The sequence below is a fragment of the Castanea sativa genome, chromosome 8, assembly GCF_040712315.1.
Source record: "Castanea sativa cultivar Marrone di Chiusa Pesio chromosome 8, ASM4071231v1".
NCBI classification, from domain to species: domain Eukaryota; kingdom Viridiplantae; phylum Streptophyta; class Magnoliopsida; order Fagales; family Fagaceae; genus Castanea; species Castanea sativa.
This window is the reverse complement of record NC_134020.1, coordinates 40,515,759-40,790,188: the sequence shown is the minus strand read 5'-3', so window position 1 is coordinate 40,790,188 and position 274,430 is coordinate 40,515,759. Positions and strand designations below refer to the sequence as shown.

The 274,430-nt window shown below is 35.0% G+C and overlaps 11 protein-coding genes across 17 annotated transcripts; 3 read left to right on the top strand and 8 right to left on the bottom strand.

Annotated features, from left to right (window-relative positions):
* Window positions 1-56,849: 56,849 nt before the first annotated feature.
* LOC142606330 (uncharacterized) lies at window positions 56,850-58,242 on the top strand. Its single transcript, XM_075777697.1, has 3 exons — window positions 56,850-57,517; window positions 57,673-57,954; window positions 58,056-58,242. The coding sequence occupies exons 1-3, from the start codon at window positions 56,850-56,852 to the stop codon at window positions 58,240-58,242; spliced, it is 1,137 nt and encodes a 378-aa protein (XP_075633812.1).
* A 43,223-nt stretch (window positions 58,243-101,465) lies between these two features.
* On the bottom strand, window positions 101,466-112,377 carry LOC142608055 (hydroxyproline O-arabinosyltransferase NOD3-like). 7 transcript variants are annotated; one of them, XR_012839419.1, is made up of 9 exons: window positions 111,146-111,979; window positions 110,038-110,105; window positions 109,746-109,947; window positions 109,325-109,422; window positions 109,140-109,209; window positions 108,980-109,051; window positions 108,664-108,777; window positions 105,324-105,477; window positions 101,466-101,758 (listed from the first exon to the last, which is right to left on the bottom strand). XR_012839419.1 is itself a non-coding variant. In XM_075779761.1 (9 exons), exons 2-9 carry the CDS (start codon window positions 111,521-111,523, stop codon window positions 105,394-105,396), a joined length of 1,086 nt encoding a protein of 361 aa, XP_075635876.1. In that variant the 5' UTR covers window positions 111,524-111,752; window positions 112,158-112,377; the 3' UTR covers window positions 104,930-105,393. The 7 variants fall into 7 exon arrangements, 5 of the variants coding, with proteins under 5 accessions (XP_075635876.1, XP_075635878.1, XP_075635879.1 ...); XR_012839418.1 differs by lacking the exon at window positions 101,466-101,758 and adding an exon at window positions 103,532-103,724; XM_075779761.1 differs by lacking the exon at window positions 101,466-101,758 and adding an exon at window positions 112,158-112,377 and having other exon boundaries at window positions 104,930-105,477; window positions 111,146-111,752.
* Window positions 112,378-118,180: 5,803 nt separating this feature from the next.
* Window positions 118,181-120,429, bottom strand: LOC142608170 (ABC transporter G family member 23). Its single transcript, XM_075779884.1, has one exon. The coding sequence runs from the start codon at window positions 120,374-120,376 to the stop codon at window positions 118,421-118,423; it is 1,956 nt and encodes a 651-aa protein (XP_075635999.1). The 5' UTR covers window positions 120,377-120,429; the 3' UTR covers window positions 118,181-118,420.
* A 17,110-nt stretch (window positions 120,430-137,539) lies between these two features.
* LOC142606329 (uncharacterized) lies at window positions 137,540-138,633 on the bottom strand. Its single transcript, XM_075777696.1, has 2 exons — window positions 138,199-138,633; window positions 137,540-137,857 (listed from the first exon to the last, which is right to left on the bottom strand). Exons 1-2 carry the CDS (start codon window positions 138,631-138,633, stop codon window positions 137,540-137,542), a joined length of 753 nt encoding a protein of 250 aa, XP_075633811.1.
* An 8,223-nt stretch (window positions 138,634-146,856) lies between these two features.
* Window positions 146,857-147,985, bottom strand: LOC142608149 (AT-hook motif nuclear-localized protein 28-like). Its single transcript, XM_075779860.1, has one exon. The coding sequence runs from the start codon at window positions 147,920-147,922 to the stop codon at window positions 146,981-146,983; it is 942 nt and encodes a 313-aa protein (XP_075635975.1). The 5' UTR covers window positions 147,923-147,985; the 3' UTR covers window positions 146,857-146,980.
* A 5,046-nt stretch (window positions 147,986-153,031) lies between these two features.
* Window positions 153,032-155,291, bottom strand: LOC142605596 (uncharacterized). The gene has a single exon (XM_075777012.1). It carries the CDS (start codon window positions 154,653-154,655, stop codon window positions 153,297-153,299), a length of 1,359 nt encoding a protein of 452 aa, XP_075633127.1. The 5' UTR covers window positions 154,656-155,291; the 3' UTR covers window positions 153,032-153,296.
* An 8,429-nt stretch (window positions 155,292-163,720) lies between these two features.
* On the bottom strand, window positions 163,721-168,055 carry LOC142607870 (uncharacterized). Its single transcript, XM_075779520.1, has 4 exons — window positions 167,703-168,055; window positions 167,172-167,302; window positions 164,915-165,019; window positions 163,721-164,476 (listed from the first exon to the last, which is right to left on the bottom strand). Exons 1-4 carry the CDS (start codon window positions 167,787-167,789, stop codon window positions 164,053-164,055), a joined length of 747 nt encoding a protein of 248 aa, XP_075635635.1. The 5' UTR covers window positions 167,790-168,055; the 3' UTR covers window positions 163,721-164,052.
* Window positions 168,056-187,492: 19,437 nt separating this feature from the next.
* Window positions 187,493-194,534, top strand: LOC142607712 (uncharacterized). The gene is made up of 6 exons (XM_075779307.1): window positions 187,493-187,791; window positions 187,889-187,976; window positions 191,770-191,834; window positions 193,928-193,996; window positions 194,071-194,120; window positions 194,219-194,534. The coding sequence occupies exons 1-6, from the start codon at window positions 187,606-187,608 to the stop codon at window positions 194,328-194,330; spliced, it is 570 nt and encodes a 189-aa protein (XP_075635422.1). The 5' UTR covers window positions 187,493-187,605; the 3' UTR covers window positions 194,331-194,534.
* A 19,542-nt stretch (window positions 194,535-214,076) lies between these two features.
* LOC142607704 (uncharacterized) lies at window positions 214,077-216,720 on the bottom strand. The gene is made up of 2 exons (XM_075779295.1): window positions 214,893-216,720; window positions 214,077-214,761 (listed from the first exon to the last, which is right to left on the bottom strand). Exons 1-2 carry the CDS (start codon window positions 215,716-215,718, stop codon window positions 214,397-214,399), a joined length of 1,191 nt encoding a protein of 396 aa, XP_075635410.1. The 5' UTR covers window positions 215,719-216,720; the 3' UTR covers window positions 214,077-214,396.
* A 39,749-nt stretch (window positions 216,721-256,469) lies between these two features.
* On the top strand, window positions 256,470-257,407 carry LOC142608104 (uncharacterized). The gene has a single exon (XM_075779808.1). It carries the CDS (start codon window positions 256,555-256,557, stop codon window positions 257,179-257,181), a length of 627 nt encoding a protein of 208 aa, XP_075635923.1. The 5' UTR covers window positions 256,470-256,554; the 3' UTR covers window positions 257,182-257,407.
* Window positions 257,408-269,978: 12,571 nt separating this feature from the next.
* Window positions 269,979-272,697, bottom strand: LOC142606328 (uncharacterized). The gene is made up of 4 exons (XM_075777695.1): window positions 272,409-272,697; window positions 272,171-272,330; window positions 271,498-271,885; window positions 269,979-270,509 (listed from the first exon to the last, which is right to left on the bottom strand). The coding sequence occupies exons 1-4, from the start codon at window positions 272,695-272,697 to the stop codon at window positions 269,979-269,981; spliced, it is 1,368 nt and encodes a 455-aa protein (XP_075633810.1).
* Between the last annotated feature and the right edge of the window lie 1,733 nt (window positions 272,698-274,430).

The window sequence follows — 274,430 nt, the reverse complement described above, 5'->3', positions numbered from 1 at the left end:
GTTGGTTTCGCAATAATGTTAAATAATCAATTTTGTGCTTAATTGAATTTTAATGCGTGATTTTTTTTTTTTTGTAGGATGATGAAATTAAATAAGTGGATTTGTGCAAAGAAGAAAGCTAATGGACTTTACTTTTACAAGGGCCATGATGAAGTCAAAGAAGGCCAACCCAATTAAATTCAAGTCTAATTGGAGTAAGGAATCAAATGAAATTTGCTTCAAATCGAAGTCCAATCTGGATTAGGATTCCAGCTTGCATACTAGTTAGTATTTGGAGAATATCTTTTGGCTTAGATGTCCTAACAAGATGATTCAAGTTGGGATGGAAAGCTAACTTAAAGGGATACAACTTTGTAGTTTACCAAAAGTCTGAATTTTGAAGTTAAATGGGCCAAAAACATCGGTTACATGAAGCCTAAAAACTTGGGATTTTCTCCAAATGAGAATTGAACTTGTAATAGGATTCCTTGACCTATTTAAAGGCTCTTTGGGGCAAAATTTTGGGGAGAGCTGCTGTAGAACATAATTTAGGTTTCCTTAAAGTTTATTTATAGTTTTTAGAGTTTTATTTGTGTTATGGCTTGCTAGAAGCCTTGCTAAGGTAAGGGGTGAAATCCAACTGTTTATTGGTATGTTCTTAACAATTTTTTATTGGTTTTAATGCTAATGTTTTTATGTTTTTGATTGTTTTACTCATCTATAAAAGTGTTTAGTTCTGTATAATCCTTTGATTTATCGTAGACTCCGGGCATGTTAAATGCTTAGTATTCCTTGCGAACTAATTCACTAGTTTTGTTTTGTGCCTAAAATCAATTAATTTCATAAAACTACCTTAGACAATTAATTCTTGAGTTTTTATTGTTAAATCATCTGACTAAGATCATCCTTCATATGAATTTTAGTTGAGTTATAAAATAAATATTGTTAAGACTACCAATAGTTGTGTTGTGTGTGGATCCCTAAACCTTAGCGCCTTAATATATTGTTATTTTCTATCAATTTAAATTACCTTTACTAAACCATCAAAAATCTCTTCAATTAAACTTTATTATTTTAGTTTTATTCTCTTGTGGTTTGCTAATCAATCCCCTTTTTCCTGTGGATTCGACCTCGGACTTACTGAGTTATTATTTCGTGACAATCCTACACTTGAGAGCATTATTTAAGTTGCAGCAAATAGTCTACTAAGGAATGGACTTGACCCTTCAGCAGATTCAAGTCTAAAAGGGAACCAATCTCCAATGTGGGTAACCTTAAAAGGGGATCTTACTGTTGAAGTTAGTCACTCTAGAAAACGGACCCAAATGACTTAACCTTAGATTCTTAACTTGTTAGAGAGTGGGCTATTGAGAGGGAGAGAAGTGGGTAACTTATTGATGCATGCTTTTACTCCTATCACTCGTGTTTTTCTTTATTACTCTTAGTTTTTTGTTTTTCTCTTTTTTTCCTTCTCTTCTCTTGTTGCCCCGCTTTGTTTTATTGTGCATGTCTATGGCCCTTTTTATACTGCCTGCTGTGACATAATTTATTATTTTACCCCTTAACTGTTTTTGGCCCACTGTGAGTGTCCTTCTAGGACTTCCCACTTCCTTGCCAGTTGTCCAGCTACCACTACTATACTATGTTGGCCGTGCCACACCCCATTCCTAGAAAAAGTGGCTTTCTTTTGTTTGTTTTTTTTTTTTTTTGTTTTTACTTTCCTTTGGCCTTCCCATCCGGATAAGGATTGATCCTCTCCCTTACCAACCTCTATAACATGCATCTAGTGGCCCTAGCTCATGTTTACCTCTTTTGGGTGAGATGTCATCCTAGTAAGACATTTCCCTCAAAAGACCTTGAGTGGGAACCTTAGAATAGGCTCCCCATTCTCCCCACTGCTAGACCACATCCTCTCTTATCTTTGACCCATGGCCCACCTCCCTTGTATTGGTTGGGTACAGGTAGGTGGTGCCTAGGCCTTGTGCGTGCTCCATTTTCATATGTGTCCATCTCTTTTCTGGCTCTCACGCGTTTGCCATTGCCTCTAGGTTTGTCTGATTCCACTGCACGCTCTGGTGTTTGTTTAAATCTTGCGGCGTGAATGAGTTTTTGGGTCTTCATTCTCTACATCTTATTTCTTCTTTGGGCTGAGTACTGCTTGGGTGTGTGCTTTTACTTTAGTTCAGCCCATGTCCCCTTTTTTATCCTTTGTTCGTGGGCTGGCTGGTGCTCCTACCACACCATTGCATTGTCCCTACTGTGATATCATTCATCCCTTTTTGCCTTGTTTTTACTTTTGGGCTTGCAGACTGTAGTGTCTGCCATACCAATTTCTCATATTATTCATTCTTTTATTATTTACTGCCCAATATTCTTGCTGGGCTAGTCCATTCAACACCTTAGGCTTCCTCGGCCCATTTCATTCTTTGGGCATCCTTGGCGTATTTCATTCCTTGGGCATCCTTGGCGCATTTCATTACTTGGGCATCCTTGGCCCATTTTGATCTTTCCTATCTCTTTTACTCCCATGGGCTTTTGTTAAATCCTTTGGGCTTCCCTGGCCTAGTTACCACATTCTTTGCCTTTGGGTTTATTGGCCTTTGGACCAATCCCATTTACTACTTCCTTACTTTGGGCTCCTCCGACCCGTTTTGCTTTCTTTCTATTTCTTATAATTTCCATGGGCTTATTATTTCATCTTTTGGGGCTTCCTCGGCCCGTTTTGCTTTCTTTGAGGCCACTTATTATCCCGTGGGCTTATGGACCATTATTCCTGCCATCTTGACCCAATGGTCTCTATTTTACTATCTTCTTTCTCCACCTTTTCCATTTTGTTGGACTTTTTTTGCCATTGGGCCCTTTTGTCAAAAATGGGCATCAACAATTCTCAAGCACCCAACAAATTAAAATATCAACCTAAAATAGTGACAACATTGGCTAACAAAGCTGATTTGTTTTAAAATTGTTTCCTGATCACCAAGGGCGCACAAAATTCTGAATGATGAAAACTTTCAATGTAGAGGCTCGAAATTAAAACTCATCTAGTAATCTAACATATATGAATACAAAAGAATAATGCCCTTCATGTTTATACTTCATTGCTAAAGAAAGATCTGTATTTGATTCATCTGGACATTCCTTTTCTTTACCTATACTGTTTGTTTTGTAAAGTATAATTTGTATTGATGGTTTTCTCCAGGTGGCCATAGGCTTATTGCGTTATTCTTGGTCTGAGCCACTTGTTAACGTGTCCCATCCGGGAATATTTGCTGAAGCCTCATTCACCACCTTCACAAGTCTAACCTGCAAAAAGAATAGTGAAGGATCCATGAGAGAGAGAGAGAGAGAGAGATTACACGTTGCATTTAAATCGATAATGTGCAAATGGAAATGGTAGAAAGGCTATGTAGCATGCTAATATTAGTCATCAAACACATATGTATGAGTAAATTCATAAATCATATATATTATTAACAATGTGTCATAGTCAAACCACTGGCTAGGCAAAACACATTGACGATCAGGCTTAGAAAAGAAATTCTCTGAAGATACAAGGCAATGAAGTCCCAAGAATAGACAATGAGAAATGTGGATCCCGAAAGATCTGTGTATAGTAATGCACCACATATATGAGTGCAAAGTAATACTTGGCTTGGGTCTCACAGAATTCTATATATGTATGTAGAAATTTGTCTGTAGAAGTTTGAATATATTAAAAAGAAAAAAGTGGTTCAACTGAAAGGAAAGAAAAGAAATCAGACAAATACAAGGGCTACCTCCTAAAATTTAAAATACTCAAGATAAAATGATGAGAAAGAAAAGCTAGCTGATTTAGCTATCAAATCCAAGATCAACAACATGAGCTTATATATAGGAAGCTCAACAGTGACTCCTATTTTTCCTCTTATTTATTTATAAGTAAATAAGTAATAAATCTTATTAGAAAAGTTCAACAAGTACTTAGGGAGTATACTTGCTGAGAGTTGAATGAAAGTACCAAAATTAAAATGATCAATAAGCTCAAACAGGTTTGAAAGAAAAACTTCCCTGAAGCTCTTACCCATCCTAGGAAAGTCTTCAAAAAAAAAAAAAAAAAAACTCTTTTAATTCTAATAATGCTCGTTCAGAGCCTTCAAAACTCCTAGCATTTCTTTCCTGGTAACTCCTATTGTTCCTCTCCCACCATGGACATTGTGATAAGTAAAAGCACAAGACACAAGCCTCTCAGACTCTTCCAAACCTTCCTTTGTTACCAACACCCTCTTTTGTAGACACCTTGGTAAGTAACTCTCACTTTTCAGTGGAGTATTGAAAGATCAAGGCCACGTTTGCTTGAGTAGAATACCATTCCTAATATGTAGAAACATACACATCTTGTTTAGCCCCTTAAACTTGAATGAAATCCATCTTTCATTACAGAGTTTGATATCATCTTTTTAATTTATGACAATCAATATAAGCTTTGTCTTTCTTACATTTTATTTTTTGGTTGCAGAATGTGTTAGATGATGAAAATCATGCATTAATTCAGGAACTCTAGAATTTTCACCTTGTGCTACTAATCGTAGTTACATATAACGTGTTCCTGCCTTGCAAGACATGAGAGAACTTGTGATTCTTAAAAAAAAACCACTCAAACTCAATAACGGTTTTGACAGCCATAATATGAGTTTATATATATATATATATATATATATATATATATATATATATATATATATATATATATATATAAAAGCAGAGATCTCACATGGAAAAGCATGAGGTTCAGCCAAGTGGTGCATTTTATGCAAAATAAATTGAAATATTATTAATTGTCACATCAAAGATAAGAACAAAGTAAATAATTACTTTTTGTTTCATTTGGTTCAATGTTTTAAGACTTTTCTAATTAAAAAATAAATATTCTTTCATTTGGTTTAACGTTTTAAGACTTTTTATCCCTCATACATACACACAAAACTCTTTACATTTTAATTCATCATTTTCACCTCTTGCACTTCTGCCCTTTTTCATGTACCCACTCATAGCTCTTCATGCCATCTCATGTCAAATACACACAAATCAAGAACGATATCATTTAGCTTCAATCTTCCGACGACACCTACCTAGCTCTAACATTATTGTTTCATCTAATCCTAACCTGTATGAGTTGGCTGCAATCAAGGAATGTGGATTTGTATTTTATATTGAGTGACAACGGCCATTACGATTTTAATATTAAAGTCGGAAGTTGTAGATTTGTAGGTTTTGTAAAAGATGTGATTGACTGTGGATGTTTGAGATGTGTATTTTGTTTTAGAATTAAGGAGAAAGAGAAAGACACATTCCATATCAACTTTTATTCTATAATAATCCCCCAAAGTTTTTTATTTTATTTTTAATTTCACATTACTTCAATTGAATAATTATAATGGATATGTGTGTTTAATTTATAATCACTACAACAAAATGTATTTTTAGCGACTAAAATTTTTGTCACTAAATGTCCTATTTTTCGTCACTAAATGTACTTTTACCGACAAAATTTGTTTCATCGCTAATATCCCGTCGCTAAAGGTATTGGCGATTAAAAATTTTATTGCCAAAGGTCTGATTAGTTAACAAAGAAAAACTTTTGGCGACGAAAATATTTCGTTGCTAAATGTTTTCCTCGCTAAAAACACTGTTCAACAACGAAAAAATTTCGTTGCCAAAAACACTTTATTTTATTAAATCATTTTTAGTAACGAAAGGTTTTGTCACTAAAACTATTTTTTAAGAAAATTCAGGTACATATAGCGACGACAAATTTCGTCGCTAAAACTATTTTTTAAGAAAATTCGGGTATATATAGCAACAAAAATTTTTGTTGCTAAAACTATTTAGCGATGGAATATTTCGTTGCTAATTTTTTTTTTTTTTTTGCTATATTTGGTGATGGAAAAATTGGTTGCCAAAACTAATTTTTTGTTTTCATTTTTCCTATCTTTGATATTAACTTGTAATCTGTCATTATATTATTAAAACCTCACATTTGAATAACACATTTGTGGGGTGCAAGAACTGCAGTAAGGTAATTGCGCCACGTGTCATGCCCATGGCCGAGAAGGATTATCATCCTACTGAGGAGGCCATACCCTCGAATTGTAGGATCACGTTAGCAGCACATCACTAAAGGAGGTCGTATCGTACAAAAACAGCTTTGGGGAGAGGGCTAACACTGACACGATTGAAAAGTTGGTGGCTACCATCACATTTAATGCATCCCACTAAACCTCCTGGCTGCATTTATGTGGAGAAGACCCTTGAACAGTGCTACCTTGGCTGCCGCAACTCACAAGGGGGTTGGGAAGGTGTCTAATGAGACAGACACTTAAGTAGTGGCTTGGATGGTCAACAAATGGAGGACCAAGATCATCTAAGGGGATTATATAATGTAAGGAACCCTCCGAAGAGTGGGGGATCAATAGGGGAGAGAAAAATATTGTAGCATCAGGAGCAAGACTTGTAACAAAAAATCAAAAGAAGCATATATATAAAATTTAGTCTCCTCGGATTGTACCGAGAATGATTTATTTCATGCAAAACAACTTTATTCTTGTTTTTCTTTTCATTTGGGCTCACTATAATCATTATTTGATTCATTGGAGCCTAGTTTTTCAGCCCACTCTCTATAAATTCATTGTATTAGACTGTTTGGGCCAAGATCCAATTTTCCTTTAGGCTTAGGGACCAAATCCAGTCCTTACAATTGGCGGCATCTTTAGGGAATTACTTGAGCTTTAGTGAGAACGACATAGAATTATGGTAGGCTCAGGGCCAAACCGAGAGGAATCTATGGGGTCCCAACGTCAAGGTGAGCAGGGAAGGGACCCGGAGGTTAGTGTGCATAATGCACATACCAGTAGGAGCAAGTCCAAGGGTGGGAGCCATGTATCTCATGAGGCAACTACCAGAAGCATGCAATTAGAAATTGGTCGCTTGAAAAGAAAGTTGCGTCGAGAACGACGTAGAGGAACTCCTTCGAGTTCTGACAATTCTTCTGATGGTAAAGGACTCCTCCTAGTGAGTCTTTTTCATACGACGAGGAGCATCGTGGCAAGCGGGGGAGGAGAAGCCCGTCATGTGAAGGCTCGGGCAACATTGCCATGAGTAGGGCTCTAAATTAGATCTCCAAGTCACCTTTTACCTGAAGAATCGAGGAAGGAAAGCTCCCCCGACGGTTTACTCAGCCAGCATTTACCATTTACAATGGTAGGACGGACCGCGTGGAATACATGAGCCATTTCAACTAGAGAATGGCTGTGCATTCCAAAAATGAAACTTTGATGTGCAAAGTGTTTCCATCCAGCTTAGGGCCTGTGGTGATGAGGTGGTTTAATGGCCTAAAGAAGGGTTCTATTGGCTCTTTTAAGGAGCTTACGAGGGCCTTTGCTCTCGATTTGTAACTTGTAGTAGTGTTCCTCGGCCTTTGGATTCCTTGTTGTCCATGGCCATGTGAGAAGGGGAAACTTTAAAGACGTACTTTGACCGATACTAGGAAATGTTTAATAAGATTGATGGGGATTTTGATGACGTAGTTGTAAGGACGTTTAAAGTCGGCCTGCCTACCGAGCATGATTTAAGGAAATCATTGACGAGGAAGCTAGTAAGTAATGTGTATCAACTCATGGATCTCATTGATAAGTATAAGTGGGTCGAAAAGGACCAACAACTGGGCAAAGGCAAGGCTATGGTGGTCCTTCAGGATAGGAGGGACTTCAGGTCGAACAAGTACAACAATAATCGTCCTTGGAGAGTTTATTTTATTTTATTTTTATTTTTATTTTTATTTTTATTTTTTTGGGCAATCTGGGGTTGTTGTCGCTTAAATGGTTAACACGGTGTTCTGAGAACCAGTGCATCAAATCTTGAAGAAAATGAAGAACGAACCATATTTTCAATGGTCAAACAAGATGGGAGGAGATCCCGTGAGGTGCAACCAAAGCCTTCATTTTTAGTACTACCAGGAGCGAGGGCATACTATGGAGGACTGTAGAACCTTGTGGAATCACTTGGAGCAGTTGGTCTGAGGTGGTAAGTTAAAGCAGTTTTATATTACCCTAACGCATAGGGAGGTCAGGCAGGGACCAAATCATAGAGAGATGCTTCTTCAAAGCCACCTCTGGGTACAATCAACGTTATTCTTGCCGCCTTGGGAAGGACTGGTTCTCACCCCTTTAGGGTGTTATCTATGGCATAGTCACGCCCAAAAGACTCCTCTCTTGAGCCAAAGAGTAGTAGGATGGGAGTCCGGCTGGCACTGAGTTTCTTTGACGAGGACAAGGTTGGCACCTTGCAACCACGATGCATTGGTGGTTACCCTCAGGATAAGGGGGTATGATGTGAAGCGAGTATTGGTTGACCAGGGTAGTGGGGCTGAGATTATGTACCCTGATTTGTATGAGGGGCTAAAGCTGAAACCAGAAGATTTGATCGGTTATGATTCACCATTGGTGGGTTTTGATGGGAAGGTAGTTATACCGAAGGGCCAAATTAGACTACTAGTACAGACAGGGTTAGAGGTAGTAGAAGTGAACTTCATTATAGTGGATGCTTACTCCCCCTACATTACCATCGTGGCAAGGCCTTGGCTGCATGCCATGGGGGTAGTCTCTTCCACCTTACACTTGAAGGTGAAATATCTATCTGGCGACCAGGTTGAGGAATTGGTTGGGAGCCAGTTTATGGCTAGGCAATGTTTGGTTTATGCTATCAAGCACCAGGCTGAGGAGGAGCCCTTCGCCTCTGCTGAGCGAGGCTTATACTAATTAAAGGAACCAAATTTATTTACGTATATGGTAGAAGGGGCAAGGTATGAGGAATTGGAAATGATTATTATAAGTAATGATGGGGAGAAGTTCTTCCAGGTTGGGGCTCAGCTGCTTCCTCGGGAGAAGGAAGAACTGGTAGTATTTCTTAGAGATAATGCTAATGTGTTTGTGTGAAGTGCTTACGAGGCTCTTGGGGTGGATTTGAACTTCATTTGCCACCATTTGAATGTCAACCCGGCTGTCATACCTAGAAAGCAACCACCTCGGCGCTTGACTAAGGAGCATTTCGATGCTGTCAAGGACAAGGTGATCAAGCTTAAATATGCTGGGGCTATTAAAAAGGTTTTTTTTTTTACCCTGATTAGCTAGCTAACATGGTGGTAGTGAAGAAGAAGAGTGGAAAATGGCGGGTATTTGTAGATTTTACGGATTTGAACAAGGCATGCCCCAATGACCCTTTTCCTATGCCTCGAATAGATCAATTGGTGGATGCCATGATAGGACATCCTCAGATGAGCTTTTTAGACACTTTCCAAGGATATCATCAAATATCCTTAGCTTTGGATGATCAAGAGAAGACAACTTTTGTTACTCCTACTAGAAACTACCATTACAAGATGATGCCTTTTGGTTTGAAGAATGTAGGATCCACCTATTAGAGGATGATGACCAGGATGTTTGAGTCACAACTAGGGAAAAACATTGAGATCTACATAGATGATATGGTGGTCAAGAGCAAATTGGAATCCGAGCATGTTAGTGACCTCGGGAACATCTTTGGAATAGTGAGGAAACACAAGCTGTGCCTTAATGCTTCAAAGTGCTCTTTCGGTGTTGGTTTAGGAAAGTTCTTGGGCTACATGGTCACTCATTGCGGAATTGAGGTCAGTCCTAATCAGATTAGAGCAATTAATGGCTTACAGCCTCCTTGGAAACCTAAGGAATTCTAGAGATTAACGGGGATGACTGCTGTCTTGAACCGATTTATCTCTCGGTCGGTAGATTGGTGCAGACCTTTTTTTCCAATTGTTGAATAAGTGGAAAGGTTTGAGTGGACTGAGGAGTGCACCCAAGCCTTTCAGTAGTTGAAGGAATACCTTTCTCGGCCACCCATCATTTCCAAGCCTGAGAAAGATGAAGTCCTATTTGCTTACATTGACGTAGCTTCCCATGCTGTTAGCTTAGTACTGATACGGGTTGATGATGGGATCCAAAGGCCAGTCTATTATGTGAAAAAATCCTTACATGAAGCAGAACTCTGGTACCTACCACTTGAAAAGGCCATATTAGCAGTAGTGCATGCAACACGTAAACTCCTCCATTATTTCCAATCTCACAAGGTGGTGGTGTTGACTCAACTTCCTTTTAAGTCACTACTTCGGAGAGCTGACTACACGGGGAGGATTGCCAAATGGGGTATGATTCTAGGGGCCTTTGATATCAAGTATATGCCCCGCACCTCTGTTAAGGGCCAAGTTCTTGCCAACTTAGTGGCCGAGTTTGTTGAACCTTCTATAGAAGAAGAAGAAGAGAAGCAGAACATGGATGGAAAATCAGTTGGAGTGGTCCCTTTGCAAGAACCTCTATCCTGGAGGGTATATGTTGATGGCGTTGCTATTAAAGAGGATCCGGAGTAGGGCTGGTTATGGCATCTCCCAAAGGTATCATCATTGAGAAATCCTTAAGGTTAGGTTTCTCAGCCTTGAATAATGAGGTTGAGGATGAGGCCATGTTGGTGGGAATGACCATGGTTCAGAAGATGGGAGGTAAGGCGCTAGAAATGTTTTCAGATTCTAGGCTAGTCATTGGGCACGTAGAGGGTGAATTAGAAGCTAGGGATCCAAGTACTTGAGTTAGGTCAGAAATTTATGATTAGGATTCAAGTCCTTCGTCTTGCAGCAAATCTCTAGAAGCAAAAATACTCATGCAGACTCCCTTGCCATGTTTGCAACCTCTTCAGCTTAAAGGTTGTCTTGGGTCATCCTGGTTGAAGATTTGTGTAAACCTACAGAGGTAAAGAAGGACGCGGTTCAGGTTCATCAGATTAGGATGGGACCTAGTTGGATGGATCTTATTTTTATATTCCTTAAAGATGACATCTTGCCCGGAGAGAAAGGAGAGGCTGATAAGGTGCGAAGAAAAGCTCCTTGTTTTTGGTTATCCAAGGACCAAAAATTATATAAACGCTCTTTCTTTGGGCCTTACTTGCTATGTATACATTTTTGCATTTTTCTTTTATTTTTCTCCTTCTTTCTGCTGGGTTTTCTTGGTTTTCTGGTGGGTTTCTCCTTCTTGGCTTACTCAGATTTGCATTTCATGTTTCAGCCCGGTATCTATTTATCGGCCGAAACAACCAAATTTCGCCAATTCAGCCGGTATGCGGCTGGTATTTTTTTCAGTATGAAACAGAAGGTGTACCTATACCGGTGCACTGGCCGGTACGGTATATACCTACATTGGTACGGTACGGTATCACCTACACTGCCTTGGTAATATCCCAGTAGAGTGACCCCAGCGGTAGAGAGGCAGTTTGCCATAATAACTTCAAGATCGAAGGGGAAAAATAGGTGCAATTGGAGGGAGAGAGAGTATGCCTAGCTGTGTGTAGGGGCTGGTTAAGCTTGCCTCACTTATCATGCACTTAAATGAGTTTTTCCCTTGACAATGCTCTTTTAGTTGTTGTGAAGTTATGAATAGTGTTACCTTCCATGAGAAGGGCTTTTGTATGGTGTACTTGTGCCTTCTAAGAGAAGGGCTTTATGTAAGATGGATTTGTGCCTTTCATGAAAAGGGCTTTGATATGAGATCTTGGTGCCTTCTAGGAGAAGGGTTTTAGCGTTAAAAGTTTATGTCTTCCATGAGAAGGGCTTTTAGAAGAGAGATAGAGAAGAGTATTGATATGTGTTTATGAGTAGCAAAACAGTAAAAATTCAGAGTGAAAGAGTATGAGAGTGGAGTTTAGAAAAGTGTAGTGTGTTATATGTAATGGTGTAGTAAATATGTATGAGATTGTGTAAGAGAAGTGAAGAAATAGATGTTTTGTGGGATGTAGCATTTGTAATATGTATGGTATGGAAGTATGAAAGATATGGTAGTTAAAGATAGTAAAAATATGAGATTACAACCGTTGGAGGAGTTGTAGAGATTGCTTTCCAAGAGGAAAGATTTTGTAAGAGAAGAGTATGGAGATGTGTTTAAGTATTTGGAGATGGGAGCAGTAAGATAGGTCTATTTTCTGAGTATGAAGAGTGAGAGAATGAGTGTAAGAGTGGTAATAGGGCTGTAGTGTGTTTAGCAATGTTGCTGAAATTTATTGCTGGGCTTTTCTGCTGGTATGTATTGCTAGGATTTTCTGCTGGAGGATGGATGAGAGCTTATGAAGGCATTTATGAGCTAAGGGCTAAAGATTTTAGTTCTTGATTTTGAAAATAAAAACTCAGAACTTCATTTAGAGCTTAGGGAGAGAGAATAGAGTGGTTTGTGAAAGAGTTCATATCCCTTTTTTGTCGTCCCCCTTGAGGTGTTGATGGAGGGTCCTATTTAGCTGAGTTTAAGGGGGTATTTTAGCAAAGAATCTCAGCCAAAATCTGTCCCAAATAGCAATGAATCTTCAGAAAATCCATCTTAAGATTTGGGTAAAAATGGTATGTTTAGGTTCAAGGTGTTCTTGCTATTTTGGGTATGAGCTGCTGGGGGAAAGAGAAGCAGAAAATGAAGGTATTTTGGCAAGAAAAAGATAGTTACATTAGTTGGTTTTGGTTTTAGCCAAATGAGGAAAAATCAATAATGCCCAGGCTGCTGGGTTAGTTGTTACATCTGCTTTGAAAAAGCTGTCACAGCTTTCAGGAAAAGCTGTGACAACCATCATGAGATAGCGGTCACAGCTATCATGAGACAGCTATTGCTTTGGGCAGAAACAAATGAGGTCAGCTGAAGTGATATCAGACTGTTGGAGAGGGTATTCAAAATTTACTTTATAGATTTAGTTGAAAATGGTAAGATCTCTTTTAAGGGAATCTTGCTATTTTGGGAATAGCAGCTGGCAGTTGGGATTTCAGCATTAAATGGCTGATGATATCACTCCTAACTAGGTGTCAAGTGCTGAATACACTGTTGGGGTTCTGCTGGAAATGTTTCCTTTTTTGGGTGTTTGTATTTTTGGTGCAAGGTTCTATTACAACACATTTCTAGTATGTAATAGAAGGATTGGTTGAAAGTTAATGAAGCTTTAGAGATTTAGTCAAGGTCTTATTGTGTTGTGACATAATCTTGGTGAGCAAGAAGAGTATTTAATGCTCTGCTCTGGCAGTTGGTAGAGGGATATATGGTTTGATTGTGGCAAACATCAGTTTGGTATGAGAGATATAATGAGTATTTTGCATATAGATGGAGATAAAAGATAGCCAATCAGATTAGGCCATGTGTTTGAGTTGGATTTTTGCTAAAAGTAGTAATGAGATTTATGTAGAACAATATAATGAAGTTTTTAAGTTTGTATAGCAACAGCTGGGGATTGAATGAACAGTTATTTTCCCAGCAATTAGATGGCTGGGGATATTGAGTATGTGTCATATGATGAATATTAAGATTTAGGAAAAGAGTAATAAGGAATTTTATCATTTTAAGTGTTATGTGATAAGAGATGCTTACCATATGTTACCCGCTACATACGGACTCATAAGAGTTTAGGGAGTTGGAAAAGGCACGCCAAGCAACATGCTTCTTTTATCAACTTTATACTGCTGGAGCTTTACTGAACATACCTCTTGGCCCTCCAAATGATGACTCCCAAAGTTTCCCCAAAGTGACTTATGAGCTTGGATCATTAGCCAAAGATGAGATGACGTATCTCGGGTTTTTTTTGTGTGATTTTGTGTAAATATGGGCTCTTGTTGAAGAAGCCGCGTGCCATGAGTGTAAGAGAGGTGATATGGGCCGTGAGCTTTGATTCATTGTGTGAGCCCAATCCATATGTTGATGTGGGATGGGTTGCCAATGAAGTAGTGCCACATGGGGTAAAAAGAGTCCTCAACACATCTTTCTTACCTACTCTTTTAGCTTTCTTTTTACTGCTGTGTTTTTATGAATATGGCTTAGAGTAGTTGTTTTGTTTGTTCACTCACATTTACTCTATTCCACACTTAGTTTAAGTTAGAGTAAAATCAATCGAGCCACAATCTTTTAATTTGGGGTCTAAATAGCTCTTGTGTTTTTAACACAAGTTTGAGCTTTCAGTTTCTTAGGCTAAATTGGCCGAATGCTTGGAAAGGGATGGTTTTAAGTCTGTCATTGAATCAGTTGGCGTAGATTGCAGATAACTGTACTAGTCTCAAGGACCACAATTATGAACATATCTTGGAGCATTTTTCTCACATGAAAGGGTTGGTTGTCCTTTTTTTTTCCCTCCTTTAAGTGGGGGTGGAGTTTCTGACTTGTTTGATGTGAGAAGTTTTGAAGTGACTTGGCAAACATTTTTTCTAAGTTATCTCTTTAGTCAGTAATTTCTTTATTCCCCAAGTTGCAGCCATGAAAATCAAGTGAAATATTACAGACTTGTCATGCAAGTTTACGTGACATTGTTTTGGCATTAGTTTTCAGAGGACTATATGTAACGTGGCTCCAAAATTGTCATTGTATAAAAGTGGCCATGACTTATAAGTACCCAATTCCTCAAATTGTGTTCTGTAAACTCAAATATAATGGCTTGAATGTTTGTGATAGAAATTTTAAATGAAAGCGGATACTTTTGTTTATTCATTTTCCTTCTTTTAAATTTGTGGCACTGTGTCTAATCGACAATTAACCATCTACTTGATTAGAACACAATCGACAATATACCCTACTAAAGTCCTTAGAATGATTCCTCTCACCCCAAAAATTTACCCACTATAATATCATATCCAAAATTTTCTAAGAACTAGCTAGACTCATCCATATCAGTATAGATTTGGAAATGACTACAATAAAGCTGCAACTACAAAGCACCATCATTATCACAAAAGGGTCCGTGGGGGCTGCCAAAGCACAATATCACAGAAATTGGTATTATAGTGTTCATGCTTTTGACCTTGAAAAATATGAATTATATTCATAATTCATAAGTCGAGACAGAGAAAGAGAAAGAATAGAAACAAAACAACTATTCTGATATAGTAGTAGGGACTAAAGCAATATTTTACTAATGTATTTATTTATTTACTTATTTAAGGCTACATATCATCTGATGGCATCTAAAATATATATATATATATATATATATATATATATATATATATATATATATATATATTTATAATACTGTTAACTGCATTAGCTTTTTTTGTTCACTATAATGGTAAGAACTATTTTGATACAATATTCAAAAAGTTATGAGCTAAATTAACACTTTTGAAATGTTATAGGTCTTTTGACAAATAGAGCAAACGTTAACAATCAACTATTTGTTAGGTGTCGGCAAACCGTGAAGTTTCTTAAGTTACAAGGTGTATTTTTTCAATTCTAAGACGAAGACCTAAGAGATAAGAGCATCCATATTGGTGGAGCCATAAATTTATCAATATAGCTCCACAAAAACTACTTTATCATAAATTAATATATGAAAGTGGACATAAAAACAAATGCTTCTTTTATTTTAACAGCAGACCTACACACTGAATAGGATAAATGGCTCAATTTTTGCATTTTTTAGTTGTACTATTACATAGCAATTGGAATAACAATATTCAAATGTCACCACATGCTCTTCACATGATAATTAGTTTTCATGATCTTACAAATTGGGATCTAGTGGTATAGAGAATGGCTCATTGGTCCAAGTATGACAATTTTTTATAGTTGCTCCTACAAAATAATCAGACCCATTTAGATTATTTATGCAAATTTTGAATACCCATTTCACTATTTGGAAATTTATGGGGTTTTAATGCTCTTTTTTGTCAACTTTGAGAATTAACTTAGGTTTATATATATATATATATATATATTTTTGTTGGCAGATTTTAAAAAGAAGGGGCACTATAAGTTCGTGTGATCAAAGCAAGTGAAGTTGGTGAAAGACTTAAGGTACTCTGTGTGTGTGTGTGTGTGTGTGTGTGTTTGTGGTGGGTTGTTGAATTGGGGCAAGCAGGTGGCTTGCAAGGAGTAATAAGGTGGTTTTAGCTGATATTAGGAGTGCTGACTATTTTGTGTAATATTGGATGATTGTTGTTAAGTTGTTTTTATTTGATGGATTCATTTTAAGGGCTTCTTTCTATCTTTTTCGTACATGTGGAATGCTGTTCGGGGGCCTTTTTTGGTTGCTCGGCCACGTGTTATCCACTAAATTAGTGACCTTGCTAGGCTCGGGTTCTTTTTGGGGAGTTGCGTCCCGGAACTCAACATTGAGCCACGTGGTCCAATGGCTACCGATGTACCTTTTAAGCCTACCAAACCATTAAAGCCAAAATTTAAGAATCACGATAATGGTTGAATAAATATGTAATATGCATTTGATATGATAGCTTTGATTAGTAGTTGAAATAAAGTAGTATTTATTTAGAAGTAAAGTAATCATGTACTCAATGATGTAAATTTAAAGACAAGTAAGCAAAGTCACTTATCTTCATATGGTTTGTAGCCCAGCTGTGTAGCATCAGTGAGCTGATAAGATTCTAGCAGAATGCCAGTAGTAGAGGCTAGTTAAGCTTGCCCTTCTTATCATGCATTTAAATGAGTTTAAGCCTTGGTTAATAATTGTCATAGTAGTTAGAATAAATTAATATGTATTTAAATGTGAAGTAATCATATACTAAATGATGTACATTTAAAGATATGGAAGCAAAATCACTTATCTTTGTATGGTTTGTAGCCCAGCTGTGTAGCGCCAGTGAGCTGATAATATCCTAGCAGAGTGATCCCAGCGGTAGAGAGGCAGTTTGCCATGATAACTTCAAGATTGAAGGGGAAAAATGGGTGCAACTGGAGGGAAAGAGAGTGTGCCCAGCTGTGTGTAGGGGCTGGTTAAGCTTGCCCCTCTTATCATGCACTTAAATGAGTTTTCCCTTTGACAATGCTCTTTTAGTTGTTGTAAAGTTATGAATAGTATTGCCTTCCATGAGAAGGGCTTTTGCATGGAGTATTTGTGCCTTCTAAGAGAAGGGCTTTATGTAAGATGAATTTGTACCTTCCATGAGAAGCATTTTGGTATGAGATCTTGATGCCTTCTAGGAGAAGGGCTTTAGTAATAGAAGTTCATGCCTTTCATGAGAAGGAATTTTATAAGAGAGATAGAGAAGAGTATTGATATGTGTTTATGAGCAGCAAAACAATAGAATTTCAGAGTGAGAAAGTATGAGAGTGGAGTTTAGATGAGTGTAGTGAGTCATATGTAATGGTATAGTAAATGTGTATAAGATTGTGTAAGAGAAATGGAGAAATAGATGTTTTGTGGGATGTAGTATTTGCAATATGTATGATATATGGAAGTATGAGAGATATGGTGGTTAAAGATAGTAAAAATATGAGATTATAACCGTTGGAGAAGTTGTAGAGATTACTTTTCAAGAGAAAAAATTTTGTAAGAGAAGAGCGTGGAGGTGTGTTCAGGCATTTGGAGATGGGAGCAGTAAGATAGGTGTATTTTTTGAATATAAAGAGTGAGAGAATGAGTATATGAGAGGTAATAGTGCTGCAGTGTGTTTAGCAAGGTTACTGGAATTTACTGCTGGGCTTTTCTGCTGGTATGTACTGCTGGAGGATGGATGAGGGCTTATGAAGGCATTTATGAGCTAAGGGCTGAAGAGTTTAGTTCTTGATTTTGAAACTAAAAACTCAGAACTTCATTCAGAGCTTAGGGAGAGAGAATAGAGAGGTTTGTGAAATAGTTCTTCTCCCTTGGTGTCCTCTTTTGAGGTGTTGATGAGGGATCCTATTTAGCTGAGTTTAAAGGGGTATTTAGCAAATAATCTCAGCCAAAATCTGTCCCAAATAAAAATGAATCTTCAGAAAATCCATCTTAAGATTTGGGCAAAAATGGTAAGTTTAGGTTCAAGATGTTCTTGCTATTTCGGGTAAGAGCTGCTGGGGAAAAAGCAAAGAAAAGGAATGTATTTCAGCTAGTGAAAAGATAGTTACTTAGTTAGTTTTGGTTTTAGCCAAATGTGGAAAAAATAGTAATGCTTAGGCTGCTGGGTCAGCTGTTACATCTGTCCTGAAAAAGCTATCCCAGCTGTCAGAAAAAGCTGTCCCAGCTGTCAGAAAAAGCTGTCCCAGCTGTCAGGAATAGCTATCACTTTGGGCAGAAGCAAAAGAGGTCAGCACGGTGATTTCAGAGTGTTGGAGAGGTCACTTAGCATTTACTTTATGGTTTTGGCTGAAAATGGTAAGATCTCTTTCAAGGGTATCTTGCTATCTTGGGTATAGTAGCTGGCAGTTGGGATTTCAGCATTAGATGGCTGCTAATATCACTCCCAGCCAGGTGTCAAGTGCTGAATACATTGCTGGGGTTCAGTTGGAAATGTTACCCCTTTTGGGTGTTTGTGTTTTTGGTGCAAGGTTCCATTACAACACATTTCTAGCAAGTAATAGAAGGATTGGTTGAAAGGTAATGAAGGTTTAGAGATGTAGTCAAGGTCTCATTATGATGTGACATAATCTTGGTGAGCAAAAAGAGTATTAAATGTTCTGCTCTAGCAACTGGCAGAGAAATATATGGTCTGATTATGGTAGACAGCAGCTGAGTATGAGAGATATAATGAAAGTAATAAGTCTAAAGGTCAACAAAGTACTAATGCTTCCTCCAAGAGAAGAAAAAAGAAAGCTGTAACGATCCTACGGTGGTTCCCCTTAATGCCAAGATTGAAGGTTATGTCTCCTGAAACTGCCAATCATATGACATGGCATGCGATTGGTTGTATGAATGACGAGTTAATGAGGCATCCTGTTGATTCTGAAGCTCGAAAATCATTTGACTCTAAGTACATAGAGTTCTCATCCGAGTCTCGTAATGAAAGGCTTGGATTAGCAGCCGCTAGACTCAACCCGTATGGAAATATGAGTACTACTCATAGTACATGGCCTGTCATTTTGATCCCATAAAATCTCCCTCCATGGATGTGCATGAAAAGGTCTTATTTCATGCTATCCTTATTGATTCACGGTCTAACCTCGCCCGAGAACAATATAGATGTGTACTTACAACCCCTAGTAAAAGAATTGAAGGAGTTATGGGATGTTGGAGTAGAAACATTTGATGTGCCCCAAAAAATCATTCCAAATGCATGCTGCATTATTGTGGACCATAAATGATTTTCCTGCAGATGGTGATATCTCGGGTTGGAGTACCAAAGGTTCTCTTGCATGTCACTCTTGTAACTACGATAGTCACTCTCGTTGGTTAAGATATGGAAAGAAATTTAGTTACATTGGACATAGGCGATTCTTGGATAGTGATCATAAATTCTGTAAGCAAAAATAATCATTTGATGGGCATGTTGATATGAGATCAGCTCCTATTACGGTATCCGGAGGGGAAATCATGTTACAAACGGATGCTATAGTTGATCATGTGTTTGGGAAGAAAAAAGTTAATTTGACCAATAAAAGTAATAGAGGGTTGGAAGCCTTAACTGTGTGGAAGAAGAGAACTATATTTTTCACCTTGCCTTATTGGGAGGACCATGTGTTGCATCATAATCTTGACGTGATGCACATTGAAAAGAATGTAGTCGATAATATAATTGGCACATTGTTGAACTTGGATGGCAAGACTAAGGATAACTTGAAGGCATGCCAAGACTTAAAGGATATGGGTATAAGAAGTGGACTTCACTTGGAAAATGTTGGGAATGATTAGACACGTATGCCACATGCTTGCTACCATATGAATGCTAGTGAAAAGGATGGTTTTCAGCAAGATTTAAAAGATGTAAGAGTGCTAGATGGATATTCTTCAAACATCTCACGTTGCGTCAAACTCAAAGAACGCAAGATTAGTGGGATGAAGAGCCATGATAATCACATTTTAATGTATCAATTTTTTCCAATAGCAATACGTGGATCTTTGCCCCCTGAAGTGAGTAGGAATTTAATTGACTTATCTTGTTTCTTTAGGGAGATATGTTCCAAAGTACTAAATGTGGAGGAACTTGGGGCTCTTGAGAAGAGAATTGCAGTGACATTGTGTGAGTTGGAAATGATATTCCCTCCCTTTTTCTGTACAATGATGGTACATCTAGTCATGCATTTGGCTAGCGAAGCCAAAGTTGCTGGCTCAGTTCATTGTCGTTGGATGTATCCCATAGAGATGTAACATATATGTTAACTTGGTCTATTTGGTTCTGTTTAACTTACCAATTTTCCATTGTTGATCTTGGGTTTTCCAATAGGTACTTGTCAAGACTTAAGTCTTATGTGCATAATAAAACTTATCTAGAAGGCTCCATTGCAGAAGGGTCCATTGCAGAAGGGTATATAGCAGAGGAATGCTTAACATTCTGCTCACACTATTTTAAATCTGTTGAAACTGCATTCAATCGGCCTGTAAGGAATGTTGAGGAATCCGTGGGTGTGGTGGTAAGCATTACACTAGATTCAAATTCATGGATCCAAGCACATCGTTATGTGTTATTCAATTGTGAAGAAATCACCCCATTTTGCGAGTAAGTGATATGTCTTTGCGTATCCTTTAACGGCATTCCAATACAATACTCTAGATTAACACTAATATGTTTGTCTACACAGTGTACACATTTTTGAGATCAAGGCTGGTTTCCCTTTTCATGTGACTGATGATGTTATTCAAAAGTAACACATAGAGGAATTCTATAGTTGGTATAGGGAATATGTAAGTAAAGGATATATATGTATATATAGAACTATTTTCGGTTGTAACACTTTAGATAGCATACTTTTAATAAAAGTCTTTCTCTATAATTGGTGATGTCAATGGATGCCTCTAAGAGAAAGGAACTCTCTGATAAAGTTAGAGGGTTTGCTCGATATCTAGATAATCAAGCAAAACGGTTCAAGCGTTATGTCATAAATGGTTTGAAGTTTCGCACCAAAGATTTTGAGACAACTAGGAAAACTCAAAATAGTGGAGTTTGTGTTGTTACAGAAGGTGGTGCTGCTTATTATGGTGTACTAATTTATATTATTGAGTTGAACTACTCTGATAAGTATCGATATGTATTATTCAAATGTCAATGGGTTGACATTATTAGTGGGAGAGGATGCAAAAAAGATGAGTTTGGCTTTTCCCTTGTCAATTTTTCAAGATTGATACACATAGGTGATTGATTGATTGACGAACCTTATGTATTAGCATCTCAAGCTTCGCAAGTGTTTAAGGTGGAGGATGTGAGAGATAAAGATTGGGTGGTGGTGGTCAAAACAAAACCTACGGAGGTGTTTGATGTTGGTATTGAAGTTGTAGATGATGATGAAGAAGTGGATACATATATGGAGAATGTCCCTTATAATGTAACTACTGATGATGCATGTGATGATGCAAATGACAACCATTTATGATACATCGTTGATGAAGAAGGAACCATTTATGATACATCGTTGATTAGTGAGGATGAATTGCTTGAACAAGACTTTATCGATGACGAAGAGCTTAGTGATGATGTTTATGAGTCTAATGGTGATGAGTCCAATGATGATGGGTCCAATGATGATGAGTCTAGTGATGATGAGTCTAGTTAATACTTTTGTATCACTCATTATATTTTCTGCCTTGGTTTCCACGCTTGTAAAATTGCATAAAAATTTATCTATGAAAACTTATCTTATTTTGGGTATTTTGATGGTGTAATTGTTTTCTTTAGTTTTCCTTCTATGTCCTCTAATCTGATTGTAAGAAGTTAAAATTTGTGGTCTTGTGTTAGGAATTTGAAAGGTTGAAGATATTATGGTCAATTGGATGCCTATTAATGTCTTCTAACATGTATACTATAGGTATAAAAACATCCACACGAAATGAAGGCCAATAGCAATGTCTTCTAACATGTCTTCTAACACTATATGCTGCTGAAATAAGAGAGATATTGGGGGCTCTCATTGAAAATATTGTATTTGTGTTGTTTAAGGGTAGTCTTATATAGATTTTCTCTATGAGAAGTTTTAGTGTTGAAAGTAGTTGGAGCTGTTATATTTGCAATTACTTGTACCATTACTTGTCATTGTGCTTATATCCTTGTTTATTTTAGACTTTGACACTTGAAATGGGAAGGCGAAAGGCAAATTTGCACACACATTCCAAAAGTGTAACATTGGAAAGAGCTTCTTCACAAGATGTGGATGAAGTAGGGGACCAAGAAACGCACGAAGCTTCTACAGAAGGTATGAGCTTTTTATTCAATAGTTTACCATTCATACACAAGGTATGGGCATGTAAGTTGTGAACCCTTACATGAAATTTTATGAAACAAATGGGTATGTAAGTTGGTTTCCTCTCAATTTTTTAATTGAACCAAAGTTTTGAATTATTCTTAAAACCATGCAGGCTTCAAAGTTTTGAATGCCTCCTCACCTCTTGATTGGAAACATGTACCATTAAGAGTTGTAACTTTGGTCATAAGCAAAGTAATGGCCTTGGAGAAAGTCCCTATGGCTTGACTTTAAATATGTCTCCTAAAATTTTTCAATATTTCCATTTAACATCTCTCCAATAAATAACTATTCCATAATATATGCTAATATTTTCAGACAAATCAAATTGCTATTGAGCTTCAATGTACTAAACCTAAAGCAAGTATTGCCTTAGCTTGGTCAAAAATATTTTTAGATATAAAAAAGATTGAGTATGTGTAATATTACTTGTACTAAAGTTTTGTCAGGTTTTAGGTTTGATCCACCAAAGTTTTGTATGCATTGGTACAAGTTGCACCCATAGCACATCTTATAAGGCATTTAACAATAATATTACTTGCATTATCAGCTTCATCATGTGCATAATATAGTTTATTTAAAAATAGATTTTACATTGAAGTTTGCATGCATAATGAGCAAATTGCTTTGAAGTGGCATTGGGAGCAAATTGCTATAAATTGCATGCAAATTTATTTGTTTGTTTCTTGAAATATATTAGTTTTTCAGCATATTTCTAATATTTTATTTTCTTTAGCATATAATGACCACTTGTTTAATAGAATATTTAGACTCATCCTTAGCTTTGCATGCTTTATTGTTTGACATTGGTTGATATTGTCTCCTTCAAAATTCAGATATGCAGCCTGCTGTATGTGTTACTCGCGGGCCAAGCAAGTACTTGGATATTTGGGATCTTCCTGATGATGAAGAAATTGAGTTGTCACTAAATAGTATGCATCAGTCGTTTGATGATGGGGCGAGGACTTTCACTGGTTCATTGGGTACGATTGTGCGGAAACCCCACATGTGCCTAATTAAAAATCATAATTGGAAGGACATGCCAGAAGAATTTAAAGAATAGTGTTGGCGTGTTGTAGAGGTATTAAAGAAGTTATAACACTTGTAATTATGACATTTTGTACTAGGTTTTACATAAGTATTTTACCATGAAAACATTTGTAATTTGATAACTCAACTATTTGATTGTAGCGAAATTACCGTGTCCCTGTTAATCCTATTGCATATGCGGCTCTGAAGACATTTACCTTACAAAAAATTTGAAAGGCTTGGAGGGATCATAAGTCTAGGATGAAGAAAGAGCGTTATATACCTCATTTAAGAAACAAAGCACGGGTAAAGAGCAACCGGCCCAAGGGATGCATACTAGAAGATTGGGATATACTTGTTGATCATTGGTACACTGATGATGCAGTGGTATGTTTGTTTTCTCTCTCTTTTCCATCATGGATCATACCAAAAGGAGAATGATTATTGAGAAATTGAGAGCATACATATTAGATTGCTTTCAGATAGAATTTGTTAGTTTTATGTGGGTTTTTTGTGAAACTAGTATATATGAGAAGTTGTGTTTCATATGTCATATTTGTTAAATTTAGTAGAAGTCCTGGAGTTGTGTTTCATATTTCATAATTTGGTGAGAATTATGAATCTCCATTTCTTTATGTCCTTTTTGGTTTCTAGATTGACATAAAATGTATCTGCTTTGGGGAAGCTATAATGGGAAGCTCATTTAGTAATATTTTGCTGTCCAGTATATTGCTTCAAGTGAAGCTTCAATTATCAAATTGTTACTATTGTTACTCTTTATCATCATGCAGTTCCTCTTATTCTTTTACTTTGGTTTCCAATAGATACCAAATGATATTTTAGAGCATTTTGGCTTTAGCTAAAAGTGGCTTTAGATACTTAAAGCATACTGTATATAAACATATAATTTTGTTGAATGTAGATAGAGTCAGAGAAGAATAAGGACCGTCATTCTAAACAGGATGACTTACATATTGCTGGTCCTTGTAGCTATCTTGTGCATGCTGCAAAAAAGGTAATAAGTATTATGCCTATTTTTTAAATGATTTTGACTTCTCCTAAAGTTTACGTGGAACCAATATTCATCACTACATAAATATGTTGTTCATAATGTATGGACAACCTGTAGAGCATTCAATATTATATCAAATACTACATACTCGTAAAGATGGATCTGCAATTAATCCTGTAGTGAAAGCAAAAATGGTGAGTAATTTCTCCATTGTAGTTGGGGGTTAACAAAATAGGAATTCAAGAAACAATATTATAGTTTTTCCCTACAAATTTGTCTCAAAGATGAACTTTGTTCAAATAATTCAAGTCTTAGAAATCTTGCAAAATATTGTATATAACTTTTAAACCAGCATGTCTTTTTTGACAAAAACCAAGCATAAGATGAAATCCCATTTGGTTGTTTGAATACTTGTGTAACTATTTTGAATCAATGATAATTGTTATTAATGATTCTTTTAATTTTTAAATTGATATATTTTAGTTTGATGTTAGCCAATACGCATTCCTTTTATTGTGGGGTCATTTGATTGTTGGATTACATAGCAAACTCCATTTCATTGTGGAAATGTTATTCTTATTGAGTTGAGGCCTCTATGTTTAGTTCCTTTGTTATATTACAACATACCCAGTGGATGTATATGACTTCCTTGTTTTTTTTGAGAGGTTCATGTGGTGAGTTTCCTGTAGAGTGTCAATTTTCTCTTGAGGGTTACTAGTACATATTAGTGCTTGCTTGTCCCATCCTATATATATGTATATATATGTTGTGGGGTCATTTTAACTATATGATTTCTAACTTTTGTTGGTTTGTTCAAACCCAAATATCAGGACAAAATGAAGGAATTGTTGGTTGAGCCTTCGAATCAATTGCAGTCATCTGACACAAGTGGTAGTATTGCATGGTCAACAGATGATGTATTTGCCAAAGTGATGGGTAAGGAACGCAAAGGTCATATTCGTGGGGTAGGATTTGGTCCAAGCCCAAGTGGTCGAAGTAGCAAGAGTGCTCTCACGGACGTTGAAATACACTCAAGTCAAGCAAGGGACAACGAAATTGCACAACTAAAGGCTTCCATGGCTACTATGAAGGAGAAACTAGCAAGTTTTGACGAAATGAAGGAAAAACTTAGTCAATTCGAAGAAATGGAGCAAAGAATGGCTTGCATGCTTCAACAAATACAACAAATTTCTCCCTAATGCAATCAGGTATATTAACAAAGACTTAGTCAATGTTTTTCTCTTTGTAAGCACTTCGTTGTTGTTGTGAGTGCTTAATTTCTTTTGTGATTGGGATTGCTATTGTGTTTATCTATTTTTACTTATGTAAATTATTGGTCAAGTATATTAACTGTTGGGCTTATAGCTTAAAATTGAATAAGCCATAAAATTTGGGGTTTAAAGTAAATAATCAAAGTAATAGTTTTGTGTAGTGACTCTTTTTCTTAACTTGGGCCCTACTCTATGAATTAATATAAATTCAACCCAATTATCATTAAGTGAATTAGTTATATTAGTCAAAAAAGAGTAAGTCATATTAAAAAGAGACATGTCAATTTTAAAATGACTTTTAGAGGTTTAAAACATAAGAGACATGTCTTCATTTAACTTGTTCCCATTTTTTGACTTGGTAATATTTTCTTGTCATTCTATTCCATTTATACGCACTTATTGAGTAATCATACTTTGTATGTAGGATGTTCCTTTGGTCCAACATTCTCCAGCTCTCCAAAGATCGTCAGTCGCATCCTATCAACCAAGTAGCTTATAAGTTTTATCTTGATGTTTGAGGACTTTTTTGTGTACAAAGAACTATGGAAGAACAACCGCATTTTTTGCAAGTGTTGAAGGATATTTTTAAATACTTTGGAACTTTGATTATAGTATTAGCTTAATTTGAGTGGTTGTTTTATTCGAAGGACCACATCTTTTTTTGTTAATCTTATGATGGTGGTTATAGACAACATTATGTATTTGATAATATACTTCTATGTTAATATTACGTTAGTTTGGAGACATTTGTGGTGTTGTTAATTAATTACATTTTTGGTAATGTATTAGTAGCACTAAAACTATTACAAGTGGTTTGTTGGTTTGAACAATATATTTGATGCAAACAGTGGTTTTAAAGCCCACTGGAAAAAAAAACCTATAGCGGCGGTTAAAAAGCGCTGCAATAAGTGCACATTTTATGTATTAAATGAAACCCTATAGCAACGCTTATCGCCTGTTGCTAAAGGTACGCACATATAGTGGCATTTCCACTCGCCGCTAAAGGTATGAACATATAGCGGCATTTCCACCCACCGCTAAAAGTGCAATTAGTCTGTTTTAATTGATTGCCTTTAGCGGCGCTGTGTGCCCGTTGCTAAAGGTGGACAGTAATAGCGGCATACATAACCCACCGCTATAAGTCAATTGACATGAATTCGAACGTGTTATGGCGGTGGTTTTATGCCCGCTGCAATAAACCAAAATTGCCGCTAAAAGGTGTATCTACACCGACGCTTTTTGTTACCACCGCAATAGATCTATAGCGGCACTGCAAGGATGGCAGGATGAACCACCGCAATAGCACCCATTGCTAAAGGTCAAATGTACCTTTAGTGGCAGTTTTGGCCCGCCGCAATAGGTCTTTTTTTTTTTTTTTTGTACTGTAAGGAAAAAAAATAAAATGTGAGGAATGAGGTTTGACGGAGTGACATACGAGTGAGTGAGTGTGGACACTAGGGATCTTTGGAGTCGCCACCTAGTTTTTGCAATGGTCTAAGAACCATACATATAGCGTCCTTTTCGAGGAAGGACCTTTGATCTTACTATCAGAGTATGAGTTTGGAGTTTAGGTATGCTTTTGGGAAGGTGTTAGGCTCCTAAGATCGCCCAACCCTAAGGTTGACCTCCCATCTTTGTGTCTTATGTCTTAACCCTATTAAAAACTAATTCAACATTTGCATTCTGAGCTCACACACACACTAACATGCATCTAACATACAATCATGACATCTTTATCCCAAAACGACGCTTATCTAACTTAAAGCAAAAGAGAGCCAAACCCAAACACATCTAAAAAACCCTAACATGTAAAACCCTATCATATATCAAACAATGTAGCCACCTAGGCATGACAACGAGCATATCATCATGAAATCATGGAAACCTTTAGGTTTAACACCACACAAACATGTTCATCACAAAAGATGCATGTTCATGTCAAAAAATGACCTATGGCATCATGAATGGGCATGTGAATGCATGTTCATGTCATCAAAGCAAGAAACAAACATAAAACCCTAATCTAAGCATGTTGAAGACAAAAAAGCATATAAGACAAAGACTCAGATACGTATGAACATAATCAAATGATTTAAAAAGAGACAAAACATGTGAAACAAACAAACTAAACAACATAAGAAATTTGAATTAGGGTTTTTGGGCAAGCACCTACGTAACCAGCCAAAGGCTTGCATACGCAGGGTTTAACTAGTGTATGCATGCTCATGGCATGCGTGCGTGGCCTTGTTCAACAACCCTAACCTAGAAACCTAAAAAAAAAAAATAGAGCACAAACAAAAACCCTAATGCGAGCAACCAAGCATGTTCAAAACATAAAAGAACTATAAAAATAACCAAAGAAAACATGCATAAACCTAAACTAAGCCAAGAAACAGGATTAAAACAGAAAGAAAAACAGAAAAATAAAAGAAAATGGTTAAAGATTGATACCTTAAAAGGAGTTCCCAAGCTTTGATTTTGACTGTTCTCCTCAGTCAAATCTATCACAGTCAATAAACACGTCATTAGTAATCTTAAACTCAAAGAATTGGGGCTAGAAAAGGTTCCAATCAAATAAAATTGACTTGAGGGTGTTTTGTGCAAAACTCCCTTTTGATTTATAATTTTGTGGTGAATCTTAGGTTTTTCTTGTGGGATTTCTATGCGTTTTGAAAATATACCATGTAAGGCTTTATATAGTGGAAAAAATGAGGTTTGGAACGGTTCCTAGATGATGTGAGATTCATTTAAACCTTAGCCATTATTGTAGACAACTTGTCTTTTCCATACTTCTGAAACCCTAGCTGCGTACGTAGGAATGTGCCTGCGTATGCATGCTTTGGCCCACGAACGTAGGTTGCTGCCCATGTACATGGGCCAAGGGCCACTTTGGTCTTTTATTTCCAAAAATAGGTTTTTCCTCATTGAAAGGGTTCTATTTTCTATTTTAATACTCCTGAAGTCAATTTGATATCTAATTAGGCTCTAAACGGGCCTTGGGCCTTAGAGTTTGAGCCTCATTAGGGAATAGGGGCCCGAGTCGTAAGGGGTACAAAATGTGGTGTCTATAGTGAGGTGAGGGTGATGATTGGTGCCAGCGAACGAAAGGGAGATCCAAGGTGAAGGAGAGAGTGGCTCAATGGCGATGATGAGACAGAGAGCTGTAGCTTGGTGGCGGCATAGATTAGAGAGAGGTAGTGATAAGATGGAGAGGTCTAGCTTGGCGACGATGTGGATCGGCAGACATGCAAGGGAATGGTGGAGAGGTGTGGCTCGACGGAGGTCAAGATCAGCGGAGGTGTGGAACGAAGGAGTGAGGTTCAATGGAGGTGAGGATCAGTGGAGTGAAGCTCGGCGGCTTGAAGCTTGACAGAGGTGAGGCTCAATAGCTTGGGTGAACGGTGAGATTAAACAGAGAGAGAGAGAGAGAGAGAGAGAGAGAGAGAGAGAGAGAGAGAGAGAGAGAGAAAGAGAAAAGTGAGGCTATGGTTTTGAAAAAAATGAGGAAATGAAGCTTTTATTATACTTTTTTTTTTATTAATACCTTTAGCAACGAAATTATTTTTGTCACTATAGACCACATTCAGCGACAAATTAGAGTTCCGTTGGAAAAATGTCTTAAGGATATTTTATGTACATTTTTAGACCCCTTAAAACACAAGTTGTTTAACCTAGTTATTTAGCCAAGTGATTAATTTAGGTAAATTATTCAGATCTAGGTTAACACAAGTAAATCATATCATTGAAATGGTGCAAAAAATAAAGAACACAATGATATGATAACATAGTAAACCCAAACTGGTAAAAAACATTGGGAGGATTTAACCTAGCTATCCTCAAGGTAAAAAAGATCCACTATGAAAGAATTGAAGTTTTACAATAGTGACTTACACCACTAACATCCTATTGCTACCTCGAGTAGAAAAGTTACTACCACGATCATGTAATAGCTCCGAGTCCACGGACTACTTCTTTGTCAGATCCACAGCATCCATAAGTATACCACTTGTATTTCTTTAAGCTCTTTATGCAGCAATTGAAACGATCACCAAGCTCTCGACATCAATCTCGATCTTGATAACTCTAAGTGTGTATGAAGGCAAACACCTCTAAATCTCACAAGAGATTCACACACACAATATAAACAACCACTTCAAAACGTGGCTAGGGTTTTTCCTTTTATACTTAAGGCAAAACATAAAAACCTACACGTCATATGAGCTTAGGCTAAGTTGGAAATTCTGGAGAAAAAACAATCTGCACGAGCTTCGATCAATTGAGTCTAATTTTTGATCGATCGAGCCTTGCGGAAATTGAACAATAATTTTCTGCAATTACTCGATTTCAACTTTACTCAATATCATTCACATTAGTACATATTTTGAAAATCTAACCGTTGAATTGCATGTTCTTTATGTTCTTAATACACATATCAAATTTTTTGTCAATTGGATATTATTTACTCTATGATCTATAAGCTTACATTTTATGTATAGTTTTAAACTACAAAACTTGCAATTTAAACAATTTATTGATGACATAGTTATTGATCTTTATAGAAATTTTGCAAGTATGGAGGATATAAGAAGAAAATGTAATCCAATGGTGGATTTTTACAAAATTTTCCTCCAATAAAAAGATATTAAGTAAGGTTGTAGCTAAATTTTGTCCATTTTATTTTAAGCCAATTTTTTAGCGGTGACTGTGTTTTGTTGTTGTTGGGGACTTTTTGTGACAATTTTTTTGTTGCTGATAATCTCCCAGCAAAACGTACAACGATGAAATTATTTCCTTGCCAAAAATTGAAAGTTTCAGCGATGAAATATTTCATCACTGTAGACTAATTAAATTTGTGCCCAACTTTTTCCTTTTGGCGCCTTGTTTTAGATCAACAAATAGCAATGAAATTCCAATTTCATTGCTAAAGATTTTTTTTTTGTCACCAAAAATGGAAAAAAAAATCTTTAGCAATGAAATTGGAATTAAATTACGAATTTTGTCACTAAATGTAAGTTTTCAGCAATGAATAATGTTTCTTCACTAAAATTCGTAACTAAAAATACATTTTGTTGTAGTGAATTATTGTTTCTTTGATGAACTCATTGCTAATAAAGTTCTATAACAGTTATGCTATAGTACAGAGGCAACATTCTCCAAAATCATTTTACATAAAACATTACAACATTATTCATGCATCGCACGAGTAACTTACTATAGTTATATTCAAGAGATGTGTTCAAGTTATATTTGGTGTAACTTAACGAGAGTTACACTATCTCTTTATTTATTATTCAAAACCTTTTTTTAGAGAATAGTTATTTAAAACCTCATTAAATAGCACACGACCATTTTTTTTTTTTTAAATTATAAGAAGGCAAAGCAAATATTCAAAATTAGTAGAGCATATTACCAGTTTAAAGAAGAAAAGAAAATGATAAGAGTATTACAGACTAGGCCAAGAAAAGAAAAAAAGAAAAAGAAAAAGAAAAAGAAAAAGAAAAGAGAATCGCAAATATATTTATAAAGTCATTCAACAAAGAAAAAGTATCTGTGTTATTTATTTTTTGAGAAACTTATTGATGATGCGAAGAAAATTAGTAGGCTGGATACTTCGGACTTTAAAGGACTACTGGCTGTCTTGATGGCCTGAAAAAGGAAGAAAAGCAATCAAAGGTGATTGGGGTCGCTGGCCAAGAACCCTCTAATGGCAAAGTTATTTTTTCTCTCTCAAATTTTGGAGTTCCAACTTTTTTGGACGTGTAAAAAAGTACATTTGTTTTGTCTGAATAAGTGTTTATATAGTGTCCTAAGAACAGTTATTAGACTTGTAACCTCCCCTAGATTTGAGGAGGTGTGAGGGTTCAGGGATAAATTCCTCAACTGTTTAGTAGTTACATTTTTCTCACACAACGGTCACTGGAGGTTATGCGTGTGATACGGAGTTGTTGTACATACTCAGAAATTTTTCCAAGTGTCAAGGGCTCGTCCAGAGATTCTCATCCGGAGGTCCTCTGGATGAGCATATCTCGCTTCTAAGGGAGGTCGTTCCCTTATGGACGACCTTCTCATGGACGTGGTTAATGGTTCCCTTGGACGGCACGGTGTGGTTTTGTAAAACTTGACCACGCAAAGCTTCATCCAAGCACCTTCCTGCATGGACGAGCTTTTTATGGACGAGGTTCTTACAACCTTTGCTTTCTTGGTCTTGCCCTGGACAACCTCCATGGATGATATTGGAGTCTACCCCATCACTTATTATTTAAAACCTCCTTAAACAACACTCAGCCATTTATTTATATATTAGGCTACTAGCAACCTAGTCCTGGTGGAAGCCATGTAACTCAATATGGGATGAAATTTTAGTTTGTCCAAGAAATTCATGCATCTAGAATTTAAAATCTAAAATTTAATTGACATCAGTAGAACCAAGTACTAGGGCCTTGCAAGTAAAATTTGAGGTATTCCTTATTAAAATAAAACTAGGTCAAGCAATTAAAATGAAACTAGCCTCATCACACACGCTTTGCATGTGCAATAAGGCTCTTTTTTATTTTGAATTTAATGTAATTTTTCAATTTGAATTTATCTATTGTTAGATAGGTTATACATGAAGGAATTTTTAAGAAACTAAAATTTAAGATTTGAAATGAAGTAAACTACTAGGTTTAGTGTGTGCTAGTTTTTAGGAAAAAATATGTCAAACGTGCATATATTTAAATAGAGAGTGTACTAATTTTTAGGAAAAATGTTTCTCTAATAGTTTTTTTTTTTGAATTACAATTTTAACCCCATTTTCTATTTTTACAGAATAAGGATTATCTAATTAGATTATGGGTATTTGAGACATTTTTTGAGGCCATAACTAACTTTCTGAATCATCTTAATATATAGAGATAAAATTGTTTAAATGGAAAAACATTAATAGATTTAAGGGTATAAGATATGTGTTTCAACATATAAAGCATTGTAATTAGTCAAAGAATAGTAAAAATGGGGGAAATTATACTTTACTACCCTAAACTATACCTCATATTACATTTTGCACCCTAAATTTTTTGAATGCATGTTTTGCACCCTAAACTATTACCCCTTGTTACACTTTGCATTCCGAGGTTAAGTTTGCTATCAACTTTGGTGGAAATTCAAAGTTTATGGTATAAAGTGTAATAAAGAGTATAGTTTATGGTGGTAAAGTGTAATTTATATTTTGTTTTTAAAAGATTGAGAATAGGGGCAATCATGTCTTTTCAAGTGGTGCTATATTTTTTCATCCAAGTTAATCGTAAACTTGATGTCGAGATGCAAAGTGTAACAATGTCATAGTTTAGGGTACAAAATGTGCATTCGAAAAGTTTAGGGTGCAAGTGTAATCAGGAGTATAATTTAGGGTGGTAAAGTGTAATTTTCCCTAAAATGGTAGTAGATTGTAATTGGAAATTAATTTCCTACATTCATGGGATATGTTGTCATTCGTTTCCTACTTTCCTTATCTCTTTCCCCATTTTTAATGCAATTTCCAAGTCTTGAGCTCCAAGATTAAATTTTAAATGCTGATAATAGGATTTAATTTTTTTTTCCTTATTAATGTCAATCAATAAATTAGTAAAATAGCAACAAAAGAAAAAATTTACCTAATTCATAGACAGGCATTAACTTTTTTTGTTTTGAGAAAGAAAAGTTTGAACTTTATTAACGTAAGCCTTGTAAATCTACTTGAAATACAGCTTGAAACTATGATAGAACATCCTCTATCCACACCAAAAAATTTGGGATGTCAATGGTGTTGGAAAATACATGGAAAATACTTGTTTGTATCTCATACAAAACATATGCAGCGGAAAAATTAATGGATTTACTTCACTCGCAATTGATAACATGCACTACGTAAGTTTCAAAATTAGAGAACAAGAAAGCGTACCTTGGTGCAGTGAAATTCAAAACCGAAGATAAGAAGTACTTGGGAATACTTTTAATCTTCACTACAATTCCACTTAATGCCCAAGATGTGTGGTCTCTCAATCAGTTTCCAAGGAGAGAATAGAATAGTGTCAAACACTCATATACAAACCACTTCATTTCATGTATGATCTTAATGAAAGACCCTTATGAATAGTCTTATGAAATTTTGTATATTTTCTTTCCTTATATATAATTGATTATCCAATTGGGCTAGCCTTTTGGGTCATGCCAATTGGGCTCTAGTATGTGGCTTGGAGTGAGACCAAAATGGACCAATAAGACACTAGCTCCAATGGGCCTTGGGCTTTTCTATCAACTCTTGACAAGTCCAAAGTTACCATGAACTATATTTAATACCACTATATAAATATAGTTGCACTCTAGGCCTTATCTATAAATTATATCCCAAGACTTTATTATGCATACAACAGATTCATTAAAATATTCGTAGTAATACAAAGTCATGAATGTAGACTGCCACTTTGAAGATTACTACATTTTAATCCTTGAGTACTCAGTTTAATCATTTATGTTATTCATCATATATTTATGAAATCCAATTCCATAAATATATACTTTAGTAACTCCTTACTAAAGTGGTTGGGCCCAACTCTCTGAATAACTAAACCCATTAAGCTTATCTCAAGGGAATATTTTGTATCTCCGTTAAGAGATTATGAATTCCATCTTGAAAATATATGTTCCATCAACACTAAATGTGACTGCCCAACATATTGAGGTTTTGACCGTGACTTATAGATCTCACTCTTGATATATTAAAGCAACCTACATCTCATGCTCAGGTCTATTATTCAATCAGGATTTAGAGTTGATGTAAATAGAAGTCGTGAGATTTATTATTCATTTGACAGCCGTTAGGAGAATAATAAATCTCACAGTGGTCCAGTTTAATATGTCTTAACTCTTAAACATATCAACATATCAACTAGAAGTCTCCACTTTCATGGTCAAGACAAATCATCTTAGTTGATCTGTTATAGTCTTCGTAGATGAAACGCCCAATCTCATCACCGACTACGAACTACATTTTGAGTTTACAAGGAATTTGTGCTTTACATCTTCTGTGACTAAATCACATACAATGCATCTCATGGACTAAGATAATGTCCCATTAGTTCATTTATAAATAGTCTCATATAATTAAACAATTGAATTATTTATGATATGCCAATAAATTGGATTTTAGGGTATAAACCCCCAACAAATGGCATATCTAGCCAGACTGTTATTTGATAAAACCATACATTCATAATACCCCAAATATTATTTTTTTTTCTTCTAAAACCCAGAATGAGAACACTATTGTACGTGACTCTTCTTTATTACAACATACCATGGATAAACATACATTCAACGGTTGTATTTATAACACGATTCTTTACCATCAGTTGTTTGATAACATGCACCATAAGGTTTAAGAATCCAAACACAAACACGGCATGGGTAAACTCCTCCAGGAGTCCAAATCCGTAGGTAGCTCATGAATCCCCCGTCCCATTTGAATCTGCAGACGACGGCTAGAGTATCAGAAATGATGGTGTGTTTGCCACCATAGGGAATTCCATAGGGAGGATTCTCACCCACTACGGTTAGACAAGTGGCTGTAACATTTGAGTTCGGACGAGTCACTTGATTATAGATTTCAATCGTTGCAGCTTCTGCATTCATGGAGAAAGTAGTAACAATTATAAACAGTGCAAGGAACAACAATGGTGATACATTTTTATTGAAATGACTCATTTTGTTTGTCTGTAAATGTATGACTGATGGTGGGTGCAAAACAAAGTTGTTATCATGCTCTTTGTTTATAATGTGGTTGTAGATTTGTAGTTCTATAAAATGCAGTTGACACCCAAAGTTTGGTTGGCATTAGACCAGACTTCGGGGTTGGTTGGTGTTAGCCCAAATTAAGAAAACATGACAATGATTTTAATGTTAAGTAAAAAAAGTATAATATTTGTCTAAAAGTTAGGTAATGCTATATTTAGAAACTATTTTACAACATTTTTACAAGCTGTTGATGTGACCAATTCTTACTGATTCTCAATTCTGTTCACCACTAATATCACATTTTCACTTAGTGATAACCACTCAACACAGCAGCAATTTGAAAAAAAAATTTTATAAAGTAGTTTATAGTTCTGGCATTTTTCATGAATTGAAGCGTGTGAGTGCAACATGTATTCGTGTTTGTTAGGAAGAAGTCAAGGAATCTTTGCATGTAATTGATATGTGGAGAAAATGGGCTTTTGCCTTTTTTTTAAAAAAAAAATCCACATTTTGCGCTCTTTCCCAAACTAATTAGGGAAATGCCCCTGTTTTGAAACTTGATTTGTAGAAAATCGAGTATGGGGCGATAAAAAAAAAAAACTTGCATGGAACTCGAGTTCATGGATTAATGGATAGGCCTAATCAGAGTGTGCCTACTTTGATACCACTTGATAGGCTAAAAACGTATTGACTCCTTGTGATAAATCAATTGATTAATTAGCCAAGTTTATTAATTAATCAAATTAACATGCAAATGCGTGGTAGCATAAACAAATCACCAATAAACTAAAGAGTGGAAAATAAATTTGACACGGCGATTTGTTTACGAATGAGGAAAACCAACATGGCAAAAACCCCACCGGGTGATTTTAAGATTACCATTCCTGAGAATCCACTATTATCAAAATAAGCGGTTACAAGTAAAAGAATCTCAGTATCTTATACCAACCTATAGTTGAACTCTTACCCTAATACCCAATTGGACTTTTTCTGTAGTGACAATCTCTCCTTGTATTGCACTGCTCCTAGTACGTGACTAACTAATTGCGCAGATCCTAGTACGCGACTTCAATCACCAACTAGAGAAGGATTGTTGGCTGCAAAATTCTTCAGTTCATCACACGATGAAGATCGAGAAGCTCCTTGGTTACAAAACCCTACGGTGCACAAACACAGCAACTTCTTCACAAGAAAGATGAACTAGGGCAAACTAGGTCTCCGGTTACAATTTTCTCTTATGCAATTGTGCTCTTGGCAGTGTGTAACCTCATATGGCCTTTAAAATAATTCTTATATATGTTTAGGGCTGTGAGAAAAGAAAACCCAAACATACAATCATGGATTGGATGTAAAATAGATTCAAAAATTAGAGTTTCATAAATCTCGACAAATACCCTATTTGTCAAGCCACGGGCTAGAACAGCTCTTCAAGGCTCGATAGATGCTAGCTGTCGAGCTTTAATGAACAACACTCTTCACATTTGAATCTTAGACAGACTTGCATGGCTTCTATACTTGGACTTGAAACAAAGTTCCTTGAAGTATTAAACACATCCTAGATCTACCCAAATACAAGTAAAGTGTATTTTGTCAAAGGATTAGCCAATTATACAAAATATTGACCTATGTTCCTAACATCAAATCACATATGTCCTAACACGTATTACCGGCTTAAAGAAAAAAAGAAAATGATAAAAGTAGGGTAAATTACAAAATTGGTCCCTATCCTTTACATCATATTTCAATTTGATCTCTAATTTTTCAATTGTGTCAATTTAGTTCCTAATTTTTTTAGTGTTGTGTCAATTTAGTTCCTGCCGTTTTTATCCTTCGATGGAAAAAGCTGATGTGCCAAATGATAATATTTAAATATTAATATTAATTTATGACTATGAGATGTCACATATACTGCCACTTTAGATTATTTAAAAAAAAAGAAAAAAGAAAAAGAAAAACTCAAAATATTAAGAAATTTAAGGTGTTTTAATGGCAAAGACAAGAATAATGGCATTGCGTAGTTCAAACGGCAAAATAACAAACACATCCTCTTCACGACGAATTGTTGTCCAAATTCTCAAAATTGTTGGCAAATGGGTCGCATATCTGATTTTGTTGGTGGAAGATTGGAAGACTTTCCTTTCTCTCTCTTCTTCGGTTGTTGTCATTTCATTTGTTACATTGAAAATTTAGATTTATATTTTCAGTGGCTATCTATAAAAAAAAATTTAGTGGTTGAGTTTATGGGTCTGAAACCCAAATTAAAATTTTTTACTTTTTACTTTTTAGTTGATATTTTAGTTGTAAAAAAATCTTGGAATTAGTCATGGAAAACCCCTATGATATCGTCTATGTAGATGTAGTACACCATGCTAACCATCTACGTTTCCTTAAAATAGGATAATGGATTTATTTTACCCAACCAAACAGCATAATTTGTGGAATTGAGGAGCAAACAAGATCAAGTTTCCGGTCGCAATGTAGGTTTCTTTGACTTTGAACAAATAAGAAAAGTAACTATCCTGTCTGCAAATTCAGGGATTTTAGAGATGGAGATAAGGAAAAGGAGGTGGAATATTGACTAACGAGGGAGTAGAGATGGAGTACTTAGGGTGTTTTTTTTTTTTTTGATAACATTCTTAGGGATTTTAGAACCTATTAGTTTCCCCAAACGTATCTCACATGTACATATTTTAATATTTTTTTTCTTGAATTGATGTGGCGTTATAGTTGGCAAATGATGTGGTATTAAAAATAAATTTATATTGTTCTGTTTAATACATCAACTTTTTCCATCTAAGAGATAACAAAAGGTACTAAATTGACACAACAGTGGAAAGGTTAGAGATCAAATTTACACAATTGAAAAGTTAGGGATCAATTTGAAATATGATGTAAAGGATAGGGACCAACTTTGTAATTTATCCAAAAAATTATCTGTGTTATTTATTTTTTGAGAAATTTATTATTTAAAACCTTATTAAACAACACTCAGCCATTTATTTATTTTTAAGGAGATAGGATATTCACAATTGATAAGACTATAAGAGTATTACTGGCTTCAAAGAAGAAGAAAAAAAAGAGTATCATGGATTCAACAAAAAAAAAATATTGCAAATATATTTGTAAAGTCATTTGGCCAAAAAAAGAAATGTATGTAAAAAATTTTAAATAATAAATAAGAAGAGAGAAACAAAACTACTATTAATTAAGTACTTAATTAATAGCAGTTTTGTTTCTTTCTTCTTATTCAATATTTAAATTTTTTTACATACAATTAGCATTTAATGCTATTTTTTTTAACCTTTAGATCAATTAGAAATCGACGGTTTAAAAATGATGTAATTTTTTGTTAAATTACACCAGGTGCAACTTGAACTAGGGACGGACTCAAGATTTTAAGCTAGCAGGGGCTAGAGTATAAAGAAAAAAAAATCCAAATAGGCAACTGTATAGTATTAAAAAATTATAAATACTCAAAATCTTTGTTTCTAAATACGTTAAGATGGAATCATTTACCAACAAAGACAAAAAAAAAAAAAAAAATAATACTAAGCTGGTTAGGATTTTTTTTTTTGAAGTTAGAGTATTCACATTGGAGGTGCTAAATTTCTTGACTTTTAGCATATCAAAAAGTTATTTTATCTATTTTACCACTCCACTTTACAATTCACCCAATATCAAATGTTCTAATTTTTTTTTTATAGCTTCATTTAAAATAATATAAACAATTCACTAAAATAATAAAGGAAGCGAGAGAATTTGAGTTTTTTAATTGAAAGAAGAGATATAATATTAATAAAATATTGTATTTTATTTTTAACAACTTACTACAGTCAAGTGTCAACTGGTATTTATACCAGTTTACTGTAATTGCAAAAAATTTAAAAATTTAGCTTTAGCTTCTTTAATAACATATGATTTTCTGGTTCTTTGGTGGTAAGATAGATTTTTTTTTTTTTTGGCTAAAATACAATCACCATCGTGAATATTTTTATTGTTTTTGTTAAGTTTTTTGGTTAGATAGTTGTCATTTGGGTGAAGCTAGTTAGGCTTATTCTGATGAAAGGGGGCCTAGGGTTTTGGGAGGGGACCTAACTACAAATAGTTTCATCGACCATTATTAAATTATTAATTGAATTAGCTTGTAACCACATGCATATGCATGGATATACTTAAAAGATATACATTAAGATGTATAGTATAATAATCTTACATATATAATTTAAATATTATTGATAGTCATTCTTATATATATATATATATATATATATATATATATATATATATATATATATATATATATATATATATATATATATATATATATATATATATACTCTTTAAAAAGTGTTGTAAATGTTATTAGGTAGAAAATATAAATTGTTCATTTTAAAAATAATTTCATGTTCATTAATTCTAGACTTTTTGGTTTTTGTACACAATAACTCACTTAAATAGATATTTATTACATGGCCCCACATTTGATTCCAAATTTAAGAAATTGAACTCTCTCTAAAAATAAATAATTTAGGACACATGGCGCAAAATTGGACTTCAATTTTAAAATCTAATTAAATTTTCTCTAAACTTTACCTATTAATATATATATATATATATATATATATATATATAATTTTTGTGCCAAATGAATTGTTTTTAGTTATACGAAAGGCTCATAAATATAAGATAAAATTTTGCCGTTAGTCCTTAAAGTTTACCATGTGAGCGCAATTGGTCCCTTAAGTTTCAAATAAGCGTCATTGGTCCTTTGAGTTTTTTAAAATGAGCTGTATTAGTCCTTCTATTAATTATGGTTAGTAGTATTGCTTACGTAACTAACAGAATAATGATTTGGCAAATTATTAAATGTTGTGGCGTATTTTAATGAAAAATTTCAAAAAATATTTTACAGGTCAAAACCCTTAATCCCAAAATACGCATCGGAGTTGGAGGATGTGTGTGTTTTTTTGGATCTAAAACAAAACTAGTATTAAGCATAGAAATCGTTGATCCTTATGTATTGCAGTGTTTTAATGATTGAGTATATCTCATTTGTGAACCTTTGCATTAGTATTTGTCAACTGTTTGAGTTCAAAACAATGATTGAATAAATTATGGTTCATTAGCAAAGGCGGTCTTGCACAGTTTCGAATAAAGAAGGTTATGGTGGGAATACAATTCTGGATCCATGGATTGATTGCAATTTCATTGCAGATGGTGCCATTCCGGTGGATCAGTGCGACTCGTGAGACAACCATGGAAACCAACAATAGTCTCGTAGGCAACTTTTCTTTCTTGTGCATTTCAGAAACTGACAGGGAAAGTTCAGATGACATAGATTAAGTATTTTGATATTGGTTTTTGAAATTTATTCATTCAAAAATTCCACGTCATTAAACAAAATATGACAAATCATTATTCCGTTAGTCATATAAGTAATAACACTAACTTCTATTAATAAAGGACTAATACTACTCATTTTTAAAACTTAAGGTTATGTTTGGTAATAGTTTTTGTTTTCTATTTTCAAAAACTTGTTTTTGGAAATATAAAAAAAAAATTCTTGTATTTTTTAAATCAAAAACATGTTTGGTTAGTTGAAGTTAAAAAAATAGTTTTTTTAAAGAAAAAAATAGAAAATACTAAAATATGTTATTAGGATTTGCACTCTTATACTAACTCATTAAATGAGACTGATTCATTAAATTAAATCCGTGTTTTCATTGACTTTTGAATATTAGAAACTAAAAACAACATTTTGCATGTTTTCAGTTTCCTTCACAAATTGAGTTTTGAAAACAGTTTTTGTTTTTTGTCCATTTTGAGTTGCCAAACAAGTTTTTTACTCTCAAAAATATAAATTGTTTTTGAAAACAGAAAATAAGGAGAAAAAGCAGTTACCAAACATACCATAAGGGACTAATAGCGCTCACTTGTAACTTGAGGGACTAATAGCGCTTACAGGGTAAACTTCAAGGTATGTAGTTTCGCCTAAATATAAAATCATTCAAACTCTCTTCCTCTAATTTTATATATAGTGTTAGATATATGATTATGTTTTCTATGATTTTTATATTGGACTCGTCGTTTTCTACTCTAAATTAACTCATTTGGCACAAAAATTAAAAAATTTTGATTAGATAGAACACGTGCCGTAAAATTAAACTCTAATTGAAATCTAGTTTTTACACTGAAATTACTAACTTGGTTCAAAATTTTAAATTTTTTGATTAGATGGACACATGACGCAAAATTAAACTATAATTGAATTCCAATTTAAAATCTATTAATATTTTCTCTTAGCTTTACTTATTAATATACATACATATATCTACAAAAAAAAAAAAAAAGACTCATAAATATAAAATCATTCAAAAATTACGTTTTTATGGTTTACTTATATTGGACTCCTTGTTTTTTTACACTAAATTAACTCATTTGGTACAAAAATTAAAAAAACTTAGATTAGATGAAACACAGGTCACAAAATTAAACTCTAATTAAAATTCAATTTTTACATTAAATTAACTCACTTTGCACAAAAATTTAAAAACTTAGATTAGATGAGACACGTGATACAAAATTAGATTCTAATTGAATTCCAATTTGAAATCCAATTGGATTTTCTCTCAGCTTTATATATATATATATATAGATTGCCAACTAAAGCCTCTTAATATTTCCAACCAAAATTTACAATTGTTCTAATCAAATATTTCATCTACACCAACAAGGAAGAAGAGTTTTTGATTATTTTTTAATCATAATAATTACACCAAGTGGGGGAAGGGGTATTCAAACCTGTTATTGAATAAGGGAAATGAGACTCCTGACAATAGATAAGATGAGTTAAATACATGACTAGAGTCTAAAGTCGACATTTTTTATATTTGGGAGGGAGAAGGAGAGATTCAATTAGTAATGACTATTTCACGAGGCATGATTAAGGATTAAAAGTTTTTGTTAGCTCTTAAGAGTTAAAAGTTTCATGATTTATATGATTCGTGCAAACTCACACATATTTATAAAGATCTGGTTGACATTGTTGTTTGACAAGTGCATACATTCATAATATCCCAAATATACATTTATTTCTTAAAAATCAAGAACACTATTATGAGTGTTCTTTATTACTCACCATACGGAAAATCATAAGTTTCAATTCTTCCCCAGGATAACAATACTGTTCATTATGTATATCTTGCAAACATGGACCACCAGGTCTAACCAACCAAACACAATCCCTGCATTTGATTCTGTTTCTCTAATTATTGTAGATATCGAAAGAGTGGGATGCCCCTACCCATTGAAAAGTGAAGGAGACAAAGTTCTCATAAATGATCTCATTTGCGCCTACTCTATAAGCAATTTCATGGGCACCAAGACTACCTACAACAGGCTGTAATAGTCAAGGCCTTACCCACCTCATTATAGATATCAATTTTTGCAGCTTCTGCAGCATTCATGGAGTAAGTAGTAGTCAGAATAAACAGTGCAAGCAACAACAATGGTGATACGTCCTTATTGAAAGGAGTCATGTTGTTTGTCTGTAAAGTGTCGGATTATTTTGATAGAAATATCAAAATTTATTTTCTGAATGCTTATTTAAGTGAATTGATGAAATATGCATTTTATCTTTGATGGAAAAAATCGGTTTCTTTGCTAAAATTGGAATTCAAATACAAAATCATAATATCTATTTGCAGCCTTGTTTTTAATAAGTGAGTTAATGGTTTTTAGTTAATGGCCTTTTGTCTTTCTTTTTTTGTTGGCAAGTTTTTTTTTTTTTTTTTTTTTTTGATACAATGTAAAATTTTTATTTTAGTATAATCTAAGTGTATATATGTGTGAAGCTCCCTCCTGAAAACTTAAATCTCGGCCTTTGCCACCTACACCTTGCAAACATTTGTATCTGTTGGCAAGTTTTGAACATTGGTAGCTAATGATATATTAAACCAATCGTTGATTGCCAAACTTTGATTAGAATTCAATTTTGACCACAATGACTCTGATGAACTTTCCCACTTCAAATATATATGTGTGGTACCACCGCGCACCCTTGGTGCGGTGGTCACTCCACAAGTATAAATGCTTGTGGGGTGTGGGGACAAGGGCCAAGGTTCAAGTTTCTAAGAGAGAGTTTTACACACATATATACTTAGATTAGGCTAGGGTAGAAATTTTGTCTTGTATAGAAAAAAATATGTATGTGTGGTAAAAGGAATGGTCATAAAAAAGAAATATATATTTCTTTTGTTATATCCGGCTTTTTTAGCTTCCTTACTTTGTTATTCAACTTTATATGAGACCTTGCCAAATATATATTACATATATGTAATGATCTAAATTGTTATATGAGTCCAGATTTGGAAAGGATGGGTTGTAAATCCTATGGTTTACACCCTCGAATACCACCATGCCACGTTAGATTTTCATAAAATTTTACAAACTAATGAATAGAGTTTTTTTTTTCTTTGAGAAATAATTACAACATATTGTTAACCCTGCAGCTCGAATTCTTTCCCCCCTAAACCCCCAAGCACTTTATGCATGGGGAGGTGTCAATTCAGCTACAAGGCCTTTGGCAACTAATGAATAGAGTTTAGCACACAAAACTCTTTCTCTATATTTTTTATTTTTAGAAAATCAACTCCTATAAAATTAAAACATGCCTGCAAATACCACCGCCTCCAATTATGCAAAGATGCTGGTGGAGATGATTCTGGAGCCATCTTCATGTGGTAGTCGCGAGCATCAAACCCAAACCCAAACCCATCCCTTCTGTTAATACTTAATACAAACATCAAAACCCCTTTTTTTAAACAAACCAAATCTCAACATTTGGTTTCATCCAAGGAGGTAGTGAGCAATTTCAAGAGAAGACTTGATTCTTTGTCTTCTTTGGAAGTCTTTCTTTCCATCAATGCCTTCTCAAAGTGATTCTAATGAAAAAGTTACGATTTTTGAAAAAAGTTGCCAATTGGGTTTTGTATTTGGTGTATAGGGGATGTCAAACCAGTTTATAGTAAAACCAAGTTCAATTGCTAATTTATGATAAATGGGCACACCATGAAGGTCCTGAAGGGTTAAGAAAAGCAAGAGAACCCATTTATCAAGAGGAAAGTTTTGATGGCGTCCAAGTGGTCCTCAAGCAGTCCATTGCTCCGCTGCTTTTGCTGCAAGAAGTCCAACCAGTGCCCATGAATGTTGCCAATCGTTGGGTGGGTCCCTTCACCAAACTTTGAAGTAACAACCACCACGCAAAGGAGGTCCGGTGAAGTTTGTGGCAGGAGACGAAGGAGCTGAGGAGGGAGATGAGATTTTATTTTAGGGACTCTTTTTCACATCTAGAATGTGTTTGGATTCAAGGCTGCGTTTTGCGTTTTGCGTTTCAAGCTTTTTTTTTTTTTTTTCAAGCCGCAGATGTTGACCAGTCTTCCGTGAACAGTGCATCCGTGCACTGTTCACGGACCCACAAATTTCACTTTTCAGCCACTTTTTCATTAAAAATGGGTCCCGCGGTACTATTCACACATTTTAAAATTATTTTGCTACAGTGTTTTCAGTTTTCAGTTTTCAGTTTTCAGCAATAAGTTCTATCCAAACGGACCCCTAGTCTAAAAATGTGAAATAGATTTTTTTAAGATATTATTAGATGTATTATGATGTATTGATTTTACAATGAGTCTTAAGTAAAAGGCTGATATGGCATGTCCTTATTGGCTGGTATAAACCAAAGGGTTTACACCTCGTCCTTATTGAATTTATTCTCTTTTTATATATATCCCTAAGACTATTTTTCTGGGTAAAAAAGTACAATATTGAGAGCTTTAGATTAGTCTACTACATCGGAAATCCTAAAGATGGCATGTAATATCTCAAGACAGTGACATGGTCCACACTTCAACTCCGCCATCTAAAGATTTATGAATTGACGGTAAATTGTTTCTCATGTTATGAGCACATGCTTCTTATTTTTCTTTTGGGCTAATTGCAATTTACCCACATGTGGTTTGGCCGAAATTTAGGTTGCCTACCTATGTTTTGAAATTTGACACTTTATCCACTTGAGGTTAGCTCAGTTACTCACTTGAAATTAGCTAAGTTGTTAACCCTTGGTTTGAAATTTGGCACTTTATCCACTTGTGATTAGCTCAGTTTGGACTCTATAACCCACTTCTATTAAAAATTGGGCTAAATATATAATTTTGCTCCCATTTTACGTCTCTCTCCTTCCAAAACATAAAAGAACATGAGAAAACAAGACCAAAAAGTGAGGGTTTTGTAAAAATTAATAGCAAACATTAGTTCCATTTTTAATATTTTCCTAACCCATTCTTTCTTATTTGTAGAAACGGACAAGAAGGGCATGATTAATCATTACAACCTCAACCAGGAGGATTTCTTGATCAATCCCATATGTTACTGAACAATGGAAGTATACTTCTTCTTCTTCTTCTTCTTCTTTTTTGGTTTTAAAAAATAAAATAAAATTTGTGGCTACCCACTTCCGCTACTTTTACTTATGCCATTGAAATGGGTTAACTTTAAATTTTGGAATTTGACAAATGATAGTGGGTACTAATTGCAATAATCCAAGGAAGAGAGAAAGAGAAGTTGTGGCAACTATTGGGGTATCATCATCAGCTCCAATCAATCCAACATTCTTTTTTGCAACCTCAACCTCCACAGCTTATAGACTTTCTCAGCAACACAACAATACCCATCACCCCAATGTTATCTACACAAGCCTCCGCTTATCCTTTGGAGACCAGCAACACAATTACAGCAACAACAACAACAACAACAGCAACAACATCAACATGCTTGCCACTCATCAACACAACTTTGTATCTGTAATAACATATGACTATGCAACCCAAATCAAATAACAACATGACGAACTCGAGCAATTCCTTCAAGCCTATGTATTCATTTTATCCTTTGCTCAAATGGGGCTAATGTTTGTTTTTTAATTTTTATAAAAGTCTCAATTTTTTATTTTGTTTTCCCTTGTTTTTTTTTTAGAAATATTATGTCCACAACAATTTCACAACAAATTCAAAATGGTAAGTTGTTACTGGTTGTTATTGTTAGGGCAAAAAAGTAATCTCAGTGGTAGGTTCAAATTTGAACCAGTAACAATTAACTACCTATGATTTATTGTAAAAATATTGCAAAAATATTGTGGACGTAGTAATTTTTTTTATATAAATATTTTTTATGTTTTGGGAGAAGAAAGGTATAAAATGGGAGCAAAATTACATATTTAACCTCATTTTTAACAGAAGTGGGTTATAGAGCCCAAACTGTGCTAACCATAAGTGGGTAAAGTGCTAAATTTCAAATCAAGGGTTAGCAACTTAAATTTTGACTAAGTTGCAGTTAACCCTTTCATTTTTAAATCTAAAAGTCAAAAAGTGGTTTCCCACTTGCAAGTTGTGTGGCTACTATTTTTTTTTACAAACTAATAGTGATTTGCTATTGTTTATTAATTTCTTTGGTACCATTAAATTAAACTATTTTATATTCTTTTTGATTATGTGATTCTTTTTAAGTTTTTGTTAAATGGTTATATTTTATAATAGTAGAATGTGTAGTTTAATTTATTCTTTTATACTTGATTGTTATGTAGTACATTTGATAATATTACTAGGTGTAATATTATATCAAGTCAAGGTATTATAATAAAGACAAATATACTTCAATTGATTGATTTTGTTTGACCGTATATACTTATTAAGAAAAAAATTGTATTGACTTAGTGTCTGTTTGGCATGATTAATTTTGCCAACTTATTTTATTATTCAGCTTATTTTTACTACTATTCATGGTCTTATTGCACTTTTTAGTACTATTCATGGGTTCCACTATACTATTTCAACTAACTTTTACATTTATCTACAGTACTTTCAGCAAAAAGTTTTCAATTTCAGCAAAATAAGCTAATCCCAAACAGACCCTTACTATGAAAAATTACTTAAGTGTTTGTTGTATATTAAATAAAGATATTGCAAAAAAATAAATTAGTTTAGAATTAATTATAAATGATTTTAATACTAAGAAAGAACTGTACAATTTTGTTCAATTAAAGTTAATTTAAAAAAAAAATCAATTCATTAACATTTTTTAATTAAGAAACTTATTATATTTAGCTTGACCTCCTAAAAAAAATTCCTAACTTCGCCACTAGTATTATAATTGGTTGGTGCAAAGTAGTGGTTAACGTGGCCTTTACTTATAGTATGTCTGTGAAATGTGGTGAGCTATTTAAAAACAAAAAACAAAATTAATTCAATCAATTAAAAATTTTATAATTTTTAGGGTCCTGGGCCTGAGGTGAGGCAATCGATTGCACTATTTCTGGTAGGTTATTTGCAAATGAGAGACAAAAAGCTAAACGTTAATTTATTTTCAAAAGGTTGAAATTTAAATTATTTGAAATTAAGTTGAGAAAAAGGTATTATGAGATCTGCAAAGTACAAATAGTAAATCAAATAAACGAAAAGTTAGCTTATAATCAAATGCGAAACAAGCACATAGTTTCTCACAATTTTGGACACAAATGTTCAACTAAAATTAGCTGTATTAGGAGGAAATCCTACTCTATTCAAACATAAATGCTATTTTTACATTTGGTCGATCTTATGATATATTGCCACATAAACTTTTGAGGTCCTGAAATATTACACATCAATATTCTAATATTTTTTAATTTAACTTATATTCTATTTATAAACCCTCAATTAAAATCTAGACAGATCGTATTTTCTTTAAATAATACTCGTTTGGTCCCAAATTTTTAAGACTTTTATTACATTTTAAGGTGTCCCAAAATGAATTCTGTGGGGGAGATAGGTCCAAGAATACATATTTATGTACATACTAGGTTGGAGGCCCAATTCGAGGACATTAAGTAGTCCGAGGATAGTAAATATCTTACTAAGAGTCTGTGTTGGTATATAAAGAAGCAAAGCCTGATCATGATCATTCGAGAAGGTGGTTCGAGGAGGAATACCTCCTCAGCTTAGCTACGTAGAGGTCAGAATGTGTTGTCTGCCACCCAGAAGCAACGTCTCATGAGGCTCTGTTGATAAAGATATGCACCACAAGAACATAGAACAAAAGAAAACCATGAAATATCTAAAGGGAAAGCTGCTACCACCGCATTGAATGCTCTGCAGCTAACTTTCTGGCCGCATTAACGAGGAAGTGATACCTGAGTAGCAGTGTCCAACCTTACAGCTACTTCCAAAAGCTTCAAGAAGGAGCTGATGTGATAAGTATCTAGACCAACAACATGATCCATACGTGGAAGGCAGATAGAGGAGGAAGGATAGGATAAAAGGGAGAGGAGACCCTCAGGATAAGGGATCAGAGAGAAAAGGAAAGAAAACATTGTCGACACAAGAACAATATCTGTAATCTGTCCTTAAGAGAAAGAAATATAAGAATCAACCTCCTCGGCTTGAGTCAGAGGACAATTTTCACTATACAAATTATTCCATCTTCATCCTATGTGATCTTAACCCACTGTTATTGTTAACTAAACTCATTAGAACCTAGATTTCTAGTTCACTCTCTATAAATTTATTGTATTAGGCTCTTTTGGCCTATTCCCTTCCTTCTGTTGGGCCTAAGTACCAAATTGTGACTTTACAATTGGCGCCGTCTATAGAAAGGCCTTGTGTTGTAGTGAGTTTAACGTTATGGTAGAATGAGGTCCATACCAAGCGGAATCTATGGGGTCCCAACGTCAAGATCATTCCCTTAATCTTGAGCGAAGTAGGGACTGGGAAGGGAGTGTGCATACGGCCCATACTAGTAGGAGTCAGTCATGAGGTGGGAGCAGTGTCTCTCATGAAGAAAATACTAGAGCCATGTAGTTGGAAATTGATTGTTTGAAGAGGAAGTTACGTCACGAACGACAGAAGTGAACTCCTTCCACTTTTGACCCTTCTTCTGAAGATGGTGGGGATAGCAGTTACAAGCCCAGGTCAAGGACTCCCCCTAGTGAGTCTTTTTTCATATGAAGAAAGCAGTCCTCATGTCTCTCATGAAGAACATACTAGAGCCATGTAGTTGGAAATTGATTGTTTGAAGAGGAAGTTACGTCACGAACGACAGAAGTGAACTCCTTCCACTTTTGACCCTTCTTCTGAAGATGGTGGGGATAGCAGTTACAAGCCCAGGTCAAGGACTCCCCCTAGTGAGTCTTTTTTCATATGAAGAAAGCAGTCCTCATGGCCGCAGAAACAAGAGTTTGTCTTACAAGGGCCTTGGAAATGATGCTATGAACAGAGCGTTAAACCAAATTTCTAAGTCACCTTTCACACGTACAATTGAAGGGGGAAAGCTTCCTTGGTGTTTCACTTAGCCAACATTCACCATTTATAATGGTTAAACAGACCCTGTAGAACATGTGAGCCACTTCAACTAGAGGATGGTTGTGCACTCTAAGGATGAGGCTTTGATGTGCAAGGTATTCCCATCTAGTTTGGAGCCTGTGGCAATGAGGTGGTTTAATGGCCTAGGGGCAAGCTCTATTGATTCCTTTAAGGAACTCATCCGGGCGTTTAGATCTCACTTTATTACATGCAGTAAGCACGGTCTGAGGAAATCGTTAATAGGGAAACCAGTTAGTAATGTACGCCAGCTCATGGACCGTATTGATAAGTATAAGCGGGTCGAGGAGGACCAACAATTAGGTAAAGGCAAGGCAAAAGCGATCTCTCAGGATAAGAGGGACTTCAGGTCGGATAAGTACAACAATAATCGTCCTCGGCGGGATTTTTTTGGGAAAACTGGGGTTGTAACTACACCACAAGCGGTCAATGTGTTGTTTTGAGAACCGATACATCAAATCTTAGAAAAAATTAAGAATGAACCCTTTTTTCAATGGCCAAATAAAATGGGAGGTGTTAGAAATACTGAATTGAATAGTATTGTATTTCTCACGGAAAGAATATACATGAGTGCCTTTATATAGGAGCCATATGAGTGCAGTACAAGTAAATATGAGTGTAGTACAAGTAAGAGTGCTATACAAGTAAGAGTGCTAAACAAGTAAACTAGTTGGGCCTAAAGCCCACAATACTATATATGTTAACAGCCCCCCTCAAACTCAAGGTGGATGTGAGACCAACTTGAGGTTGTCAACCAAAGTACGAAGGCGTCCCTTAGGATGTGACTTGGTGAAGATATCTGCAAGTTGATCTGTAGAGGAGACTGAGATTAGCTTGAGAGCACCATGGACAAGATGATAACGAATAAAATGACAATCGATCTCGATGTGTTTAGTCCGTTCATGGAAGACATCATTGTGAGCAATATGAATGGCACTCTTGTTGTCACAATAAAGAGGAGTAGTAGAGGATGTCAACACACCTAAGTCTTTGAGAAGCCATCGTAGTCAAAGAAGCTCAGATGTGGTATCAACAAGGGCACGATATTCTGCTTCAGTACTAGAACGGGCCACATGAGTTTGTTTCTTACTTCGCCAAGAAATCAGAGAAGAACCAAGAAGAAAGCAATAACCAGTGGTGGACCTGCGATCAGTGGGATCTCCTGCCCAATCAGCATCAGAAAATGCACGGAGAACAAGAGGAGACCGAGCAGAGTAGAAAAGACCATGGAAGAGAATGCCCTTTAGGTACCGAAGAATGCGCAGAACATCAGCGATCGTGGAGCAGACAGATATTGGCTCACCTGGTGAACAACATAGGAAATGTCTAGACGAGTAACAGTGAGATAAACTAGGCTGCCAACTAAGCGTCTGTAAAGAGAGGGATTAGACAATGGTTTCCCCCCTGAGGGAGTCAGATGCGCATTAAGCTTGACCGAGTGTCAACAGCCTTGCTATCGCCGAGTCCACTTCTGACAAGAGTTCGCAGGCATACTTGGCTTCGAGTAATGTAAAGTCCATCTCGTAGAATGTGTGATTTCAAGACCCAAGAAGTAGATGAGATGTCCAAGATCTGTCATCTCAAATTGTCGATCGAGAAAATCCTTGAGTTCTTGAATGCCACCGAGGTCATCACCGCTATGATCATATCATCCACATACAAAAGAGAAGTAAAATAGTGCCTTTGTCGCTGTGACGAAGAAAGAAGTCAGAATCATAGGAATGGTAGTCTAAACCAGGCGAAAGATGGCGGATCCGAACTTGGCAAACCAAGCCCATGGAGCTTATTTAAGGTTATAAAGTGCACGTCAAAGGTGACAAACCTTGTTCGATTCAATAGAGAGACCATGCGGAGGTTGCATATAAACTTCTTCGCTTAAATTCCTATTAAGGAATGCATTTTTGACATCCATCTGGAAAAGATCCCAAGTATGGTTTTTAGATCCACTTACAACCAACCACAGATTTCCACTTACAACCAACCACAGATTTCCCAGGGGGGAGAGTGACCAAGTCCCAAGTATGGTTTTTAGATAATGCATCAAGTTCCCCTTTCATTGCAATCTGCCATAAAGGGTCAGTGGAAGCCTTACGATAGGTGTGAGGCTCGTGCAATGTAGCAAGGGTAGTGTAACAATGATAGTTAAGTAAATGTGCAGGAATGGACCTTACTCGAGTTGAGTGACGAGGTGGAATATCTTGTACATGATCTTCAGGCGGAGCAGGAGCAGGGGAACCAAGATCAAGGTTGGGTAGCTCATCTTCGACCTGTTCATCTTCCACCTGTTCATTAAAAGGGGAACTAGGAAAGGGATCAAGGATTTCTGGTGGTTGGACAGAGAAGTTAATAGGAGAATCAGGAGCAGCTACAGAAGGAATTTGCGTCTCATCTGGAAATAGATCTAAGACAGAAGAGGAAGATAAAGAAGTACGGAAGTGAGAGAGCTCAACAAAGAGGCGATGTTCCTAAAAGACAACATTGCGGGAGACACGAAGACGATGAGAAATAGGATCATAACACCGATACCCCTTTTGAGTTTCATCATAACCAAGAAAACAACAAAGTCTTGACCTAGGCTCAAGTTTGTTATGCTCATGTGGCTGAAGAAGAACGAAACAAGCAGAGCCGAATGAACGTAGGTGGTGATAGTCTGGAGGTGACCTAAAAAGGCGCTCATATGGAGTTTGATTTTGGATGACAGGACTGGAAATGCGATTAATAGTATGAACAGCATGAAGAGCAGCTTCGCCCCAAAAAGGAGCAGGAACTTTGGCAGAGAGAAGAAGAGCACGAACAGTGTCAAGAATATGACGAAGTTTTCGTTCGGCTCTACCATTTTGCTGAGAGGTACCTAGACAAGTTAGTTGATGAACAGTGTCATAGGAATGCAAAACAGCTTGGAAAGCATATTGAGTGTACTCAAGAGCATTATCAGATCGAAAAATTTTGATACGTTTAGAAAATTGAGTTTCAACCATTTTTGCAAAATTAGAATACACTTGCAATAATTCAGAACGATGTTTCATATTAAAGATCCAGCTATAGCGAGAGTAATCATCAACAAAGACAACAAAATATCGAGATCCACCAATACTAGAGACAGAGGAAGGTCCCTAAACATCAGAATGAATAAGGTCAAAGATATCAGTGGATATAGATTCACTAGAATTGAAAGGCAAAGCTAGTTGTTTTCTTAATTGACATGAAACACAATCAAAATTTTCTGTAGACACTGAACCTAGCAAACCTCTAGAAGCCAATTGTTGTACACAGGAAGAAGATGTGTGACCAAGTCGAGCATGCCAAAGAGCAAGAGAAACAATAGAAGAAACTGCAGCAGCTGCGACAATAGAAACAGGAGCAACAAGTGGAAGACGAAGGTTGTCCACGAGAAACATACGCCCAACTCTGGGACCGGTCCCTAGCTCCTGTCCCGTCCTTGGATCCTGCACAATACACCCAGAATAATCAAATATGATTCGATAACCTAACTCAGCTAATTGTCCCACAGAAAACAAATTGTAAGAAAGGTCAGGAACATTAAAGACCCTTAAAACTGAGAGGTTGGAGGTTGAAACGGAACCTATATTATGACCGTAAATTGTGGAACCATTTACCGTGCGAATAGTAAAGAGGGTGTGGTGCAGTGTTTAAGTTCGTAAAAATAAGGACGAGTGAGGTGTCATGTGATTGCAACAAGCAGAATCCATAAGCCAAGAGGAAGGAGACATACCGGACAAAGTCAGAGAGAGAAGAGGAATAAGATGCATTACCAACCATACAAATGACATCGGCGATGATGTTTTTAAGGTCATTTCCGTGGTCACTTCGTGAAAGTACGACCGAAGACTTAGATCGTGCAAAGACGGAGTCATTGGTTGGACACTCTTAATGTTAGCAATAGTGTAGAAGAACTCCGAACTACCTGATTTATTGCGCTAAAAGCAAGTCTCAATATTATGGCCAAAACGTTTGCAAAAATTGCAAAAGCGTTTGCTAGATTGTCTACGACGATTGTTGCAAGGTAAGGAAGAAGACCTATCCTTATTCTTCATTTAGAAGCAAAATATGCAAAAATAGATTGCAAAATGAAATCTACGCGAAAACCGGGTAAGGAGCACTTGACCGCAAAAAGTCAACTCGCGAAAAAGTCAACAATCCAATGTCAACGGTCAACAGAAGTCAACGGTCAGCGGTCAACGGTCAGTCAACGATGACGTGGCAGGTGACGTCAGCAGCGCGCTGGAAGGTGACGTCAGTGATAACGTGGCAGGCTGACGTGGGAAGCTGACGTGGCAGGATGACGTGGCAGTATCGACGCCTCTGGCAGGAGAAAGGGTCTTTGTAATGTTCGAACTCCCCAACTAAGAATGCATTAGTCCGAACCTGAGGACGATGTCTGGAAGACTCGAAGGTTCAACGGCGAAAGGCTGTGGTAGTTGTTGTGACAGCGGAAGCAATATTGAGAATGGAGTTACACCAGTTACACCAATAAAGACAAGATCGTTTAAGAAAAGGTCGAGCAAAGGGTTTCGATACCATGTTAGAAATACTGAATTGAATAGTATTGTATTTCTCACCGAAAGAATATACATGAGTGCCTTTATATAGGAGGCATATGAGTGCAGTACAAGTAAATATGAGTGTAGTACAAATAAGAGTGCTAAACAAGTAAACTAGTTGGGCCTAAAGCCCACAATACTATATATGTTAACAGGAGGAAACCCCACAAGACGCAACCAAAGCCTTCATTGTCAGTACCACCAAGAGCGAGGACATACTACCGAGAATTGTCGAACTCTATGGGGCCACCTGGAGTAGCTGGTTCGAAGTGGCAAATTAAAACAATTCCTTTATCACCCCAACAGGCAGTGACGATCAGGGTCTCAGAGGGATGTTTCCTCAAAACCACCTTTGGATACAATCAATGTTATTCTTACTGCCCTGGGGAGAGTTGGTCTCACCACTCTAGGGTACTGTCCGTAGTCCAGCCACCTGTGGAGGCATCCTACCCTGAGCCCAAAAGGAGTAGGATGGAGGTTCAACCAGTGTTGAGTTTCTCTGATGAGGATAAGGCTGGTACCTTACAACCACATGATGATGCATTGGTGGTTACCCTCAGGATAGGGGGATATGATGTGAGGTGTGTATTGGTTGATCAAGGTAGTGTGGGCGAAGATTATGTACCCTAACTTGTACAAGGGGTTGGGGTTGAAACCAGGGGATTTGACCAAGTATGATTCGCCCTTGGTAGGTTTTTATGGAAAAGTAGTTATACCATTGGGATAGATTAAACTACCAGTGCAAACTAGGGCGGGGGTAGTAGAAGTCAATTTTCATAGTAGTGGATGTATATTTTCCCTACACAGCCATAGTGGCAAGACCTTAGCTTCATGCCGTGGGGACTATTTCCTTCACCTTGCACTTGAAGGTGAAATATCCATCTAGTGACCAAGGTAAAGAGCTGATAGGGAGCCAGTCTATGGCTAGACCGTGTTTGGTGGCCGCAATTAGGCATCAAGCTGAAGGAGAGTCCTCGACATCAAATGAGCAGAGTTTGTAGCAACCAAAGGAGCCAGTGTTATCTGAAGGTTCAATGGAAGTAGTAGAGTGTGAAGGGTTAGAAAAGGTTATTATAGGTAGTGATAAGGAGAAGTACTTTCAGGTTGGAGCTCAGCTGCCTCTTTAGGAGAAAGACAAGTTGATGATGTTTCTTAGGGAAAACATTGATGTGTTTCCTTGGAATGCTTACGAGGCCCCAGGGGTGGATCCCAGCTTCATTTGTTATCATTTGAATGTCAACCCAATTGTCATACCAAGGAAGCAACTACCTCGGCAATCATCTAAGGAGCATTCCGAGGCTGTATAGAAGGAAGTGATCAAACTCAAGCAAGCTAGCGCTATCAAGGAAGTATTTTATCCTGAATGGTTGGCTAATACAGTGGTAGTGAAAAAGAAGAATGGGAAATGGCGAGTATGTGTAGACTTTACAGATTTGAACAAAGCTTGCTCTAAAGACTCCTTTCCAATGCCTCGTATAGATCAATTGGTGGATGCCATTGTGGGGCATCCTCGGATAAGTTTTCTAGATGCCTTCCAAGGATATCATCAAATACCCTTGGCCTTGGATGATCAGGAAAAAAGAGTCTTTGTCACTCCTACAGAAAATTATCGCTACAAAGTGATCCATTTTGATTTAAAGAATGCAGGGGCTACCTATCAAAGGATGATGACCACGATGTTGACCAGGATATTTGAGCCACAACTAGGTAAAAGTATTAAGGTTTATGTAGATGATATGGTAGTGAAGAGTAAGACGGTGTTTGAACATGTGGGAGACTTGGGGAATATCTTTAAGATACTAAGGAAACAAAAATTGAGTTTCAATGCTTCCAAATGTTCCTTTGGTGTGGGATCAGGTAAATTTCTAGGTTATATGGTCACTTATTATGGAATTGAGGTCAATCTTGATCAGGTTAAGGCAATTAACAGTTTACAGCCACCTATGAATCCTAAAGAAGTTCAAAAATTAATGGGAATGACTGCTGCCTTGAACCGATTCATCTCTCGGTCTGCGAACAGGTGCAGGCCTTTCTTCCAGTTTTTGAACAAGTGGAAGGGATTTGAATGGACTAAGGAACGTGCTTTGGCCTTTCAGCAGCTTAATGAATATCTTTCTCAACCACCTGTTATGTCCAGGCCTGAGGAGAATGAGGTTTTGTTTACTTATATTGCAGTGGCTTCTCATGTTGTTAGTTTGGTACTGGTACGGGTTGAAAATGGTGTGCAGAGGCCAATTTAATATGTGAGCAAGTCGTTACATGAGGCAGAGATCTGTTACCTACACTTGGAAAAGGTGATTTTAATAGTGGTGCATACTACACGTAAACCCCCCCACTACTTCCAATCTCATACAGTTATTGTCTTAACCTAACTTCCACTCATATCATTACTTAAGAGTGCTGATTACACTGGAAGGATTACCAAATGGGGTACAATCTTAGGGGCCTTCAACATTAAGTACATGTGTCGTACCCATGTTACGAGTCAAGTTCTTGCAGACATGGTGGCCGAATTTGTTGAGCCTTCTGTAGAAGAAAAAGAAGACAAGTAGAACATAGATGGAAAATCAGTTGGCATGGTCTCCCTCCAAGAGTGTATGTCCTGGAAGGTGTGTATTAATGGTGCGGCAAATCAAAGAGGATCAAGAGTGACGTTAGTTATAGTTTCTCCCGAAATGATCATTATTGAAAAATCCTTAAGATTAAATTTCTCGGCCACAAATAATGAAGCTGAGTATGAGGCCCTATTGGCTGGGATGGCTATGGTCCAAAAAGTAGAAGGAAAAACTGTACAGAGGTTCTCAGACTCAAGATTGATTGTTGGCCAGGTGGAAGGAGAATTGGAGGCCAGGGATCCGAGAATGCAAAAATACTTGAATCAGGTGAGACATTTACAATCAAAGTTTGAGTTTTTCACCTTAGTGCAAGTCCCCAAAAGTAGAAATACTCATGCTGATTCCTTGGCTACCCTAGCAACATCCTCGGCGCAGAGTTTACCTCGGGTTATCCTTCTTGAAGACTTGCATAAGCCTACCGAGATGAAAGATGACATAGTCCGAGTCCATCAGATTAGGGCGAGATCTAGTTGGATTGACTCTGTAGTGCTATTCCTTATGGAAGATATCTTGCCCGAGGAGAAGTTTAAAGTAGACAAGACACGTAGAAAGGCTCCTCGATTTTGGCTATCCAAGGACCAAAAACTAAACAAACGCTCTTTTTCTGGACCATACCTGCTATGTATACACCCTGAAGTTACAAAGCTACTACTAGAAGAATTACATGAAGGGATTTGTGGGCGCCACACAGGAGGTAGATCTTTATCTCATAGGGCACTCACCCAAGGGTATTAGTGGCCAAATATGCAAAGGGAAGCATAAGATTATGTGAAGAAGTGCAACCAGTTTCAGAGGTTTGCTCCAAACATTCATCAACTAGGGGGCATCCGCAATCATTTATCCAGTGCTTGGTCTTTTACTTAATGGGGCTTGGATATTGTAGGACCCTTCCTAAGGCAGCAGGGAATAGGAGTTGGTTGTTAGTTGGTATAGATTATTTCACCAAGTGGGTTGACTATCAAGCATCAGGAACTTGGATGCAAAAAGGTTTGTTTGGAAGAACATTGTCACTAGTTTTGGAATTTCCCCTACCCTCATCTCAGACATTGGTTTTCAATTTGATAGTAAGGTTTTTAGAAGATATTGCTGTGATCTATGCATTACAAATAGATATTCCACTCTGGCTTATCCACAGAGGAATGGATAGGTCGAAGCTGTCAATAATGTAACAGTGAATGGGCTCAAGAAGAGGTTGGATGATGCAAAGGAAAAATGGGTGTAAGAATTGCCACATGTCCTTTGGACATATCAGACTACCCCTTGCAGGTCCACAGGAGAAACACCCTTTTCAATGACTTATGGGGCTGAGGCTGTGATTCCTCTTGAAATCAGTTTCCCAACACTAAGGAAAAGCTCTTTCACTCTGAGCAACAATAATGAGCTGTTGGAGAGGGGCTTGGATTTGGTTGAAGAGCAGAGGGAAAATGACATGGTTCAATTAGCATATTATTAACACATGCTCAAACAGGGTTATGACTCAAATGTGAAGTTAAGGTCACTGGCGCTAGGGGATTTGGTATTGAGGAAGATTTTGCGTACTGCAAAAGAACCCAACATAGGAAAAATTAGGGCCCAACTGGGAAGGGTCATATCGTGTTACCTCGGTGGCTGGGATAAGGGCATATTATCTTGAAAATCTAGATGAAAATGTTGTACCGCGCCCCTGGAATGTAAATAATTTATGAATGTATTATTATTAATGAAGGTCTTTTTTGTCATATATCGTTTATTATACTGTGCATTACATTTCATATTTTTCTAAGTGTTAAACAAAACCTTAGTTATGTCTGGTTCCTTGGACCATCTACTTTGAGTAAATTAACACTTCAAGTTATTTTTCTAAGTACCAAACAGAACCTTGGCTATGTTTAGCTTCTTGGACTATATACCTTGGGTAAATTGATATTTTTTAACATTTTTCTAAGTGTTAAATAGAACCTTAGTTATGTTTGGTTCCTTGGACCATCTACTTTGGGTAAATTAACACTTCAAGTTATTTTCCTAAGTATCAAACAGAAAGTTAGCTATGTCTGGCTACTCGAACCACATACCTTGGGTAAATTGATATTTTTCAACATTTTTATAAGTGTTAAACAGAACCTTAGTTATGTCTGGTTCCTCAGATCATCTACTTTGGGTAAATTAACACTTCAAGTTATTTTACTAAGTGTCAAACAAAATCTTGGTTATGTTTGGCTCCTCGGATCACATACCTTAGAGATTCCCACAACAATGATCTAAACAAATGGAAGTTCATAAGCATTACTTGAAGCATTTGTGAGTATGTCAAACATATCTGTTATCTGGTTAATATCTGATTACTTCCTCAAATTCATTAGGTTTATGGGGAATGATGTGGATGACTATTCTGTTGTGATGTATGGATTTTGAAGTTAAAAGTGTGTTTTACTAATGCTGTTGAATTAGTAATTTTTGATTCTGTTGATTAATTGGGAAGGTATTACCACTTATGCAGATAGCAAAGTGGGGCATATCTCATTGTCCTGCTAATTAAGTACCAAGTAAAACAGAAACTATACAAGGAAAAGATACGAACATCATAAACATGAAAGAAAGACTTGTCATTTTCATTAATCTAAGCCTTAGAAAAAGGCAATTTACTTACAGGAGATTAAATTACATTTTAAAAAAAAAAACTACTAAGTCTAAAAGAAGGAATAGACAAGGACAAATCAAGGCTTCATCTTTTTCACAAGCTTGTCCTTGGAAGTCTTTGGAGGCTGGTTAGGAGCTGTGTTGGAAGAAGTAGGCCCTTTACCCTTTAAGTCCTCATTGGTGGTGACAGGAAGGGTCGCCAGGACAATCTCCATGGGCTGGGTAAAGTCCTTCTCCTTAGCAGGCTCCTTAGGGGCAATTGGAGGCTAGGCAACATCATGGGCCACCTCCTTAGTTGTTTTAATTGGTTTCTCGGTAGCCTCAAACTGTTTAGCTTCCTTAAACGGATGGCCAAAAGAAGGGCTTTGACTAGGCTGTCCTTTCCAGCACTTGTTCCCTAGGAGGCAGCATCAACCTTGGGGACAATGAGATAAAAGCTCGAATGGCTAGAGGAAAGTAAACACTTTCTGCCCTCTAGAGGGCAAAAGAGGCATCAACCTCAACTGAGTTGAGTGCCTCATTCCACACCTGGAGGTAGTAGTGTCTACATACCTCCGAGACCTCCAACCTAAGGGTTTCCTCAATCTCAACCACCCTAGCTTTATACCCATCCTGCTCGCCCTGATCCCTGGCCTTCTTAGCTTCCTTCTTAGCCTTTTTTGCTTCTTCTCTGGCTTTATTGGCTCTTTCGCCACCGTGTAATCACTCTCGGTTTGGCAGAGCTGCTAGCGTTGGGTCTCCGCCTACCTCTCAGCCACCGCTAGAGCGGCCTCAACGCTCTTTTTTTCACTTTCCACCAAGTTAAGCTCGACGATGGCCTCATGCAGCTTTTACTCTGCCACCTCAAAAGTCTTCAAGGCAGTAACACGCCTGGCCTCCTCGTCCTTCATCGTTTAGTGCATGCTGATGATTATTTCCTTAGCCCTATGAGCAGCTTGGAGAGCCTTTTCCCAGAAATAAAAAGGAACGGTGAAAAAATCTCAGGTTAGAAAAATTAAGTGTGAAAAAAATAAAAAACAAAAACAAACAGACAGTACCAAAAAAAAAATGAACGAATGAAAATTGAAGAAAAGTTAGATGGTAATCTTACCAGAGCGAGTTCCTTCTTCAATGTAAGGAAGACCTCATGCTTCCTCATCTGCCTTAGTTCGTTCATGTCCTCGGGTAGTAGAAGAGCTTGCTCTAACACGTCAGTCACACAAGCAGCAATTCCCAGATCAAAACTTTTGATGGAGGCGTTGGCAGTTACAGCAACTCCATCTAGGATCATGGCCGGGGCCTAGGCCGGAGCAGATGCTAGGGCCTGAACCTTAGCCCTCCTCTCCAAGGTCGTCTGGAATGTCCGAGCCTGCTTGGCTCCCTTTTAGGGTTCGACTTCCTTGGGGGGATGGCTCTTTCTCCCCTCCACCACCTTCTTGCCCTTAGGCTGATCCCTTTTTCTTTTGTGATCAGCTTGGTCAGCACTTTAGGGTTAGGTGGGTGGAAGGGAGGGAATTTTGGGCTAGGTGGCCTTCCCTAGCTCCTGACCCCCTACTTGGGACTCCATCAGGTCTCGGAGGCTCTGTCTGGTTTTGCGTTGGATCGGCATTGTGTTCGAGATGGTGGGTTCTTCTTGCGGGTGGCTTGTTTGTTCTGGGATGTGAGGCCAAGGTCACTGGCTGGACTTCTCAAGGAAGAGGGTAAGTTGAAGACGTCAAATTCATCCTTGGAGTTTGAGACGTTTACTATTTCCTCCTCTTCCTTGATGATGGGGTGGGAGGATGTAACTTTACCAGTCGTGTGTTGAAGTGGAAAGGCTACTGTAGGAATGCCTTCTGGGACAGGTTGGGTGGTGAGAGTGCATTCTGGGATAGAAGTGCCCTCGGGAAGGAGAAAACCTGGAACGGCAACGCTTATCGAGTGCAGGAGGGGATCGCTAGCCTTTATGAACATTTCAGTGCTTGGAAGCTTTTGGATATGGGAGTATATTTGAGAATTAAGTACACTGCTCTGAGCTGACCATCGTTATGGACGAACACCTCGGCTTTCTGTATCTTGTCCAAACTCGGCTGGTTGACAAGACCGAACTTTGGAATAGCAGCGCATTTGTCTACAAAATCATCAACAAGAATCAGTGTGAATCAAAGGAACATTTATATACAAACACAAATAAAAGAAAGAGAAAAGGGGTGATTATGAAATAATTGACCTAAACCTAGAGCCCCACCTGGTTTGCCCTCTCTCGTCGGGTAGGGAAGGCCATCGTGCCACTCCCTAGATACAATCAAGAAGTCCTTGTTTAGGCCTTTGTTGGAATTGAGGAGGCATTGGATAAGCCTAACCTCAGGAAACCTAGACTTTAGGTAGTACCCCTGCCCTTTTAGGTGATGGAGGTTGTAGATCCAATTGACATCATGGTGGTTAAGTCGCAAACCCATTCTCTCATTAAGTACATCTATGCAACCTAAGATTCTAAACATATTTGGGGCACACTGGGTGGGAGATAATTTGTGGGCCCTAGGTAATCCCTAGTGACCGTGTCCATGGGGATCATCCCTCCCTCTACAACGGCGATCATCGGGATTGCTACTTCTCCCTCCAGCCTTTTCTCATGCCATTCCCCTTCCTTACAATATCTAATGAGCACTCCAAGCGGAATCCTATACCGAGTTTCAAAATCCTCTATTTTCTCCTCGAAGTCTACCAAAGAGGCAAATCAACCCATTTTTAAGGGAGGTTTGAACGTATTAAAAAGATAAAGAGAGGGAAGAAGAGCCAAGGAGAAAAAGACGCAGAAGAGAGAGAAGTAGATGAAAAGAAAATAAGCAAAGAGATTTATGAAGACTTACATGAGAAAGAAAACTCTCCTCGGACTAGCTCTTGGTAATCGTGAGGGCACGAGTGGATTAGGTAAGTTTGCAGGTTCAATGTATGAGTGCAAAAGTGAGCTAAGGGATTAATTTGGATAGTATTTATATCAAAGAAGAGTTACAAGCGGGAAAATTCCCGCCCCGGTTCCAGCAAAATCCACAGCTGTTGGATTCGCATCACGCCGTAGAACGTGGGGGATATAAAGCCATAAAAATTTAATGGAGGCGTGTCTCGTGAGTTGAAGCTTCAGGAGCATACCTTGGGTAGTTAAAAAGGCACCTGCGCAGTCAGAGATGATGTATGATAAGCACAGAGTGATTATAGTGACATCAAAATCCTCCTTTCTCACCAAGAAGCTAGAAAGAAGAATCTCGAGAGGCTATTGTAGGGGAGATAGGTCCAGGAGTACATATTTATATACTAAGAGTCCGTGTTGGTATATAAAGAAGTAAAGTCTAATCATGATCATCCGAGAAGGTGGTCCAAAGAGGAATACCTCCCCGGCTTAGCTACGCAGAGGTTAGAATGTGTTGTCTGCCACCCAGAAGCAATGTCTCATGAGGCTCTATTGATAAAGAGATGCACCACGAGAACATAGAACAAAATAAAACCATGAAATATCTAAAGGGAAAGCTGCTACCATTGCATTGAATGCTCTACAGCTAAGTCTCTAGCCACATTAATGAGGAAGTGATACCTAAGCAGCAGTATCTAACCTTACAGCTACTTCCAAAAGCTTCAAGGAGATGATGGGACAAGTATCTAGACCAGCAACATGATCCATACGTGGAAGGCAGATAGAGGAGGAAGGATAGGATAAAAGGGAGAGGAGACCCTTATGATAAGGGATCAGAGAGAAAAGGAAAGAAAACACTATAGCCATAAGAACAATATCTGTAATCTGTCCTTAAGAGAAAGAAATATAAGAATCGACCTCCTCGGCTTGAGTTCGAGGACAATTTTCACTATAAAAATAATTCCATCTTCATCCTACTGTGATCTTAGCCCACTGTCATTGTTAATTAAACTCATTAGAACCTAAATTTCTAACTCACTCTCTATAAATTTATTGTATTAGGCTCTTTGGGCCTATTCGCTTCCTTCTGTTAGGCCTAGGTACCAAATTGTGACCCCTACAAAGTCAACTTTGAAAAGTCAATAAATAAATTTCCAAATATACTCTTCACTTTATTTAAAAAATCAATACCCATTTTTCACTAAAATTAAAATTAAGGATGGTAGTTTTAGAATCACATACTTTCCTATGCAAAAGACAATATATTAATGACATCCTATTAAAATTTAGATTTTCTAAAATAGCCTAACAAATTGGGACAAATAGAGTAGAATAGGTATAATAAATAACTATAAATGATCACCATAATTATATCTATAATAGTTCAATATAAAAGCACAACCATAATAAAAAATTTAATACCACCGCGCACTCTTTGTGCGGTAGTCACTCTACAAGTATAAATGCTTGTGAGGTGTTGGAGGTAAGGGTTGAGGTTCAAGTCTCTAGGGGTCATACAAATATATACTTAGATTAGGCTAGAGTAGAAATTCTATCTTGTATCAAAAAATAATAAAATTTTTAATATTGATATGGTTTTTACCATGAAAATTTTTACTAACTTCAAATATACTACATATGGTAATCTTTAGATTCTTTACAACATAAAGCAGTAAACCCCAAACCAAAATCCATTTGCTCATAACAATTGTTATTACAAATGTCTTGCAATTTTACTTTTTGATTGCTTGACTCTATTTATTTCATTGAAGGAAGCTGGTATATCTTGGAGTCTTTATATCATATCATTGCTTTTTATCTACTCAAGATCTCTTTGCTATAGTCCTTTGCCTTGCTTCCACATTTTCAGGTATGTCATTTTTTGTTAATGCAAGTCTTGTACAAGGTTAGTAAGCCCGACAGTAATTGCTCTATACGGTGCATTATCTGAGATCACTAATATTGTAGCATGGCAATAATGAGAATTAGACACAAATTGTTAGGACATATGTGATTCAATGTTAGGAATATATATGTCACTATTTTATGTAATTGACTAATTCTTTGACAAAATGCACTTTACTTGTAATTGGGTAGATCTAGGATGTGTTTACTACTTTAAGAAACTTTGTTTCAAGTCCAAGTATTGAAACCATGCAAGTCTGTCCAAGATTCAAGTGTGAAAAGTGTTGTTCCTTAAAACTCGACAGCTAGTATCTATCAAGGATTAAAAGAGTTGTTTCAGCCTGTGGCTCAACAGCTAGGGTATCTGTCTAGGTTTATAAAACTTAGAATTTCTGGTCTGTTTTTCATCCAATTTGTGATTGTATGTTTGAGTTTTCTTTTCTCACAACCCTAGAAATATAAAAGGATTATTTTAAGGGTCGTTAAAGGTTGCACAGCTAGAACACAAGTTGCACAAGTGTTGAGCAAAGTTTGTTCATTCAAATTGTGATCAGAGACAGAATTTGCCCTAGTTCATCTTTCTTGTGAATAAGCTACTGTGTTTGTACACCGTAGGATTTTGTGACCAATGAGCTTCTCGATCTTCATCATGTGATGAACTGAAGAACTTTGCAACCAACAATCTTCTCTAGTTGGTGATTAAAGTCGCGTATTGGGATCCACGCAATTGGTTAGTCACGTACTGGGAGCTGTGCATTAAAAGGAGAGATTGTCACTACAGAACAAGTCCAATTGCGTATTGGGGTAAGAATTCAACTGTAGGTTGGTATAAAGTAGTAGGACTCCTTTACTTGTAACTGCTTGTTGTGATAATAGTAAAATCTCGGGAGTGGTGACCTTAAAATTACCCGATAGGGTTTTTGCCTTGGAGGTTTTCCCCATTCGTAAACAAATCATTGTGTCAATTTATTTTTCACTGCATACTTTAGTTAATTGGTGATTTGTTTATGCTACCACACATTTACATTTTAATTTGATTAATTAATAAACTTGGCTAATTAATCAATTAATTCATCACAAGGGGTCAATACATTCTTGGCCTATCAAGTGGTATCAGAGCAGGCACACTCTGATTAGGGTTAATCTTTGTGTGTGATCCATTGACCCCTGTTTGTCATGGATAGAGGACAATCTCTTATTATACCTCCATTGTTTGATGGTACTAACTATGCATACTGGAAAGTACGCATGAGAGCTTTCTTGCAGCCTCTAGATGAGAACGTGTGGCAAGCTGTAGAGATTGGCTGGACCAAGCCAAAGGAAGCACCGGCTGATTGGGATGATGCTAAGATTAAGGCGGCAAACTTCAACAGCAGGGCATTGAATGCTTTATTTAGTGCAGTCACTAATGAGGAGTTCAAGAAAATATCCTCCACTGAAATGTTAAGGACGCATGGACCATTCTCCAGACAACGTATGAGGGAACCAAGGCTGTCAAGAATTTGAAGCTTTAGAGGCTCACTATAAGCTTCAAAGATATTAAGATGGAGGAGGATGAGTCGTTCGATGAGTTCTATGCCAAGCTTAAGGACATAGTGAACTCAACTTTTAATCTTGGAGAAACCATTCCTAAACCCAAGATTGTGAGAAAGGTGCTCAGATCTCTACCCAAGAGATTCCATGCCAAGATCACTGCCATTAAGGAATCAAAGGACATTGACAAAATTCCTTTGATAAAGTTGGTTGGGAATCTGCAGACCTATGAGTTGGATTTGACAAGGATCAGGAAATCTAGCAAGAGCAAGAGCATGGCACTGAAGGCCAAGAGTAGTGACACTAATGAGTCTTCCAATGATGAATATTCTAAAATGAAGTCCTACATCACCCGGTAATTCAAGAAGTTCATGAAGAATGCCAATGCAAAGGGCTTTGACAAGGACCGTAGGCAATCTAGTTCTTCTCAGGTTAAGAGCTAAGACAAAGGGAAGAAGGATGCAAGGGATGGCGGTCAGTACACTGTTCCTTCAGGACCCAAGTGCTTTGGATGTCAAGGCTTCAAACACATGAAACAGGAGTGCCCCACATATCTCAAGACCATTGGGAAGAGCAAGGTGCTTATTGCTACATTAAGTAACACCGAACCTGAGGATGATTCCGAAAATAAGAATGACGGAATCCTAAATGCCTTCACCACCACTATCAATCTTATTGAAGGGATTATGGAAGATGTGGAAGAAGAATAAAACTTGGTGGAGTCAAAATTTAAGAAAATGGATGAGCAAGATGACATCCACATTGCCTATGCAAAGTTATATAAGGTCTCGGAGAAACATGAGAAGTTGTATAGTTTGGCCACCAAGAAACTCAGTGATGTGGAGCTTGAACATGAAGAACTGTCCACAAAATTTGATGAACAACTTCCTAGCTAAGAAGACCAAGAAGTTTGAGGCAGAACTGTTCCAAGTCAGAGCTCAGCTGGAAGGGACTTTAAGCACTAAGCTCGATGAGATGCTCAGTCTTCAGAAATCTGCTTCCGATGGAACCGGTTTAAGGTATGATTTCTCTTCTTCTAATATTGCTTCTACTAGTACTATTGTTTTTTTCCTCCTAGTAATAATATGGAAATTGAGAACACTAATGTCAAAACCGATTTAGCTAGTGAGAACATAGATAAGGATAAATCTATCTTAGGAGCACCCCTTAAGCCAGATAAGAAAAAAGCTAAAAATCCTAGGGCTAAGAAGGCTAATTCTCAAAAGCCTAAACAAAAGAAGCAGTATCTCTGTCATCACTGTGGAGCAACCGGTCATACTCGACCTAATTGCTATAAGTGGTTAGCCACTCAACAAAGCAACAACATGATTTGCACCTCTTGGAGATCTTCTTAAAGCCCTCATGTTCCTTTCGAACTTGAACGGTTTTAATTCATTCCCCTCACCGCCAGTTCAAGGCTTTGCTAAACGGAAAGGTTCTTCCAAGGTGTGGAAGGAAAATGGCTCCAAGTGATTCTGTCACTTTTTCTCTCTCTCCCCTTCTCGTTTTTGGTTAAGCATTACTTGTGTGTTTTTCTTTACTATTTTGAGTTAGTCTAGTTTTATGCATTGCTTCTTCTTTTTTTAACATGTTTTTGTTTTGCTTATTTTCAATTTTGCTTTATTTTGTTTTCATAAAATAAAAAAAAATTGAAAAATATAAAAACAGTGAGTGTTTGTGTACATTGGTACTTGTGTACATTAGATAGCCATTGAAATAAAGTTTTCTAAACTTTGTATCTCTTGTAGCTTAGATGAGCATCTCTATGCACAACTAAACAAGTGAGCTTTGTGGCTCGTGTTTGTGATGAGAAAGGTTAAGTAATCTCTTATACTTAACACTCGTATCACTTTTTTCGACGGAAGGACTAGAAAATCCTAAGAGAAAGGCATAAATAATTATCTTACCATTGTTGCCTGCCAATCAAAAAATGGCATTTGTATGCTTCGGCATAGCAAAAGTGCAATGTCAAATGCTTAACATAATTGGGTATTTCTTTTCTATCTCTTATATGCTCATGCGTGGTTTGCTTAAAAGAAAAATATGCAAAGAAAAATAAAAGCAAAAAGATCAAATACTTTATATATGATTGCAAGCGTGTATTCTAGGAGATGTGGGAATTATAGGATGTACCTCGAAAGTGATAGCCCCCATCAAACAGTTATGATCATGTGTGAGTTAAATTGATTTACTCATATCTCAAATCGTCATAACATAGATACACTTATACAATCTTGCAATGTTTCTCACACACAACATGCAATATTCTTTGCTACTTTTGATACATGTGCAGGTATAATGTGATTTGGCCATCACAAGGTTTACATGTGTTAATATGTGCTCACTAAACTGTCTTGATTTGTTTTTGAAATATAAAAGTGGTTAGACTTTTTTAGTGTGTATGTGTGTGTGTTTTGGGATCTATGTGCTTAACAATTTTTGTTGAGAGATCAAAATGTTGTTTGGATCCTTGGTAGAGTTGCATGTTTAATTGCATTCGTATATGTGTTTTTCTCCTCTTTGAAAAATTGTTTTTAAGCAATCTCGATAGCTCCTCGATACCTCTCAACACCTGGCTTATCTACCGAGCTCCTCAGCTTTTTCTTATCGCAATCTCGACAGCTTCTCGATCCATCAAGTTTGTTTTGCTATGGACACCTCTGGACACCTGCTCGATAGCTGCATATGTCAACCCTTTTAAACCTTGACACTTCTCGATCTATCAAGAATTACTAAGCTTCTATATATAGGGTCAGCGCGATTTAGGTTTCACTTCTCTCGATCTCTCTTGATTCCTTTCGCCTCTTCACCTCCCAAAACCTCTCTTTCTCACCCCAAACCTCTTCCTCAAGGATTCTTCAACCTTAATCAAGTTTTCTTCACTTGGTAAGTGTCTAAATCCCTCATATTCATGCATCTCATGATTGTTTAACTTAAGTTTTTGGGATTATCAAAAATTTTGGGGTTTTTCAAAATCAAAGAGGTTTTTGCAAAATTTTTGGGATGGGTTTTGAAGATTTGATCTTAAAAACTTCATGCATTGCATCTCATGTGCATTATAACTATATTTCATGCATTTAGATGTGTGTTATATGTGTTACCTGATTGAGTACTGGTATGATTGAATTACGCTGAGCCCATGATGCTTTCTTTATTGCATGTCACATGTTCAGGCATTCCCATGCATATGCTCTTTCTTTTCAATATATTTGGATATATTTGAACTGCTTGGGACTTTTCTGATTGTCTATGTCTCCCTCTCTCTCTCTTCTATTTGCGTTAGTCTGCTTCTATGGCACCTAAACCTAAATCTATTCCGTCCCAAAACCCTTTATATTCCGAGGCATCCACTTCTTCTGACCCTACCCCTTCTCATATTCGATTCCATGATGATAAAGCCTGCAAGGACTTTTCAGAGAACTTTTCTAGATGAGGCATTCATTCAAAACGCCAAGTCATTCTATCAGACTTCTCCGACACTGACCTACCATTCACAATAGTTGTTAGGAGTCACTGTGTGACATCCTAGTCACATGTACATCTGTGCTGATCCAAGAGGTCTACTTCAACATGCATGGAATCGATTATTCAGTACCTCAGTTTTCCACTTGCTTTAGGTACGCACATCATGGTCACTCCTAATATTGTAACCAACGTGCTCCATGTACCTAGGGTAGCGCATCCTGACTACCCTGGTTGTGAGCGTTTTAAGATTGTGTCTAAAGATGAGCTTATATCAGCTTTTTGTGAGCGCCCTTCTGACTGGGGAAAGCATCAGTTCACTTACTATTTAGGCTTTGCTAAAAGCCCTCGGTATTTGAACATGGTTATGACTTTATTCTTCATCCCTTATCTCACTATAACTCTATCACAAAGCCCCATGCTCAGTTTTTGCTTTCCCTTCTTGAGAATCTTAGTATAGATTTTCCTTCTCACTTCATTCTCTCTATGATAGATGTATATAGGGATACGACAACCCGTGATAAGCTCAACTTCCCTTCTGCTATCACGAGGATTTTACGCTATTTCTCTGTTCCCTTTCCCATGTCCGACCACTTCCATATTATATGTGCCATAGACGCCGCTACCATTTAACAGAGCGAGGCACATCTATGTTCGAGGAAGTTTGGATCGACGGTTCCTCTAACTCCTTCAACTCCATCCACATCTGCTCCCTCTTCTTCTATGAGCGGTGTGCCTTTCGAGGACATCATGGCTCAGCTTCAGCGCATGGATGCTCGCCTCGACACTCTCAGTGATGAGTTGTGTCAGGTGAACACCAGTGTTGGTCATAGTGCACGACAGCAGGCAGTCATGGGTGGCTTCATTGCATCTCCTCCACCTACTCCAGAGGCTTCTGAGGATAAGGATGATGTTGATGATGCTACTTCTTCCGATGATGAGGATGATGGCGATGCTAGCTCTTCCAGTGCTAACGAGATATCTACTTGATACTTTTACCCTTTGTCACTCATGACAAAAAAAAGGGAGTAGTTTTGGATGGATATGAGAGTAGTCATTTTTTGGCTTTTAGGGAGAGGGTTAGTAAATGAGATTTTTGTTAGGGGGAGTGTTGATTTTGAGGGATGTAGTGAGGATTTCATGTATCTTTTTCTTTCTCTCTATTTTTAGATACATTGTTCATGTACCCTGGATCTTGTGATCATAGTGAGATAGCAAATCTTGTACTTGTTGATATATACACATTGTGAGGTTTTTATTACAATTCTTTCACCTATCTCTCCATGTATTGTTTCTTTTCTTTCTTTATGCATATGCTTCTTATATATTGTATGCAATCATTTATTTCTATTTCATACAATGATGCCTTGATGAGTTTTGTTTCAAAAATACAGGTTGTCAAAGTCCTGTTGCCATAAACGCTTTTCTTGCAAAGTTTTTCTAGAGTTTTTGTTAGGATAGATTTTATTGTACTTAACAAGTGAGTATAAGTTAAGTGATTTATGACTTCTCTCATATGTTTATTTGTTTGTTATGGTTTTGTCACAGATTGCCAAAGGGAGAGATTGTTAGGACATATGTGATTCAATGTTACGAACATATGTCACTATTTTATGTAATCGACTAATCCTTTGACAAAACGTATTTTACTTGTAAATGGATAAATCTAGGATGTGTTTACTACTTCAAGAAACCTTGTTTCAAGTCCAAGTATTAAAGTCATGCAAGTCTGTCTAAGATTCAAGTGTGAAAAGTGTTGTTCATTAAAACTCGATAGCTAGTATCTATCGAGGATTAAAAGAGATGTTTCAGCCCGTGGCTCGATAGCTGCTCGATAGCTAGGGTATCTGTCGAGGTTTATGAAACTCAGAATTTCTGGTCTATTTTTCATCCAATCCGTGATTGTATGTTTGAGCTTTCTTTTCTCACAATTCTAGACATATAAAAGGATTATTTTAAGGGCCGTCAAAGGTTGCACAGCTAGAACACAAGTTGCACAAGTGTTAAGCAAAGTTTGTTCATGCAAATTGTGATCGGAGATAGAATTTGCCCTAATTCATCTTTCTTGTGAAGAAGTTGCTGTGTTTGTACACCGTAGAGTTTTGTGACCAAGGAGCTTCTCGATCTTCATTGTGTGATGAACTGAAGAACTTTGCAGCCAACAATCTTCTTTAGTAGTGATTGAAGTTGCGTACTGAGATCCGCACAATTGGTTAGTCACGTACTGGAGCCGTGCATTAAAAAGAGAGATTGTCACTACAGAACAAGTCCAATTGGGTATTGGGGTAAGGGTTCAACTATAGGTTGGTATAAGGTATTGGGATTCCTTTACTTATAACCGCTTGTTGTGATAATAATGAATTCTCGGGAGTGGTGACCTTATAATCACCCGGTGGGGTTTTTGCCTCGAAAGTTTTCCCCATTCGTAAACAAATCACCGTGTCAATTTATTTTCCGCTGCGTACTTTAGTTAATTGATGATTTGTTTGTGCTACCACGCGTTTGCATGTTAATTTGATTAGTTAATAAACTTGGCTAATTAATCAATTAATTCATCACAAGAGGTCAATACATTTTTTGCCTATCACAAATCTATATGCAACTTTCTAACCACGTATCGCCATTTACTTACAACCCTTTTAACTACGCATCTCCAAGTTAGGGTGGAGCTATGTATATATAATTATCTTCAAATTTCAAATTTTAGCCTACAAAAATAAGAGTTACCTCTTCCTTAAATATTTGAATCAATCCAATGATGCTCTTAAAAAAAATAATTGGTCTAATATTTATAGAGACATAACTTTATTTTTCGCAATTTTATATTTTATTGTAAAATATGCTCTTATATCAATCAAATATATATATATATATCTAAAAACAGAAGCGTAATGTTTAATACTGCTGTGCTCCTATTGAGCCATATCAGCGCCACATCATCAATCTATTTTCAATATTTTCTCTCACCTTTTTAATAATTTTTCTCCTTATTAATTTCCTATTTTACAATTACACCTTCTCCAACATTTACTTACTTTTACCTTTTTATCTCACAACTACTCTATACCTTAACCTTAAAATTTCTCCACCCCTTCATCTTCCTTTTATTTTGACTCTTCTTCTCCCCCTTTTTTTTACTATAAAAGTTTGTTATTTTCTCTTCCATTCAATTCATATTTTTCTCACACAAAAAGGTGAATACTCTCTCTCTCTCTCTCTCTCTCTCTCTCTCTCTCTCTCTCTCTCTCTCTATAAATATATATATATATTCTTTCTTTTGGTGGATTTTTAATTTAGATTGATGAATTTTTATGTTTAACTCTACTTTAGGTTGATATGATTTGGTTATATTATAATTTTTTATTTTCTTTGTTTGTTATATGTTATCTTATGAAATTATTAAATCATTTAATGTCATTCTATTACATAACATGACTTAGATAATTTGATGTATACAACTAAACACTTTCATTTGAATGTTCTTCTACTCATTTTCTTTTATATAATTTTGTTATTTGTCTCACATTATCTTCCAAAAAATAGGTGATTATTCTCTCTCTCTCTCCCTCCCTCTCTCAAATTATTTCTTGCAACTCTACTTTAGATTGATGGAATTTTTTTTTTGTCCCTACTTTTGGATGATACACTTTGGTGGTGTGTTTTGAGTTATTTATCACATGCACTCTCTATCCCTCTTATAGTTTTGATTTGAGTTAATTTTTAGATTTTTTAGAAGTGAAAATTTGAGTTTATCTCAAAATACAATCTACATGATTATGTATATGAATGTGTCTATAAATTATTTGAGTAATATCAATCATAAGTTTGTGATGAAGTTTAGTTATCATGATAATTTTCTTAAGAGAATGAGAAATTCAAATAATTAATTTTGGAACTTCAAAATTTTAGTTGTAGAAAAAATTAACCATAACACACTATACAAAAATTTGAATAATATAGATTACTTGAAAAAAAAATAGTATTTCCATTTTTTATCACAAAAAAAAATGTCAATCACATGCACCTATATTTTTCAACAAAAAAAAAACACTCAAAATAATAAAATGATATATTGGCAGAGATGGAGAGATAAAAAAATAATTTTAGAAATAATATCTTCAGTACATTTTGGAGAATAAATCATACATTATATCACGTTACAAAATAGTTTTATATTCCCACGCATTGTGTGGGTCTACGACTAGTATTTGATAAAGCTTGGCACTAAATATGTTTGAATCTATCTTTTTCAACCTGTTATGTAGCAATTAACAAGTTATTGACTCACTAAAAAAAATCTTGTCACTAAAACTACACATGAAATGTCTTTTTAGTTGTCACATAACTGGTTGGAGTTAGATAACTACATATATGTTTGGAACCTAACTTATTTCTCTAAGTTTTGGATCATTTATGTTTTTAAAAATTTCATTAGTTCAATTGAAAGATTTTTTACTTACTTTAGTATGAAATTTGTATTGAAAATGAAACTTTTTAAGGTTTTCACTATGAAGATGGTAAAAATGAATTTATTTTATGAAAAATTGCCATCAAACATAATTTTGATTGAAAATAATAAGCTCTTTTTTATTTTGTTGGGTATGTGTATATAAAAAAACTTATGAAATAAAAAAGTGTGTATAATAAATAAAAAATGTTTGTGTGTATATATAGATATACGTGAGGGATGGTTTTGATAAATATATTAGTGCCGCAACTTTTCCCCAACCAAAAATTCATGACACTCCTATCCAAGTAATAATGGCTGATTGCAATAGGTTTTAAGAATCACTTTTGGGGTTTTAATCTGAATATTTTGGGTGTAATTGTTGTTGGGTTAAAATGAATTGACTCCTTACAAATTAATTAATTATCCAAGCTAATTAATTAGGTTCCATTACATGCAATAGCGTGGTAGCATAAACAAATCACCAATTATACTAAACGCAGTGAAAAATAAATTTGACACGGGTGATTTATTTACGAATGGGAAAAACCACCGAGGCAAATCCCCATCGGGTGATTTTAAGGTCACCACTCCCAAGAATCCACTATTATCAATCACAAGCAGTTACAAGTATAAGGAATCTTACCAAACCCTTTGACCTATCCCGAAATACTAACATACAATTGAACCTTTATCCCAATACCCAATTGGACTTGTATTGTAGCAGCAATCTTTCCGTTCAATGCACAAATCTCAGTTTGTGACTAACCAATGATGCACGGATCCCAGTATGTGACTAACTCCTTTGCACGAATCCTAGTGTGTGACTAACTCCACAGCAACCTTTTGATTGATGTAGTTGATTTGCAACAACTTCAGATAAAAACACCAATAAGATCTTCAATGATGGCGTGAGAGACTTTGCTTGGTTATAGAACCCAAAGGCGTACAAGAAACGTAGCAAGAACTCTTTCTTCCGTAGGAAGAGGCTAGGGTTTCAAAAAGAAAATCTTATGAAGCTCTCTAGGGTTAAGTTTTTTTTTCCACCTCCTTGTTTGAATAGGAGCTCAATGGACTCTCCTATTCCAAATAGGTATACACAAACCTTGGGCTTTCCTAGTTCAATAAGGATTATACAAACTCATAAACAAATAGCCTTTTAGAATAAAAACGTTGCTGGCCATATCCTGAATCTTGTAAGCTCGATAGATCGAGACATGTGTCGTGCTTTAATGAATCTCGACAGATCAAGCTTCTATCGAGGAGGTATCGAGACTTGCAGATTGCACTTTTCTTGAGTAGTTCTTGAGTAATCTTCATGTTTTCAATGTAACCACTTGTAATGATCATCTTAAACCTACTTAGATTTACCCAAATACAAGTAAAGTGTGTTTTGTTAAAGGATATGTCAATTACATAAAAATGTCCCTTACAATCTCCCCCTTCAAAAGTACATTGAATGTCCTAGAATACATTCTACTCAAGATTATAGAATATCTAAGCCTAGTCTAAAAGGTCTAAACCTTGGAAGTTGCTGCAAGAAGAAGGTTTAGAATCTTGACTTGGCTTTAACTTGTCTTTCCTGAAAGGCGCTAAAAAAAACACATCAAGGTACCATGTGGAAAATAATGACAAGTTAAATAAACAAGAAACATATGTATAAAGAGAGAAAAGAAACAACACATGCGAGATAAAGAATGAAACACATACATCGTCATCAAATATATAAACAACACATGATGTATGTAAATGGTTACAAAACCAAAAATGCACAACACAAAATATATATATATCAATATCAAAGTGTATCATACTAACTCTCCCCCTAAGTTAGTTACGTCAAAAACTTTCTTCCTTTTAACATGAAGTTTTCCCCCTTAGTCTATTACTCCCCCTGAGGAATGACATTCAATACTCAAAATTCTCCCATTTTTTGACACGATTGTCAAATGGCATAAAAGGCCAAAAAACATGACCAGAGACAGACATAAAACTGATGTAAAGGGAACGAAGAGAACAAGGAACCATAGACCTACAAGAAAAAGAAAAAAATAAGATGCTATGGACACAAAGGAAAAAATGCAAAACAAAGAAAAATGAAATACATGCAACGGTATCTCGATCGGTCAAGGAGGTGTTGAGAATCTATCGAGAAGAAGCCAACCTCGATGGATCGAGAATCTGTCAAGGATGTGTTGAGCAGATAGAGAACAAAAGATTTTGGCTCGATGGATTAACCTATCTATCAAGAAGCTATTGAGGTCAAACCCAGAATTCTCAATAGAAAAGGTATCTATCGAGAAGCTATCGAGGATGCAAAAAAAGAGGTTTTTCAAGGGGGAAAAACACATAAGATGAGAAAGCAACAAGATGGCTACTCAAACAAGCATCCAAGCAACATGTTAAGCACTCAAACCACATCTCAACTCTAAATGCAAAGCATTCTTAGATCCACAAACACACTAAACAAGTCTAACCAATTTTATATTTCAAAAATAAGTTAAGACAGTTTAGCAAGTATATATTAACACATGTATCCCTTGTGATGGCCAAAACACATTGTACATGCACATGTATCAAGAGTAGCAAAGAGTATGCGTGTTGTGTGTGAAAACATAACAAGTGTGCACAAGTTTCTCATATTATGAAAATTTGAGATATGAGAACATCTAATACACTCACACACAATCATAAATGTTTGATGGGGATTATCACCTTCGAGATACATCGTATAACATTCACATCTCTTAGAAACAGGCTTAAAATCATTTTAAAAGCATTTTGATTCTTTTTGCTTTTATATTCTTTGCATATTTTCTTTTTGAACATATCATGCATGGGCATATAAGAGAGAAAAGAAATACCCAATTATGTAAGCCAAAATATCACAATTTTGCTATGCCGAAGCACACAGATGTTATACATGATTGGCGGGCTTTAGTGGTGACATGGTTATTTATGTCTTTTCTCTTAGGATTTTCTAGTCCTTCCCATCAAAAAAAGTGATATGAGTATTAAGTATAACAGATTACTTAATCGTACTCATCACCAACATGAGCCACAAAGCTCACTTGCTTAGTTGTGCATTAAAATGCTCATCTAAGCTACAAGAGACAAAAAGTTTAGAAACTTTGTTTCAATGGCCATCCAAGGTACACAAGTACCAATATACACAAACACTTTGTTTTTTTTTTTTGTATATTTCTCATTTTTCAAAAAAAAAATTGAAAAACAAAAAAATGAAAAAAATAAATAAAAGCAAGAAAACAACTATAAAGCATAAAAACTAGATGCAAATACACGAAAGCATGATTCCAAAAAAAAAAAGAAATCAAGCAAGAAAGTCCAATTTTAGATAGAAAGAATCAAAGCAGAGGACAAAAAATTAAGTCTTAGGATCCTTCGTCACCCACACAATATGAGTTTTTGGCCGTGAAGATGAAAAGGCATGTGTCATAGTATGACTACTAAAGAACATAGAGGAATTAGAATTCTCCTAAAATTGAGTTAAAAAACTTAAAACTTTTAATAACTCACCGAGAATAGGTATAGAGCCTCTAGACGAAGGATAAGACCTATTGGACACTTGCTTATGTGGAAAGAACTTGAAACAACTAGGACGAGTCTGACCAAAACCACCATAATGGTGACAAACATAAGTAGTTTTAGAGCTACTCGGCTTCCTAGAAAGAGGTCTAACCTTAGAGGTTGACAACTTGGAACAATTTGGCCTAATATGACCAACAATATGACAATGATGACAAGTGGGGACAAATTTAGAATTTTTATTCAATCGAGGAGGAGTTTTAGACATATGTTTAGAAATTTCAGCATTAATATCAGATTATTTACCTTTGTCTATCCTAGCAATATTAGCATTTAACTCTTCACTATTCCTTTTAAATGGAGGAATATAAAAATCTTTTTCTTTTGAGTTAGGCTCGACAAGAAGTTTGGCACTAGTTAATTTTTCAATTTTGGTTTTAGATTCAACTAGTTGCTCTTCCAAACTCTTAATTTTGTCCACCTGAGATGAAATTTGATTTTTGAATTTCTCATTCAAATTATTAACTTCATCCAATTTTGCAATCAATTCATCTCTTTCAAGTTTGACATTTTTAAAATTAGCTTTTAATTTTGTAGAACATCCAAGAGATTTCATACAAAAATTATAAAACTTGCAATAAGCATCTTGAATATCATCATCATCATTCAACACAGATCATGCAAATCAAAAAAATCAAGAGTTTCCATGACAACAAGGGTTAGTGGATCACACAAAAAAGACTAAAACATAATCTGAGTGTGCTTGCTCTGATACCATTTGTTGGGTTAAAATGAATTGACTCCTTGCAATTATCCAAGTTAATTAATTAGGTTCAATTACATACAATAGCGTGTTAGCACAATCACCAATTATACTAAATGCAGTGAAAAATAAATTTCACATGGGTGATTTGTTTACGAATGGGGAAAACCACCGAGGCAAAACCCCACCAGGTGATTTTAAGGTCACCTCTCCTAAGAATCCACTATTATCAATCACAAGCAGTTACAATTATAAGGAATCTTACCAAACCCTTTGGCCTATCCCAAAATACTAACCTACAGTTGAACCCTTACCCCAATACCCAATTGGACTTGTATTATAGCGGCAATCTTTCCGTTCAATGCACGAATCCTAGTAAGTAACTAACTCCACAGCAACCTTTTGATTGATGTAGTTGATTTGCAACAACTTCACATAGAAACACCAATAAGATCTTCAACGATGGTGTGAGAGACTTTACTTGGTTACAGAACCTAAAGGCGTACAAGAAATGCAGCAAGAACTCTTTCTTTTGTAGGAGGAGACTAGGGTTTCAAAAAGAAAACTGTGGGGCCAGAAGGGTCAGAATGTGGGCCTTGGGCTTGGTCCGGGGATATTAACTCGTCCGAGGAGATCTTAGTGGTAATCACTATACTGAATATAAAAGCCCGTAAGCAAATTGTTAACGAAAGAAGTTGGTTGAAATGGTCCGAGAAAAGAGATCTCCTCGGCTATATGAAGTAAAGGTTATGCCACACACCCTGATGTATATAAGGGAATTCTAGAAGGTCTGGTAAGGGAGGATGTATTCCGCATGAGCATCGAGGAAAGGTGTGAATAAAAATATCTTAGAAAAAGCTACTACCCCCGCATTAAAGACTCTGCACCTACCTCTCTGGCCGCATTAATGGTGAAATTACATCTGAACAGTAGTGATCAGTATTACAGCTATTGTTTGAGCATTTCAAAAAGGCAGTGGATGGGACAAGTATCTAGATGGGTGATCTGGTCCATATGTGGAAGATTGTAGGAAGAAGGAATATGATATAAAGGGAAAAGAAAGGCATTCAAAGAAAGGGATCAGAGAAAGAAAGAGAAAACACTGTACACACCACCTTCAACTGTAATCTATTGTTAAAAAAGAAAAGGCAATACAAGCTATCCTCGGCTTACGTCCGAAGAGAGTTTCTGTCATATAATCACTTCATTGCACATGTATTAGTGATCTAGCCCATCATACTTGTTATCCAATATCCATAGAACCTAGCTTTTAAGCTCATGCTCTACAAATTTCATTGTATAAAGCTTTTTGGGCCTATACCCTTCACACGGTTGGGTCTGGGTGCAAATTGTGTCCTTACAATTGACACCGTCTGTGGAAAATCTTGTGTTGAGGGACGGATAGCGTGATGGTAGGCTCAGGTCCACACCACTCAAAGTCTTTGAGGTCCCAACATGAAGACCACTTTCAACATCTTGAGCGGGAAAGAGATCGGAAGGGCAGTGTGCACATAGGGCATACCGCTAGGAGTCATTCAAGGGGAGGAATCAGAGTCCTTCATGAGGACGATGCTAAGGCCATGCAGAAAGAGATCGACCATCTGAAGAGGAAGCTGCACTGTGCAAGATGACGGTGAACACCCTCTTTTTCTGATCCTTCCTCTAAAGACTCCCAAGGTAGTTATAGGCCTAGGTCAAGAACTCCTCCTAGTGAGACTTTCTCCTATGAGGAGGATGATCTTCATGGTCATAAGGGCAAGAAGTATTCTTCTAGGGGCTTAGAAAATTATGCTATGAGTAGGGCGTTGCACCAAATTTCCAAGTCACCCTTCATGTGTAGGGTGGAGAAAGGAAAGCTTCCTCGGCGCTTCACCCAACCAAATTTCACTATCTATAATGGTTGAACAAACTCTGTAGAGCATGTGAGTCATTATAATCAGAGAATGGCAGTGCATTCTAAAAACGAAACTTTAATGTGCAAAGTCTTCCCTTCTAGCTTGGGACCTGTTGCGATGAGATGGTTTAATGAACTGAGGGCAGGTTCAATTGATTCTTTTATGGAACTCACTATGGCATTTGGGTCTCATTTCATTACCTGCAGTAGAGTTCCTCGGCCTCCAGATTCATTATTCTCCATGGCCATGAGGGAAGGGGAGACCTGAAAAACATATTCTGATAGATATTGAAAGATGTTTAATGAGATCGATGGTGATTTTGACGAGGTGGCGATCAACACTTTCAAGGTTGGCCTTCCAACTGATCACGATTTAAGGAAATCTTTGACCAAGAAGCCTGTAAGGAGTGTACGACGACTCATGGATCGTATTAATGAATACAAATGGGTTGAGGAATATCAGCAGCAGGGTAAAGGGAAGATGAAGGTTATCCCTTAGGAGAGGAGGGATTTCAGGTCGGATAGATACAATAACAAAAGGCCGAGAAGAGATTTTGTTGGGCAATCTAGTTCAGCCCCTCCTCAGGCAGTGAATACTGTGTTTTGTGAACCTGTGTAGAAGGTATTAGAGAAGATCCATCATGAACCATACTTTAAGTGGCCCAAAAAAATGGTTGGGGACCCCATGAAGCGTAATCAGAACCTTTATTGTCATTATCATCAAGAGAGAGGTCATACCACTAAGAATTGTAAGACCTTGTGGAATCATTTGGAACAATTGGTTAAGGAAGGAAGGTTGAAGCAATTTTTATATCGGCCCAATGGACAAGGAGATCATTCAGGCTCGGTAAATCAAGGTAATAATGCTTCAAGGCCTCCTTTGGGCACAATCAACGTTATTTTTGCTGCTCCAGGAAGGACTGGTTCTCGCCCTACTAAAGTGATGTTTGTGTCACGAACTCTTGCCGAGGAGTCTCACTCTAAGCCGAAAAGAATTAAGGGGAATACTCCACCTATCTTAGGTTTCTCGGAAGAAGACAAGATTGGGACCATCCAACCACATGATGATGCTTTAGTAGTTACGCTTAGAATAGGGGGCTATGACGTGAGAAGGGTAATGGTTGACCAGGGCAGTGGGGCTGACATTATGTACCTTGACTTGTTTAAGGGGCTCAATCTAAAGCTCGAGCATCTTACAGCTAATGATTCGCCGCTCATAAGTTTTGAGGGGAAAGCTGTCATTCCAAAAGGGCAAATTCGGTTACCTATGCAATCAGGTACTGAGGTTGTAGATGTAGATTTCATTGTGGTAGACGCTTATTCTCCCTACACGGCCATTGTGGCAAGGCCTTGGCTGCATGCTCTAGATGTCGTTTCCTCAACTCTCCATGTCAAGGTGAAGTTCCCATCTAGGGGACTAATCGAGGAAATCATTGGGAGTCAATTTGTGGCTAGACAATGTATAACAGCTACAATTCTGCATCAGACTGGGCAGGAGTCATCGGCCTTGGTTGAAGGGGGTTCATAGCTAGGGTTGTCCACAGGTCGGTCTGGGTCGGGTTTGTGCCCAATCCGAAACAGACCCAACGGAATCAGGTCTGGAAAAATCTCACCCATCGCCGACCGTTGGAGTAAACGGATCAGTCTGGGTCGGACTTCAACGGGTAGCGGACGAATCGGTCGGCGTCTTAGCTCTGAGAAAAAGGCGAGAAAATGGTGAGGAAACTACAAGCAAAACCCAATTCCGACGGAAATCTCATCAAAATCTATGAGATTTCGCTAGATCCAGCAGTAATCTCACCAGATTCGATGAGATTTTGCTAGATCCGGTCAAAATTTCGTCAAATCTACATGAAATATTGCCTGAATCTGGATTTTTTCGCCGAAATCTAGAAATTTATCGTCGAAATCTGGGGTTTTCTCGCCGGAATCTGGGTTTTGCTTGCCGGTATCTGGAATTTGTCGCTAGCTTATGGGTTTTCGCCGATCGGTTCGGGTTTTTCAAATTTTGGGGGAGAAAACCCGCCAACCGACCCGCCGTCTATGGTTTCTGGAGTTGGAGACCCGCCGCAGACCGCCATCAACGTCGGGTTGGCCGATTCTCGGGCCGGATCAATGGTTTCTTCGGGTGGGTCGGGTACCGGTTTGCTGTGGACAGGCCTATTCATAGCAATCAATTTCCTCAGCCACACCTAGGATTGCCGAGGTAGAAGAGCACGCGTGTGAAGAGTTGGAGAAGATTCTTATCGACGATGATCCTGAAAAATTCTTTCAGTTGGGAATTCAGCTGCCACCTTTAGAGAAGGAGGAGCTGGTCATGTTTTTGAAAAGGAATATGGATGTATTTGCGTGGAATGCTTATGAGGCCCCAGGGGTTGATCCAAGTTTCATTTTTCATCATTTGAATGTCAATCCGTCCGTGGTACTGAGGAAACAACCACCTCAGTGCTCATCTAAGGAGCATGCTGAGGCTGTCAAGGAAGAGGTACTTAAGCTCAAAGAGGCTGGTGCTATTAAAGAGGTATTTTACCTAGAATGGTTGGCTCACACTGTGGTAGTAAAGAAGAAGAAGAATGGGAAGTGGAGAGTTTGTGTAGACTTCATAGATTTGAACAAGGCTTGTCCTAAAGATTCATTCCCAATGCCTCGCATAGATCAGTTAGTGGATTCCACTGTTGGCCATCCTCGAATGAGTTTTCTGGATGCTTTTCAAGGTTACCACCAGATACCCTTGGCTTTGGAGGATCAGGAGAAAACTGCATTTGTCACTCCTACAAGTAATTATCATTATAAGGTAATGTTGTTCGGTTTGAAGAATACAGGGGCTACCTATCAAAGGATGATGGCCAGGATGTTTGAGCCTCAGTTGGGAAAAACAATTGAAGTGTATGTGGATGACATGGTGGTGAAGAGTAAAGTGGTTTCTATGTATATATCAGACTTGAGTGATACTTTTCAAACGCTAAGGAGGTACAAGTTACGCCTTAATGCTTCTAAGTGCTCCTTTGGGGTGGGATCTAGTAAATTCCTGGGTTATATGGTAACACACAGAGGAATTGAAGACAACCCTGCTCAGGTCAAGGCAATTAATAGCTTACAACCGCCTCGGAATCCGAAGGAAGTTCAAAGGTTGATAGGGATGACTGCTACCCTCAACCGATTTATTTCACGGTCCATAGACAGGTGTAGGCCTTTCTTCTAGCTGCTGAATAAGTGGAAAGGATTTGAATGGATGGAGGAATGTGCTACAGCTTTTCAACAGCTTAAGGAATATCTTCCATGTCCGTCCATTATGTCTCGACTAGAAATTGATGAAATTTTGTTCGTGTATATTTTTGTGGCTGATTACTGTTAGTTTGGTTCTAATACAGGTTGATAACAATATACAGAAGCCAGTTTATTATGTGAGCAAATCCTTACATGAGGCTGAGGTACATTATTCGTCGTTGGAAAAGGCAATCCTCACAGTGGTGTATGGTATGCGTAAGCTTCCCTACTATTTTCAATCTCATACAGTTGTGGTTCTAACTCAACTTCCTCTTAAATTGTACTTTGAAGTGCTGATTACATGAGTAGGGTTGCTAAGTGGGGCACCATCTTAGGGGATTTTGACATCAAGTATATGCCTCGAACCTCCATGAAGGGTCAAGTGCTTGCTGATTTGGTCATGAAGTTTGTTGAGCCGTCATTAGAAGATAATGCTAAGGGGTTGGACATGGATGAAAAGTCAGTTGACATGATCTTGTGCAAGGAGCCTGTGACATGGAAAGTATATGTGGATAAAGCAACGAATCAGAGAGGATCTGGTGTGGGACTAGTTCTAGTGTCCCCTAAGGGGCTTACTTTTGAGAAGTCCTTAAGGTTGGGATTCTCGGCCACCAACAATGAGGCGAAATGTGAAGCTTTATTGGTTGGAATGGATATGGTTCAGAAAATGGGGGGGAAATCAGTGCAAATGTTCTCAGATTCGCAATTAGTCGTGAGCCAAGTAGAAGGGACATTGGAGGCTAGAGATCCAAGAATGCAAGAATATCTAACCCGGGCCAGGTATTTACAATCAAGGTTTGAATCTTTTATCTTGTTGCATGTCTTAAGGAGTATGAATACCCATGTCGATTCTCTGGCTACCCTTGCAACACCCTCGGCACAAATTCCACCTCGGGTTATCCTTGTTGAAGATTTGTTCAAGCCCTTTGGAATGAGTGTTGACACTATTCGGGTTCATCAAATAAGGGTAGGACCTAGTTGGATGGACCCTATAGTGTCCTTCCTTAGGGGTGATGTCTTGCCCGAGGAGAAATCTGAAGCGAACAAAATACATAGGAAGGCACCTCGATTTTGGTTATCCGATGATCAAAAGTTATACAAATGCTCCTTTTTAGGACCATATTTGTTGTGTGTGCATCTTGAAACAACAAAGTTACTTTTGGAAGAGTTGCATGAAGGGATTTATGGAAGTCACATGGGAGGAAGGTCTTTGGCATATAGAGCTCTTACCTAGGGACATTGGTGGCCCAATATACAGAGAGAAGCACAGGATTATGCAAGAAAGTGCGACCAGTGTCATAGGTATGCTCCCAACATTCATCAACCAGGGGGTGTCCTTAATCCTCTGTCTAGTCCTTGGCCTTTTGCTCAATGGGGCTTGGACATTGTAGGACCTTTCCCAAAGGCAGCAGGGAACAGAAGATGGTTGCTTGTCGGAACAGATTACTTCACTAAGTGAGTTGAAGCTGAACCATTGTCAAACATCAGGGATGTGGATGCAAAGAAGTTTGTCTAAAAAAATATTGTCACTAGTTTGGAATCCCTTATACTCTTATTTCAGATAATGGCCTACAGTTTGATAGTAAAGCCTTCAAAAAGTATTGTGGTGATTTGGGCATTATGAATAAATATTCCATTCTAACTTATCCGCAAGAGAATAGGCAAGTCGAGGCCGTAAACAAAGTTATAGTCAATGGACTCAAGAAAAGGCTTGATGATTCTAAAGGGAGGTGGGTAGAAGAATTGCCGCACGTTTTGTGGACGTATCGAACTACGCCTCGAAGATCCACTAGAGAGACACCCTTTTCTATGACTTATGAAGCTGAGGTTGTGATCCCTCTGGAGATTGGGTTTCCTACACTGAGGACAAGCTCGTTCATCCCAGGTAATAACGACAATTTGCTGGAGAAAGGCCTAGTCCTAGTTGAGGAACGACGAGAGAATGTCATGGTTCAGTTAGCGTATTATCAGCATAAACTCAAGCAAGGATATGATTCCCATATGAAGTTAAGGCCATTAGCCCCTGGTGATTTGGTATTAAGAAAAGTCATGGGTACAGCCAAGAACCCAGCATGGGGAAAATTAGAACCTAACTGGGAAGGACATTATCGTATCACGTCAGTAGCTGGCATAGGGGCATACTATCTTGCAGATTTAGATGAAAGGGTTTTACAATGTCCTTGGAATGTAAATAACCTACGAATGTACTATTATTAATAAAAGAGACTTTTGCCATCTCATTTTTGTTATCATTGTGTTAAGTTGATTATTAGTTTTTTTAAGTATCAAACAGAAACTTGGTCATGCATGACTCGTCGAACCACATTTCTTGTAGAAATTGATATTCTTTTTAAGTGTTAAACAAAACCTTAGTTACGTTTGGTCCTCGGATCATCTACTTTGAGAAAATTAACATTTTAGTTCATTTTCCTAAGTATCAAACAGAAACTTGGTCATGCATGGGTCCTCGGATCACATACCTCGTAGAAATTGATATTTTTTTTAAGTGTTAAACAGAACTTTAGTTACATCTGGTCCTTGAATCATCTACTTTGGGAAAATTAACATTTTAGTTCATTTTTCTAAATATCAAACAAAAACTTGGTCATGCATGGCTCCTCGGACCATATACCTTGTAGAAATTGATATTCTTTTTAAGTGTTAAACATAACCTTAGTTATGTCTGGTCCTCGGATCATCTAAAATGTTAGATAGAACCTAAATTGTGTATGGTTCTCAGATTATTTGCTTTGGGAAAAGCTAACGTTTCTGCCCAACTTTCTAAGGATCAAGCAGAATTTTGGCTATATTTAGCTCTCGGACCATATACTTTGGCAAGGTTTGTGAGTTATTCTATGCCTAAGTTTCATATTAAGTCTAGCTTTAGACCATGTTCCTATTGTTTTGAATTTATGAATGCTTTACGTACTTAACTATGTGCTGCTGCATGACCTAGTTCCACCATACAAATTATTTATTGAAGGCGTAAGTCCAAAAAATGAAATTATCTCTAGAACAAACTGTTGTTATTATTTAATGCATTCTTAAGACCTATCTTGTTCCTTTGCGCACTAAGCCATTCATATTGTGTACATTAATTGTAATAAGAGTAAGAATTAAATATTTCCAATGAGTGAAATTTGTAAAGAAGTAAAGGTTAAAATCTTGAATTTATCATTATGAATGTATCTAATTACATTGAAAATAACAAAAAAAAAAAAAAAAAGGAACAGAAATAAAGAAGTGCTATTTGGAAATTAAGCAAAAGGTCGAGAGAGAGAGAGAGAGAGAGAGAGAGAGAGAGAGAGAGAGAGAGAGAGAGAGAGAGAAAGCTCTAAGCTGCTCATGTCTTAGTCTTCGCTGGAGGGTCCTCTTTGGACTTGGTCTTAGTTCCCTTTGTTTTATCCTTTACCCCTTTTTGTTCAGTCCCTTTGGGTTTAGGAGCCACTTCCTTGATAACTAAGGGAGCGCTTGAAGGCTTGATCTCGGACAAGGTCATAATTTGCTTTCCTGTGTCTTTCGCCATGAATGGAGGATCAACCTGGTCAGCCTTCTTATTCAGATCCTTATCAGTCACTTTAGCTTAGGCTGCAACCTAATCAGAGCCTATGAGTGCTTCAGTGGTTGGAAGTGAGCCTTGAACAGCTAAGGTTTAGGTGGGAGGAAGAGGTATGGCTTCAATCACGCGGATGTCAGGGGGAACCCATATGTTCTCATTTTTTTCTCCATTCTGAGGTGGCAGGGACCCCTGCAATATTGAGGGCTTTCTATCCACACTTGCTAGCAATATTCCCTACACACCTCAGCCAGTTCTTCTGTCAACCGAGTCTCAATCTCTTTAACCCCCCTATTGTAAGAAGCCAGCGAAGCAGCATCCACAGTCTCCTTGATAGTGCGGGTTGCCTCTTGGGCCTAAGTTAACTCACTCTTCAAATGCAGAATGTCCTTTTAGGCAGTGGCTAGCTCTTGTCCTTTAGCAAGAAGCTGCTTATGCTGATCCTCTACCTGCTTCTCGGCTATTTTAAGCCCAGCCTCAGCTTTTCTCCTTAGCTGCCCCTCTTCTATCAGCTTGTCAGCAATCTTTTCTTCTCCTGCTCGACCCAGCCCAGAGCTCTCTCGGTCTCAACTCTGACGTTGATCTCAGCGTCAACCTTGTTCCGAGCATCTTCTACCTATTTTTCAACGGCAAAAACCTCCTAGATGGCCTATGAGAAAATGGTGAACAGGTACATTGTGATGAGGATAATAGGAAAGTATATATGAGAAAATTTACATAAAGAACATAATAGAAATAAAAAAGTGGAGATAGTTGAATTACACATACCAAAGCTAAATCCCTTTTTAGGGAAAGGAAGAGTTGTTGTTGTTTCATGTTCTCTAGAGCCTTCATGTCCTTCAGTAAGAAGAGGGGTTGTTCCAAGGCTTCAGCTAGGTAGTGAGAGTGCCATTTTTGGAATTCTCTAATGGAAGCGTGGCGATGGGAGCCCCTCCAATTCTAGTGAAGGAGACCAATGGGACTAAGCTTGGCGCACCTCAGCCAATTCATGGCTGTCCCTACTCTCCATGAAGGAAGCTTTAACTTGGCCTTTTCCAGCTTTTTCTTGCTTCTGTTTCTTCTTTTGGGCCAAGTCCCCTTTTTCAACCTCATTCGCTCTTTTCTTCTTGAGGTTGGGCACATGAAGAATGGCACCTGGGGGAGGGGGAGGAGGAGGAAGGTTGGCAGGAGGTTGAGATCCCGAAGTGCCCTTCACATTGACTTGCTTACTCCTCCTGCTAAGAAGATCCTTCAATCTTGGCCCTGGATTTTGAGACATCTCTTCTTCTTCCTCCTCGTCGCTACTATCAATACGCGCAGATATGAAACCCTGGATACCCTGGGAACAAGAGCCCTCATTGGATTCGTTTTCTTCGTCCAAGATGTTGACAATGTGGCCTTCTAGAGGTTTCTCCGCTTCCTCAAGTCGAAACTAATCTATTTCTTCTTCAAGAGATAGGCGAGGAGATGTGGGTTCTTCTCAGATGGTTGTTGCTTCAGGTTGCGCCGAAAGAGGAACAGCTTTTAGTGGGCGAGCATATAGGATGACGGAAGGGTCGTCTGGTAAATCATATGGAGCAAGGAAATCTGGTTTCGAGACGTCTATTCTCCTGCGTCTTCGGTCTCCCATAATATCGTGCTGCCTATATCTTGGTAGGTGGACGACAAGGGTTCGTATCCCAATATGAGATGAGCCACTCTCACTTGTAGGTCTTCACTTACGAATACCTCGGATCTTAAGACATTATTGAGGTCCACGGCGTTGATAAGGCTTAGACGGGGTGATACGTGTTGTTTATCTACAAAGAAAATATCCGAGAAGTCAAATAGGTTTAAATCAGGAAAAATGTTAAATGCAAAGAATGATAAAATATAGTCTGAATCCAGGTGATGAAGTTAGGAGAACTAAATCCCAGGCTAGGGAATCTAAACCCTAAGGAATCACACCTGGTTTTTCCCATTTAACTAGACAACGAGGACCGTCGGACCATCTCCCGAAGGCGATTAAATAGTCATCCTTCATGCCTTTGTTAGATTTGGGAAGACACAATATGAGTCTAACAATGCTAGACCTAGATTTAAGGTAGTAACCTACGCTTTTAAGTTGATGGCATTCGAACATGTGAACGACATCATGCCATGTGAGATTTAAACCCATGGGCATAATCTATGATTACGTAAGTATTCACTAGTTACATTCTTCATGGGAAGTGTCATCCCACCCTCTAAAAAGGCGATTATGGGAATGATGACTTCTCCTTCTTTCCTATCATCAACTATGGCTTCTGAGGGGCAATATCTTAAGCCCACTTCTTGAGGGATATGGTATTTGGCTCGAAAACCCTCCATACCGGCGTCGGTATCTACTAGACACTTGAATCTACCTATTTGGTTGGAATGAAAATGGAAATTTAGAAAGGGAAAGGATGCAGTTAATGGCTGAGGACTATAGCCAAGGAGAAAAGGAGCTTAATAAGAGAGTAAGAACTTACGGGAAAATGAGTAGACAATTCTTCGTGAGCTTCTTAGTGAAGGAGAGAAAGAGGAAGTTTAGAGATTTGATTTATTTCCGGCGTAATGAGTTAAATCGCAACTTCCTAGGCGTTTTGATGTTTAGGAGGCGGCATTGAATAGGAGTTATCCGGACCAAATTTTGAGGAAAAACCCGAACCGTTAGATGTGCATCTCACCGTTCGACATAGGGACAGAGCGTTACTTAGAGCAATTAATGGGGGCATTATGAATTTCGAGGCGTCAGGAGCAGTTTCAAAAGAAGTGAGATAACATCCTCATGTGTAACGGTTCTACAAGCGTGCGAAAGTGGTGGTGTTGAATCAAAACTTCATTTTTCCCCTCGGGTGGGAGAAAGAATGAATTTTTGAGGGGCTATTGTGGGGGCAGAAGGGTCAGAATGTGTTTATAGGCCTTGGGCTTGGTCCAAGGATATTAACTCATTCGAGGAGATCTTAGTGGTAATCACTATACTAAATATAAAAGCCCGTAAGCAAATTGTTAAGAAAAGAAGTTGGTTGAAATGGTCCGAGAAGAGAGATCTCCTTGGCTATATGAAGTAAAGGTTATGCCACACACCTTGATGTATATAAGGGAATTCTAGGAGGTCTGGTAAGGGAGGATGTGTTCTGCATGAGCATCGGGGGAAGGTGTGAATAAGAAATATCTTAGAGAAAGCTGCTACCACTGCATTAAAGACTCTGCACCTACCTCTCTGGCCGCATTAATGGGGAAATGACCTCTGAACAGTAGTGATCAGTATTACAACTATTGTTTAAGGATTTCAAGAAGGCGATGGATGGGACAAGTATCTAGATGGGTAATCTGGTCCATACGTGAAAGATCATGGGAAGAAGAAAGATGATATAAAGGGAAAAGAAAGGCATTCAAGGAAAGGGATCGGAGAAAGAAAGAGAAAACACTATACACACCACCTTCAATTGTAATCTATTGTTAAAAAAGAAAAGGCAATACAAGCTATCCTCGGCTTACGTCCGATGAGAGTTTCTGTCATATAATCATTTCATTGCACATGTATTGGCGATCTAACCCATCAGACTTGTTATCTAATATCCATAGAACCTAGATTTCAAGCCCACGCTCTACAAATTTCATTGTATAAGGCTTTTTGGGCCTGTACCCTTCACACGGTTAGGTCTGGGTGCAAATTATGTCCTTACAAAAACCTTATGAAGCTCTCTAGGGTTAGGTTTTTATTTTTCCACCTTCTTGTTTAAATAGGAGCTCAATGGACTCTCTTATTCCCAAATAGGTAAACACAAACCTTGGGCTTCCCTAGTCCAATAAGGATTATATAAACCCATAAACAAATAGCCTTTTAGAATAAAAATTTTGCTGGCTATAGTCTGAATCCCATAAACTCAATAGATCGAGACATGTGTCGAGTTTTAATAAATCTTGACAGATCGAGCTTCTATCAAGGAGGTATCAAGACCTGCAGATTGCACTTTTCTTTAGTAGTTCTTGATTGAATAATCTTCATGTCTTCAATATAACCACTTGTAATGATCATCTTGAACCTACTTAAATTTACACAAATACAAGTGCGTTTTGTCAAAGAATATGTCAATTATATAAAAATATATCCCTTACAATTGTGTTGATATTTTGAGATTTTTATTTTATTTTTATGAATGATATTTTGAGTTGTTATATACTATTTCTCTTTTACTATATCTATTTTATTCTTGTTTGTAAGAGTTTCTGTGAAATAAAATTTTTAATTCACATACTATATATTAGTCATAGTCCTCTGACAACAATCATATATCATTTCCAATTTGTATCTTTAAGATCTTCCGGTTACCATTATGTCATGCTTTCAGCTAGGCCCAAGTCATGTATAGAAGCTTCCATTTTCACACTGCTTTTTAAGAATAGTATAAATGGCAGACATTGGAATTCTGGGAATCTCACCTGTTACTTTTACGTTTTTATCTCTTTTGTCCAAAAGCATGGTGCGAAACCCTAGTCATTATTATTATACTGATATTTTTGGTGTATAGTTTACAACTTGTGATGGTGGTAATGATACAGTTGTCCATGGGCCCAATGGTTCACCATTTCCAACATCAGAATATGAGCACTCATCCATCCCAGCAACAGTGAAGAAGCTTTTCACCTTGTCCTCACCCTTTCTAACCAAGAGGGTTGAATGGGATGGCTCCTTTGAAGGACTTGTCCAAACAAGAACAGAACCCTGAACTGGCTGCTCGGGTTAGTCATATTAAACTCCAAAAATCACTCACATCATTCTATGTAAATTTAGTAATATATTCATAGTTACTATTAATATGCAAATATTTTTTTTAATACTTCTTTACTCATATACACATAGAGATAATTTGAAAGAGTAACAAAAAAATGGATAAAAATATAATATAATATTTTAATAAAATGTAGTGTAAAATAAATAATTTAATGTAGGTATTTTAAAACAATAATTATGTAAAATAGAAAATGTTAGTTCTCATGTTAAAATAGACATGAATTTTTACATTAACTAATGCGAATGCTTTGTTAAAATAGAAATACTACGATGCTAGGGGAAAAAACCCATAATTATATATGCTAGTGACATAACATTTTTCATTTACCTGACTGACAGTCAAGCGTTGCTAGCATTTTCATTATGTACCAATTATAGAATGTCATGTAAATAGTCGTGAAAATTGTTGCTTCCCTAGACTTATTCTTGTAAATGTCTTGACCTATTGTGGTCTCTTTGAATTAATCACAATACTTTCTCTTGCTATTTCAATAGTGCAACTTCCTACTCCAGTGAAGATTAGAGTACTGAGGCTAATAAAGAGGCCAAGGTGATTGAATTCCAGCAAGAGCTATTGCAGCTATTGCGGCTAGATGATGCTATAAAACGCTTCTTTGAGGCTGGGCTTTATGCCAAGAAAATGGGAGTTGATGAAGAACAAATTGTCCAAATGAGGCCCTCTTTCACTACAAGGCCATCAAAATCTCCAAGTAAAAATCGATAAAGAGGATGATGCTAAATGAAAAAAAGTGTTAGAAATTGTTGTTGAGAAAACTGGTAGTGTATCGTTAGGTACATATGTACAAAACCACTACTAGTTCTCTATATCTATTCAAATTAGGGGTGTGCAGAATATTCGCTTGACCCGCCTGCCCATACAGGTCATTAAGTTGGGCGGTTTGGGTTGGGTGGATTAGACCCTAATAGCGGATTGGGTTGGGTAACAAATTGAAACATTGCTAACCCGCTACAACCCAAACCACCTGCTTCATATATATACATATATATATATATATATACATATATATATATATATATATATATATATATATATAACCGAAGTCTCTGAAACTCCCACAATTTTTCACATCAGCATTTTTTATTTATATTTTTTAATTTGATTTAGGACTTTTAAGATGTATTCAAAGGCAAACACCTCCTCTCTCATATAGCTTTCTATTTTGTTTTGGACTCTTCCTTATCTCCTTCTCTAATTCTCTGGTCACTACATCACTATTAGAGCATCCACATTCATTTTTTCTAATTCTATCCTATTTTACCATTCAAAAAGTCACTTTATCAATTATACAATACAATTTTGCAACACTTCCACATCCAAACTTTTATTTTCCTATCCTACTTATTAAAATATTATTTCTACCCAATAAAATAATATATCAAACAATCACCATCATCTACTATAAAAACACATTATTTATTTTTTCTTTCTATTCCAGAACCACACCATGAACACAACAACACCACCTCCACCCTCTCTGTCAACACCAACAAAAAACCCACAACCAAAACAACACAACCCCAAAAAAAAAAAAAAACCCAGACCATCCACACCACCCTCTCCGATCATCAACACCACCAAAAAAAAAAAAAAAAATACACAGCAAGCCAATCCAAAAATACACAGCATTCCAAAAATCCAACCCAATCAATCCAAACCAACACCGATGCATGTCGCCGCCGTCAACCAGAGAGAGAAACCAAGCCACGTCGCTGCCGTTAGCCAGGCCGATCTGCAGTGGTGTGGTGGCTCGCCGTGGTGTGGTCTCGCCGTGGTGTGGTGTTTCTGGGTTTTGGGTCTGAAGACTGAAGAGAGAAGGAACAGATCAGAGAAATAACGGGAGAGAGAGAGAGAAAGGAGAGAGAAAGAATAGCCGATGCATGTCGCCGCCCTCAACCAGAGAGAGAGAAACCAAGCCACGTCGCCGCCGTTAGCCAGGCCGATCTGCCGTGGTGTGGTGGCTCGCCATGGTGTGGTGTCTCGCCGTGGTGTGGTGTTTCTGGGTTTTGGGTCTGAAGACTGAAGAGAGAAGGAACAGATGGTTTTGGGTCTGAAGACTGAAGAGAGAAGGAACAGAGATCAGAGAAATAACGGGAGAGAGAGAGAGAGAGAAAGAATAGGAATTTTTTAATAAAAAGGAGGAGAGAGAGAGAATTAAATAATACTATTTTCATTTACCATTCAGCTACAGTGTATTCTACATTTAGAATTACACTGTAGTTGAATTGCAAAAAAATTTGCAATTGTTGGGTTTTAGCATAATCGATGGAGTGCTGTTTTTGGGCTTCAATTGCAAATTGGGCTTACATTTGCCATATGCCCTATTCAATGTGGATGCTCTTAGGGTTTATTAAGAATTAAATTGAATACTATCACATGGTCCAAACGATAGACTCACGTTCACTCCTCAACTTGTCAATCGCCAAACCAAACCACAGTCACTAGATCACATTCGGTGGTATCATGCTAACATGAATATGTGTGTCGTAATATATGAGATATATGATCTACTGCCATGTTCAATCCTCTATTTTTACTTCGGTGTTAATTTGTGTTTTAGTACAATCCTGATTCAGAGGCACTACGATTATTTTTATATGAGTTTGTTCTAAATATTCATATCATATGTGATTGGATATGCGTGCTATCAATCCTTTTAAGTATTGTGGGCTAGATCTGTTTCGGTGTTTCTTTTCTGCTTGATTTTATAGTGGTGTGCCAATAAGTCTTTACTCTTTTGTTTGATTTCCACACGACATGATTGTTAGAGTGATGATTCTGGGTTGATACAAAATTTTTTAAAAAAAAAATTTGTTTGTTTTGTTAAATCTAATGGACAATTGATGCTATGAGTAAAATTGTCAAAGCAAAAATCAATTGACTTTATAAAGTTTAAACTTTAAACTACAATCAGTAATCGATTAGATATTTAGAACTATGAATTTATGATTGCTAAGAAGTGTTTTTGTTAATAAGAATTGTCAAGTTTTTCTATTATGTAGTCATATTTTTTTACTTTTTACTTTTGTTTTTATTTGTAGCTTTTCGGGGCATTGCACAAACGGCATGAAAATAGCTATCAATGCATTCTAATATGAAAAAAAACGTTCTACGGATTTGTCAAGACGGTATGGAATAATCAATAAAGTTCATATCTATCACGCTTGAATATAAGATTGCTTTATTTTTGCACTTTCTTATGGTGTTTTTCTTAGCTTTTACCTTTTTGTATGGTGTGGCAAAAGAAATCAAGATGGTATTTTTGCACTAATTCTATACTCTTTCTTTTGGCTTTTCAGAAGTCTTAACATCTAAATTTTGGGAAGTTTTACATCCTTCTTCTTCTTCTTACATTCATATATTCTGCATGATAATAGCTATCAATGCATTGTAATATGAAACAAAATGTTCTACGGATTTATCAAGATGGTATGGAATAATCAATAAAGTTCATATCTACCACGCTTGAATATAAGATTGCTTTATTTTTGCACTTTCTTATGGTGTTTTTCTTAGCTTTTACTTTTTTGTATGGTTTGGCAAAAGAAATCAAGATGGTATTTTTGCACTAATTCTTTTCTCTTTCTTTTGGCTTTTTAGAAGTTTTAACATCTAAATTTTGGGTTCATGTTTTGCAATATATGAAATTGTCTTGACAAATTTCAATTGCTATAGTCATGCATTGTTCTTTTGAGGTAAACCTATTTTTCTCTTATATTTTTTCTAATATTAGGAGCATTCCAAGTGCTTCTTAGATTGGTCGTCTTCTATCTCGATTAAAACTCTATGGTCTTTCAATTGGTACATCCTTCTTCTTATTTTTACATTCATATATTCTGAAATCTATTCTTTCCAATGCATTTATTTGTCTTCATTCTTTAACGAAGTCAATTTATTCATATGATACTCCTTTTTGATGTTGTTCTTTTACATGTTAAAATATTATAACTATTGCCTATAATACTAAATTAGCTTTTCCAATTCTCTCTCTCTCTCTCTCTCTCTCTCTCTCTCTCTCTCTCTCTCTCTCTCTCTCTCTCTCTCTATATATATATATATATATATATATATATATATATATATATCTTTTCCAAAACCTATTGCTCTAATGACTCTTTTTGAGTGTCAGTGTCATTTCTGAGTGTAAATAATTACTGTTTTCTATATAAAAACTTCTATAGTTTTTATTTTCTTATTTTTGGGTTTTTTGGTTGCATTTTATATGGCAAGAAAAAACCTAGGATTTTGCGAACAAATTAAGCAATGGGAGGGATTGTATTAAACTAAAAAAAATGATCTAGACTTTAATTTTCATTAAAGAAAGGATGCCATTGATAATAGACATGGTATGTCTGACATTATTGGTGTTAGTATTTTTTTTTTTTCCATCTTAAATTGTAACTTATTTTTTCAAGTGATCATAACTTTAAGCTAATTTAAAATTTAAAATTTTGTTCAACTAATCCGTACATCACACGGGTTAGCGACTAGTTATAAATAAATAGAAAAATATACATTAGTTCAAAAATTTTAACCATATATGTATTTAAAGTTAATTAATTCACCTAATCAATTTTTAGAGCCAATTAGTCAACATTGAAACTATAAACTCACTTCAGTCATGTACTACATACACTCTGTATTTAGCCTTCACCTTCAGCCAGCATTGAAGCCTTTCTTATTTTTTATCCCTTCAATTCTTCACATTCCATCGGCTGCATACTCTTCTAGACAACCACAAAGGTAATTGTTTTTTTGTCTTATATAATTTAATGTTTGTATCTATATTTTTATTGAGTATGTTGTTTGTCTTTTTTATTTGGGTTTTATATATTCTTGTAAATCTACAAAATGTTTTATCTTTTGACCCATTTTATATATTATAAAAAATGTTATGGTATTACATGTAAAGCCAGCTATACCTACAAACTCAAATTAAACCACTAAAGATGCAAACAAATACAAAACAACATGTAACATTAGATTGAAAAGCTAAAGGTTATTTAGTTTCTAATAATAGAGTTTGTTTTACTGTTGAGCACGTCTAACACTCTTAGTGATTCTTAACTTCTTATAATTTGTAATACTATTAGTTTAAGTACCAATGTTGGTTATTCTTGTATGTTAGTATATATAGTCTATGGTTTATCAAAAGAATAATGTCAACTTGCCCAACTCGTTGAGTTGAAACCACCAAAATTTGTAAACAACTTCAATGGGTAGATGGCGGATTGGAATTTTCCCAACCCTCTAGTGGCAAATTGAATAAAAACATTGGCATCTACCCGTCTAATCTGACCCGCGTACACTCCTAATTCTTTTTTTTTTTAAAGGTGGAAAAAAAAATATAAGGTAAAAGATAAATTACTGAATAAAAGTATTTATTCTTTACAAGACATTTCTGGTTTAGTTGTGCTAAGTTGTTAAGCAATTAATTACGTGCCTAGACCTTACAAAGTTTAGCACTTCTATTTTTTTTTTTTTTTTTTTTGGGTGAATTAGTAATTCTACTTGAGCCAACTACATTTGGGCAAGGGGCACTAGTGAGTTGTAGCTAAAGGTACTGTTCCTTAAGCCCAAATTGCATTTTCATCTAGATCCTATTACTTACATGTTAGAGAATGTGTGGGCCTTTTTTGTAAATGTTGGGCTGGGCCGCCTACCGCTACACTAGGTCCAAATATATCTAGATCAGGGAGTTGAGACCGGTCCAAGAGCAACTCTCCTTGGTCCGGCTTGCGAGCAAATAATGTCCCCGTTAATTAAACTTTTGACCACACACTCCTAGCAAGCAGAGCTATTACTTTAACTATGGCAGGCAGATATAACAAAGACAATAATGGAAATCCCTTTGAGATTTAGATAAAATAGACAGTGGGCTTTGATAAAAAGTGCCTGTTTTACACAATAGTAACAAAAAGAATAAGTATTGAATGGACAACAATAAGCATATTAAAGAAATAAATGTCAGCCTGCCGCGTTAAGCTATCTTGCGAAGTCTGCGCCAAAAAGGGGAACCACTTCTTCAATGCGACTAATCTCTTTGAAGGGAAATTAGCTACTTTGAAGGAGCGGGCCTGAGTGACTTGGGTTCAGTGAAGTCCTTTTTTGTTATCAGAGAGTATGGGTTGAAGAGGGAGAGGGAAATTAACCCATTTGGTGCATGTCTGCCACTCTGCTCTCTTCGTTCTCTCTTCTTTCTTCTCTATGTTCCTTAATCCTTTCCTTTCTTTCTTTGTTTTTACTCTCCTTTCGATTCTTTCTCTCTCTTTTTCTTCTTCTTTTTCTTACTTCCCTATTTTTGTGATTCTAGTCCTTGTCTCACAGAGGTTGTCGTCCCCCCTTTGGCTGTGCACAATAGGGCTCCTTATATAGGGCCAGCCATGCTTAGTTTTTTACCTTTTTAGCCTTTAACCGTTTTTGTCTAGAGTTGATTTCTTTGCCGACCATCACTGACTGGTCAATTCGCCCAGCCAATGCTACTCCACCTTCTCTAGACAGAGAAGGCTTTTTCGTTTGCTTGCTCGTTATGGTACTCTTACCTGCCACGGTGTAAATACTCTCCTTCTCTCTATCTCTCATGGCATGCACCTAGTGGTTCCAACTCAGTTTTGCCTCTTTTAGGTGATATGTCATCCCAATAGGACATTGCCTCCAAAAGAGCTTGAACAAGAAACACAAAAATAGGTCTTCCTCCTTCCCCACTGCCAAACCATACCCTTTTACCTTTGACCCATGACCTCACCATTTCTTGTATTGGCTGGGTACAAGCTGGTGGTGCTTGGGCCTTGCGCATGCCTTGCCTTCATGCTCATTCAAATTCTGCCCGCTACTCATGTGTCTGCCGCAGTCTGAAAGTCAATCTGCCCCGTCTGCCGTTCACTTTTGACTTCTTATGGCGTGGGCTACTTTACTTGACTTTGCATTTATGGTTTGCTTCTCTTAGGGGCTGGGCCTTGCTCGTCTGTGGGATGTTCTTATGCTCTCAGTCGTTGTTATTTGTTTTCCTACCGCATCCTACTATTATGACTGCCGTGAGATTTGTTTAACCTAAGTCTACTGGGCCTCTTCTAGGTTTTTCTATTTATTCTTTTTCTGAAGGCCCCAATAAACTCTTCGGGCCCTTTACCACTTGTGGGCTCCTTCGTCCCACCTACTTTTCCTTTGGGCATCCTTGGCCCTTTTCCAATTATATGCTTCTCATGGACTTTTGCTAACTCCTTGGGCTTCCTTGGCCCAAGCACTTCTTTCTTCCTCCTTGAGGCTCATGGATTCTCAATTCCCCCTTACTTTCTTTACTTACATTGCTTCGGGCCTGCCGTGACAGTCATGGCCCATTCTTGCTTTTTTACATCCATGCAGCCCATGGGTTTGTTGTTTCTTTCTTCTGGGCGTTCTTAGGCCCACTTACTTCTTCAAGGTCCGTTTGCTTGCTTTATGGACCCATGATCCATTATTCCTGCCGCTTGGGCTAAATGGCATTTTCTATCCAACTTTTCTTCTGCCCACATCTTTGGGCTTTTCCTCCTGCTAGGCTTCTAAAAAAAAAGAGCATCTACAGATTACACACGCCCAAAAGAGTTTCAAAGGGCATCCATTCTATTTATAGCCTAATGTGCATCCAATAATTTGACCAATAAATCTATTGTCATGAGTCACCAAATCTTAGTCAACAGAACGATTTAAATGTCATATTCTTGACAAAAGTAAACAAAGTTCAAGCAAGTTATAATCAATAAAAGTAGAGTCAAATAAAGAATTTAAAATTTTGAGCTGTGTCATGGCTCAAAATAGACCCTTTGGAAAATACCAGCCTATATAGTGCACTCTGTGTGAAACCATTCCAAGTGTTGAAATTTTTTGAGAAACAAAGTTTTGAAACTTGAATCTAGTCAAATCGAAATTATGGAATGTGTATGTCATTTTGACAATTTCATCTAGCTATGAAATCAACTCTACTTTTAACATAGAGAATCTTGCATCTCATAAAGGTCCACTTTTGATGGATCTTCACATGACTATTGCCAACCCAGTCCAGCACTATCGATCCTTTAGCCAGTATGTAAAATTGCTGCTATTTTAGATAAATACATTGTTCCGAGATAGAGATGTTCAATGTTTTTTGAGTAATGCTACAGCTATAAACTATTTTACAATATTTTTACAAAATGTTGATATAGCCAACCTTTTATTGGTTCTCACCTGGGTTTACCATTAATATCACTTTTGCATTTATTAATAATCACTTACCACATCAGTAGTTTGTAAAAAATTTTGTAAAATAATTTGTATCTCTAGCATGATTCATGTTTTTTAGTTCATTGGAGGGGACGACCAAAGTTAAGGTATGTTTGGATAGAGGGAGATAAAGAGAGAGGAGAGATGGCTGGAATATTCACTATCCAAACATGGTGTTAAAATGCACGTGATTCACTCGAGATAAGTTATAACAACTTAACCAAGACCTACTAGAAACTATATAGAGCTCGTGAGCTATCAAGAATCCAATGAGTGAATATCATATGAAAAATCGAAAAACCAATTTTGACAAAAGAGTATAAAATTGAATTACAAAACTTTCACTCCTTAAATTGTTACATTTGGTGACTTGGTATACATATTATAAGATATATATATATATATATCCCAAGATTCAGCGCTAGTATGTTTGATTTGATTAATAAATTTTCATTGGAATTTTTTTCCAATGGGTGGGTAGACTTATTTCAATCAACTCTAATTGCTAACTTCTTGGCTTTATCCATTTTTTTACTAATTTATTTTCTCACCAATTGGTGTTGACTACCAGGTTTAGCTTCTTCTTTTTTTTTCTTTTTCTTTTTTGTTCTTTTCTTTTTAAATTTTTAATCCCCTTCTTTTTTGGTTATTTTATTAGTTTCCCACAACTCTGGGGTCCCCAAAATTGCTTTGTGCTACGTCAAAGAAATATATGGGTATGCTTGACGGATGCTGGACTCCAGGGTCCCCAAAATTGCTTTTTTAAATATGTGCGCTTTCTAGAGCATCTTGACAACCTCCTGACAAGTTGCATCACTGAGGAGGAGAACTCCATTTTCAAGAAGGTTCCAACCCAAGAAGAGATCAAGGAAACACTGTTCCAAATGCAGAACCTAAAAGCTCACAGCCCTAATGGCTTCCCTGCCTTGTTCTACAAAGAATTCTGGCCCACTGTAGGGGATGCAGTAACAGATGCAGTCATATCTTTCTTCACTGATGGATGCTTGCCTAAAGAAGCCAACAATTCACTCATCATTCTTATCCCAAAAACGACCAACCCAACATCTGTAAACAGCTTCTGATCCATAAGCCCGTGCAATGTTGTGTACAAGATCATTTCCAAATTGCTGATTGCAAAGTTAAGACCTCTCCTTCATAAGATAATCTCTCCCTGTCAGTTGGCTTTTATACCAAGTAGATGGATTGCAGAAAATTAGGTAGTCGTCCACAAGCTTCTCCACAATTTTAAGACCAGGAAAGTCAAATCTGGTTTTATGGCCATCAAACTCGACCTTTAGAAAGCATATGACAAATTCAGTTGGAAGTTCATCCATGCTGTTCTTACCAACCTCGGGTTCAATTCTGTCTTCACCAATTGGATTTTGAATTGCATTTCTTCTGTATCTTTTGAAGTGCTAGTAAATGGGGGGCAAGTCAGACCAGTTCAAACCAAGCAGAGGGCTAAGGCAAGGCGACCCATTGTCGCCTTATTTATTCATTTTGGGTCAGCAAGTTTTATCAAGAATGCTGGATAAGGAGCTTAAAGATGGCAACATTAGCAATGCTAAACCAAGTATAAGGGGACATGCCCTAATGCACGTCATGTATGCGGATGACATAGTCCTTTTTTTAAAGCAACAAGAAATGATGCAAAAAGGCTTGCTGATTGCTTGGAAAAGTATCGTACATGGTCAAGGCAAAGTATTAACAGAGTCAAATTTGAGATTTTCTTTTCAAAGCATACTGGGCCTAACAATAGACGAGCAATAAGGCAGTAACTTAAAATGAAAAGACTCAGAAAAGATGCATTGTACCTTGGAGCACCAATGTTCTTGTCCAAATCACCCTCTAAAGATTTTAAATTTTTGCAAGACAAGGCGGAGGCAAAATTAACAGGTTGGAGGAGCAAATGCCTCTCCTGGGCGAGTAGATGCACACTGATAAATTCTATAACCTAAGCAATACCTACTTACACTCTTTCTTCCTTTGATATCCCTGTTAAGAATTGTGACAAATTGGACTCACTCTCTAGAAGGTTTTGGTGGAAACCCAAAGAGAAGGAAGGAAGGTTCATTGCCTGGAAAGGGTGGAATAAGCTATGTCAGCCAAAATGAGTATGTAGTCTCGGCTTAAAAAAAAAAAAAAAACCAAGAGAGGTAAATGAAGTACTTCTAGCCAAGTTAGCCTAGATGGTGGCTTCTAGCAAACAAAGCCTTTGTATGGAAGTACTGCGGTCGAAGTATAAAGTTAAGGAAGATTGGCTTAGAACAGAGCCAAGTAAATCCGCTTCTCCTACATGGCGTGTGATAGAGCAAAGAAGTTGATTGAAAAAGGAGTTTGCTTCCTTTTGGGAGATGGGAAATCCATTAACGTATGGGCTGACCCTTGGGTGCCTTGGATTGAGGATTTTAAGCCTAAGCCAAGGATAAACGACGACCTCCAACTCCCCATCAAGGCACACCATCTCATCAACCATACCTCTAAAGCATGGGATGAAGACATGGTAAAAGAAATCTTTTCACCAGAAGCTGCACAGGCCATCCTCACAATCCCAATCCCAATCCCAATCCCAATCCCAATCCCACACCACCCCAAGCAAGATAGGCTCATTGGACTGCCTGATCCCAAGGGAACCTTTACTGTAAAATCTGCTCATCGTGTGGCTTTTACCCCAGTCCATGATGGAAACCTAGTGAACTCCCTCTAGAAGAATCTGTGGAAAGCGAGACTTCTGGAACGTCTGAAAATGTTTCTATGGAGGATCAAAGCCAATGTCATTCCCACAGGACAAAATCTCCAACAGACAATACTGCATATAGACCCGACCTACATTCTTTGCAACACAAAAGTTGAGAGCAACATCCATCTTTTCTTAGAGTGTCATTTTGCCAGAGCTCTTTAGGCAATTACAGGTTGAGGCATCAGGATTGATACTGCACCTCTAACCTCAAGCAAGGACATCATCAAGCTGATCATTAGCCCACCTAATGCCCCAATACCAGCAAATGAGCAATGGATTGTACCTCTAAACACTGCACTCATCATTAACAAAACCTGGAATTCTAGAAACTTCAAGCTTTGCCAACAAGAACAAGCCAACCTACTCAATGCCAAGCGTCGTGTGCAAGCAAGGTTTCAAGAAATCTCCAAAGTCTTCGCCCCAACCATCCACCCCACCTCGAGGTCATGCTCTACCTCTTGGTCACCTCCTTCGCCAGATCACATCAAAATTAATGTGGATGCAGCTTTAAACTCATCCAAAACAGCTCTAGTTGTGGTTGCTCGAAATCACCATGAAAAGGTGCTCTTCGTTTGGGGAAAAGTACAACAACTCTGCCCCCTTTTACAAGTAGAAGCATCGGCACTTCTTTGGGCAGTCCATCTCACCATCCAAAACTGTTGGTGCTCTGTCATGTTCAAGGGAGACTCAAAAATCTGCATCGATGCTTTAAACCACCCTAATCAGACTCCCAAATGGTCTCTAAACACTATCATTAGCAATATTCGTAACTTATCTTCCCGTTTTCTTCTTGTAATTTATGTTGGGTTCGTAGGAGCAGCAACTCTGCAGCCCATGTAGCTGCTAGATTTGCTCTTAACTATATGCAAACTTTTTGTTTTTCTGAAGGCATGCTCCCCCCTGCCATTGAGGCAGCTTGTAAGGGAGATACCCTGCTTGTTTTGCACCGTAGTTTCTTTGAATGGATATACAGTTTATCAAAAAAAAATTAGTATGTTTGGTAGCTATTTTTTCCCTTATTTTCTGTTTTCAAAAATAATTTTCTATTTTTGAAACTTTTTTTTTTTGGTAACCAAGGAAAATGCATTAAAACTTAAGAGAATAAGTCTCAGGACAAAGCCTATTCAAGTACAGCCCATTAGCATCTTCCTTAAAAAAGGATAAAATGTCCATAGGCAGACTATGATAAACAACAAAATCTTAAATTTGGCTTGATCCTATCCTAGCAAGCTTGTCAACACACCAATTCGCTTCTCAATAGTAATGCTTAAAACAAATCTAGCGAAACCAAATAGCCAACGTCCTACAATCATCCAAAATAGATGACACAATGCTATTTACATAGTCAGGGTTAAGCAAAACATCTAAAATAGCTTTAGCATCTATCTCTACTTCTACAGATTCAAAATTCCTACTACAACATAAACCAAGCCCATCTTGAAGCCCCCACAACTCAGCAATGAAGCTGTTTAAGGCACCAATCCTTCTGGAAAACCCTATGATCCACTACCCTTGCTCATTTCTAATGATCCCTCCACATCTAGTCTTATCCGAGTCTCCCACTGATGCCCCATCAGTATTTAATTTAAACCACCCAGCCTAGGGCTTTTCCCATCTGATTTGCTTTATCAACATATAGTTAGTCTTGATAATAGAGGATGCATAAAAGGTGAACTCCATGGCTCTGCTCATAATCTTCACCGCTAACCTGGGATTTTGGGTTTTCCTATTAAAAACCACTTGATTCCTACTCTTCCGTATACTCCAAATAGCAAAGAGAAATGTTGTTCTCCAGGGGGGGAATACGAGCATCTCGGCAGTCCACCCTACTCCCATTCGACTTGAGCCACTCTTGAAGATCATCTGACCAGAAATTCCAATCAACCCATTTCACTCCCAGTTGAATCCATAAGGGTTTGATTTTCCTACAAGCCCGCAAGGCATGAGGGATTGTTTCAAGGTCCCTTAAACATATAGGATAGGTAGCATCTTCTAGCATTCCCCTTCTCACACGGCAATCTTTCACCCCAATGCTATTATGGAGACATTGCCAAGTAAAAGTTTGAATTCTTGGGAGGATATCTATTTTTGAAACTAAAAAAATTGTTTGGCAATCCAAAATGAATTAAAAACAAAAACTGTTCTCAAGACTCAATTTGTAAAAGAAACTGAAAACATGCAAAATCCTGTTTTCAGTTTCTAATTTTCAAAAGTCAATGAAAACACGCATTTAATTTAATGAATTTGCCTCATTTAATAAGTTAGCATTAGAATTTAAATTCTAGTAACAATTAATATTTTATACTTTATATTCCCAAAAACAAGTTTTTGAAAATAGAAAACAAAAACGGTTACCAAACATCACTTAATATTCTAGTCCATTTAAGTGGTCAAATTATACTTTTTCACAAGGTACATGCGTCCTGAAATTTTATTATCATTTTTATACACATTGGAAACCATTACTATGTTTTTTTCTTTAACAAAGTACACTGTTCTGCATCAATGTAGAGGTTTTTAGCACTTTATACTTTTGAGTGCTTATTATAGGGTTTTTCCAATAAGGCAAAACTGAGTTCTCAACATTGTCTGTTCAGCTTCACCACCAATACATACATCTCTGTCATCTCTACAACAGGTTTAATTCTCAAGCACCCAATAAATTAAAACATCAACCTAAAATTATGACAACATTGACTAACAAGGCTGATTTGTTTAAAATTTGTTTCTTGAACACCAAGGGCACACAAAATTCTGCATGCTGAAAACTTTCAACGTAGAAATTAAAACTCATCTAGTAATCTAACATATGTATACAAAAGAATTAGTGCCCTTCATGTTTATACTTCATTGCTAAAGAAAGATCTGTTATTTAATTCATCCAGACATTCCTTTCCTTTACCTGTACTGTTCGTTTTGTAAAGTGTAATTTGTATTGATGACTTTCTTCAGGTGGCCACAGGCTTATTGTGTTATTCTTGGTCTGAACCACTCGTTAATGTGTCCCACCCGGGAATATTTGCTGTAGCCTCATTCACCATCTTCACAAGTCTAACCTGCAAAAAGAATAGTGAAGGATCCATGAGAGAGAGAGAGAGATCACACGTTGCATTCAAATCGATAATGTGCAAATGGAAATAGTGGAAAGGCTATTTAGCATGCTAATATCAGTCATCAACACATGCAAGAGTGAATTCATAAATCATACACATTAGTAACAAGGTGTCATAGTCAAAGCACTGGCTAGGCAAATCACAATGATGATCAGGGCTAGAAAAGACATTCTCTGAAGATACAAGGCAATGACATCCCAAGAATAGACAATAAGCCATGTGGATCCCAAAAGATCAGAGTATAATGCACCACATATATGAGAGCAAAGAGATACTTGGCTTGGGTCTTATAGAATTATATATAGGCATGTAGAAATTTGTCTGTAGAAGTTTGAATATATTAAAAAGAAAAGTGGTTCAACTGAAAGGAAAGGAAAGAAAAGAAATCAGACAAATACAAGGGCTACCTCATAAAATTTAAAATACTCAAGATAAAATGATGAGAAAGAAAAGCCAGCTGATTTAGCCATCAAATCCAAAAGTAAAAACATGAGCTTATATATAGGAAGCTCAACGGTAACTCCTATCATTCCTCTTTTTCTTTTTTCTTTTTTCTTTTTTATAAGTAAATTAGTAATATATCTTATTAGAAAAATTAATTCAAGAAGTACACCAGGAGTATACTAGCTAAGAGTCTCCGCCTGAGAGTTAAATGAAAGTTCTAAAATTACAATGGTCAATAGCCTCAAACAAGTTTGAAGAAAAAACCTCCCTCAAGCTCTCACCCACTCTAGCAAAGTCTTCAGAAAAAAAAAAAAAAAAAAAACTCTTTTAGTTCTAATAATGCCCATTGCCCTTCAAAACTCCTAGTATTTCTTTCCTGGTAACTCCTATTGTTCCTCTCCCACCATGGACACAGTGATAAGAAGAAGCACAAGACACAATTCTCTCACACCCTTCCAAACCTTCCCTTGTTACTAACTAATCAATATCTCAACCACTGATATTGTCATTACCCAAGAGATCCCAAAAATAGACAAAACTAGTCCCTAGTAACAAAGCAAGGTATCTGCTCCTCTCCACGCTCATGTATAACATTATTTCACTATGAAATTGACAGCTTTAACATGATGTACATTGTAAGATCATTCACAAGGCAGTTTAAGCAACCCAAAAAAAAAAAAAAAAAACCCTCTTTTGTAGACACATTGGCATCCCAAAACTCTTCCATGGAAATCAATGCCTAATCCCTTTTTAACATCTGATTGTCAGGGTTATCCTCATCTCCCAGTCTTAGAAAACCTGTTTTCCATTATATTGTTATCTACAAAATGGCTCTTCATTAATGCAATACAGGGAAAGAGAGAAATATGGTAAAGTAGCTAAGTCTGCATAAACCCCATTGGAGTTCTTAGAATGTAGATCCTCTTATGAGTTATTATTAATTTATTGTATATTCTAAAACAAAGAAGTCCCATCCTTTCTTTCACAAATCTTGTCAATAGCACTTTATATTCAAAGCAACCATGTCGTCAGAAATATTTCCTTTCTCTAATGTCTTAATGGTTAGTCCTAGCAGTTAAAAGTTTTGGGAGGCATATTTTGAAAATTCTTGTTCTATTTTGCTGGCATGATATCCTCATAATTTTAATAAAATAGATAATAGAGTTTCTTTCAGAAGGAAAGGGTGTAGTAGCCCTGGAGGCATGCAGGAGATATGCAAAAGAAATGAACAAAACAAAAGCCTAGATTCTATGGTTACAAAGATCCAAGAACTCCAAAAGAACTGAACCCCCTATGGCCCTCATCCAACTGAAAAGGAGATGAGAAACAAAGACTTCAACCCCCTTACTGTGAGCTTCAACCTTCAAGAGTAACCTTATTATTAAAAAAAAAAAAGCTATGTTGATGCCACCAAAAATTTTATATATGGGGATTCTTTGTTGGCTTTCTAATAGGAACAACTAGACAGCAGTTGCTAATAACAAAGGAATTCTCTTTTTTGATAGGTAAACACAACTCATGCACCCAGACAGGATTGAATTTGTGAGCTCGACATTCACCTCTATTTATACATGGAGGATCCTAAGGCATTGGCTTAATAACGAGAGAATTCCTCTCAATGAATCTAGCTAGTTAACTATCATAAATTGTAACTTGTCCTTGCCATCTCCAATTTTGCAATTTGCACCTCCATCATTCAGCTAGAAAAAGTTGGAATCTCCATCACTTTCAAAGTCCAAAAAACTGAGCATGTCTTAGCCTCTAGTAATGAAGAGGGGAGTCGTATTTTAGTATTTTGAGAGGTGTAGAGTCAATTTTGAGTCAAACTGAACAGTTACTAATCACAAGTAGTTCACCACACTTTGTGGCTCAATAGTCGTGATTTGTGGTGTAAATCAGTAAATGATAAATTCAATATGCTTCTTGTTTTCATCCCCATCAATCTGAGAGTTTGTTAAAAACAAAAAATATTTTGAGGTTAACAGTGACACTATACTGTGGTGTACCAAAAACAAAACTGAAGTATCCCTAGTGTCAGACAAAATTAGATCTAATAAAGAAACTATTAGGATTATTTGATTATATAATAAAGTAGGGTTCCAAATTATAACCTATATAAATACAATTTTGGTTCAAGTTATTAAAATTCAATTTTGTTTCTAAAACTTGCAAAAACTCAAAATGACCCTTTCAGATTTTCATTGTTTTATTTTTAGGCAGTAACAGGTATTAAAGCAAAGAGTGACAATAGACACCTCTATGCTGAAGAAAGAGTAAATTTTTGGAGCAACTAGAACATGAATCCATAATTACAGTTGCTGAATTTGGCAAAAATACACGGGACTCAAGATTTAGGCTTGCACAAATAACACCGACAACATTTTCATTTGATGCTTGTATTCATCAGAGCCATAAAATGAAGTTATGGAGCATGTGTTAAAACATATGGGCTGTGTACAAACATCCAACATCTTAAGCTTAGCACTTCGTAATATTGTAAAGCATGATCAATAACTTCATTTAAAACTTCATTGCATTTCTTAAAACACCATCATTGTGATAACTAAGGGGTATGCCTTTTGAAATAAAGGAACTTGCCAATTGAATATGTCTTTGACTGAACTGGCTTTATTTTCTTGTTTCTCAAATTGACTCTTTAAAGAGAAAAATTACTAATGAACTTACCACAGTTTCAGGAACCCCTGGAGGCGGTAAGGAGAGATTTCTTGGTGGAGGAGCACTAAGAAATGATCTCTTGTCAAAACGCCATTCTCCTATCTTTCCATATGTTAGTTCTCCCTGGATGATTACCAACTTGGAATAAATGACTTAAAAAGTAATGACCAACTGAACAAGATTTTGCTAGAAGAAATGAATAAACAAATAAATATAAAGTTTCAGAACCTCTATAATAAATGACAGTAACAATCACAGTTAAAACATCAGGCCCCCTTCTATTTGAGAGAGAGAGAGAGAGAGAGAGAGAGAGAGATCTGTTCACCTTTAAATTGTAATCACATCCATAAGTATAATGGATTATGAAACTCTTTCCCACTTCTGTATCCCACGGAGGCTGGAAACTCAAAATGATGCATGTTAATGCGTATCTATGAGTTCGTGAAATAGTGAATATGAAAAGGATCATATAGTATCATTCACACCTGCAGCATAAAGTCTTTGCGAAGAATATGCCGCACGCCATGCAATGCAGATGCTACAGCATATGCATACCTTAATTTGACAAAGAAATGGTGAAAAAAAATCACAAGATACATCAGATGTCATAATTTGTTACCGTCCACTAAAAAAAAAACTAGTAACTGAGATCTTCAAGAATAATACTTACATTTCAAGCACCCATCCAAAAGTCTTATCAGTCTCTGGATCATCTTTCATTCTCAAGGAAATATTCACCCATGTGGGAGCGATATCTTCCAGCGTGGACTGAAGAAGAAAATTTAGTGATTACCACATCATAAGGCAATCACAGTAAAAGCAAAAAGGTCAGCCAAATGACAACTCAATTATAACTCTGATGATGATGACCACAAAGTCATTTTTTAGTACTACTGCTGGAACTCATTCTTCTTTTTCTTCTATTACTACTTCTGCTTTGTAATAATAATTTGCACCTTCTAAATTTTCTATTCCTATGAAAAACCTGCTATGAATTGCTGAAATTCAAATAAATATAGTTGTAAATATAAATGCGTTAACAATCAACGTCAGGTCAGTACACATGCTACAACAGTAATAAAAGATTTTACCCTTCTGATGATTACAGGAGAATTTCCTATTGGATCAATATCAGTCACAGGACCACTTTCTTCAGGATAAAATTTCCTAATTATATTCTCATGCTCAGTTGGTTTAATGTAGAAAAAAGGATATCCTGCTGGTTGGCTTCCATATGCCAAGTTAGGTATAGGTTTTACAAATAGGTGGTCAGGCTCTGCCATTAGAATGTATCTGCATCAACCACAAAATGCTCTAACTTTTGGATTTCCATCAAGGAAAAGAGCAAACAATCTTGCAAGAATTTAAAGTTTTTATTCTTACTCTTCTTCAATTGTTGCTTTCTCCAGCCATTGCACAAACGCCCATGGTCTATTTAGAACAACATAACCCTGCATAAGACATTAAATTTAAACAAAAATAATTCTATATTTAGTCAAACAGGATTTTGTGATTGATAAAATATTCAAACTAGAATAGGACAAAAATAAATATTTTAAAAAAAAAAGCAAGAAGATAAAGAAAAATTGGTGCTTTATACTACTGGTGATGTGAATACTACTCTCCAAATGAAAAAAAAACTGATGGAGATCTATTGAACTTACAACACCAGTTGGCCTTTGGTGAGTTCTATTGTGTGAGATGCTACTCTGATGCTAATGTCAGATTACAAATCCAATATATGTACTTTATAAACACAATCTAAACTTTGTATTTTGTTCACCACCAGTACCAGCAATCCACAACCTATAAGATCATCTAAGAGAGCTGATACCCAACCTATATCACTATAAGCAAATTGCCATGAAATGATTTCAATTCTTTTAACTATGCAAAATTATTTTTTTAGCAGTATAGAAACAGAGCAATAGTGACTTTATTTTGAAATCTACAAGGCATGTTCATCAAAGCAACCCAAGGAAAATCTAAATTAGTGAAGACCAGGCCAGATCAACACATGTAGAGGCGTAGATGCATATATAACACAGGGAGACTGTGCGGCCCCATTTCATTGGATGAATAGAAAGAAACTAAATATGTCATTTACTTGAAACCTGAAAATTTTATGAAATTCAGAGGATGTTATTACATGAGAAAATGACTCAAACTTTTGTAGAATTCTTTAATGGTCATGATATTCAAAAACAAATGAAGCAATAGACAAGTTGTTGTATACAAGACATTAATTCCCTCCTGCAAAGACAGGCTGTGTACTTCATTGGACTTTCTAACTATGAATTTAAAGGATTTTCATGAAAGCATTTGGATCTACTATACATTTTTTGGGGAAAAAAAAAAGAAAGAAAAGAAAAATAAATAAATTTTTTTTATGATGAATTGACAAAATCAACAAAAATAATCAATGCAAATGAATTGAAGAATACAACAAAAGATATGAGAAACCAAGATACAGCAGCAATAAGATTCTCACCCTATCCAAGCCCTCTGGAAGAGGATCAACCACAAAACTTGGAATCTCCTCCATCAATTTGTCTGGAGCCCCAGAATGCAAAATCCGGGTAAACTTTCCCATGTCTGATCCAGGCATGTCTTTTGTCTTGTTATACCAGTAGTACATAATCCTACACTGCCATTGGCTATAAGGAGCATCTGTTGCTGTAAGAGCAACATGGTATTTCAGTTTCGAATCCCCTGACGAGTCCAATCCATCTGACTCCCAACTCCCCAAATTGGAAGCTTTGTTGTGTATTATCATAGTCAACAAATTATATGTTGCAAAGAAAAACCCAAATGACAAAAGCGCCAAAAGTATTGGAGACACACGCCCCATGTTTTTCCTTTCAACCATGCCTATGTCTTATTACAGGAAGATCAAATTACAAATCTTTATAACTCAACTCAACCCAATTCCCCTATTTACAACAGTTTTTGAATGCAACCCACTAAATCCCTTCAACACCCCCTCCCAAGTCACAGCTCCAATACACAATTCTTAGAAACAAACAATACCCTTTTATAATTTCTTAGTGATTGAGTGAATCACAATCCACAAACCCAGACAATTGCAACAACCAATTCTGCATTACAATTATAAGAAAGCCATTATAAGTCAATGTGATATGAGTGAGCCAAGCTACTACTATTCTAATAAACCAAATAAATGAGTATAAATATTGAGAAAGATGCTTTCTTTTTTATTTCCCAAGAATAAAAAAGTCCCACAAAACAATCCCATTAATTCATAACAACTAAGAACAATAAATCATACATAGATCTGAGTCTCTACTTCAAAAAAAAAAAAAAAAGGCAAATGGGCACACCTAAAACTCACTTCAGAACAAAAAAATAACAACCAAGTTAAGAGCGAGAGAGAGAGAGAGAGAAGGCAGTTATATAAGATATAAATTGCACACATACAACAACAACTGACAAATTTTAAAAGCCAAAATAAATGTTCATAAAAAAATTTTAAAAAGCAATACCTGAAAAGATTAAAAAAAAAAAGGTGCACAGCAGAGAGAGAGAGAGAGAGATATTGGGTTGGGACTTGGGATCGTCAACGCTTACTTGAAAACGCGGAGGTAGTTTGTTTATACAAGTTGGAATATTGAATATTTTGGAAGATTTGAATCTTGGTGAACATTTTTGATTGTTGAATGACAAAAAAGAATATCTTTTTGAACGCTGGACTTAGTGTACTTCGGTGGAAACTGATGTGTGAATGCTATGAAATAGACAGAGAGAGCTACATGAACAAATGGGGACCACATTTTGGTTAAAGACAAGTTGCTTTTTTCTCTTTTTTGTCTAATCCTACATCATCATCTACCATTGCCAAAGCCAATTGCAATGTACATTCCTTTCTTTCAAACAATTCATGCTTTTTTTTTGTTCTTATCTATTTGGTTTATTATATGAAAAAGTTTGAGCCAATTGGAAACCAAAATAGGACTTCCATTTTGATTGAACAATCATACATCACCAACCAAAAAAAAAAAACAAAAATGAGCTTCCTTTTCATCGAATCTTCTTACATCCATATCCACACTTGTAGCCTTTTTGGCTTTTTGGCTTAGTGACATTATTGTACATGTTAAATAGTGCTGCACATATTAAACTATAATATCAAACATCAATAATTACCTGCCTTTTATTTCCCAGTCAAGATAAATGATTTTTTTTTTTTTTTGGCAAAGGGGACATATTAAATTTATAAATTATACATTACCCAACTAAAGGAGTGCACAACATATGGTGAGCTTATTTGATTAGCTACAAGTTTTTAAAATCTCATATTTAAGTACAATAATATTTTGCGTAGATTTTCTCAAAAAACATTATGTAGATTTGTTTTTAAATTAAATTAACCAAGAGAGTAAAAAATTTCAAGCACACATTAAATCATATACAACTATTATATAATACTGGTACACTTACAAAAATCCCATAGGAGATCACAATACAAAAGGTTAGGACAATGACAATATGTGCAACAAACCTTTATATTCTACATATAAAGGCAAGAAACTTAGTTGTAGTAGTCCAAGGTTTATATGGCTCAAAATAAAAATTTATAAGCATTTTAAATTTTTTTTTTTAAATGAAGAAGAATTCTCTTTATTTAGCCTTTCACCCCATCAAGACTTTGTATTTATATCAAAGCATTAATTAATTACTGTGTATTAATTGCTTCAAAGATAAATGACCACACATTAATGGAATACATGCGTTTATTTTCATGTATTACTTATTTATAAATGGTGTAGTGTGTGTGTGTATATATATATATATATATATATATTATTGATAAATGTTCTTACGGCATCCATTAATAAACTATTTTATGAAATTTTTTATGAAAAAGTAATTTTTTTTTGTCTTTTTTTAATTTTTAATAAAAAGTTACTTAAAATAGATAATTAATAGATGCTCTGGTCACCTGTTCGAACTCATTTATATGTATTGTCCAGCTTTCACGTACTGTAGATGTGATGGATGCATAATGCAATATACCCTCATAATTCACAAGTCACAGTGCATCACCTTCATTTGAGTTTCAGGCTACATGGTTTTTCACTTTTTCTTAGATACTGCAACATATATAAATTATTGAGTGCAAAGGTTTTTTTATATTTTATCTTTTTAAATAACATGAGACAATATTAGTTGTGTTCTTTTGAGTCATATTTCTCAAATGTAGCTTGTCGTGTTTTAGAATGCAGGGAAGACTGACGAGGGATCTAGAACCATTTCATAAGACTGAGACAATTTGACAAATACAATTTTAGACTAGACTTACATGAATTGTCCAATGGTCCACACATTCAACAATCTTTGTCTTTACTTCATATATGCGTGAACTCAACTGCAGAAGTGACTTTATGTTATGTCCTTAAGTTAGGATGCTTTACGTTAGCTCATCTTAGACTTCTATTTTTACTATACATATGTATAAAATATAGAAATTATACTCAAGTCTAATAAGTGTATATGTATATAAAGTTGTGATTTACAACTATATTTTTATTGACTTTAATTCTGTGTTAAATTTAATTGTAATTTTGTTCAATCAATCATTTTTCTGTATTTTTGTGGGATTTAATGTAAAGACTGTGGATGAAAGTTTGATGAAGAACCTGTGAAGAAGTGGTTTTCGCGACTTGGCTTGTGACTGACTAGCGATTGCTTATCTATGAAACAAGCCACATGAGAAGCAAATGCTGGAATTTGAAGAGTCATTGAGAAGCTAGATTTCGTGAGTGACTTGTGACTTGGACCCGCGAAACCTACTACCTGTTGCTTTTTGGAGTGTGACTTTTTCTATTATTTACCAACACTGTATAAACCCTCATTGCCCATAAAATATAAGAAGAAGAAGTATTTTCTAAAGAAAATTTTGAAAAAGAAACCCTAGCCCAACACTTGAGAGTTAGAGATTGTTTTACCCACAATCCTCTACCTCATTTCTCTAAAGTTTCCATCTACTCCCACCTCTTCATTTACACATCCTTGAGAAGTTCTTAACCCAAACACTTACCTCGCCCATTTTGAGTGTTGAGAGAAGTTTTGGTGCCTTTGGGAAGTATTGGAAGAAGCCATTGAGTGGCGGATGTAATCGGGCGGAATTGCGGGATCCGATAAACTAGTGAAAACAACTATTCGAGAAGTCCGTTGGTAGCTGAAGGTTAGAGGGCTTAAGTACATGGGTAGATTAGGCTTGGAGGGTATTTTTGATATTTGTGTACTCCAACTTATTCACTAATGGATTGATTTCGGCTTGGAGGGCTGCAGAGAAATTTTCCGCAAAGTATTTCGATTTCCTCTTTGATAACACGTCTTGGTATTTTCTTGGATTTACATCTCTCTGTTAAATTACCGATTCTCCCCAAAACTTAAACTTTTGGGAGAATCGATAATTTAACATGATATCAGAGTATGAAATCCTGAGTTCGATCATTGTCTCCTCCACTCTACCTTTCATTTAAATTCCACGTGTTGATTAAAAGGTAGTTTCGACACACACGTGAGGGGAAGTATTAGGAATATGTTGTTAAATAATTAAATTTACCATATCCTAATAGCTTAAACTTTTGGGACAATTAGTAATTTAACATGGTATCAGAGCTCTCATACCCAATTCCACCAAACTGCTTTATCACAACCTATTGTTGTTTGACGACTTGTTCTCTGAGTTTACTGGCTTGTTTTCTCAGAGCATCCACTGCATTTTGGAATTGGAGGGAGCAAAGAGTCAAGATCTAAAAGCTAAGTATAAATGCCTATGCTGCTACCTTTTCACTGCTTATGCTGCTTTAATGCCATGGTAAATTATTGATTGTCCCAAAAGTTTAAGCTATTGGGGTATGATAAATTTAATCAGTTAACTACACAATTCTAATATTCCCCCTCACGTGTGGGATAAAACTACCTTTTAATAGGTGAGGCCCAACATGTGGAAATATAAATGAGAGGTAAAGTGGAGGAGACAAGAATTAAACTCTGAATCTCAATTGGTAATTTAACGCTCTCTTCCCTACTCTTTAAGCTTTACATTTATTGCTTATTGTGCTTGCTTATGGCTTAGAGTAGTGTTACCGATTTATTGCACGTGCTTTACTCTTGTTTCGCACTTAAATAAGTTAGAGTAAAAGCTATTAAATCGTAATTTAAACTTGGAGTCTAAACAAGCATTAGTGTTTTCACACTAATTGAGCTTACAATGTGTGTGAAGCTCTCTCCTAAAAATTTGAACTCCAACACTTGCTCCCCCACCCCAAAAGAATTTTGTACTTGTAAAGTGACAATCATAATACTTAGTAGTCATCTTAGACTTAGATACAAAAATAATCAATAGTTTGATCGTAATAATTATTCTTGTGATTAGTCTTAACGGATTGGTTTAGTGGTTTCTTATTAGTCTGCACTAATTAGACTTGATTAATGCGTTTTTGACTAGCTTATATTTTGGTGACTTATTAACTTATAGATAAGGAAAAAAAAAGATTTAAAAATTAACTTATTTGCGTAAAGATTCTCAAAAAAAAAAAAAACTTATTTGCGTAAAAGCATTTTCTACCTTACTTTTAAGTTAATAAGCTATTTTTGAGTCCTTCTTGTATTGTCATGTGTAGATCTTGATTCTTGATTGATGAGTTCTTGGAATCAAGTTTGTGATAACAGAGAAATGAGTGTAAGTAATAGTTTGCATAAAGGCATTATAACCAAGAGAAGGCGAAAGTTTGGTGAAGAGAGAGAGAGAGAGAGAGAGAGAGAGTTTCAATTAACTAGTAATTAAAAGAGGACTGGATGTTGGACCTTTTGAGCGTGTGTTTGGCAAAAATTAAAAAATTAGCTTATTTTACTATTCAGTTTATTTTTGCTACTATTTATGAGTCTCACTGCACTTTTTGGTATTATTCATGGATCTCACGATACTATTTCAGCTAACTTTTACTTTTATCTACAGTACATTCAGCAAGAAATTTTCAGTTTCAATAAAATAAGCGAATCCCAAACAGACTCTAAATGTGAAAAAACGGAGTTTTTGTGTTGGAAATTAATAGAGGAAGAGAATTTTTGGTAAGAAGTTACTTGTTGAAGACTCTGGTTGGCTTTGCTTATAATGATTTTATGAGAAAGTCCTTGTGAATGAAGAGGAAACTTCGTTTGAAACAAGGGATATTGGCAGAACTTGTACGTTGAGCAATGCAATCTATAGAAGATTGACTTGTTGGTTTCTTTTTGTGTAGCATATGACAGGTTGGTTAATCTGGTTCAATTTGGTATGTTTCATTTCTATAAGGGGAATGACATCTTCTGGTTCTGCAAAAACATACTAATAGTACTTTGAAACATTCCAAGATGTTTTTCTGTAATGAAGTTAACTGGCAAGTGTTATATTTAATTCCATTTAAAAGGACCCAAAAAAAAAAATCAATGCAAATAAATCGCAAGCCCAATCGATTGGAATAGGACACAAAATATAGATTATATGCCGAAATGACGGGTATTTAATAGCACAAGCCAAAATTAATTTCTTTCCAATGAACTGATATTTTTTGTTTGTAAACTGTGATTGGAGTGTGAAAGTAAGGATTGAACATGCCCTTAATTTATAAGGTTGCCCAGGTTCTTATATTCAATAAAATTTTACTTATTTGGCAATGTTATATTGGCAATATGCTAGCTACAAAAAAAATTATAATATGCTAGACAATTAAGGTTCTGTAGCCTTACAGAGTTACAGTTACAAAAGCCTATAATTGCCACTTGCACTGCTAAAACCTAAAAGGTCCATTATAAATTATTAAAAGAAAGAAAATTAGTTAATTATTATTATATATCTGGTATAATGATCAGCGTCCTTCTTCTTCTTTTTTTCTTTCTTAGAATCAATGATCAGCTTCGTTAATGCAACTTATGTGGAAAGTATTTTCAGACCAATAGCTGCAAAAAAATGACAATATATAAAAATGATTTTTTGTACACTTACCTGATACTACCTCCCTCCCTCCCAAGAAAATATTTTATGCTATCTCATGACAAAAGAGAGTGCAATATTTCCTCACATATATCATATAATGGGCTCTATATAAAATATAGGGACATTATTTAACCTGAAAATTTAAGGATATGGGTTTAGAATCAATTATGTTATATTAGTTCCTTAGCTTTTTTACTTTTTCTCTATGTAAGACTTGCACTCACACATCATACTTCTACTCCCAATAATCTTCCCCTCACATGTGTTACTCAGTTTAAATTGATAATTGTGCTACTAATTTGAGAATAGTCACAACCTTCAATAAATTATTAGGGATTTGAGTCAAGCTAATCCCAGTTGCAACTTTTTCTTTTTCTTTCCATTGGGGTAGGAAAAGCACATCATTCCGTACCTAGCAAGTAATCATCTTTTAATAAAACTACAGAGTTAGCCACTAATTTTTGTCTTCCAAAATTGATATCAAAACTGGAATGTGATACTGTTATTTCTAGATGAAGCTTACAAGTTTGCTAGATTACAATTTCATCCGTATTTCTAATATTTTCTTACAACCATTACAAGTTGATAATTGGGAATTACATGAATTAAAGTTCATGTAGTTAATTTGCTAGATGCATCATTTATATGAATAAGAAAAACAGCTATCTCCACTGTAAAAAAGTTCATGTGAAAGTTTTTGTAGTGAATATATGGCAACTAGCAATGCTGTGTTGATGATGATTCAAGATACAAACTCTATCATTATATTGTCGTTTTGGAAGCTCTTCGAGAAAGAATGATCCAACAAAGCACACGATAGAACACAAAGAAGCAAAACATGATCCCCACATTCATCCACCTAGTGTCCTTGTCGAGTCCTCTACTCATCAACACATCCAATCCTGTCAGCAAACACTTGGAATGATCTTGATCCTGCCAAGAAAAACACTCACTTCTCACACTCCAATATTCATTTATGAGAAGTGAATCCAATGGGTACCTATAGAGGGACACATAGTACATAAAGAGCCAATATTTTGGGATGCTATCTTTTGGAATGAAGTAGCCAGAGAAGAGGAAGTAGGCTCCAAGAACTGTGCAGATGAGAGAATTCCCAGAAATGAAATCCGGTGAGACTGCACTTAAGAAGAGCACTAGGGAGCTAGCCATCAACAAAATAAGCCAGACAATAAAGGTGAAAAACGCAAAAGCAGTGATGGATGAATTAAGTCCTACAAGCCAATATATTGGAACAGCAAAAAGAAGAGCTACCACAAATAAGAAGGGCAGAAAGACAATAGTATTTGCAATCAAATAGGATGATATTCTATAGGCGCCTCTTGAGGCTTCCTTCATCAAAACACGCCGCTCTTGAAGGTATATCGGAAGAGCTTCAACTGTGGAAGAAAGAAGAAAACTAAGACTGAATGCAAATAGTCCCAATCGTTCTGCAACACCTCCTTCATCTTTTCTCACTTTCAAGTATACGCTTCCCAAACCAAATCCCCCCACAATAGCTTGCATTGTTCTAGCCAAGAATAGCTGCTTTGTTCTATAAATAATCTTCCAAAATCTTGAGCACAAAAACATGATCTCAAAAAAAAAGGAAAAATGACAATTACCCATTTGTCCGCTATCTTTGTGTTGTGGAATTCTGCCTAATGCCCCAGCGGGCCACATCAAGAAGGAATACTGCCCCTCCTCTTCTACACTAGACATGATTGCTTTGGAATATGAATCCTCTAGTGTAGATATAATTTCCATGGCAAATTCTAAAGCATTGAGTTGCATTGGAATTTGATAGCCCAGTTCATTTATAATTCCCTCAAGTGATTCAAGGCTACCATTATGGACAACCGAGCCACAAGAGAGGATCAAAAAGTTGGAAATGTATTGAAGAATTCTATAGCTTGGTTGGTGAATAGAAAAAACCAATGTCCTTTCCTTCCCTTTTGCAATTGAAGAGAGCAGCTCAATTACTTGTAGTGCTGACTTGCTGTCTAGTCCTGAAGTTGGCTCATCCAGGAGCAAAATTGGAGGGTCATGAATCATGTCAACTCCAATAGATACCCTTTTCCTTTCTCCACCAGATATCCCTCTATTCTCTTCATCTCCAACAAAACTATCCGCAACATGCAGAAGACCAAGCTCTTGCATTAAGCTCTCCACCCTTAATTCTCTCTCTTGAGCATTCATTTCTTTGAGCCTAAACTTGGCACTGAACATCAGAGTTTCTTTTACAGTGAGTAATGGAAGTAGATTATCTTCCTGTGCCACAAAGCCACATATCTTTCTCAACTGAGCGGGACTACTCATACGCTGATCATTGATTGAGATAGCTTTAGGATCAAAATATTTTTCCTTAACCCTTCCTGATATTATTTGGAGCAGAGTAGATTTCCCAGTGCCACTTGGGCCAACAATGGCTAGAATCTCTGAACTCCTTGCAACAAAGGAGACTGACTTGAGTATGTTGATGGGCTTAGGCTTCTGTGTCAAGTGACAAAATGAAGTGGCTAGTGACCCATGTGGGTGGATAGTGTAGGAAAGATTTCTCACAGCTAGTTTGTGAGTTGTTTTGGAATTTCGAGGTGGTGCACTTGGTGAGTGATAGAAGGAAGAGGAAGGGCTGGGACTGGATTCTTCTGGGGAATTAGAAGTTGAGAAGAGTATCACAGAGTCATCTTCGATGGGCATCTGCCTAAGGCAAGAAGCCATTGTTTCGAGCTTAATTCTGTGTAGGAATTAAGTGCATGGGACAAGAGGTGGTGGATGTGTTTTTCAAGTGCGAATGTTCAAGTTGAGAAGAAATGGTGGATAGAACAACCAAGTTGATAGCTTTAAAAAGGTTCCTTATTTTCCATCCAGTTGACACACCTACAAACGCCTTTGGAATCATTGTGGCAACTTCTAATAGGTTCATTTCCATGAAGAAAAAAAAACTTGGTGAAACATCTAGACTAGAATGAACCAAACATGTGCTTTGTCAAATTTTAACTTTGTCAAATTTCTCGGATCACCAAACGCTGCCAACCACTTACCACCCTCACCAACACTGTTATATTCTTTTGATCCTGGCATTGACCATCATGATTGTAGACACCAATCTATAAGCATCACCTCCACTGAACCTGCCACATAACCTTGCACCATTTTTCCCTATGCCATAGCCTCAGAACCATTGCAATAAAGACCACATTGAGTCAGTGACTACTATAGCATAATTGCCACAGCCACAAACACAACCTCATTGTAACAATAAATACCTCATTGTTTTTTCGGACATCACACCAGCTCCCATTCAATTTTAGCACATATGGCTGGACTATCATTGCCTGAAATCCAAGGGAAAATATTGAACTTTAATTTTGCTCACCAGTTTTAACAACCTTATTGAGTATGAAGTTTGCTCTAATACACCTGGAGGCTATACAATACTGATTGAAGTTGAACCAACCTCAATCTTCCAACAAATGAGACGCTTAAACTATTGAACTTTTATTTTATTTTATTTTTATTTTTTGAGGTAGACCAGTAGCTATTTTGGTTTTATTTCTTAGGGATATTTTCGGTTTTCCAGCCTTTTTGTTTGGACAAAAATGATAGAGTGGAGCCTTTTCTGTTTGGGCCTAAATGACAAGTCTTTAAAACCTACTAAAAGGCTTGAATTTACTCAATCCATTACAATGGGCCTAAAAAATAAATGTTAACAAATTCTGACCTCAAACCTTACAAAAAAGGCATGACATTTACCAAATCCATTACAAATTCACAATGGCCTAAAATTCATAAATATCCATTACAAACAATGGCCTAAAAATAAAATTCACAAATCTTGTTGGTTCCAGTTAACTCAATTAGTAAAAAATTTATTTTCAAATAAGATATCTAAAGTTCAAACCCATCTACACCTAAAATTAAATAGTATTTTAGCCTAATAATAAGAAAAAATATCATGAAGTGTACATCATAAGTGAATATTCTATTGTGTGTGTGTGTGTGTATATATATTCACAAATCCAATTAAGAAGCTTTAATACAATAGTACAATACAATTAAGAAGAAAAAATCACAAGATTCTCTACAATTAGCCTAAAATTAAATTTGAACAAATATAAATAAACAAATCCATTAAAAAACACAAAGTGCACTAAAAGGATAAAAAGTCCACGACTAAAATTTAATAAGTCCTTTACACCTAGAAGTACAAACTAGTTAAAAATATAGCTTGAAGGCCCCAACATTGCATAGTCCAAATAAAAACATCAATGTCCAAATACAAAGTCTAAATAATATCAATAGTCAATACATTTGTGTTTCAAAAACATAAAATAATTCACATCTGTAATAATGTTTAACATAAATTACAATTCCCTAAGGGCCCACTTGGATTGAGAGAGAAGGAGGAGGAGTGGAGAGGAGTAAAGTAAAATTGGCTAAAAATAGACTAATTTTAGATAAATTCTACTTTACTTTTCTCTACTTCCTCTCCCTCCCCTTTAATTCAAAATGGACTATAAAATATAGAACTTCATAAATAAAAATGTCTATTGATATTTCTTAATCCTCATCTCAATAAGTGTGGGTGTGTTCGAATCCATTGAACTTGCAACTTCATTCATTAGTTTTATACATAAAAATGAAAAGGCACATAGACACTGATTTCAATAATTTTTTATTTTTTATTTATTTAAAGAAGACATATTCCAAGATGTGTATATGTAAATCGCATCTATTGGATTCTCATCATTCGTACACTTTGGAAGCGACGTTTTGTAGCATCCATTTAAAAGAAACCTAAGGGTACATTAATGATCATGAATTCACATGATGCTTATGATGCAAACATTTCTCTAATTTTACACATACATCCAAACAAGTTTGATTCATTGTACCATACAACCTAAATATGCTAAATACATTCAAGCAAGTTGGGCACTAGGGCTTCAAATAAAATTTGGGTTTTGTGTTGACGAATTTGGACTTCAAAATATCAGAAAACACTCTCTTATACTTAAATCAGTAAAAGAATCCATTGAATGGATAAGAATAAACTGAGAGAACAACTTATCGCATCTTTTCCCTCAAAGACTTTACCACATATCATGTTCCATCATCCATCAAAAATTAAGTGGACACATCATCACAATGCCATTCATGTGGAGCAAATTCACGTAGCAAGAATTGATGAATGTGAGTGTATGTGACCAAGAAACAGTGTGACCCCACGATAATCAGACCGTTAATAATTTTGGTGGATAATGCAAAAGAACGTACAATCGTTTGTTTGTTTGTTTTTTTTAAAGATATCTTCGTTCCTAAAGTGAAGGGACTGAGTCACGGAAAAGACAAAAGAGTCTTTGGATCACTGCATGTGTACCACGTGTCCATATTTGTTTGTTTGGTAGTGCTGCTAGTAATTGTACTACTACCATTGTCTGCCTCCACTCCGTACATGTTTCCCCCACAGATATTATCGATGCTCTCTCTGTTCCAAAAGATAAGGGACCTTTCTGTACACTTCCCTGTTTGATCATTTACAGTGTTTTTTTTGACAATGTGCATTGAATTCGCTAAAAAAACGTCTAAATTCTGTTTTCTAAATTTGAGATCATTTTAATTTTATCCTTTTATCTTTAAAATTTTAAAGCTTTATCGATACCTAGCTAAGGTTGTACAACTTTTTATTCAAATGGTGGAAATAAAGTTAGATTTTTTCTTCTTTTATATAGTGTTTGGATTTTAGATCATTGTTTCAATTTTAAATTTTTTTTAAGGTATATAATGAATTTAAATTTATTAAATTCACGTAGCATTATTTAATGAGAATAACCTACACGCATAATTGGCTAGGCTTAAGATGGCACTTAATGGCTACCTCGACAGAGAATATATATATGAGAAGGCTCAAATAAAAGCATAATAAAAACGTTAGAGATGACAATCCAAAATTTTAAATATAAGGGAGCAAAATTAAAATGATCACTAATACAAGATTTGACTCGGTGGAAATAAGACAGGAAAAATAGGAGAGATAGGTAAAGAAAAGCTTATTGTTATTTATTCGATTATTTGAGGTAAAGAAAATCTGAATGGAAGCGATGTGGAGGGAAGCAACACAAGGAAAAGTAACATTTACTTTGTTTGGTTGAATAGAGAAAATGGACTAAAAGTGACGTGGAGGAAAGCAAAATAATTAATTAAGAGCAATGAATGCAATGGATCATGGAAAAAAAATGTTAACCTATTGGTTGTAATAAAGTGAAATTACTTTATCACATTGCACATATTCCTTTACTATCCATATGTTAATTTTATCTCAAATTTGTCAACTGCATAGAAATAAGTGTGCCTAATTGTTTTTCAAGTGTTTCAAGGAGTCATATTAAGGACACAAAAACTTTACAATATTTTTCACAACTTTTTACCATAATTTAATTACTCTCTGTGGTGTCCTTATAGTCTAATTCTAAAATGCATAAGAAAACTAACAATCCATTAGTACATGGATCAGAATTTTAAAATTGCGTCCTCTCTTGGATGGCACTTCTGTTATTGGTACATTATCAAGCATGCATAGCCAAAAGAAAATCTTCATCCGAGGGATGGCTTCAATTTTTCCATAGTAACATCTTGTGAAACTGATCCTTAGTAGCACGATGTTGCTGTGGAAAAATTAAAATTGTGTTACAAATTATAATGAGTCTATTAAGGGCATATATATATATATATATATATAGAGAGAGAGAGAGAGAGAGAGAGAGAGAGAGAGAGAGAATTAGCCCTGGGATGTAATACAAATTAGAATGTGCAGTATAACTATTGTAGTTCCACAAGTTATATAAGTATACATTAGATTTAGATTTATATCTCTTATAGCCTCAACAAAACTCCAAGCAGAACCTTGCTACACCTTAATTTGGAATGTAAGATGTGGAATGGAACAAGTGAGATATATGTTGGCTACACCAGACAATAAAGTGATGGACAACGATTGGACAACGATTGAATTAAGGACGATTGTTATGATCAAATAATAGTTACATGTCCGTTTGAAAACAACTTATTTAGTTGAAACTGAAAATTTTTTACTGAAAGTATTATATATAAAGCTAAAAACTAACTGAAATAATACAGTTTGACCCATGTATAATATCAAAATGTGCAATGAAACCCATAAATAGTAACAAAAATAAGTTAAATAGTAACAAAAATAAGCTAAAATAGTATATAAAAAAAATACATTTTTCCACTAATGCCAATGCCAAATGCAACCGTAATAATAACCATAATGATGGCATCAACAAATGAAAGAACCATGAGTTATGGGCAACATTCTTGATGATTGGTCGACAACTAGTGTGTAAAGTATGTTTACCCTTATGAGGACCGACATTGATACCATATTAGAAATTCAGAATGGTTGCTAGGATTGAGAAAGTGATCAAAGAGGAAAATAGAGAGAATAAAAGTAAACATTAACATAATTTGGCTTAACGACTTACCGTCTGAACTAAAAAGCCTACATTTTTACTATACAATTAATATAAAATTATTGTGTTGCAATAGATTAATTGGGTTTGTATAAAGAAAGACTAACCATAGATTAATGATAAACTAACTTTAGGATGTAATACAAGTTATGGGTGTTATGCAGTACTAGCTGGTTGTAGAGATAGAGATACATTGAATCCCATTTATTTTATTTTATTGAAAACAGATACATTAAAGATTAAACCTAAAATGAATACCCTTAACAATGAAAAAGAATTTTCATATGCAGGACAATTCAACTTTGAGAACTAAAACAAATAAATAATTAGGAGCAACAACAACGACGAGAAGATGAAATCACGTGCATGGAAAGAATTCCACTTTTCATTATTATTATGTTTATGTTAGGTGACCAAATCCTGTGCAGAATGCGGACAATCAAAGATATGTGTGGCCCTTAGCTCACCACGCATCCCACACTATTTTTGTTACCAAATATGATCATTGCTGGGTTGAGAAGTCCAATTCCTCGTGTACTACATGCTAAAATTGCATACAATGGTTCAAGTTTTACTCGTGTAAGTTATGTAATTCATCAATATGATTGACCTCAATGATGGAGACTAGAGTGGGTCCATTTAAGTTTTTACCTTCAATGATTTTGGTCCGATAATGTGACTGTAAAATTGATTTAAAAAGATGTGATGGTGATAATCGAAAATAGTAAATAAACAAATGTGATAGTTATTGTGATTGATGATGATGTTGTTGTGTTATGCTTTGATTTTGATATTAGTTTTTTTAGGTTTGAGTTCATTGACCGGAGTATTTCAATATCTAAGATGTTGTGTCAAGCTCTCACCCAAATACTAATAATATTGTATCCAAAAACTCCAACAAATGGTATCAAAAGACGATCCAACAAGTTAAGTGTGTGATACAATTGTACTTTATTATTGGTGGCTAGTGACAAGAGGGAATACTTTCTTAGGTCCAAACTCATTAACTTTAAAATTTTGGGATGAAGTTGTATTCTAACCCTATATTTGAGAGTTTATAAATAAACTTAATACATCAAATTTATACAAAAAGAAAATTGATGTTATATTGTTATCCCAACATATACCATACATTAATACCACATAAAATTGGTGAATGCATTTATATAAATTTGACACGCCTAGTAGAAGTGTGAAGGTTCTCTAATCTTTTCAATATTTTAAATTCTTTTGATTGGATTATCATCTATATTAGTGACGTACTTACAACAATTTTTGGCTAAGGTGATAGCTTCAATTTTTTAAGGTGCATTTGAATTAAAAGAAAAATATACATTTTTGCTATTTGTTCTAATTTGAACTCACATTTGAAATTATATTTTTGCTCACTAGAAATAACCAATAACAACTTGCTACTTAAAAATTGTTGTAAAAATATTATAACATAGCATATATCAAATTTTAAAGGTATCATAAATTTTACTACATAAAATTTACAAATTAATATGCCAATGAGTTTGATGAATGGGCTTCAATCAACTATAATTGAATATTTAAATTGTTTCTTTATAAATTTTTTAATAAAATTTGTCTTTTTTATATTAGTGACACATAAGCAATATGGTAAAATTTATACTTTGTAGTATTTATAACACTACTTTTTCTTTCAATTCAAACTGTAAATTTTGTAAATCATTTATCATAAAAAAAATAATAATAACAAACAAACAGAACAAAACAAAATATCAACATTAGAAATTCGGTATACATTAAATATATTTGACCACTCACTACAAAGTGGGTATGGCCATCACTTCCTTCCACACTTCTTGTAGACACAAAAGCACCCCCACATCCTAATAAATTCATCAAACACCATAACTTTCACTTCACTGCCTTCAAAACTCTCTCTCTCTCTCTCTCTCTCTCTCACACAGACACAAAGACTAGCAGCAGCAACAAACACATGTCCCGTCATCGCCGCCAAGCCTCTCAAGTCCTCCCGCCGGAGCTAATAGTCGGCAACGACGAGGCACTAAAGCCATCAGATCACATGGGCCAAGCCACTGCAGCTGGTCATGGTGGTGGTGCAAGTTCCACTGTCACTGGAAAGTCCAAAGATTCTCACACAGCTACTCATCAAGATGCCTCTGTCTCTACTCATTGCCCAGCGACCCCAAAGAAGCCACCAGCTGTGAAACCTGCCTCTGCCTGCAAAGCTGAAGATCAATGTTGAATCCATGAAATTTGCACTTTGGAACTTTGAGTGTACTGTCTTTTGCTTGCTGTTGAATGTTTGATTATGCTTTTCTTCTTTTGTTCTGCTTTTTCAGTGCTAGCTGTTGTTTAAGATGGCTTCTTCTTTTTCCTGCGTTTGTAGAATTTCCTTTCTCTCTCTATATGTACAAAAATAAATTGAGAAAATGTGAGAGAAACTAAGGGTGCACGGCTTGGTTATTTGGCACATATGAGGAGAAAAGATTTGAACTCGGATTCTTCTATGGCAGAGAGAACCAAGCAATAACACCAAATTACAAAGTTCTTGATGAGATTTTAATCAATATCCTAAATAATGAATTTTCAACATTAATTTTTCTTTTAACTTCTAAACACCTATAGATTCATTAAAAAAATTAAATATATATTAAGCATTCGTGTCTAAGTTCAACACTATCAATTTTTGCTTTTTAATTTTGGGCAAACTTTGGCTTCAAACATGTTTATAGCTTTGCACTTTAGGTTTTTTTTTTTTTTAGGTAATTTTTTTACTTATTTATTAATTTATTTTTTTATGATTAATTACAATGTGTCCCTTAAAACTATTTAAACTTCATATCCTCTCTATATTAAATTGAGCAATGTACCCTTAGTTAATTGGTAGTATGCAAAACTGTCCTTGTCATACTAACTTCGGGGGGTTTTCTTTTTCTTTTCTCTTTTGAGAAAAGATACTAACTTCTGTTAAATTAAAAAAAATTAACAATTTTTAAAAAAAAAAAAATTATGTCAAGTCTTAAAAAAATGTGGGATGGGCTCCATGGTATATGGACAGCCAGTGAAGGCATAGGAGTTTCGATGGCGAAGTCGTTGGTTAATGGATTAATGTCAAGCTTGGAAGCGATTGTGTTATGGGTATTTGGCATGGTGACTATTACGAACATCATTCATATGGTTCTTATTAGTTCCTTCTTACACAACATTTGGATCCCAAATTTTACTTAAAAAGATAGTTTTGGAACCATACCCCAGGGACACTTTCACACCCTGTGTCTGAGCCTTTGTATAGCTTCAAAATGCTTCCTTCTTGGCCCTCAAGTTGAACTCTAAAGAGCTAACTTCTAGTTCTATGGAACTTTTATGAACCCTTTCCCATTCTAGAAGATTTTCAATCCCTTTCTTAAGGTTGGATACTTGAATTTTAAAAGTCATTTGATAATGTTGTTTTAGTAATATGTTTTGTATTTTTGGAAGGTGCGGTGCTTGTTAACATTTTCTTTTTTGTGTTTTATTTAAAAAGAGGAAAAAAAGCTGTCAAAAGAGATAAAAATTTTTTTGCCAAAAACTGAAAAAGTGTCAAAAGTTGAAAAAGTTACAAAAAAAATTACCCAAATTGTGTTGTTAACGGGCACCTTACGATGCCCGTTAACACAACCCTTTTTGAAAATACGTGTGGGTAAAATGTGTATGAAAATACATGTAATATTATTTAAGAATTAAAAACATGTGTTTAAACACATGCACTAAACAGGCTTTAGGACTTTCAAACATAATACCCTTCATTTACCCTACCAAGGAGTTGGAAACTTGGGGCCTATTTGGTAGCCGAGTTAATTCTTTGTTTAATTGCTAAAACCTATGGGTTCAAAAAATTAAAATGCATATTATTTTATAACAATATTTAACAAATAGTATTTGAATCACAATTCTCAATTTAGAGTGTTTAAACACTATATTTTGAGCATGCCTAATAGGGTGTTTTTAATTTTTAAGTAACAATTTTAAATGATACTATTGTAATTACTTTGAAAACCATGGGATCCCTACATGATATTTTTCTAACACATAAAACACATTTTTTCTTCTTCTTAAAAATACATATTTGATGATGCAAAGAAAATTAGTAGGCTGTATACTTTGGGCTTCAATAGGCTTGAGGTTGTCTGGAAGGCCTGAAAAGAAATAAACACAAGATCAAAGGTGACAGGGATGATCTAGCCAAGAACCCTCTGATTCTTAAGTTAGTTTTTCTCTCTAGAACTCAAGAATTCTAACTTTAGGAGTAGTGGAAACTTACTTTCATTTAATGTGAATGAGTCCTTATATAGTGAGTTTTGGAGTAGTTACTTGTTCAGTAACTTCCTCAACATGTGTGGAAGTTAGAAGGTTCAAACTTAACTTCCACAACTGCTATAGAGATTAGAATGATCAATCTTATCTTCTACAACTGTCGTTGGAAGTTAAGTACTTAGTAGGAAGTTATAGCGATGAACAAGGATTTTGCTCATACTTCGAAATAGTAGAACGTGATCCAAATTACAAGCTTTTGTACATAAATCCATTTTGAGAATTTTCTAAGTGTTGAGGGGTCGTCCAAGCACTTTCTTGATAGACAACCCTTATGCCCATGTACGACCTTTTGACGATGGACGACCTTTCTGACTCTGGATGACTCTTATGGAAGAATTGGAGATGGCTTGATTTTTAGTTCACCATCAGTTGCCCCCTTGTCCAAGGATCTTCTAGAGTACTGTAGCATTTACTATTGACTTTTGACTCGTGTCAGTACTTTAATGGTTAAATGTCGTGCCACGTGTCGTCATTACTCTGGCCGAATTTTATTATTCCCGATTGTGCCACATGTCGTAATCTCATTGGTTGACTTGTCGCATCGATTCAACTTTTCGAGGAAAACGCCACGTGTCGTCTTTTGGCTGGTCCACGTCGCTTTGCTAACCTCACCTCTAGGCCCTATAAATGTGTGCATACTCTCTCTTACCCTTCACTTTTCTCATAATTTCTCTTCTGCCATCTCGTCCAAGAGCCTCGTCTAGTCTTCGTCTTCTAGTCTCGTTAGGTATTTCCTTCCTCTTATCCTTAGGTTTTCGTCTTATTCTTTCTTCCAATTATGTCTGCGTCTAGTAGTAGTTTAGAAAGAGATATAGATGAATACTAGGACGTGTCTTCTGGAAGCGGTGGTAGTTATGAAAGTGGTAAGGGTAGTACTAGCAATAGTAGTGATAGTAGTTCCTCAGACGAGCATTATTCGTCTAGGGTTCCTGATTTTCCTTTAAAGGAATTCCAGAAATTGCAACTTAGGATGGCTTCTGGGGCAGAGGCTAGCTCGTCCAAAAGATCACCTAGTCCTCCTCATGACAAAGAGGAGGAAGACAATATAATTTATAGTTATGCTCCTGAGGTAGTGTCTACTCTGGACGCGCCTAAGTTAAAAACCTTTGTAGGTAGATATCAAATTCCTAGGGAGTTTAGGCCTCATCTACCTGAAGAGGGGGAATGGTGTTGTTCTCCCTCTTCTGGTTTTGGTGTATATACATCTTACCTTCTAGCAGGTTTTAGGTTCCCCTTAAACTCTTTTTTGTAGAGGTCTCATCCATAAGTTGGGTATTGGACCGAACCAGCTCAACCCCAATGGATGGAGGACAATAGTTGCCATGAAAGTGCTATGGCATGAGGCATTGGGAGGAAACTGTCCAATCACAGTGGACGAGTTCCTCTACTGTTAAAAGCCCTAGGAGATAAAACAATCTGCTGGTTTTTACCAGCTCACGTCTAGGGGCCCTCATTTTAGTTTAATAAAGGGTCGTAGTTCTTCTGACAGGCTTTGGAAGACTGAATTCTTTATTATTTTTGGAAATTGGGCTGGGGACCTAGTTGATGTAAATAGTGCACCCTTTCCTCCTTTTACCATCCCCCTAGGTTGTCTTCGTCCTGAGGGTATGTCTTCCTTCCATTCTTTATTATTTATTTTCTCTAACTTTTTTTACTCGTCTAACCTTCCTTTGTATTGGTGCAGCTGTTACTCTCCCATGTTTAGACAAATTTTATTTGGATCGTATTGACCAAGCACGTGCCTTCCAGGAGAGACCCTTCCACAACTTAGTGCCTCTCAGTCGTCTAGTTACTTGGGGACTTGGTCCTAAGCCCTCTGTGGAGAGCCTTGCACACGAGGAGACTACTCATCGAAGTAAGTATCGTCCATCTTCTCCTTTTTTTTTTAATTTTATTTTCTTCGTCGTAGGGTTGGCTACTATGAAGGAAAACAAAGAGAAGGCTATTACGAGTGGTGATGAGGACATTCAAGTTCAGGATGCTGCTACTCCTGTCGTGCAGAAGCTTGTCGTCCAAGTAGGAAAAAGGAAGGGCATATCCAATTTCGTGGACCTTGGTGACCTTCCAAGTCATCGAGGCTCCAAGAAGCAAAAGTCTAACAAGACTCCTCCTCCTAAGGTTCCAAAGTTTACTTCTCTGACGATAGACCTGGACGACCCAGCAATGAACTTGGTACCTGTCTAGACCATTCATCCATCCAGCTTGAAAACCTTCCTTCTCCTGCAACCAAAACTCCTCATAGGACTCATCCTTTAGAGCTGGCTAGGCGTCCTCCTAAATTGGTGTTGGATGAGGGTTATGCTTAGAGGTCGTTTAAAGGACTCGTCACTGAAAATGAGGTGAATGATTGTTACAACATGTTAGTGAACGACTTTGAATGTTTTACCATCCATGACATTTTTAAGGTAAGTAGCTTTTCATTATCTCTAGTTCTTTTTTTAAGAATTTTAGAGAAAATTTCTAACTCTCCCTTGTCTATCCATTTTTCATGCCATGTCGAAGTTTTACACTACATCCACCCAAGCCAAGGAGTTTTGTGCTGAAGTTAAGGCTTCTAAGGAGAAGAATAAGGAGCTAGCTAATGAGGTCCTTTTGAAGAAAAGGGAAGTAATCAGGTAGAGCGAGGAGGTCACTTGTCTTCTGGTAGTTGAGACAAAGCTGAAGAATAAAGTTGAGAAGCTCAAGGCATGCTCCATTAAAAGGAGACCCACATCACTCACCCTGAGGGGAAGGTTTTGGGGCTCACCCCGTCCATGGAGAAGGTTAAGGAAGAAGTCATTGCAGCTTTCATGAGATCAGACAAGTTTAAGAATCGTCTAGATCGTGATTATGCTGCTGGCTACGAGGACTTCCGCGCTAATGCCCAGGAGACTTATCCTGAAGTGGACTTTGACTCCTTCAAAACTCCTACTACCACAGAGAGTTCCTTGCTTCTGACAAGTTCCAAAGACGTCAATGTGGTGGATGATGCCTCAACTAAACCTACTTAGGATGCCACTGCTGCCAACAAAGACGACCCAAAGTTTGGGGGTAATGCCTTCAGTGGTTTATCCCAGTAAATTTATTTTTTCCTTTAGAAAAATTTCATTATTTTAGTTTATTGGAAATGCCTGTTGTTTTGGGCTTCACTCTTTAAAATTCATTCAAGTACAATTCCCTCGTCCAAGTTTATGGACAAACAACATCTACAATTGTCTTCATTGTTTTTGAATAACTCAAGGGTTTTTGGACGATGGTCGTCTACCGTTCTATAGCTTTTATGAATGAATGTACACTTTTTTTTTCATTTCTTACTTGTTGTTGAATATGTTATATGCTTTATGAACAAATTTTGTTTACATCGTCCATATCATTTCTATGGTTTTAAGTATGGTCCATCCACTTATGAGGACATTTTATCTCGTCCTGACTATATGAACGAATATTTATTCTACATCGTCCATATTATTATAAGAATTTCATACTCAACACTTTTACCATTCTTTACATTTGACAAGTATAACTCACCTATGAATGGTATTTCTTCTGCTAGCTTTATTCTTCCATATATTTAACTTATAACTTGCATTATTCTTCGTCCATAGGTTGGATGATCTTTTACTCGTCTGTGGTCAAGACGTTTCCAGCATTTACTCGTCCAAAGATTGGACTGTTTGTCTGGTTAAATTCATCCATGGATTTTGTAATATTTTTATGTGCACATTTTTCCTTGTCCATTAATTGGACGAATATACCTTAAGTTTTACCTCATTTAGTGCTTAGACGAATATACCTTAGTTCATTTTTCTTTGCTTTATCCTCATTTTAAGGAAAACTTATAGAGGTTACATCCCTGCGTCCTGGGATTTTTCTCGTCTTGGGCCTTTAGCCATCTTATGGACTAGTTTGAGTGAAGATGGCATAAGAATTAAAAATTCACACAACATTATATACATTGGGAATCCAAACTGTATATACAAAACATCGTCCACAAGCGTAGCACATGCTTAGAAGCTAGTGCCATTAGGGAATTAAAAATACTTATATACAAACAAATAGACTAAGTACATGACTTTGTCCATCACAAATTCATCCATAAACAGTACAAAAGTTGGAAACTAATGCACTTTTAGGGAATTAAAATATTAAAGACATGCAGTAATAGTAATAAACATAAGCAAATATGAGGAAAACAACATATAACTTCAACTTCGTCCATGATGCTTGTCCATAGTGATGCTCGTCCAAGCTGACACTTCATTGATAGTATCTTCTTAGATGCTCAACATTCCAAGGGTGCTCTAGCTTCCGTCCATCTAGGGCTTCCAAGTAGTATGATCCTTGCTTTTTAAAGTTAATAACCTTATAAGGTCCTTCCCAATTAGGCCATAGCTTTTCATGGGCCGGGTTTTTGGTTGCCAAAGAGACCCTTTTAAGGACGAGGTCTCCAATGTTAAAGCATTTGGGTTTCACCATTGCATCATATTTCCTAGCCATAAGACTTTTGTATCTTGTTGTCCTCTGCTCTGCATCCATCCTTACCTCATCAACAAGATCGAGGTTAAGACGAAGTTGTTCTCCATTCTCCTTGCTTGATACTTCATCACCTTGTGATTAGCCATGTGCACTTCTGCAGGTATAACTGTTTCACTTTCATAGGCTAGTTTGAAAGGAGTTTCCCTTATAGGGGTCCTTACAGTCGTCCTGTAAGCCCATAGAACACTTGGTAGCTCATCTGGCCATACTCCCTTTGCCCCCTCAAGCCGAGTCGTGATGATCTTCAACAAGGATCGGTTTGCAACTTCTACTTGTCCATTTGCTTGTGGGTGGAAAGGTGAGGAATAATGATTCTTGATTCCAAGTTACTCACAAAAATCTCTGAAATGTGTGTCATCAAATTGTCGTCCATTGTCAGACACTAGTACTCTAGGTACCACAAACATGCATACAATGCTCTTCCAGACGAAGTTTTTGACATTTTGCTGTGTGATTTTTGCCAAGGGTTCAGCTACCAACCACTTCGTGAAGTAATCAATCTTTACCACCAAAAACTTCATCTGCTTGGTTCCAATTGGAAAGAGACCCAAAATATCCAATCCCCATTATGCAAAAGGCCATGAGGCTATCATTGGGGTGAGGTACTCCGATGATGGTCTAGGGATGTTGCTGAAGTATTGACACTGATCACACACCTTTACATAAGCCTTAGCATCTGCTTGAATCGTTGGCCAGTAATAACCTGCACGGGTGACTTTGTGGACGAGTGCTTTAGCTCCTGAATGGTTGCCACATGCTCCGTCATGAATTTCTTTTAAAACGTAGTTTGCTTCGTTTGAAACTAAACACCTTAGGTAAGGCTGAGAGAAGCCTCTTTTGTATAGCACCTCATTTATAAGGATGTGCTTAGCTGATCTAATTCTTAATTTTTTGGCCTTGTCTTTTTCGTCTAGAAGCCTCCATCCTTTAGGTAAGCGATTATTGGAGTCATCCAATTTTCTTCACCTTTTATGTGTTGTACCTCTAGAAGATCTATGCTAGGCATGTATTGGACTTCATCAAGCTTGTCAACTGATCCATCTACTAATGCTTCCTTCGCTAAGGTGTTTGCTTCCATGTTTTCTTCCTTTGGGACTTAAATGAATTTGGCTTCTTTAAATTTCTTAACAAGGCGTCTCACCTTATTAAGATATTTCTTCATCCATTCTTCTTTAGCTTTATGTGTTCCATTCACTTGACCTATAATCAACTGAGAGTCTCCCTGGACGACTATTGATTCAGCCTCTAACGACTTAGGCAATTCTAGCCCTTTAAGAAGGGCTTCATACTCAACTTTAAGAAGGGCTTCATACTCAACTTTATTGTTGGTTGTTTGATACTGTAGACGAACCTTATACTTCATCTTATCTCCTTCTGGGGACTGTGAAACAACTCTTATTCCACCTACATATAGTGTAGATGATCCATCCACATGGACGACCTATGTTTTAGCCTTTTCCACTCCATCTAAGTCACCATGACTTGGAGTGAATTTTGCAATAAAATCTGCTAGAGCTTGAGCCTTTATTGCATTTCTTGGTTGATACCTGATGTCAAACTCACTAAGCTCAACAACCCATTGGATCAGTCGTCCTGTGGCTTCCAACTTATTCATCGCCTTCTTGAGCGGATGATCTGTCATGACATTGATGACATGAGCCTGGAAGTAATGCCTCAACTTCCTAGAAGCCATTATTAATGCAAAAGCAATTTTTTCCATCATTGTTTATCGTCCTTCTGCTCCCCTTAGTGCTCAGCTTGTATAATACATAGGTTTCTACATTTTCCCCTCTTTCCTGATTAATGCTGAACTTACTACATGTGGGGACATTGCTAAGATAAACATAACTCCTCATCTGGTATGGATGGACTTAGTAGGGGAGCAGTGGTAAGATAAACTTTAAGATCCTAGAAGGCCTTTTGGCAGTCGTCCGTCCATTCGAATGCCTTCTTGAGAACTTTGAAAAGGGGTAAACATTTATCTGTAACTTTTGAAACAAACCTGTTTAAAGCTGCAACTCGTCCAGTGAGGGACTGGACTTCCTTGATATTCTTTGGTGGTCCCATGTTTAGTATGGCTTGGATCTTATTTGGATTTTCCTTGATTCCCCTCTATGAAACAATGAACCCTAGGAAACTTTAAAGGCACACTTACTCGAATTCAGCTTCATGTTGTATCTTCTAAGGGTCAAAGGTCTCCTGTAGGTCATCTAAATGTTTCTTCTCGTCCAAACTCTTCACCAGCATGTCATCAACATAAACTTCTACATTACGTCCTATTTGTGGACGGAACATGTGATTGACCAACCTCTGGTAAGTTGCCATCGCATTCTTCAAATCAAAGGGTATCACCTTATAACAAAACAAACCTTGATTGGTAATGAAGGATGTCTTCTCTTGATCTGCCTCGTCCATCTTTATCTGATTATACCCTAAGAAGGCGTCCATGAAGCTTAGTAATGGATAACTTACTGTTGAATCCACCAACTGATCAGTGCATGGCAAAGGATAACTATCCTTAGGGCAAGCTTTGTTCAAATCAGTGAAGTCAACACACATCCTCCACTTGCCATTTGCCTTTTTTACCATCACCACGTTAGCTAACCAATCTGGGTAATAGACTTCCCAAATAAATTTTGTTGTGGTAAACTTCTAGACCTCTTCCTTAATAGCATTGTCTCATTCTAGAGCAAAGACCCTCTTCTTCTGACAAACAAGCTTGGAAGATGGGTGCACATTCAACCGATGAGTGATAACAATTAGGTCAATTCTTGACATGTCTTCATGACTCCATGCAAAAACATCAATACTCTTCCTTAAGAACTGGACGAGGTCTTGCTTCGTCTTCTCCTCCATACTTGTTCCAATTCTAGTAAACTTCTCGGGATTATCCTCTTCTAGAAGGATTATCTTCCAAAACTTCGGTAGGCTCTGCAACAACTTTTCTCTTCTCTGTGCTCATGGTCTACATATGCTCGTCCATAGCTAACATGGCGAGGTAGCATTCTCTTACCGCTAACTGATTTCCTTGCACTTATCCTATCATATAGTCTGTTAGGAATTTGACAGATAGGTGGTAGGTAGATGTTACTGCCTTCCAACTATTTAAAGTTGGTCTTCCAATGATGGAGTTATAGGAAGAAAAATAGTCCACCACGAGGAAATTCACTTCCTTGGTTATCTGTTGTGGATATGCTCCTATTACTACTAGTAATGTAATAGTGCCCACAGGTTGTACTTTCATTCCTCCAAATCCAACTAAGGGTGAATTCACTAGACGAAGTTGATCTCGCCTAAGCCTCATCTGTTGGAAGGCGGGGTAATATAGGATGTCTGCTGAACTCCCATTATCTACCAACACCCTTCAAGTCGTGTAATCTGTAATAAGCAAAGTAATGATGATTACATCGTCATGTGAATGATGGACCCTTCCAGCATCTTTGTCTGTGAAAGTAATGGCTTACTCGTCTACCCCCTTCGTCCTTGGAATTCGTCTAGAGAGTTGGACGTTCAGCACCACTTTCAATTAAGTCTTCCTTGACTTGGAAATATGTCCTGTTGAAGTTCTACCCATAATAACTCTTATTTCTCCAAGTGGGGGTCGTGATGGCTCTTCTACTTTTCCTTTCAACTTCTTGTCTTTATGGTCCTGTCCAACAAAATGTCTTAGCTTTCCTTGCTTGATAAGATTCTCTATTTGTTGGTGCAAGTCATAGCACTCGTCCATGTCATGCCCATAATCTCTATGGAAGCGACAATACTTGTTCTTATTGCACTTATTAGGATCTCCTTTCATTTTCTCTTGCCACCTCAAGAGTGGGTCATCCTTGATTTGCATAAGCACCTAATCAAGTGGCCCATTTAGGAACATGTAATGCTGATTCCATCTTAAAGATGATCCTACCTTCCTGTTGTCTTGATCTTTCTTCTCTCTCGTCTTGGCCTTCTTTGGACAAGGTCCTTGTTCAAAATGACATGGGAGATTTGCTTCCATTCACTTTGCTCTTTTCCTCTTCTTAGCAATTATTGCATCATTTGCATTCATGAAGCTTTGGGCTGAATGGACAAGTTTAGACATGGTCTGTGGCTCTTGATCATAGAGTTTATGAATGAACAAACCAGAACTAACTCCATTGTGGAAAGCTGCCAATAACAACTTGTCATCCATCTTGTCTACGGTTATACCTCCCTATTGAAGCGAGTGATGAAGGACCGTAAGCTCTCATTTTCTCCTTGCTCTATAGCCAACAAACTGGACGAGGAGCATTTGTGCTTTTGTCCTCCAATAAAGTTGTTGACAAATAACTTGCTCAACTCTTCAAAAGAACCAACAGTATTTGGAGGTATCTTGCTAAACCACACTCGTGCTGGGCCCTTAAGGATAGTTGGGAAGGCTCTGCACATTATCTCATCTGGAATTCCTTGAAGGTGTATTGTAGTCTTGAAAGTTGCTATGTGATCACATGGGTCGTGTGTTCCATCATATGAGTCCAAGGAAGACATCTTAAACTTGGAAGGCGAAGGAAAACTATTGACGGAAGTCATGAAAGGGTAATTAGTTCGATGAACTAAATCATCTACGTGATTCATCCTTCTCATGTTCTCCCTCATCTCATCCATGACCCTAATCATTTGATCTATCTCCCTCTCCAAGTGTGGCACCCTGCATGAAGCGGTGCCCCTTGAGTGGTTCTTGTGCTTAGCATTTTCTCATTCTCTAACTTCTTGACTCTGAGCTTGCCCTTCCATGCATCGTTCATGACGTTGCCTCCTGTGGTTAATTTCCCGAGTCAGTTCTTGATTTTGACAGGTCAGCTCTGCCATGGCTGCAGCCATAGACTGAATTTGTTGGATGGAAGACGGTTGCACGGCTGGTGTTGACTGATGGGTGCGGTTGGGATGGCTGGAAGCGTTCTCGCTCTCTTATTAGCCTGGACTGGTGGCCATTGACATTGTCCGGACCATACAGCCTTTTGTCTTAGGAAGATAAATTGCAAATCACAAATTTAAGAATTTCCTAGAAACGGTGCCAACTGACGATACAAAGAAAATCAATAGGCTGAATGCTCCGGGCTTCAATGTGCTTAAGGTTGTCTGGAAGGCCTGAAAGAAAGAAACACAAGATCAAAGGTGACCGGGATGATCCGGCTAAGAACCCTCTGATGCTTAAGTTAGTTTTTCTCTCTAGAACTCAAGAATTTCAGCTTTAAAAGTAGTGAATACTTACTTTCATTTGATGTGGATGAGTCCTTATATAGTGAGCTTTGAAGTAGTTATTTGTTTAGTAACTCCCTCAATGTGTGTGGAAATTAGAAGGTTTAGACTTAACTTCCACAACTGATATAGAAGTTAGAATGTTCAATCTTATCTTACACAACTGTCATTAGAAGTTAAGTACTTAGTAGGAAGTTGTAGCAATGAACAATGATTTTACTCATACTTCGAATAGTAAAACATGGTCCGAATTACAAGTTTTTGTAAATAAATCCATTCTGAGAATTTTTTGAGTGGCGAGGGGTCGTCCAAACGCTTTCTTGATGGACAAACCTTATGCCCACGAACGACCTTCTAACGATGGACGACATTTCTAGCTCTGAACGACTCTTATGAATGAATGAAAGATGGTTTGAATTTTAGTTCACCATCAATCTTCTTCTCCTTCTTCCTTCTTCTTTCCTTTTACGTTAGTATTACTCAAAGTCAAAGTATACTTTTTTTTGTCATGGGTTTCACTTAATTTAAAAACCAATGCTACCAAATCCGGCTTAGATTTTACTCGAGCAAAGAAACATTCTACAATTAAAGTTGGAGCTGCACATCCCATCCGCAATAACTCTGTCAGACTCGACTGTCTCCTTCTTCTTCTTCTTCTTCTTTCCTTTTACGTTAGCATTACTCAAACTCAAAGTATACTTTTTTCTATCATGGGTTTCACTTAATTTAAAAACCAATGCTACCAAATCCGGCTTAGATTTTACTTGAGCAAACAAACATTCTACAATTAAAGTTGGAGCTGCACATCCCATCCACAATAACTCTGTCAGACTCGACTGTCTCCAAACATGAAACCCAAATCATATCCATTATTAATGAGGGTGAACATCACCTGCTAGACTAGAAAGTCAAACATCCAACATCTCCGTAAGCCGAGGCCTTCAATTCACCACTACTTAGAGCCCATCTCTCTAACCCATTCCCAATATAGCCCAACAAATCCCAGGACCATATTGACCTTTGCAACTAACAGCCCATTCAACCTGCTTAGTCTGTTAAAAGCCTTCAACTTTGCTCTTGCCTCTTCTGACTTCCCTATTCAAAAGCCTAGATAGGAAGGATTTCTCAGTGATTTTAACTTACTTAAGAACTAGGTATATTATATACCTCAAAAAAAAAAGAACTAGGTATATTATATAGGGTAGAGTTTGACTCCAACCACCGATCGAAATATGATATTTGTACTCATTATGTGTAGTGCATATAACTCAATCCGATTAACCAAGTGAATTTGCACATAATGAGTACGTAGAATCTTTCTATTGATGGTTAGAGCCAAAAACTATAAACATGTTCAAAGTAGAACTGTCTTATATTATATACAAGTATGCACTTGACTTAAAATTTTTCATGACAGCCAAATCTTCTCAAGATAGTTTACAAGGAAATTCCATTCCACTTTGTCTTAGCTTTCTATAGATTGATTTTAACACTCCTCAGCTACTATCCTTGATTTTTCTTATGTTGAAAACTGTGCAGTAGCTCTTAAGCAAACATCTCCACAATACATCATCCAAACACAAATAAAACTTAAGCCAGATCAATTAACATTGAGAGCAGGGGTCGACTGAGCTTGGACACTAAAATTGAATTAGTTTATTTTGTTGCAACTTGTTTCAGTTGCTTTCGTTTCTATTTGTTTTGGCGAAAATTTTTTATTTAATTTAATTTTTTTTTACATTTTCTAATGCTTTGTGGGGTAGAAACGCAAATCAATAGAATGCATTTTCTATGGTCAAGGAAAATATGTTAGAGCACGTAATATTATATTCTTTTAAGAGTAGCTAAATTTAACGAGAATATCACATACTCAATAAACCATTACATTTTTTTTTCTCAATGGTAATTTCTCTCCCTTTAGCCCTTCTTCATGGACCAACTATTAACTGTGGTTTGCCATTGATTGGCATTTTTTTTAATGACTATTTTATTTTTCTTAATTCAGACACTGAACTCACCCTACAGATTTTATAAATAATTTTTTTTTTTCTATTTGGAGTATGTTTTCATAGGTGTAAGCCAAGATTTTGAGTTAAAGGGGTTGAAGTATAAACAAAACAAAAAAAAATGTTGACAATTGGTTGTCAATTTATTTTATTTTATATTATTTTTATGATAAGTTTTAATAATTTTTTTTGGTTGATGGTCGATGGACTGTAGTTGTTTGGCTGATATGTGGAGTTGTTTGGGCTGAATATGTGGAGGATCAAGATTTTGGAGAGGAAGAGGGTCAAATTTATGTCTTTCAGTCCTATAAAAAACTTGTTCAATATAATAATATCTCTCAGTTTGTTATATCTTGTTCTATGTTCTATTCCATATTTTGTTGTTATTTTCTATAGTATTTTAGCAATATATGTCATTAATAAGCTTCCATGATCTTCTTACACTCTCATTACCCAGTTAGTATGCTCATCTTGTAGTTATTGTTATAGTTTACCTTAGTTCGTCCTTATTATCAAACACTTTCCCGTAGCTTCCTTCTTGGTGTTTTAGTTTACTTTTTGTCTTTTAGGTGTTCTTTGTCTTCTAGTTTCTTAGTCTTTTAGTTTGATTCGTCACTTTCTCCCATAATTGGTCTCAGTTCAACATTCCAGCTAGTGAAAAAGAAAATTTTATCACTCTTGCCCTTCCTAGAGAGTTTGTAATTCCATGGCAAAAACAAGGTTACACTCACCTCCATTTTGGTGCAGTAAAACTCGCACTCACTTTTCATGGCAGAAAAGGACTCCCTATAGCTTCTAGAATTTCTCTTCTTGATTCGAGATTTTTGGAATACCATAATACAGTTATAGAAACTGTCTAAACTACCCTCAATCCGGGAACAGACTTTGTCACTCTTTTCCCCAATTTCAACATGTCTCTCAAAAACCCTCACATTTGTGTTGCTTTTAAAGTCCAAGTCCAGATCACAGGAGCTTCCCAAGTACATGATACTTTTGCAGCCACACGCTATTATCAGTTTACCTACAGACTCTAAAACCATTCTTTTGACATAGCTATACCAGAAATAGCCCAGTCTAATGATGCTCTTTTAATTTAGGTTGACCCAAGCATGACGCCTATGTGCACATTTGTATCACGACAATTGAACAAAGAGTAGATGAAAAAACTCTTTCTAGAATCATGAATCACAAAATATGAGACTCTTTATCAGGCAGCCCAGCCAATCCAGTCCAACACTCCTTTCTTCATCAGAAACCAAAATGGTGACGTTGAAGTTAGGTTTATGGCAGCCATACCAGAAAAAGAAGAAGACGAAGAACACCTAAAAGACAAAAAGTAAACTAAAACACCAAGAAGGAAGCTACGGGATAGTGTTTGATAATAAGGACGAACTAAGGTAAACTATAACAATAACTACAAGACGAGCACACTGACTGGGTAATTGGAGTGTAAGAAGATCATGGAAACTTATTAATGACATATATTGCTAAAATACTATAGAAAATAATAGTAAAATATGGAATAGAACATAGAACAAGATATAACAAACTGAGGGATATTATTATATTGAACAAGTTTTTTACAGGATTGGAAGACATAAACTGGGAAATATTACACAAACTGGCTAACTCTAACTTTGGAATTTTTTTCTAAGTCTCTCCACTCTATTTCAACTCCTGCTGAACTAAGGAAACAAAAGGCCTATTTATAGGCAAATAATTTACAAAAAGACAAAATATTTTACAGTGAAGAGATGTGAATGCTGGCTTTCTTCTTTATAGTTGTTCAAAATTTGTGAGGGTTCAGTGCTAGTTGTCTTCTGAGTGTGCAGAAAATATTCTCTTCAAGATTCATTACTGACAATGAGCATAATGGAACTGAGCAAAGGACGTTGGTACTTTAAAGAAAGTTGTGACGGTAAGAAAGAAAGGGAAAACACCAAAAGAAAAGTGGGTCCCACAATTTTTTTTGTTCTTTTTTAGTTTTTGCATATATCTTTTGTACATATCTTTCTTTAATCATATCTTCCTTTAAACCATTCTTCATCAATATCTGCATCTGGATCATGGTGACAATCTTTCCTACGGCTATGATCCAACCAATCCCGTATGAAGGTCTTGACCCAATTCGAATTGGGCCCTAATATATCTGCACCATAGATAATAATGTAACTACAAGTGAAAGCTGTACAAGTTTACAATGAACGTTGATCACAAAACTCATAAGTGAAAGTTTTTGTTTATATATTTGTCTTTGTGGAAACAAACCAACGTGTTTATACTCTCATGTTGCAGATATTTCTAATTTTACTCCTTAAAATTTGAAGATATTTGAATTTTACATTCTGACATTTCAGAATTTGAATTTTACTCTCTAAATTTTAGAAGTATTTATATTTTACTCCATAAAGTAGATTTTACACCCTAAAGTTTTAAAATTTAAAAGTGTAAAATTTAAACATTACCAAATTTTATGAGGTAAAATTCAAATTCTGAAATTTTAAGGTATAAAATTAAAATACTTCCAAACTTTAAAATGTAAAATCTAAATTCTAAAATTTCAATATTTAAAATTTAAACATTTTTAAACTTTAAAGATGTAATTTGTAATTTTTTTTTTTTTTCAAGTCTTTGTATACTATTTTGTTCACAAAATTCTTGCTAGAGAGACAAAGAGAGAATGACTGATGAGAGTGGAGACCACGGATGGAGTCATAGAATTTTTGGACCATTGGACCAGAAATGGGACCAAAGAAAAGAAGATACTGATGGAGCGTTCGTACCAAGAAAGAACTGTCTCTTCGAGATACATTAACCATAGCCAATTACTGACACTGCTATATATGCTTAGCATTGGAGAATGTTATTGATCAGAGAGGCCCCTCACCTCAACACAGCCGATCACGCTACTTCAATTCAACCCCCCCGTACCTGTTAAAGCAACAGAGACAAAAGCCTCTAAAATGGTTCTGAACCCCTGCTGCCTCAATACTCAACAACTCACAATTTACCTCCAATTCCCAATACATTTATTGCTTTTTCAGTTTTTCCCACTAGGATTTATATCCGGTGTGCAATTACCTCTTGTTTAGTTAGAGGGTGGAAAAAAATTTAAATTTTCTACCCTGTTGGTTTGGGTAGAAGAAAGAAAATTTGAATTAAATTTGTTTTGTTTGGTTAAGAATAAAAGTAAATTGATGGAAAATATATATATTTTTTTAGATTAAAAGTAAACCTTTTAACCTTTAATGTCAACCATCAAAATAAAATAACTATTGCTTAACGATAAATAACCCTAAGTCTGTATAGCTGTTTTAAACTGCTAAAGCAAATGGGACTAAAAAAGTTTGTGTTGTGTGAGTTTTAACCAACTGGGTCACAATAACAGAACAATGCTAGGACCACAATTATCTACACAACTTTAATAACCTTAACTCTATAGTTGTTTTAAACTTCAAAAGCAAATGAGATTGGAAAAGCTCATGTTGTGTGAGCTTTGATCAATTGGGGTAACGGTAAAAGAACAGTATTAATACCACGATTATTTACACAATTTTAATAACCCTAATTCTATAGCTGCTTTAAACTTTAAAAGCAAATAAGATTAGAAAAATTGGTGTTGTGTGAGTTTTGACCAACCGGGGTAAATAGAACAATGTTAGGATCACAATTATTTACATGACTTTATAGTAACCTACTTCTATAGTTGTTTTAAACTTTAAAAGCAAATGAGAATGAAATTACTTGTGTTACGTGAGCTTTGACCAACTAGGGTAACTGTAATAGAACATGAGAATGAAAAAACTTGTGTTATGTGAGGTTTGACCAACTAGGGTAACGATAATAGAACAATAATATATAGGACCATAGCTATTTACACAACTCTTTTACCGATGATGGGGTTTGTGAACTGTTACTAGCATTTTTCAACAGTAATAACTAATGAGGTTATAAAGGAAGTCAAAGCAGCTTTTATTTCTCTCCTCTTAAAAATAGCCCGTGAAAAAGACCAAGCCAATGGGAGGCTGCCACATGAGCCGTCCAACCTTGGTCTTCTCTGCATTGATCAGATTCAGACCTCGCGTGCGCCCACTTGGGCTTGGCTATTGGCTATAACACTTCGCAGCCTTTCACAAGTCACCTTCACAATACAAAGACACAATTACCATGTTCATGTTCACTGCCAGGTTTTCACTAAAGTATCTTTCATCATTTTCCTCTACCAAAATTGAAGTTTTTTACCCTCCTATCCGTCTCATATATGTGTTGAAACTTGAAAGATGACAAAAAGCCAATAAATAAGAGCACAGAGAGGTTGGATTGGACTGCTCTGATTGTCACGTCTGAAAGCAAAGTATATGTTCTGATCAGTATTCTGATTTTGACTGGAATTTGGACTCTACTCTCTCTTCATGCCTTCTTATCTATCATGTGACATTACTTCCACACCCAATCCATCTACTTTTTTTCTGTCTCATTTCTTCTTGAATGGTAGTACTAGTAGGGACAAAGCTTTTGAAATATTAGCATAAAACAAGCAAAACCCATTTACAAGGTACAATCGACCATTAACTATATATATATATATATATATATACACCTAGTTTTAGAGGTATCCATCCGCATATATTGCCATATTGTTATCATAGGCATAGCATAGTGTTTTTTACTTCTAATTTCATAATATTAATATATAAAAATTGTTGATTCCATGTTACAACCCTTATCACTTGTCAGTTGCCACCTTATCAGATATCACATGAAGCATGAGCGATGGGATGGGGGTGTGGAGACAGTACTTTTGGATGCTACAAGCGTAAAAAGTGTAATTTCATGCAATAGTATTTGTCACACTTATTGTTACATACATGAGCAATAGTAGAGTGATTCACGACATTTCAAATAGCTATATCCTAGTCCTTTTTAACTAATTAGTTAGATAATTAATTAGATAGTTACTTAAGCATTGGCCAATAAGATTTAAACATTTGTCAATCATTTAGAGGCTGTTAATGCCAAACAACTAGCATAAATAGCAGAATATAAGCGCTAAATAAGCACTTTGTAAAGTACTTTGTAAATTAGTTGTATATGTAATCGAAAATAAGCCTTTTTTCTTTTTGAGAAATGAAAACAAGCCTTAAGAGCTTTTATTTGAACCCTTTGTATTATTTGCAGAGATGCCCAATCACTTATTAATGTGTCTTAAGCAACTCACTTTCCATTTAATTTTAAATCATATCACAGCACATCACTTTCAGGATGGAGACAACAATTTTGAATGCTTCAAAGATTAAAAACTAGTGTTCGTTACACAAGTTATTACACATAATTTTTTTGATCTGAAATTATGAGTTGAAAATAGAGTGTAACAGGTTCTATTCTTAATTCAGTACCACATTTGCAGCACAAACCAACAGTAACAGTACCTTGAAGCCTTGAACAGACCCCCCACCACCACCACCACCACCACCACTTCATAGGGACAAACATTATGAACAACAACACACAAACACAAACATATCACTTTGTAAAAATTAATAGCACCAATAGATCCATGAGAACACACACACACAAAAAAAAAAAAAGAACAAGCACAAATATATGAGATTTTGCAGCCGGCTAAACGAAACCCATTTCACATTACCACCAATAGATCCAACTAACCACAATGAAACTGAGAATAATTAACAAAACTACAATAGTAAATGTTTAAATTTTGCATGTTATCTATTATATGATCTAAGTCAATAAGGAGGACGAGAAGTAGGTCCCCAAGGCATAACATCAGGAGCAATGCAGTTGAGAGGGGTTGGACTTGGACTACCTACAGTACTGTAGATAGACATGGACATAGCATTTGTACTGTTAGTAGTGCAAGTCTCCCTAGCATTTGCATTTCCACCACCACCACCGTTGGAACCAATGTTAGGCTCAACCTCTTCATGATGAGCTTCATCAATGTCATCACTAGGAAGACTATGAAACGCAGGGTTGGAATATGTTGCAGCCACCACAACCACTAAACTCTCCGCAATAACTTTCCCACCAACAATCCCTCCAAACACTTGCCCTTGTGCCCCTGCAAGACATATACCAAAAGAAGAAATGGAAACAAAAGAAGAAGAAGGAGATGATGATGATGAAGAAGAGGGTGGTTTAGTAGAAGATGTTGTTGAATAACCAAGAAATGAACCCGAGAGAGAAAGGAGATTAAAGGGTCCATGAAGGGAAAGACTTGGAGCGTGAGACACGGCGGGGTGTCGAAGTGTCACGTTGGACACGGAGCCTGAACCACTTAGGACACTGATACCAACGTGTCTTTTGCGAGCAAACTGAATGAGAGTCTCCACGACGTCGTTGCCAGCGGAGATCTCGAGGATGACAGGTTTCATGGCGGAGTCACTGTTTTTGGTGATGACAATGGGAGGTTTGGGCTTGTTTTTGGACCCAGCTGGTCTGCCTCTGGGTTTCTTTGAGACTTCTGGGGTTGATCCAAACTCGGTGACACAAAGAGTTGTGGTGCTTTTTTTCTTGGGCTTGGAAGAGGATGATGAGCCAGGATTAGGTGGTGTGGGTGTAGAGAGAGTGGGCATGCTACGAGGGCTGTGCTCAGAGGAGTCATCGTCTGAGGTGTGAGAGAGGTCTCGGCCTTGGGAAAGAGAGATTGCACCGCCATAATCCGCCATTGTTGGGAAATGTTTACACAGAGAGAGGAAGTAATGGCTTGAGTTTGAGCACTGTGTTCTGTGGTGTTTAAGTTTAAGGAGGGGCTATATAGTCAGGTTTGAGTGTAGGGCCTACTTGGAGGGTCCCAATGGAGAGATTTAGTGAGAGAAAATGTTTTAGAGAGAAAGAGAGTTTTGATCGAAATGATTAGGCACATGGAAGGGATGTATCGTGTGGCGAGGGAGACGACAACTCAAACTCTCTAAACAAAAATGGTAAGGACAATTGAAAGTGGGACCCATGCTTAAGGTGGGGACCAAAGTTTCTTTTTTGTCTTCATAGGGTCATCTTTCTCTAGCTCCTATCGCAAGATTTAGGAAGAAACTTTTGACAATGGAACTAGTACCAAAAAGAGAGGATGCCATGAGTAACAGAAGTTTTTTTTTTTTTTGGGGGACAATTTTATAATTTTCTATGTTTTTCCCATGATCCCCTAGGGTGATGATAGATAAGTTGGATGTGGGTTTAGTGTTGATGGATCCAATTATAATAAGTTTAAGCTCAAACTATTGTCGACCACCGATGCATAAATTGTCGATTGATACAATAAGCTTTGCTCGATCATTGAATTGATCGAGCCCGTGGGTCAATGATAACGCTAGCAATCTATGATTTATGAGGCATCATGACAACTACAAAATGACCTGAAAGATGATGAATATTTAAAAATATCTATTGAGATTTTCATATGAGGAACGAAAACACTTAAAGTGGAACAATGGGTGGCAAGAGAGACGCCAATGATTGATAAATAAAAGCACCATGCAAACCTTTGTCAAACAAGTTAGGTGTTTCTGATTTTCATATGGGAAACTTGACACTTGATTTGACTCGATTTAATTGAACACATTGGTTTCAACTCGTCGTTGATTATTGTAAATTTTGAAACTTGTTTAGTCAGCCTAGACTAGATGGATGGGCTGGATCCCTATAGCGTTGGCTTAACCCTAATTGTCTCAAGTTGAAGTTGAAAATTTTTAAAAGGTGAAATTTTAGCTATCAAAATATTTTAATTTTAGACATTAATTAATGTCTTCTAATGCATTAGTATAAAAGCCTAAATTCAAAACAAAATTGAGTGTTCAAACCATAAAAAGGTTTTTTTAGAATATATTTAAATGTAATTATTTGTTTCAATTAAAAGGGAAAAATAATAGTTATTCACATATACCATATTAGGTAAGACCATAATAATTTGTATCTACTAATAAACCAATACTCAAAAAGCCTAGATGTACTGTATGATTCCAAGCATCCACTTAGGTGGGTAGTCATAAATTTTACATATTGGGAGAGGGGGGAGAGAGATTTTTAGAATAATAAAAAAAAATCTTATTCTTTTTTAAAAATAATGAATTTTATTTTTTTACTCCATTAAAAGTTATGAGTTCCTCTCACTAAAGAGAGGAAAAAGAAGAGTTAAATTTTATAAATTTAAAAACTCAAGAGGTTCGAACTTTTAGGGAATTAAAAATCATCTTATAAGAATAAATTTATATGTATATTATAAACGGACTAAAATACATGTTTACTTTCTTAAAGTTGGGGATGTTTTCATTTTGGCTAATTAAGTTAAAGTTTTAATTTTCATAAAGCGTCAAACAAAATACTAAAACACACATTAAGGAAAAATAAAAATCTTAAAACGTAAATAATCAAAATAAAAACATTCATAAATTTTAAAGGCCAAAGCATATTAACATTCATCATGGATTTGGACCACAAATCAAATTGCATATCTTGTAAGGATGTGGGCCTTATGCCCTTATCTTTCAGTTGGTTTTATGGCCTTCATTGTTTTTGTTGTTGATAAGGGTCCTTTGGCCCATTTGCCACCCGTTGGTGAGTTTAGGCTCTTAGGGTCCATTTGGTTGGAGGAGTGGAAAAGTGAAAAGACAGAAAATGGTGAGAGGTTGAAAAAGTGAGATGATAGAAAAAAAATTTAATTTCTCTCATTTTTGTTTGGTTGAGAGTAGAAAAATGGAAGAATGGAAAAAATGAGTTTGTATAAATTTATACATATACCCTTATTAAAAAATGATGCTCAACTAAAACAAAAAAGTGATAAACAACCAAAAAAAATCAATCACCTAAATTTATTAAAAAAAAATCATGTCCATAAAAAAAATCACATCCAAACAAACAAACAAAAAAAAAACACAAAAGAAAGCAAAAGAAAAAACTGAACAAACCTGCCCAAAAAAAAAAAAGAAGAGAGGTAGGCAACGCCTGCCCAGTAAATCAAAAGAGAAAAAAAAAAAAAAAGACAGCCAGGAGGAATAAATAAATAAAGAAAAAAGAAAGGTTGCGAAGAAAAGGAACGGGGATGAAGCCCATGTGCAATCACATGGGCAATTTCGTCCAAAAATGAAGCCCAAATTCTTCCTTTAGTTTTCTCTTCATTTTAGAGAGAAAACTTTTTGATAGACTCAGAGAAAAAATATCTGCTCCCGCATGGTCTATTATTAGTTTTTGTTCTACGGAATGTAAATTTTTTATTTTACAGTGTAGTCCGCAAATGATCCTATCACCAACTCCTCTCTTCCTTCTTGGGTCCTTTCTCTCGAAGTTAGAGATGATTTAATATATCATTTATATTCATAGAGGGGAAAAAAAATCCTGATTTCTATTCCAATTAAAATGTAGAGAAAAGTAACAATGTGTTTTTTTGGTATTTGACAATGCTGATACAACTTGAAGCATATGTGATTGTAAAAGTTTGACAAAAATGACATCGTTAGAACTAAGAACAAATAAAGAATAAAAGTATCATGTGTCAACAGTCAACTAAACTTACGAGTCTCTACATTTTAATTGAATAGAAATCGGATAATTCAACAAAGCCTTTCAAGCACCCTTAGTTATGACCAGTTCATATATTTTTTTGCCATTTTTCACATCTTGCAGTCTTTTCCTTATTGCCTTATTCAACAAACATGTGCTTTTGATGACAAATAAAAATGACATATTCCTCAACACACGTGCTTTTGATGACAAATAAAAATGACATATTCCTTATTTTTTTCACCTTTTTTTTGAACAGTTAAATTAAACGATTTCTCTTTAACAAGTAGTAGTAATTTATCCATAATCTAGCTAGAATAGGCGCTCTTCCTTCTTGTCAAACCCTCTCCAGCCAATATTTTTCATTTAGGTTAAAAATTTGTGTGTGGGAACTGGGAACTCACTCATTGAGAAAGAGTTTGTGCCTATTTTTGGGAAGGGTTGCAAAAAATTTTGCGTAAAAGAAAATTTTACACTTTGCAAAGTTATTTTGGGGACGATATTCTCTTGTGAAAGGTTAGTACAATTTGTTAACGATATTCTCAAATACGCTTTTATATGTAACAAAATCATTTTTATTTCATAGAGTTCATTTCATAGTTAAGATTTTATATCACATTATTTAAATACACCTTTAAATTTGTAATATTTAATATAAACTATAAAATTGATTGATTTCAAATAGAGAGGATTTTGATATCCTTTCGTGTATATATATATATATATATGTGTGTGTGTGTGTGTGTGTGTGTGTGTGTGTGTTGGGGGGGGGGGGGGGGGGGTGGGGCGGGTGTTAGCTTTGTGGAATTGTATTTCCACTGAACAAAGACTTGCTAATTGGAGTTTAAGGGAAACTGTTTTTTTGTAGAAGCAAAATTGAGTCCCTTGGGCATCTGTTTTTTTTTTTTTTTTTTTTTTGGGTTCTTTCTTTAATAGAATTTTGTGTGATGTTCTACTGTGTTCTCTTTGTAAGATTCAACTGAAATATATATGCTGGTAACCAGACAGAATATAAATGATCATGCAAAAAAAACACGAATTTAATCACCTACCTTTTGATGGCATGAGTTAAAGCAAAACTAACTAGGAACAACAATAATTAACTCATGTCCACACGGCATGGGCAAGCCTTCCTCTCCTAGCTTCTTCTTTCAAGACGACTCTCGATGGGGCAAGATAGGGTTTTGTCTAATGTTAGAAATAGAGAAGAAGCCTAGCTTTAATATTTATAGTGAGCATCCACTCATCATAGATTAAGCTTCAAATTACACACTCTATCTCACGTCAAACTACAACACATTTTTTTCTTGTTTTGTTAAAAATAAAGGTGTAACAAGAGTCCAAGACCTATTATATGACCACAACATGCTAATGGTACTCTCTTATGTGACTCACATTTAACCCGTTTTAAGAAAACAAAAGGCCAATTAATGAAAGTCCAATTCTTACATTCTGCCCAACAACGAAGTTGGAGACTAGATTGAGAAGATTGACTGGGCTGTAGCCTGTAAAAAAAGGTTAAAGGGAAGGGGTTTCAGAAGTTGATTGGGACCTTGGCTAGGCTGCTGGGTTATACCCACCTTTGAGTAGAGCATACTGCTAGATGCCTAGAATTCATACACGCAAAGTTCATTTGGAAGCTAATATTATCCGAGCTATTAGGCAGGATGCTAGTTATAAATTGTTTTTTGTAAGAATGTTAAAAGTACACAGTCACTATCTGAAACGGGTGTCTTGTGGCTTGTGGAAACTTCCCTTTCTGTTTTTCACTGGGGCTTAGTTAGCTTTTTGTGCTTGTTTCTGGTGATTGTAATCTGTTCTGCAGTTGTATTGGTTTGTTGAATACATTTTTTGTTAATTTGTCGAAAATAAAAAAGTTTACTTATTGGATCCCATTCGTTGAGGAGTAGTTTGTGCCCACACATTAAAGAGAATGTTAGAATAATGATTTACACCATTTTCCTCTGGCTTAAGACGTTTGGAATAATCTGTAATCTGTCCTGAAAATGAACAGTATAAATGAAAGATAATAAACCTGTGGCGCACACATTTGAAACGAAATTGTAAGCAAGTAACCATATGCCTGTTTCCAGACCTTGTACCAATATCAGGATACATAATATAAATGTGTATTTGTGTATTACATACATGATACATACACTTGTATAAAATACTAATATTAGCTTTATATACAAAGACTTAATAGTTTATGCTGCACTAGTAACAGCAATTTCCTGAGTGATATTAAACAAAGACTTCTAACAACACAAACAACTTTCAAAGCAGACCACAAAGATAATCAAATTGTCATAAGCTCATGAATCAGTAACATACTAACATGTAGTTATTTCAGTCAATGGAACAGATGCTACTAAATTTCAAGAAAATATCTGACATCAACATGGGGGAAGAGGTTAAGTAAGCCTCAAGAAACTGAAATCTGTTATGAATAACACATAAGAAGCTGAGAGGAATCAAAAGTTACCATAAATTAAACTCCATATTTAGCTAGAACAAACTCACTGTCAGCTATGCAGCATCAATGAGCAATCAGAAGAATGCCCGGCTACCGTAAAACACACGCGATCCATCCTTTTTCTTCTTATCAATTTCTAAATTGGTGCTATGGTTTTGAATCACATCACCACGGTCTTCACTTTCCGGTTTATCAAGATCCATTGGAAGCTTCATCTTTGCCAAAGACTCAGTAAACTGATGCATGCTTCTCATATACATGTCTACTATTTGCTGCTGCATGGCAGACTGCTCAGCCTCAAGATTGATATTCCCAAGTGGAGCTGAAAAAACTTGACCATATTTGGCAGAACCCATGTGCCTATCCTTTTTGTTCTCCTCCTCTTTGCTTGTGAAATGTGAATCTTTTTCATCTCTGATTTCAGTCCCCTTCTTTGAAGTTGGAGTGTCTGGACTAGCACCGGAGTTCTGATTAGCCTCAGTAGTGATTGAGACATTGACAGAATTCGATGATTCACCGCATAAACGACTCTTTTTCTCGATTGAATCTGCCGAGTTTCTGTCATCACTTATGCTTGTTGTAGTTGAACTTAAGAACCCAGAATTCTGTATGCTTTCATTAGGAGAATCCAATCCACCACGATGTTCATCAGATGAGTTCACAGTCATTTCATAGTCATCAACAGATTGAGGAGAAGAACCAAGTTGGAGAAACGAAACGAGTCCTGTGGATTTAAGTCTAGAACCAGAGCCATGCCCTGCCAAGTCAAAGTACTCAGACACCATTTGCTGATTCTCTCTAACAACATTAATGTCCGGAAATTCAATCCTGGAATACTCTCCTGGGTCTAAGATCACTTCTGAGATTTTTCTATCAAGCAATACAACTTCTGAAGATATTGATGAATTGGTAGCTGATTCAGATAAAGACTTGGAAGAGGGATCAATAGGCAGAGAAGTGTCTAAAGAAAGACTCAATTGGACAGTGCCTGCAGGGGAGTGGAAGAGATCAGTGGAAGAGAGGCTATAATCTTCAGTCACCTTTCCTTTGCCAACAACTTGTGAAATTGGGACCAAAGCAAATCCCAGAAGTTGGTCTTCCAGGTAGTTTCTGGCCCTGCTGAGCATCCAAATTTCACATTTTAGGACGGCATCAGCTTGGGTGACTTTCAACCTCAAGTTCTCATTGAAATCTGGATTTTTACCACCACCATTAATGATTCTAGTTGAGAGAGTCTCATCTGGGTTATAAGTAAGAGAAAACTTTGCATAGACATCTTGTTTATCATAGATACATATGTTGTGTATGTTCCTAGCATGATGAACATAAATGTCAAGAATCCCTGAAAACTCGGATTCATCATCAGAATGATGACTCATTCTGTTTGAACATGGGTTATAACGGAAGCCAGTGGTTTGATTGAATGAATCCATTGCAATATTTTCTCTAATGGGTATATTAATATTTTGCAATTCTCTGTTTGGTTTGCAAGATAGATACCAGACAAGGAAAACAGAATAGAAACAGAGTTGATGTAGGGAAATAACTTATCAAAGCAAACACATTGAGACAGTGTGTTTATAATTCTGTTTCCTTTTGATATGTTCTGAGTAACTAAGGTTCAAGTACGTTAACTTAAAAAGGAAATATTTAAAACAAAGAAAAGCTGGATTCTTGGAGAGAGAGAGAGAGAGAGAACTGGCAGAAAACAGAACAAGAACAGAGTTTTTTTTAGTACTGGAATGATTGACAAGAAGTCATTGGAAGCCCTGCTTCAATATCTCTGACCTCGTGGGCTCTTGAAGAAGTTTGAAAAGTTCTACCTATGAAAATTCAAACAGAAGCATAGAAAGAAAAGAAGGGTTGGAGAGAGTTACAGTAAAAAGAAGTAACTTGGTTTTATGCAAGTTTGAAGAGGTGGGTATGTATGGTAGTTGGTGGGAATGAAGCGAAAATGAAAAATCAAAGGAGATTATGATGATGTTATGAATGATGATGATGATGATGTTACTGTTGTCTTTATGTCACTCTTTTTGTTGCTTCTTTCTTTTTAAGGGGGTGGGTGGGAGATAGAGATTTTTGGGGGGGGGTTCCTTTGCTTGACATTGCAGCTTCCACCGCTAGTGACTAATTTGCTCCACTGAGGCTATTGGAGGTCCCACCTGACCCAACCGTCATTATCACCCTCCCCACCTCTCTCTCATAGATGCTCTACAAAGCTGTAAACCAAGATCATCTCTCTCTCTCTGGCTTTAAGGCATCATAGTGGCTCAAATGTCCCCAAACACCATGTGGGAAAGAAATAAGTTTACATTGATAGTGAGAAAATATGAGGCACCAATTTATTGGCCTTGACATGCAAATCAATTTGGTCCATGATTTGTACGGACGTGAGAAAAGAGGGACATATGGTTCACCATGTGAATGATGTGATGTGATAAGTCTTACCTTAACCATTATATATACCTAAAATTTTACTGCATGTGAATAAGTTTTTCTTTCAATTTAAGCATCTCTTTTCCATGGTGCTCTCCAAAAGTTTTACTTGTCCTGACTTCAATCAGGAATTTGAATTTGTTTTCCACTCATCATAATAGACCCATTCACGAAGGAATTGTCTGCCTGTCATATCACTCTTAATTTGTCAAGTTTTTAACCTGTGAGAAGCTAATCTATACCTAACCGGTTTTGGTACTTTACACGAGGTATTTGTATTATGGTTATAAAACAGGATCTTCTCTAGTTTTTTTATTTTTTTATTTTAAATCTAACTGTATGCATACTACGGTAGTGTCATTATTTAAAATTTTAAATATTGTGATACTAAATATATTTTTAAATGGGTAGCTTTGTTTGGGTGAGAGAAGTCCAACAAATCCACTAAAAGTCTATTAATGCTTAATTTACATGTTTGGGGCATTCCTTCATCCCAAAGGTTTATGGCCTATTTGGTAAAGTAGTTCAAATAACAGTTTTCAGTATTTAAATATTAAAAATTATAGAGCCAAAAAAAAAAACGCACTACATTTCTCATTTTAAGATGTTTAAATACTGAATTTAGAAAAATCCTCCTACCAGTTTTTCAGTTTTCAAATAACATTATTCCATGACACTTTTGTAAATGTTTAAAAAAATGTGAAACCCACTTGATAAGAATTAACATAACTACAACTCTCTCTCTCTCTCTCATGCACACCTCATCTTTTTCTTTTTTCTTTTTTTATTAAATCTCTTTTCCTCCTTTCTCTATCACGTATACTCATTTGATACACATACCAAACATACAATTATTTTTTTCATATTGTTTAAAACTTGGTACCAAATACTTTTTTTTTTAAATTATTCTAAGTACTTCAAACACGTATTTTCACAACACTTTTAAAATCACAATTTTCACATTATTTTTAACAATAATACTTGAAGGCTACTACCAAATAAGCGTTTTAAGCCTTTAGATTTGAGCTTCACATGTGAGCCTCTACCACCTCAATGTAACTTGTTTGTGTCCTTCATATTAAATATTAGCTATGATATATTCCATGTTGAATATACTTGAATATATGCGAAAGAGAGAAGCATAAAATATGAACACAAGAATACAAGACTTACATGGGTTCAGTCTTGCGACTTACGTCCACAGAGGAAACCCTTAAAGGCTACATCTTTATTATATAAGAGTGTAGTACAAAACCTGTGTTACAATGAACCATAACATGGTATATATAATAGAATAAACCCTAAACTAATAGACTTCTAGTACAAGTAGGAGACTTGGCTTGCACACAAAGTAGAATTAGGCTTAAGCCTATACCAATGGATTAATATATCTCTAACACTTCACAAATCCAAGAGTTTTACAAGTGAGTCTCTACCACACAATCCAACTCCCCTTTCATGTGTGTCCTTCAAAGATCCACGAGTGTGACACCAAATTGCGTAAAGACCAATAAGTTGTGCCTGATAATTCCAAGAGATACATTTGGGAGACTAAGAATCTATTAATAATTTAATACTTGTCCACATTTTGAGACACCATTTCAACCAAAAAAAAACATAGAGCCTCAAAAATTTAAGCCATAATGTATGACAACTACTCATTTTTATTGCTTTCCTCAATGTGGAAACAACACCCTTTGCGTATGAGCCTTAATCACATCAACCTAACTTCCCTCAAGTGTTAAAGTCTTTCACAAATCCAAGAGTGCCACATATAAGGACCACATATACAGGATTTGCGCCAAATTAAATGTAATTGTTACCAAACACAACTCAATCCAAGAGCTAGTCATCCATGCTCTCATAAAGCCATACGCCGAACACATATGGGTGAAGATTTCTTTATCCAAGCTAAGCTGAACCTTTGGCTCTAATATCAATTTATTGGGAAACAGAGGCCTAGCTAGAAAGTCTACCAAGAGTCAATTTACACTTACAACAATGCTTTCATAATAGGAGGTAAACAATCTCTTATGAACATGATTCATGACAGTCTATAAGGGATAATGGTTAACTCCAGTGCACTAGGATTGACACGATGTGGATACATGGTAAAAATATGACACGTGTCTTGTGTACTGAAGCTAACTTGTGTCCGTTCATAATTAAGTAGAATATTAATTTCGAGTAGGAAAAATTATCCATGTTTGCATGAAACCACCGGTTTTTGGGGGTAATCAGGTAAAGTTTGCATTGCTTGACGTTTTTACACCATAAATACGGTTATGTATGTACTAATCAAACAGGCACATCATTTTGAAATTGATCAGATTATGACGTATCAACAAAATAATTCCTTGTAATTATGATTTAGGTAGAGGCCCTACGTGGAGAAATAGAAATATACATTAAATTATACACTATTACATTGCTTTCTATTTTCTATGGAAGTAGCTTGGATAACAATATCCTGAGTATGACTAAGATATGGTGCTTTATTGGGCAATAGTCCTAAGTCCAATAATATGCCAATTAGTACCGCATCGATTTCATATAATCTCGTATATTTGTTTTTGTCATACATCAATCACAACATACTAACTCAATAATTATGAAAAAGTCGAGAAATCTTTAGCGTGTCGTAAACTTATTGAATGTTTCTAGTACACAATCATATCACACCTTAATTACACCATATGAAAATTAATATATTTAGCAGTGGAGATTGGAGAGAGAAGGCAAATCCAATACCCTATATCTACTGTTGGGAAAATCAAAAAGTAATGAATAGTGGTTGATCAAGTAGGTGCTGAGTTCCTTTCATGGTATAGCTGGTGTAGGTCCCTTGTGAAGGCACGCCTAGGCTTAGCGGCTTAGCCCCCCCATTTGATCAAGAAAGTCAGGGAAGTGAGCAAATGGGCATAATTAACACCCTTTACTTTTCTACCAAAGACACAACATTCCCACTTGTGGCGTGTACTCATTTTTTTTCTTAGTGAACGTAAAGTTGTTAAAATTAGGTGGCACTAGCTTGGACAAGTAGAGTGAAGCCCCTCCCCTGTTTTTCAATTAGGTTGGTCTTTTTCTTTCTTCTTTTTTGATTTTTAGTCCACCTTTGAAGGGACTTAATTTTTTGCTGCCATCAATTCTCACTAATATTTTCACATAATTCAATATCTTGGGAGTATATAACTACATGGACCCAACCCCAATCAATGTCATGTTGACACTAAATGCATCTAACAGTCTAAAAGATCAAACAAAAATATCACCAAGGTTAGCACTATGTTTTGTTGCAGAAAGTGGGAATGAAGAGGAATGGGAAGGTGTAAAAGGATGAGAGGAAGGGATGAGAATGTAGAAACAACTTTCCTTTTTGTTTTTTTTTTATATATTATTTTTAAGTGTTCACACACACACACACACATACATATATATATATATATATATATATATATATATATATATATATTATGACATATGGCATGTTCATTTCTTGATGATAATCTTTATCAAATCAAGATGCTAATAGATTTTCTTTTTCCTCTCAATTTAGTTAGAATTGAAAGTTGAAACCCCAGTTAGGAGATTTTAACTATTATTTATCTATTTATTTGCTGATAAAAAAATAGGGTCTCTTATGTAGACACATCGACCTCATACTATGTAATGGTACAAATAATACCCCGTGTACTGCAAGCACCTTGATGAGAAGATACTACTCATCGATACTTTTCATTTCTAAACAAAATTAGAAGGAAGGAGTGATGGGAATATACATGAAATTTCCAGATTTGTGACATGTAAAAATAGAGAAAAATATACACCAACAAAAAATAATTACACACAAGACAATATTTACGTGGTTTAACAATTTGCCTACGTCCACGGAGTTGCAAGGATTTCACTATTCTCAGGGAAAAATACAAGATACGGCAACACAGTTTTTTCTCTCAAAAACAACATAAAACCATAATCTCTGAAATAACAGTTTTTCTATCCTGCGCACAAGATTCACAATTGACTACAAAACAGCCAAAAATTTCTACTGCTTGGGCTTATTGGCCCAAGCCTCCACTTCATCCCATTAAAAATCGTAACAATATTATTTCGGGTCAAGTCATAATCTGGATCAAATACAACTAAACTTCACAGAGCCTAACAAGGAGAAGTTGTACATTTATTGCAAAATCTCAAAACATTAACATACAGCTAATAATTTGGTTTATAAACAATATGTTGTGTGTAGTTTTTTGGCTGGTATGTATGTCGTGTTAAAAAAATGCATATATGTTTAGACTTAAATAGGATTTTTTTTTTCTTTTTTAGTTATTATGGTTTAGTAGGAGTTGTGAAATTGAATTAACCATCTATTGAATGGATAGGGAATGGAGAATATGTCTTAAATTAATGAGGTTGAGAAAATTTGTATCCTAAAGTAGCTTAAACAAAACATAGTTTCTTATCAAACTTTGTGGTCTAGATGCATTTATGATTTTTTTTTAGTTTCTTATAAAGCTTCTAAGATACATTTACTTTGTGCAGTATATAAATGTTGGGGTTGAACGAAATCTACAAAGGTCTATATCATTCCTCACGAAAGGGACATGACAGACAAAAAATAGTAAGGGGGAAAAAAAATTGGCTGATTGGAAGGTAGCAGGAACAAATGAAACGAGTGCAAACAGAGTGTTTTATTTTATTTTATTTTTTGGCTAAATGCGAACAGAGTGTAGTTGTGATCAAAAGTTGAAGAGCTCTCATAACTCGATAACCAAACTCCTTCAAAACTTGATTTAGGCACTAGAGAAACAGTTAATCTCAAGAAAAACCTACATATACCACCACAAGTCAAAAAATATTGGAGGAATGTTCAGTGTTCACAAGAAACAGTGATTCATATGTTCCTATTTCGAACTCAATAAACCAAAAAACTAACAGAATTCTAGGAAGTAATAAGCTATTTATCTTGCAAGTTTGGATCCTTAGCACTTGAATCTCACTAACAGTGTTGCATGTTTGAATTTCTTGGTGCGATGATGCATCATCATCATCATTATTATGCAATTATAGAAGGAAGAGATAGGAAGATGTGATCTTAATCTCAAGCCCAACCCAAAATGTGAAGGAATATTAGTTCCATCTTATTGCCTTTTAGGTTACAATTGAAATCCGAGATGAATTTGTATCTTATACTTACCTTTTTAATCCATGTTGAGGAAGAGATCAGTCAATCATGACACTTTAAAAGAACATTTGTCACTTTAGTATGTGGTAGAAGTGTATTTAAATATTATTAAAAAAAATTATTTCTAATAAATGTAAATAAAAAGGTACCCGCATATAGTGCGGGTTAAAAGCTAGTATATATAAAAGCAGAAATCTCATGTGAGAAAGTACAAGGTTCTGCCAAGTGGCACGTTGTATGACATTTTTTTCATTTAGGCTTTCACTTTATTTACATTTAGCATTTATGTCATATTTCAATTTTTTTTTTAATGGGAAAAGGAAAAATTTTGTATATATTTATAACTTATTGCTTTAAATAGATACTGATGGATTTAAAAAGTAGTGGGAAATATAAGAATTAAGAAAACTTTTCAATTTTCTGCATAAAACTAATTACAATATATAATTGCAAGAGTCGAACTTAATGAATTAGGTAAATATTTTTTGTCTCCATATTTGTCTAATATAAATTCTCGTTTTCATTGGACTTAAAAATTAAACCTCCATAATTTTTCACACAATATCTTTGTTTTTATTTTTGAGAGGTATGTTAATTTTCAAAATATTATGTTCGTCTTAAATATGTTGCTTAGCTTTTATGTATACGTTTTTACTTGTGTAGCATTGTAATGTATTTAGACTTATTTTTTCATATTATGTGCCGATTTATATTTTGGATATATTGTATGATGCATATACTTGGTAAGGATTTGTTTTTGGTTGCTTTTAGTTCAATTAAAATTTGAAGATTAAATTGTGATATTATTGCATTACTATGACATTATTTTTTCTGTTGTTGTACCATGAAATTCTAGAAGTTTTTATAGCTAATTGATATATGAAGCATAAATTATACAAAAAAAGACACCTAGGAACTAACAAGTTTGTAGGTAACAATGTGTACTATGTGATTTGGTGACATTTCTTAGTTGCATGAATTAGAGGAATTTCCCCCCAATGTATTTAGTTTAAATTTAGTTTTAGTAGAAAATTTCGTAGATTAACTATGACTAACAATAATAATATTCATAAAATTAATAAGACATAGATAATTTCTTACAAAATTTATCAAAATATATCGTGCATCGCGCAAGATATCGGCTAGTAAATAATAATTGAGAGACCCTTTTCTCTCCATTCCCCCACATATATATGACCTCATTTTAGCAAGTTTGGTCCACCATCTTCCAATTTGTCAAAAGAACAAAATATCGGACTTGGAAATTAGGATATTCTCATATAATCTACATAGTCCATGTCCCTTTCTGTCTTAACTTCTCACCCAACCAAACAAGCGATGTCTCTTTCCCCACTTAAGATCTATCATCCCCCTTTATTTTTCCTTCCTTTTTCCTCTAGCCAAACATACTAATTTGGTCAAGTAAATAATGAACAGAGTGCAATAATAAATTAATAATTATGCTGCAACGTACGTACCATTTTCGAGTGGAAAAATAATTTTGACATAAATGTATGTGGATAGAATATACTTGCTTTTGCACTAGATGTTGACATAGTTGATAGTTGCACTTTCGGCAAAATTCACGTCCAAAAAATGTAATTTCGTGGAAAGATCATACTTCATAGAAGACCGTGAGAATTGAGAAGAAGCTCCTATAAATTATGATTACACTTTCCTTCCTTATTTAATTTTATTATCTTTTTCTTTTTCTGCTACAATTTGGAACTAGTTTGTACTATAAGATGCAAAAAACATTATTAAAAAAACATATATATATATATATATAACGAATCATTTTTAAAAAAAATATTTTTCAAAAACTAGTTTTTTCATTTTAATTTTTTTTCCAGAAAATGATTTTTATCAAACGAAAAAAAAAATTAACAAAAAAGAAAAATTACGCCCTTCATTTTCTTTTTTGGTTAACAATTTTAAAATAACATACAAACTCACAGTTGTACTTTAAAAAGAAAAGGCCTAAACAAAACTATACCCTTACCCAACAATCTATTCAAACTTCATGGAAAAAAAAAAAAAAAAAAAAATATATATATATATATATATATATATATATATGGATAAGGATTTTTGGACCCGTGAGAAAAATGAATCAACTTGTATTTGATTTATTGAAACAGCGGCACACATGGGTCGAACCCTTTTTGTTCAAAGGGAAATTTTTTTCACATGTTTTGACTTTTCAATAATGTGTAAACGTGTTTCACATTTCACTTCTTCCTTCTTTTTTTGTCTAAGTTATTTTTTCTTCTTACTGACATTCACAACTTTAATCACAAGGTCAGGACTCAGGCTTTAAGGTTTTAAATATAGTGAAACTTGTACGGTTTTGTAACAATTAAACTTTTGGTTACGAAACTTGATCTCTTACTTGTATTAAAAGGAAGGAAAAACCAATATTATTAAATTTTTATTTGAAAAAAATAAAATAAAAACCATACCAAATTGATACAACTCTCAAAAAACCCAGATCATAAGTTTTCTGTTCAGTAAAATCAATTTTGATTCAAACCCAATACAACCCAAAACCCAACCAAGTCGAAATGTGATTGATCCAACCCATTTGCAAATAAAGGAGGGAGATAATACATTGTGAATAAGGCCTACATAGTAAATTCTGCCTATATTTTAATGTGAAAACTCAAGTTAGGGCCGAAAGGGCGGTCTGATTTATCTCCACCATTAGACAAACCTACAAAATCAATAATTCCATTCTTACATTTGATTGTTGAACTTTGAATCATATACACCCAAGTTTGTCAGCAAACGACAAACTGGAATTCAAAAGCACGAGTATGACAAAGTTTCAACACCATATGTCATCCATAGTGAATTAAGGATAATGAGATCAGGTTTAGAAGAATTAAGAGATTCATCTGAACTGTGCATTGTTAAAGAAGTCAAATAATTAGAATTCTAAAATCATTAAAAGATGATAAATAAACAAATAATTTTGACACCTAAACATCAAGATGTCGAAACCAGCTACCATGTCATTATTTCACAACGCTCTTCTTTTTTTTCTTTTTCTTTTTCTTTTTTTCTTTTTACTTTTTTTCCCCCTTTTTCCAAGTGATCATACATTATTTCACAAAGTTGAAAGCAAGGAAATACTGTACAAAGGCGCATCAAGGTTGAGGCCCAGGCTTATGTACTGAGAAATGGCGTCACTGTCACTGTCGCTTTCACTTTCGGCCCAACCTCACCAGATGCTGCTGATGCTTTTCTGCAGCCGCCTTATCAGCTGCTTCACGTTTAAGAGCCCTTTTTGCCCGTCGCCCTGTTGGAGCTTTCACAGGTTCCTTCCTTCTGGGTTCTCGGGATGAACTGGCCCCAGGGTCCTGGTAATTTGATCGATGCACTGGCCTTGCTTCTTGGCGTCCTCCCCTCACAAATCCATTATCTCCCCATCTTCGATTACCAATACGAATACTTGATGAACTACTAAAGTAAACTTCATCTAGATCATCTTCCTCATCCTCATCCTCATATGGATAATATTCTTCAGGATCATCAAATGAGTCTTCACGATCCTCGACAATCAAAGGTTTAAACCATGTGGCTCTAAGAAGTAGGCAGACACTCTCTTCAAACATGTAATCGTTGATGCTGTTAATAAAAGATGTGTTAAGGCAATCAGATGACAAATGACAACAGATTACTTTCTATTAAGCATCTGATGCCCAAAACTATAACAAAAGTTTTCATTATTTACTAAAAAATGTCACTAATAGTTTTCCCCAGACTGGTCCAAAAGAAAAGATAACAGAGAATCAAGCACCCCCCCCCCCCCTCCCCCCGGGGCAATAGCACACCACTTCATTCCACTCTCATCTTAATCAACATTAAATCTATCATCAAATTTCTTTTCTACCATTTACATTCCAACCTTTTGATTATATTCCTCACTATAATTTCCAGAGGAATTATTCCTGAAACAGAACTCCCACATCTCCCACAAGAAAATGTTCTTGCATTACCATGTCTTTTTTCCTTGATAACAAAAGATTGAGAGAGAGAGAGAGAGAGAGAGAGGTCTGGATATACCTGCCATCAAGTGCACGATGGACATTCAGGAACTCAAATGGGTGTTTACACTGAGGGCACGTTGCTTTCTCTCTATATGAGGCCCATCGAAGGATGCATGTCACACTACGCAAACCATACAATCAAAAAGAAAACACCATAAGTACCATTTTTTTTCACTACATACACCCAAATCAACATATAGCAAACAGCCAATCAATGGACCATGAAACCCATCCCCGACCAACATGACACATACCATGTACAAAATTAAGCTCACAATTACATTAATCCAAAGGTTATCAATCCCTTCTTTCCAACAGATTATTTATAATTCATGCATGCTTCATGAAATTAAAACCTCAGTAAAATTGTACCAAGAATAACATGTCAAACAGAAATGATCCATGTTAAGCCAAAACAAACCCCACATAGAAATAAATAAATAAACCTCATTGAAGACAGAGATTATCAACACAAGTATTAAACCTTGTTTCTTAAATTCCTACCAAATCTACATGTTTTCTCTCTTCTTCCCAGTTCTACATTGGCTAGATCAGAAACACCTTAATACCTATGTTTCAACTTCTTCCCAATTCTATTTTGGCTAAATCAGAAACATCTTGATACTCATGTTAAAAGTTGAGTGACTTAATCAAAATGAGTATCAAGATGTGAAAACATAAGTACATTCCTACCATGTGTATCAACATAACACAAGAAAAATGTATCATATGAGAGAGAGTAATTATAACAGCAATGAGGAAAGTAATCTGTTGGTGCTGGAAATACTTGGAATAACAATGCCAAGTGATCAAGATTTTCAGTTCATACTGGCTAGAATGATAAAGATCAAAATTAACATACCTCTTATTACATTCCAGCAACCTGATCAGTACAATTTCTAAACCATGTCTCAAAAGGCGATATGAAAGCAATGATGTTTTTTATATACTCCCCAACTTAAGGCACACTGTAGGCCTCATAGCATAGATGCATGTCATCACAAATTCTTTAAACAAAAAAAGAATAAAAATGAAAATGAGAAGACATATCCAAAGAACAATATAAAGAACATTCAAAAGAACAAGCATGAATATGATCAAAGTTTTGAAGCAAACATGTGATTTTATTTCACTAACCAAATGCATTTGATGTATAATATATCACTACCATACACTCAAATTTCTTAAAAACCAAAACACCACCACTTTATTGCCAATATTACATAACACCTATAACTGCAATATTCATCAATATTTGAAAAAATGAAGTAAATTTTTTGATACCGTATACACAGACATACATGCTAGAAAAATCTATTCAACCACAAATGTCACCAATGTGTGAAAAATAAAATTAAAAATAAATAAATAAAAGCTTTCCATGTCATAAGCATAGATATGGATATTTATTAAGTTCAATCTTATAATCTGTTACTAGACTATCAAATGCATTCTCAAAAATCTTTTTATTCTACCCATAGATTAAAAATAAACAAATACTTCCAATGTCAAACAATGACATGTAGCATCATATCAAGAACCTACATTTAATACAAGTACATAAGGGATAATTACACCATCTTGACAAGGTGCTTTACAAAATCAATTGAACTGTCAATCTACCCCTTTGTTTCCTTTCTGGTTTGATAAATTAACAGAGTTGACAATCAATATCTACATCAGTTCTTTCAATACACAAACTCTAACACACAGATAATGCACAAACGATATGCGGATAAAACCACCACCACCATGTGTTCGCAAACATTCTCAGAATCTGTGGCCATGTCAACTCCTAATCCAGCATTCGAAAATCATAAGCTTTACTTTGAAGGTTCTATCTTTTACCTCAAAAAAAAGTGATTGAAGGATCATAATTCCCATTCATGACTGCCCTCATAAGCACAATGAATATTAAACTACCCCTTGTGAGTCCCTTGTTAAAATGAGATAAGTACCAGCACTTATAACACTTGCCTTTAATCAAACCAATCGAACTATAGGAATCAAGGTATAATATGCTCCTATACTATAGTTGAACTACTACATTTTCCACCCATGTTTGTCCATTGCAATCACAGTTCAACAAGCATCACCAACCAAAAAGAAAATCACAATAAAGCCAAAACCCCAAAAACCGAAGCAGCAGCAGAACTACAATTCCGGTAACAAATTCGAACGTGAATGCAAACGACCATAACCATAATTTCAACAACCACAAAGTAGTAACATCACCAATAACATAAATTGATAAAGGGATTGATTGGACAAACCAGTAAGCGTGCTCGCAACCTTTAACAAGAGCAGTCTCCTCAAGCACTATCTGATTCAAGCATACAGCACATATCCCACCATGATTCTCAAACCCCTTTTCCTCAATCTCTTTTTTACTCTGCCTTTGATTCTGTAATTCCCAAAACCCAAGTGAATACACATAACAAATCATTCAAATTTCCCATAAAATAAAAAGGGAACAAAGTTTCATCTACAATTTGCAAAGTTTGTATTGAACATTGTATTTGCATTCCAACTTTTCTTCTATTATTATAACCAGCTGTTAATCTATTGTTTGGTTACTAAGAAAAATGTCAAACTTCAATTCCATTCACGTAGTTTTCCACAATCAAACAAAAACACACACGCACAACATACTATTTATTCTATTTTCTTTTCCTAATCCTATGCTTTCTCGGCAACCAAACACAGCTTATTCAACAAAAAAAAAAAAAAAACTTTCACAAGAAAAGAAGGATAATCAAAAACCAGATCTGGGTTGGAAAGATTGGGCTCAAAGAGAAGCGTACCTGATCATGATCATCATGGTCCTGGATAGAAAGGGGTTGGAGAGCGTTGACTAGCTGGTGACCGTCGATCTCGATGACTGAAGTCATGGTATCGGAAGATTGTGATTTCGAAATAATCTTTGATTTAAAAGCGAAAAATGAAAGAACCGACAGAAACCTTAAAACTATAATCAGAAATAGTTTTGTGTTTATATATTTATGTACTATGTAGAGATTGATAGAGAGAGAAACAGAGAGATGCTAAGGGAATAAAAATTCAATACGCTGATTCCAAAGAAAAGGGAGAGAGGGTCTCAAGTCTCTTTTCGAGGCTTGGGTGAAAGACCCTAAACATGAGGTGTAGCGTTGTGGATGTTATTTAAAATCACTTTTTTTTTTTTCTTTTTTTTCTCTTTGTCTTTTTGATTTTTTTTTTTTTAATACAAGGTTGGAAATATTTTGTAAATTTTTATTAAGTTTTTATTATTTTGTCTTTGTGTTTGGGGGGTTGCCGAGTCACAAATTTTAACAAGTGGGGTTATACAATAGCAACACGTTTGTTTTCTTTTCTTTTTCTTTTTTTCTTGAAAAAAAAAATAAATAAATAAAATGTTTTTCTCGTTTTACCTTTTGATTATTGAAGAGAGAAAAAAATATATACACAACCCTAAAATGGGTTTTCCCTAAAACCTGGACTTTTTGAAGTTTTGAGCGTAGTTGTCAGAATTCATAATAGTGAATATGTTTTTTTTTTTAGAGATTTCTAGCCTATGGCTTTTGTTCTTAATAATAGTTTTTTATCGTTATATTAAGACACTAATCAGTTTTTAGTGTAGACAAAAATTAAATTTCAAATTTCTTATTCAACCATCAAAAATTTTACCAGTTGAACTAACTAGAACTCACATAATGGAGCGAACATTGATTCATTAAATTGTCAAGAAAGAAGTATAAGGTTGACTGGTAAAAAAAAAGTCCAACAATTGAATTTATTTTAAAATATATAATAAAGTTAAGAATACAATTTATATATAAAAAAAAGGTTAAACTATAAAAATATATATATACTATACATTAAAATTAATTGAAAAAAATAAATACAAATAAATTTTTTGAATAGTTGGTAAAGTTTTTTTGCCATCAAATAAGAGATTTGGAGTTTGAATCTCTCTTACACCAAAACCAATTAGTATTTTGGCATGATGAAAAAGATCAATCATTATAAAACAGACATCATAGGTTTAATTTTTATATCGTATCTATAAAAAAAAAAAAACATTATTCAAATATAGGATTTTATCTATACTATAAGATGACTTCCCTCTTTGTACTGAATTTTATATGGTTCAGAAATACTCATAAACCTTAGATTTAACATGGAAAAAACTTGAGAACAACTCAGTAAAAATATATCTCCAACTTCACTTTTTTTTTTAGAGAGTTTCAACCTATGGCTTCCGTTATTGATAATAGGCAGGGATTGAACCCCAAATCTCTTATACAACCATCAGAGATTTTACCAGTTGAGCTAACTGGACTGGAACCCACCCAACTCCACTTAAAATGCTTACAAAATAAGACACTCTCTTACTAACCTATATCTTCAATACAAACTTATCCAAATTTTTAAAAAAATTATGACACTAAACTAAAAATAAAAATAAAAAAAAGCCTCATCGCAAGTGTAAAACGCGTGTGATAAAACTAGTGTGTCTATATATATATATATATATATATATATATATATATATATATATATATATATATATATATATATATATATATAATTAAAAAATTGACACTTTAATTGATATTTTGACAATTTACTTCAAGTTTAAAAGCAAAATACTTAAAATAGCATAAATAACCATGCAAAATTGAAGGAAATATGATTATTTGATTATTAATATAGTAGAAAATTTAAATAAATAAATAAAAACCAAATAGTTGGAATAAAACTATATACTGGTGGTTCGATATTTTTCTAAAAACCGTCAATTCTGCAAATCCGACGTTTTCTTTTATTTTGATCTTGATTTATATTGGTCATTGATTTAATCGATGTTTCAAACTGCCAGTTTGTATTGATAGCTATGGTTTTAACTATAACACTTAATCTCATATAATATTATTTTATATGTAAATCATTAATTGTGTAACTTGTAATCAATCCCTTGAGATTTTGAGTGTAACATAAAACCTACCTCTAATATTCTTTTACTTGAAATTAATATGGACATGTGTTATTACATGAGTAACTTATTATTTGTTTTTAAGAATATTTTATTAGTTTAATAATGAAACAACATCACATGGGTGTTATAAGTTACATTTTTTCATCACCGTACACTCTTAGTGTGGTGGTCACTCCATAAGTACAAGTGCATGTAAGGTGTGGGTGAGCAAGGGTCGGGATTCAAGTCTCCAGGAGGGAGTTTCACATGCGTATACATTTAAATTAGGTTAGAGTAAAATTTCTATCTTGTATCAAAAAAAAAAATTTTGCATTTTTCCATATGTTATGAAAGAATCACACAGTGATTTTGTATATATTTCACAAAAAATTAAATATATGCCAGGCGTGTAAATTGTAAATTAGAAGACATTAAGAAATTTGCATTGTGTCAAATTATGAAGTAAATAAGTTATACAAAGATGAACAATGAGAACAAATTAATGAAGAAAGTTTGCAGATTTTTTTTTATATTCTTTTTTTATTTCAAAATTGTAGAAAAAAAAGAGAGAGAAAGAAAGAAAGAATAACATAAAACTAAGGTTCATCGAAGTGGGCATCCTAAGTAATTTGTACAATAAGGTTAATTTTTTTTAATTAAAAAAAATGAAATAAGCTGTAAATGTTATATATAAAAACGTTCGACCACTTCTCATCAAATTCATCCAAAATTAGAGAAAAGTGTAATGAGAGTCTATTCCTTACATCTCTCCATTTCTCTCTAAAACATATGATCATGAGAATTTTATGTCTAATACAGAGGTAAAAAAACTTATGTAATAACCTATTTGCCGAAGGCATTGGGATTTGAATCAGTTTTATTTGGATATTTAGGGCTGTAAACGAATCAAGCCATTTATGAATAACTTAGGCTCGGCTTGATAAAAAGCTCGTCCATGCTCGTTTGTTTGAGTCTTAGTTTTAGGCTTGTTTGATAAACAAGCCAAGCCCAAAAAAAAAAAAATTGTTTGTGAACAAGCTCGTGAACAATAGGGCTCGATAAAAACATACCGAGCTTAGGGTCATTTATAGCTTGATATATGTTTACTAAATAAACTCATTATTATGACTTTACACATGTTTTAGAATGTTAATTTATAGCTTGTTTATTCATATATGTTTTGGAGTGTTAATTTATTTAGATTTGTTTATTGTTGTTAAGTTTCCAATTGTTTATCAATGCTTTATTTAGACTAAAAATGTTGAATGAAAAAAATAGAGAATATTTAATGTTAAGGTTTGATAACACTCCAAAAATAGAAGATTTAAAAAATTATAATTAAATAATGGTAAAAAGTTTTGTACATATTAGTGGCAAAGTAGACAATTTGTGTATGCGCATTAAATTTTATATAGAATGTATGTATTAATTATGTAGTTGTGTAAATGTATGTATTTATGAATATGTAACTCAGCCCCTCCAAACCAAAATTCTTGGCTCCGCCCTTGATTTAAAGTGATGGAAAATACAAATTCTCATGTAATCAAGCTATTGTGTATGCAATAAAAGACAATTAGACAAAGATTATATTATAAAAAAAGACAATTAGACAAAAGCTAGTGTACAACTCAAAGTATTGTAGCTCAGCAGTACTGTGCAGTTTTCCCATTAAGAGAATCCAAGCTCAAATGCCTCCCCTTTGTGTAACCCAAAAACAAAAAGTATATATCTATAGTAAAGACATGTCAGCATATTTGCTCTATGAATAGGGATGTCAAATGATGGCAAATACAATTCTTTATTCGTAGAAATTCATAGATCATAATTTTTTTAAGGATAGAGTTTTACTAAAACTTTAACAATAGAAAGATGATAAGTATTTCTATTATGTGCAATGCATATGACTCACTTAAAATGATTGTATACAATTACTTAAATATGGTTTAGTAAGTGGACACATTACCATCTTCATATTGTACTATAGCCAAGTTTGTAACAAAACTTTATCATTATTTTAATTTTAAAAATGGAGAGTGAGTGAGTGATTGTTATTCCCTAGGGATGACAATTGTTACCCGGCCTAACCCGACCCTAATGGACCGAGTTTTACCCAACCCTATAAACAGTAAGGTCGGGTTTGGGTTTTCAAAATAAAACCTGAAGCAGGTCTGGGTTGGGTTTAGGTTTTTGCAATACCCGCCCGAACCCAAACCTAGACCCGACCCACTTAGTTTACCTAAAATTACAAAAAAAAACTAACTATATATATATATATATATACACCCTTATACCTAACCCTAACGCTCACTCTCATTCTCTAATTCAATAGCCGCTCACGCCTCACCCTTACTTAGTACCCACTCTCACTCTCAAGTCTCAAGCCCTCCCTCGAGCAATCAAGTACCACGCAACTCACTTAAACCACCACAACCACAAACAAGATCCAAGAACAAAAAATTCTTCACCGACGGATCATCCCAAATCCTCGCTAACAAGTCGAAACTCTTATCAATCATGAAAATCTCCACAATCACCGTGAACCACCCCTCACCCGTTACAAACCCACAGCCGGTTGGGTTTGGTTTTTTTTTTTTTTTTTTTTTTGGTGAGAAAAACTTGTTGGGTTTTTTTTTTTTTTTTTTTTTTTGTGTTTTGTTGGTGGGATTTTTAGATTTGCTAATTTTCCTTTTGGGTTTGCAAAATTTTTGGGATTTGTTGGTTTTTTGGTATGGATTGGTTTGTCAGATTGTGGCATCCATTTGGATGGTAAGAAAATTGCGAAGAAAATGCTATAATTATTTTTATTCATTTTTGGCTGTGTATTCATTTTTGGGTTCAGTTTATTCTTTTTTTTTTCTTTTTTTTTTTTTGCTTTTAATTTCATAGATTGGAATTCGGAACACAAATTCTGATTTGGAATATTTGGTAGTCTTAATTTCAATGGATGGTGATTTTTTTTTCCAGACATGGCTAGACTGATTGGGTGATGGATTGGGCCCAAATCTGGCATGGCAGGGCCCACGGGGTGGGTTTGGGGGTTAAAAAAACCGTTTAATAAATGGGGTGGGTTTGGGTAACAAGGGCGGGCCCGCCGGTTGGGGTCAAGCATAAATAAAACCCGCTCCGAACCCGATCCGTTGTCATTCCTATTATTCCCCCTTCTCATGCGTGTTGATTCGGTGGTGATTTAGAAAAAATTGATGATAAATCATAACTAGAGTACAAACTTTGTGGTTACATTTAGGTGTGAACTCCACACTTGAATACATAATTATTGACCCTTCTTGTGCAGATATGCTAACAAAGGGATGTTAGTACCAAGTGTTGCCTCCGCACTAGGTAATCGGTCACTTGTTTTTTAATATTCTTTACCAAGAAGTAATAACCGTATCCACAACCACAAGAGGATACACGGTGGGGTTACACCATAGGAGGATTTAAACTAAGGACTTATCTCTCATGATACAAAGAGTTGTTGGTTGAGCTACAATGCTTTTGACATTTTAACAATAATTTAATCTCTCATGATCCATGATGATACAAATTACCAATGTATACAGTGGCAAGATTAAAATAATTAATTAATTAAATGTGTTAAGAGTATTGTTGTTTTACTGAAACTTTCTGATATTTTCAATGAAGACATTCAAGGTTTAAATTCCTCTTCTTTTATTGTTGTGATTATCAAACAATTAAAATAAAAATAAAAATTAAATACATACAATTTATTTTGGTAAGGAATCTAATATATGATAATGTTTTCGAATTATACATGGTAACATAGTTGGAGCCGTTTCATTTATGTTACCAACATAGCATATTTTACCTGGAAAGAATATAAATGCTCCATATATACGTTTATGCTAAGAAATCAATGTTGTGATTATCCTTTTCTTTGTTTGCATGCCAACATTTACACAAGGCATGCTGTTGTGGTATATGTGTTTATAGATGTCAAGAGTAATGACTCTCAAGCAATTTTGATTATAAATAGACATTCTTGGACCTTTTACTCTCACTAAAAAGTTTTCATTGATGTAGTCTTATGAGAGTGTTTGTTAGATGATATTGATTTATCGGATCAATGATTTACCAGATTTAAAAATTATGTCTAGATTGAAGACTCTTTAGGTAATGCATGAATATAGCTCAGTTGGTCTTCAATCAGGTTAGTTTATAATTTATCTTGAAATTTTTTTTTTTTGTGATGATCAATATTAAGGATATATGTCTTTCTTACTCTTTATTTTTGCTTGCAGATTGTGTTAGATAAATTAAATCATGCATCAACAAACTCTAGAAAATCCACCTTGTGCTAACAATCGCAGCCACGTATGGGGTACATCAGCCTTGCAAGACATGAGAAAGTCCTAAATTGCATAAAAATACTTTTCCCCTTGTAAAATGGTACTAACCATTAAAACCCCATAATGGTTTTCATAGTGATCATGCCGTGGTTTTGTTTTTGTCTTTTTAATTCTAACTACATCTTCAATAATATCCAATTGTTCTAATCAAATCATTTTATTTAGCATTTTTAAAACCATTCATGAAATTAGTCCCATGCACTTGGTCAGGCACAACTCTCATGTATGATGTATCCCCCCAAGAAAAAAAAACCAACTCTCTTTTTTATTAAACCTCTTACGATATCAAATTATTCTAATTTCCATTTACCAAAAAATTATTCTCGTTTCATTTGACTAACTTCCATTAAATCCAACAATATTTTAATAATGAGCAATGTATGGAAGTAATTTATTTAGAACAATCAAATACAATAGGAGACGTGATTAGAAAATTTTAAAGCACAAAGGATATGAATAAATATACATAAAACTACAGCAAGATCTAGGCATATTTTTACCCTGTAAAATAATGTCAAAACTCAAAACTAGGGAAACTCCATGTGTGTGAAACGTTTAGTAATTAAGAGTGAGTCCCAAGATGGTGAGAGATCTTTATTTTGAACAATATTTTGTTTGTTTGTTTTAATTTTTAGACCTACAACAGGGTTAGAAAGAAGAGATTTGATTTTGAACTACCTGAGCAATTCTGCTTATCCACGACACTTGATTTATTTTTATTTTTATTTTTTTTTATCTAGGACATGCACGAAACCTAAAATAAATATTGGCCATCCATTAATAATTAGGAAGCCCAACCTAATAAAATCTGCTATGAGCAAATCTAATAAGTACATCAAGCAAATTATTGAATTAGACGAAGAAAACTCTAACCAACACGGACTACATTTTTTTTTTTTCAAAATATTTATAGATATTATCGAAGGATCTCCAAATGTGTGGCTAGTATATAACTGAATTTCAAAGTCGCCAAATAATAATTGAGCACATTCAATACTGAAACACAGTCATCAAGTTTGGCTGGAAATGGAATATTAGGTTCCAACCTTAACCTGCTACGACATGTGCACAACTAACTTTAAGTATTTAAATGAATAAAACATATGTTTTAGAATGTTAATTTATAGCTTGTTTATTCATATATGTTTTGGAATATTAATTTATATAGATTTGTTTATTGTTGTTAAGTTTCCAATTGTTTTATCAATGCTTTATTTAGACTAAAAATGTTGAATGGAAAAAATAAAGAATATTTAATGTTAAGGTTTGATAACACTCCAAAAATAGAAGATTTAAAAAATTATAATTAAATAATGGTAAAAAGTTTTGTGCATATTAGTGGCAAAGTAAACAATTTGTGTATACGCATTAAATTTTATATAAAATGTATATATGTATTAATTATGTAGTTGTGTAAATGTATGTATTTATGAATATATAACTCAGCTCTTCAAACCAAAATTCTTGGCTCCGCCCTTGATTTAAAGTGATAGCAAATACAAATTCTCATGTAATCAAGCTATTGTGTATGCAATAAAAGACAATTAGACAAAGATTATATTAAGAAAAAAATAAAAGACAATTAGACAAAAGCTAGTATACAACTCAAAGTATTGTAGCTCAACAGTACTGTGCAGTCTTCCTATTAAGAGAATCCAAGCTCAAATGCCTCCCCTTTATGTAACCCAAAAGCAAAAAGTATATATCTATAGTAAAGACATATTAGCATATTTGCTCTATGAATAGGGATGTCAAATGATGGCAAATACAATTCTTTATTTGTAGAAATTCATAGATCATAATTTTTTTAAGGATAGAGTTTTACTACAAATTTAACAATAGAAAGATGATAAATATTTCTATTATGTGCAATGCATATGACTCACTTAAAATTATTGTATACAATTACTTAAATATGGTTTAGTAAGTGGACACATTACCATCTTCGTATTGTACTATAGCCAAGTTTGTAACCAAAATTTATCATTATTTTAATTTTAAAAATGGAGAGTGAGTGAGTGATTGTTATTCCCTAGGGATGGTAATTGTTACCTGACCGGCGGGTACCCGGCCTAACCCGACCCTCATAGGCCAGGTTTTACCCAACCCTATAAACAGTAAGGTTGGGTTTGAGTTTTTAAAATAAAACTTGAAGTGAGTTTGGGTTGGGTCCGGGTTTTTGCAATACCTGCCTGAACCCAAACTCAGACCCGACCCACTTAGTTTACCTAAAATTACAAAAAAACCTAACTATAGATATACCCTTATACCTAACCCTAACTCTCATTCTCATTCTCTAATTTAGTAGCTGCTCCTCACACCACACCCTTACTTAGTACCCACTCTCACTCTTAAGTCTCAAGCCCTCCTTCAAGCAATCAAGTATCACGCAACTCACTTAAACCACCACAACCACAAACAAGCCCAGAAAACAAGATCCAAGAACAAAAAATTCTTCACCGACGGATCATCCCAAATCCTCACTAAAAAGTCGAAACTCTTATCAATCATGAAAATCTCCACAACCACCGTGAACCACCCCTCACCCGTTACAAACCCACAACTGGTTGGGTTTGGGTTTTTTTTTTTTTTTTTGGTGGGATTTTTAGATTTGCTAATTTTCCTTTTGGGTTTGCAAATTTTTTGGGATTTGTTGGTTTTTTGGTATGGATTGGTTTGTTAGATTGTGGCATCCATTTGGATGGTAAGAAAATTGCGAAGAAAATGCTATAATTATTTTTATTCATTTTTGGATGTGTATTCATTTTTAGGTTCAATTTATTCCTTTTTTTTTTTGTTGCTTTTAATTTCATAGATCAAAATTTGGAACACAAATTCTGATTTGGAATATTTGGTAGTCTTAATTTCAATGGATGGTGAATTATTATTCCAGACATGGCTAGATAGATTGGGTCATGGATTGGGCCAAAATCTGGCATGGTTGGGCTTGCAAGGTGGGTTTGAGGGTTAAAAAAATCGTTTAATAAACAAGGTGGGTTTGGGTAAAAGGGACTGGCCCGCAGGTTGGGTTTAGGCATAAAGAAACCCACCCTGAACCTGATCCATTGCAATTCCTATTATTCTTCCTTCTCATGCGTGTTGATTTCGGTGGTGATTTATAAAAAGTTGATGATAAATCATAACTAGTGTACAAACTTTGTGGTTACATTTAGGTGTGAACTCCACATTTGAATACATAATTATCGACCCTTCTTGTGCAGATATGCTAACAATAGGATGTTAGTCCCATGTGTTGCCCCTGCATCCACAACCACAAGAGGAAACGCAGTGGGGTTACACCATAGGAGGATTTAAACTAAGGACTTATCTCACTTGATACAAAGAGTTGTCGGTTGAGCTACAATGCTTGTAACATTTTAACAATAATTTAATCTCTCATGATTCATGATGATACAAATTACCAATAATTTAATGTATATATAGTTGCAAGATTAAAAAAATTAATTAATTAAACGTGTCAAGAGTATTGTTGTTTTACGGAAACTAAATGATATTTTCAATAAAGACGTTCAAGATTCAAATTCTTCTTCTTCTATTGTTGTAATTACCAAAAAAAATAAAAATTAAATGCATACAATTTAATTTGGTAAGGAATCTAATATATGATAATGTTTTCGAATTATACATGGTAACATAGTTGGAGCCCTTACATTTATGTTACCTACATAGTATAATTTACCTGGAAAGAATATAAATGCTCCATACGTTTATGCTAAGAAATCAAAGTTGTGATTTTCTTTTCTTTATTTGCATACCAACATTTAGATATGGCTCCCCTCAAAAAAAAAAAAAAAAAAAAAAAAAACATTTACACAAGGCATGCTGTTGTGGTATATGCGTTTATAGATGTCAAGAGTAATGACTCCTAAGCAATTTTGATTATAAATAGACCTTCTTGGACCTTTTACTCTCACTAGAAAATTTTCATTGATGTAGTCTTATGAGAGTGTTTGTTAGATGATATTGATTTATCGGATCAATGATTTACCAGAGTTTAAAATTAGGTCTAGGTTGAAGACTCTTAGGGTAATGCATGAATATAGCTCAGTCGGTCTTCAATCAGGTTAGTTTATAATTTATCTTGAATTTTTTTTTATGACAATCAATATTAAGTGTGTCTTTCTACTTTTTAGTTTTTTTTGCTTGCAGATTGTGTTAGATAAATTAAATCTTGCATCCAAGAACTCTATAAAACCCACCTTATGCTACCAGTCGAAGCCACATATGGAGTATACCTGCCTTGCAAGACATGAGAAAGTCCTTGAATCAAAAATAGTACATTTTTCCCTGTAATTAAAATAGTATTGACCATTGAAACAGATAATGGTTTTGATTGCTATGCTATAGTTTTGTTTTGGTTTTTATTTTTTATTTTTAAAAATTCTAATTACATCTCCAATAATATCCAGTTATTCTAAATTCTTATAGTAAGATATCCAACTGTTCTAATCAAATAATTTTTGAAATCATTAATGGAATTAGTCCCATGTACTTGCTCAGCACAACTCTCATGTACCCAACCCCCACCCAAAAAAAAAAAAAAAAAAAAATCTCTTTTTTATTAAATAACCTCTTACAATATCAAATTATTATTCTCATTTCGTTTACCAAAACAGATTATTCTCATTTCATTTGACTAAATTCCATTAAATCCAATAATATTGTAATGAGCAATGTATGGAACTTGGATCTAATTGATTTAGATCAGTTAAATACTATAGGAGACGTGATTAGAAAATTTTAAAACACAAAGGATGTCAATAAATATACATAAAATTACAGCAAGTCTAGGCATGTTTTTACCCAGTAAAATAATGTCAAAACTCACAACTAGGAAAATTCCATGTGTATGTAAAAGTAATTAATTAAGAATGAGTCCTAAGATGGTGAGAGATCTTTATTTTGAACAATATTTTATTTGTTTGGTTTAATTTTTAGACCAACAACAAGTGAGAAAGAAAAGATTTAATTTTGAACTAATTGAGCAATTCTGCTTATCTTTTTTGTATTTATCTAGGACATGCACGAAACCTAAAATAAATATTGGCCATCCATTAATAATTAAGGAGCCCAACGGCCCCAACCTAATAAAATCTGCTATGAGCAAATCTAATAAGTACATCAAGCAAATTATTGAATTAGATGAAGAAAACTCTAACTAACACGGACTAAATTTTTTTTTTTGTTCAAAATATCCATAGATATTAGATCAAAGGATCTCCAAATGTGTGGCTAGTATATACCTAAATTTCAAAGTCGCCAAATTGTAATTGAGCACATTCAATACTGAAACACAGTCATCAAGATTGGCTCGAAATGGAATATTAGGTTCCAACCTTAACCTGCTACGACATGTGCACAACTGACTTTACGTATTTAAATGAATAAAACATATGGTCGTTTACGTTAAAAAAAAAGAGTAAGTATAATTAATTTACAACAAGTTTAGATTAAAAGACATTCCCTCTCTGATAATAATCAATTGAAAGAAGCAAAAAAAAAAATTGTTAGTTCTTGCTGTTGACCAATCAACATTGTGTACATTACCTTTCTAATCTTCTATTTTGAAAAAATGTGTGCAGTAGCTATACCTAAAAAACAAAAATGATTTAACTTATGGGAATAGTATAGTTTGTTGTAAGGGATGACGTACGTGTGAAGCTAATTCTTGGGGAGAAAGTCAATCACGTATCAATATTCACATTCTCTTCATGCTTTCTTTGATCTTCTTTATAAAGTAACAAAAAAAGAGATAAGTTCTTAATTAGTCTAAGACACAGAGAGAAAGAGAGAGAGATGCGTCACGGTTTTCCCTTGAAATTTTCAATAGTAGATCGTCAAATTATTCACGTTGGTCCTATAAATTAAAAAGAACTATATCCATGTTGCATGCAGCTGCTTCTGTTTGACCATAATCCATAAGTTTGATTAAAAACAAAAAAGAAGAGAAGCCTGTGAAAGTGTCCAAAAAGTTTGTGCTGTGGTGCTCTTCTTTATTTCTTCGTCTTTGTCTTGTCTTTGTCTTTTTTTGCTTTTGTTTTTAGGTGTTCCTGCCTACTTCTTATATATGGGTAGGTCATGGAGCACGTGTTAGGAATTAGGAGGCTTCACTGATGATATATAATTATGGTTATGGGCGCTGTAGAAACCCGAAAACGCGCTTGTAAGTACATAGACGTTACTGTAACCCCAGACTCAACCGAGTTCTAGATTTATTAAGGAAAGCCAAAAGAGAAATCTAGATTTCAGATAAACATACTTGTAAAAAGGGGGGAAAGGGGTCTTCACTAATTAACACAAAGAAGTATATGTATATTGTATAAACTATAATCTATACCCCTTGTATATAATATATCTCATTAACATTTGGGATTTATTATAGACCAATACAAGTTATCTTTAGCTATTATGAGATATTGGTTGCATGTAATCTTAGGGGCAATTCTAGGCTTAAGTGATTATATATACATTATACAGCTTTTTTAAAATTTTATTTTTTCTTTCTTTTTTTTTATTATAAAAAAAAACTCTTTTTTTTCATTTTTTTTTTTCAAAATATGAATATATTTTAACATACTTTTAGCAAAAACACTAAATAAGTATTCCCAAATAGATAATAGTGTCCGTTTGGGAATAATTTATCTAACTTTTTGTTCAAAACAATGTAATTAAAATGCAAAAAATTAAATAAAATAAATAGATAATTCGTGTGGAACCCATATATAATAAGAAAAATAAATAATAAACTAGTTTATAATCATAATCTAAACACATGCTAATTGCAACACCAAATTGATCATAGAGAAGTGTTTTCTCCCAAATTTGCTAGATAAAGGTAAAAGTTAGTTGAATAGTGATGAGGAATGAGGAAAAAGTTACTCTAGACCGTCCATGGTCATCCACACCAGTAGCCGTCCAGAAGAAAGCACCAAGACGAGGCTAACGCCCAAGGTCGTCTATGGACGAAAACACACCTGCATCACTCGTCTTAGGAAAATGCCCATCCCTGTCCTGAAGGGATTTGTCCACAAGAGGACTCCTGGACGAGACTTTTACACTTATAGGAATTACTAAGTACATTTCACCACTCCACAACATACGCATAACTTCCGGTGACCATTGTATGAGAAAATATAACTCCTAAACGGTTGTGGGAGTTATCCTTGAACCCTCCAACCTCCTCAAATCTAGGGGAGGTTACAATTCCAATAACTGTTCCTAAGACACTATATAAACACCTATTCAGAGGGTTCAAGGATAACTCCCACAACTGTTTATAATATGATGGCCCCATGGCCCTTTGCACAGTGGAGACTAGATATCCTAGGTCTCTTCCCCATTGGAACTAGACAAATAAAGTTTTTGGTCGTAGGGATTGATTACTTTACCAAGTGGGTAGAGGCCGAACCTCTTGCAACAATCACTCAACAAAATGTTAAAAATTTTGTATGGAAGAATATTCTGTGTTGGTTCGGAGTACCTAGGGTACTAGTATCGGATAACGGACGTCAGTTTGAAAATGCACCCTTCAGGGACTTTTGCAATCATTTTGGGATCAAGATTCACTATTCCTCACCCTCCCATCCACAGGCGAATGGACAAGCAGAAGTAGTGAACTGATCCCTGCTAAAAATCATCAAGACTCAGCTCGAGGGGGCAAAAGGGATATGGCCAAACGAGCTACCAAGCGTTCTTTGGGCCTACAGGACGACTGTACGAACTCCGACAGGAGAGACCCCCTTTAAGCTAGCCTATGGAAGTGAAGCCGTCATACTGGCAGAAGTTCATATGGAAAATCATCGAGTGATGAATTATCAGGAGAGAGAAAATGGGGAACAATTTCGTCTTGACCTCGATCTTATTGACGAGGTAAGAATGGATGCGGAGCAAAGGACAGCAAGATACAAGAATCTTATGGCTAGGCAGCATGATGCCACGGTGAAACCCAGACGATTCAGTGTTGGGGACCTTGTTCTCAAAAGAGTCTCCTTAGCAATTAGGAATCCGGCTCATGGAAAATTGGAACCCAATTGGGAAGGACCCTACAGGGTAATCAACTGTAAGAGGCAAGGGTCATACTACCTGGAGGCCCTGGATGGACGAAAGTTAGAACACCCCTGGAACGTGAAACACCTGAGGAGGTGCTATTAGTGATGAACTTGGACGAAATAGTCCGGGGGCGAGGTTGATACTATGGGCAACTACAGCCACAATTTCTTTTTACTTACACCTACTGTTGTGTTCTTATTACTATTATAGTATGTGCCAAGAATAAAAAGTGCACTAGTTCTTAAACTTTTGCACCGTCTACAGACAAGTTTGTAAAAGACAAGGTTATGTATTTTTTTAAATGTTTCAATAAGGCACCAGCTTCTAAAGCGTGCTATATTTGTGGACAATGTTCATGCAATAATATGGTTTGGATTTCTGATATACTTAATCTAGTTTCCATAATAATACCCACAAAGGGGGCAAAAGCCTAAGACGAATGAAAATCTCTGGACGCAAGGATGTATCGTTCATAAGCTTTCCTTGAAATAAGGATAAAGCAAAAAGAAAAAAGCTTAAGGCATACTCGTCCAAGCTTTCCTTGAAATAAGGATGAAGCAAAAAGAAAAAAGCTTAAGGCATACTCGTCCAAGCTTTCCTTGAAATAAGGATAAAGCAAAAAGAAAAAGCTAAGGCATACTCGTCTAAGAAAGATAGGCAAGAAAAAGGCATACGTTAAGGCATAAAGTTCCAAAGACGAGCAACTAGCCGAGATGCCTTAATGTCTTAGGACGAGTAAAGCATTATAAGCTTCTTGCAAGAAGACGAGTGATAATTGCCCAAAGGACGAGGTAAAGTACCACAAAGTCATCATTATCGTCCTAAGACGAGTCACACTTGTAAAAATTTGACTGGCTAATAAAGACATCCATGCCTAGGTGGGTCGTCCATAAGAAAATCACATGGACGATCATTCAACACTTAGAACAGTTTAAAAGCCAATAGCATGAATGGTGAAAATAATGGATAAGCTCGTCCATACAATAGATGACGGATAAAAGAAAAATATTCTTTAGTCTAAAGAGGGTAGACGACCACCGTCTAAAAACCCTTATAAAATAGGCCTTAAAAGGCAATTGTTAATAAACTCGTCTAGAACACTCTGGACGAGGTAATTGTACTCAAATACATTTAAAAAAAAAAAAAAAACAAGGGTCCAAAAACAACGGACCAAAAGAAAAGTAGAATAATAATAGCACTAATTTAAAAATTCTTCAAGAAGGGGGGGATCAACGTTGGGGTCAGCCTGGGATGGCTTGGTGGTGGCATCATCCTTAATGTTAATATCGTCTGAGCCTGTTTGGAGGAGAGAACTTGTAGCAGTGCCAAGGTTGAGTTTCATCGTGCTAAAGTCAACTCCAGGAAAGTTGTCTATAGCATCTATTCTAAAATCTTTAAACCCTACTGTATTGTTTGTGTCCAGCAGGTCAGTAAACTCCTTGGACGCCTTGAACTCCTCCACTGCATCATCTTTAGCTTTCTTGAGGAGGAGACTCAGCTCGTCATTCTTCTTTTGAAGAAAGTCAAGACGGTCGTCCTTCTTAGCAGCATCAGATTTCAGCTCCCCCACCAAAGCATTCAACCCTTTAACCTCGTCCTTGGCCTTGTTCACCACCTCGGCCCAAGTCCTGATGTCGTTTTTAATCTCTTCTATTCTTTTCTCTAGAAGGATCTTCGTCTTGTCCATCTTTGTGGCCTGCCTGGACGCAGCTATGAACTTCGACATTGCCTACATGGAAGATAAAAAGGTTCAAGAGATAAAAATAACAATGGATAACATGGCTAAAGCAAGACGAGACAAAGATGCTCACCTTAAAAAGGTCGTGGACACCGGAGTGCTCAAACTCCCTTAAAGACATGTCGTAGCACGCAGCCACGTCCTCGCCTGTTACAGCCTCTTGGAATCGTTCCCAAGCCAAATCCTCATTCTCCAATAAGTTTGTAGAAATCCTTTGAGGAGGCTGGGACGAAGCAGGAGCATGGGACTTGGACGAAGTGATGCCAACAGGCATAGACGAGTCGACATCGACGACTGTGATGGACGGCTGGGAGGAAGGAGGGTCAGACCTGGCAGTTTCGGGCCTAGACGACCCATGCTTGGTCTTCTTCCCCCGACGATTGGGCAAGCTTCCTAGGTCCAAATTTTTGGACAAGCTCTTCCTCTTGTCTCTAGCAACAAGATGAGGCTGGGGTTGAGCTTCAGGTCTGGCCGTCTCGTCAATCACCTCCTTTCCCTTATTTTCTTTTATGGTTGTCATTCCTGAAAAACACATGTACACACACACACACACACACACACACACACATATATATATATATAATATTTAAGTAAGAAAAGCACTCACGTCTACAGACAGTTTGCTCATGCGCAAGGGCTTCAGCAAACGGATCAGGGCCAAGTCCCCACCTATGCAAGCGTCGAAGAGTCACCAACGAGTGAAAATTCCTCTCGGGGTGTAGACGAGCTCTGTGGACGCGGTCACAATGAAACTTACTCAAAGAAGGATGTCTAATAGCTAAAAAACAAAAGGGAAAATTAAGGTTAGACCATTGTTTAAAGATAAAATATAACAAGACAAATAAAAAAGAATGAAGGAAAAACACAACATACCTTCTTGACGAAGGTTCTCTAATTCTCCAGTATAAGGGGCAAATACATATTTACCAACCTCGATAGGATGCCTTGCCCAGAAACTAGAGACAAAGAAAAATTATGTCTTCTAATTTTTGTCAGACGAAGGTAAAGACTTAATCAACCTACAGTCATTACCCCTAGTTGTAAATTGATAAAAGCCTATAGATTGACTTATCTTGGAGGATTTATAAAAATACAGAAACTCGCCCACGGTGATAGGACGGTTCCCATCAAATACCTCCCTCCATAAGACTTGCATGGAGACAATAAGTCTCCATGCGTTGGGGTTAAACTGACAAACCCCCAAGCCCAACTTGGTGAGTAATTTTCTAGCAAAAACATTCAAAGGAAATCCAAGCCTCCCTAGCAGGTAAGCTTCGTAAATACCTATCCCAAAACGGGGTTGACAATACCATTCCCCTTAAACGGCTAACCTAGGATTTAGGTCGTCTGGAATTTGGAACCAACTCCTAAGAGCATCTAACTTCTTCTCGTCCGTCTTAGAAGGGATTTTTATAGCACAACTATATACAGTTTCTTCTTCGTCCAAAGGGGAGGACGGCGGGACGCTCGTCAAGGTATCAGCCCCAGAGGCTACCTCGTCCTAATATTTTCTTGTAAGGTTTCGATGGGTACTCCAGGAACACCAGAGGTATATTCCTCTGTTGTGTGGCCACTACTACTACTACTATCGTTACTAGAAGTGCTATAATTAGAAGAATCATGGTACTCGTCTATGGCCTTGTCTACACTGTCGCTAGACGAACAGGTAGCCATTGCAGATGTCCTAAAGCTTAAAAAGGAAAGCTTGAGAGTGAGAGTAAAGGGAATACCTGGCTCTAGAAGAAAGATACTAAGGACGCTGAGAATACTTCTAGACGAGGCGACGGACGAGAATGTCAAAACAGAAAATCTGAAAAAGTGAGAGGGGCACGAGAGGGAAACCACTATTTATAGGTAGAAAAGTCTCGGTATTCACAACGACAAGACCAATGAGAAAGCGACACGTGGCATCTGCCTCGAAGAGGTAAGTCGACGTGACCAACCACCTATGAAAGCGTGACACGTGGTACGTTGTTTGAAAAACAAATAAAATAAAAAATAACAATAATAAATGTTCTTGGAAAACTCGTCCAAAAGTCTGGTGATATACTACGTGACCCCTGGACGAAGGGGCAACTGATGAGGAATGAAGAAAAAGTTACTCCAAACCGTCCATGGTCATCCACACCAGCAGCTGTCCAAAAGAAAGCACCAAGACGAGGCTAATGCCCATGGTCGTCTATGGACGAAAACACACCTGCATCACTCGTCTTAGGAAAATGCCCATCCCTGTCCTAAAGGGATTTGTCCACAAGAGGACTCCTGGACGAGACTTTTACACTTATAGGAATTACTAAGTACATTTCACCACTCCACAGCATACGCATAACTTCCGGTGACCATTGTATGAGAAAATATAACTCCTAAACGGTTGTGGGAGTTATCCTTGAACCCTCAAACCTCCTCAAATCCAGGGGAGTTTACAATTCCAATAACTGTTCCTAAGACAATATATAAACACCTATTTAGACCAGAAAAATGTATGTTTTTACTTTTCCCAAAAAGTTGGAACTCCAAAAATATAGAGAGAAAAACTAACTTTGCCGTCGGAGGGTTCTTGGCCGGCGACCTCGATCACCTTTGATCGCTTTTCTTTGTTTTTCAGGCCATCGAGAAAGCAAGTGGTCTTTTCAAGTCCGAAGCATCCAGTTTATTAATTTTCTTTGCATCATCAAATAGTATCAAAAAGTGCAGTGGGATCCATGAATAGTAGCAAAAATAAGCTAGATAGTGAAATAAGTTGACAAAATTAATTATGCCAAACAGACACTAAACGCTAATTGACTCATTGAACAGTATAGGCAAAATGCAGCAAGTCGCTGCATTTGTGAAAGTTTCTTTTAGGTAGTTTCTTTTACTATTTAGCTTATTTTTGTTACTATTCATGGGTCTTATTGTACATTTCAACTAACTTTGAACTTTATATTCAGTACTTCAGCAAAAAAATTTTAATTTCAACTAAATAAACTATTCTCAAACGGACCTTAAGTTCATCCTTTTGGTACAGATGGAGGCAAAGGGGGCATGGGAAGTGTATCATCATCACATTCCCAAATTCAAAATTGAAAGAGGCCAATACTACCTTATAAATAAGAACCTGTTTGTGATTAAGAGGGCTAGAGTGAAAAGCCAGTATATTTTTGGCTGAATTGTAATCACTGCATCTCAATTGTGTTTGGTATTAAGCTTTCCAAACCCTCTACAAGTTTTAAATTATTAAAAAGTGGGTCCTGTGCTCTCTCCTTTAACCAAAGAAAAGTCTTGAAATTGCTCTAATAAAACACTAAGTTGTTTAAAAGTATAAATCATACAAGCGTACCAAATCTTCATTGACAATTAATTTCCCATAACAACCTGAAATTTTTTTCGTATCATTATAATTATTAGTTATATGGGTGTACTAAATCACCATGCAGCTCAACTCTTTTAAGGAAAAAAAAAAAAAAAAAACTCGTAACTCAGTTGATTAGCACTCCCTCCTAATGTCTCTTCTCCTCGTTGAAACTATAAGCCAATGAGCAGTCTAGTAGTCCAGCCCGGTAAGGAAAAAGTGGCAGGCCCATCATCCTTACAAAATGGGGTTACACCTGATCCAGCCCGAACCGATCCGTTACTTGTTCTCTTTCTCTGGTACTTCAGTGAGTGTGCGGGCGCGCGAGCCGAGATTGGCAGAAGAGAAGAAGATGGGAGCGGCGGCAAATCCAGTAGTAGAGCAACCATCATCCGAAACGACGCCGGACCAGGTCGAGGCTTTGCTTGAGGTACTGACAAACACACACGCACACACTTACTTACACTTCATTATCTCATTCATTTCGAAAAAAAAACCCAAAACAAAACCACTTCCACTTATCTCAGGCCGCTAGATACGATGATCTTGACGACGTCGTCAGCTTAGCATCCTCCGGTGTTTCTCTCGATTCCAAGGACTCCCTTGGCCGTACAGGTTTACTTTTTTTTTTTTTATTAACCTTATTTTTAATTGTCTCATTATAATTATGCTATGAACATGTTTCTCTCTTGAAAATTCCTCTTCTATATAAACAAATTTAATATTCATATGTCATTGTGGTTTGTTCAAAACTTTTTTTTTTTTTTTTTTTTTTCTCTTTCTTGTGTTAGCGAGGTTCTGTAATTGGTTGGAAATGGGGTTCCTTAAGATAAAGATTCAATTTTTGTTGTTAAGTTATCTGATTTTAGGTATATTATTCAAGTTTGCTTCAAGAAGTTAAGTAACTATCTGAGCACCTTAGAGTTCTTTTATTGATGATATTTATGAAAATGACTACAGCTTCTAGCAAGAAATGAATTGTGAGACTGGGCGAATTCAATTAGATGATATGCTTTGCAATAAATTAACAACAATTAATTGTAGTATAAAGTTTGAAAGTTAACATGATGTACTGGTACAGGGGGGCTGCTAATAACATGAAAAGGTTTTGCTTTGAGCTTGAGTCCCTTATTTTCCCATGTTACGCATTTTTCTCAAAAACAAAGTTGATACATACTCTCATAAAACAAGATCTGTGTTTTAGAGCATAAATTCAACATTTCATGATTTTGGTTATCATATGCAAGACATATATAAAAAATAAAAAAATAAAAATAAAAAAATAAAAATAAAAACATATTTAGAGAGAACTTGAAGAATTGCATATGTCAGCTACATTATCCAAAACAAAACAAAAAAAGAAAAACAAAATTCAGCTACCTTGTTGTTTGAGAAAGGAGGAGTCAAATTTAAGCGAATTTAAGAGAATACTAATTTTTCTTCGTCTATATATTTTCTTGTCAAAGCTCAAGAAAATGGTGACAAAATGCTTTGCAGAAAGTGTATTTGGGTCTATCATTTTGTTGTTTGTCAATTGGGCAAAGTGTGGTGCCACTGGCCCTTTTGATCAAGCTAAAAATATGTTTTATTTTGATAGCTTTTCTGCTCCATCCAGGTGCTAGTTCTTTGTTTACAGGTGATTGGTTGCAAACTTTGGCAGTTAATAGGTGCATGATTTGCAGAATTTTGAAGACGGGTCAATGTTGATTTTTAATTTGGAATATTGGTTGTTATCTTTGATAGATTTCCAGTGATTGCATTTCATCTGATTTAGTTTATACAGTAGATCATAAAGAGTGATATTTGAAAGGTTGTTTTGACTCTTGAGTTTCTTAGGTCTTTTGAGACGTATTTACTGGGTGTTAAGTCTTTATACATCAGTAGGGTCCAGAACTAAGTCTTTATATGGCCAAAATACTAGTATAAAGAAGTCTAATGAATTGGTTCATGCAATGTTTACTTTGATTGAGTAATTGACGTCACATCACTGATCTTGGAAATCCTGGAGATTCTTTCTTAACACCTTTTGGGGAGGAAGTTTGGTATAGAAAACATGGTAAGATCTGAGAGGGCAAGCTTGAGTATGAAGAATTCTATCTATGCCAGTAAAGATATCCTCTAGCACAGTAAGGTCTCCTCCACAGTGGAATGCTATCACCCTTTCAAGTTATCAGCAGTTGTCTCTAGAGGCACACTAGGACACTAGCGCAACTGTAGTACTGGGGAACTAGAATGATTGAAATCATTGGGATCCTGTTGCTATGGGTTCATAAGAAAGAGGATAATTTCCTTTATTTGCCAAGAGGTGTTGAGAATGTTTAGAGTTTTGGAGACTATTTTTGTGATCTTTGTAGGAGATCTGCAAATTGCAGAGCATGAAAATCCTATGTGAAGTACAACTGTGAGCTACTATGGTAATTAGCAGGAAAATTTCTGGTTTTGGGTGAGTTAATGTAGTTATTTAAGGCAAAAAATAAGTGGAGTGATGCAGGACAGTGGTGGGAAAACTGAGATAAAGGAAAAAGAAGATAAAAACATGACAAACCATAAACTTCACCACCTAAGGTTATTTGGGATCACCACTGAAAAACAAGAGAAATCATTCTCTAATCATAAAATAAAATGGAAAGTTCTAATTATGTTACAATTACATCCCATAAAATCCTCATAAATTTAAAAACCAAATTAAGAAAGAAAACTAGTTCCAAATTCAAAAATAAAATCTGAAATAGTTTTGGTGCTCCTAGTCATGGAGGCTAAATAGTATTAGCACATTAAAGTTGATTTTCTTAGGTAAAATATATTGCAAATTTTGAGATGTGATAGCCTTGTATTTCGTTTGTGTAACATGTCGTAGTATTCTTTATTGTGTTCTATGATATTGTATCTGGCGTCTGGCACTTTTTTTTTTACATATTGGAAGGTTGTTTGGGCCCTCATATGTCCAATTGAGAAAAATAAAATACGCAACAAGATTGGAGAAACTTAAATCTGTTTGGCATTAGTTGACCCTGAACCCCTAGGTAAAATTTGGAATATTGATGTTCTCAAATGCATTTTTTTTAAATGCCTGAATTTCCACTGTAGCCCTTTTGTAGATGTCTAGAATTTCCATATCATTTTTGGAAATCCTTATTACTGCTATTTGGTGTTGGGAACTCATAATTATCTTTTGGCAATTTGATTGAAGATTTGTTTCTAGGTGATATACTTACGCACCTGAGGGGATTCAAACCCCATTTTTACACTCATCCCATACTTATGGGGATGGAGGTGCCATTTACACCAAAGGCCATTGGCTGAAATTTTATTGAGTTGGGGTTATGTTTTCTGTTGAATTGTGATCTATTTTCCTCATACCTGCAATTTCCTCCCCCTCTACCTTGTATTTTCATTTTAGGAGCATACTTGTAAACATTGTACATATTCACCATATGTGGCAAACCATTTAAACCAACTTTGTTTTATTCTCAACTCTGTATCTTTATCTGTTTCACTCATTTTCCCAACATCCTTCTATGCAGTGTTCAATTTGAGTGTGGGATATTTGATTTGAGTTTTAATACCTTGAAGTGTTTCTAGCCTTGTGATTAATTATAAGTATTTAATGAGCAGTTCTCCACTTCATCTATCCACCTTTAATTCTCTGAGCAATGCCTTTTCTTCAATTTTCCCTTCCTTATTTATTTCTGATAATGGTTAATCTTTACTATTGTTTTAACACTATTCTTGCCTATTTCCTTTTTTCTATTTGTGATGTAACCAGAATCACATTCCTTAGTCTTGCGTATATAAGAATGTCTCAATTCTAGAGTCTATCAATGTTTCTATCTCAGCTTTAAATTAAAAACACACAAAAAGGCACAAATTATTTAGTTATGATAGCCATTACAAAATGTATGTTGATTTGATTAATACTTATGCAGTTGTGCTAAATAGTCATTTGAGTATAATAATAAGTGAATTGTAGTTTACTGTACTAAATAGTATATGAGTAAAAAAAATGTACTTTAATTATGTGTAAATTTCATGTTTGCATTGGCATGATTGTGTGTTATTCCAAATAAGCTGCTTTAACATTGGCATGTTAGTGCTTACATTATGAATTACCTTTTCAAGCAAGATACTATTTGAGTCCCTCCCTGGTGTTATCGCTGGTTGCTCTCGTGAGTGATATGGTGATAATCACTGGACTTGTTATCACCTTGAGCCTGAAAAACTCCTTAATTCAAGACTTGGCAAGTTGAATTCCAAAACTTGGAAAATTGCCCTTTTTTTGCTAAGTTGGATTCCAAAACTTTGTTTTTCATGATATGAGTATTTTATGCTTTATTTATGCTGGATCTGTTTATTCTGCGCATCCTGTTTCAATCTGTGTTTGACAAGTCCTGCTGATATTTGATTGCAGCGCTTCATATGGCTGCAGCAAATGGACATCTTGACGTTGTAGAATATCTTATTAACAGAGGAGTGGTGAGTAAGCCTTCTAAAAAACCTTCCTTTTTTTTATTATTGTTTTCTGAGTCTAAAATCCTCACTAGACTGATATTTGATAGTAAATTTCAAGTTGTCTTTTGATTTATTCTTTTTGTTAAACCTGGTGGCAATGCTTTTGGTTCAATATTCTATCATCAAGCTAATCATTGACTGCCATATTGTACAATGCCATTTTTTTTTTAATTTACTAGCTCTTAAAGAAAGGTCTTTAACTATTTCTTTTTTCTGGACACTTTTGTCACATACAATTGATTTGCAGAAATTACTGTGCATATACTGGCCTATGTCCCCCAATTTGGTTCCCAAGTTGAAGCCTTAACCTAAAACATAGAAAATAAGAAAATAAAAACATGTTGTGCTTGGTTGGCTAGTTAGGTACAAATTAATTTGACAAGATCTCTTCCATTTGAACTTAGTGGACGTACGACATTCATTTTTTACTTTCAAAATATGAGTTTGTTTAAACAGTCCTAGATTCTGAATTTTAGCTGAAAGCACGATCTGATTTATTTCCTTGGACTCTGTCACACTAGCTTCCACTTATCATCTGATTGATTTCCCCCTATTGATGAATTTACATATTTGCTTTTAAGGATTTATACAAGAGCTACCCAAATGGTTACTAGAAAAAAATAATGTAGGGAATTTTATTTAGATTAAGTGCTTGATATCCTAAAAGATCAACATTGGGGGTTGTAATGGTTGTAAATATGGGGAGGGTCAAGGGGGTTGGAGTACTAAAGTTTGTAGGAGAACTCATGGGCGTGGTTTGTGTTGTAGTATTAATCAAGGGTGGGAACGCTTTTCTAAGCATTTTTCTTATGTTGTGGGTCATGATACCTAGATTCGTTTCTGGCATGATAGATGGTTTGGGGTTGATCCCTTAAAATCCTCTACCCTGAGTTATACATGATTTCAGCTGATAAGGAAGCTTGTATTTTTTATGTTGTGAGTCATCAAGAGGGGGATGATGTTAGATTTTGGAATTTGAGATTCTATAGGGATTTTGAAGATTGGAAGCTTGCTGCTTCTTTTTCTCTTCTTGATTTAATTCAAGCTCATCTTCCACGTGAAGTAGGCAGCGATTCTCTGTGTTGGGGTCTTTATGGAAATGGTAAGTTTGATACCTGTTCCTTTTATAATGAGTTAAGGGAGTCTCCCAATTCTATCTTCCCTTGGAAGAGCATTTGGAAAGTAAAGGTTCCCAAAAAGGTGGCTTTTTTTCTATGGACGGCAGCTCATGATCGCATTCTTACATTGGATAATCTTATGCTTAGAGGTCACCCTTTGGCAAATCGGTGTTGTATGTGCCGGTGCAGTGGGGAATCTGTAGATTATCTCCTTATTCACTGTCATGTGGCGAATACTTTATGGGTTTTTATGCTTCAGGCTTTTGGTATTCAATGGGTCTTGCCTAGCTCTGTGGCAGAATTATTATTTTGTTGGACTCATTGGCTTAGGAAACATGATCCAGATATTTGGAATTTAATTCCAGAATGTTTGATGTGGACTATATGGATGGAGCATAATTGTCGGTCTTTTGAAGATTCTGAGAAGTCTTTGGTTGAGTTAATAGGTTGTGCCAAAGAAGCCTTTTTGATTGGTCTCAGTGCTGGGGTTTTACAGAATGTTCTTCTATTGTTCAGTTTATTTTTTCTCTTAGTTTAGTCTCTTGATTGTTTTCTATTGTTTTCTGTTTTTGTGCTTTGCTGTGTTCATTCTCATGAACTCATTGTATGTTTCCTTTTCTCTTTTTCATCAATAATAATTCTTATATTACCTATCAAAAAAATGGCGGTTGTACAACTCTAAATTTCTTTCTTTTTATGACTTTTGGCAACTAAATCATATGTACAGTATGGTTTCTTTTGTGTTAATTAATCTAGCTTTACAACTTCATTCCTGCCTGGACCAGCATAGCTTTGGTAATTATCTACCATTTTTTATTCAGGTCTATCGTAAGAGCTACACAGGACTGATTACTTATCAATGCTGCCCTTATTGTAGGTTATGATTGTTAAATTACTTAAGGAACAGTTTTGTGATTTTTGGTACTTTTGTATGAGCAGGATCTTAATGCTATTAATGAGGAGAAGAATACACCTCTTCATTGGGCTTGCCTCAATGGTCATATTGAGGTAATCATCACCATCCCAATGCAAAGCAAATATAATGCAATTTTGAGGTTTATTGACAAATGTTTGCCTTTCAGGTGGTTAAGAAACTGATCTTGGCAGGTGCAAATGTGACTGAATTGAACAGGTGTGTTGTTTCTAACCTCTTTCTTAGAGTCACAGTTTTTTAATATGAACATGTGTTCCTTTTATTCATAATCCATTGTGGTTCTGGGTTATGTTCAGCTATGAGAGGACTCCAATGGATGAAGCAGTGAGTGGATGTAAGATGGACGTCATTGATGCAATTAATGCAGCAGTTGCACAACTGGAACTCACTGGTATCAGTGTTTCCTAATGTGGGATTTTCCTAATTGAAGTCCAAGTTCTGACAGTTTTTAGTAGTGTTTTTTTTGGTTAATAGATTTATTAATGTCTTTCTCTTATAAATAACAAGCTTGCAATGTTAAACTTTTGTTGATAGTTACTGAATCTCACCTGACTCTTTGCAATACTGTATTGCTGCGTTTTTTAGTAGTCTTTCCAACAAGTGTTACTCAAACTCGCTATATGTGCTTTCATGCCAAGGAAGGAGAAAATCTGTTTCTTTTTCTTTATTTATCATGTCAGAACTGGTGAAAAAAAAAAAAAAAAAAAACAGGTACAGGGAGAGGAAACTTCTTTTTTCACTAAAAGATTAGGGTGTTGAACTTCTTTCTTCTTCTTCATCTTTGCTAACATGTGTGTCCAGAGCTCTTCAAACACTTGTTGAACTTCTGTCCTTTACAAAAGAAAAGTGTCTCATTTGTGTGGACAAACTAGGGGGGTGTTAATGGAATGGTCCCTTTCCTTTGTTTCTAAGCATAAGGAGAAACAAAGGTGGGGGCATGGGGGTTGGGAAGCAAAGCCCTAGCTGAAAGCCTTTCTCTAGGGTTGGAGATGCTGATTTTTCCATATCTAGGAGTATATTCCTCACACTCTTGCATTTGAAAATATTCCCTTTTTTTAGTTTGATATTCTTGTTTATTTTTACCACAAACAAAACGGGGTTTTTTTTTTTCCTGCTCTGCAGTTGTTTCTTGCTGTTTGCTTTACTGCATTTAATCTTTAATCCTAAACAATGGTTCAACATTGTTTTAGTTCTCAGAAAGAGTGAGAGTGACGGGAAAATGATTAAAACGTTTGAAAAAAGAATGTCATTGTAAAGCATCTTGCTTTTTGATTTGCGGTGCAAAAACCGGGGGCAGATTTTGGGATTATTTTTTAGATACAATAAAATTTTAACTTATCATATACTCCATAATGATTACTTATTATTATTAGGCTAAGACATCAATCGGTATTTTTTTTTAATTAGCGGAGTTTGAACCTAAATCAATTATTCAACAATAAAGATTTTACGAGTTGAACTAAAGCTAACAGTAATTCACAAATTTAGGGATTTAATTAGTGGAAAAGGAGGGGAGTTTAAAGTGGTATTACATGGAGAATAAAATGAATATTGGTGCGTAAAGTAGTGTGAAATGGGCAACATTATCTTCTACAAAAAACTATAGAAGATTGTTCAGTACTTCTATTCCATCATAATTAGGAGTAACGAGTTTTATGAATTGCCTTTGAGAACGCCCTTGACAAGTTTGCTCTCATTTCCTCAATTATTGCCGTTATGCTCCATGTTGAGAGGTTTATTTATTTATTTTTTATTATACAAGATAGAATTTCTACTCTAACCTAATTTAAGTCTAATTTAAGTGTATATATGTGTGAAGTTCATATTGGTGCGTAAAGTAGTGTGAAATGGGCAACATTATCTTCTACAAAAAACTATAGAAGATTGTTCAGTACTTCTATTCCATCATAATTAGGAGTAACGAGTTTTATGAATTGCCTTTGAGAACGCCCTTGACAAGTTTGCTCTCATTTCCTCAATTATTGCCGTTATGCTCCATGTTGAGAGGTTTATTTATTTATTTTTATTATACAAGATAGAATTTCTACTCTAACTTAATTTAAGTCTAATTGAAGTGTATATATGTGTGAAGTTCCCTTTTGGAGATTTGAACGCCAGTCCTTACCCCCCACACTCCACAAGCACTTATTCTTGTGAAGTGACACCGTACCAAAGGTACACGGTGGTCATATTGAGGAGCTGGTATATGGTGTACCCGGCATATTTGCCGAGTCACTCACACACTGGCGGGTCCCACACACTGTGAGGCCCGCCTCTGTGTGAGAAACCCAGCATATATGCCAGGAACAACATATAATTTTCGCATGTTGAGAGGTTTTCTTAGTGCTTGTTTGGTTTCCACATTTTGGTCCCAAAAAAAAAAAAAAATCACATTTGTGGCTTTAAGGCCTGATTTAATGTGTTTGGTAAAGTTACAAAACGTGTTTTTTGGGTCCAATAATGCAATATTTTTGCGTTTTCAAATTAGACCAAGTGGGTAACAATAACAAAAAACTGGTTTCTCAAAAAGTATTTTTTCAAAAATCTGAACTCAACTAGGCATCTGCCGTTATGGTATAATATCCTTCCACCATGATTTTGGGCCAATGGCCAGCCTTTTCGAACTGCTGTCTCCGTTGTCTTTTTAGTTGCTTGGGCTTCAGCTTATGATTTTTAAGCTGAAAGTTAAGCCCATCTTAAATTTTTAATGTCACTGGTCACCTAAAGTTGTTTAATCTACATTTTACTCCCGCCCACCTTGTTAGCCACAAGATTTTGGCAATGAAGATAGGTTAAGTTCTGTCTATTTCCAGAGAAAGGAAAAATCTTTCAGACTCAAATTCATGAGTATTGTCAGCACAAAAATCTTTCCTTCATCAACCTGCGAAGATTTTTATTTATTTATTTTTATGAGGAAGAAGAATCGATGAAATTCACTAAAGCATATTTGCCAACCTACCTCAACATAAAATTCTACCCATAAAGTTGTATCTGGTTGAATTAATTTTCTAAGAATTAATATGCAAGACAACTAGTACGTCTTGACTTGTAAAGGGTCACCAAAAATTTGGTTTCATTTTACCAACTGATTCCCCACCTAAAGAAAGGGTAACGTTTCAATATTTGTTTTAGTGAAAAACGTTTTTGGAAGTGACTTGTTTTTCTATGTTTTTTTTAAAAAAATTTGAAAATATTTTTTGTCGTTTGTCTCTCCTAAAAAAATGATATTATTTCACATATGTCTGGTGGTGGTAGAGGTGCCAACAACAGTGAATAATGTGCAAATAGTGGAGGCACTAGTGGTAGCGGTAGTGGCGGTAGTGTTGTGTTGTTTATCAATCAAAATATCAAATGCTAGAAAATGCCAAAATTATATTTTGCGAAAACAAATGGAACTTAAATGATTAAAAAAATATTCCCTAGCCCATGGTCATAATATATATTTTGCAACAAATCATAATATAACATCAAAATGATACTAAGTTATATATTTCAGAAACTTACAAATTAATCATACACAAGTAATTCAATAAAATAAAATGATTGAAAATAATAAGTCATTGCAGTCAAGAATGTTTACTTTCCTGGAGAAATTAATCACCATTACAATCATAAATAATATATGACAAAACACCAAAAGATTGATAAAACTATTATATAACAATGTATAGATTTCTTTTTTTCTCAAAAGAAACACAATTGTAATATTAAAGTACAATTTGTAATATTAAAGTACTGCTATTGAAATACATGACTTTTGCAAAAGATGAAGGGAGACAATTTTTTTAGGGGGCAATATCTTTAAATGGTCAAGTGGTCTAGGAGGGGTGTCTCTTTTCTATAGATCTCCCTTCCTTAACCATTGCATCTGGGTACTGAGTTTACTGACCAATTTATAATTGATTTAAACCTGGTTGTAGATTATTTGGATAAATGAACTTTCTTAAGAGTTTTTCATTAATTCTCACCCTGAACATGCATGGTAGTACTAGTACGTACGAGAGCTTTGGTTATATACTAGAACTTGCTGAGCAATTTATATGATAGCAATCCATACTTCAAAACTTAGATTACTACGTAAAGATAGAAAATTCAGCATACGCATCTTGATTCTTGACTATCAGTTATCACTGTTTATTAATTCCTCCAAGAAATATTTGACTTCCATTGCTAGGTCTTTGAGATTTTGGCCCATTATAGGACATGGAAACATATAGGATGCTATTCTGCACTCAAGTAAAACATTCTTTTATATATGTAGTGCCTGTAAGAGCAATTAAAGTTATAAAATAAACTATCATTAAAAATGCTTTATTCTGCAAAACCATTACAAAAGGGAACTTTTTTTACAGTTACTTTTGGCCAAATTGTTTAATCTTAATGTTTTGAGCACTTCCAAAGATCGGTGCATATGAATTATGAGAACTAGCTAAAAGTACAGTTAATCATGCCACCATCTTTTACGGCTTGTATTACATTCCTTTTCCAATCCTAATAATATATTGTCAATACGAAAATAATATGATTGAGATTTCCTCTCTTTGGTGTTAATATTATATTGAAATTAATAAACGTGCCTGATTAAAAACTGGAAAAAATGTGAAAAGTTATCACACTAAAAGGATTTTCTCTATAAAAAAATCTCAATTGAATGAAAGTGCAAGGACCCATCAAAGTTGGAGTCATAGTCTTTTGAATATTGTTTACCTAAACAATTTGGTGGATCTTGACTTAGTTCAAATGACTTTTGAATTATATGTACATTCCTTGTTTGTGATGTCCTGCAACCAATTATATGTGTTTTCACGTGATTATTCACCATTCACATATGTTTTTTTTTTTAAATGAGAGATTTAATAGTTACATAACAATTTTTTTTAGAGAAATTTGGTAACTGTTGTATTATTGAGGACCAAAATCTTTTTGGTATACAATCTATAAAGTAATAAGGTGGAAGTTCTTCTATTCACACATCAAAGCTTGCAACTAGAGCGGCTCTTCTAGCAAGGGAATGGGCAAATATTATTACCCTCCCTCGGTCCCTCTTAACATGCTTAAAACAATCACTAAAGTGAACTTGCTGACTATCTTGTACTCTTGTGTTTTCAATAATGTGACCATATAGTGTATTTAACAGATCATATAATTTTTTATTTTGTTTTTTGAGAAACAATAGATCATATAATTAAGTATGAGTACACATGGATAATTATTTTGCAAACCATATAATTGATTAAGTTTAATAACTTTATCATTATTTTAGGTGTATTATTGGAGAGCTTGTTTATGAATCATTGTAATAAATCAGATGAGAGCAAATTACATCCATGCATTATGGCAACAGGGGCAATGAAAAAAGATGGTAATAAAAATGAAAAACTAAATTGAGAGATTACTTTTTATTTTTTGAGGGATAATTTCTATCATATATATTGTGGGGGAGATGGCCCTAGGAATGTATATTTATGTGCATAATGGGCTAGAGGCCCGAGCCGAGGACATTAAGCGGTCCGAGGATGAGTAAACATCTTACTAAAGGTTTGTGTTAATTTATAAAGAAGCAAGGTTTGATCGTGATTTTTTGAGAAGTTAGTCCGAAGAGGAATGTATCCTCGGAATAACTAGGCAGAGGTCGGAATGAGTTATCTGTCATCCAGAGGCAATATCCCATGAGACTCTATTGATAAGGATATGCAGCACAAGGGTATAGGACAAAGGAAAACCATGAAATATCTATAAAAAAAAGTTGCTACCATCGTGTTGAATGCTCTGCAACTAACTCTCTAACCGCATTAATGAAGAAGTAATGCCTAAATAGTAATGTTCAGCCTTATGGCTATCTTTAAAAGTTTCAGGAAGGTGCTGATGGGACAAGTATTCAGACCGGCAATTTGATCTATACGTGGAGGATAAAGAGAGGAGAGAGAGAAGGATGAATGGGAGAGGAACGCCCCAAGAGAGGGGGATTGGGAGAGAGAAAAAAAAACACTTTAAACTGAATATTTTTGTAATCTGTCCTTAAGAAGAAAGAAATATAAAAACCAACTCCTTGGCTTGAGTCCGAGGACAATTTTTTATCATACAAACTAGTCCATCAATATTGTTTTGTGATCTTGAGCCACTACTGTTGTTAGCTAAGCTCATGAGAAATCAGATTTCGAAACCACTCTCTACAAATTTATTGTATTGGGCTCTTTGGGCCTATACTCTTCTTATTATTGGGCTTAGGTACAAATTATGTCCTTTCATATATAATGTAGAAATATGGGATAACTCTAAAAAGAATTTTCTTTTTAAGAAATTGTACACTTAGCCACATGCAAGGCAAACTCTCTTTGTTTACTAATTAGGTTCTAAATTGGATTCCAATTGTTATTTAATTTTATGCCACGTGGCATATTTATTTTATTTATTTATTTATTTATTTTTCTTCTAGGTGAGTTAATGAGGTGTAAAAGAAAAAGAATCTAATATAAATAAATCATAAAAAAAAATCCAATAAAAAAAAAAGTAAACTCATGCGTATATTCAAAAGAAATTAAAATAAAATAAATAAAAGAAAGAGAGTATAATTTGAATCCATATGTGTGTAATTGTAATATTTTTTTTTTAATATTATCGTACATATGTACAAATTATACACTAGTTTAAATAATAAAGACTGGTAATAAACAAATACATTATTCTGAAAAATAAAAATAAAAATAAATTATTACCAAGCCTAGCCCATGGCTTGCCTGCACCCAACTAACCCGCATCGAATCGATTTGGCTTGGAATGGCTCACATATGTGTGTGAGAGGCCCAATTGAATAGGTACTTCCCTATCCACAAAAATAAGGTGTCCTTAGGATTTAACTAAAAATAAAAGGAGATATAGTATACAAACCCACTCAGTCCTTATAAACTTTTCCAATGTGAGGTCATATGTCTCACTACCTTAAACTCATGTTCTAGTAGCCACTTTTGAAGTTAACTTGTCATTCATTTCTTAGTAGTTTTACTTTTAGGAAAGTAATTTCATTATGTTAGTCAAAAACCCATTTACTCCCATAATTATATGAGATCGGAGCATGTCAGATGGCCATGATTCGAGATCCAAAATTGAGGATGGTGAGATCTTGGACGTGAAGATACCGCAACTCCGCAAGAGGCTAGACCGAAAGTGATCTTGGATGTGAAGATGGTGGCGAGGCTAAACCTAAAAGTGATCTTGGAGGCTGAGAAGGATCTCAAACCAAATGAGAACTTGAAGTTATAATGAGAGAATATAATTTATATATATATATATATATATATATATATATATAGCCAAAACTGAGAGAAAATTGAATTAAATTTTAAATTGGAGTTTAATTTTGCACTATGTGTCTCATATAATTTTTAAAGTTGTGTCAAGTGAATTATTAGGTGCGAAAATTAAAAAGTCTAAATTTAATTAGATTCTAAATTGAATTTTAATTGGAGTTCAATTTTGCGCCATGTGTCCCATCTAATTTTTTTAATTTTTGTGGCAAATGAATTATTAGATACAACAACCGAAGAGTCTAGATCTAATTAAATTCTAACATCAAATTATATATATATATATATATATATATATATATAATTTTGATTGTTTTTAAGAGTAATGCTACAATTACAAACTATTTTACAACATTTATACAAACTGTTAATGTAAGCAACTTCTCATTGGTTTTCATCTAGACCCACTATTAACATCACTTTTTCATTTAATAATAATTATTCACCACATTAACAATTTGTAAAAAATTTTGTAAAAAAATTTGTATCTCTAGCATTACTCTTGTTTTTAAATGTACTTGTACATATGTACGAAGTTACATTCTAGTATATATACAAAATAAAGAAAGAAATATAGATTTTGGTGCATGTGTATATAAAAGTTAAATGTAAATAAATCAAAACTCTTTTAATAATTAGTGAGACCTTTGAAATTTCAATAGAATTTTATCTGAAGTAAATTAGTTATTATAATAATGAATGAGAGATATGACGAAAACACATTGTTTATTTTTTTAGCAATCAGTAATACTTTTTTTTTTTAGAGAGAGTTTCAACCTATGGCGTTTGCTCCTGATGATAGCTCTTTATCATCAGACCAAGACTCCAATCAGTTTTTGGTGTAGGCGGGGATTGAACTCCAGATCTCTTATAAAACCATCAAAGACTTTACCAGTTGAGCTAACTGGAACCCATATCAGTAATACTTATTAGAACATACATACACGAAAGTAATATATAGAGTTTTTTAAATAGACTTATAATACATTACATAACCAAAATACCACTACAAAAGGGTCTAACTTTTGTAGTGGTAGCATGAGGTTATAAGGTCTAACTGAAATTCTAAGACACACAACCGATATGAGATAAATATTCCTATATTTTTTTTTAAGAAAATAGTAATACTTTTTAGAACAGTAATACATTGATTTTATAACGTGTAATATGTACATACACATATTGAGCAATTTAATGCAAGCATAATGTACTTATGTGTAGTGTTTATACATTTTTATATATTAAAACATCAAATTATGATATATAATTAAATAATAAAACATTCTCAAAAAAAAAATTATATTAAAAAAATATATATTAAATTTTATTTCAAATTATTTGATAATAGAATTTTAATTGAACATAGTGATTAGATCACTTGATTTGATATGACCACAGCTTTTAAAACTCAACTTTTATCATATAAATCATATAGCTAAAATTTTACTTATGTTGCCTAAGAAGGCTACTATTAATTTTTTTTTTTTTTGCTGAATAACGTGAGTGCTATTAATTAGCATCCAATTTTTTTACTTATAAATAGTAGCCTACATTTATTATTTATTCGATGGAAAACATTTATATATTTAGCTATTTGTTTTGTGTCCATATCATGACACGTTTCCTCTATGACTTCTTCCTTAAGCTATCGAAGAACATTGTTTTACTCGTTTATAATTATTAAAGGTTGTGAGGCTAATATTTCGTTTTTAAATCTGAGTGCTATGCATGCAATCATTAAGTTGACATCTTTCATGGTTTGTCGAGAACTTCTTTTCTTCTTCAGAATAAGGCATATAATATATACACATATTATACATAGTACAATGTGTGACATTTTTTTATATGAAAATAGTACAATGTTCCACTTGTGACTTTCATATAAAAACTCCTAAATGTTTTTTTTTTATATAAAATTGCAACTCATGCACTATGCATATATGTACCATACAAGTTATCCATTGCGGGTCCTCATAAGCTGGCATGTGATAACTTATAAGTCTTTTGGGAACTTATGAAAATGCTAGCTAGTTGTCCAAAATATAACCTCATAATTAAATTAATTAAGCAAGGCATAAGCCCTAACTTACAAGTTACATCCATCTTATAAGGTACAATAAGACAGAAAGTTAGTGACTCATTTTTCAACTTGGAGAAATTATGATTCAAGGAACTTAAGCTTTTTGATGCATTTCTTTAGGAGAAAGAAATCAAAGAAGGATGGTCCACAATTAAACATCAATAACTTAATGTGGGATTTCACAGTTTTGGAATAGCATGCTATGATGAAGTTAATTACTCACAACTTTTGCATGTGAATTTTAAAACAGGGACTACAACTCTAATTTTATGATAAGGAGAAAATCCACACAGACTTAATAATAAACATAATTTTTTTTATGAGAAAAAAAAAAAACCTAATTTCTATATATTAGTTCTTTCCTCCCCTACTTCTTGTCATATTCTCCTACAATTCCATTTAAATAAATATAATATAAGTGAAATGGCATCAATGATTTAGTACCTTTTCTTTCTTTTTCTTTTTCTTTTTTCCTTTTTTTTGGGTGCAAGGAATAAGTATTTTAAGTTGCTTTTATAGGTGGACTTGTTACCAAAGGTCAACTTAAAATATATTTACGAATCTTTTTTTTTAATCCTATAATAAGAATATTTATTTTTCTTAGTTTATTTCTTCGTAATTTTACTGCTCTTCTTTTATTGAGAAGTATATTTCCTTGGATTTATGGAGGAGCGGCTTGATATATTAAGGGGCCTAAGGCGAAAAATGAATTGATGCCTTTTATATATTTAAACATGACTTTTAAAAAAAAAATCTAAATATTGCTTAAAATCTATTCTCTTGTTAGATGCAAAATTATTAATTAATATGAATCACCTAGAATATTTTTTTAGAATGTCTATGACGCAAAAATTTGACAAAACATTTCACACCTGTTGATGTGACAGATTAATAATGGTAAGTAAAAAAGTAATGTTAGTGGTGGACCTAGATGTGAATTAGTAAAAATTTGCCAACTCAATTGTTGTAGAAAATCTTGTGAAATTTTTTGTGCATTGCTCTTTTTTTTAGAAGTGCTAAATTCATAACATTTTTACAAAAAATTCTAGGTGTTAAGTTATTACTAGTTCTAATTTGAACCCACCATTAAAATTATTTTTTTAACCACCAATAATAGCCAGTAACATCTTTCTACTTAGAATTTATTGTGAAAGTATTGTGAAAAATATTGTGAACGTATAATTTTTTTTTCCTTAAAAAAATATTATTTTATTTATTGACTAATATTTGGGCTTAATTAATAATATTAAAATGAAAGAAATAGCTTTATTGGTTAAAATTAAGGGGCCTTTTTTTCTCGGGCCTTAGGCGACTGCCTCTCATGCTTATATGCCAGAGCCGGCTGTGTTTATGGTCTTACATACACACTTTTTTTATTGTATCACAGCGAAGTGTTGACAAACACTTATAGCAATCTTCGATTGGATGGCCAAAAAAAAAAATGGTCATGCTAACGAATGCCCTTAGGGCATTGGTTAACAATCCATTTTAGGAACGTTTTGACATCACTTTTATGGGAAATGAAAAAAGTTGTCAAAACATTAATTGTTTTTCTTTCTTTCCTCATAAAAATTTTCTTTAAATAGATTATTAAACAATGCCCTAAGAGCATTCGTTAGCATTTCCCAAAAACAAAAAATTGAACTTAACTAGTTAATTTTCACCCACTTCTCTCACATTTTATTCATTTTCACTGATAACAAGGACATCCAGGTTTAAAAAGATGGAAGAGAAGACTGGAATTAGTGACCCTTGCTTCACTGCTTTTCGGGTTGAACAATCCATGTATTTACCCAAGGATGCAATTGCGTAATGAATAGTATAAGAAATAATTTGTGGTATTCCTTGACCCCATTTATAAGTAATTATTTACATTTATTATGTGCAAAGACCACTTTACTGTACTTTTTTTGTTTCCTGAATCAAACTTTAGTATACCAAAACCATAGAAATAACATTACTTGGATTATTTAGATTGTGTCCTGGTTCGATTCTCAATCTCTTGAGCTCCTCTGTTAGAGATATTCATGTCCAAACCTATTAAATTATTCTACTTAAGGTTTATTGTACTATCATAGTTAGTATAAGTTCATTGTGCTTGGAATTCTAGTCCTATTTATACTGCTGTAGCACTAGGATTAGTTCAGGGTTTGCCTAGGGTCTATGATACATATCTTTTAATGAGTTCATTGTAGCATTAGGATTAGGTTAGGGTATGCCTAGGGTCTATGATATATATCTTTTAATAAATTTATTGTAAATGAGTTGCAACTTATAGAGCTAAATAAGAAAGATGAAATTGTTTGGGGTTTTTCACTTGGATTATGGCCTATATATGAACCTTAACCATGCATGTTATATCCTTGCATTTTTTTTTTCTCTCCTCTTTACTTTTTCCTAATATTTTCTTATTTTACCATGGTAATAGATTTATGTTTTAGCTTTTCTAACTTGGTATTATAGTCATGTATCACTTTTTTTAACATGGTATCAAAATTTGGTTTCCTCTCTTACCATGCTGCTAACCAATACCAACCACTTTATATGGATAGTCATGATTTTTTCGATCATGATTATCTCAATCTTTTGTAATATCCTCAATTTTCAACCATGTTAACTCTCTCTCTCTCTCTTCATATTTAAAATCCAAAACATTGGTTTTTTTTTTTTTTTCTTTCAATTGTACAAATACCACTTCTTATTGGACAGTACATCTTCTTTAATTTGTGGCCATAAAAGTTTTAATTTTGTTAATTATGAAAAATAATCAATAATTACTTGATTAAATCATTTTGGTGATTACAATTTCAATCAATTAACTAGAACCACAACATAAACCAAATCTAAAAAGAAAATGATAATCACAAAAACACCATATTTGGCAACAAAGATAACACTCCAAAGGAAAACCTCTATGAGCATACCTCAATCCCAATAAATAAATGTACTACATAAAGAGACGTTACACAATCTTGCTTATACCCATGACCTTAGACTTTACTCGGTACCCCACACGAACATCAAACCTTGACCTCTTATATCCCTCACAAACCTCATTCATGATCATGATCATGATCAGACCCTTTGACCAATTCCAAAGGCCACCTTGAAGATTTGATTTATGTAGTGGCAATACTAGGATTATAGACTTTGTGGCTTCAACCCTTGATCACTAAAACACCAACTCTGCTGTGTATATGGACTTTTGAACTCACATGTTGATCAAATTGAGATTTAGGTTTTCTCTCCATTTAAAACTCTTATTGTCATGGTATAATATGCCCTTAATAGATTTGCATATAGGGTACAAAAAATAAAGTGGTAGCCGACTTAATCAAAACACAACGAATTATAGTTTCACGATTTTTTATCGTTTGAGTCACTATCAAAAATATGTTAAAAATCATCTTTTGATCACTTGGGCCACAATTAAAATGCTATCAAAATACAATCTCTAGTGACCTAACATCTATTGTAGGAATTCTTGAAAAAAAGTCTCCTTTGAGCTACTTCGTAGAATTTTACTCATGAACTTTTTGACACACATTACAGACTCGATTCAAATTACAATATCATAAAATTTGCCCATCTAATTCCTAACAGTCATTATCTTAAAGATGTGTCACAATATTGATATAGTCACAAAGTTGATATGAACCATGACAAACTTCATGTAAATATTTTCAAATTATTGATATAGCATACACATTGCATGCAAATTTACCAAACCATGACCTAGTTACAATAATAAATGAATATAAGAATAACTTTTTTTCAAATTCGTTGAAATAATATATTATGAGCGATGAAAAAGGAATAACTTTTTTCAAACTCATTGAAATAACATATTATGAGCGATGAAAAACAAAAATTACCACTTGAGAGACAGTGGAAAATTTTGGAGTACCAAAGTTATAATAATTGAGAGAAGTAGAAAGAGTTTTATTTTATTTTATTTGGCTGATAAAGGTGGTTGGGGGGTTTGGTTTTGGTTTGAAGTGAACTTTGAAGAGTTCAAAAGGCATATTTAGTACACTTACGTGGATGTTTCTCATCCAAGTAATGGGACGATGGTTAGGCATAAGGAATTTTTTCAATTTATTTTTCTTGCTAGTCCTTTCTCAACCCTATAACCATCTAAAACGCCAGGTAAAAAAGTAGGATTCGATCCTATCTTTCTAATTTGACTTCATGTCTGATTCTGGACTCAAAAATGGAAAACAACCTAATTTTATATAGTAAAGTTATTGTTTGTAATTCAATTTCGGGATAATATTTTTTACTGAAAAAGACTTAATTTTTGTTATATTAGAATATATATATATTCGGAGATTTGTTTCAATACATAGTAAACTTGTAATGTAATGGTTGTTTATATATGTAATTTTTTTTATAGAATAGTTTATTGGAGAATGTTAATCAGCACTGCTTGGTGTTGGTTAAGTGCAGAAAAGACAAAAAAAAAAAAATTTGTCTGAAAAAGAAAAAAAAAATCTCAAGCAATACCTACAAAACTGAAAAATTGACCTAAATTGAAAAAAAGAAAAATTATGTCAGGGAAAAGTAAAAAAATTTGTGCTTTAACAGGCACAAAATGAATGGGATAAACCTAGTTTATTTATGTAAAATGAATGGGATAAAACTTATGTATATAATGAATGCTACAAAAAAAAATAGTTGGAATTTGATATTTGTATTTACTTTGACTAATAAAGATAAATCTAAGTTATGTGTCATATTTTAACAAAAAATTTGAGTTGGCTAAGATTGTCCAAATAGATAGGTTTCTGAAGGTAAAGGGAGAAAGAGAGAAAGAGGGAATACAGTTCCAGAAAGTTTTCTGACTCCCATATATAGCAGTACCAAAAGCTGATATTTAACCACATATAGAAATTTTCACATTGGAAATGTGAGATTTCTTCTTGATGCACAGTGGTCTGAAACCCATGTAGCTAGAGAGTTTAATTCGTATAAGTGTCGAAAAAATATATTTCAAACCATTTATAGAAACTGTCTGCTTTGGAAATGTGAGAGAATTGTTAATCATCATTCATCAACATGACTGAAACCACAGTACTGTCACCAGCTCCAATGCCTGAAAGGCTGATAGAAATCCAATCAAAGACACAGGCATCGCCTATGTGCTCATGTGGGGTGGCACTGCCAGTACAAAGGTGGCAGATTTAAGCTCAGCTCAGACCGAAGAAGACATGAATTGGCTTTTTGCTAAAAAAAGTTTTTTTTTTTTTTGGTGTGGTTAATGTTTGTCCTAAGGCACACATTAAGACTTTTATTTTTAAAAATATTTTCTCAATAATTAAAAAAATTGTTAATACTTTTTTAATTCTCGATAAAATATTTTCAAAAGTGATTTATTATTGTGTACCCTTAAGGCACATATTAGTAAAATCTTTTTAAAAATATTTCCCATGAAAATAGTTTCATAAATTTTTTTTAAATGATTTATTAATCCTAAAGGCAGCTATTAATAGCTCTAAAGTAATTTATTAACAATTCCTCACCCGTTAACAAGATTCTTTAAATTTAAAAATAAACTGCTAAATTAAGGAGAAAAAGCTCATCCAAACGCACTAGAAAGAAATGATATTACAAATGATAATTATTATTATTGTTCATGCCTCATTTGCTAATGGAGTTTACATAAATCTACTGACAATTATATATGGGAAAAATACATAGAATTCCCTTGAGATATTAAGTGACCTAACCAAGATGATATTATTTTTTGTATAAACAGTTAATTGTATAGCATTTAACCTTAAAAGTGATAAAACACAAAACCCTTGTATAATATTATTTTGCGTTATGGCAACCATAATTATAAACTCATCATCACAAGAATAACTCACCGATTATTTTTATTGATGCTTAATAGATTATTACAAAAAAAATCAATACCAAATGGGATAAGTTTTACTATCAAAATTTAAAGGGATTTCATGTTTTACAAAGAATCCATATCAGCAAAAAATTGTGTACTTCTCCCATCACATATTTTATTAGGGACAAAAATTAGCTTCAACGTCTTCTCTTAAGACTATCCATGTATATTTTTAAACATATTCCATGCGGACCACTACATTCACAACAGTTTTATAATACAATTTTATAATAGTTTCACAACAAGTTTAATGTGATAAGTTGTTATTGATTTTAATTTGAATCATATAATAATATTATTTTTTTACCCGCAAATAACAACTTTTTGCATAATATTTATTGTAAAAATATTGTAAACGTAGAATTACACCAAAATTAATTTTGCCCCAAAACATAATTATTAATCTTTTTTTAGCTTAAATAACAATAATAAATATTAATCCAAATAACAACAAACATAAACCAAACAAGACAAACATAAACCAAACAAAAACAATACAAGACCAAACAACAAGTGAAAAATTTATTCAACAAAATTCTATTATAAAACAAAATGTTCAAATTTGTAGCTTATTCAACCTATTCAATAAAAATAATTTTTAATTTCATTTTTCCTTAAAAAATGATACAAAAAAAAATATTGTAATAATTTAAATTTCTTGGTAACCAGCTTTAATGAATAAAATTCCTAAAGCCACCACTAAAACTATACGAGTGGTCTCTTGTTAGTTTGTCACATAATAGGTTCAAGGAAGATCGCAGCTAAACTTTTTCCTTTTGTTACCTATAGGTCAAAGAATTTTAACCAAGATTAAAGCCCATATTATTATTGCTATTACTTATTAGCTAGCTATGCCTAGCATGCAGCCTAAAGAGTTAAATTTTTCTAAGAAGGAAAAATAAAAATTATCGCATTATTTTCAAAATTATTATTGCTCAGTACAACTTAACAGCATCATTCCTTCTTCACGGTTTTTGGCCTCTTTTATTTCTTTAGGGCTGAATGAAAACCATCCAATTGCCACTAAGGAAATAAACTGTAAACAAACAAAATGCTGCACTAACCTAGAATCCATGATTGAAGGTTTCAGCTCTTGAGTACTACAAAACCCTGGAGACCAATAACTTTGTTTTCCAAAGGGTGCGTTTGTACCTCCATTTCCCACAGCATTCAAGGAAGTCAAAAAGAAGGCATTACCAAAATTAAGGGCTATGAAACCACACACAAGCATAAACCTCAACAAAGTCAATGCACGAAGTGAAACAGAAATAAACTTAATAAGATGTCACATACAACAAGAATCATATTCTAAGCAATACAAAATGTAAAGATTTATGCTAATGGAATCATTGGAATGTCAAAATAGCAGTCAAAACAAATTTGATGCAGTGGAGAGAGCATAGAGAGCTCCCCTTCATTCCTTGCTCAGCCTAGGTCCCAGAATATATTCATTTTACATTTTTTTTTTTTTTAACAATTCCATGATACTAGAAAATTATGTAATGCATTGACCTCTAATATGATAAGTTTACATGGTCTATGCACTGAATTTATGGCATGCTGAAAAAAGCAAGTCTATTGCCTGCAAATTTGAAGCAAGTTTATTGCCAATATTGATCAATGACCCTAGGTAATCTTTCACCCTTTTTTTTTTTTTTTTAATTTCATGAAGTATATTCTCTTTTAAATTCTGTACAAGGTATCATAAAAGAAATTGCATCAAGGATTTGGAGACAGGTATATATAAAAAGGGTAAAGGACACCTAATATAACATGAAAATATTAAATAACTCTTCTAATTTTTTTTTTTTTTTAAAGTAAAGGTATTACCAAAGTTTCTAACAGCACTGCATAGAAATAGAAAAATCCAGGAATAGATAAATTAATTATTGTCTTGTAGCAATTTTTCTACTAAACTAAAGTTCAAAAAGCGAATCAAAAATCAAGAGTGTGATAAGCCAACCAAGGAGAGACTTAAGAATCTTGTCTCATTAAGTTATACTAAGGTGTATGCCAGATCTAAGTGGGATAATGATGTGACTTTACTAAACACTTCCATCAAAACTAAAGGATTCTAGTAAATGAAGTCCAGATCCTCTTAGTGGAATGCAAGGAAGACTAGAAAATGAATCAATCCAATTATGTCATCCATCTTTGACATTTCAAGACATGGCTGAAATTGGATTTCTAGTTCAATTAACATGTTCCTAAAATTTTATAAATAAATAGAAAACATGTTCCTAACATCAAATGTGCTACAATTAATGCACAATGTCAAAGATGCACGCAAGAGTGATGGGACATACAAGCATTACAAAAGCACACTCAAATGCTAAGGGCATGCAGCCATTAACTCAGTTTCTGTCTTAGGTGAAGCCTAACAAACAGCAAAGAAAATGGAATGCTGTAAACCTTTGCATAAAAGAATAATACAAAGAATGATAGAAAAGTTGCCAAGTTTTGAATTCTTGAAATCTTCTTGCAAATTTATGCTCCAAACTTACATTTGAAAACCACTTTTTCTTGCTTTGGTAGTTGCTCTTGAAAACAATTTAAAGATGAAATCATTGCATTATTTACCAAACCATGAACATGTCATTTACAAGTCCTCAATCCAACATGGAACTGATGATCAAAACTACCATATTTTACTGACGTTTATGTTTAGCTTCTGTCAGTTACTTAGCTTGTATTTGTGAAACAAAATAAGCATGAGAACCTAGTAGAAAAGCTTAATGCAGAGAAATCATTCGTGACAGAATACGCCAACTCAAATATCAGAAAAATGAGGGGAAGAAGGAATGAAATTCTCCTAGCTATATGTTGATTAGCATACAATAAATTCTCACTGTTTATTAGGATTAACTATCATATGATCAAAATTCAGAAAAACACGCTAAACTTCCCTCTTTCTTACAGTCGTAAAACAGTAAAAGTTAGATTAAATGCAACAAGTCACTCCTTAACAAAGTTCAGATTTAAAATCGACTATATAACAACCTAATGAGTTCATGAAGATTCATGAAATAAATAAGTTTTTTTAGTTAAGATCTATGAATGGGTATCGTACCTGCACTACTTTGGGGAACTAGGGACACACCCAAAATTATGAACCATTGACAAGCTATATTAGATAATTCCTCAGTGCCCTCTATCTTCCTCATTCACAAGGGGGGGAAATTGTTTTGTTACTTGAACCTACTGCCAGCATGGAATTTTACAAACAACAACAACAAGCCTTAGTAGCAAAATTTGGGATTGGCTATAGATCTGAACAGACTAGTCAAGGTAGGAACAATAGACTAAGAAGAATAAAGCTTGCTAATGCATCTTTCTTGTAACACTTTAAATTTTGTCAAATTGTGTGTATTTCTGTACTAGGAAGAGAATATATGTTTTTTGGAGTTATCCTACATGCAATTATCCAATAATCTTAGAATAAACAACATGCATGGACATAGGTGTGCACTGTTCCTAATAAAGCAAGAAAGGTAGGGCCTGTTCTTAATTAAACAGAAATTCCAAGCAAGCATTGAATGCCACAAATCTAGTGGAATAACATTATATAAGCATTGCCGAGATATAATGCAATCCACATGACAAAATCCTTCTTTTTATAATTCAATTTTCAGACATCGAAAGCAGACAGCATGTGAGGTGAAAAGAAAATCCAAGCAAGCATTGAATATGGACACCTCTTTGTTTAATCCAGATTAGTCAACATTTGTATGCTGTATCACAGCCAAAAGGTTTCAGTCACATACATCCATAGAATCTCAAGCAATACACCATAGCATCTCAAGGAATAAAGTATCATCAGAAGCCAGCCAAATAAACATCCGACAACAACCATCCTGGTAAGCACATAATAACATTATGGCTAAATTATATATGAAAAAGGTGTAAAATTAAAAACATCAAGATAAAAAAGAATTAATAAACAATTGTATAGATACTCAATATAATGAATAGTTCATACGTTAAGGCATACACTGAGGGGGACAAAGATAAACAAATAGCAAATTGAGCATAAGGCAGAATGAATTTCACCAATTAGTTTAATAACAAAAAGTATTGTGCAAGCGCTAAAGTAGTGCATTATAAGTCATCAACGAATCTAAGCAGTGACTAAAGAATTCTGCATCTATACCTACAAAAAATCTAGACAAAACCTGTGACACTAAGTTGCAATATGATAAAACAGATATTAAGGTTGGATAAGCGTCTGTTGAAATTCAAAGCTGAAAACATATCCATACAAGGATTAACAGCGGAAGCAGGTACATCATGCGCGTTCATGAATGCATGCAATTGCAAGTTTGTCCACACACTGCAGAAATGCCACAAGCAGTAATGTGGCTTGAAAAGGACATTCATGTAATGCTCTTTCATTGGCAACAAATGATGGTGACATCACAACTACTTATCATGCTAAAGTCTAAAGCGGCATCGTCATTATGATATCCACATTTACTTCTAGTTCATAATGAACCAAACAAACCAAACAGTAAAGAGAACTGGCGCAATGTTTACTGTTCAGTCTCAAGCATGAAAATATATGATTGAAAAAATATATAATAGGAAGGAAATACTTTATTAATGGGAAAAATTCTAGACCCAGGATAATTTGCTTATGTCTAACACATGAAATGCAAGGTATTCAAGCAAAGACAAAAATGGAAAACATACAAAGGTAAGGTAAAAAAACCATTATGTCTCTGAATGAGTAATACTTTACACTGTAGAATTCACCTTTAAAATATATTTATAATAAACTCCAAGATCAAAAAGAAATTTTGAAAAGGCAGCAACTACAGAAAAGCAAACAGATATTATTATATCACAAATTACTATGAACTAGTTAATACTTGGAACAAATTACTTAGTCTTTTATTATCCATTTTTAGTAAATTAATACACAAATTACTCTTAAAGTTAGCAAACGTAGTGTCACTAGCATATAATCATCCTCTCACTGTAATGACAAAGGTAAATAACTAAGGCCAGGAACAACAAAATCAAACCCCAAGAAAGTTTGAGAGCATGACATATGTTAATAAGATACAAAGACTAGAGAATAATTTAACAAACTCCTATCAATAATATTAGTAAACAAAAGAAGAATTAGCCTACAATGCCATTCCTTCCGAGTCTATATTGATAAACTACCATATACCCGGAATGTATTTCAATTTATTGGATTACCATAGCTTGATCCTCCAAGCAATCCTCCTCCGCCTGAGGGCGCATAAACATCAGTGGGATCGAGCATTGGGGATGATGAGGAAGCCCCATTTCTACCTCCATTACCACCATTACTATTACCACCACCACCACCTAAATGCAATTCAGATATATTAGGATACCCTTCTCTATTACTATTATTCTCAACCCCTTGATCATACAGAAACCCTTTAAACACATGGCCACCAATCTTCACAACTGCTTGATACGCAAACTCATCGTCTCCATCTTCCACTGCTGTCACTCGCACACACTTGAATACCGCTGGTGCACGTACTTGTCCAGGCAATGCCTCCTTAAAACTCACATCTGTGCATAATTCAACACAAACCCTACTCAAAATTCACTCACATCAACCCTAAACTATCAAAAACACCAAAAATATCAAAAGGGCATCTTTATTTATGATCGAAAGTGAGAGATAAGTAAAAAGTTCAAACCTTGGTGACTAGAACTAGTATCAAAGCTTCGCGGTGGAGTGGTATTAGAAGTAGAAGTATGAGAAGTTGTTGTGGTTTGCGAGGCAATAAGTCTAGGTTTCTTAGCACCAGAGGTAGACCCAGATGAGCCAGCTGCTACACCAGTAGCCCCAACCATGAGTTGGCGTTCCCTTCTCCGAGCCGCTGGTACCCACGTGCTTTTCACGTGTGTAGCACAATCAAAACCGCGACTTTTACAACAAGTCCTGCACCTTCTATGAGTACAATCTTTCTTAGCCTGGTTCCCACAGTCTTGACACGTAGTTGTAGAAGAAGATGTTGTATTCGACCCTCCAATCCCACCACCACTTTGCACTAAATTCCCACCTCCACCATGTTCAAGAATCGCTGGCTTCTTAAAATAATGCGCATGTTGTTGTTGTTGTTGCTGCTGCTGATTTTGCCAAAACTGAATTCCACCACCACCAATACCACCACCACTCCTATTCCTATTACTAAACATATTACTAGTATCATCATCAAGAGCTAGATTTTGAGTAGCACAAGGAGTGGCAGTGAGTAAAGGAATAACGCCAACGCCAACACCAACACCAAGTGCAGTAGCGGGGTTTGAAGAGTTGAATTGAGAGTGAGGATCAGAGAGCATGTTGCTTTGGTCATGGTGGTGGTGGTGATGGTGGTGATGATTAAGATTGTGGTGAAAAGAAGAGGCTGGAGTGGCCACAACAAAGACATCACGAAGACCAACCATAGGCATATCAGTTGGGGTTGGAGTGGCAAGGCCATAGTTGAGAGGCCTATTGGTGTTGGAGCCCGAAGACCACATGGGTCCGGTGGTGCTGGAGGGTCCAGGTGCGGTGGGACCAGCGTTGAAGCCAAGGGAGAGTTCATCCGGTGCAGCGGCGCGTGATGATGACGATGAAGCCACCCAGTCTGCAAAGGCTCCAGAATCTGAAGGTAACCTCCTTGTAGTAGCCACAACTGTTGATGCCGTTGTTACCAAATTTTTATAAAACTCTCGTTATTATTGTTATTTATAGAGAGAGAAGAAGAGAGCAGCGTTGGGGTTTTGAGCTCAATCTAGGAGTGTATCTATGTAGGTGTTATGTATGTAAAAAAGTGGGGTCTATCTCTTTCTCTGCAATTCTCTCAGAGAGTTTAAAAGAGAGTGGAGGGGACAGAAACTAAATAAAAAGGGTAATTTTTTTTGAGAGTGAGGGAGTTGGATCTTGTTTGTTTGTTGAGTGACTTTCTATTGTTAAATTTGTGAAGAAAGAAGAGACTTAAAAGAGAGAGAGAGAGAGAGAGAGAGAGAGAGAGAGAGAGCACTGCTAAGTTCTGCTGTTGCTGTTTTTCTGTTTCTGCTGCTTCTGGCTACGGCTCTGAGACTAGTAAATACTGTCACTTTGGCTTTTGTGAGGGAAAAAAGTTGGGGTTTTGAGAAGGAGATATGAGTAAAGAGTGAGTTTTGAGAGGAAGGTGGGGAGGGTGGGGGGCCAGAGAGAGCAGAAGAGAGCAGTGAATGAGTGAGTAAGTAAGAGAGATCAAGGAGATACAATAAAAATGCAATAACGACCTTTCTGAGTGAGTGAGTGTATTTTTTGAATTTTTTTTTTCCTCTCTGCTTGCTTCTGTTATTGTTGTTGCCGACCTTTCTCTCTCATCATCATCGTCATCATCTTCTCCTTCCGTTCTTCTCTGAGCTTTTTCTCTCTCAAACTCTATATGGTTTCCCTAGAAAGCGAAAACTGAGAGGTGGGTTCCTCTCTACCTCTCACTCTCACACTCACACTCACACTCTCTCTTCTCTCTTTTGTGTTTCTCTCTCACTATATGGTTTCCTGGAAAGCGAAAACTTGAGGTGGGTTCCTTTCTCTATCTATCTCTATCTCTATCTCTATCTCTCTCCAATAATCACACTAACTATAGTAGAGTTGAGAGAGTGTATAAAGACTTTTGTTCTTTAGTTTTTGTAAATTTATGGCCCCTCTCCAATGTGACATGACATATCTCATTCATTTAAGCAAAACCATCTTTTTACTGTGTCTGTGTGTGTGTTATTCCTTACCTTTTCGAAAGCGCGTGGAGGTGTGTTTTATATGTGTATTTGTGTGTGTGACTGTGACTCTCTGAGTCTTCCCAAATCACACATTCAAGGTCCCACCCCATGATTTGCTTCAGTCAGGCGCGTGTACAATACTTGCATTAATCACACAAATTTGATTTTTATTTTTTCATTGATTAAACGTGGAGTCCAAGTAGGCCTCCTTCTATAAGTCCCCATATCTATCTGTTTTGTCGATTAGATTGCATTTGTCATGTGAGGAAATGGGTGAACATTTGTCAGACAATCTTTATTTTTATGTTTATTTTTCCTCCGAATGAAGACAATCTTTCATTGAATAGAAGAACACAGATCAAATACCAACATTTTATTTGTTGCAGTGTATAAAACTAGCAGAATATCTTTAAGTTGGTCAAATTTTAATGGTTATTTTGCGTGTATCAAAACATTAGTTAGTAGGTGCTGCCAGGTGGGTGGTCAAGTTTTTATTTGCAGAGTTTGGAAATCAAATTTTAATACCATCTAGTGCTTGACCATTTTAACTGAATATAACATGAAAATGAAAGGGCACAGGAGTGATTCAAGTGAATTGGTAAATTGTGCTTTTGTGTTTGTCTTTCTCTATATTATTTATATATATACTTCTAATATAATTGGTAAATTGTGTTGATACTCCATTCTGCTTTTGATGAATACATGGTAGTATGGTACATTATGTGGTTCAAGTTGCTGATATTACATCTGTAATTCTCAAGCATTTGTTGGATAAAACATAAAAGCAGTGATTGATAGGACTTTTTGTGACTCTCTTAAACTGCTTCTCGAAACCATTGTAGTTTTTCTTGTTCTTTTTAGATGAAACCACCAGGGTCATTGAGACTGAAAGGACTGCTGCAGCTTTGACAGAATGCACTTGAGGACTACATTGCATATGCCTGGACATGGTTCCCTGAATTTGTGAAGCCTTGATTGTTTCGTCTTAGTATAGATTCTTTTCTGTTGCCCTAATAACAGGTATCAAAGTTTATAGATCAACTTTGGGGGGTTTTCTTTGTATATTTTAGATTAGGTTACCAGAAGGATTTAAATTGCAAAACCAGTCAACTGGTCTTTATCAGCAATGGTATGTGGTACATGTACTTACCTACTTATAACATCTTTCTTATGAACATGTACTCATAACATCTTCTCTCTTTTTCTTTTTTTTTATGAACATGTACATGGACTTATAACATGGTGCACAAAGTGAAAGTAGACAGCATACGTACAGTAACCTTTTCATAGTCCGGATAGGGATAGTTTCTTTTGTAATAAACTACCACCACATGTACTAAAAGTTTAAACTCTTCCCCAATTTACACACTTTAAAATTCATACTATTAGAGGATTATTTAGAAGATTAGAAGATTAGGGATAGGATATAATATTAGAAGATTATTTACACACATTTAAATTCATACTATAAAAAGAATTGATCCAGCCCTTCACATGGTCTAATTAGTAGTTATTCATCTGCCAACATTCCTGGTCTTAACAAATATTGCACCAATGCTCGGATTCTAATTGTTGCCCTGTGATTTCTTTTTGAGAACTAATATAAGTGCACCACAAAGTCATGACAGTGTATACGTAAGTTTTGCACAAGAGCAAGGCTTGGGGAAAAGAAAAACAACAGTTATGGTTTATGTTACCATATTTGACTAAATGTGAGAACCACCGAATTTAACAATGGTAATGATTTTGACCCCAAATTAATTCTAGCTTGGTCGATTTTAGGATAATTCAACAATTTAGTCCAAATAAAAGTGATTAACAAATTAGACTAAGCATGATGATAATATAGGTGTGTAAATAAACGGTCCACAAAAAATCAAACCACAAGGTAACACGTGTTATCGAAGAGGAAAAACTAAGAAGTAGGTAGAAAAACCTCTTCATGACCTCAAAGCTAGAAAAGTCCACTCGCAAATATGTACTCAAGTCTTCTAAGTTCCTGTTAGCATCCGACTCTGAGTCCTTTTCCCTACTCTAGCATCCGGATCCATAATTAAGCTTCAATTGCAATTTCAAACCACTGTGGCTGATTCAGGTTGATCCAATTGTTAGGTTCTAAGACTTTAGGAACTAAATGTATTAGAACTTCACTTTGTATATGTTGGCAAACCATGATCAAAAAAATAAGTCTAGGTTTAGGCTTGCTCAAAGTTTGGTTAAGTGTAAGTTTGGGATTGAGTAATTGCAGGAAATTATTGATTAAATTCTGTAAGGCTCGATCCATCGAAAATTAGGCTCAAACGATTGAAAATCGTAGAACAAAAATTTTCTACAGTATTTTCAAACCAACCTAAACCCATATGAAGCATTAAGTGTTTCACTCCAAGTATAAAAGGAAAAATCCTAGCCACGTTTTTAGTGTCTTTTGTTGAGTTATGTGTTGAATCTTTTATGATATCTGAGAGGTGTTTACCTTCATACACATACATAGAGCTATCAAGATCAAAATTTGCATCAAGAACTTGATGGTGAATTCAGTTGCTGCATAAAGAACTTTCAAGAAGATCCAAAACCTTTGAGAGGTGTCTCAAAGTCACAAGAAGGAGAACTTGTGGTTGCTGCAGATCAAGGAAAGAAGTAGTACGTGGATTCGAAGTTATCATGTGGTTGTGGTAGTAAGTTTTTCTACACGAGATAACAATAGGATGCTAATGGTCTAAGTCTTATTATACAAACTTCAATTCTTTCACAGTGAATCTGTTTTTACCTTGAGGATAGCTAGGTTGAATCCTCCCCAGGTTTTTTACCAGTTAAGTTTTCCTGGGTCATCAGATCTTTGTATTTTTTATTTTCCGCTGCTTTACTGTTTGTGATTAACTTAATCTTGAATAACAATCTTGTTAATCAACTTAGTGTAATATTAGGTTAAACATATTCTGGTAAGGAGTCTAAACTTAACACCAATAACTTCCAAATACCAATCAACACCAACGACTATGAGGTCAAATTGGATGCGATGGTTCTAACCACTTCTCATTGAATTTGGCAATAGAGAGAGGAAGACTATAGAGATATTGATGAGGATGTTTCTCTAGAGTTTAGGGACTCTCTCTTACTCTTCATATAGGAATTGGGTGTATAAAATTTGTGGGAAATGAGAGTATAAATATTAAATAGTGAAGGACTAGGCTAGAATATGAGAAAGAAAATAACAAAATTCTCTCAATTCATACATTTTGGACGTGTGAAACGGGAGGCAAGGAAAGAGAGGCGAAACCACAAATCAATTGTTTTTCAAATTTGAATCTCATATCACAAATTTGCCTCACATAGTCACATGTTAGTTTTGTACATGTGAAATTATGCATTCTTCAACTCCACTTCAATACATGCACACTCCAACTTACTAACTCAATTAAAACTTAAATACCCACAAAAACAAAATACACTCAACTAGAATGAACTGGATACAAGAAAATTTGACACAAAATTAGCCAGCAATCTAAGATTCAAACAAAATAGTTACATTTTTTATTTTTTTGAAATTAGCAGATGTTTACTAAGGTGATGAAGTTAAACTATGCCCCTATCATATACGCCTTATTTACATTAAATATTTTACGCATTGAACCTCAAAGGTTGAGGAGGGGGGGTTGAATAGAAAATTGTTAAAATATATAATTAAATGATTAAATTTACTATTTTACTTCCTTATAATATTGTAGAAAAATCAAATTAGTGCCAAAGGTTTAGGTGCATTGATCTCGTTGAATGAAATGAAAACTCAAAGTTTTTTTTTTTTTTTGGCCCCTTCCAACTTTTAAGTGTAAAATGGGTGGGGAGGGAGTTTCGAACATCCAAGCAACTCCACAAAAGGAGATCAAATGTTATTAGATCAAAAGTTCATTGGCAAGATCACCATGTTATAGTGGTATTTGGGTACCAAATTGACAATCTAGAATGTGTAATAATATGTGTCATTCTTTACAAACACTAGGAAAATATAAATAAGAAAGAACTCAAAATCTAGGATCTTCGTACATCATAAGCCAACTTGGTGTCATACCTAAACAAAATCTACACAAATGTTAATTTTGGATCTCTCCCTGCTGTCCCATGCTTATACTTTCGTCACCAGCCTCCCTGAAAAGACACCAAAATCATATTAACATATCTCCTCTTTTTGTATTTGTTGCAATACCCACATTTCTAAATTTTTAGACATTACATACAACACACAATGCACCATAAGTAAAGATTGAATGCAAAAGAGAAACTAAAATATTAAGGAAAAAAAATAGACAAAAGTATGATGTATGTCATAGTGATGGCAGCATAGTACAAAGACCATCACAATTACATGTTCTTGAAAGCTACTAGCAATGATAGCAAACAAAATAAAAATAATAAAAAAGGAAAGTGATCAAAAGGCAGAGGATATAAAAAATGATAGCAAGCCAAGTGATCAACTAAATATAGGAATGCTAGAAATTGGACAAGATAGCAATATTTTAAAAGGAATACAGGAAAATAATCAAGAGAAATGGGAAAGATATGGAGGATATCAAAACCTTCACACTAAGGGAACTTCTTGGTGGTGAGTGGTGACATGAAAACACTAGGTGGGCATCCTAATTAGTACCTGGCTTTAACCCTTATCACCTGTCCTTAGCCCTCACTCCAAATCCACACAAAACTTTCTCTAGGTTATTAATAAACCTTTGTCTACATGTCTTCTATTTATTTATTTTTGAAACCTAGAACCAACATGAAGACCAATCATTGAGGATTTGAGCAACTCTTGTAGGTTACTTACCAGCCAAAAAAAGTGTAGGACCCAATAGATGGGCTTTTGCAAAATGAACTGATGTGAATTGAAATAAGATTCGAAAACACGATCTCTTGTTCTGAATCTTTTGATAATAACACTGTATATCACCACTCCTTTGAGTTGATAGGAAGGTGATAAATTAATCATTTAATTTTTATTATTACATTTTGAAAATATTTCCTACTCAGGTGCATTGGATGTTAAAGCAGATGGAGTGGCGTGTTAGAATGAAGATAATTGACTTTTTTGAACATGTTTAAGTAAAATTATTTGTATTTGTTTGAACAATGTGCAAAAATTTTAGGTTACTCTAGGTCAAGAGGAAATATTCTACCTTGTTCAACTTGGAATTATTCTTTGAACCACACAAAATCTGTGGGTAGACAGGGTTATATATATATATGCAAGAGATGAATTTGTGAGACATTTATACTTACTGCATTTTATATAAATACTTAATTTTTTTAGGTGTAACATTGTTAAACAACTTATTTTTCAAAAAAACTAAAAAATAAGTTATAGCTAACTAATACTTATATCTATAAGAAGCATTAGAGGGAGGGTAACCTTCCAATAGACTATTTGCGGAAAAGAAAATTCCCAATTGTCCTCATGCCCCTCAAGCAACAAAGATCATTAATTCACGGGTTATATATGTATATATGTTTGTTTGTTTATTTATGCCACTCAAGCCTAAGTGACAAAATTTGATGGGAAACTTTGGCAAAGTATTTGAAGTTCATAGCACATGAAAGAGCAAAAGAAAAGCAATTCGCATTGTTTTACCCCTTACCCCAAGCCTTTTGCTTGTCCCTTGGGGCCACACAAGTCTCATCCTTGGTCCCTTATACTAGGATTCATTCAATGAATTTCTTCAATTTTTTCTTCCAAAAGAGAGAGACATCTTGTAAGCTTGTGTGGAAGTTCCTCTTTTTCAAAGCACGCCCACATAACCCTCTCTCTCTCTCTCTCTCTCTCTCTCTCTCTCTCAGACACAAACGTGTTGGTAGATATGGAAAGCACTTCTTTAGTCCCACATTTAGGTGTATTTTAGATATGAAAGGCACTCACTCACCTTATTCTTAACAGGCTTAAAGTGCTCTTTAGTTAACGTCAAGCCCTTGTTCTTGCAAGTATTATTGCACTCATGAGGAATCATTTTTCTTAACTGGCTTTTGAGGAAGCAAAAGAAAAGGATCACTTAGTGCTGTTGATTTTTGGGGTTTTGGTTTCTCAGATCATAGTATTAGAAAGCCAAAACTCTTTTCTATATATTTTTTTTTGTTGGCATAAATAAGTGTCCACTACTTTATTTTATATTATTTTTAGTAATCGTGCTTCCAATTTCTGTTTTTTTCTTTTTTTGTTGTAGTGTTTTTCGTTTTCCATTACGCACGTCTTTATATTCATACCGTGTCCTAGCACATAGTATCTTCATTTTTTAATTAAATCATATAAAAAGTTAAAAGCAACATCATTTAATAATTACTATTCATTGTGGATTTATTGGTTAAACATTTACTACCCTTGTATTGGTACATATCCAAAGCCCTAGTAGGAGCTAACCACCAAGGGTTTGCTTCCACTTGGCAGTCCTTTGAAACATCATCTTCACCAAATTTTTTATCGTATGATTAAATAGTGGGCTACACAAGGAAGCCCTCTACCACTCTTCTCTTTGACTTTAACTTTTAGGGATTGAGTCCAAAACTTTTGGAAATAGCACCATCTTTACTTCACTTGAAAATTGAAATAAAGAACCATTTTCCAAACTGTTGCCTTATTGAAAGAAGTAAGATAGCAGTTAGAGAATCCTCCACTTTAAACTCTTAAACCAAATTTTTTCTTGCAATTTCTACTAAATATCCTTAAATTTTGTTTGTTAACTCTATCAAAAATTTATTCTATAGTTTTCAAGGCATAAGAAAGCAATTTGCTCCTCTCTTTTTTGTACTTATTTGTTAATGTTGATTTGTAGTAGATTCCAAAAAAAAAAAACATTCTTCCTTATAAATAATTTAGAATGAGAATTGTTCAAACCCTTCAATTTATTAGGCATTCTAAATTTTCATTCTTGTGGAAAAATCAATTGGGCCCACAAACAAACTCGTCGAGGCAATCTAAAGAATCTTTTCCTCCTATTCACCTCTTCCCCTCGTTTCTTTTTTCTTTTTTTGACATCTTCCTCATCTTCTCCCTCATCTTTCATCGTGGATGTAACCATATCAATTGATCAACACACATTGCCTTTCAAAGGATATGTTCATAGTAAAATTTGTATGACTATATGAACTTTACTGATTTGAATATCATTCTCATCTATAATTCTTTAAAATTCGGCCTCGTTTTAGAAACTTCTTATTTTATCTTTATAAATAGAAATAAAAATAAAATAAAAAAAAGTTTAATTTTGTTTTTTTTAACCTAATGAAGTATTTACAATTCCTTAGTGGTTTTAATTGCTTTGGCGGAAATTTTTGCATTTTGTATGTTTGGTATATTGAAACATACATATTGGGTTTACGAAAAATAAATGTAATACTGCAAAAAATTGTTTTCATATATATATATATATATATATATATAACTTTTATCATTTGAGCTCACAAATGTCCCAAATAATAATAATAATTTTTCCACGTGGAGTTTGTTTTTATGAATGAAAATTTTTGTTCATATAATTAATATTTCTCAAAATCAATTATATTTCCAGAAAATCCTTCCTAGAAAACCAGTCATTTTCTTAAGGGAAAGGGGGGGGGGGGGGGATGCAAATACCTAAATAATCCTCAGAGATTTTTAATTCATCACACATGCAAGACAATACCATAATAATTGTAAGAAATTTCATTAAATAAAATAAGAGAAATGTCAACCAATACCTTAGGAAATTGGTTTAAAAGCTATTTTAAAAAAAAATTTATTGGGAGAATGATAAAATAATAAATGTTGTTGACAGCTTTTTATGTGTCTCATGAAAATAGTGTCAAAATTTTCTTATAATGGTCTATTAACAATTGTTGTAAGGGCATTGTAGGGTCCATGAGCCCAGGATTACGTGTTAGGTTGGCCCAAGAGTGTTTGTTGAGCTAAAGGCCCAATCTGAGGACGCTGAATGGTCCGAGGATGTAAAAACGTCAACCCACTAAGCAGTACTAATATGCAAAGAAGTGATATTTGGTCAAGTATATCCACGGATGTGGTCCGAGGAAGAATATATCATCGGCTTTAGTAGAAGAAGGGCTGGTTAACGTCCACAAACAATATTCTAAAAGATCCTTAGGTAAAGGTAAGCATGATAGATGTACAAGATAAGAAGAAGGACAATGAAATATCTAAGATAAAGCTGTTACTACCGCATTGAATGCTCTGCAACTACTTCTCTAACCTCATTAATAGGGAAGTGGTGCCTGAGCATCAGGGTTCAGCCTTACAGCTGCCTCCAAAGATTTCAGGAGAGGTGGATGGGACAAGTATCTAAATCAGAAATCTGATCCATACGTGGAAGATGGGGAGAAGAAGGTGGATGATATAAAAGGAAAATGAGGACGTTCAGGAGGAGGGAGAAAAAGAAGAAAGAAAAACACTGTACACATTAATACCCATAACTGTAATCTATTGTTGAAAGAGGGAGAGATAACACAAATCATTCTCAGCTTGTGTTCGAGGATAAATTCTATTACTTAAACAGTTCATTATGTGTGACATAGCAATCTAGTCCATCATATTTGTCATACAACATCACTAAAACCTAGATTTCAAGCTCACTCTCTACAAATTTCATTGTATTGAGCTTTTTGGACCTATCCCCTTCTTACTGTTGGGTTTGGATGCAAATTGTGACCTTATAGGCATCATTAACATTACCTCATAAAAAAACATTATGAGTATTGTTTTTATATTATTAAGTTAACATAAGATTTTGAATCAATCTTCATAAAAAAATTTGAATTAATGACCTTATCATTTAGTCTCTTAATGAGGGAGATGGTGTTATTTGAACCATAACATAACTCAGAGGTCCCACTATACTTTTTTTTTGCTACTATTTATGGGCCTTATTACACTTTTTAGTACTATTCACGAGGCCCTATTGTACTATTTCACCTAATTTTTCCTTTATCTACAATATTTTCAGTAAAAAGTTTTCAGTTTCAATAAAATAAGTGGATTCTAAACTGACCCTTACTCTCTTTAATGAAGAAAATGGTGTTGTTTGAACCATAACACAACTCAAAGGTCCCATTGTACTTTTTTTTGCTACTATTCATGGGTCTTATTACACTTTTTTGTACAATTCATAAGACCCTATTGTATTATTTCAGCTAACTTTTACTTTTATCTACAATATTTTCAGTAAAAAGTTTTCAATTTCAGTAAAATAAGTGAATTCTAAACAAACTCTTACTTTCTTTAATAAGGAAAATGGTGTTGTTTGAACCATAACATAACTCATTAGTGAAGCGAGATGTTCCACACATATATGACTTACTTTTGTGCTATCTTGGCATGTACACTCCTTCTCTATTGAGGCGATCAAAGATTAGGGGAATAAATGTTCCACCATGCTTCCTTTTTCTCTAGTTAATGAGGAAATTTAACACCAACTAAACAAATCGCAAACAGTAATCACAGATTAATCATGCTATACCCTTCACAAAATTCTTACAGATTTAGGTAACTAAAATATATATACAAAGGAAATTAAAGTAACACAAATTTGAAAGCAAAGTTGGAAGTCCTACGAAGAATTGGGAAATGCAAAGAATTGAATTCTAGATTTTACTTTCGGAAAAGGGGGGTAAATATATATAAAAGATAGAAACCAAAAGAGCCATATAGATGTTGACACATAAAAAAGGAAGCCAGCTTGCCTATCACGGTCATCCCTAGTCACATCACACGTTAAGTCCAAAATGTCAAACAAATTCTTATCACCGTCCAATCCCTGCTCATCGTTGACCAATGCACAGTATCCTCAGACAATCAAAGAAAGAATCCAGAATTATTACTCACTACACTACACACTTCTCGGGATAAGTGGGACGTTCTTGATCTCTTGCCATTTTGGAAGGGAATTTGATATGTTCCACGATCGAGTCATGTTTGTGCACCCCAAAGGGTCCAAATGTACTAGGGATGGAACGCATCATGTGAGATCACTAGGTTAGGGTGAGTCCAAAAACATTTACCTCTTTTGATAGAAATTGGCATATCAGGCTATCAGCCTCTTTAAAAATTATTTAACCCTTAGCAAATTGATTGTAAATGATTGTGAGAAGTTGGATTCTTTGGTTTTGAAGGACTGCAAAAGTCATGATGGATCGATAGTTGGTTATTGTCTTCACAAACACTAAAAGAGATCATTGTCAAAAAATAGTTTATCTTGACGGGTTCACATATTTTGATGATAAAGTTAGCTTTGATTTTTAAGAATAATAATTGAACTTTTTTAGTAAGAATGTACATTCGACTCACCAAATCAATAAGATTGATTCATCCTAACCTAACCCGACACTTTGAGTTGGTTTTCATGGGTTGGTTGGTTGGGATGCTAGATTTGAATTTTGTTGAATCTTGAGTTAGGTTAGATTTGAACTAATAATTTTTTCAACTTATATCCATGGGAACCTAGCATTACCACTTGTTTGAGAGACAAACACTTAGGGAAGACTCATTGAGTAGTTAATATAACATATAAAAAATCACTCAACTCAAAAGGCCTAAGGCTTAAGCTCTAAGCCCTAATAGAAATGAGCTTAAGTATGTTAACCCAAAAGGTCTAAACTTAAACCTTAATGGGAATGAGCTCAACTATGTTATTGAACACTAATTTTTCTCATCATTTTTCAATATAAGACTTCATTCATACCTATACACCCAACAATTAGTATATAACAAAAGTGGAGATGGTTATTGTTCCATACAACCGACGCTTCCTTTAGGCAAATAATCTAATGACGTGGTGAGACCGACGGAATAGACTCCCTTGGTTAAATAATAGTAATATGCTGTTGTTAGCGACTTTAATTGGTCTCGTTCTTTGTGCCATTGAGGTCTATCTTTAGAAATATAATGTTTTTCTTATTGTAAACAGTAAACTGATATGTTCTACCATTTAAGGATTTTCTCAATGTTCCTAAATTAGTTGTGTTCCTTTAGTCGTACGAAAAACATTCATGTTGGTTTGATGGCTTCGCTTAGCACTTCCTTTCTATTTCTACCATACACAGACTAAAATATAGAATAATGGAAATTACAAACTGATAAAAAAAAAAGGCATAGAAATTTGTGGTTATGCGCTACCATAGGCATGGACCTACTACTCCACGAAACAACCAACTTTCTATCAGCATCTTCAATTTTAATTTTTCCCTCTTGAATTTATTTTAATACTTCACATGATTTCCCCAGTCTCTCACGTTTCTGACTTTTATATAGAATGAAATTTTCAAACTCTTTCTTTCTTTCTCTATCTAGGATTTCTAATTAATAAGGTATTGTTCAAGACAACTTCTATGGTAAATTGGGGGTATTTAAGTCACCATTACTTGGTTATTTTACTGAGGTTTAGGTAAAGTAACTATAATTTGGAGAAAAAAAGAGGGTAAAGTAACTAGAAGTATTGAAAATGAAATGGGAATTATTTAAGTAACAATTAATACTTAATAATTTATTACTAATGGATAAATTTTTTATTATATTTTTCTCACTTTTTTTTAGTAAAACGACAGAATTTAATTTTCTAGCTTTATAAACAAGGTTATTTTTGACGAAGTTATAGTTACTTTGACTTTGCTCAACATGTCGCCGTAAAATAGGACCCACCATTTGGTTAAAAATATTGCATAAAATGCTTGCACAGTGGTACTGATATTATCATACTCAAAGAGATGGAGTGAGGGAAGAAATTGATTTTCCTTTTCCTTGTTTGGCAGAAAGAGGAGATTGAAAAGTAATATCTCAATATATATACCCTTACTTTAACTTAGATAAAGTACAAAAATTAGTTTAAAAAAAATTCATACTGTCCCTTCCCAAATTCAATTGTCAATTAGTCTAAAAATTACAATTTTTAATATTTCAAGTTATTATTGATAATTAAAAAATTAATATTAGTTATGAACTTATATACGAGAATTAATAAAACCTTACTAAGTTAAATATTGTGAAAAAATGCTATAAAAATTATTGTTTTTGTAATAGTACTCCTCACTTATTAGAAAATTTGGTTTGATAGGTAAATTCTTTTCCCCTCCTCTAGCTCCTTTTACCATTTCAACCCAACAAGAGGTTTCTGTTTCCTTCTTTCTCTCTTTCTCTTACTTCACTCCATCCGCCAAAAAATCTTATCAAACAGATTCAATGGAAATTTAGGATGCCAAAAAAGAAAGGATCAAAATTAATGGGATGCACTTCCTTCATCAAATAGACATCCAAAAAGTAGAAGTCAAAATCAAGTTTTTCCTCTTTATATTTTTATTTTTTATATAAAGATAAAAGCAAGTGTAGATTCAAAATTGCTCTCACCCTAAATATTCTCTTTTTTTTTTCTTTTTTTTGGTGACACGCCTTAAATATTCTATAATAGTTATGTCTTGGCATAATGTAAAATCCCCCTTTTTTTGGTAAGTAAACCCAGAAAGCTAAATGATCTTAGGTTTTCTTATGCTTTTATTAGTCTAATCCTATAATACATATGAATCTTTTTCTGTGTTTTCCATCAAAATCACACTGTCAAATTAATCGGGAATAATATGTCAAAATTGGACAAGAAAGAAATGATAGAAAGTAAAATTGATGATGTAAGCAGTAACTGCCACAAAGAAGCCCACATATTCAAATATTCTCTCTCTCTCTCTCTCTCAATCAATGATTAGCACAATGAATGGTTTTATTTATAACTAAGTTTAGGCTTAGTTTAATGATTCTAAGTTTAGGCTACATCTAGTTTCTATAAATATTCACCTGACTTTTTTGTTCGTCTTGTGTTTCATTAATAAGTTTCATGATTCAGACAGTTCATCCTCCGTGGCCGTGGGCACTGAAATGAGCAAAAATTTGCTTCCCTTTCTTTTTAACCCTAGGGAGCAGACAGCATTTGACTAGCATCTTGGGTCATATTGTAGCGTAGTACTAGGGAATAGCTAGCTATTATGATTATGATGTTTAATTTGCTTTGTTTATTAAGAAAAATTATTATTTGTTTACAGGAATTTATAGGGCTGCAAATTCTGTGCAGTGGGGTGCTCTAGGTAGTGCTTCATTTAGAAATTACAATGTGGGTTTGTGAGAGTGATCACCACTTAAGCATCTAGCTGCCACTCTATGTATATAGTTCACAGCTCAGATTTGTTATTCTGTCAACTCATATAATTGGAAATTGTACAGTAACTCAACATCACTAATCCTAAACATGTGAATATAACCTATTAACCTACTATATATAGAATTTGTTTTTGAGAAAACCTACTATATATAGATAAAGATGCATAGAAATATATTTTGTACAGTCCAAAATCAGGAAAATAAAAAAGCTGGATAACTCTACCGTGCTTTTCGTCAGCTTATTTTACTGTCAGTTTAATTATTTAAAAGTAAAATGATTTTAACAAATAAGCTTATTTAATGTCAATTTATTTACTTAAAAGTGAGGCCAAAAGTGATTTTATCAAATAAATTGATTATTTCAGATATAAATATATCAGGGGAAAAAAAAAGTAACAGAGAGAAAGAAAACTGAATAATTGGAGACAAGACAAGAATTATCACAAGATTAAATTTTGGAAACCAAGTTACTATTAATTGGTCCAAACCAGAAATAATTAATCAATTATTTGAGTCCAAATAAATCAGTGACAAAGCGTGCTGTTCAACAGTGCTACAATCAAGACTTTTAAAATGGAAAATTAAATGCAAGAAATGAAGTTAGTCAATGAAAACTTGCATTATTACTCACTCAATCTTATTTGATATATAGTAGTACAAGCAATAATTTCACATCCCAACACCGTTAAAATACCAACCAATCCACGTATGTTTGCATATAAGACATAGAAACCAAAATCACTGTATAATTTGAGTGAGATAGGTCGACAATTATTGTTTGAGCACCGCTTTCTACTCTTGTACCTCTCAACCCCAGCGATTATAGATGGATACTAATTTCTTAATTTCAGGATCTGAAAGCCATTAATTGTGTGTGTTTCTTCAAAGTGAAGCATATTTGAGTGATTCAATTTGTGAAAGTTCCAAAATAAGAAAATAAAAAGAACAGATAAATGATGATTTATGCTCTTATAAATTAAGAAAAATACTAACGGATACTTTTAGGATAATGGTTAACAATCTATTTAAATAAAGTTTTTATGAGAAAAAAAAAATTTAATATTTAAACAACTTTTTCATTCCTCATAAAAATAATGTCAACACTTGCTTAAAATTGATTCTTAACCATTGCACGGCACTCGTCAGTATGACCCATAAATTAATAACTTTACTCATTTCATAGCAACAAGTGGTTGGACTTTTCATTAAATTACGTGTCACCACTTACCACCAAAGTCTTTAAACACTATAGGTGGATTTGAATTCATTGGCCAAAATTATACTTTTTTATTTTTTATAATTCAATAGTTGGAAGAGAGATTTGAACCATAGATGTCTTATTGAAAATACTAAAAAATACCAACTAATTAAATTACAAAACTTTTGACTTACCCTAAGTCTACAAGAGCCATAGTTTTTTTTTTTGGTTTACATGAACCATAGTTAGTAATATTCATGATGTGATATTTACAATATGGAATAGATATATGTATTTCATTCAATTCAAAGTTTTATTAATGTTTATATATATATATATATATATATATATATATATATATAGACAGTCATTCTTATGGGTATATTACATATTTGATTTTTAAAAAAATGGGACTAGAACGACTGATATGTTTATTATATTCCAACATAATAAAAAATAATTTGAATGAAATTTTTTTTGTCAAGGTGGTATGTTATCAGAGTATAATTTTATAATTATATATATAAAGAAACCAATTACATATTTTATATATTTGGAATTTTATTTTTCAATATTTGGTGGTGTTATCAAGTGATATAACAAAAAATAAAAATCATCTTTGTCATATCATTATAATTTTATTTGATATATAATAACACACCTTGGCACAATATACAATCACACGGTGCTGATAAGAGTATTTTAGAGAGATTATAATAGCTTAATTAAATTAAGTATTTTTTGTATAAATATAGTATGGAAAGCGGTTAATCCATGTTTAATACTATCATAAACAACATATATTTTCAAAATATTTTTATTTTTCAATCTAAAATGTAAATTGTAACATGCGTTGTGATATTTATATTTTACTAATTATGACTTGGACTTAATTATAAGCTACATTACAATATTTTTTTGTCAGGAATTTCTTGATTTGTTCAATTTGTTTGATTGAATTGAGGCCATTTAATACTTTCTGCGAGGTTTTAAGTTTATAAGATAAAGAACCTAAGAATGGAGAAAATTCTAAGATAATATCTTGCAATTCTAAAGATTATATGCAGTAATTATTGAAACAAATACATCCACCGTTCGCCTATTACACTACAATGTTACATATTTTTTCCCGCTCGATTATTTGTAATTTACTAAATTTTCACGTTTGTTTACACTACAATATCCACGTCTTCTAGTAACAAGTTGCCTTCATTTTTCATTCTAAGTAGGGCAAGAGCGTTACTTAATATGTTCATGAAAATATTATAAGTTTCACATATTTTTTTCCCTCTCAATGCAATTTTTTTAATGTCAAATTTTGTTTATTTATTGCTAAATAATATTTTCATAGATTTTGATGTAAAATTATTCGGTCTGAGAGGTAGTTTGTAAACTTTATAGATCATCCAGCCTTATGCTGCATGATATTAGTTTTAACATTTGATTTAATGTATATTCTTAGAACTCTATTAAATACCCAATTTTGTTCTTTTCTTAATTTAAATTTTAAGAAATTATAGTGTCTTGATGAAACCAAATTGTGGAGCAATTACTATAATCCTTGATATCATTTTAGGATTTAACTTATCATAATATTTTTCAATGGTTGTACTCATAGAGTTTAATAATAACGATGTAATCATTAAGGACTTTCTATTTTGAATGTATGATATTTTTCAATGGGTTCATTGTACAAATAGAGTTCAATAATAATGATGTAATCAATAAGGACTTTCTATTTGAATATAGGCCTTTAAGGTTAAACCAAGTTAATTTCTTATATAACTTATTATAGGGCAAGACTTAGGTACAGTACTTAAGTGTTGTTCTTGTAGAGTTTATTTAGACCCCTTAAACCACAATTGGATTAACCTAGTTAACAAGCCAAGTTATTACTTAGTCCAAATTCCAGATCTAGGTTAACATAATCATGAATATAAAAACACAAAAATATGATGACCCAGGAAAACCAAACCGGTAAAAAACCTGGGGAGGATTTAACCTAGCTATCGTCAAGGTAACCTGAATCCATTATGAAAGAATCGAAGTTGTACAATAGCGACTTAGACCACTAACATCCTATTGCTACCCACCAGTAGAACTTACTGACACAACCACGTACAAGCTCCGAGACCACGGACTCCTTCTTTCTTGGATTCTCCAGCAAGTACAAGCACCCCCGCTTGTATATCTTTAAGCTCTTATGACAGCAACTGAATAATCATTAAGTTCTTGAAGTAATCTCCTTCTTGATAATCCAAAACTTGTGTGAAGGTAAGCACCTCTCAGATCTCACAAGAGATTCACACAAACAGCAATATGAGTAACAAAGACTCTAGAGAGATTTTGGTTACAGACCCTAGATACAAAAAGAGGCACTCTCTTCTCTCTCTTAGAAGTATTTAAAAACGTGCTTAGGGTTTCCTTTATATAGTGGGAGAAGTAGATCTAAAACCCAAATCCTAAATGGGCTTGAACTGTGTTTGGGTCGACTTAAAATTCTGCAAAAAATTCCTAATGCACGATTCTCGATCGATTGAGTCTATTCTTCGATCGATCGAGCCGTGCAGAAATAGAACAGTAATTTCCTGCAACTACTCGATTCCAAACTTACATTAAACCAAGCTTTGAGCAAGTCTAAACCTAGACTAAATGTTTTGATCATGGTTTGCCAACACAATACACATTGAAGTTCTAATACATTAGTCCCTAAGGTCTTAGAACCTAACAGTTCTTAATTTTGTCATGTTGATTTTTTCTCATGGGATGAAAATGTATTTTTTAGTTGAGTAGCCACATAGCTAATTCCTAAAAGGAGAACTTAAGGAACAGCACATAAAGTACTGTACCTAAATTTTGTCCCTCATTATAATATCTTTCAAGTAAACATAGAGTTTAATGCTAATGATGTCATCATTAAGGACTTTCGATTTTGAATGTAGGCGTTTAAGGCCGAACCAAGTTAGTTCCTTGGTCATTATAATATCTTTCAATGGGTTCATTGTAAAAATAGAGTTTAATGATAATGATGTAATCATTAAGGACTTTCTATTTTGAATGTAGGCCTTTAAGGCTGAACCAAGTTAGTTCCTTGGTCATTATAATCTCTCTCTCTCTCTCTCTCTCTCTCTCTCTCTCTCTCTCTCTCTCTCTCTCTCTCTCTCTCTCTCTCTCTCTCTCTCTCTCTCTCTCTCTCTCTCTCTCTCTCTCTCCATTTGCATTCTTTTTCAATTGTTCTAATAACGTCCAAGTTATGTCTCTAATTTTTTGATATAGTACTTGAGTTATATTTTATCTTCTTTAATATGATATCAGAACCATATGTCATTTTTTGTAATAAATTTGTAGTTTGAGAATATAAGTTGAAGTTTCTATTCTTCTTTAATTATAAATTGTAATGTTGTTGCAACTTTTCTAATACCAAGTCATCAACAATATGAAATTATTAATATGTTGAATTTGGTAGCTAGTTGTGATATATATTGCGAACGTGAGTATCTATAATTCTTTCAGCATATGAAATTCCCTTAGTATGTGTAGTTCCCTGTCCAATACACACCATATAATTACAATATATTAGTCATTGGGAGTGGCAACAATATATTGACTGAGAGATTTGAATTTAGGAACTCAAGAATCTCTATAATGTATACTTGGAATGACCGGTACTGACTGATGCATGCTACATGTTTAGGATTGTTTTTTCTTTCTTCCTTTTCTCAATGACATATTGTGAGATTTTCGCATAAGTAACATAGGTCAATTGCCAAACATATAAATAATAAATCTGTCAATTGCACAAGGTTTCTTCAAGATCCACCAATAAAGTTTCCTTAAATCAAACCCAAATTCTTAACATTAGTGAAAATTTCAGAGATAAAACAAAGTTAAAATGCACTACTTTTTCTAACTTTAGTGTAGTTGTTCCTTAAGTTTAAAACATACAATTAGCTCCCGAACTTTTAGATTATTGCCAGTTGGTCGTTCAATCAAGTTTTATTATATATTGACTGTTAAAGGGTTAAAAAATCATAGTAATTTGAAATTTCAAGAGATTAATTGTAAAATTCAAAACAAATGGGATCAGAATGAAATAATTCAAAAGTCTAGGGAGTTAATTACAAGTTTCAAAATTTGAAGAATCAAAAAGACACAACAAAGTTAAAGGGACTAAGATTTATGAAAAGAAAAGAAAGAGAAGTGAAAAAGGAGAGATGGATACGTTGAAGTAGTTTGCTTTGACATGTACTTGAACGAGGGACCTGAAACTATAGTTTTGGCATTTTTTGATATATATCTTTCTTTGATAGTTTGTAAGATTTAAATTAAGTAACTTTAATGTACAAAAATTTAATTTTGAACCAAAAGTTTTATAGGTAAATTGATATCTATTGATATTTCTAACTAAGTCATTCAAAATTAAAATTTACTTTCTCTCAATTATTGAATTATTAAGAAAACTTAAGCTTAAAAGTTATCAACTAAATAAACTATAATGGGGTTTAGAGTTGGAGTGCACAATATTAGAATAAACACTCAACTACTAAAATCTAATTATTAGAGATTTAAAATCGGATTATTACTCACTCAAGATGGGGGATTTGCTAGAAAAAATACGACTTCCATTTTGCAGCCCAATCATTAAACAAACAAAAAATATATATTTAATGATAGACCATCATTAACAATTGAAGTTATCTTAATAATTTTTCAGTTGTCTCCAGCTCAAAAAAAAAAAGACACCAAAAAATGAAATATCTTTATCTTAATATTATTTTTTTTGTAAAAACTCTTTTTAAATGGTATGGATTCACTATAAATCACATTATAAGCATAACACTTAATCTTATGTTTACATGGAAGGAAACGATTATAGAAAAATAAAAGATGACTAAAATATATGAAATTTTAATATATCCTGACGGCTCTTTTTTCTCGTTTTCTATCTTCTTCCATTCCAAATATAATATAAATGATAGAAACTAATGACTTTGCAACGTGTATGGTAAAAGAAAAAAGAAAGAGAGAAATGATATGATATAGTATTAGAATGGAGTTTACTATACACAAAGGAAGTTCATAATTAAATCCATCCTGTAAAAGAGGTTGATGTAATAGAAATGATTAGCGACGTGGAAATAAGACGCGTGCAAACAAGATTAAGAGTGGACATCACAAAGGTGGTGGATTTTATTGGAGGGGCAATTGAAAGTGTGTAAAATTATTGGATGGTTGAGATTTAAAACCCAAAAAAAAAAAAAATCAAATTAAATTGGGACCCTACTTTTATTGTACGGCTAGGTTGAGACAACACGCCACCTCCGTGAATTTAGGTTTAGTTGTCTTCTCTATTATTATGCCCTTCTTTCTTCTTGAGCTCCGTGCCCTATATATATTTTATTAGCCGTGGTCCTTATACACTATCACACTTTTCTTTAATCATTATATTACTACTTATTAATTCATTAATTGTTGTTTCTTTACTGTTAATTTTTATTGATTCTGATTAGCAGAAAGTTCTATCTCTCTCTCTCTGTGTCACGTGCAAAGAGCTTCTTTATATCTTTGTCCATTAAATTATCACCGACCATGACGATTGTCTCCACACATCACCTCCACGGGAAATCATGTCATTTCCAAAAAGAAAAAAAAAATTATGCTTGTTCTTCTCTAATAAAGTGTTTTATTAGACTTTTTTTATTTTCATCAATGTTCGGTTTGAAATGTATGTATTTTCTTGTAAATGAGGGAACAAAACCATAGATTGTTTAATTTACTTGGTTTGATTAAAGTGAACTTTCTTGAAAGAGAAAATTTCAATTGTACAAGGATCCCTAGGTTGTACTTAGATCTCTCAGATGAAAAATGCATCAAATTTTTATTAATAAATCACATAATTTGTGCATGAATCTATGTGTGGTGTGCATGAATCTATGTGTGGTGTGCAAATGCTTCAAATTTTTTATTTTTAAATAAGTTTTATATTATTTGAATGCAACAATGTAATTAAGTACTGAATGCAACTTGACATGATACTAATATCATAGCAACATCTAATGCAATTATTAGCATTAGCACAATGTTAACACATAATCATGTTGACATTTGTGCAAATCAAATCAGAGAGAGCTTCTAAACAATAAAACATATAAAATGTGAAGGGAAAAATGATAGTATGCACTTTATTCAAATTCTAACAATTCCTTAACATGATAAGCACAAATGCCATTGGAATTATATTATGTAAAAGTACATAACTGAAACCCGAAAAAAAGAAAATAGAAAAAAGGAGTGAGATTCACATTTGATGAAATATCATGCATTGATTTTGTTTTTGGTTGAGAAACCAAAATCATGCATTGAATGATCTATAGTAATAAGTGAGATTCACATTAAGAACATGTATTCATATATGGTAACAAAGGCAAAAGTGGAATAATGCATCCATACAATGTTAACATTAATACAAGCGGACCATTCACAGCTACAATATTTTAATGATTGTCAACAGAATTTATTAATAAACAATATTGAAAAAATAAAACATATCAATGATAGAACAGGAGAAACCTAGTTTCACTGTGATAAAGTATATGAGAAAATATAAAAAAGAAACAAAAGAAGATAAATCAAAAAAGAATAAGAAGAAGAATGCATAAGAGTGTGCATGTTTCAAACTTATTAGTCTTAGTTCACAATAGAATGCATTTGATAGTCACGTCTTTATTTATCAAGTTTTATGTGTTGTGATGAACCTAGTATCCATTGATGGTTATTTATAGTAGACTAAGGCTGTGTTTGTTTCAATGAAAATTAATTTCTGAAAAAAAAAAAAAAAAAATCCCACATATGTAAGTGTGGAGGGATGAATCTCTCCCTTAGAAGGTATTATCCGCTTTGGGTGCATCAAACACACGATGGTTCACATTCACTTAGGCCTAACGCTTATAAGTCGAAGGTTTGAACAAATCCGTGAGGGTCTTCATCCAAAGTGGACAATACTTCTAAGGTAGAGGTTTGTCCCTCCACAGTAAATGTTTGGGGCATCTGAAATTTTTGGCCAACTAGAAATTGTTTTTCGGTTTATAGTAAATAAAGGCAATTTTGATAATTTTTTTTTTTACACTTTTATTTGCAGTTCATTCATTTATGATAGGTTAAATCATAAACTAACAATATTTGAATTATAATTAGGATACGATAAGAGTAGTGTGGCTTAGTGTCATAGCATAGTCTCCCTTACAAGGAAAAGTAGGGTTTGAATTAATCTCTTCTCTCTCACTTCTTATATCTAGGGGCGGCCTGATGCATTAACTTAGGCGAAAGCTAAATTAAGGCATTTCATATATATATATATATATATATATATATATAGAGAGAGAGAGAGAGAGAGAGAGAGAGAGAGAGAGAGAGAGAGAGAGAGAGAGAGAGAGAGAGAGAGAGAGAGAGAGAGAGAGAGAGAGATAATATAAAATAAATATTATTTAAACTCCATTCTTTTATTTTAGATATGCAAAATTACTAATTAACCACGTATGTAGAATTTTTTTTGGAATGTCTATAAACACAATAAACTTGACAAAAAATTGTACACATGTTGATGTGGCCGATTGATGGTGATAAGTAAAAATGTGATGTTAGTGGTAGACCAAGATGAGAACTAATAAAAGTTTACCAACTCAATTATCATGAAAAATGTTGTGAAATTTTTTGTGTATTGCTTTTTTTTTTTCCCTGAGAAGTGCTACATTCACAACAATTCCTAGGTGCTAAATTGTTACTGATTTTAATTCGAACTATCACTGAAGTTACTTTTTTACCCACCAATAATGGTCTGTAACAATCTGCCATTGAAGATTTTTCGTGAAAATGTTGTGGACACATCATTTTTTTTTTCTTGTTTTTAATTTGATAAAAAATATTAATTTATTTATTGGTTAATATTTAAGTTTAATTAATACTATTATAATGAAAGAAATAACCCCATTAGTTAAAATTTGGGGGTCTTTTTCTACTTGAGGGCCTTAAGTGACTGCCTAATTTGCCTATACTATAGAGCCGGCCTTGCTTGTAGCAATTATATATAAGTAGGATTAAGGTTAATTTGCTTGTATCTCAAGAAAATTAGGATTATACTTGCAATCAAGCCAAATTAGATACAAAGTCTAAATTACAGTAGTGTAGAAAACTTGAGTCTTGATATCTTTAATCAATATGATTCAGTCCGATATTTAATTAACTAGGAAAAAAAGAGAGACAAATTCTTAGTAGCAATGTTATTTGTAAGAACTAGAATTTGACCCTCAGCCCACCAACAATGGATGATGGCCCAACCAGCCTAATAGAATATATTTGTTAGAGAGTGAATTTTATAAGAGGGCATCTCATCAAATCATATATGGGCCTTAATTGACTGGATTTAAACCAGGAAGATAAGAAAACACAATTTAAGAATAACACTCTTCGGTCAAGTCCGAAGATGAAATGTTCTTGTATGCACTCAAGTTTATCTAAGTACAATGTGTTTTTTTATTTTATTTTATTTATTTTATCTCTTTATAGATTACATGCCCCATTTTTTATGGAGGTCTTTTCCTTATATAGTTCTTCCATCATTCATCCTAACCTTCCATTTGTTGATCTTGTAAGTGATCTCTTGGATGCTTGTCCCACCAGGTGTCATTTTCACATAAATGCGATCAGTTAGTTAGGTGCAGAGTATTTAATGTGGCGGTAGCAGTCTTCTTCTCATATATTTCTTCATTTATTGTTGGCTCATTATCCTAAAGCTTATCCTCAAAAGAATGGTTACCTCTTGCACAACATTCTCTCAACGGCCGGGTTCCAACCTTCCACAATGCTTTCCGGAGGAAGCTCGGCTCCTCGGAAGACACCACCAGTTTGTTATTATCTTTCCTTGTCCTCGGCTTATTGACCCTAATACTTATTAAAATTTTTGACCATCCTCAAGCTCCTATGTGTCCTCAGGCATAACCCATAGTCCAACACTCCTGCTCGGCTCAGTTATGCTCACACTATTAATTCAAATAATTGTACAATAAAGATATGCAAAATAAGGTGTTTTAAACTTTTAGGATATGTTTGGTTGTGTTGTTCAAACAACAGTTTTTGTTGTTTAAACAACATAACACGTATTTTTACAATATTTTTTTTACCCACACGTATTTCTACAACACTTAAACAATATTACTAAAACAATATTATCAAGCGGACCCTTAATTTCATCTTTTTGAAAAACTAAAATTGCCTTATCTCTACATTCTTCTCATTGATTTTTTTTTGTTGTTGATTTTTTTAGAAATCTCTTTTAGTTTTTGATTGGTGACCAACAAGAGTTTTCTACGAAAACCTTATCAAAATGAAATATGTTCCGTTGTGTTGAAAGTGTCTAAAAAATGTATGTTTCTGTAGTGGCCAAAGTGTGAAAAGACAATCGACATTGCTGCTTAATTAGGCTGTTTTTTTTTTTTTGTTTTGGAGGGGCTAGAATTAATGCTGGGACTTACTTAACATGACTACAGGTCTAATTGCGCTTTCCTATGATGAAGTAGGTTCTGGACCCAGCCAATGCTTAATGCTTAATTGCTTAAATAAGTGGGTAAAATCATTCTATTAGACATATTAATAATGAGAACACAACAAAACAATCCCCATTGTTTTATTACTCTCAGATCTAAACTTAAGACTTCAATATATACGTACGTTTCTATTCACTATGGGATTGGTGGAATGGATTCTCTCATGATGTTACTACCCAAAAAGAAAGATTCTCCTATGATGCTACACTATTGTCTTTTTGGTTTAGGGGGAAAGTAGTAGAAGAGAGAGCTAGTAGATTAATATTAATACTAGAAAAAAAGGTCTATTTTATATTCTTAGTAGGGTTTTTGTTTTATTTATTACTCTTTTCTTTTGTGTAATTAATTTGAACACTTTGGATGTTCATGCATGCTTTATACCATCAGTCGAAAAAGATATTAAAAAAAAAAAAGTAGAATCAGATAAAACAAAAGAAAATAAACAATGGGGGAAAAAGATTAGCTAGAGATATAAATAGAAAAAGCTATAGCATCACTTGCTTTAATTGTTTGTCATTAGCTAACTCTTCCTCAACGCAAACCATTATTTTTTTACATAAACAACATAAAGATTTTGGTTATAGTATCAATACCCTAGCAATATCTCTAAGCAACTTTGTTGCAAGCCCAATTTGTGTTTTCTCTACTGGTCCTTTCTAACTTTAGTGGATTTTGAGCATGTTATTCCCGCTAACCCATAATGGCCATTAATGGCCCTAGATGGTGATTCTGAATGACTAGAAAAACATGATCAGCTTCTGCATGCTTAATGCGATTTCCATGAAAACCTTAATCAAATCAGCTTTTTCTACGAGCATTTTCGTTATATTCTATGAATTTAATCTGATTATCCTCGCGTAAATTTGAGCAAACCAATAAACATTCATGAAGCATAAAATAAAATATATATACTTATAAAAACATATCTATACAATATAATTAGTTTTAATGTCCAATGCCTTGGGGCTCTTGTGGATGCTTTCAGAATCACCAAGATTGAGGTTATATCATATGCACCACCTTTTTTTCCCCCTTTTTCATGCTTATATGCATATATTAGTCCCTAACCTGTGCGATGTAAGAGAATAGCTACTGAATGAATTTCATGAAAAAAAAAACATTATTTTTGAGTAGGAGTAGTAAGCAAAAATACATGAAATAAATAACATGGAGTTTTATTAGTTAGGTAGAATAAAACAATATTGTTTTATTTGTTAGTTTTTTGTGAAAAGGTACAAGAGACCAAATATTGCATTTTTAGTGGTGTCTATTGAAAAGTCATAACCATTTATATTGGATGTACCAAAAGGTGCCTATTGACCGAAAATATGTCTATTGATCAAAAATATGCTTATTGAATAAAAATGTATCTATTGACTGAAAATGCGCCCTAAAAGTGCCTACTGACCCAAAAATGTGCCTATTGAAAAATAAAAAGGCACAAATGTTCGATGTTTTTGAATGTATACATGACATTAATATATATAACCACGTAGTGCAATGAGAAGTAGTCAATAATAAGTCAAAAATTTCTCTTTTATATATATATAAAACCTGAGTCATTCTTTGATAAATGATCATTATGAGTCAGACTCAATAAAATTTGATCATTTTTTTTTGTCGTTAAGGTGGAGAACTGAACTAAGAATTCTTTTTCTTTATCATCAGTTGAATCACTGTTCGAGACCCAAGAATCTATTTGATCATCAATCCAAATACTGTTCTTTTTTTTAAAAAAATATTTTCTTTTATCTCTTTTTACTCGTATGATATAGATGTCTCGTATCTCTTTAAACATATTGCCCATTAGCTCTGCAAAAATTTTATGACAACTCAACCAAAGATCTGATAATCTTACTGCAAAATTCTTATGTTGTCTCAGAGTATGCCATTCAATATTTCAAACGTAATTATGAGCAATTTATTAAAGGAGAGACTTGAGGGAATGCATGTAGCACTAAAATCTTACTTTCAGTAACAAGTAGTCAAGATGGGAATATTATGATCCCACTTAAATCAGCGTGCCTATGTGATCTCCTGGAAAAGCCCCATGATCCGGTAAAGAGAGGAGGTAAGCATTGGAGCTTTGGTTTCTTTTTGAGGAAAAAAGCATTGGAGATTTGTGGTCTAAATTACTAATAGGGTTAAATTGCACTTTGTTTCTCTCAAATTATTGGGTCAATTTAAATTCTTCATAAATTGCCCCTGTTGTTAATAAATTTCTTAATTTTTTTTTTTAATAAAAAGTGCATTTCTTTGAAATCCATGTAATTAGCCCATTGAAGTCTTTCACAACACAAATTTAAATACGGGGGAAAATCCCCAAATTAATTACTATTTTAAATACTTTACATTATTTCATTTTTTAAACATGTTAGTGGATGCAGATTTATGAGTAAGAACTTGAAAGCCTATTGGCCGGTGAGGGAAAAAACATATTTTCCTTTTAAGATGTAATGAGAAGAAACTTGAAAACTTTGTTTTTTTTTTTTTCAATTTTCTTGAGAAACAAACGAAGTTTAGATGATCAATCATTCAATCCCTGCAAGTTTATTTTCTCGGCCATTTTTTTTGGCACACATACAAAAGAAAAATACAACAAAATTCCAACAGCACATACATTACATTAGCAATTGGTTAGTCTCTAAAAGCCCTTCTTGTCTCTTGGATTTGGAAACCCTAGCAAGGCTTAAGTGGGTGGGTTGTTGAAAAATTAAGAATTTTTCTGATTTTTAACATGTAAGAATAATAAGAATTAGGGTATTTCCATATTTGGGTTCAATTTGTGATTTTTTTTGCTAAATGGGTTCGACGTGGACTTAGGTAGCAAATTTTTGATCTTTGAGTTTAAAATTTTCATTTTTATTGTTATTTTTTTTTCATAACTTTTCTTTTTCTTTCTTTTTAAATTGTGCCATGAAAGGGTCAATAGACATCTCAATTTGGTTAGTGCACATGACTGAAAAAAAGATCCCACTTTCCATTTTAAATTTAAATTTAACAAAATTTATTAATAACAAGGAAACTTGCTTGTTATCAATCGATTAAGGGAGGCAATGCTCCATTTCAAAATTTATGAATAATTAAAATTCACCAAATAATTTAAGAGAAAAAAGTATAATTAACCCTACATAATAAATTAACTTGATTTATCTAAGTACTTTTATATTATGTAATTGGATAAAAAGTGATAGTGGACTCAAGAATGAAAGTGACTCATATTAATTTGTCAAGTCATGTGATATTTTTTTTATAAATAATTTGACAAATATATGTCATGTCACCTTTGTCATGTGATATAATTTGTCAAGTCATAGACTACTTTCCTGCCTTGCATCATAACACTACAGCATAAGTTGTGGTAAAATTGGACTGACGGCAATCGCTTATTTAAAGTTAACCTATAAATATTCTTTGGTGAGAGATGTACATGTAGTAAACTGTAAAAGACATTTCCTAGTTTCTTATATGTAGAAAATCTCTGTTATCAGCAAAATATAAATTTCTAGGTAGATTTGAAATTGAATTTGAATAAGATAACAATTTACAAATTGTTCCTCTCAAAAAAAAATTTACAGATTGTTTATTATCATAAATTTATAATATAATTGATGGTCAAACAATATATTGGTTTACTCCATGGAAGCTAATCTGTAATCTCCAAGTTCTTCATAAATAGGTGGAATCCAATTCAAGTTCTGTGAAATTCATGGGCTTTTAGAGCCACACCCCAATAGTTGGTTACTACAAAAACACAGAGACACAATAAGAGTTTGATGTGGGTATGTGAGGAATTTGCAGGAAATGTAAATGAATGAATGAATGCATATATACCATATGATTGATGATGGGGAATGACATTACCGAGGTAACAAAGTAGTAAAAAGTAAACGGAGTGAGAAAGTGAAGACAGACAGAGCATATATATAGAGAGAGAGAGAGAGGGTGTATACACACAAAAAACAAACTACAGTACCTTCCAAAGCCCAACACAACACAACTCAAAACCCACCATTCCTCTCACTTCTATATCACTCCCCTGGTTCTCCACCCCCAAACCAACCTTTTTCAAAAAGAAAAGCGGCGCTCTCAGAAACCCATAGACTTTTCTTTCTCTCTCTCACTCTTTTTTTTTAAGGGTCTCTTTGCCCATCCACTTGTTATGTCCCCTCCATTTACTTCCTACTCTATCCCCAAAATTCTTACAAGAGTAGGTACACAACACGTTCAAAAAGTGAAAAGCAATCCTAGTAGTAATATGCCGACAATATATTTACCATATTTTTGCAATAAAATTATTATTTTTTTAATAATAATAACGGTCATTTAAATTTTTTGTGAAAATATTATGGAAGAAACAATTTTTTACTACAATTAATTTGCAAATTTTGAATTTATTTCAATTATATCATTATTTTAATCCATTACCAAAAAAAAAATGGTTCAGAATTTTTCCAAAAAAAAAAAAAAAGTACGAACAAGAAAGGGCATGTAGCAGTAGCACACGCGGTGGTGGTGAGAATAGATATTGGTAACATAGTGAATGGTATTGTATTACAGCGCGGATCTAGTTCTCACCAGCTCTCTCTAGGTGACGCACATGCCGAGGATTTGCCTCGAGCCCTGCAAATGAGAGACCGAACCCCACTTTCCACACAACCCCCCAAGCTTCCCCCTCAATAAAACCCGCGATATCTTTCAACCCCCGTACTTTTTTTTTTTTTGTTGCTTGCCAACACCAGTCAGCCCAAACCCATCTCCACGCGCCACCTCCAAGCTTTTAACCACACGCGCCTGTCTTTTTCGCAATGGGTCCCGTTGGGTGATGGAATATCAGGCGCGTGGGGACTTGTTCATTTGTTAAGTCACATGGGTAGGGTTAGGGAGTTAGAGAAGGGTCATGTTGGGTTTTGGACCCAAAAGTACTGCGTAAAGAGAAGCCTAGGAAAATCGGCTTTGGAACAAAAAGTCCTATCATGCTATATAGCATAGAGAGAGAGAGAGAGGTTTTTTTGGTTTTAGGGAAGAGAGAGAGAGTTTTTATACGTGTTATCATTTAAATGGTTATTCCCAATACTGTTTTTTCAAGGATGGTTGTTCCAGATCTAGGAATTTTTCACTTTTTAGAAAAAATAGGGCCACTACATTCTCCTTAAAGTCCTAACCCTTCGATTTTATTTCTCAAACTATATTATTATTTATTTATTTACTAAAATAAGCGGATTGGGATTTGCCACGTGTTAGTAGGGGAAAAAAAAAATTAATAATACTGTTTTGTTTAGGAGAGAAATTTGTTTCTGTTTTTGTGGCGATGTACTATTTAATAGTAAAAAGAAAAGAAATGGAAAGCTACTATGACCTGAGATTGGGAAACTGACTGGCTTTAAGGAAGCCCACCAAAGGGTCATGTCACCATCTATATGTTAGTATAGGGTTCTACCTCTATAGGGCTAGGACAGGCTTTGGGTCGGTCACATGACTCTTATACCAGCCAAAATGTACGTTTGGGCTTTTGGGTATCTGATCCAATATTTTGGGTTTTGTAAGCAAATTTTGTGGTCAGCTTTATTTTTTACTTTTTGAATTATCGTTCTAATTATACTTTATAAAATCATAAAATATTTACCTTAACCAAATTAGCCTATGATCTTTGGGGGTCAGACTCAGGCATGTGGTCAGGTTGGTTGGGCTGTGTACTTAAGCTTAGGTCAACACTACTGTAGCATTTGTTTAAACTTTCAAACGATTAATTGCTTAAACTGGTCCCCTTTCTAAAAACCATTTAGGACGGCCTGCCTAGTCACCCTAATACCTAATCTATGCTATCGCTAACATATAGCTTATAGTCTCTACTCTATACCCTCTAGTCTATAGGGTCTAAACACCTAAAAAAATGAACTAAAACGACATAGTACTTTTATGAAAAAGTGGGGTCCCTTCTAATTTTTCCATAGCTTTGTAGAGCCAAAGATTATAAATTATTGATATAAATAATGTCTAACCGTCTGTTTGTTTCCATAATCCCAACAGGACAAGTGGCCAACAGTAATCATTTAAGTGTTTCCTTCATGCACAATGTTGTATTTATATTACAAAATTTCATTTGTTTATAACAGAATAATAAGGGTGAGTTTTGTCAAATGATGAAAAAATAAATCATATTTATTTAGTTGAATTTTGAGTTTAATATTAGTTTGATTCCAACCTCCAAGTCCTTTTTTTTTTAAACCTATGAAATGCACAAAACACAACCACAACCACAACCACAACCACAAACAAGAAGTTATGCTTTGTTAACAAAAAGCAAGCAACTTTGTTTTCAAAACTTGACGAAAAAAGAGACATTTAATTTGTTTTTTTGTTAATACTTACAAGTCTGTGTATTATCATTAGTGTTTTATCTCCTAATCATGCTTGTGATTCTTAAGGAACTTGATCTGGCCCAGCCTTGAATACAAAAAAACTTTCTTTTTGAAGGGAAAAAGCACAAACTTTCTAGAAATTGAACTTCTAGCCCAAGGAAAAGCAGGCTTTCAAATATTAGGGCCCATAGTCACATAACCATAGCACATGGCCGATGCATTCGTTGACTAAATTTAATCTTATGACCCAAAAGAAAACAGAAAAATAAAAAATAAAAAAACACAAGCCCAATCTCTAATTGGGTAATTGACCCAAGGAAAAATAGTTTGGGCTTTAATGATGATCCTATGGATCCAAAAGGTTTTTAGGGCTGTCCTGAGTTTAGACATTTCTCTCTCTTTCTTCTTATTCCAAGTTTTTCTTGGGCTAGGTGTTTGGTGTTGGGCTCTTGTAGCAACTTGAATCTAATGCAGCCTGCTTAATTAACAATAATGCAAGAACTAATAATTTAAATCGCATGGATGGTTCTCTCTCAAAAAAAAAAAAAAAACTCATGGATGGTCTTGGACCTCTTGGTTAAATTAATTGATAATGCGAATTAGGAATATACAAGAACTAGTTGTACGATAAATCAAATGATGCGAACTAGTTGTTTAATTTAGGTTGCAAATTTGTTCAATTTGAAGGTGATGCCAAGGTCGTAATAGACTCCATCAATGATCCTAATCAAATACCAGGTTGGGACTTCATTTCTGTTGTAGAAGACAATAGATATTTTCTCTGTAATTTTACTGTATTTTCTTTCTTCTTTTGCCCAAGGCTCTTAATGGCCTTGCACATAATTTAGCCCATTGGCTTCCTTTTAGAGTCAATCAACTCTATCCTCCTTTGGACTCTTGTTGATGATGTGGGGGGTAAAAGTGCTTGAATAAACGTTTGGGTTTTGGGCTTGAGTGATTGGTACCAGTTTGTTTTGATCAGGGTCTCTAGGCTCACAAGTTAGTCCGCACTATAGAGGTCCGAGGAGTTGTCCGAGGAGCAGTATCTCCTTGGACAGGCTCAGCAATGGCCCTGAGACTTGCTAAACGGGTTAGATGTAGAACTCTGGAAGGACTGGTGGGTAAAAGTGTGATCGATACACCCTTTAGAAGCAGGAGCATGTGAGAAATATCTGAGGAAAAAGCTTTTACCACCATATTAAAGGCCATGCATCTACCTCCCTGGCCGCATTAATATAAAAATAACCTCTGAACAGTAGAATTCAGCATTTCTGCCACTATTTGAAGACTTCAAGAAGGTGGTAGACGGGACAAGTACCTAAAAGGAAGATTTGTGTGACACGTGGACAAAACAGGGAAGAAGAAGAAGTATATAAGAAGACGAGAGAGGAAAGGAAGGGGGACTGGCTTCTTAGCTAAAAAAGAACTAAGAATTGTAAACTTTGGTGTAGAAAGAGAAGTACAATACAAATCGTCCTCGGCTTGTGTCCGAGGAGGTCTCTTTGTCATATTTGTTTATCACTTGCATAGATTGTGGCACTCTAGCCTGTTAATTAACTTCCAACATCCCAAACCTAGGTTTCAAATCCATACTTTACAAATTTCATTGTATAAAGCTCATTGGCCCTGAGCCCATCACTTGTTTTTGGGTCTGGGTACAATTGTGCACTTACAGATGATAATGGGCCAATTCTCCCGAATCCCTCTTCTATATATATATATATATAACCGAAACCTCTGAAACTCCAACAATTTTCCACATCATTATTTTCATTTATAATTTTTTTAAAACTAAATAGTGAGAGAGTCTTAATAGGAGTCTCTCTCTCTTTTTTCCTTAATCCTAAAGTTTTTTTATTTTTTATTTTTACATGAGTCTTTTTTTTTTTTGAGACCTAAAGTGAGTTGTTTAAAAAAAAAAATTCAAACGTGTGGTCTTTTTTTAAACTAAATAGCAAGAGTCTTAATAGGAGTCTCTCTCTTTTTTTCTTAATCCTATTTTTTTATTTTTTATGTGAGACTTTCTTTTTGAAACCTAACATGAGGTCTAATTAAAAAAAAATTATAATTATTTTTTTAATCCTAATTCTCACGCAAGTCTCTCAAAAAGTCAAAAACTTCGTTTTTATATTATATATAGATAATAATATAAAACCATAGAAAGATCTAAGGATATGAGAATGCAAGTTGTAGAAATACTATCAAGATAACATAGATTAAATTGGTGATGAATAGTAGATTTAATTGCAGTTGAGTATTATGTGAAGTCATCACCATAAAATAGCCTACATCGAAAATGTGTTATGTGGAACCAATGATACGAAAGAAAAAGAATTTTTCTAAACCATTATATTGAAAAAAAATTACTTATTTTCATTTATTTTCAAGTTATACATTTTTTAAAGTTAAGTCATAAACCTTTAAGCAAAATAAGTACTTTTAATTTTTATTTAACTATCACGTGCATTGCACGAGTTAATGACTAGTTTTACTAGCTTCTTTCAATAAAATTACTCTTACTTATGGGGAAAAAATAATTATACAAGAAATCTTGACAAAAGATATTAATAAATAAATAAATCAAATTATAAGAAATTTTGAAAAAAATAAATATTTAATGTAAATAGAATTCGTTTAGAAAAATAAAATTTATATTAAAGTACACTTTTACCATTAAAGTACATTTTTAACATTTAAAATTTGAGGTTGTTTTCATATTGGCCCTTTAGATTCCAAACTTTTCATTTAATCTCTTCAATTTTTTTTATAATTACGCTTTGTTTGTTTTGGCAATATTGTTTTCAAGAAAATGAGTCATTTTCCTATGTTTGGTAGTAACCGTAAATGAGTTTTTTTTTAAAATCTACTAACTTCCCTAAGCTTGTTGTGAGATATTATTGTTTTTCAAAAAAATTTGACAACTGTGATTTGTATATGGTATCTTTTATTACCTACATTGTGTCATTTCGACACCCACTCTCAATGTCTTTTATTACATATATTGTGCCGCTTTGACACCCACTCTCAATAGAAGATAAACAAAAGAAATATAATAGTTAATTCTTATCTTGTTGCCTGTTGGAAGATAGATTCAAGCTTATCACCTCTCTTCAAACTCGATGAGCAGGTTATATTTAGGGGGGAAAAATGGGGAAACTAAAATAATTAAATTAAGAATTTTAAGCTAATCTCTCGGGTAAAGATATGTATCCTATTAATATATAAAGTTGATAGCAGCATGTGTCGTTTTATTCTTTGATTGCTCGAATATCTTAGTAGCCCATATGGCCACATCTAAATCTAGTGACATAATATGACACCACGGTATTGCATCATTCTCATTATAATATCAAACTGCAGAATGATGGTAACCAAATTTGTGGTTGCAACTTGAGAATTGTGTGCTGTGACTAATTCAATCTGTTCTCTAATTCGCAAGATGCATGTAGAATGTTAAGACACTTGCATAATTGATTAAGTAACTTGCATAAATAAATAGATTTGAGCTATGGCCGACATTGGAAAATGATTAGTTTGCTTTGATTTTTTCAGAATTTTTTTTAGAGTTCTAATTAATCAAGTGATCAATTATAAATTGACAAACTTTATATCTTCACTTCTTATGGATAGTTTATTTATTTGAAGAGATGATAAGGTTTAATAAGAATCGATTAACTTTTATGTGGTCATGACTGAGTGGTTGAGGATAACAATGACAAGGATGATATATTTAGAGTGGGTGACAATGGCAAAGACTATATGATGGGCCGGGATGGTGGCTATTAATTTTTTTTTTTTTTTTGAGATAGTTTCAACTTATGACTTCTACAGCAGGGGTGTCAATTTAGGTTAGCGTGTCGGGTTCGTGTGTCAAGGTAGGGGAATTCGACTAAATGCCTCAATTCGGATCCATTTAATAATTGTGTCAGGACTCTTCAACCTTAACCCGACTTGTTAAAGAGGGTTGATACAACTTGACTCACCTGGCATGCTTAATAAATGAGTCATGTTGGGTTGACACGAATGTAACACAACCTATTTCAACCAGCTTAATATAGAATATAACATCCATATAGAAATAAGTTCTTTACATCTTGAAAGTAATGCATACACTTCCAGGCTTCAATCCACATTCAAAACATAGATCAACAAAAATATAAAATCGATCTACAAATAAGTTCTTTACACTCTAAATGAAAGGCATGCATTTCAATCCAAATTCAAAATAACATAGTTCAACAAAAATAATATCCACAGAACTTGTCAAACGTTAAGTATTAATATTGAAAGAGTTGGTGCAAATAATAGACTAATCATGACTAGAGAAAATTTCAATTTACAACTATATCACTTGTAAGTTTTTGTAATTATTCTCTTTTATTTTTAAGTTTAAAATAAGGGTTAAATATAAAAGATATTTGAGAAATTTAAAATAAAATGAATATTTATTTGTAATACGAGTTAAATGGATTGTGTTAAATGAGTTATTTCGAGTTGACACAAATAAATTGACATGTCAAATGGGTTTATTGCGGGTCATGCAGGCTGACCTGCTTATGACACATTTCTTATCGTGTCGCTTTCGGATCGATCTGTTAATGACCCAAACCTGCTAAGGTCCAACCCTAATCCTCAAAAATCCATGTCGTGTTCGTGGGTTAAGTCAAACATTAACACCCCTACAGTTGTGCTTTTGATAATTGCTTTTTATCATTAGACAAAAATACCAATTGATTTTTTGGTATACGTGAGAGATTAAACCCCAGATCTCTTATTTGACGATAAAAAACTTTATTCATTGAGATAATTGGCACCCACAAGATGAAGATAAAGTTTGTAGAGCTTGTCAAATAAAAGCAACAAATTGAAGCACAAAGACTTTATAATTTTCAAAATCCGAGTGAGTTTCTCGTGCTCATAGGAACGAATATTAAAATCACAGATTTGGTCTTGATTTCTTTATAGTGAGGAGTATTATTCTCTTACAAATAGTCAAAGAAGACTTTCGTCCTCATCAAGTTGTACTTGTAAAGTAATATATGGATTGTATTGCTCCAATTCCAATTTATAAGATGAAGTCAAATCTCTCCCTCAACATTTAATTTCAAGTGTCGAAATTGGGATATATAAAGGTCAAATTTGTAGCTGTAACTTTCAAAATCAGCTACCAATTATAGATACCTCCAATTTAATTAGTAGGAGGACTACTCATTACGCGTCTCACTATTTAATTAGATACCGACCAAAAATGTGCGAGAAAAGAGATGCCATTATTTGAGGTATAATACAGTAAGCATTTATCATTTTGACCGTTATATTCATCAAAAAAAAAAAAAAAAATCATTTTGACTATTATTTCTTTATAAAAAATACACAATAAGCATGCAGTGCACTAAGCATTAAACGCATAATTTATCATTCTGACCATTAATTATTTAAGTGCTATAATGATATATTAGATTTATCAATTATATTCAAACATAAGACTACGTTAAATTTAATTATTCTTGGATTAAATAATATTATTTGTGTTTATTGATAATGTAATCATGTGTTTAATTTTTCAATGAAAACCTAATATATATATATATATATATATATATATATATATATATATATATATATATATATATATGCTACCACCTAAATAAACGTACCTAATTTTACTAATAATTAAATGGGCATACGAGTTAATGGCATTCCACTTTTTTTTTTATTATTAGGTTAAATACGAAATGAAATTCCTTCAATTTACATATCAACATTATTTTCAAATTGTAACACCAAGTAAATGGAATGAAATATCATATATTAAATCTAGACCTTTCTTATTGGATTTGGAGTAATCGAGGTTTGGTAATACTAGAGGGAAAGAAAAGAAAAGAAAAGAATATATACCTATGCATGCGCTTCAATAAAATATCAATATTCTTAAGATTGTATTACCAAATTAACCTCGTAGTTTAATTGGTATTTTTGCCTCTCCAATGAGAAAGGTTTATGTTTAATAGATGAGGGCATAAGCCCTTAATTGGTACTTCTGGCTCTCCCTAGTGATAAAGTTATGCGTTTGATGCATGAGGGTGTAATAGGTAATCCCCTTAATTTTTCAAATCTATTAGTAGGTCAAAAATAAATCCCATGATGGTGTTCTAACTATTGTTTTAAAAATCGAACCGAACTAGCAGATTTGACCAGTTCAACTGGAAACTGGGTACCAGTCCGGTCCGATAATAACCGGTAAAAACTGGGAACCGGAGGCAAATTCGATTTTATCCTGAACCGGTTTTTAAAACCATTGTTCCAACTAGTTATTTTAAATTGATGGCAGCACGTAAATGCTAAAAACTTAAAGTATAATAAAATCTTGGAATATGAAAACAATAGTACTTTACATGTTATGGTCATACTCTTTTTTCATGCCCTTGTCAATGCATATTGTACATACAAACAAAATGACATAAGGAGAATAGTGTTATAGATACTACAAGTTTTACTACATTGGTTCTAAGATATAATTCAAATTTCAATTATGAAGTGGTTGAAATTCACCAATTACATTTATTGCTATATCAGTTTGTAAATTTTATATAGTAAAATTTGTGAACTTATAACTTTTTTCTTTCTTAAAATTCACTGGTGTGAGATTTAAAAATCTAAAGTAATTTCTTTTTATGTAGAATAACTTCAATACGGCTTAAATTGAAAATTATAAACATAATAATTCATCATGCACACATATGCTAGTGCTAGCAGCTGACCAGTAAAAGCTGGTCAACTATTTAGATGTGTCTTTGCTTGATGGAAATTACTGATGATTACAGCAACCGCAATTAGAAGTGATTCCAAATCTCACTTCTCAAGCAAACTTTAACTATTCGCTAATTTTTGAAGTTTAAAGGTGCTTCTATTGAAGATTGTTGACTCAAACATAAAACAAACAATAATAGAAACTTTGTGCTTGAATATGTTGTAACAGAAAATGAAACACCATGAAATACTATGGTTCCATCCATCCCAACATATCTTTCTAAATCTAAATAATTATTGGGAAAAGTTAATGGATGCTATGTGGGCATTGGTTTAGGAAATATTTTTAGATACTTTTTATGGAAAAAGAAAAAAAATAATTTAAAATTTTTTATGATTTTTTATATTTCTAATAAAAATGGTATGAAAATTGTCATAAAATGGTTTACTAACAAGAGCCATTAACAAGAGTTTTACTGATGTATGCCATAAAATGAATGATTAATGTAACAATTGCCCAAAAATCACCTATTATATCATAGATCACTCCAACAACAATAATTAAGATTTCTAACAAGATTAGGGTGACTTCCAAAATGGCTTAATAATTACTGCTTACCCTACAATGAAAGTGATCACCTACTTTTGAATATAGCATGGTCAATTGGTCATAATAATTAGAGGTCAACTAATTACATCTGCCTATGCTCATTGGGGCACCAATGGCTTTAAAGACATGTACATCTAGAATTCACTTCATGGAAACCACTTGTTCTGCTGGGCCTAAAGTATGCAAGTGTTAGTTATGGACATTAATGGCTTAGTTGAGAACAACGCTCTTTTTAGTTAATACTTGTTTAAAAGTCTACAATTTTAGTCAACATATATATCAATTTTTAAAGACCATCAACATTATCATTCACTTTACGTGCAGTCTTCGATCAAAGGTCACGTGGTTGTTATTTGAAACTTAAAACCCAGGATACCCCAAATTGCTTAGTGATTATGATTAACAATTAAATGCTAACATGTATGTAGTTTCTAGTTGATTCTTTTATTAACAAATAATTTTTTTTCAAAGAAAACTATACGATCTCACTAGATTTAATTACTAAAACAAAGTATTAGTATTGTTACAAATAAAATCAGAGATGGAACTAATATTAAACTGAGGGAAACCATGATCATGAATCATGATCACCATGAATTTTTTTTTTTTTTTTATAGTATAATAGTCTATATAAATATATAAGATTTAAAAGTTTGAATCCAAAACTTTATACCTAACCCTTCAAAATTTAAAATTAGGTCCCCAAACAGGTGAACAACCGTTAAACATCCACGTGAGCATGCCTAGTACCTTGGTAACTCCTCCATACCAGTTGTGGATTCAAAAAAATTATTGTAAAATGTTTCTTAATTGTGCCATTAATCGATAAGTACCATAAAATTAATAGTCTATTAACTTATTTAGGGCACATCTAAATGAAAAATGATTTTTTGTTTTTGTTTTTTTGTGTTCATGGTTTAGCCCCCAACAAAGATAAATTATTGATTCCATCCCTATATACAAATGTAATAATTATTTATTTTTCTTTTTCCTTATTTTGTGATAGAAGCATTGATGTAATTGCATCCTTGAAACATAATAAATGCCCAAATTTAGTGCAAGCCGACATAAAAATAATAAAACTGATTTCATTAAATAAAGCCTTAATTACATTTCATAGAATTTTGAAATTGATCATTTATATGCAAAAAAAAAAAGGAAAAGAAAAAAGACTCGACTCTCTTCTAAAAAAAAATAGAGTCGACCCAGACTATAGGATACACACTGAGGGGGGACAAAAGACAAAACACTTTTGGTCTCACATGCGTACGTCAAAATATTCCCTAAATAAAAAATGAAATTCAAAGATAATTAAAGAATGTTGATATTGATTTTATTTATTTATTAATTTATTTGGGTTGTTGTAAATTGCACTAGTCCTCAAGTTTAAGCTACAAGAGGAAGTGGTAGAGGTATTCAGACAATTCAGACTCATGCCAATAATAAGTGAATGAATGAATCTATACCAATTAATATACGAGTCGCAATTGACTCGTGGAGCTATTATATTACAATGAATCTAACCTATAACCTTCCGAAACATTTTCCACACAAACTACGAATTATACAAATAGGAAAAATCATAATTTTATATTCAAAACAAGCATTGTAGTGTATAGCTGTTAAGATGATGACTTTATATATGAGTTGGACATTGCGAGTCCAAGAGTGTTTAAAAGCAATATATACCACGTAATACAGAGAGATATAGAGGTGTTCAAAGCCGGCATGGTTGACCAGACCACCGACCCTTAAAACCTAACTAAAAAACAAGCCTAGACTTTCTCTAAGTCAAGCGCCCTTTACACCCTAATACTATATATTACATCCTCACCTTTCTTCTATATATCTTTTCAACCCAACAGCTAGCCACCAAGGAATCCCATATTCTCCATCTTTGATTCTTTACCTCCTCCTCTTTCTAAATGGGAAATGCAGTATCTCCATGTTTCCGATCAAACCCTAACCCTAATAGCAGCTCCTCCAGATCTGTGAAGCTAGTCTTTTGGGAAGGAACAACAAGAATTCTCACAGGAAAACATGTTGCTGGGGAGATCATGTTTGAGTTTCCTGACAAAATGGTTTGCCATGGAGACTCTTTCTTTATCGGCCACCCGGTACCGGCCTTAGGCATAGATGATGAGCTTATGAATGGACAAACCTACTTTGTTCTTCCTATTGATCGCTTTGCTTGCAGTGTCCTCACATCCTCTTCTCTTGCAAGCTTAGGATCAAGCCCTAAAAACTCCCCTCTCAATTTTGGGGACTGCCCGTTTGAGTACATTAAGGGTGAGAATGGAAAGGTTTCGATTAAGGTTGTGCCAGAGCTCATAACAAGGCTTATTACCCGAGGTAAGGAAATTGGGTCTAGTAGTCCTAGCAATAGTTTTCTTTGTAGCACGCCAGAGTTGCAAAAGCATTATGAACAACTTGTTGGGTCTAAGGAGCAAGTATGGTCACCTAAGCTTGAAACCATTTCAGAGCATAAGATTAGGTTATCACCTTCCAGATTTATAGGGTTGGAGTGGAAACAAAAAAAGAAGGAAGGGTAATTAATATGTTGTGGTAGCTAGAAAATTTTTGTTAGTGGTGAAAGAAAGACATGTATAATACAATCTGATCAATTTGATTTTTTTTTTGTTGTTGTTGTTGTTGTTGTTGTTATAATTCTTCTTAATTTGTTTTATAAGTTGTACAAATAATTTCATACTAATCAATTGTCGAAATGTTTTTTCTTTGGATATCTCAAATGAATTCAAACTCATAATCCTTTCTTTAGTCGTGTTTTATAGATAGCATGAATCTTTAGTCATTTATTATATATATAGCAAGAAGTATTTCTTCCTATACACAAATTTATCTTCTTAGCAAAATATATATCTTAATTTCTACTTTGTAAAACATTTTTACATAAAGTTTTCCTTCCCATACACAAATTTATCTAATTCCTATAACAAAATATGTATCTTAATTTCTAATTTGTAGAACATTTGTATATAACATGTTTTAACATGAACATATTTATTGTTATTATTATCGCTATATTATTAAAAGTAGCAGTGAATGAATATGTTGGTAGTTATAGTAATAAATATGTTTTTGTAGAAACATGTTAGGTACAAATGTAGCTGTGAATATGTTTTTTTTTGTTATAAAATTATTACTATTATTGTAAATAATTTGATTGTTACAATAAGAAGAGGAATGGTTCTTGGTAACTTATGCATATGATTTCACCCCATGTACATATGCTTTGTATGTGTGCTAGAAGAAAAGTCTTTTTTTTTTTTTTTTTTTTTTTTTTTTTTTTTTCTGTTTTAAGAATTAGAAGAACAAATCTTTGGTTTTTGTTCATTGGCTTTATACTTCTGGGTTCTGTTTTTAGATAATGTTATAGACTATGAAAACTTTCAATAACTAACCCAATTGCAACAAAGTTTACAAATTACCCCTAATGGTCATGTGTAAGTCACATGAACATCTCAACAATTTTTTGCTAAAATTGCAATAATCTAGGTTGGTTTGTATTCATTAGCCTTGTTACTTAAATTCTTATGGCTGACAGCGTATATTTTCTTATACTGCACAGGAACTAAAAATTACACTAAATGTAACAATATTTTGAAGGAGCATATTTGTGATAAGATAGTATTTTCATGGAGAAACTAATTACCAAAAAAAAAATCATTAAAATTAAAAATATTTCTACATTAGTACATAAGGTTTTCTTCCTTGTTTCCTACTTTATTTGAATAAAGGGAAAGATAGAATGATTATATTTCTAAAACATTTTAATGGAGATTGAGATGGAAGCAGAGTTTGTAGTGAAGCTAATCTAGTATTATTCCTGTGTTATAAGTACTTAAGCCTTTTTGTAAATGACTACAGGTTGAATCCTTGTTGGCTTCTGACAATATCAGACTCTTTTGTAATAAAATTGAAAATTTAAATTTGTCCATTTCATCCTTTTAAAGCAACTAACAAAACACAAAAGTAAATTAAGTTTTTTAAAAAATAGTATTTCTCATATCTCATATATACAGCTGCACTAGACTTTGATTTGGGAACTATCCCAAAAAAAAAAAAAAATACTTGAAGAGATTTAGCAAAATATATATCTTAATTTCTACTTTGTAGAAAATTTGTACATAACATTTTTTTTAAATAGTTATAATATGTTACCAACCTCGCAGCTCGAACTCTTTTTCCTTGAACCTTCAAGTACTATGTGCATGAGGAGACGCCAATTAAGTTTGAAAGCTCTTGATTACATTTGTAAATAACATGTTTCTACATAAAAATTTATTTTTATTATTATCACTATATTCTTAAAAGTAGCTGTGCATTAATATGATTTTTTTTTTCTCATACACAAATTTATCTATTTCTTAGAAAATATATGTCTTAATTGCTACTTTGCAGAACATTTGTACATAACATGTTTCAACATAAACATATTTAATTGTTATTATTATCACTGTATTCTTAAAAGTAGCTATGGATTAATATATATATATATATATATATAATTCAATAATTAAAATAAGGAGAGGAAGATTTGAATTTTGGATGTTTTTGTTAAAATCATTAGGAGATGTCAATTGAATTGCAAATTTTTGGTGATTATTATGGTTTTTATTAATACTTCATTTATGAAAAGAATCAAGATTATAAACACAAACTTTGTAGGCTAGACCTAGTAGCTAGATATAAATCAAGAAGCATGTACATTAAAACCCCTTCAAGTTTTTTTTGGGATAATTCCCAAATCCTAATGGAACTGTTTTTATGAGATATGAGAAATATTAGTTTTTTTTTTTAAATTAATTTCTTTTTGTGTTTTGTTAGTTCCTTAATTTAAAAGAACGAAACGGACAAATTTAAATTGTCCATTTTATTACAAATTAAAGAGCTTGGTTTGTCAAAAGTCAACAAGGATTTGACCTGCAGTCATTTACAAAAGGGCTTAAGTAATAAAATAAAAGGTATTTCATAATTTAAAAATTATAATTTAAGTAAGAATGTTTCACAAAAGTTCTATATCATCTCAAGATAGAAAAAGAAGAAGAAGAAGAAGATATTACCTCATTAGTGCTTTGACATGTCTTATAAAATGAAATATAAATTATTTACGTACCCATAATTCTATAAGATTGAGGGTGGCCAAGTTGAAGCACAAACAATATTTGCTCTTTTGAGATGATTCACATGCTGAGATATTTTATCAACCAATGCATCAAACTTTTTAAGGCACACCGTCTTTGGGATGCGACAACTTGGTCACCCTTATTGTATGTCTACACTCTGCACTACTAAAGTAACATAGGAAATTAAAAAAAAAAAAAGGTAACATAGGAAACTCTAAAATAGTACTCTCCTTCATATCTAAGTGATGTAGTTATATAAAATAAAAAAATAATACAAAACTAATGTTACTAATTTAATTTTTTTTACATTAGGTAAATCCGTAAATGAGGGCATGATTGTGTGTACCATGTTCTATTTTTCTATATGTAAAATTCTAACTTGTCATGTTACTGTTGAAGGGTGTCAATAAGATCTTTTACACTAGGTTTGGATTGAATTAATCCCGCCCCCCTTCCCCCTCCCCCACCCAAAAAAAAAAGGATGCGAATCATGAAAGACATCAATAACAATAAGTTGGCCGAACTAGATTTTCATTTTTCTCTTTTATGGTTTTTTTTTTTTTGAGTATACTTTGATTATCATAACAAATGGAGAGGAGAATTTGTTGGGTTAAGATAACTTGACCCTGGTTAATTAATTTAATTACCCAAGTTGTTAATCAGGTCAAATTACATGCAAATCGTGGAGGCACTAACAAATAACCAAATAAACTAAATGTAGCTAAAAATAAATTGATACATTGATTTGTTGACAAATGGTAAAAACCTTTTGTAAGGAAAAAATCCCACTTGGTGAATTTAAGGTTACCACTTCCAAGAATCTACTAATCAATAATCAAATGGTTATAAGTATGAGGAATCTTATCACTACCCTAGCCTATCCCAAAATACCAACCTACAGTTGAATAATTGTTGTTGGTTACAGAGTTCTTCACTTCATAAATGGTGAAGATCAAGCAGCATTTGGTCACAAAACCCTATGGCGTACAAAAACAGTAGCTTCTCACAAAGAAAATTAAATTCTTAGTTTCTGTATCCGTGTATGACAGCTTTTAAAATAAGCATTATATATGTTTAGGGTTGTGAGAAAAGAAACCCTAAACAAATACATCAACATGGGTCGAAATTCAGGTCAGAAAATTCTGAATTAGTAAAGCTCGATAGATCGAGCTTGTGTTGAGCTGCCCATTAAATCTCAATAGAAACTTTTAGTAGAGTTATCTGTTGAGCTTCAGTAAAACAACTTTTCTTCACTTGTTTTTTGGATTAATCTTTATGTTTTTAATACAACCACTTGATATGTATCAAACCCAACTTAGATCTACCCAATTTACAAATAAAGTGCATTTTGTCCAAAGATTAGCCATTTACATCGAAAATATGACCCTAACAGAATTGAACTATGGTTCTCCTAATAAGGAAGACCATACTACAAATCAAGCAATGAGGCTCTTGGGTTTTGCAGTATGGTTAGGTTTAGAGTGATGTTACACAAAACTAAAAAATTAACTAAGAAATTTGTATATAACTATTTTTTATTTTATTTATAGATATGATAAAAATTTTAACCTATGACATTTACTCCATGTTGATTGCTTTTTATAATTAGGACAAGACACTGATTGGTTTATGGTGTAGTCTAAATTTGAATTCAAAATATCTTATTTGATAGTAAGTAACTTTACTAGTTAAGCTAATTGGAATTCACACACACATAAATTTTATTATTCAATTTGTTATAAGAAGTAGGAGAGGATGATTAAAACTCTAGTCACTACAAGAAATCTACATCGCTAAAAACCCAAAAAACGTCGCTATGGACACAAATGGTCTACAGTGACTTTTTTTTTTTTTTTGCGATGTTCAAAAACGTTGCAATAGACTGGTCGCTATAGATCTATTGCGATGTTTCTAAAAACGTTGCCATATATGACTATTTAATGGCGTTCAAAAACTTTTAATGACGTTTTCTAAAACGTCGCTAAATAATATAACATTTGTAGGAAAATACATTTAGTGACATTTTTAAAACGCCGCAAATAATCAATCCTATATCGATGTTTCAAAAAGGTCGCAAAAGCGTTTGTCCTCTTGCTTTTTAGCGACTTTTTTAAAACATCGTTGTAAGATTGATTTTAGGGTTTTTTTATAAAAAAATATTAAAAATGCTATATAAACTGCTCAAAATTCAACAATAACTATCATGAGCTTGTAATATATCAAATATACCTATTGATCATCAATATTCCACAATAACAAATGTCCAAACTAACGCACTAACACCATTGCACATAGATTCAAATATATATATATATATATAGACATACACACATAACATATGTCTAAAGTATTATCTTGAATTTAACAAAACACTTGTCTACCTTCAATAAAAAATAAAAAAAAACCATCCAAACTATGAAAATATCATAAACAAAGTAAAATACTTCCAAAATAAATATGGTTGTTCAAAACAACTATGTGATAGTCCATACTCAAAAAAAAAAAAAAAAAAACACCCAAACTATGGTTAGGCTTAGAGTGATGTTACACAAAACTAAAAAATTTGTATATAACTATTTTTTATTTTATTTGTAGATATGATAAAAGTTTTAACCTATGACATTTACTTCATGTTGATTGCTTTTTATAATTAGGACAAAACACTAATTGATTTATGGTGTAGTCGAAATTTGAATTCAAAATATCTTATTTGATAGTGTGTGTACCCAAAATATCTTTAACAGGCTAGGCCTAAAATTGGGCTCACAACTTACTTGTATAGTGGGCTTAGTGTTTCCTACTATGGGTAGTCCCATGTCGGGGACGTTTTGCGACAAAGGCCAATTTTGCAGAAATGGGCCCAAAAACTCCCTTTGGGTTCGTTAAATTTGTTAGTTATTTGGAGAGCCAAGCCCAAAATTTGTAATGTGAGGTACACAAAGGCTAATGGTGCTTTATGGAAAGAGAAACCAACACAAAAAATGAAAACACAAGAAAGTGAAGAAACTATATATTCATAAGTCAAAAATTTCAGCCCGCAGTCATCGAGAGGAAGAAATCGAGGGAGGTCCCGAGCAAGAGAGGGATAGTTCCCCTATATCAGTATTTTCACCTCCAAGCCTTCAAATCCCATACACTAGGTTGCTGATTGGGCTGTTGTGTCAAAGTTTTGGGTTTTTGTAGGGAAAACATTTTCCCTTTCTTGTGGGCTAGCGATGCATATTTATAACAAGTTTTAGATAATGCTTGTGACCAGTTTTTTAGTCGGGAGAAAGGCCTTGGACCTTTCAGATGCTATTTCTATGACTTGGTGTATTATGTTTTATGCTTAGGGAAATGTTTGGTTGCTTTTTGCATGATTTTGGAAACAAAGTTGTCTTTCTTCATAGCTGTTGTCTCTAGTCTTTGTAGCCCTTGGAAAACTACATTTGGGTGGCTGAGTGGGTTAGGCTGTTCAGCCTTTTTTCTTAAAGTCAGCTATGCCTTGGTGTGGAAAAATGGAGCTGAGTTGAAAATTAGGGGCACAGTCACCCAAAGCATAGAGCCAAATCTAGGGTAGAAACTTCTACTACTGGACCTCCGTCATGGGCCTTAAATGCCCCTAGCATCCCTAGCCCACTTCGTGGTACATACAGGCTGGGCCTACGTAAAAAGTCCAATGGGAACTAGCCCACACCCACTGAAACCATTCCTACTCAATTCCTCAACCATTCACATGGGCTTGGGCCGTGCAACAAAGCAAAATACATTGATAAGATTCATTAGTCGGACCCGCTAAGCAATTGGGCTTAGTCATTTCTTTCGAACCATAAAATTTGTCGCGATAATGACTATTAACATTAGCCCCCTTCACATGAGTGGCGCTTGCATCATGTGTGTGAGCTTCACAGAGTTTTTGCAAGCTCCGAACACTTGATGAATTATAGTATGGGCCTACACCCGATGTTAGCATGGCCCATTAAATCTTCACATGTTGCACGGACTAGTAAATTGCTTGCACTTTTTTTTTCTTTCTAAAATCCCCTTTCCTCATCTCATGTTGTTGCTGCCATCACTGTTATTGTCCTATACACATACATATATTTGTCTTACTCTCCCTACCTTTTCTTTCACACATTTTCCTTTGTTCCTTGGTCTTCATTTTTCTTCTTTACTTCAAGCAATAGGCGTGTCAAAGTTGGACTCCTTTATGACTTTTGTCTTATACACACACACACACACACACACATATATATGTGTGATATTTGTCTAGCCGTGCCTTCTTTTCTTTTGTTTTTGGTCCGTACCTTTTCCTTGGGTAAAAGATGTGTCAAGGTCAGGCCCACATAAAAGAGTGGCCTCCCTCACCACGTGTTTACACCCACCAATATTAGGTCCACCTTAGAAAAAGAGACACAAGCTTCTTAGTTTTTTTTTTCTTTTCCGCCGAAATAGGTCTCCACTTTGCTGTGTTGGGCGCTCTGTCACTCCACTTGGCTATCATCGTGATTAACCAGTGAGGCAGGAAGAAAGTTAAGAAAGAAAGAGTACAAGGGCGAGAGTGAAGACATCAGCTCTTTCCATGGTTTGATTTTTTATCCTCTTAGTCCTGCCTTATTCTCCCACCATATGATCAGAGCCAAATGGGTTCAAAATGGTCACGCTCCAAGGGTGGTAGCAAGAGTTCGAAGCGATCACAGACCAAGGAAAGTGGTGGTTCTTCATGTTCGTCTGGTGGGTCGGTGGTTGACGACTCGCCTCTGAGACCGATTTGCGATCTATGGGTCATGACAACTTCGCTTTTCCCCTTTCCTTTTTTGCTCGATCCCATGACTCCGAATGAGGAAAAAATGGAGATCGGTTTTGACGTTGTGGATTTTGATGAGTTTAATCTTCCACCGCCGGATAGCATGACAGAGCTTTGACTTCGTCGCTAAGAGGTACTTCCCATTCCTATCATTTTTAGTATGGGATGTGGCCACTCTATTTATTGGGACCGTTGGGTTGATAGTGAGTTTCAAGATATTGAGTTTGTGAGTTTATTGAAGTAGTCTTGAATCTATGGTAGTGTATTGGTGTCTCGTGGTCTAAACATGAAAAAAGACATTGTTGGGTTGCGACATTTGGTTCGTAGGTGGAACTCAGCAACCCACACATTCTTTTTTGCTTGGGGTGAGGCTATTGTAACTTTAGAGGATGTAGAGAAAATTTTATTGTTGCTGCTGGTGGGTTGCAGGCGACCATGGCCGATTGTGTCAGTTGAGGGGAGTGAGGGTATCATTGAACAATTGTACATGGGTTATGGTGGCCGTAATGCTCCACCATGTAATAAGCACTCTTGATTTGCTGCATAGGTTCGGTATTTCGAAAACTTTGAGGGAATCCTTGTTCGTCATGCTGCTTTCATGGTTTATTGGCTGAGTCGTTATGTGTTAACTGAGTCCCCCTTTGATCATATAAAAGCATATTTTTTTCCTCTTGCTGTATTGCTGGCTCGTGGCGAATCACTTGCTGGGGGTGCCATGTGCTTAAGTAACTTGTATAATCATTTGGATGCTCTTCACATTTCTGAAATGGAGGGATCACCATATTATGCCGTGGTGACTCACTTGAACTTGGAATTACTGCAAGTTTGGGCGTGGGAACGTGCTCTTCCTTTCGTAACACACGCTCGTTCCGTCACAGCTGTTCGCAAGCGCTATCCACCAAGTCCTAAGAATAACCATCTTGATTTTTTACAGAAATTTTGCGAATCTCCTCCTATACTTCTTAAGTGGATAGGAGTTAAGTCTCCCTCACTATCTTGGGTCGAGTTGATGGATAGGGAGGCTGACTTTATCTGACGTCCATATGTTAGGATTGCAAATGGTTTTTTGTTAGCACTGTTGGATGAAGATGTTGAATTTGATGTGAGTGCATATAGTTCTTTGCTAGCTCGTACTCTGCTTTAGTTATTTCCCTGTGGTCCCTCAGGTTCTTGGGCACGGTACAACCCACACAGAGTTAGGCGTCAGTTTGGGTATGATTAGGGTGTGTTGAGTGAGAACCCAATGGTCCTTGACCATGAGCATTCTGTGACTCCATTTGTTTTGCAAACCGGGTGTTCTTGTTTGAATATGGCACCTCCGCTGGCATTGCTTCCTGAAAATCCGAGAGTTGGGGTTCTTACCTGAAGGGCTTGTCGATATTGGAATGAGATAGCAGTTAGGTTCAATGATTACGCAATGGCTGGTAGAGATGAATGCACTTTTCCTCCCCCTCCTTTGGCACCAATTAATAGGTCGCGCCACATGAAATTTAGTCGTGGATTGGTCGCATATTTTACGAAAAAGAAAATAGGTTTTGTGGCTTGGCATGGTGAGGTAGCGGCTTAGGTGGCATACGCAGGCGAAGTTCTTGAACCTTGGAAAAAATATGAACCCATGGTTAAAGCTCGCGTCTCTGCTCCTTTGGCGCGTGGTGAGGCCTTGAATGCCAAGCCCTCAGCCAAGAGGGAAAGACCATAAACTTTTTTCGACGCCTTTGCCCTTCCTTCTCCCTTACCTAAAAAGGTCCTCTCCTCAGTAGCTGCGGGCTCAAGGGTTTTACCCCGCATAGTGTTGGCGCTTCGTGCCATGAAGGATGATGTTCTTGCACCCTTAAATTGTGCTGTCACAATGCGTCCTTTGCCTAGACCTGAGGTTTCTGACAACCAGGTATGTCCACTTCCTTCTCTTTGTTTCATTTATTTATATATTATTATTATTATTATTTTTGGGTCATTTTATCATTCATACATACATACATACATACATACATGTATCTGTCACTCCATAGGACTAACATCACCCCCCTTTTTTTTCTTTTCTTTTTAGGTTCCTTCTTCTCTTGTGGTCTTTGAAGGAAAAGTGTACATCCTAGAATCATTTGAAGATGACTTGTCGAACGATTGTGAGAAGGTTGCAGTACCTATTGCTGTTGCCTCTCCCTTTATCACCATAAGACAAAGGTCTTCAATGGGTGCCGACAATGAGATGTCAGGTGAAAGCTACGATGGGACAAGTGAAAGTTTAGCTGGAACCACAGTGAGCCTTATAGCAAAACTCCCTTTCCCACCCCTTCCTTTTTTCTTTTTTCTTTTTATCTTTTTTAAATGATAATAATAATAATAATAATAACTATGCTTCTGCTCATACTATGTGACTTTTCTATGCGTAGGGGACCTTGGATGTGAGCAAGGGAGTTGATGCTGTCGGGGAGGCGACCAACATGAAGCTTGTGATCGCGAAAGCCTCAGTGAGTATTTTAATGCTTCCGGGGGTGTGCACGTTCCTATACATGTGTGCGTATATATGTATACATATATACATGTATATACATATACGTCTTCCACTTTTTTTTGTTAGTTCATACATACATTTTGACTAGTCTTCATGTCACTCACCTATAAGTTCAGGTTACCCTTGGTATGGGCGTTGAGGCACCCGTCAATGCCACCATCGTACCAGATTCTCAGGTTGAACCCATGTCCACATGTCTTGATTCCCTAACCCTCATTTCTAATGGGGAGCACGTCAAAGCTTTCTTGGGCAGGTTCGAACAAGACAGAAATAATGAGCATGAAGCTTCCCATTTCTACAACTTCGTAGGCCCAAGCACATGTATCCAATAGTTCTCAGTCCCTTTAGAGAGTGTTCCATTGTTGGAGCATCTACGAACCAAGCACAATGATTTCATTGGGCAGTTAACAGTTGGTTCAGTTGTCGGGAATCCTTTATTGAGGATCTTGGTTGCGGTGCTTTTGGATATGCAAGAAACTCAGGTGAATGCCTTAACTGAAGAGCGGTTGTTTAAGTGGAGGGATGCGTGAGAGACTTACATAAGGTTGGTTTGGAAGTTTCCTTTGTTCTCTTTCATCTTTGAGATGTTGCTACATCATGGTTTCGTAGAGACGTGAAGACTCGATTGGCATCTATGTGTCGGATTTCTGAATTGGAAAAAGAGCTTGCGATACTGAAGTCAGAGATGGTCCAGTTGCAAAGAAATTCTCCAAATGCCATCATCTAGGATAACACTACCATTCACGGCCTGCTTTGAATTTCCACCGCCTCCTTATCACATGCCTCTTTTTTCTTTTTTTTTTAAATTTTTTTATGACAGATGTATCTTGTAGGAAAAGTGCTTAGACCTCTCTCTTTTTTTTTTTTTTTTTGGTCCTTGTGTATGGAGACGCCCCATATCCCTTTTTGTTGTGTACATGTACTAAACAACCCCTTTGGTTCTGTATTTGGTATTTCACTTAGATTAACCTGTCATGGTTGATGCGACCCCCATTTTGTATCTAAACATATTATGTACAAAATATATTATCAAACGCGCTTTTGTGTTTAGCTTTTAAAAAGATTATTCATGCTTTGTGGGTGTGTATGCATCTATTTTTTTTTTAATACTCAAATTAAAGTAGTTTCATACCTTCCTTTGAGATCATGTATGTTTGCAGGCTATGTATTACTACTTAGAAGCAAGTCGCGATTAGTTAGGCAGTCAGCTTACCCTTATTCCATCCTCCAAGGAAGTGTCAATGAGCATGGTGCTTGACTATTATGGCCCTTAAAGGGTGATTTGGGGTCTTCTCGTACCTCATTCTTTGCACGGATTATATATATATATATATATATATATATATATATATATATATATATATATATATATTATTTATATTTTTTTTGGCTCGCCATTTAGTGGTTGCCTCCCCTGTATAGTATGCAAGGCCATCACGCTGGCATGTTTTTTTTTTTCAAATTGTATTTATGTGCACTGCAGCTTATGCCAGCTTGCCATTTTCTAGGGGGATGGTTTCGTTTTTCTATATTTAAATAGTACACCTACCATCCTTACCTATGGCAGGTTGTGGCACTATTTGTATCCTCACACTCAGTAGCTCTGTTGGAGCAGCAATCAGCCATTGCTTAATATGTGTTAATTTATAGCGTTTGATGCTAGCTTTTGATTCATAAGCCCACTCGCTGTTTTACAAGGTTTTAGGTATGAACATGCGTCATCGCCCTTCCCCCCCCCCCCCTTTTTGTTGGTCCCCTTACTATTTTGTAAGGTATACATTTGAGCGAATGTCAGGCTCCCTCTTGCGAATGAGGATTTAGCCGTGTCATCACTTCATTGACTTCCTTACCATTTTGTAAGGCTTGTCGTTGAAGTGGTACCTACCTAGCTTCCCATACCTTCTTGAGAGCATAGTAGTCTTGCATGTAGGGGTTTTGCCTTGGTCATGTTTTTATGAGCTCCCTTACCAATTCGTAAGGTTTGTTGCTTGAACAAAGTGATTCATGTTCTTTTGAGACATGTGCGCTTACATGTGTGTGTGTGTATATATACCAAAAAAAGGGAAAAAGCGAAACGAGAATGTGATGATGCCATTTTTTTTAAAGAAAAGTGGGCATTCTCATTGATTCGTTACACTCATACATCATGTTTCCCACAAGAAAATGCAAGTTAATAAACTAAAATGCAAATCACATGGCGGATGATGCCCAACCTCAAAAGTGAGCTGGTGTTTTTCGCCTTAAAGGAAATAAACAAATAAATAAAAACAAGCAACGCATGACACCTATGTTTCCAAAACAGACCAGCACTTCTTGACTTCACTAAGCGTGATAAAGCTTGAGCCACTTGCCATTGATAGGATCCGTTGTGGCAGACTTGTCCATGCAATAAAGGCAATAATACCCACTTCCATGGGCCTCCTTCACAACGTATGGGCCTTCTCAATTTGGCGCAAACTTGGAAGGGGCCGCTACGTTTCTTCTTACATAATCTGCTACCCTAAGAACAAGTTGGCATTCCATGAAGATCCGTTCATGCACATTCTACTCATACACGCTGCTCATTCGCTGCCGGTATCGCCGTATCCTCTCGCGTGCGATGTCACGTGTTTCATCCATTGTTTCCAAGTACACCATCCATGCCTCAGCACACATATTCACATCTGTTTCAAGCTCTTGGCCCTGCAACGTGCGAGATGTTGGCACCACCAACTCTACTGGTGAGATGGTTTCAGTGCCATATACCAAAGAAAATGGTGAAAAGCCAGTGGCTGTTTTGGTAGAGCTTCTATAGGCCCAAAGTGTGTTGAGAAGATGTGTATTCCAACCTCCAGCATAGTCAAACACCATCTTACTAAGAATTCCCAATAAGACCCTATTGGTTACCTCTGCTTGTCCATTCCCTTAAGGGTAGTAAGGGGTCGACCTTCGATGCTTGATTTTGTAATACTCGGTGATTGCTCGAACATCTTTGTTTATGAATGGAGTACCATTGTCGCTCACAATCTTGTACGGAATCCCAAAATGGCAGAGGATGTGCTCTTTGATGAAATTGGCCATAGCCGGCCCTATCGCTCTCTTGAGCGGAATAGCTTCCACCCACTTCATAAAATATTCGGTGGCAACAAGGATCCAAATGTAGCCATTTGATGGCGGATGGATGGGGCTGATAAGATCAAGCCCCCAAGTGTGAAAAGGCCATGGTGTGCTCATGTCTTGCAAGCTTATGGGATGGGTATGGATGAGGTTCGCATGCGTTTGACAGGTGTGGCAGCATTTAACAAACTCAGTGGTGTCCCTCTTCATCGAAGGCCTATAATACCCTGCAAATAAGAGTCGTTTGTGAAGTTTCTTTCCCCCTTGATGCTCTCCACACTCTCCATTATGTACTTCTCTCATTATGGCATGCAATTCTGCGAGGCCCAAACATCTCAACTGTTAGGAAATTTAGACCCCGGTTGATAGAATTAACAAGTTTTAAACCCAAGTTGTTAATTAGATTTATTATGCATAAAACTTGTTAAAACAAACAAACATCAATATCATCTCAAAACTAAGTGCAGCGGAAAAATAAATAAGACAAGATATGATGACCCAGAAAAACCAATGAAACCAACCACTTTCACAGTAAAAAACCTGGGGGGAAACCTTCCCGAAAAGCAATCCACTATAGTAAAGAGAAGTTTCAGATTTAGTACAAAACCTTTGTCCCTAGACTCTACAATCCCCGTAGATGAACTCACAGCAGAAACCTTCTACCGCTTCAGAACCTTTGAACTCTTCAATATATGAACGCCACCCTTTGATGCACGAATCCCAGTCCGTGACTAACCAATTGCGTGGATCCCAATACGCAACTTCAATCACCAACTAGAGAAGAAGATGTTGGTTGCAAAGTTCTTCACTTCATCAACAATGAAGATCAAGAAGTACTTGGTTACAAAACCCTAAGGCGCAAAGACGCAGTAGCTTCTTTTAGAGAGAATAAGACTTCGGTCATTTTTTTTTATATGTTCTCCTTGTATATTCTTATGTGACGGCCTCTAAAATAATCCTTATATATGCCTAGGGTTGTGAGAAAAGAAACCTTACATAAATACAAAAACCTGGCCCAAAAATCAGATTTGAAAATTTTGATTTTCGTAACCTCGATAGATACCTCGATAGATAGCATCTGTCGAGCCTCATTAAACCTCGATAGATAGCTATCTGTCGAGCAGGTGTCCAGGGGGTGTCCAGCTTTATTAAACACCTTTTCTTCACTTTTTTCTTGGTCCAATCTCAATGGCTTTAATACTAGACTTGAATAACATGTTTTTTGAAGTATTAAACACATCCTAGATCTACCCAAATACAAGTAAAATGCGTTTTGTCAAAGGATTAGCCAATTACATAAAATATGTCCTTAACATCAGCGGCTCACCATTGTATCCTTTATGAAACAAAATCCCTTTTCAACAAAATAGCGCCTGGCTAGCTTCTTGAGGTGATAAGCCTCCTTCCTGCCAGCAAGTAGGACTCCTTCCAAGATGAATTTCAGAAATGGTATTCTCCAATCAACCGTCTGGAAGATAGCATATGATTCTGCCCTATCGAACACATGTTGGCATGTTGGGTAATGGCTTTGCACCTCGCTTGCTTGGGTCTTCATATCAGGACAAAAATAACCTAAGCGTTGGAGGCGTCGATAGAGGGGGATTTCGTTCTTAGCGTAGCAGGTCCTCTCATGGACTTCGCTCAACCTCTTTGTTGCTTCTTCTAAATTTACACACCTTGCTAGCCCTCCTCCAGGTAACCTCCGATAAAGCTCGCTAGTAACAAGTGTATAGTCTCAGAGCTGTTTGGCATCAATTTCTATTCCCCGTTCCAATAAGGCATCTCTCAAAGGTGCTTGCCAATCTTCAACTCATGTGGTCCTATTTTTAAACTCCTCTTGCAAGAGTAATGTAATAGGGATGCTTTTTTTAAGGACGGTAACTTTGGTGCTTTCCCCTTCAAACTTGATTTTGGACCCAAGCGTGGCTAAGGCATCGGCATGGCGGTTGTCCGATCTTTGCGTGTGTTCTATGGTCAGTTTGTTAAAGTGATCCTCCAACCTCTGAGCCATTGCTCGATACAGGGCCAGTGAGGGCTCTTTGAAAGAGAAATCACCCCTTGCTTGACTCACCATAAGATTCGAGTCTCCCCGTACCTTGAGCCTCTTGATTCCCATTTCTCGTGCTATCGCTAGGCCGGTAAGATATGCTTCGTATTTCGCTGCATTATTAGATCAAACAAAGTCTAACTTGAAAGACATGGATATGGCCTCGTTTTCCCCATTAGCTAGGACAATACCAGCCCCTCTGCTAGTGGAAATGGAAGATCTGTCAAATGTCATCTCCCACAGACATTTATTCTCCTCTAGGCATGCCACCTCTGTGACTTCTCCAAGCACTTCATCCATGATTTGTGAGATGTCTTCTCTGGGGAATTGGGCTAGAAGCTCCGCTATTGCCTGACCCTTAACTGCCCTTGGCATGACAGACACTATATCATATTTGGAGAGATGGAGTAACCATTGTGCCAGCCTACCCGAGAGAACGGGCTTTTGCAACAGCGTCCTTATTGGATTGGACTTCGTCATTAAGTGCACTGTGTGGGCTAAGAGATAATGTCGTAGTTTTTGCGCTGCATATATCAAAGATAGACAAGTGCATTCAGCTCTTGGGTAATATGTTTTTGTGTCTCTAAGGGCTCTACTCACGTAGTATATTGGCTACTCAGTACCATCTTCACCCTCTTGCGCGATTAAAGCCCCAACAACCTTGTCATTTGAGGCAAGATAAAGTCATAGTGGCACACTTGGCGTTGGTGACCTAACAGTAGGTAGGCTGGTCATTGTCTCTTGCAATTTGTGAAAAGCTAACTAGTGCTCATTACTCCATTGAAACTTCACGCCTTTCTTCAATAATGGGATGAATGGGGCGATCATTGCCGCTAACCTTGGTATGAATCTCCGAATGTAAGAGAGCTTTCCTATGAAGGACTTCAACTCTTTGACCAATGTTAGGGGTTTCATTGTGACTATGGATTTCACTTTCAATGGGTCCACATCGATTCCCTTTTGATGAACAAGGAATCTTAGAAATTTTCCAGCTGTCACCCCCAAATGCGCACTTTAAAGGATTCATACGCACTTTAAAGGTTCTCCTGTGACTCTCTTTAGTTTTAGACTTTACGACTATATCGTCAACGTAGTCCTCGAGTTCCCGATGCATCATGTCATGGAAGATAGCGGTCATAGCTTTTTGATACGTGGCACCCGCATTCTTAAGCCCGGATGGCATCATGGTGTAGTAGAAATTTTCGATAGGAGTACGGAATGCGGTCTTCGCTATGTCTCTTGGTGCCATTTTGATATGATTGTAACCGCTAAAAGCATCCATATAGGAGAACATCTCATGACCCGAGGCTGAGTCAATAAGCAGGTCTATATTAGGGAGAGGAAACTCGTCCTTTGGGCAGACCTTATTCAGGTCTCAAAAGTCGACACAACATCTTATCTTTCCGTTCTTTTTCTTCATGGGAATTATGTTTGACAGTAACTGTGGGTGTTCAATAGGCTTGATAAACCCCGCTGCTAACAACTTCTTAACCTCTTGAACAATTTGAGCTTCGACGTCGGGATGGAAAATCCTCCTTGGTTACACCAATGGTTTAGCCCCCGATTCAGTATTAAGAGCATGAGCCACCATTCCGGGATCTAGACCTGGCATTTATTCGTACTGCCATGCGAACACATCGCGATACTCTTTAAGCAAAAACACTAACTCCTTTTTCTCTAGTGGTATGAGTAAGGGATTGATGGAGATAGGCAGCTCCATGTTATGATCATCGCCCAAATTAACTAATTCAAGTTCCTCATTGATCGGCGATAGCTTAGGCGGGGTCAACACTTCTTGCAATACCGCTTCTTTTTTAGTTGGATCAAATGTTTCTTCTAACAGGCAGTAGGAGGTAAGACAACCACCCTCTGTCAGTCCAGGGCCCTCTCGCTTGGCGCATTTAGGCCCCGCGCACCTTTATAAACGATAGAAGATTCAGCAACCTATCAGGTAGCTGAATCTTCTCACATCTGGGAGCATCATGGGCCGTCTCCTTTCGCTCTTTGCATTTCTTCCTTCTTACAAGGAGATCTCGCAAGTCTACTTCAGACCCTCCTTTAACATCCTCCCAACTAGGCAAAGGGGTGCCCAAGGGTTTCGCAATTGCGTCCCATCCACTTATGGTCAATTGATCATAAAAGGCTGCTTCTAGATAATGAGCCTCTGAATTGTCGAAAGGAGTAGGATTTGCTGGGATACGAATCGGTTTTCC

Excerpts from the sequence above, each read along its gene's own strand:
- LOC142608104 (XM_075779808.1), top strand. The coding sequence starts at position 256,555 with ATGGGAAATGCAGTATCTCCATGTTTCCGATCAAACCCTAACCCTAAT.
- LOC142607712 (XM_075779307.1), top strand. The coding sequence starts at position 187,606 with ATGGGGTTACACCTGATCCAGCCCGAACCGATCCGTTACTTGTTCTCT. Across the intron at positions 187,792-187,888 it reads AGGTCGAGGCTTTGCTTGAG|GCCGCTAGATACGATGATCT; the intron begins GTACTGACAAAC and ends CACTTATCTCAG. Across the intron at positions 193,997-194,070 it reads GCCTCAATGGTCATATTGAG|GTGGTTAAGAAACTGATCTT; the intron begins GTAATCATCACC and ends TTTGCCTTTCAG.
- LOC142606329 (XM_075777696.1), bottom strand. The coding sequence starts at position 138,633 with ATGGATGAGATGAGGGAGAACATGAGAAGGATGAATCACGTAGATGAT. Across the intron at positions 137,858-138,198 it reads TCACTCGCTTCAATAGGGAG|GTGCTTATGCAAATCAAGGA; the intron begins GTATAACCGTAG and ends CCACTTGATTAG.
- LOC142608055 (XM_075779761.1), bottom strand. The coding sequence starts at position 111,523 with ATGGTTGAAAGGAAAAACATGGGGCGTGTGTCTCCAATACTTTTGGCG. Across the intron at positions 109,948-110,037 it reads AAAGCAACAATTGAAGAAGA|ATACATTCTAATGGCAGAGC; the intron begins GTAAGAATAAAA and ends TGGTTGATGCAG. Across the intron at positions 109,052-109,139 it reads GCAAAGACTTTATGCTGCAG|CCTCCGTGGGATACAGAAGT; the intron begins GTGTGAATGATA and ends TTGAGTTTCCAG.
- LOC142608170 (XM_075779884.1), bottom strand. The coding sequence starts at position 120,376 with ATGGCTTCTTGCCTTAGGCAGATGCCCATCGAAGATGACTCTGTGATA.
- LOC142606330 (XM_075777697.1), top strand. The coding sequence starts at position 56,850 with ATGATCATTATTGAAAAATCCTTAAGATTAAATTTCTCGGCCACAAAT. Across the intron at positions 57,518-57,672 it reads CATAGGGCACTCACCCAAGG|GACCCTTCCTAAGGCAGCAG; the intron begins GTATTAGTGGCC and ends TGGATATTGTAG. Across the intron at positions 57,955-58,055 it reads AGGTCGAAGCTGTCAATAAT|GTCCACAGGAGAAACACCCT; the intron begins GTAACAGTGAAT and ends TACCCCTTGCAG.
- LOC142605596 (XM_075777012.1), bottom strand. The coding sequence starts at position 154,655 with ATGGATTCATTCAATCAAACCACTGGCTTCCGTTATAACCCATGTTCA.
- LOC142606328 (XM_075777695.1), bottom strand. The coding sequence starts at position 272,697 with ATGACGAAGTCCAATCCAATAAGGACGCTGTTGCAAAAGCCCGTTCTC. Across the intron at positions 272,331-272,408 it reads TTCCACTAGCAGAGGGGCTG|CGAAATACGAAGCATATCTT; the intron begins GTATTGTCCTAG and ends CTAATAATGCAG. Across the intron at positions 271,886-272,170 it reads TATCGAGCAATGGCTCAGAG|CGAGCTTTATCGGAGGTTAC; the intron begins GTTGGAGGATCA and ends ACTTGTTACTAG.
- LOC142607870 (XM_075779520.1), bottom strand. The coding sequence starts at position 167,789 with ATGACTTCAGTCATCGAGATCGACGGTCACCAGCTAGTCAACGCTCTC. Across the intron at positions 165,020-167,171 it reads GGTTGCGAGCACGCTTACTG|TGTGACATGCATCCTTCGAT; the intron begins GTTTGTCCAATC and ends TGGTTTGCGTAG. Across the intron at positions 164,477-164,914 it reads CATCGTGCACTTGATGGCAG|CATCAACGATTACATGTTTG; the intron begins GTATATCCAGAC and ends TTTTATTAACAG.
- LOC142608149 (XM_075779860.1), bottom strand. The coding sequence starts at position 147,922 with ATGGCGGATTATGGCGGTGCAATCTCTCTTTCCCAAGGCCGAGACCTC.
- LOC142607704 (XM_075779295.1), bottom strand. The coding sequence starts at position 215,718 with ATGTGGTCTTCGGGCTCCAACACCAATAGGCCTCTCAACTATGGCCTT. Across the intron at positions 214,762-214,892 it reads TACTAGTTCTAGTCACCAAG|ATGTGAGTTTTAAGGAGGCA; the intron begins GTTTGAACTTTT and ends AATTATGCACAG.